This window comes from Lutra lutra, chromosome 15, assembly GCF_902655055.1.
Source record: "Lutra lutra chromosome 15, mLutLut1.2, whole genome shotgun sequence".
In the NCBI taxonomy this organism is placed as follows: Eukaryota; Metazoa; Chordata; class Mammalia; order Carnivora; family Mustelidae; genus Lutra; species Lutra lutra.
The window spans coordinates 31,242,893-31,531,250 of NC_062292.1; the positions used below are offsets into that span (position 1 = coordinate 31,242,893).

Genomic DNA, 288,358 nt, shown 5'->3' on the forward strand with positions numbered 1-288,358 from the left:
GGGAAGAAAACACGCTGACCTATTTTTATACCCGTGCAGCTCACCATCAGCAGAGCCATAAACCCCAAACTTGGTAAGGCTGGGCTGACATCTTTGAAGAGGCAAACCCCGCTGGCTCAAAGGGACACGGCTGTAGATATCACAAAAGTTTAAAACCCTGCATCCGAGCCTGGGGAGGAAACATTTCTTACCCAGAGTTTAAGCAAACCTCATTATAGGATCCCCACTAAAAAGCTTCAGGGATGTTGCCAGCTGCCATTTCTTTCATTAAAAACAGCCTCAAAGAGGAAGAAAAAGCAGAAAGAAGGCTCCCGAGCTCCTGCACACCTTAGCTGATGCCCGAGACAATCGTGAGAGTTTTTCTGGACGGATGTGGGGATTTTAAACCTGCATTTGAAGCAGGAACAGTAAAGCCCCAGGCACTGGGAGGCTGGATCTCAGGACACCCGCAGATCTGATTCCTGGAACTTGAGACACTGCATCTCCCATGAAACAACAGCGGCACTGTGTCCCTGGATGGACTGGCCTGGTTTAGGGTGTGGGGTCTGGAGTGGACCACCCCCGGAGGGAAGGGTCCAGAGGTACTGGGCACCTGGGGTTTGGAAGCAAAATCCCTGTTCAGAGTTAGCTCTGGGAATTCCTGGACGCTCCTGCGGGGCTGGTGAGAGGCCGGGCAGAGAGTGGCGTCTGGCCAGCGGGGGCCACACGGAGTGGTGTTGGGAGTGGGCCCCCGAGCCACATACCTGCCTTTGCTGTTCACTGATCGCTCCTTGGCTGCGTCCCAGAGCCTCAGCCTCCCCATCTGTAGGGTGGCCGTGGCTACGATGGTGAGATTGGCCGGGTCTGAAACCCACACATTGCCCTCCACGTGTTAGGGGTCAGCTGACAGAACATATGGCGTGTGGGATACGCTGGACTAGAGGGCAGCTTATTTTAGGAGTGTTGTGTGCACACAGGATCACACAAGAGCAGGTGTGCATTGCCAACGGCATCACCAGGCTGAAAGGAGAGCCTGCTCTCCCTCCTGTCAGACCCACATCAGGGCTCCACCTCTGGGTCCCCACAGTGAGGCACAGGGCCTCAGAGGCCAGACCCCTCAGCAACACCAGCTCCCCACATGGTGAGGCCACACTCATTGTCATGGTGCCCTGGCATCCAAGAGCCCCCAACTTGATTTCCTGGAACAGCCTCAGAGAACGTCCTCACCTCCTCCCCACCTCTGCTATGTCCCTGGGCTGCAGCCCCCTTTGTGTGTCCCTCAGCCCATGGAGTGGGGACCCAGCTCCAGCCACAGACCCTCCCTGCCGAGTCTACAGGGCCCTCATCCTCACAACAGGGCCTGGCTCGCAGCCAGAGGCAGCAGGTCTGGGAAATGTGAGCCCATTATCCTTTGACCGCTAAGATCCATTGCCAACATGCTGTCCCCGAAACCATTAGCATCCCTTTCAAAGAGAATTTATTAAGTGGGAAGAGATTCTCAGACACTGTCAGGCAAATTCCACTTTTTGGTGCCTGAGGAAAACAGCCGCCTGGTTTAGATCAGCCTCTGGTGCCAAATGCCTCGGCCAGAATTCTCATTTCCTGAATGTGAGAGCCAAGGGAGCAGTGGCCACAACCTTGTGGACATGGGGCTCTTTTTAGTGATTTCCAAACCCTCCAGTTTGGAGAGGGGAATCTGCTAGGGACTGCAGGCGGCCCGGTCTCCAGAAGCAGGCTTTGAGCACCTGCTGTGTACCATGCCAGGTGCTGGGTTGCAGGAGAAAGGAACAGGCCCTGGCCGTCAGGAGAGGCCGCTGACAGCTGGAGGGGATGGAGAGGCATGGACCGGGTGCTCACACAGCACGACAGAGCCTGCTGGAAGGATGCACACTCAGGTGTGTGGTCAGGTGTGCAGAATGAGGCCTGGAGCTGGTCCCAGAGAGGCAAGTAGGATCTGGGTTTGCTGGAGCCTCTGGGGACCCCCCAGCAGCTCTTGGTCTTGCCCTTGAGCCAAACTGGGAATCCTCATGTTGCTTCCCCAGCATAAATCTAACTCCACTGGGGAGACAGACCAGGGAATTCTTGCTGAAGGGCTCCCAAGGAGATGGGGGAGAAGTGTCCACACTCCCCAGAAAGCAGAACTTTCCTGAGCCCCAGGTCCGGGTCTCTGTTCCCTCAGCAGTGGCTCACCCTGCCCCCACAGCCCCCAGACCCACATGCTGTCCCCCAAACTTCCAATCCTTGGGCTCTCGGACTCCGGATCACAGAAGGAAAGACGCAGGGACCGCCAGAGCAGAACTCTGCATTGTGGGGGCTGAATCATATCCTGCAAAATCCACATGTTCCTCGGAGTGTGACCTCGACAGGTGTCCTTAGAAAAGGGGATGTGTGCAGACAGGCCCACGTATAGGTATGCCATGGGAAGGGATGCAGGCCGCACAGGAGATAGGCCCAGAGTGCCGTGTTTCTCTGAGCCTCAGAAGGGGCTACTGTGTGACACCAGCAGGCATGGGACCCCAGCCCTTCCTGACACCGTGCAGAGGGGCACACGAGCTCGGGAAGGGGAAGATGCCAAACCAAGTGGCTGGAGACATGCAAGGTGGCAGGAGGCCTGGCTGTGAGGAGCACCAGACACCACAGAGGGCGAGTGGTGGATGGCAGGGTGGGGTGGCTGGGCCCGGGAAAGTCGGTGTGAATCCCACCGCGAAATTGCACCCTCTGCCCTCCCCTGGGGCGGCAGGTGGGCAGCCTCTCTCCTGGAGTAGGAGCAGGTGTGCCTCCAGCCCTGGCGTCCACCTCCCTCTGCAGTCCCTGTCCCCACACCTGTGCCGGACTCACTGCCTGGCTCCCCGGGGCCTTGTGGGTGCCCAGCCTTGCTCTGCAGATGGGCGGGGTCCCCACACGCTGGAGGGTGACCAAGCTGGCTGGGAAGCCAGACTGTCTGAGCCACAGGCTCCTCACCTATGAGGCAGGGCAGCCGAAGCCAGGGTCTCCCCCGTTCCAACACTCTGGGGATCTTCTAGTCGTTGTCACCTCCTAACAGCAGGGCTGTTCTGACAAAAACAGGGGATGGGGTGGGAATGGTGTTTTCTGGACACTCCGGGGCCCTGGACAGGCCCACACTCCAGGCCAGCACATCCCCAGCACCTCCCAAGGAGCTGGGGGGTCTCCTCTGGGGTCATGGGCGGCAGACCCCCACGGACCCCACAGACCCCATAGCAGCCTCTGGTGGCCACTCCCCTCATCGCCCCCAGGTGGCGCTGCAGGACCTCCACCCAGGAAGCCAGGACCGGGGACTTTCAGTTCAAGACCCAGCCTTCCAGAGCTTTCCAGAGGAGCTGGGTGAGGGCCTCTCACGGGTCCCTGCCATCATCTGACGTCAGATGACACAGTGCCCAGAGCCTGGAATTCCCACCTGGCGCCACTGAGTCTTGTCTGTTCCTGGACGCCCCCTCTCCTGCCTTCAGAAACCAAATGAATGCACACGCCTTCCTCGCCACACATGCGTGCGTGCACGCGCGCACACACACAAACACACAAACACCCCATGGGTACATACACACACACACCATGGGTGTGCAGACACACACATGCTGCAGGTGCACACACACACACCCCTTGGGTGCACAGACGGCAGACACACGCGCACACACATGCAGAACATTGTTGACCTGTGGTCCCAGACTGGACTGGTGGGAAATCCATGCTGACTGGGGCTGAGCTGGGCGATAATCTGTGCAAGGGGAGACCCTGGGCCCCAGGGGGAGCTGGCCAGCCCCACTGTAGCCCCAGCTGCTGCTGTGGGCAGCAAGGCTGCAGGCGGACAAAGACTGTGGAATATTCTAGTAACCTTGACAGATCCCATTTTCTCAGACTTCTGCCATTTTTGTCAGGAGTTCCAGGCTCCGGAGAGTAAAGCACCGCTTACAAGGGAATGGAAGGGGAAGGTCGGAGCTGAGTGACCCTGAATCACATCTCTGACATGTGAGGAGGGAGCCTCCCTTGTCCTTACTCTGGGGTCAGAGGGAAGGTGGCTTTTCTTGCAGAAGGGCCTGTGGGACCCTGTTCCTTACCCCCCCTCCCCATCCTGGAGCTCAAGGCCAGAGACCCCAGACCCTGGCCTGCTGCTGTCTTGTGCTCCGTGGAGCCAGGCTGCCCCGGGCGCCGCCTCCTTGCAGGACGGCGAGGCCTGAGCTCAGTCCCTATGGCTGGGATGAGGGTAAATGCCAGCGTGAGAGGCAGTGGGTGCAGGACCCCGAGCTGTGTGCCCCTTCCACACTGTCTCAGTGTGATGGCCAAGCCAACAGAGGGGTCGGTGCCCCTGGCCAAGTCTGTTCCACGATGTGAATCCCAGCCAGTTGCACTCAACTAACCAGTTGGCCGTTAACTTGGTTAACTTGGTGCTGGGCAGGTAGGGTTCACTCTGCCAGCCTGTTTCTCAACAGTGACCAGCAACCATCTGGCCAAACGAGGACGGCCAGAAGGTGCAGAATGCTAAGTGTCACTGCATAAGGCCTGGACAGTGGGAAGGACCTCCAGGAAAGGCCTTGGGGTGCCCGTCTCTGCTCTGTGGGGCTGCGTGGGTTCTGGCACCTGCCACCCCAGGCTCCATGGACTGCTGCGGAGCAGCAGCCTCACACAGAAGGACAGACGGGTCAAGTCACAGAAGGACAGACGGGTCATGTCCCCCTCCCCTGGCCCCCCTGAGGTTACCCTTCCCTGTGGCCCCGACGGAGAAGTCCGGCCTGATGCTGGCACAGGAAGGCGTCTGAGCGAGGGCACAGACTGGCCTGGGTGGACAGAGCCCAGGCTTCCTGAAGGCCTAGTAAATACCCATCCTGCTCCCAGTCTGCTCCAGAAAGGTCTGCGGCACTTCAAGAGCCTTCCAGGGACAGAGCGGCGTGCAGGGGTGGCGGGATAGCCTGCTGGGCCCATGGCTGTGTGTGCCGCGTCTCCACCGGAGAGCAGCTGCAGACATTACCTCATCTCCCAGACACTAGCCTCCAGATCTCCAGTTTGGGGGGAATGGGACTCCCTCCCTCTCTCCTCCCTGCTCCCCATACCCTACTCATGTGTGGACCAGGGAGGCCCCCAATACCCGGAAGGGCAGGGGGGCGTCCAGAAACTCATGAGGGAAAGTGAATCTCCCTAGACCCCTTCCCTGCAGCGCCACAGAGGGTCCGCTTGAGCCAGAGCCAGATCTTGCTGTTAGGGGTGTGGAGTGTGGAGTGGCGCCCAGTGCTGTCCAGTGCCACCTCCGGCCTAGAGATTGGTAGGTCCTGCTCTTCTTCCTCCCTGTGCCCTGGCCTTTGTATCTAGCTTAGCTCTGTATCAATATCCTCCCTGCCCCATGTCCGTCCACCCTCCCTACCCCCGGGCCCAACCGTTGTCCCCACCCCTGTGTCTGTGGTCCTCCCTGCCCCCTGTGCCTGCTGCCCTCCCCACCCCCATCATCCTCCTTGCCCCAGGACTGCTGTCCACCACCCCGCCCCCGCACTGGCCTCGTGTCCTTTGTTTTCCTCAGGACAAGGACTTACATTCACTTTAGTCTCAGAGACCCTTCTGTGGGGAATGGCTTTTACATAATAGTTGCTCAGTAAGTGAGAAGTTAAATAAAATGAATTAGTTTCATGATGTGCAGATAATGGGGAAGGACCTCGGCCTCCGCTTGAACCCAGAAGGTGGATGCCAGGTGGGAGGACTTGTCCGCACCAGCCCCTCGTCTGTCACTATGGTCGGCAGCCCCTGTGGAAGGCCCACATGCTGATAAGACCCTCATGCTCCACTGCCCGCCCCGCCCCCGGCTGGGCTGTGTACTTGGGGTGAGGCCATGCCCTTGCACCTTGTGGGACCTGAGTGACCCATGCAGCAGGATGGAAGGGAGGACTTTCTGGGACGGAGTCTGTCATGGGTTTACTTGCTCTGGATTTCCTTCCTTTCTTGGGGGCTGTTATGGGAATTTCCCACTCGTCTTCAAGACTATAAAGCAATCTCGGTCAACCAAAGGCAGGAGAAGGGATGGGGAGGAGCTCAGCCAACCAGGTGCTTCTGATGGCCCCACAGCTCCAAACAGGAAGGCTGCACTTTCCCGTGTGGACGTGGTCTCTGTTAAGAGGAAATCAGGACTCAATAACAATAAGAGTCCCCTGCATCCAGGAGCGTCCCCTGATAGCAGCCCCTGACACCGGTGTGCACCAGCTCCCTGGGGTCCATGGCTGCGTGTGCAGGGCAGAACTTGGCATGGGAAGGCTTGGCGTGGGAAGGCCTTGGCGTGTGCAGGGCAGTAGCTGTGGTGTGGAAGGCCTGGCCAGGGAAGGGATCACTCAGGGATGCCCGAGGGCCTGAGGGATGCCACAGGCCTGGGGTGAGGAGAGCAGCAAGGGGAGCTCTCGGGCACGGTTCAGCGTCCTTAACGCTAAGAGGGAGAGCATACCCCACGCATGCGTGTACACTGTACACTTCGCCCGCCCCTGAACGTTTGTGTCCCCTTGAAGAAACAGGTGGACTGGAGGTGCAAGCTTGACTTAATCCTGGGAAGATGTGGTCACATCTCCAAGGGACGAAGAAATGGAGAGGCTCTCACACCTTGCTCTGGGGTAGCCTGCTGCAGGGCTGGTCCTCAAACAGCTCTGGGGCCTCACGCCAGGCAGCCAGCTGGGCTGTGTCTGCACCTGCTGGGGGAGCCAGGAGAAGAGAATGTGTGTGGTTCTGGAGTCTAGCACACTCGGAGAACATCCTCTTGGCTCTCGTGTGGAACAGGGGCCTGTTGCTGAGGCGTCGGCGTCCAGACTACGGGAGGGCATTCTCGTGGTCAGAGCCTGAGAGTCCACACGTAGATTTTGTGGGTTGCCTGCTTTGTTTCAATCCTTGAGGATATTTCCACTCCAACCGGTGTCTGGGTTGGGCTAACAAGGAGGGAAATGGAGGCACCGTGGCAAGAAGAGTGGGGCCTAAGCCCATACGGTGATTTTCAAAATCCCAGAGCAAATCTGGGAGCTGACCAATGCCCAGCGGGTTCGAGTCGGTGTTTCCCATCCGCTCTTGGTGAGCAAATGGGTTCTGCAGGCCTGTCTTGTTTTTTAATCTAATGCCTGTTTTTCTTTAGTGGTGCCTGATACAAGGGACGATGAGCCCAGCAACACAAAGAGCCTTCACTCAACCGGACAAATTGTGAGCAGAGAATATATCCACGTAAAGGCTCGTCGTTGAGCCGTACATTTTCAGCACACTGCTGATGAACCAAGAGCCTCTTGCTGAGGATGGTGCGTGAATGAGCTGTTGTGCTCAGGATAGAGACTCCTACCCAGGCACACACCTCTCGTGGCCCACTGCTGCGGACATGCAGCTCCCACGCCCTGGCCTGCAGGACTGACGTGTCACTGGCTCACAGTGGCACAGCCCACGGTCACATTGTCGCTCGCTCCTGCCCAAGACCACAGAGAGCAAACTGTCTCCTGCTAAAGAAAGAAGGGACCGCCTACAAGGGTGTGGGGCCCTTGCTGCTCCTGGGCCCCGGGCCCGGGGCCCGTGGTCACCTGCGGTCACCACCCGCCCACCCTCACGCCCCCCCCCCCCGCACCCAGCAGTCCATTCAGCAGCCCAGGGGCCCCTCTGAAGCCAGGAAGTTTGCTCTCCGTCCGTTCTATTTCGAGAGCTTGGACTTGGCCCTGGAATTTTACAAGCCTGGGAGGAACTGGAGTCTTGGCGCTTTCCTCTGCTCCCACAAGGCCCCTGTCTTCTTCTGTCTGTGGAGGGGGGGACTTTGTGGGGCCGGGTCCCCAGCCTGGCAGCAGGGGAGGCTGCGGGAGTCTTTCCAGAGGGCTCCCAATGCAGGGAAGTGAAAATCTGTGACTTCTGTAGCAAAAGTGATCCCTCGGCTAGAGTACATGAGAGGATTCTCTTAGCTGACATTGGGGCAAAATAAACCGACTTCCATTGAGAGGGCTCCTGACCATGAAGATAAACAGCCCGTGACAATGTGTTTATGTTCTCAGGACGTCGGGATGCTTGTCTGAGTCCCCGCCCCACAGCCAGTGCTCGGGAGAGAGCCTGGCCCACAGCAGGTGCTTGGTAACAGTGAAGGGATGGAGGGAGGGAGGCGTCCATGTCACAGCTGTGTGTCCTCAGACCCAGGGCACCCAGGGAGGAACATGGGGGGTCCTCCTAGCAACATTTGGGGACAAAAGTCGAAATTCCACGCCTGAAAACCAGCACACCATCTTCATGTTTCTGCTTCAGTCCCCTCAGTCCCGTCGAGGGAAGGATGCAGTGGGGACCTCAGCCTCACTCCCGAAACAGAGACGCTGTGGTGACACGCTGGCGTTGGTCCCAGGAGTTACTTCAGGGACGGCCAATGGCAGAAATCTTGCATGCGCCACATGTACAGAAATCACGCGTTAGGAGCAACCCTGGGTTGGTGTGGCCCCAATTCTGTGTGGCAGAAACCGAGGGTTTTCCACTCAGCACCAGCGGCCACAGGCTGGACCCCCCGTGTGGGGCTGTCCCATGCACGCAGGACGCCAGTGGCCAGTGGGACAACCAAAACTGTCTCCAGACCTCACAGTGTCCCCTCGGGGGAAGAGAGTATCCAAGGTCAACCAGTTGAGCTGCAGGGACTTTAAGGAAGAATGTGTATTTTCCTGCTGGGAAGGCTGGGGCTGGTGGAGGCTCAGTGAGCTGCCTCTTTCCTTGAGGTGATGGGGCCTGGGGACCCAGAGAGGCTCACGGATGCCCCAGTGGACTCAGTGCAGCTCCTCAGGGCTGTGCAGGAGGACGCCTGTCATCCTGGCGTGGAAGCCGCAGCAGTCCCCCCCAACCCCACCACCCCTGCCCAGGGCTCCAGCCGCTCTGGGTCCATGTGCCCTCCTTCTCGGGTTCCAAGGCCTCCCTTCAGCCAGGCCATGCCAGGCAGCCCCAGCCCAGAAGTGGGACTCTTTGAAGGGACTTTCCTTGGTGTCCCTCCTGGGCGCCCCCCTCCCCTGTTTCTCTGCCCTGTGTGGGTGTTTCCTTGGGGTTCCCTGGCACCTTGGTGGGGCTGCATGCGTGTTCTCAGCATGGCAGTAACAGGTGGGGGAGCGGCAGGTGCCTTCTCTGCCTGTCTCCACCTCCGGGCCGAATGCAGAGCACACTAGGGACTTACAGAATGGAGGCCTAGGTCCCTGCATGTTCTCAGGGAGGGCACTTCTGGACCAGGAACGTCCTCACTGGACCGCCGAATGAATGAGAAATAACCACTGTTAAAGACCGGTTAAAGACGGTGTCTGTCCTGCAAACAGCATCCTAGGAAAGCACATGTCACGGGGGACGGAGGTCTCAGGGGTTCTTGATGGGGGTGGAAGCCATCGTGGCACCTAATGAGATAACCATGGGCCTTGTACAGAGCTTCAGGAGCTCCTTTGGCCTGCGGAGTTCCCGCGGTGGTGCTGGGTCCCTTCCTGAGTGTGTGGTGCTGAGCCAGGAGGCTCGCAGGTAAGACTGTTGTCAGAAAATAAAGCCTCAGCCTTGAGAAGCTTACCTCCAGGACACACCCTCCGATTTTTTTCACCCAAAATCTTCCCATGGAGACATATATTCTTGAGTCATGAAACAGAAAGGACAACCCAAGCCTTGGGCTTATCCTCTTCATTTCACTGTGTTTGTCCCCAGAACAAAGAACAAAGACTTGTCCCCAAGTCACTCGCTCCCAGAGCAAGGAATGGACCAGCCCTGAGGTGCAGCCTCAGAGCCATATAAAGAACATTTTAACTACTTTAAGAATAACCCTTTGCCTCTGCTTACAAGGGCTCAGAAATAGTGAGGCTCAATCTTAAAGCACCCAGCTGCTGGATAAAGAACATATTCTAATGATCAGCAAAGAGACATCTGTCTCTGGAACTGTCATTTGCAGGAAGATAGGAACCTCTGGTTTCAGCTGGGATAACGGGTCCAGACCCCTGATGAATGGGGCCCAGGAAGTCCAAGGGCCTCCCAGCCTGGAGACATCGCCTTGGTGCAGACAGGCCAACAGCCCATGGGGACATGGGGACCCCACACAGAGACTGTGCGCCGTGAGCCTGTGGGTCCATCATTTGTCACTCGGTGAGAGCCCACCGCAGCCGCCCTGCCTTCTTTCAAGCCAGTGACCACTGGCATTATCTGGGTTTGGGGCCAGGTCTGTACCTTAGCCCCCACTTCCTCCTAAGTTTAGAAGGGCCTTTTTTGGGGGCCACACACATGGCCACTCAACAGCCCAGCTGGCCCACACATCTGGTTCTGAACCGTCTGTTCAGGACTAATTCTTCATGACCTCTCGAGACCTCTCTCACCAGCCATCTTATGAGTTCCCGTGTAAAGGGTGCCAGCCTGCACAGCCTTCCCCTGCTGTGCCCACTTTCTCAACACAGCCCTCCCTAAGCATGCTCAGACCACAGGACCGTTTCCTCAGCTCTTGGGACCTGGGTCAGCCTTTTGGGACATATTCACTGATTCAACAAAAGTTTATTGAGCACCCACTATGTGCTAAGTGCTAGAGATGGAGAATAAATACATCAAATGGCCCTACCTTCTTGGGGACCTGCCAATCATCATTCACGAGCCAAGCTTTTCCCCTCTTTCAGACCCAGCCTGATGCTGGTAACTCTGCTTTCAAGCTCAAAGACCACCTTGTAATTCTCACTCAGCTCCCCAAGCAGCCCAGCCCCAGGGAAAGAACTCAGCAGACCCCTCCATGGTTAAGGGCCTAATCCTGGTCTATACATCAACCCCTATGAGTTTGGTGAATGGGAGTCTGTCCCAAGAAACAGAGCCACTCTTGCTGGACTGACAGCACATTTCTGGGCTTGTTAGACTGGGAGCCAGATGGTGGAGCCATCCCCTTCACTGAGGGGAGACCTCTGTGGGCGTTTCCTAATCTTGTCTTTCCTCGTCACTGTATATGTCCACAAAGAGGTCACAGTGGTGTCATGACTGTGAGGAATATGGAGCGTGCCTGGGTCACTGTGGGTGATACTCACTGATGTGCACAGACAGACCCCAGCAGGGGCCCCGGACGGACTGGGCCTGCTCACATACCATTGGCCTCTGCCCTGCAGGGACTCAGGAGGTATCTGCTCATGAGCAGAGCTCTGATAAATCCTGATAAATCCCAGCTCACAGCTTTGACAAAACCAAAAGGCAGTTAATTAGAAGGAGAATATGCTTTCAATGACTTGAAAACAGTGAGTACAAGACAACCAAGTTAATCAGTCTCACTGCTTGTGTCTCAGCAGAAGTGTTTTAATTCAATTACTTCCAATTCTATTAATTCACTACAAAGGAGATCCTACAATAATTCACTACTTCTAAGAAATACTTTTCAGCCGAAAGCCTGGGCTGGAAACAGGTAACTCTGGGGAGCTGTCCACAGAGTCTCTGTGTTGGCTTGGCACTAGCTCCCGCGGGCGTCCCTTAGTTCCCACAAGTCTGCTCACTTACTTGTGAATTTGTCCCTAGCTAGATGCTAGGGATAAGTGACCTAAAAAACCATCATTATGGAGATTCCACTACTTACTCAAAGTCCTCAGTGCTCCTCTGGACACTGGGTCCTCAGAGCCCCATCTCTAGGCTCCGCCTAGAGCCCCATCTCTGCCTAGACCCCTGTCTCCCGCTCGAGCCCCATCTCCCGCCCCTCCGAGCCCTGTCTCCCCACCGGAGCCCCATCTCCCACCCGAGCCCCACCTCCTCCCTCCCCCAGCCCCGTCTCCCGCCCAGAGTCTGTCTCCCCCGACCCCGGAGCCCCATCTCCCACTCAAGCCCCATCTCCCCCTGAGCCCTGTCTTCCACCCAAGCCCCATCTCCCCCTCTGAGCCCCATTTCCCCCACCACAGCCCTGTCTCTTGCCCAAGACCTGTCTCCTCCCTGAGCTCTGTCTCCCCCAGAGCCCTGTCTTCCCCCGAGCCCCATCTCCTGCCTCAGCTCCATCTCCTACCCGAGCACCATCTCCCCCAGAGCCCACTCCTCTGGGGTGGGTCTCGAGCCTTCAGATTGTCCCCTAGCGGGAGGTGAATAATGCAGAAGAGGGAGAAGGACTGTGTTCTATGGCGTCTGCAGGACGAGGGTGGGGCTGATGGTCTCCTCCAGCCCAGCCTGTCCCCATCTCAGAACCTCCAAGAAGGTGACATGGAAACCCAGAAGGGACATCCAGCCCCACAGCAGGGCCACACTGTGACCCAGGACTGAGTCGTTCCCACCTGGGCAGCGGGTGCTGCTGTGCCCACCAGAACTGAGCCTCAGATGGGGTGGAGGTGACCTTTGGTGGTGATTCAGTGATGGGGGTGAGGGGTGCAGGACTAGAGAGCTGACTCCTGCTCAAGTTCCAGTGTTGAGAGTCGTAGCCTCAGAGTGAAGGCCAGAGTTGGGGTGAAGGTCTACACCGTGCAAGCCAACTGTGTGGACGTGTTGCACTCAGTGTTGGGAGTGGGGGCTGGAGTCAGAGCCACAAGTGCTTATGGGGCCCTTGGTGGGTGACACTCAGCGTAGGCTTCAGCCGCGTCCCACTGCCTCACCGTCCAGGGCACAGGCAGTGGGCCCTTGGTCCCCACGTTCGGCCACACAACCACCTGCTTCAGGGAAGGCCAGAGCGCCTGCCTCCCTTCTCTCATTCAGACGATCGGCACGTGTACCTTTCTCTGATAGACGTGAGCCTCTGGGGACTGGTCGGTTCAAACGGCAAATGCTGGCTGGGCAGTAATAATTCCGTCAGTTGTGAGAGATGAACGACTCCCCAGACGCTTGGCCAGGTGCCACACTGCTGCTCACACAGACTTCTCAGAACGTTTGAACCAGGAATCCACGCCCCCACTTCGAAGGTGAGAAAACTGAGGGTCAAGGAGTTTGAGGCAAGTTGCCTGAGTCCTCCAGACATATGTGGGGACGCTGGCTCCCAACCAAACACCTTTGGCACTGAAAACACCACAACAGAAGCTGGTGTACACTCAGGGCCGAAGAGTGAGAGTGGGCTGTCTGCGGGTGGAGTGGCAGGTACGGGGGCTGTGGCATCCCAGGAGACAGACGCCCCCGAGAGGACAGCTGCTGGGCCCTTCCGGGACTCCCACAGTCCGTGCCCGAAGCAGTTCCAGGAACCACCGGGGCATCATCCCAAATACTCTCCTGTTCATTCAGCACTTACCACCAGTGCACCTGCCACGTGCCTTGATCCGGACACCGTGTTGCAGGTCCCTGACCTGAGCAGCTTTACAGCGATCAACACAACAGACGAACACACTTCTGTGATGAGCAGACTTGAGCAAGGGGGCACACAGGGTGGTTTGAGGGGCCCACTCCAAAAGGTGGTGGCCTGTCCATGTGGTGGTGGCTCCAGAGCCAGAGTGAGAGGACCTGGGGTCATCCTGCTGCAGGCCCTGTCACCTTCCAGTGCTGGACACAGAGAAGCAGGCGCTCCAGGTGGGGTGTGGGTGGGGCAGCTGTGGGCGACGGAGGCCGGGGTGGCATTGTTGTGAGGGGACAGGTGGTCTGGTGACAGACGGCTCTGGGAAGGGTTCTCATGCTGCCCTCTGTGCACCAAAGGAAACCATCACAGGATCTCGAGTATGATCCTCAAGTCAGCTGATGGGGGGAGGGACAGCATGCATTGGGGGGCACAGGCAGCTCGGTGGGGAGGAGAGGAGGCTGGCACACAGTCCTGGCAGGCTCATGACCAGTGAGATGATCAGAGGCTCAGAAGGCAGAGCTGACCGCTGACAAGCTCCAACCCGATCTTCATTTAGTCCAGGAAGGGAAAGAGACGTGCAAACAGGGCAGTGTCTCTCAGGTCAGTCCCCACCATCATCGCGATTGGGGCCAATGGCGATGCTCTGGAATGACACCAATGATGTGAGGTTTGATTTTCACTGACTGTTGTACTCCAACTGTGTAAGCCCCGCAGAGCCTAAGGGGTACACACTGCTTCAGCGTGAATGCAGTGACTCTGTGTTCAGCCCTCCTGCGGGCCCACAGACGAGGTTACCGCACAGACCCTGGCCATGGACTGAGGTCTCTGTCCTATAGATGAAGTCAGAGTGGCAGAGTGGTATCTGCATTCTTCCCAGTCCTACTGGGAGAAACACGCCCATTTCAGCACCAAAGTTCAGGCCATAAGACCACGCACAAGCCCAGGCCTGTCCACGCGGGGTCCTGGGACAACCTAGCCTGGGGGGCTGGACCGTAGGCAGACATGCCCCCTCTGGTCCTAGTTCTGCTTCGCTCTAGTGCTGAGCCCAGTTCCCCTATTTCCAAGGTAGCGACACTGTCTTCTCTTCCTTCCCTGCAGGAGATGAAGGCCTGCTCTCGGAAGACACCACTGCGGTGTCTGCGGGACCTGCGAGGCTCAGAATAGGAGACTGGCAGTGAGCGGCCGTTACCTCGCACCTGAGACACACCCTCGTGGGCAAAGCCCAGCTCGCCATTGTTGACAAAGACAAGGACGTGCTGTCACCATGTCTTTGTAACATTGTTCTCGAAGGCAAAGAGAGCACAGAGACTGGACGGAGCAGGGAAATTGTCCCTGTGAGCAGATGACAGGAGTGCAGGTGCAGTAAGGCCAAGAGAATCCAGAAGGGATCAGGATCAATATGGTCACTGGACAGAAGGCCAATGAACACAACTGAAGTGTAGTTCTATATATGAGCAGAAAATGAAAACTGGGAAACTTCTCAGTGTCACTTACAAAAACATCAGAAAGAATCAGATATCTGGGAACAAGCCCAGCAAGAGCGTTCGAGACTCTACAGGATTGCAGAAAGGGACTGTAGATGTCCAAGTAAGTGGAGACACACCATGGTCATGAACTGGAAGGCTCGAGATTTTTTTTTTAAATATTTTATTTACTTATTTGACAGACAGAGATCACAACTAGGCAGAGAGGCAGGCAGAGAGAGAGAAAGGGAAGCAGGCTCTCCGCCGAGCAGAGAGCCTGATGCGGGGCTCGATCCCCAGACCCTGGGATCATGACCTGAGCCGAAGGCAGAGGCTTTAACCCACTGAGCCACCCAGGCACCCCAGGCTCGGGATTTTTAAGATGTCAACCCTCCCTAAATAGATCTTTCATAACCATTGGAATCCCAGAAGTGTGTTTTGTGTGTTTTTGAGAACACTGAGAAGCCGGTAGGTGCTCTGGTGGATGGGCCCTTGGTAGGGTCCTGAGTGGGACAGAAGGAGCAGCCCCAGGGAGCTGACTGCCGCTGGGTGGGGTGCTCCCTAGCACCTCATGGCCAATGGGTGTGTCTTTCCTAGGAGGTGCCAATGTCATCCTTGCATGGCAGCCACAGGATGTCTGCATGTGTCATAGGAAGGACAAGGTGGCCCATGTCTACACGGTAGGAAGTTGGGGTCAGGCAGAACTGCAGCAGGTGCAGGTCTAGTTAGAAGGTGCCGGGAGAGGGTGGTCTGGAGCACCCCTGTGGTGGGGCTGCCTGTGGGACGCCAGCTCCTGGAGCTTGCGCTGGAAAAGCCCATTGAGACTCTTCCATGATTTTCCAGTTCCCACTGTATTTGGGCAAAAAGTGTGGACTGTGTTGTGAAAAGGTGACCCACGAAACCAGTCCTGCTTCCAGAAGGCCTCCTCCTCCATTGTCCTCTGTTTTGGCCACATTTCCCCGGTGGATGGGTAGAAACGTCTGTGGAGACCCAGCTGTTTGCTTCCCCAGAGCATATTCACACCTGCAGAAGCTTCCGGAACACGGAATTTACTGTGCTCTATAGAAGCACGTGGCTCAGCCATACAACCAGACCATAAAAGAAGGAATTTTGCCAAAGTCAAGGAAAGACCCATCTGCCATCAAAAGGGCCTGGAAAGTGCTAGTGGGAATGGACAAGACTCAGCGCACGAGGACACAGATGGATGCAGTTCCTGGATTTCACAGGTAGGCGGCATCCCCACAGGCATCCAGGAGGAGACCCAACAATGATGAGACGTTCTCCACAGAAACCACATGTGGGGAGCACCTGAGTGGCTCAGTCGTTAAGTGTCTGCCTTTAGCTCAGGTCATGATTTCAGGGTCCTGGGATCGAGCCCCACATCGGGCTCCCTGCTCACTGGGAAGCCTGCTTCTCCCTCTGCCTGCTGCTCCCCTTGCTTGTGCTCTCTTTCTCTCTCTCTGTCAAATAAATAAATAAAATCTTAAAAATAGAAAGAAGCCACACATGTTTGCAGCAGACTCCCCGCCCGACTAGACTCAGTGTCCTCACGTTTTCTTAGGGAAATGATTTCACCTCCAAAACTGAATACCTGCCAGCAGACCACTCTTGTGCAAAATGAAAACATCATTAGGCCAAGACTCGGAATGTTTTTCAGTGGGAAGGTAATGTTTCTGGAAGATACTATGAGAGAATGTCCTTCAAGGTACAGAAGAGTGGACTTGAAGCAGAGCAATGAGATCTAGGAGCAGCGTGCGGTGAAGACACGGTGGCTCGGGCAGAGTCACGGGGACATGGGACTGGGACATGTAATGTGACCAGTACAAGGAGAAGCCTAAAGTAAAAACCAAGTGATGAAAACACAGAGAGAAACGTGTAAATAACTGACACAGGAGAAGAGCGTCTGGATCGGCGACTCGGCCGCTGAGCAGAACACTCCTGATGACAGGGAGGCGTGCGAAAGTCTCGGAGGAACCTGCTCCATCGAGTGTGGAACTGGCAGACCAAGAATCTAAGAACATGTGGTTTTCAGTGCAGCACCGAATTTCCTGATACAGACCCAAACAGTATGGTTTGCTTTCTAGATTTCAAGGATTAATCCAAGCGAGGCCCCCTACTGCACATTGAAACACTGAATGTTAAGGAAAACCCAATAAACTGTGTTCTTGCAGGGGTGGCAGGGAGACAGACCCACCTGAGTGGGGCCCAGAGACAGAGTGCCTGCCAGACACTCTCACCGCTGTCCTCCTCCCGGGGTATCTTCAGTTCACACAGGCACACAGCGCACACACTGGCAGCCTCACCACGATGCCACAGGTGCCTCCTCCTCTCTGAAAATGTTCAGCTGCGGGTAAGGGTCGCCTTCCACAAAGACAGCCACTGACCGTTCGCTGCTGCCCCTGCCCCTGGAGGGTCAGCCAGAGCCCCGAGGTGCGTTCTCCTCTGTGGCGGAGTGGACATGGCGGGCGGGGTAGCAATGCTGGCTGCTTCCTCGGGGGTGACATCTCAACACGTCATGGAGCTCTACCCTCAAGACTCATGCACTTGACATGCGTGAATCTCTCCAAGGAGAAGTCAGAAAATGAAAAAGAAAGGGACAGGGAGAGTCTGTCACAGGAAGCAAAGAAATGGGTTCTGGGCTGGAGGCAGATGTGGGGTGAAGGGCCAGGTGTTTACAGCGTGTTTCCTGCACTAAGGAGGCCTTAGTAGGGAGGGGGTATTGATGATGACGAGCAGGGTAGCCTCAGCTGTTGAGCGGGGGACCCACATAGGGTCCGACCTGAGGCAGCAGGACATTCCAGGCCCTCGGGGGGTCCAACACTGGGGCATCACTCTGACCCTACCCTCCATGCCCCTGCTCTGTCCCTGCAGCTCTGGGGCTCAGAGCCAGCAGGCACCCCCTGCCCCCGCTCCTGGGCCCTTGGAGGAGGCCAGCAGTGATGATGAGCCCCGTGAGCTGGAGTCTGCTGGAGAAGCAGACGCCATTACCCACCCCCTCAGATGTTTGGCATCAAGATATCAGATCACTGGCATTAGAACCTTGCTTGAAGTCAGGCCCAGGGCACCCACAGCCCTCCCTGTGGCCACTCAGTATGGTGAGGGGCGTGGCCCCAGCAATGCCCAGTTCCCCAGTTCCATGTCGGCGAGTGGAGTGCATAGATGCTAGGAATCGGCCAGACTCCCAGCCAGGGTGTCTCTGTGGATGTGCTGCTCAGGTCAGGCCACCAACGCCCCTCAGAGCCCTCCCGGGCCTCTGGCTGTTGGATCACAGCCCACACTCACCATGCATAATAACTAGTTGGTCAATTAAGTGCAGGGAGCAAAAACAAACTCTGGACAGAGCGAGATGCTGGCTAATGGGTCGGCTGACAGGTTGGGGCCTGGGCTGCGGGAGCGGGAGGCCAGTTGTGCTTGGGAACATGGGAGCCAATGTGCCTGGGCCGCCAAGGTGGGAGGAAGGGTGGGGAGAAACTACTTGGGGCTTTGTTGGGCATTGGGCTGTTTTTGTTTGGGATATCGTCATAAATTGACCCCACATGTAGGTGGTCTTAAAGACAGAACTGAGGAAGAAATACTTCAATTTTCAGGGATGGAATCAATGTCTCGAGGTTCCCAGGCCCTATGAGCTCACCTCCGCAGGGCTGCCCAGACCTTCAGACCAGGAGCTGCCAGGCCCTGGATGGGACAGGATGGGACAGGTTGGGCGGCGGGCATGCCTGTAAGCAGATCACAGAGGAGACCTTACCCAGCGGGCCAGGACAAGCTCCCGGGCCTGCAGCCCCTCCCAGCCCAACAGCCCACAACCAGGCTTGCTCAGGGTTAGTGACAGGGTCCCCAGCCAGTGGCTGCCTCTGCCTCCCTGGAAATGCCTGTAGGGACGTCAGCCACTGCTCATGTGACAGCCACGTTGTCCCTGTGCCTGATGAGGCCCAGAGATCCCACAGCCCTGACACCCACTTCAGGGGGCCCCTCGGATGCAGACCTTCCCAGGGGGCAGGGTCCATAGGTTCAGCCCATGCCCTGCCTCACAGAATCTGGAGTGTGCTTGGTGGACCCCAGATCCCAGACTCCCTCTGTGATGGCCCTGAGCTACTTACAGGACTCGCATGGGACTCCTCCTCCAGGACAGTCTGTCCTAGCTACGGCCACCAGGCAGCTCTCTGTAGGAAAGGGACCAGAGCAAAGGCCCATGCAGGTCCACAGGGCACATGCGAGGCCCGGGCAATGCAGGGCAGGACCCTGCTGGCAGGGAAGGGGACCGCAGCCAGCTCTCCCCTCACTTCCACCTTCTGCAGCATAGAATTCAAAATTCTAAATTGAACCTGGTCTGGATTCCAGTTGCCAAGAGGGTACATTTGTCAAGGCTAGAGAGTAGAACATGTCATGTTATGGCTTCTTGCAACAAATGCTTAGATGTGGGCTCTTGCTCCGGGTCCTGTGCATGTCAGGGCAAGTGTGCCCAGAACTGGGGAAGGAGCTGCTCCCAGAGCCCACCCCTCAGTGATGGAGGCTGCTTGAGCTCAGTCAAGGTGTTGGATTTGAGGAAGTACATCCTTCCTGGGTTGGTCTGTGCTGGCTGCATGTGCTCTGGTGCCCTTAGCTCGCCAGTGCCCTCGTGCCCTCCGTGGGCCCCCCAGTATCCTCCTCCCTCTTCCTTCCACACCCACCTGTGCTGTGGGTCTTCTCTTCCTGATTTGCAGCTGGACCACTTTCCTTCCTGACCCTGCTGAAGTGCAATCTCCTTCAGTAAGGATGTCTCCCTGGGTGACCTGCTGGGGCTCCTTCCATACCTCTCACCCAGCTCCTGCGGGTTCTTGGTGTCTCTTTCACCCCAGACAGTGGCACCTCTGGTGGCCCCGTGGCTGGTTCTGCGTGGAGCAGGCATGGACAGATGAGCGCATGTGGACACTAGTGTTTGGGGCATCGGCCGGTGTCTGGGAGTCGGGGGCTCTGTTCTAGACCTGAGTTAGTGGAGAGTTCCTCTGTCCCGGGGGCAGTGTCCACACCTTCACAGTGGCCACAATGACGTGGAAGCGGCTGCCACTACCCATGCCCCACCCCCGGCGACAAGCCCACGGTCCCTTCCTCACCCCAGAAGGCAGCACAAGGGCCAGTGTGGGGACAACACCAGCAAAAACCAGACATCAGACCAACTGGCCCGAATGCCCCATAGGATGGTCCCAATGGATTGTGTGCTTTTTCCCGCAGCATCTGACTGCAAGGGCTTTCCAGGGAACAAATGCACAGAAAGGGGCTGAACTGAGAGGTGAGGGTTCTGGAATGCTCCCTTGGAGGGAACTTACAATCGTAAGTGCCCAAATGCTCTGCACTGGTTGGTGTCAGCATCTATGCCAGGAGGCTCCATCTGTGCTGCCAGTCAGGGCCCAGCTGAGGTGTCCGTCCCACCTGCACCTCACCAGACCCCACACGACTCCATCTTGACCTAATGGCCTCAGCATCGGCTGTCCCCAAATGGGGCTGGGTTCAGAGGGACTGGTGGTAGGACTTCAACACTGTTACCCCTGCCACCAAGACTCCCCTGAACCCCTGTCACCACGCCCCATCCCGACACACAAGGAAGCTCACACCTTCCTTTATGTTTCTGAGAAGCGTTACGGCATCCGAGTGCCAACCCCAGAGCACGTCTGATGTGTCCAAGGTCGGCTCTTGGCTCAGAACAAACTCTCAACTCAGGACAAGCCAGACAGGAGCGGGGAACCGGCCTGACCCAAGGCTTCTGAGGGTTGACCTTGGCCTCCCCGGCAGCCTGCAGCAGGACCGCGGTGACATGGACGCCTCTACAGGCTGAAGGCTGGATGTACGGAGCTGCCTGGTGGACTGAATGGCTACGGGCATTCGGGATGTTTGGGTTGCTAAAAGGAGAATCCATATTTTCAAGCTGGGGGTTTTGTTCCTGTTATGATTTTGCCTAAAGATGGCAGGCTGGGATGTGATGTCGGAGCCAGCACATAAGCTGGACAAGTCCTTCTTTCAGGCCCATGTTCGGGGTGGGAACCATGACCAGAGTCATGCTCCCAGCCTGCCCGCTGTGCCCCTGACACCCTTGGGGTGCTGCTCCTGCTATCGTCACCCCGTGATGCTGGGAGCACGAGGAGGAGCAGACACTGTCCTGCAATCTGTGTGCTGGGGCCTCCAGGAGAGTCCTTCCTGTGAGGACGTGGATGCCCTACAGAGCCACACGGAGAGCTCCTCCCATGGCGTCAGATGCCGGCAGCAGAAAGGCCCCTGGGCCAGCCAGTCCTCTTCCCAGCAGAAGCCAGGAGCATGAGGAGGACTAACCCTCAGGCCTCCATGCTACCTGCCCCCCACCCCACCCTTCATCAGTAAAGGCCTCTCGGGAAAAGAGCTAAGGAAATAAAAAATCTCTGGTTTTCCTGTCTGCTGTGGACCCTCTGGGTGCTCCCCCAGACCCCCTGCACCAAACCCAATTTGGCTCGCACCCTGCAATCCACCCTAGCTGCCTCCCCACCCCCAGGGCGCTGCCTGGTCTGGTCTTTCCCTGGCACTTGGCGCATCTGTAACTAGCACTTGGGGTGTTCACTGTGTCCGTGTGCCCAGACGGCAAGTCTCCTACAGTGGACACCTGCCCTCACCCACAGTCCACCGTGTGCCCTCAACAGTGGTGGGACCTCCAGTGAACGAACTCTTTCCAGAAGGAGGATGGCACGGGGGAGCCTCTGTGGCCTCTGGACACTGGGGAGGGACTGGCGTCTGCACTGGACCTGCGCAGCCTCTGAGCGGAGTTGACTGGCCAAGGCCAAGGCTGATCAGGGCAAGCGGCTTCATCACCTGCCATCCAGGCTGGTTTACCGCCAAGCGGCCACTCAGAGAGTAGTAAGTCATGCACTGGTTCTGGAAGCTTCAGAACCTGGAAGTAAGTCATGCACTGGTTCTGGAAGCTTCTGCCTGAGGCAAACTTGTCACACACATTGATTAGCTCAAGTAAGTCACACGGCCGTGTCTGAGCTTCATGGGGCCAAAACGAGTGGTCCTCCTCCTGTCGTTATCCTGTACTTTCCCGTATTGGGGAATTGGGCCTCAGGGAGAGCCTCCGGGGTGTGGGCTTGGCTTCCTGCTGTCACTGTGGCAGATGCCTGCCCTGCACACATTCAAGCAGGGGTGAAAGGAAGATAGGGCCTTGAGCCCCATTTCCCCTGACACCCATGCGTTGGTCAGCACCAGGCCTGGAGCCCCAGCCGGAGCCTGTGGGCCAGCCAACGTTTCCTTCTCCCAGCCCGGAGGCCTCAGGGAAGCAATTCCACAGACCCTGAGGCAAACCCTCTCTGCGGGCGTCCTTGCAGGGTCCTGACCCCAGTCTGCTGCAGGTCAGGCTGGCCAGCTGTGCGAGAAGTCCACACTCCCTAGTGGTGAGGGGGTGAGGCTCCAGGTGCTGGGTCTGTTCGCTCCAGGAAGGCACGTGGGCTTTGTGGTGGTGCCAGGAGAGGCTGCTTGCCTCCCTTTTGACCTGGCGAGCCTCTCTCCCTGACGTCCTGCCAGCTGGTTCTTGTTGGCCGCAGCTGCAATGATTTCCTCATATAGTATCTGATATGAACTTATACAAGCTCCCTTCAAAATGCTTAGTTACCGTGTTCTTCTGAAACATGGAAGTGTGTCTTCCCAGCCACCCAAGCCCCCCGGGGAACTATGAACCTGGGTCCCGGAAAGGCTACCTGGGCTGGGGGAGCTGGCTGCCCCGCTCGGAAGCTGCAGGCAGGCTCGGTCCCAGGGACACAGCTTCCCTTCCCTTCTCCTGGCTCCTGCTCTTTGGCGGGGAGGGCTCAGGAAGCTCTTTGTCCTGTCATCTTTCACGATGGGCTAACTCATGCCCTGGAGCTCCTGGTGGGTTTGCGGGGCTCCGAGCATGTGCACCTGTGCCTCCGACCCTGCACGAGTGAAGGGCAGAGAGACGTGCTCAGAGTCGCTGTCCAGGAGCTCGAGGCATGCACACCCTGCGCAGACTTGGGGACTGCGGTCCCTTCACCACCACTCCTGCCAACCAGAGTATGCTGGGTGTGGGGCTTGGCCCAGAGAATCGAGCCCATGGCTGCCAGCCGGGGTTCTCCCAGGCAGTGTTACCCTGATCCGCACACGCACACGATGCTTGCTTCTAGACACCGGCCCACCCTGACCTTCCTCCAGACCCTCAGCCCACAGAGCCTGCACTGCACTGGGAGCTCTAACATTTCTGTGAATTGTGCCACAAAGTCCATGCAGAATTCAGTTGTCCAGTGGCCGCTGGTGTGCCTGAGTCGTAAAGGGCGAGCATCGCTGTCTGCCCTCTGACCCACTGGAGGCTCCATCCTGCGTGTGGTTTGAATGGAGGGCAGAGAGCGTGGGGAGTCAGTGAGCATCACGTCCAGACCTGTGGCCCTCTGCTCCGTGGCACATTAGAATTGCCCACTGATGCTTGAAGACGCGGGTGCCCAGACCACATCCTGACCAGCAAAATCAGAATCTGTGCAAGAGGGACTCGGGTGTGAGTGCGTTTTCACCCGGGCACATGGAGAAGCTGAGCTGCACACCAGGTGCACACACTTCACGTGGGGTCTTGCCCATGGGTGGGGTCTCCTCCTGTGGGGATTCTGGATTTCCAATAGGCTCGAAGTCACGCTGCTGTCCATCCACACACCTCACCTCGAATTACAAGGCTCAATGACATTCCGAACTTTCTGGAACTGCCCTGAGCACATTTCATGACAGCTGCTCACGACAGCCAAGTCCCCTGTGATTCACAAAGCTGAGTTCAAGTGTGTGCGTCAATGATTGCAGAGAACAGAGTGCATTTCAAAGCGCCCAAGTGCTTGGTCTTTCAAATGCCCCACACGGCTCAGACCCCAGGGCCTGCCACCTGCTGACAACACTCAGTGTCTCCGCCAGGACAGCCCAGAGCCACGTCCAAGGGCTCCTGCTGGGGCCATGCAAGCTCCGAGCTTGTCCTGCACCAGAGTTTGTGTGTGGCTGGGGCAGCCTGGGTCTGGGAGCAGGGAAGGCCAGGGCTGGGGCTGCCGGGGACGGGAAGGGAGAAAAGCCTCTGTGGCGGCGAGTTCTGACGGCTCCCTTCCTGATAATCCGAAATCCTAACAGTGAAACCAGAGAAGTATGTCCAGCTGTTTTTCACATCAAGTCCCTGTTGCAGCCCCCACTCCGTCCTTGCAGGACTGGGGGAGGGTCAACCCAGGTTCCCACCACCGCCCCTGCCCCCTCCCTGGCTTCCTCCTGCCCTTGAGACTCCCTGTTCACTAAGCCTCCCTGCACTTGAGAGTCTTGTGGGGCCTCTGGATGGATGGACGGGAGCAGCTGCCTCCCTGGGAGACGGGGGCCAGGCTGCTCTGCAGGGACCATGTGACAGAGGCACAGGGAGTGCAGCCACCTTGGTTCCCTGCCAGCCCCGCGTGGGGCCTGCCCTGGGGTTCCATGGGGCATCCCACTTCCTGTCATGCTTGTGTTGTGCGGGCCAGGCTGCAGGAGAAGCCAGGGATGCCTCTTTTCTCTCCATAGGGTCCTAGGGCTGGGGACACAACTTTGGTTCTGACCCGAGGTGCGTCCCGTGGGGTCTGCAGGCTGCCCTCTCCTTCAGGAGCCTGCCGCCCGCGGCCCGATGACAGACAATTGCACTTGGCCCTGGAACGTCTATGTCCAGGTCCCAGGAAAGGCGGCTGCATCACCTGAACCCAAACAGTGGTAAGACCCCTGCCTGAGAATGTGGGGAAGGCTGCACATTATTGGAGTGAGCATGGCCCCGGGCAGGGGTTGTGCTGGGACTTGGGTGGCTCTCTCTCAGGAGAGAGCACCTGGCTCAGGGACCCAGTGCTGCCATCCCCTATATCCTGTCCAGGAGCTAATTCTGGGGTGCAGGGGTTCAGGGGACCCTACACTCCTGGCTTCACCTGCACACCCTTGGCAAATGCACAAGCTGACTGGGCCTCCCCAGATCCCTCCATCCACCTATGATCCCTGTCCCCAATTCCCCAAGAACCCTGGTCCCCAACCTCAGTTTACCTGCTAAGCACTTTCTCATGAAAACCCCAAAGGTTCAGATTTCAAAGCTGCTGAGAGCAAGGGGAGGTGGTGTTTACAGCTAGCAAAGCAGGTGCTGGGCGGCAGGTCTGAGATCCCAACGGGATGCAGGGGGAAGCAGAGGCACATGGGGAGGAACCCACCACACCTGGACTCCACCTCCCAGGCTTCTTGACCACGAGTGTTCCCGCCGTCCTCCTCTGATGGAGACACCGAGGATCATGGAGGCTCATGGAGCGAACGACACTCCGCCATCAGGCTCAACACGGCCCTGAGCACACATCCCCTCCAGCCCCCCATTCCATGAGTTCTGATGTTGAAAAGAAAGCTCAGCAGTGGGTGGGAGGGAGGCAGGGCCGGCAGCCCCCAGATCAGTGTGGCCACTGGGACTCCTGTCTCACCTGCTGTGAGCAGATCCTGAGAGTCCCCTCACCTCCTGTCCCCAGGCTTTCTACGGGAGCCCATGTTTGTGGAAACTCAAGAGCCATGGAAGCCGTGAGGGACCGTTTCAGTGGAAACAAATTAATGTGAAAAGTCAGTTCCTTGGTCATGCAAGGCACTCGGGGGACTCCTTCTGGTGGGGGGTCCTCAGGCCTTCCTGTCCAGTTCTTCTTGTGCCTGGTTGTGGGGAAGGCCAGTGCTCTCGTGGGTCTGTGTCATGTGGTCCCCTGCTTCCCTGCTGGTCCTGCTGGCCCCCTCGGCCCAGGCTGCCACCCAGACCCATGGGTCCTGGTCACCCCCAGGGGGCACATGTTCTTGTGGCCATGGGGTCCCCATGGGCCTGTCCCCCAGGGTCTCTGCAGAAGAGGGGCCAGTGTGGGAAGACCGTGCATCCTGGGACACACAGACCCCATTCACGGCCCGTGTGCAGACAGGGTCACAGATGCCTGAGGCAGCAAGCGGGACTCCTCCCTCCTGCAGCCCAGACCAGACAGGCAAAGGGACCACCCCAGGTCTTACTGGTGTAGGCTGAGGCTGGAGTAGAAGCCCCTTGGCCCCCAGGACCCTGGCTTCCCTCTGTGCTCCCCCTGCAGGCCGGGCCTGGAGGGTATTGGGGAACACTCCCAGCCTTCTGCTGGGAGAAGTCCTGGAGAAGATGCAGAGCAGGGACCATCCCGTCACCAGTCAGGATGTCCTTTTCTTCCAGCTGGAAAGAAACAGCGCTTTCAAGAACCTTCCGTGCCTGGGTGGCTTCCTGTTTACTCCTCCCAACCTGCTCCAGCCACAGAGAAGGAAGAGCGGTCCATTCTCTCTGCTTCCTGCTCGACCCCAAACAACTGTTTCCTAGGGTGGGGCAGATGCCACCAGGCCAGTGCCTGGGAGAAAGTGGGCAGGGGGTCCTTGATGGCAGTGGGCAGCTCAGTGGCGAGAAGGGGCCCAGGCCTGCCTGAGGCAGGTGGCCCCCCTGCCTAAGCACCTCCAAAAATGCAGAGAGCACCTCACTGTCAGCAGAAGACAGGCCTCTCTGCACACCTCGCCCCTGAATCTGATGGGAATCCCGACAGGAAACTGACCAAGAGCACTGGCCACCCAGTCAGTGGACAGTGAGCAGTCCTCGCCAGAGGGAGGAGATAGCAGGGGACCACCAAGAACCCAGTGGGCACAGCGTCCCCAACAAATGGTCAGCCTATGTTGGCAGACAGTCACCACTCCCAGTCCTTGTTTCCAGGTGAGGCAGGGACCTACCCTATTTCTCCTCTTCTGACCTTGACCTCCAGAGTCCAGACCAATGGGTCGTTCCCCCCTTGGACAGTGAGACTTCCCACTCAACATTCAATTGCTGCTCTGTCTTTATCTTTGCTTTAACAAAACAAAATGTCACTCATCACAGGAGGAAAATAATTCTGCCTCTAATGTCAATGAGGGCACATACCTAGAGCACTGCTGGCCCTCACCATGCCCTTGGTTCCTCGGGGCCCAGCCCTGACCTCCCAGCAGGCCGGTCAGGTGCTCCCAGCTCATCCTGGGGGGATGGGAGCCTGTCTCTCCTCGTGCACAGCAACCACGACACCCGGAATGTTCTCCCTACATCAGACCTCTGGATCTGCCCCATTATCCATGTGGACAAAGAGCCAGTGAGGCCCTGCTGATGCTATTCCCAGTCCTTGCACTAATGGATCATCTTCCCTTAGGGAAACAAAGGACTCTAAACATGTCTTCTTGTCCGCGTGCTCCCCCCTTTGTCCGCGGCCCTCTTCTTGGTCGGGTGGGCCAGCCTCATGGGGAAACTGCTGGGGGGGGTCAGGCAGAGTCCCTACCTCCACCCCAGGAGGGGTGCCCTTTGGTGGAGCTGTCTACGCCATTGGCATTTGCTGGGGAAGTGGAAGTTTCAGGGACTATGAGGTCCTGACATTGCTGCTAGGAAATTTAGGACAGTAGTTAACTTAAGGATTCTGGGTAGAACTTCAAACCCTAAGTGAAATCCTAAACCTGGCAGAAGTCAGTGTCTTGTGGAAGTGAAGACAAGGTGTTAGCAGGGATGTCTAATGCACCTGCCTGCATTTCGCTCCTTTCTCCATCCCCTCTATGGGGCCGAGACTGAGCCCACCAGGAAGCCCCCTCCCTGTGTCCCCCACATTGTGTTGAGTAGGGCCCTGAGCTGCACCAGACAGAACCTATCCTGGCTGGTTTTCAAAGCACCGCATTTCTTAAGGGACATCAGGAAACTCACTGAAATCTTGCAAGGGCTGGAGTCGAGGGCACCAACCTTCCAGAAACAAGGTGGGTGCCTCCCTGAAGAACGCCCGTGGTCCGGGAGCTACCAACCACCATCCGCAAAAACCCAGGATCACCTGCATTTGTGGAGGCACCTGTCCCTGCTGGTGTGATTCTGACGGGACTGGCCAAGCCCATGGCTGCAGCCCTGGGGCAGGAGGGCTGGGCATATCTTCTGGACAGAAAGCAGGTTCCCAGCAGTGGCGAAGCTTTCCAAGTAGGCACAGGCTGTTAAACTTTGGGGGTGCCCATGAGTGGACAAAGCCTGACACACACGCAGGATTCCCCTTTCTGCGAATCCTTGGGTGAGGTGAGTCTAGGCTCGAGCCCCCACAGCAGAAGACCCTGTTCAGTGTTTACATTTAGAGCATCCAAGGAAGTCTACTGAGAAAAGGATTTGGATCACAGCCTTCCGAGATCATGTGTGAGCCACTGTCACAATGGTCCTCGGCTGTTAGCAATGGCCACGTAACCTTCCAAGTGTGTGCACCGCCACCCCCAGTGCTGGCAGCAGCCAGGTGGGCTGCGTCTGGGAGCCCAAGGACACCCCTTGCTGAAAGCCCAGCTCTGCAGCTGCATTTCCTGATCTCTTGCCCTCAGTTTGCACATCCATAAAGTAGGACTGTGTGCTGACTTCAACAGGTCATTAAAGGTTGGACGGATGGTGGGTGAAAAGGGACCACAAGGGCAGACAGCCAACGCTCAGGATTCCCCGCCCCTTCCCCTTCCTTTCTTCCACCTCAAGTCAGCATTTCTGCCCCTCAGGCATCAATGATTTCCTTATTTAAAAAATACCTACAACAAATTAAGTAAAAACGACCTATATTCCAGGCACATTGAGAAAATATATACAATAAATATATGTGTAACATGAAATTACTCCTTTGTTAGTAATTAGTCCCTCACTGGACTCCATGCGCCAAAGGGAGGCTCTGCTATATGTTTTCTGTGTATCAGTGTAAACATTTTATTTGAAACTCTGTTTTTTCCACTAAATAAACCTTGGGTATCTTTCCAGGTCAGCTTATAAACACCCGTGTCATATTTTTTTTTCCCCATTTTTAAAAATTTTTTTATTTTATAAACATATATTTTTATCCCCAGGGGTACAGGTCTGCGAATCGCCAGGTTTACACACTTCACAGCACTCACCATAGCACATACCCTTCCCAATATCCATAACCCCACCCCCTCGTGTCATATTTTTTAAAGGCAACACAAAGAATTCCATAGTTATATTGAATTGGGTTCATTGGTGAACATCAAGTTGGTTTCACCAACATCCTCGTACATGTCTGACCCCCTCTCACTGGCATTTCCAGAGGAAATGGTCCTAGAAATGGGATTCTTGTATTGCAGACTATAAACATTCACAATTGTTGTTAGAAACAGCCCTTTTGAAATACTGCGTTGGTTTTCACTCATCCAAAACAGAGTCTCTCTCCCCTCATTGTCTCCGATCTTAAGTTCTGGCCCATCTGTTAGGTGAAGATGGAAGTCACCTGGGGGTAGACCACCCTGTACTTCTCCTTCTGCAAAGTGCCTGTTCATGCCATTTGCCCATTTTTCAACTGGGTGTCCTTTTCTTTTAGCTATGTCTGATAGAAGTAGTAATCCTTTTTCTGTTGTAGACATTGTAAAATTGGTTTTCTTGCAGGTGTCATTTGTCCTTGGTGATGGTTTGCTTATTACTCTGGGCATTTGGGAGTCCAAGGCTCATCTCTGTTGGACTCCTCCCCCTGTAGCTGGCTGGGACCACACTCAGCAGTGTCTGTAGCATAAATGAGTGAATCAACATGTGGGTGGCAGTCTAATGAAGGGAAAGTAAGTTTACATTAGGGAAAACTCTATATTAGGAGATTGTAAAATGAAATACCTATTCCTCGAAATATCACTACTGTCTGTCCATTTTCTGAAAGATTTGTCTTCAGATCATTGCAGAAAAAGCACTGTGGGTCTTGGGTATTGTTTTTCAATTCCTAAGCATTAAGAAGCCCTCAGAATGAATATGAACACACATGTGGCTGTATTCATATATGTAAATAGCAAATACAGAACTAGAAAAACGTGTATCTACTTTGAATAAGAACTAAACAAAGATTGACAAGCTAGTAAGTAATTGTGTCATGAGAGGTCATAGAGACTGCTAAAATCAACACAATATCAAGGAATCATTAACCGCTTTTTAAAAAATGACTTTGTCATAATGGCTTTATGTTATGGAAAAATCCTGGACTACTAGCTTGGCACTTTGTCAATTCAATGACCATGTTTTGTCCCTCAACCTTGGTTTCATCATCTGTGACTAGGGGAAATTATCTGCCTAAGTTATGTCAACCATTCATTGTCCTCTCATCTACTTACTCACTCACTCAACACGTAGCAGACAGACATCTTCCAGTGCAGGTTGATTTAATTTAAATGAGGAGTGGTGACTCCAAGAACAGCCCAAGAATATAATGGGTGAAAACGGTGATGTGACTTCTAGAACATAAGTAAATGCCACTTATTTAAAACACAGTGATGTCCCAGGGAGACGGACTAGAGCAGGATGAAGCCTTTATTATCTTGTGGCATCTGCACAAACACCCATACGGGAGACCCCACATGTGCACATCCACATTCTCTACACTACACACACCAGCTGCTGCAGTGGCAGATGCGCAGACAGTGTCAGTGTGATGTAGTGCTGGCGAACAACCCTCTGGGGTTGTGCTCTGCGTAAGAGCATCTCATGCATCTTGTCCACTGAGTCTTTGCTGCTCTGTGAGGACAGCATCACTAACTTTGGTTTATGGATGTAGAAGCTGAGGTCCTGCTCTTCAACCTGGGTCTTCCAAATCCCTCCATCTTTTGTTCAGACCAGGAGACTCTAGAATGCTCAAGACACTGAACCGTTGTCCCAATACCTTCATATCTCCCATTTGAACAGAAGTCTTCTTATGCAGTTACCTGTTTTGCAAATCCCTTTTTCTTGGAGGGTGTAAGCTCTGCTTAAGGGCAAAAGCTTCCAGAAGGCAGAGGCTGTATATTGTCAGAGGTGTTCTCCCATGCCCTGCATGCCACAGCACTCAGTGAGTCTCCGTGGCTTTGGCACGACAGGGTGCCCTGCTAGAGCACCGCAGGAGTTCTGTCTCTCAAGGAGTTTTGTGGTGTAATGAGGGAGACAGGTAATCAGGTGATTGCAATACCGGGCAGAGGATGCTGACTGTAAGCCAGTTGCTGGAGGGACCCCGGGTGGTTCTGTGTGACCCCCAGGACCCCACACTGCATAAAGGACCCACCCGCCTGATTTTCCAAAGACCCAAGAATGACTCCAAAACACAAAGAACAGAAAAATCTCCCTCCTGCCCTTGAATGGGCTCAAGAATCCAGAAGAGTTCTCCCACCCAGAGTGGTTTGCAATAATCAATCCACAGATGAGAAAAAAATCAGTTTTTGTTTCCAGGGCAGGATCTGCCCCTAAATTGTTTTCTGAGTCACAGTTATTTAGAGGAGGGACTGAATTTTGTCCCAAAGTTTGCTTTTCTAACTTCTGCTCTCTCTTGGATGGTCAAATGCCGTGTGATTTGTCATGATTGGCGGGGAATCATCCACAAAAAGGAAGACTCCCTGTCTGGCATTCGAAGCCTGGGCTCTGTGATAGAAATATCCAACCGCTGAAGATCATCCAGTCCATCTCTCTCCCCATCTGGCATGCACAGTTCCAGTTGGGTCAAGGCCCAACTACAGGAAGGAACAGGCACCTGCGCATCAGCCTGAGTGAGGGCGTCCCAGAGATTTCATGCTTCCAAAGCCTTCTCCAGATCTCTGCACGAGCAGCTTTGCTGAAAGGAAGAGGAGCTGTGGCTTTGCATCCCCCCACCCTTGAAGGCACTGCTGTGTGCAGCTCATGATTGCTGCTGGGATGCAGGGAACCACAGGTCACCAGTGGATCCCAGAGCCGCCCAAGGAGGGTCATGGCTTTGGGTAGGAAGCAGCCCACAAAGTTCACACTTAGGACCCTTTAAAAATAGATCCTGTTTCACTCTTCTCAACCAGTGTTTAAACATCGGGTAAGGTTTTGCCTTGAGATACTCCACCTGGACCGCTCTGCATCAGTGAGGTGGGAGCACAGCGGGGTCTCAAACTCGAGCTTGGCTTCCTCACACAGGCTAAACAGGTCTTATAACCTCTCTCAGATGGACTTACTTAGCAAATCCTTTCCCCTTTAAATGCAGAAAGCTAAAATTAAGTTCACGGATCAAAAATGTCCAACTAGTGGGTAAAGGCTTAGTTGTGACTTGGCCACAGATTAAAACCAGATCTTGTAGGAATCTTGCTGGGCTCCAAAGAAAAACATCTCTTGCTGAAAACAGTCAGCCCCTTCATGTTTTAGATGATGTAGATCACATTATACAAAGTTACGTGGAAAAAATGTGAATAGAAGGGCAGACATCAAAGTTTAGCTATTCCGGTTGATTTGAGCACAGGAAGTGTACTCCCCGAGTCACGGACAGTTCCAGGCAGGGCTCCCACCCTCACCCAAAACAGGCACCAAATTCAGGATGCATGTCCCATTTCTGACGTCTGGTGGGAACAGTGGGGGCATTGACTGGTAAGCCAACATTGGCTTAAATCCCCAAATACAGCTCCTCATAACCGCCTGGGCCACTGACTGACCTTCTTACTCAAATTAAAAGTACATGGTTCTCAAGGTTACTGAATGTCCTGGCCAGGAAGAGCACTCCTGAGTGTAGAACATCGCTGCTTTGTGCCCTGCTGTCCCTAAATCTGTGAGCCGCCCCAGATCTCAGGGGGGCCTTGCTGACATGCCGCGGACACCTGTCAGTCCCCAACAGCAAGCCGCCCTTGCTGTGCTCATGCGTACTGAGTGCTCAGGGGAGCGGAGGGCATGGCACAGACCCTTGTGACACACTGTGCTTTCTAAAGCTTATGAGAGCAGTAGTTATACTCTTTTTTTTTCCCCCATGAAAAATCCTAAATTTGGGCAGTTAAAGCATTAAGAACAAAAGATACAAGATTCTACTGACCAACCATAGATAGTCATTACTGATCTCTTCCCTGTATATTTATAGGAAATGTGACATATATTTATAGGAAATGAAACATGGAGGAAAGTGGCTATTTTACAAAAAACACTGCAGATTAATATGATAATTGGACATAACAAACTGAATGTCGGCAAACATTCTGGAAAGATGCGTAATGGTATAATGGGTATTTGAACACGATAGTTTCTTCTGCATTAAAAAAAAAAAAATCCCCTCCCGATTTCAACAAATTTCTAAGTTCACAGCTGTGTCTGAATTTTATGAAAAAAATCTAGTTAAGTCTTTTGGATTTTTTTACATGGATGTAATCTTTTCCTTCTAAAATGACTCTGCTCATTAAAGAGAAAAGACACAGCTATTTTCAGTCATGGTTTCCTCGTATTTCATTCAGAACTGTCCTAACCACCGGAGGAAAGATGGTTTCCATGGGAGACCAGGTGAATCAGGACTATCACCCGATCTTCTGTAAGAACCCATCTTCAAACCACCAGCTGCAATAGTTTTAAACCCAGAACGATGAAGGCTGCAGCAGAGGGTGATAAAGAAACTGCACAGAACAAGAGCGGAGCGCCGCCTCAGACAACAGCGGTTCAAAGCGGGGAATGAATGCGTGCGGATACAGCCTGCGACTCTTCACTGATGCGCTTTGTGCTCGTGGCCTGTCCCGCTTTTCCATCGACTAGAGATGGAAGAGGTGACTCTGTAGGGAAGAAGTAACGGATGAATCTGGGAACGTGGGCTCGAACCTGAAAGTACGTTTGGTCACAAATACTGCCAAGCAACAAGTACTTCACAGGGAAAGCGTTCTTTCCTCATGTGTAACTCAACCGCTTACCTGCCTTACAATTATCCACAAGGGGACTGTGGATGGAATTTCTCTGTGAGACAAAACGAAAATAGGGGCCCTTTGCTGTCCAGTAATGAGAAATTAAAAAAAAAAAAAAGATTTCTAGTTCCAGCTACCAAACTCTTTAAGAAATTCCTGCATGAAAAATATAGGCAGTTCAAAGCCCCAAATTGGCAGATGTAACCCACGTGGGTTTACAGCCACACTCAAGTTTCAGGGTAATGAGGCAGAGCGGAGGAAAGACGGGCCCATGGCTCCTGGAGCCAGAGCAGGTGCGGCAGGCTGACTGTGGGGCTGGCCAAGGGATTGGGGGACAGAGGACCCCTCCCTCCTTGGCTTCCCTGACAGTCTTTCAGGGAGACTGTTCAGAAGTGTGTCTCAGATCATCCTTAAACTCAGTCTGTGTCCGTGCTACCATAAGGCTGCTTTGGGTCACCACACTTCATAGTTACAGGTTTTCACAGGAAAAATAAGGAGTCCTATTTTCAAACATTCTCTCACCTGCCCTCTTCCTCTAACAGAGCCGAGTGCACTGAGGATGGACACAGAGTCCTTCGCTCAGGGTGGGAGGGCTAAGCCACTCCCACAAGGTGCTCAGCGTCCACACCAGGCCTAACAGGTGGGTCCCCTCCACACTGCGTGAGGCTCGGCAGTGACGTCTGAGCCACGCGTTACTTTTGTCCCCAAGAGAACAGACAGGCGCACCGCTCGGTTCTCCCCTCAGGGCCTTCAGACAGGCAGGGGTTGTCCGGAGGCTCTTAGTCAGTGTCTGAACAGCTTAAAACCCTGCGGGGGAAGAGCAGTGGAAGGAGCAGGGATGTCGTGGGAGGACATCTCCAGGGATACCGCATGGCAAGAGTGGAGGTGTGTGTTTTTGCTGCAGACAGTGGAAGGACCAATGGGTAGAAAAGCCACAGGACAATAGACTGCAGTCAGCAAGCGAGTCAGGTAGTGAGTCCCTTGTCACCGAATAATGGAGAAGACAGAAAGCTACTTAATAGAAATGTGGGTTGGAGTTAGGGAACCATAAGGTCTTTTCCAACTCCTGACAGCTTTCTTTAGGCCCTAGAATAATCGGATCCAATTTGGAAAACAATTTTCAGAAAATAAGCAATATGGCTTTTGGAAAGAATGTTGTTATTAAAAACATTTCCAGGGGCGCCTGGGTGGTTCAATCGGTAAAGCATCTGCTTTCGGCTCAGGTCATGATCTCAGGGTCCTGGGATCAAGTCCTGTGTCTGGCTCCCTGAGGAAGCCAGCTTCTCCCCTGCCTGACATTCCCCTGCTTGTGCTCTTTCTCTCTCTCTCTGTCAAATAAATAAATAAAAATCTTAAAACATTTCCACCCACTCTCTTGGGAGGACCAAAATAGAGGCAGGAACATGGGTGCAGTGGCACAAGGAGGCCACCTGCCCTGTATCTCGGGCCACAGACGATGGGATGGCAGAGGGGGTGGAGCTTCATGGGGCACCCTCACCCTGGAAGCTTCCAGGGCCCATGGGCTGTCTCCTCTGTGCCTGTCCACGTGTGCCCGACCCCACTAAGTTCGGCGCTGCTCCTCTCTGGGCATAACATACGTGAGGCAAGGACGGCGCACTCACCTTCTGAGTGACCAGACATAACACCTGAATACTGTGCTTTTGGGTCAAAGTGAGTCACTGGCTTCATGAAAGTTCTACTCATGCAAACAGGCAGAAAGCACCATTAATATGCATGGCAATTAATATAAATTTTAGTGTGTAGTTCCTGGATCTCACCAAAGTATCTCTATCACAATCAGTGTTTATCTTGGGCCATCGGAAGTCGGAATGACTGCACCCCAGTCAGGGTATCAGGTGAGCAGGGTGGCCAGAGAGAACCCATGCTTCTGGAAGCTTCTGACTCTGCACCTGGGGCTCACTGCTACTGCACAGCAAAGACGCCGGCCAGCACTCAGCAAGCTGGGTATCAAGGTAAAAAAAACAAACAAACACCTGTTCGAACGTTGTACTTTTTGAAAATATAAAATCCAATCATCAGCCAACACTCATGGGATATGTTTGTTGACTGTTCATACAGGATATGAAAATACCTCATGATTTTTAATGAAGTGAAGCCCATTCCCTTTCCAAACTTCTGGATTTCATTTCCATTTCAAAGGAACAATTGAGAGGCACCGATTTAGAATTTAACACTGTATTTATTAGAGTGTTTTTATTAACAAACTTTCACTAGAAAGTTCTGAGTTTGTCAGTGCAGGGGGCATGCTGGCTTCACACTCCAGCATCTGATGGCCTGCACACCCGCACGTCACCCGGACCCCTCGGCCACAGCTCTGGGGGTCGTTAGGGCAGCACCGGGCGTCCCCTGTGCAGTGGTTAAACACGAGTTTTGGTTCATTCTGATTTAAATATTCGGAGTCCTGTGACAGGCATGGCTCAGCTTTCCTTTCTGCCTCATCTGCCAGACCCCCCCGACCCAAGCCCTTGTTCCTGGCCCCTCTGCTGCCCTCCACGTTCCTGAGGTCTCTGTCTCTGGAGAGTCCCCTTTGGCTGTTCTTGGGATCACAGCTGGGTTTTTGTAAAGACCCGGGGCTTCTGTGGACAAAGGATGGAGGCTCTGGGGTCTGTGGACCAGGCTCCTCTGTACCCTGGACACCATGGACACTGGCCTTGCCGACTTTCTCCTGGACCTGCACGTGCTGCACCGGGTGGATAAAGAGGCCTGTGGGCAGGGGGGTCTGCACTCCCAGCTGTCGGGCTCTGCCCTGCAGGCAGGGGCCGTGGCGGATGTGTGGGACAGCGCATACAAAGCCTTCGGGGGCTTTCTGCACATGCACGAAGCTGCTGGCGGCAGCGCATCGGGGGCACAGGCCATCGCCTGCCTGTGCACAAGCATGCGGGCTGGGGCTCAAGTGTCTGTAGGTGTTTGGGCAACGACACCGCTGATTCAGAGAGAAGAAGTGACACAGGGTGTGCTGCTCGAGAGCGGGCGGGAAGGAGACGGGGCTGGTTTCCTGTTTGGAGCTCGGACTGTAAGCGGCTTGCACAGGCAGCCCCAGACTCTTGGCCTGGCTGCTGAAAAACTCGGAGCAGATGTGGGTCTCCTCATAAGCTGCCTTATCAGATGTGGAGCAGCTGTGGGACGCCAGGGGCTCTAACTCGTAAAACTCCTGTTCCATGTCGGATTTCTGGGCCCTGGGGTCAAAGTGATAATCACTCACGGCACGTGCTTTGCTCTGTCCCTTGTCAGCAGGGGTTGTGGACAGGGCGTGAGAGAACGCACTGCACTGCAGCTTCCTGGGCAGTGGAATCTGCCCACAGGTGCCCTGCGGCCCGAGGCAGCGGCACATGCACTGGAAAAAGAAGGTGGCAAAGGCCCAGCTGATGCACATGATGAGCATCATGAAGGTGCCCAGCTGGGTGTATGCCAGAACTGTGGATGGCATCATCATGGCCCCCGCCACAAAGGTGGTCAGCGCAGCCATAGCAATGGCAGAGCCCATGCGGCTCAGGGAGAAGATCACCTTCCCCTCCCGGTCAGCGTCTGGAGCCAGGCGGTAAGCGACCCCGTAGTGGACAGCAAAATCCACGGATAGGCCGACAGCCACCGAGATGATGACAGACTCCAGGACGTTCAGCTCCCAGCCCAGCAGGACAAGAGAGCCGACAGTGACGAATATGGTCCCAGCAATGGAGATGATGGCATACAGGCTAATGATGACATTCCAGGTGGTGAGCAGCATGACGCTGAAGGCCACAGCGACAGACAGCCCCATGGCAATGAGCGTGCCGTCAGAGAGGCTGTCCTGGAGGTCATAGAACTCCAGGTTGCTGACGAACCAGCCATTGCTGAGGCCCTCAGGGGCCGAGCTGAGCTCCCGGGAGATCCACGCGTCCACCTCCTTGTAGAACTGGTGCATCTTCTCATAGGCCAGTGTGAAGAGGTAGGTGCTCTGGAACTCCAGCACGACCGCCCGGATGGTATCGTTGACATCGAACCGCGGCCCCGGGGTCTTGCTGTCCAGATGGTAGCCGGTACTTCTCTCCAGCTCCATTATGGCCCTCTTGATGCACAGCTCGAAGATCTCCTGCTTGTAGGGGAAGCTCCAGCGCCGGCAGCACAGGTACAGGGCAGGCTCGTCGCAGTCCTGGTTCTCCATCCACTGCTTGAATGTCTCGATGAAGCAGCTGGTGAAGTCCTGCTCCTCCGTCTGGTAGAAGAAAGTCTGGTTTCTCAGCTTCTGACAGAAGTGCAGGATCCAGACCTGGGAAGCCGGGCTTGCGATGTTAAAGCTGCCATCCAGCACCAGCTTCCCCTTACTCTTGGGGTTCAGGGGGTCTCCATTGTCTTCTGGGGACACGCCCCAGACCACGGTGATGGGCATGTGCAGCTCCTCCCCACGGTGGACACGCTCAAACATGAAGAGCTTCTTGTACTCAGCATCGTAGCGCTCAAAGGGATGGGAGGGCCTGAAGAGCTGAAACTCAGACAGCTCCAGGGATGGCAGCTTCATCCTGGGGTTCACACACACAACATAGGCCCCGCCCACGGTCAGGGCCAGGAACCACAGCAGCCAAAGGTAGCGGAACTTAATGACGATACATGGCAACACCTTCTCAAAAAAAATGCGCGAGGCTTCTGAAATAGCTAACAGCGCCCTGTGGCATGTCCGGTGGGCCACCGTCCAGCAGCTCTTGCCCTCGAAGACCTGCTGCGGTGGTTTCTTGAAGCAGCTGAACATGTTGAGGAGGTAGCGCTCGTGCAGGACGACGACGGCTGGGAGCCATGTGACCATCAGCACATAGTTCACCAGGATGGCAGTCCCGGCGTACACGCCGAAGCAGCGGATGGCAGTGATATTGCTTACATAGTTGGCATAGAAGGCGGCGGCTGTGGTGAAGCTGGTGACAAACATGGACAGTGCCGCGTGCTGCAGAGTGATGCCCACCGTTTCTGCAGTCGCTGCGTGCGGCCGGTCGAACTTGGTGTAGCTCCACACGTCACATAGGACAAACGCATCGTCTGCACCAATTCCAACCAGGATAACAAGCGCGGTGAGGTTCATGAAAGGGAAGAACTCGAAGTTGAACACCACACGGTAGAGGAAATAGGAGACGATGAGGGAGCTGATGACGGCGAACATGGTCATCAGTGTGATGAACAGGGACCTGGTGTAGGCGCACATGACCAGGAGGACCAGCAGGACCGCGATGGCCGGGTAGGTGGTGTCCGTCAGAAGGTAGTCCTGGAACAGGCTGTGTTTGATGCCGAACTCAATGCCCGCCACAGTGGTAACACCGTCCGAGCCGTTCCAGTGCTCGAAGTTGTCCAGGTAGATGTCCATCATGCTCTCCCCCTTCTCTGTGGGAGAAAAGAGCATGCTGTACTTGAGAGCCGGCATGGCGGGGCTGGCCGCCTGCGCGGTCAGGAAGTCCTTGTCCACCAGGTAGTGCAGGATCTGGTAGACTGCGTTGTACTTGGTGCATTTGCGAGGCACACCCGTGCACTTGAGCTGCCCCTTTCTCCTGGCGCCTGCGTCCCAGCAGTCAGGCTCCAGGGTGCCGTTGTGGTAGTGCTTGGCACATGCGCGCACCAGCTTTAGGGTGTGAGACACGTCTCGCTCCACGATCTTCTGGCAGGACGACCTGTTGTTGAGAATGGCGATGTAGTTCCCCAGTGTCCAGCTGGGGCAGCAGGACGCTGCCGTGGTCCTCTGGCACAGGTCGCCGAACTGCGGGTGGGATCTAATCTACAGAGGGAGACACGCGGAGACCGGAATTTACAAAGGCTTCACCCAGAGGCCTGAATTAAAGCGGCCTTGAGGGGCAGGTTAAATAGCTATCCTCCTAGTTAGGTGTCAGCTGGAAACAGGTGGCCGTCCCCCAGACCCGCCGGGCGCTTCCCTCCAGACAGCAAACTGCTCAGCGTGCAGGGGACCCAGAGCTGGCTTGGTTTTAAGGAGAACACAGAAGTAGCAGCTCTTTAGGAAACAGGCCTTTTCCAAGTTACTTTAAAAGGCAATGAAAAGGACAGGCTGTGGGCTCATGTATGGAAACTACAGGATTAATTTAAGAGAACAGTTGTCCAACTAATGGAGGAAACAAATTGGTGGCTTTGCCTAAAACTTCTGGTTATCGGCATGAAATTTTTGGTGACAAAGGTAATATATCTCAAGCAACTTAGCTGGAAGCAAAGATGATATTCCCCCAGAAAGCAATCAGTGAGCCCCCAGGTGACATGGTGAGAACTGATGTCAGGGGTGCATGAGAGACCAGGGGTGAAACGGTTTCCTGAGAAATGAGCAGAACAGGGCAAGGTTCCTAAATTACAACGGTCTGCATATCTGATTATCAAAATACTTAGGTAGGAGTTGATTTCTTCCACTTCCTTCAAAACTTATTGGAGCTGGCTGAAACTCTCTGGGTTTTGGTGACGTGGGATCTGCTGCGTGGTCGCCGTAGGATGGCTCTGGGTCTGGTGTGGATGGTGCCCTGCTTACAGGTGTTCCTGGAGGCCTTTCTTCTCTGGCTGCTCTTGTTACAGCGAACTGAAAAACAACTCCAATGCCAAGGGTGGGGTTGCTGGAATATGGCGAAGCCTTCACAATTCCGTACAAATCTGTAGCTGTGAGAGCAGCCCCTCTTTCCTGAGGCTGAGTTTAGGAACTACATCCAGAGTTTTTCTGTAGAAGGCAATCACTCATTTCTGTTTACCAAAGGCTGCTCCAGGGAGGAGACTCCAAAGTTCAGAAAGGGCGTGAGTGTGTTTCCGCTGCCGTGATTAAACTACTCTCTACCTTTATTAAAGCTGACTCTATCAATCATAGGGATCATTGGCACAAATAGTCTTTGGAACTTAGAATGATCCCAGAACCCTGTTCCCAGTACCCCTCGAAGGCCAGGCCGTCAAGCCGCTTTGGTGGGACCAGTCCTGGGGGTGGGTACAGAGGACAAAACACTGTGTACCTCAAGTGTTGGAATTAGGTGACCAGCACGGGGGAGTCATTATATTAGTCTACCTCTGCATACATTTAAAAATTTCCATAATAAAGCATTTTAAAAGGGCACGCTTTAAGGTAAAGACAAATGAGCCAAAAGGGTTATTATTCAAGTATACTAAAATATTTACTTTAACAAAGGCTTAATTTTCAGCTCATTTCTAAAGAGCAATAATTATTCGACATTCTATAACACAGGATGATTAATATTTAATTAAATTTAAAATAAATGTATTATATATTATTTAAAATAATTTATTTAAAATAAAATTAATAAAAATATTCACACATGCTAAGTCGGGGGAAACGGAACCACCTAATAATAAGTAACAGAAAACCCTGGGATAGCACCGTTCTGGGTTTTGTGGCAGATAACCAGTTCCCATCCCACAAAGAAGTATCACACAAGTCCCTGGAGTCAGCCTGGTGAGTGAGAAGAAAGGGGATACAGCCTCAGCACTGGACAGTCTCAGAAGGAGGAAAATGATCACGTCCATTACAAAGCCCGCCACCAGCTTCACACCTGTAGTTGCTTGAAGAACCAAATGTTAATGGAAAGGGAACAGGGTTGCTAGCCAAAGCCTGGAAAGAAATGACTTCAAATAACCTCTTCAAATAGTAGCAGGGTTTGCATATGAGCATGACCAAAGATTAAAAAGTTAGACAAGATAAATACAGACCAAAGGCATATCAAAACTAGAATCTAGTAAGCCATTGAGCGCCAGTCCTCCAGGTCACAGGTATAGTTGGTTGATGTACAACCTTCCACACAGTCCTCGAGGACTCTGACAGAGTTAGAAACAAGGACAGAGAAAAGATGCTGTGACTGATACTTTTTACCCTGAGCTGGGTGTCAACACCTGAATCTAATGGAAGGGAGCCCCAGAGACTGTCTAGGCTCTCATGGAGGAAAGCCCTGTATTCTCATCCATCCATCCACCCACCCATCATCCATCCATCCATCCACCCATCCACCATCCATCCAATCACCTATCCACCCATCCATCTACCATCCACTTATCCATCCATCCACCATCCATCCATCCACCAATCCATCCATCCATCCACCCACCAACCAACCATCCACCTATCCATCCATCCATCCATCCACCCACCAACCATCCATCCACCTATCCATCCATCTACCCATCCACCATCCATCTACCCATCCATCCATCCACCTATTCATCCACCATCCATCCATCCATTTCTCCATCTAACCATCTCCCCATCCATCTATGCACCATCCATCCAACCACCCATCCACCCACCAACCATCCATCCACCTATCCATCCATCTACCCATCCACCATCCATCCATCCATTTCTCCATCTATCCATCTCCCCATCCATCTATGCACCATCCATCCAACTACCCATCCACCCATTCATTCACTCACATATCCACCCAGCCATCCATCCATCTACCCATCCACCATCCAACCATCCATCCACCTATCCATCCATCCAGCATTCATCCCTCCATCTTTCCATCCTCACATCCATTCATCCATTCATCTATCCTAAAGAGAAAACAGAATTTACTGGGCACCTACACACAAAGAAGGGTAGGGGGGTACAGAGGTTCTTGCCCTGAGCTGCTCACAGTGACAGAGAGAAATCAGGGTTCAGTGTGGAAAGGAGCTTACTGTGTGTTGGGGTCTGTGCGAACCTGCAGGGGGGTGCCCAAGTCTTTGGGTGATGGGATGGCGACACCAGCCTTGGGTACGTGACCGGGGTGGTGAGACACTCCGGCATTTGTTATATCATGGGGCTGGAAGAGACTGCGAGCAGGCACATCCTCACACAAAAGGTGTACTTTCTGCCACGTTGTTGCAAAAGAGATTTCACTGGAGTGATTTCATCATCTTTTAAGTTATCAAACTAAGTACAGCTAGTGGAAGTAATTTCTTGCAGCTCATGAGAAAGTAGCCATTGCCATTCTAGTCAGTCATAGATTGGATGTTTTTGGGAACTGTCTTGTTGCTGTGGCTATAACATGTCTGTGTACACACCTGTTGCCTGACCGCAGCAGGGGTGAGGTTGATTTAGAAGCAGGGGGAAGCGGGGCGCCTGGGTGGCTCAGTGGGTTAAGCCACTGCCTTCGGCTCAGGTCATGATCTCGGAGTCCTGGGATCGAGTCCCGCGTCAGGCTCTCTGATCAGCGGGAAGCCTGCTTCCCTCTCTCTCTCTCTGCCTGCCTCTCTGCCTACTTGTGATCTCTCTCTGTCAAATAAATAATAAATAAAATCTTTTTTAAAAAAAAAAAGCAGGGGGAAGCAAGAAAAGAGAGAAAAAGAAGAAACCAGCAGAGTTTTAAATGACACCTTAACTTTTAAAACTACTGGCAAAGTTGGCAAAAGTTGTAAAAGGCCGAGAACAGAGTGAGAATAAAGAATGTGCCCTACCATGGGATCCCATCCACTCTCCTCTCATGTGGCAAACCCCTCTTGTACTAAAGTTCAAGGGACCCAGGGGCCCCCCAGCCCTCTTTATAAGACTGATGTGCTACCTACTGCACTAACGAGGCACCTTCCCCAGCCCTCTTTAAAACAAGCATCAGGAGGCCCATTTTCTGGGATCCACTAAGCTTCAGGGGGTCTCATGTGTCCATAGAGCCTATGCAGTGAACAGGGTGGCAGACACTAACTTTCAAATCTCCTCTTCAAAGCCGCTCCTTGAGTTCTAACTTCTATGAATAGGAATAGGGAGGAGGAATAGGAATAGGAATATGGAATAGGAATAGGAATAGGAATAGGGAGAAGGGTTTCCAGCAGAGTCGAGATCTGAGAAACACACTCTGGCTACTGATGGAGGTCTGCCAGCACATCCCTGGGGAGGGAGATCTGGGGAGTCGGCTGAGCCTCCCGAGGACATAAGCATTCTCTGAGGAGGCACTCTGGAAACCAAAGCCCATTGGAACCATGAACTGAAATGGACTCAGGTTGGAGTTCCACGTGCTGTAAACACAAGCAGGTGACAATGACCACATCCGGCCCGAGATGCCGTGCTGATCACCAGCTGCAAGGTAAGCTCCTCTGCCTGGTATCACTTGCTGTGTATCCCATCCGCTGATGGTGGCTGACAGCCATGAGATCAGGGGAGGGAAGGGATGGGACAGGCTGACCAGCAGCCCGGGGACCCGGCTTGCCTGTGTCCCCACCAGGCTAGACAGCACTCTGTAAAGGCTCTCGAGCTGGGAGACCCGGAATGGGTACAGTAATAATCTGTAGGCTGAACTGCTATGCATCAGTTGTCGCTTAGGGTGTCAAGGGACACATTAACTCCTTTGTCAGAAGGTTATCGCTGGGCACTCGCTGCAGAGGCCAAGACTGGAATAGAAAGGTGTGTGCAACTGGTACAACAATATTGAACAAGTAAAATGATAACCTGCTCTGTGAGGCAGAATTCTGGGGCCCTGACCCTCTGTTTATTCATTTGTTGTTGTGGGTCTGTAATTGGCTTGACCATTCGGGCAGACACGTTTTGTGACTGTTTCTCGACTTTTCAGAAGAGGACTGGGTGCCTGTCGTGTTCCCGCTGGGAATCACACACTCAATCAAACTCAGGGCCTTCACTGCTGACTCTGAGTCCACAGAGGGAAATACTCAGACAAGGGGGCACACTGCTCCCTCCACAGTCCATACATTTTGCAAATGCGATCAAGTCAGACCACACACTTAGACTTCATTGTTTCAGTTTCTTACAGAAATACCTTTGCCATAGTTCTCTTGTGATCAGCCTGAGACGTGGCTTAGCAATCAGCTCAGATTCATGACTGCACGTCTCTTGAACATGCTGTTAACTAAGAACTTTGTGCATGACATCCCATTTCTTCTGCGGGGGCCATGGAGATGGCGCTCCCCCTCGTTAGGACCGGGAAGACCAGTCTTCTTCTAAAAGTGAAGCTTGTTGCCCTCTTTGTGACTTTTGTCACCGACTGTGAATTCCACTTTGCTCCGGTGGCCAGGGAGGGAGGGGACAGGTGAGCAGCCACCACCAGTGAGTGTGGGGGACTGTGGGCACGTATTGCTGCATAGAAGTCACATGTGTGGCTTTACCTTTTCCTCCCATGGTTTTCCCTTCAATTTAGCCATTTTGCCTTCTCTGTTGTCCTTCCTATGAGCCACCTCCTCATGCTGATTTTTATCATCTGATAGCATCTGATACATATTCACATGTGTACGAAATAATGCCCTGCTTCCATTCATGAAAGTGTCTACAAAGTGTCCACAGTACTCATGGGCTTGAGAGTCTCTGGGTCCATGCAGAGCCCAGGGGCACTCATAATCAGGCTGTTGCTCATTCCAGGCCACGAAGACTCTTTAAATCCTTTTATTTGCTTGTGTTCTGAATGGAGAAGTCCATGCCGAGGTTAAGAGGTGGATGGGGATTTGAACCCAGCCTTCCTTGAGTCTTTTTCCTGCCATGCATCACGTGCAGAAGACAACCACCCCTTTTCCCTTGTCTTGTTGTATCCTATATGCTATTTTCCACTCAGAGGATCCTCAATTCACAGCAACGTCACGAGGATTAAATGAAATAACCCCGTCAAGTGTTTGAGACACACCCTGACAAATTCAAATTCAACAATACCCAACACCCAACAGCTACTAATCAGCTGTGTGGATCCGGTGGCCCGAGAGCCTTTGCGGGAGGGAAGGTCTAAAGGTCAACAGCAAAGGTAGGGAATCAAGGCCTAGAAGGTATGGAATTCCTGAATCGTTCTGCTGAGTGTGGTCAGCATGTCACCGTCTGTGAAGAAGCATCATAAGTGCCAAGGTCAGAGGCTGACTACGGGGAGGGGTGAGAATGCCGAGCGGGAAATCCTGCAGATAAAAACTGACCAGTGGTTAAGAACCTCTATTTGTGTGGGGAGATTGGTGACTTTGGCCTGTTTGAACTGGGCAGAGAAAAGACGGTGCTCACAGAAAATCCTAATAGCTGGGCCGGCAGACAACACAGAGTCTTTCAGAATGAGGAATAAAGTCAGGAGGCCTGGGACGCAAGGGGGAAGCCCAGCCTGCTTCCCCAAGAAGCCCTGTGGCCAGCCCAGGGCCCTGCACCAGGGGTCAGTCTAGCTCTCAGGTGGGCATATGATGACACTTCCTGCTATTAGTGAGTTTCCACGTTAGAGTCACACTAGGCATACAACCAGCTCCTCTTCTGCCTGGTTCCTGAGCTTGGGTAGGTGCAGCAGTGACAGCAGACAGCAAGCTCTCCTGGGAGAATCCACCTCTGAGCACACGGAACTGACACGTCATCCAGGCCTGGAGGCCGATGTCACAGTTTCTGGGGCTGACGTCTTCTGGCTCCAGAGACTGAGGATGGACGGCTTTTTGTTTTGAATCCTCTGTCTTCAAGATATTCAGAGTTCAGGACAATCTGGGCTGGATTCCTCATCATTTACAGAGACACCTATACCCTTAGATGTCCCCTTTCCCAGCCTGGGCCCTAAATCTGCCCCAGATACCCACTGTTGCCACTGGTTGTTCACTGTGGAGTGGAGATGCTGACAGTGGCCTCAGGAGGAGACACGGCAACTAGCTTTGGAGAGACAGCACCCAAGAGAAGAAAAGACCAAGTCTGAGCTGTGAGATGGGGCAGTGGCAAGGAAAGTGCTCTTTGCTGAAGAAGACAGCAGGCGTCAAAGATGGGGCCAGGTGGAGGTGCTCAGATCCTGGGGTCTATAAGTATGCAAGCCGGCCTCGGGGTGTGGTCCCCAGGAGTGAGGCCTAAGTAAGTACTGTCATTCCACAAGTCACTAGGGTCAGCAGGGAACAGACTGGCAAAAATATAACCTTATTTTTTCTCAACACATTTCAGTTTTTCTTTACATACCCTTGAATTATCTACATTGCACATTGATTTAATGGCAGGTAAATTCCATAGTGTCTCCCCTCCAGCTGAAGTAAATACTACTCTGGAATATCGGTCACCTGGTGACATGAAAAAGAAAAGAAAAAGGTTTATAATTGTCCATTTTTTTCATCAGATTCAGCATTCAGGAGCAACTCAGAGTGGGGAAGCAGTGGGACAAGTCATTAACAGCAGGGAGTCTTTCCTTGATAAATTCCAGGAGGAAAAAAATAAAGCAATGCTATAATATTGTTTCTACTCACAGCCTTTGTCTACTCACAATATCTGAAAACTCGTAGGCATTATATAACATCCATTTCTGATCAGACTGTGATTAGGAACAGTAATCTGTAAGAACGCTCGGCACAAAATTAACTGAATGCCTCCCTCTTAATTTTGAAACATGTCACCAGAATGGGGTGTAAAACCCAAGAAGGATCCATTAGGAGATATCAAGAGTGGGTGTTCTCTTGGGCAGCTAACCAGGGAGGAAAGAGAGCAGGTAATCATTTTAAAAGCACTAAAAACAGTCAACCGGATATCAAACGAGGGCCAGGGTTGCAGACATATTCCACGTTCTGGCTGGGTCCATGGTCTCTCTGGGCCACCAGAGTCTAGAATAAATACTATTATAATCACACTAACACAGGCCGGCTGTGGGACAGGCAAACCCAGCCCTGGGGTCAGAAGGGTGGAACCAGGTCCTGCCTCGCCCCAGCTCTGGCGATGAGGAGCTCCTCTGAACCCTCGTCTCTTGTTGGAAAGCACATCTCTCTCAAACAGGTGTGAGAACTAAAGGAAAAACAGCGGGTCAGTTAGTGCTGTTTCTGCTCCTTCTGCCATTAGAAGAACTTCATATGATAAAACAGTGAACTCACTTTCTGTTATCTAAAATGTCTAATAGTGATGACAAAGAAAACCAATCTGCAAATTTATGAATAAAGCTTTATTATGTGAGCTTTTATTCATGATTATGAAGTTTTCTTTTATAAACCCTTTTCCTCATTAAATGGCCATTATCTATGTTGACTGATTTCGAAGAGTGAAACAAACCCATGCAAACAAAGGACAGAATTCTCCCTAATTTCCTACTTTCATCTGAAAGTGAAACAGACCCTCGGCTAGCTCTAGAAACATCAGGAGGTCCAGTGAGGTCCTCTAACGAGACAGGAAAATACACATTTTAGGGGGATTTTCAACAACAATTTTAAAAAGCTGCATTAAAGAAAGCACTGGTATGAAGATTCACTGACGGAGAGGCTGCAGGTCCTCACGCCTGCTTTCCATGACTAAGCAGCCAGCTCCCCATGCACCGGTGTCCCCGAGGCTGTGATCTATGCCACAGCAGATGCTGGTATTTCAATCTGCTGCCAGTGTCTGGAGACCTAGCGATGCTACATTAAAATCTGGATTCCTGACCTCAGGGAAGTTCTTATACATCCAGGCCCTCATCCCTGCAAGGCCACATTCTGTGGAGCTAGGTAGCGGCAATTTGTGCTCCATAACATGATGTCATATCTCACTGTCATATCTCACTGTCATTCACGTGACAGGCTGGCCCCTGAGGCACTCCAGCTGTGAGCCTCTGGACCATAATCTGTTCATCTTTCTATCTCTAATGCCTAAGCCACAGAGAAGGTTATTATATATGCTTTCTGAATGAAAACAAAACTTAAGTATATTTCTGATAATATAGTAGATTATTTTAGAGTTTAATCCAAAAATATGTACTTGTTATCTCACAGAATATATTTAAAAAATAATTTAATAAATTTAAATGATAAGAAATTTGGTGCCAGGTCAAGTTTTTTTTTGATATTTTTTATCTTCCTTAGAACTGAATCTAACTCAATACTCTAATTAATTTTTATTATAGGTAAATAAATTCAGATTAGTGGTTGACTGACCTTGAGAAGAAAAACTAACAGCTAATATCTGTGTCAGTGCCCAGCATCTCCACCCACTAGTCTTGATTTACTCATGCTCTATCTCGAGTATAAGGAGCCCCAAGGGGCTGTTCACCTAGGATGCCACTCACTCGGAACGTCGCAGAAAAAGCTGTCTTTGTGGAAGTTCCAGTCAACTTCTCTTTTCTCTCTTTCATAGTGATCATCTGACCATCTATCATCCCGATGGCTGAAATGGAACAACAATGTGATCTTCAATAAAGCACTTGTGATAGCACAGGGAATGTAGTCAACAATGTAATAGCATTGCACGGTGGCAGAGGAGGCGAGCACGGTGTAGGGTGCAGACTTGTTGAATTGCTCTTATATATCCGAAGCTAAACTATGTGTGTCCACCACAATGCAATCATAAAAACGTAAAAATAAATAAAGTACTAGTTTTTCAAGGCCAATAAGGATACCAGTGATGGTGTACCACAGCCGTGACCTAATTGAAATTAAAAGGATTGGGATGCCTGGGTGGCTCAGTCATTAGGTGTCTGCCTTTGGCTCAGGTTGTTATACCAGGGTCCTGCGATAGAGTCTCGCATCGGGCTCCCCACTCAGCGGGAAGCCTGCTTCTCCCTCTCCCACTCCCCCTTCTTGTAATCCCTCTCTTACTGTCTCTCTCTCTGTGTGTCAAATAAATTAAAAAATAAATAAATAAATAAATAAATAAAATCTAAAAAAAAAGGAAATTAAAAAGGATTAATATAAGCAAACAACATTAATTTTCTCACTTCTGTAAAAGAAAAAAAAACCCAAACCCTCCCTCTTTTTTTTTTTTAACCTTAATACAACAAAATCTTAAAAGACAACAAAAATGTAAACCAATTCAGTTGCAAAGGATTTTGAGCCACACACTGGCATTTAATCATCTTGCTTAGGCAATCCTTAACAGCGGAATTTATCAAGTAATGTTTTGGTTAAAAATAATAAACAATTACCTTTTGGCTTGTTCATCTGCATATTTAAAAGGATAATTTGCTAATGTTGCTTTGTATCCTGTATTTTTCACCATGTTATTCCACGTGACCAGTCTCTGGCCTATCGCAGTCCCTCTTGGCTCAAAACCCTAAGACAAATTATTACAAATACCCATTAGTGCATTTCTCTTCAGGCTATGAATGGTTACAGCAGTTTGGGAAAGCAATGCTGGGGCAACACGTGCTTTTCAACAGAAACACAGACGCTCCTCGCATTGCCCCGGGAATAGACAGTATTGAGCAAGACGGCAGCTGCTGTTCACCATGACCAGGCAGTTTGGTTCTCTGGTGTGTGACCCGTCTCAGCAAAGAGGAATAACCATATCTGGAGCTTTTCTTCCAAAATCATACCTAAGCAATTAGCAAATACTCACTTTGATGTTATAAAAAATTATGGTGTAATCGAATTATGACATGCACATTACAGTGTTTTATGGAAACACTTACTTAAAAACAGACCCTGCTATCTCTTAGTAAAATTGAAATTCCTTTCACTTCTCGGGGGGGGGGGGGGGGGGGAGGGAATAAAAAGAGACATTCAGTCTTAAAGACTTTATGAAAATACTTTTATGGAATGCAGATTCTCCATTTTATTGCTTTTTAGCTTAAACGTGGGAGCCAAGAAGCAAAATTTCCAGGTCTGTAATGGCGAGCAAGTTCCTTGACTTTTTAAGAACCTGAAAATAGGATGACAAGGGTTTACGTTTCAGAAAGAGAGCTGCATACTCCTCCTGATGGCTTGAGAAGGTTTTAAAAGAAACGGGATACTAAATTACGTAATGTTACACGTTTTAAAATACTGAATTTCTTGAGATAACTATGGGCTACAGCAATTTGATGGGCTGAATTGTCCTTACCAGCAGTGGATCAGAGAAGTCAGGAAGCTCGGGCACTAACACCCCAACCAAGGCGCAGACGACGATGAACACAGTGCACATACCCAGCACCACCACGGGCCAGTCAGCTATCAGGGACGCGTAGCTGCAGAGCAGAGAGGAGCACACAGGAGGCCACTTAGAAGCAATAGAGGCTTTGCTGCCTGAGAGAGCAATGCGTTAAATCCTCCTTGTTCAGACCTAGTCCTGGAGTTTATCAATCAAAGATGCAGTGAGATGATAAGACAGACAGCATTTCACATCTACGTCTGTTCCTGGAGAGATCTCCAATCTACACCCTCACGTGGGGAGAGAACATACTGGAACCCAGGACCCATCCTCCCGCAGCCTCTTCTGGAACTTGTTTCACCATCCGTGTACGCTGGCAGTTCTCGGAGAACTCAGCCCACAAAGAGGCTCATGTATCCATCTTCAGAACAACCAAACCAAACCCAAAACTTCCCACAAACCTGCCACTTTCCTTCCAGCTGGAACTATAACGAACATGTCAGCCTCAGTTCCAGGAGAGAGAGATACCTGTTTTCTGAATTCATTTAGTGTCATATCGGCACCTGGACCAGCACCTTTTGGAAGGCGCCCCGTGAGTACCTGCCCCTCTCTTCACTCTCCAACCAACCTTAGCAGCTGCGTGTCGGTTTCCCCTCCCTGTCACCAAGCCTGCCCCAGGTCGGAGTCATTTCTTCCAGGCGTCCCTCCCTTCTGTAAGATCCTGGGTCTTACTGTAGTGACACATGCAGATCTTGATATGAGCTCTGTGCTGAATAGAAGTTGATGGAACAGAATTCTTCAAAAAATTAAAAAATGTATCTTGTCAACTTCAGGTTTCTTGAATTTTTATTAGAGAAAAAAGAAGCATTTCACTTGTGGACAATTACTTTCAAATCCTTGACAATATTAGCTCACTTGACTGCTATGATGGCTGTTTCTGGCTCCTTACTCCTATGTGTCTGGATTATTTCTTTAAAATCAGACCAGGGGTTTAATGAAGCTGGAGGCTCTAAACGTCACTCAGAAAAGCTGCTGTTTGTCTCCAAGACAGGGTTGCTTGTGTTTCCATTCTGATCACGCAACACCACGGATCTGGCTTTCTGTGGGTATTGACTTCAAATGAAATTTTAACACGGAAATTAAAATACAGCATAATTCTGCTTTAAGGGAACACTTGCATAGGGATTTTTCAGTGTTGTTCTTCTCAAGGTCGTCTCAGGAGCAGGAATAATGATCGGTTGCACTTACCAGTGGCTCCTATGTGTCACACATGTCACCTCACTTAATTCTCACAGCTTTTTGAGATGTGCAGCACATAGCTGGGATCTGTGTTCTGAGCTGGGCCAGCATGCTGACCACCGTTGGCAACACTGGACTGCACATGTGAAAGGGCCTGAGAGAGAAGATCGTAACAGGCCTCATCCCAAGAAAACAAAATTCTCTACCTCTGTGTGATGGCAGATACAATGCAGACTTGCTGTGGTGAACGTTTCATAATACACACAAATACTGAGTTGCCATGTGGGACGCCCGAAGCTAACATAATGCTCTATATCAGTTGTAGCTCAATAACAAAGTCACAAATAGGAAGCCCAGCCATCTGGCTCTAGAGAGGGGCCTCCTAACCACCATGATATTGTCTCTTGCTCCAAACACGAGAGAAACAAAACACATCAGGACTAAGTCCACTTGCCACAAGAGTGTGCACCCAAATTCACATTTTACACTGAATATCTAAGCCACACTAACAGTTCATTTCATGATGCAAAACCACTGAGATCCATAGGCCCCCAAGTCTGAGCATTACTCATAAGCCTGCAAATTCTGAATTTAACAACTCACTCTGGAAAAATTATGCCAGATAAGATGGACGATCCTTGGAACATAATTCTGAATGTAATGAAAACATATAAATCATGGAGGCTGATTTGGCTTGTTCAAAGGTACACACTGTTTCCAGAACACGCCCAGTGCTGATAGTCTCCCCGGACTCTGTTTCCTCCTCCGCCAAATGCAAACTCATAATGAAAGCAACGAGTGTGGAAGCAATCTAGTCCTTTGTCAACAGCACACTTGAGACTTTCTGTTCTTGGCTTCAGCCTTAACAAGAGTCCTTTACATTTTAGATCTTTAAAATATCAGCTCTGTGAAATGAAAATGGCCCCAGGTTTAGATAATTACTCCCTATACTTTGGACCAATCTCCCTGCAAATGGACCATAAATTCTGCGTTCTTACCTACAAACGCATTAACAGCAGAGGGCACTGGGCCCGGAAGTGCTTCGTTTTTTTCTCTCCGTGGGTCAATTTCCCCAGATGACTTCTTGTTTTGTGTTCTTGAAAAGTCTGCACACACACGCAACCTGAACACCCCTTTCAATCATTGCTTTTCTTCCCTTGAGCACACTGGGGTTTGATTTTCCTGTCCTAGGCCATGTGTGTGCATGGACTGCACATGGAAACTTCATGGTGTTAGTGATGGCCGTACGCTTCTTCCAAACCTGCTCCAACTCCAAAGGGCACTCCAACTCCCTCCTCCTGCCGCACGTGTCTCACAAGCGAAGCTCTCCTGAGATACCGTTCACGCTTCTTGGAGTCACCCCATTGAGCACTGTGGGGGGGACATCCACAAGGGTCTCTCCTTGACACCTCGTGACGGCTGCCTGCACTGGATATTGCTTAGCCATGGGAACCACGTGAGAAACACAAGTCACATGTACAATATGAAACCCAGACAATGTTGTAATACTAAGATAAAAATCTAATAAAGCAGGAAAACCGGAGAAGCAAAGGAAATTAAATATGGCCTATAAATGTCACCGTTACATTTTTCACTAATCCCACTCTTGATGAGCCTGGGTTCAAGGCCTGTAGGGTACCTAAGTAAAAAGAATAAAGTATTTGTGCATTATGTTTCTGAGAAATGAACCACATGTGTGGGAAAGATGTGTCAAAAGGCCCACTGCTTTGACTGTGATACCTCCTCCTGCTGTCACGTAGTTCTGTCCTGCTTGTGCCCACTCTCGTTCTGGAAACTTCCAGGTGCTACCACAGCGTAACTGCAGATGCCATCGGCCTCTGTACCTCAGCGTTTCCCAGCTGGTGACCGGGAGGAGTTCTCTGGGAGGCCCTGCAGGATGCTAAGTCCCAGAGAAGACACAGATCTGAGGCACTTGTCCCTTCTACAGGACAGGGACACGTGTTGCGGCTGAGCTGGGGATCCGTGCAGGCAGGCATGCAGCTGGCTTCCTGGCTCAGGCTGTCACCCACATGGCAGTTTGCACAAGTATCCTGCCGCATGCTCAGAGATCCTGAAGTAACTGTCCCAACAAATTCATGAAGTGTCTTTCAGGGTTAACCTTTGCTTGGGGCCATGGTGTAGGGGCTGGTTCTAAATGGGCCATTTGTACCACAATGGGCCTCCACAGGGTATTTTCCTCTCTTAGCTCACAAAGCTGTTTTCCTCTGCCCTTCCTGGCCTCTCTAGAAACAGGCTCTCCTTTCTCCCTTCCCTCTGAGCAGAAATCAGGGCTTCACACAGTCTGAGTGTCCTGGACCTAGGCCCCCCTTCCCGACTGAATACCCAACCCATAACCCCTTGCAGCCCGGCTGCGCTCTCTTGAACCTGCCAAAGCCAACAGACTAGTCCTCTTTTTGGTCTTCATTTGCCCTCAACTGAGCGGTATTTGACACGTCAGTTATTTAACACTTTCGCGGTATTTAACACTTTCTTCCTGAAAATCTCTTTTTCCTTGTTTTTCTTTTCCCTATTTCTCTTAACCATTCCTTATTTCTCTTGTCCCTTAAGGGCAAGCATTTCAAAATGTTATTAATCATAGTTTTCCTAGTGACATCAGCTATCAATTTAGTGGGAGGACTGACTGAAACTTGTGGAATTTCCCAGAAGAACACAGGATACAGAATTCTCTCTTTGTTTGGAAGTAACAAAGTCAGTGCTGTTAGCGTCACAGAATAAGGGCGCAGGTGTCGAGTAAAAACATGGCAGATACAAACCTCACCCTTAAGGGACGTAGAACCTGATACAGAAAATCAGACAACTTTACAAATACTTAAAAAACCAAGTAAAGAAGTATGTGTTTTTAGAGGGATACAGATAAATATTTTGTGAATTCAACAGAGATTACTTTCAGCTAGTGGAAGGGAATCAGAAAAGGCTTTTTTGAAGAAGTTGTATTTGTATGTGCAGGTACTGAAAAGAAGACATAAGGACTTGTAAAAATACCAATCTAATAAAAGAAAAAACACGAATGAATGTCCTCAAAATGCAAAACTCATAGTCACTACAGAAGGCTCTATTTTTTGTAGAAAAATGGAAATTCATTTCCTAACATGCCATATTTAGTTCTATAATCTCTTCCTTGGATAAACAGTCTATCCAGACAATGGACGGTCATTCAGCCTTTGGAAGGAAGGACATTCTGCCACAGCACAGATGAGCACGGAGGGCATCCTGCTGAGTGACATGGGCCAGTCCCAACAGGATAGAAACCATGGGGCTGCACTCACTGGAGGTGTCAGCGGGGTCCCTTTCATAGGGGTGGAAAGTAGACAGTGGCACCGGCGGCTGGGGGAGGGAGGAATGGGCAGCGCTATTTAATGGGGGCAGAGTCTCTGCTCTGCAGGGCAAAGGCAGTTCTGGAGTTGACCATGGCCATGGCCCACAGTGACTTGAACTTGGAGCCACAGAGCTGTGAACTTGCACATTGTTAAAATGGCAGATTTTATACTCTATTTTAGCACAATTTTTAAAAATAAATAATTTTTAAATGCAAAGAGTATTTACAAATGAAAATTTATGTAGTAATTCTACTCAAAAGAGAGGATAAGGCTTTGGTCATCAGTGCTTCCCTAGCAGGTGAGTTTCAAAGATTGCATAGTCACCTACATCTGGAACCACCACCTACAAGCACATCACCAGGCTTTTTAAAAGAAACATTTACCCATTTAACATTCTGCTTTTTGACTGAAAAGATAAAGCTTCAAAATTTCCACATGAAAGAATACCTCCATTTTAATATGGTAACCACATTTTGGGGAAGAAACACAGACAACCCATCTGGAACAAAGGGCTACAAACTCAACTCCTGGCAGATGGAAGAACAGTGATTCTGTCCTTGGCAAGTAAGAAAAGAAGGAAGGGACCTATGGAAGGAGCCAATGTAGATGGTTAAACACAAACAGAATCTAAAGACTAAACTTCTACCTTCAGGTCAAACTTCCTTTGGGAGTGAGGATTACTCAATCAGCCAAGTCAGGGGAAATGTACTTTTCCTTCATAAAAATATGAATGAGGAAGGCAGAAACAGCAGCAAAATGTGAACAAAGGATTGAAGAGGAAAGTATGCAAGTAACTTCATCATTTAAGGAGATGATACAGCTTACTTTACCTTCTTGGTAATTTGAAAGGTCTGCACGGTCTGAAAAAAAAGCAGAGGAAAAGCAATCAGAAACAAGACATCATAACATGAAGGCTTTTTATGTGCACTTGGCATTGTGTGAAGGCACAAGGTGGAGATGAAGGTGGAGATGCAGGTGGAGTCCCCACGTACTGGGCGGGGAGAGGGGGCGGGCAGGGAAAGGGGAGGGTGTCAGAGCAGCTGCCCAGGACGTGGACATATAAATGGATGACTTGACAACTGAATTAAATGACACAATTACAAGAAAAGGCACAGCCGGCATGCACGGGCTGGATAAGCACACTCGTCAGATGCTAAGGACAGAGGCATGCAGATGCCACAGACCCGAGGGCACAGTGAGAAGGAGCGACACCATGGAGTCAATGAAGAGCTCAAAAGGAGCTTTCATTCAAAACAGCTACTACTCAAGAAGTTATGAAGAATATTTAATCTGGAGGGTAAATCTACCCAAAAAGCAAAACACCATATTTTCATTATAATTACATATTCATTTTTTAACCTTTATTGAGATATAATTCATAAACCATTCAATTAGTCCATTGAAAGTGTACTGGTGGCTGGTGACTTTTAGTGCCTCCACACACTGGTTTTTAAAGAACATGCCACCTGAATACCAGTGATGAAGCTTCTCTTGAGCCTGAAGAGAAAACCACTTTTACAGAGCGGGAGAGTAAGGCACTGAACAAAGAAGCAAATAACTTGTACCCGAACCCTTAGTATTTTACTCACAGTGTTCAAATCATACATCCTCAAAACGACGTCCTGAACCCAACAGACTTTGTTGTCTCTAGGTCTAGAGTGACCCTAAGAGCCACGACTCTGGGACAGATAGTACTCAGCAGTTGCAAAGAAATGATAGTTCATTCTATAGATTTTGGGTCGTAACAAATGCAAATTTTTTCTCTCCTCCTACTCACCCCCACTAACTTCTTTTTTTAACAGATAAATTCATGGATCTATGACTAGTTTACTTCCTAGAGGCAGAAACACCCAGAGACTCCTCATATTCTTTCTGCTTGAATAAAGACTTCATTCTGTGTGATATTTAGGGAAGTAGAGATGGTCAGATCCGTTGTATAAGGAAAACGGGTTACCACCAAGATACCTCGTGGGAACACATGAAATCCCTTTGACATAACAAATGGATGTGTGAAATGATATGACAACAGGCAGACATGAGACCCATCTGATTTCGCCATCGGTGATGGTTCCTTGGCCACCTCTCACTACAGGGCACCTGCAGAGGAGGCCAGCAAGGCATTCCCTGCACTTCCATCCACTAGAAGTTGTCTTCCTCCATCTGTAAAACCCTTCCAATTTGCTTTTAATTTCTACATAATACAACCTGCAGGATGAGTTTCATCTAACCTCAGTCTTGTGTTGTTAAATAACAATTCTAAAAACAAGCAAATCTAACCTCCAGAATTCATTCACCTTTAATACCATGTAAACTCACAGCCAAAACCAAACAACAAGAAATAATCTCAGGTGGGAATACCTGCCTGTTCTTTGGTTAGGTTTTAGCCTCTTTCAATGGGATAAAAAAACCCAAAGCAGACGGCATTTGCTCGGTGACAGAGTCCCAGGGATGAGATTGGGTTGTGCGCCATTCCCAGAGGACCAGTTCCAGAATGCATTTTTGTACATGAGTGGGTGACAAAAACATCATTATAGGCAAAGCTCCAATCTGCATAAGAAAGCACTTTGTAACTTTGTCAGTCGGGTCCTGGCAATTAGGAGTAAGCTGCTGGGCACCTCACACCTGAGAACAAGAACAGTTGGGGACTGTGGCTCCAGGACCCTGATGGCAGTGAACTGTGCTGTGTGCACATCGCTCGGTCAAGGGCACAACTAAGGAGCCTGCAAAGTCCTCAGGAAGGGAGCACGGAGGTACGGGGTGGGGTTATCTCCATGATGGGGCTGAGGCAGATAGAGAGGCAAGGGAAGTCTTTAAAAAGGCAATAGAAAAAAAGAAGTATGAGAGGAAAGTTAACAAGAAAGAAAAAATGTGGAAAAGCTATAAATGGTGTTTGTTTCCCTTGTGTTTTCTCTCTTGTAACAATGTCTGGGGATAGAGTAGAGATTGCAGGGTGAGGGAAAGGAGATTAGGAAACCATAAACCTGCCACCCACCCATCTAGATTGCTCCTGTTGACAAAGTTCCAGAATTAATATCACAACTTACAAAGAGACAGTGTCGGGGCTTCACAAATTCTAAGTCATTCTTTTTAGCAGTTGGGAACATCAAAGCCATGGGGAAAACTGCATTATTTCTTTATACTTTTTCTTATTTATTTTTTAAGTTAAAGTGTAGCTGACACAGGCTGTGATGTTAGTGTCAGGCATGTGACATGGTGACGTGACAAGTGTGTGCGTTACGCCACAGTCACACGAGTGTGGCTACCATCTGTCACTACTCTTCACTATGACAACAGCACTGACTGTGTTCCTGTGCTGTGCTGTCCCTCCTGGGACTTATTCATCCCATTCCTGGAAGCGGGACCTCCCTCTCCCCATCATCCATCCCTCTCCTTCCTTCCCTCTGCAACCAGCTCTGTTTCTGCTCTTGTTTGTTTTGTGTTTTAGACTCCACATATGCGTGAAATCATATGATAATTGCCTTTCTCTGTCTGACTTATGTCATTTAGTAAAATACCCTCTGGTCCATCCATGTTGTTACAAATGGAAAGATTTCACCCTTTTTTATAGCTAAGTAATATTCCAGTGTGTGTGTGTGCGTGCACGCGTGCATACCAACCGCATTTTCTTTTTTAAATTATTTTTTAAAACTGTAGTATTTATTTTTTTGAGTAATCTCTACACCCAATGTGGGGCTTGAACTGAGAACCCTGAGGTCAAGAGTCTTAAGAGTCATATGTCCTACTGACTGAGCCAGCCAGGAGCCCCACTACCACATCTTCTTTATCCATTCATCACGTGATGGACACTTGGGCTCTTCTGTATCCTGGCTGCTGTAGATAATGCTGTGATAAACATGGTATGCATGTTTCTTCCAAATCAGTGTTTTCATTTGCTTTGGATAAATACCCAGCAGTGCCATTACTGGATCATAGGGGAGCTCTATTTTGAACTTTCTGAGGAACCTCCATACTGTTTCCCACAGCGGCTGCACCAGTTTGCATTCCCACCAACAGTGCACGATGGCTCCCCTTTCTCTGCATCCTGGCCAGCAACTGGTGTTCCTTGTGTTGTTGATTTTAGCCAACCTGACAGGTGTGAGGTGATCACTCACTGTAGTTTTGATTGGTATTGCCTTGATGACCAGTGATGTTGAGCATCTTCTCATGTTGGCCATTTGGAAGTCTTCTTAGGAAAAAGGTCTATTCAGGTCCTCTGTCCCATTTTTTAACTGAATTATTTGGGATTTTCTTGGTATTGAGTTGTGTAAGTTCTTCATACATTTTGGATATTAAGCCCTTATTAAGCTTAATAGATATTAATGGGTATTAATATCCATTAATTATTAATAATTAAAATGGATATTAAGCCCTAATGGTATTAGATATACCATTTGTGAATATCTTCTCCTGTTTAGTAGATGGCCTTGTCATTTTGTTGATGGTTTCCTTTGCTGGCAAAACTAAAAGGCAAAGCTAAAAAGGCAAAAGCTTTTTACTTTGGTATAATGCTAATAGTTTACTTTTGCTTTTATTTCCCTTGCCTCGGGAGACATATCTAGAAAAATGTTGCTAATGCTGATGCCAAAGAGTTTCCTGCTAATGGTTTCTTTTAGGATTTTTATGGTTTCAGGTCTCACATTTAGGTCTGTAATCCATTTTGAGTTTATCTTTGCGTATGGTGTCAGAAAGTGGTCCAGTTTCATTCTTCCTCATGCAGCTGTCCAGTTTTTCCAACACCATTTGTTGAAGAGACTGTCTTTTCCCCATCAGATATTCTTGTTTCTGTTGTCAAAGGCTAATTAACCATTTAAGCCTGGGCTTACTTCTGGGTTCTCCATTCTGTTCCATTCCTTTTTTTTTGAAAAAAACTAATGTATAACTAACATATAATATTAGTTTCAGGAGTACAACCTAATGATTAATATTTGGATTCACTGCACAATGATCCTAAGTCTGGTTAACACTGACATAGCTTTGTATATTTCTGAAGAGTGAAAATGCTTTGAAGGAAATATACTTTCTGCTTCGTGGCTGTAGTCAAATTTAAGTAAGAAAGTGCCTAAAGTCTCAATTGTCCCACCGGACTGCACCATATTGCCTTTTTGTAAAAGAGGGCAGTTTGCAAATAGTAACTTTTCAGTTCAGCACTGGTATGTGAGGAAGAAAGTACCTTAAAGTAAAGAATCCACACCCTGATGAGTGTTCTTGAAAGATTTCCAACAAAAGCAAAAGCATTCTTTGTCCTCCAGTGTTTGCACAGATCATCTCAGGGACCCTCGGGTGCTTCAAGAAGATGAAACAAGCACCCTGGACATTCATGTACCAGAGCTGGGTGTGCTGGGGTGATGCACTTCCAGACTCCATGTGGGTCATTTTGCATCTGGAGTTGTTACTACCAAGGAGCTCCAGCTACCATACGAAGCACAAAATGAACCATGTGGGCAGACGAAAGGGCCGGCAGTGGAGGACTGCCGTTTAAAGAGCATCTCACAAACACCAAGCACTTTATAAATATTAACAAAGACATTCAGTACATATTAAATGCTTGAGTATGAGGAAATTGTCTTTTTTTAAAAAGATTTTCTTTCTTTCAGAGAGAGAGTGGGGAGGGGCAGAGGGAGGGAGAATCTCAAGCAGACTCTGTGCTGAGCGCAGAGCTTGACACAGGACTCGATCTCACAAGCCTGAGATCATGACCTCAGATCACAACCAAGAGTGTGATGCTCAACCAACTGAGCCACACAGGCTCGGTCCCCTAAATATGTAAATGTATTAAAAAAATTTGGAGGGGGGGGCACCTGGGTGGCTCAGCGGGTTAAAGCCTCTGCCTTCAGCTCAGGTCATGATCCCAGGGTCCTGGGATCGAGCCCCGCATCGGGCTCTCTGCTCCACAGGAGGCCTGCCTCTCTCTCTGGGGCGCCTGGGTGGCTCAGTGGGTTAAAGCCTCTGCCTTTGGCTCAGGTCATGATCCCAGGGTCCTGGGATCGAGCCCCACATCGGGCTCTCTGCTCTGTGGGGAGCCTGCTTCCTCCTCTCTCTCCCTCTGCCTGCCTCTCTGCCTACTTGTGATCTCTGTCAAATGAATAAATAAAATCTTAAAAAAAAAAAAAAATTTGGAGGGGAACTCGGCAAATCAATATCCCTCTTTACCCCGGAGGAAAGAATCAAGGATGAGTTCTACTTTGCATTTTTGAATTCATGAGAATATATTCGTGAATCGGTTGTATAATTAAACAGAAGTGAAAGAATTTTTATAAAGAGAAATTGGGAACCTGTTCATTTAGGTATGTGTGACTGAAATATTTTATTTGAAAATTTCTCTCACTGATACAGAATCCTGACTAACTACAAACTAGATGAAAAGAGGTAACACTACACACAGATCATAATTTTCAAAGAACTTAAAATCCATTTAATATGAAGTTGGTAGTTCTGCTCAGTTCAAACACTTACTGCATGGTTTAAGTGACAAGTAATCTGATCGTCACCGGAATGAATCCCTTGGAGGCTTAATGAGACCAGGGTCCCATGCTCCTCACCAGGGATGGGCTTCAGTAGCCTTGGGGCAGGACCTACACAGTCCCAGCCAGGGTGACTGCCTTGGAGATTTGCCAGGAAGATATGACATCCAGACAAAAATAGCTAGAGAATAATACAAGAAAAGAAGCAGAACTTAAAGGTATAGGGCAAACATGGAGTGGACAGGGAACAGGGAGATAAGGTGAGGACAGAGTAATCCAGAGAATAGCGCTGAACTGGACGCGAGAAGCAGAATGTGAGTGAGGTCTTGGGGGGCAGGCTGGGCTCAGAGAGGTGACAGGAGGCAGACGGAAAGCAAACTTCACACATCATGCAGGACCTTCCCAAGCAGAAGGAGCTGAGTCACAGTGACAGTTCGGGGGCAGCCTAATGAGGCAAGGGCTGCTGTGGGGCTGAAAACTCTATTTTAGGATGAATGATCTGGAGCCGGAGTACAGGGTGAACCCCAAGGAGAAGCACTGAAGACTCAGGGAGCCCCGGCTCGGAGCTAGTGTGTGGTCCAGGAGCACAGCAATGGGAGAAAGAAACAGAATAACTTCTAGCTTCCTTTAGTGAAGAATCTAATGAATATGGGAATAAAAATTCTTAGTATGGGGACACCTGGGTGGCTCCGTTGGTTGAGCAGCTGCCTTTGGCTCAGGTCATGATCCCAGCGTCCTGGGATCGAGTCCCACATCGGGCTCCTTGCTTGGCGGGGAGCCTGCTTCTCCCTCTGCCTCTGCCTGCCATTCTGTCTGCCTGTGCTTGCTCTCTCTCCCTCTCTCTCTGACAAAAAAAAAAAAAAAATTCTTAGTATGTATTTTCATAAATATATATGGTATGACCAGAAAACATTCTGGTGAAATGCTGAATAAAGCAGGTTGATTCATCCTAAGCACCTTAGAACACACTTCCATACTCGGTGGTGTTTAATACTCCTATATGATGACCTACAATCAGAAATGCCTAAAACGACATTGAACATCTTTATAGAATGAACTAAAAATAGCAATAGGGGGGCGCCTGGGTGGCTCAGTGGGTTAAGCCGCTGCCTTCGGCTCGGGTCATGATCTCAGGGTCCTGGGATCGAGCCCCGCATCAGGCTCTCTGCTCAGTGGGGAGCCTGCTTCCTCCTCTCTCTCTGCCTGCCTCTCTGCCTGCTTGTGATCTCTCTCTGTCAAATAAATAAATAAAATCTTAAAAAAAAAAAAAATAGCAATAGGGCCCATGGAAGAGAAGTTAGTGACGATTTGGATGGAGAAATTGTCCGAAAGTCTGGTCTGGAGGTTGAAGGCACAGTTTTGTAAGCACATGTTTGAGACTGACATTAAACCTGATTCAACAAATACAATGAATCGCTCTCATTAAGACACAGAAACACTTCTCACTTTCAAAATTCTATGGATCTTATCTATAAAAAAGTAAAACCATTTTTACATTTGCACCACAAACTATACAAATTATATTAAATAAGAGCATGTATGTTAATCACGACCTCAGTGAAGGGACATCTGAATTTAAGTCGAAGTCGCTGGTTTTCCATGAGGACAGGGCCCTCCTTGGTGAGACAGACCATAGCAGAAACACAAACATCCTTCACTAACCTGTTGGTCACCTTCTCCTCCAAGTTCTCCTGGTCCCCAGTTTTGGGTTTGACTTGTCCATATTTGGCTCATCGTGAAAACAATTATTTGAGCTCAAGATCACAAGACACATCATTCACCTTTCTTAAAATTCATTTCCCACATATTTGGGATTACATTGCCTCTACAAAATTACTCTTTATCATACAAGTTTGAGTATGGAAGGTTGAAAGTCACATTTGCTACTTAAAAAACAAAACAAAACAAAAAAACCTTTGAGGGGGAGTTACAAAAATAATAAAAATCTACTGTATCAAAATGAATTGCGACAGTGTAAGCAATATCTCGCAGCTGTTGTGACATCTTCATTGTGCAGGCCAGGAGGACAGGCCAGTGCTCACCATCCACAGAAATTCTTTCGTTCTGCTTTTAAGAACACCAGTATATAGAGAAACGAAATTTTCTTAACTACATTTGCTCACATTTATCCTGTAGCTTAGAAACTAAATTTACATAACTCCACTGCCAAAAGATCCAATAAAGACCAAAGCAAAACCCACACAAGGTCAGCTTTTGTAAAAATAATATGGATAGAGAAGAGATTCCTTCTCAGCCGGAAGCCCAAGGTTAAAAAAATCAACTAAGCTGAAAGGAATCTGACGAGAACAAATGGGAATTTTCTGAGGGAACATGAAGAAGAGCCCAGCGTGGCAGGGCCCACCTGTTCTCAGGCCACAGTGAGAAGCACAACGGCAGTGAGGCGGAAACTTATGGGCCGCTGTGTTCGGCTCAGCGTGGTGCAGACTCTATGCCAATGACACCCAAACACCACAGAACAGAGTCTGGACGTGTATCCTGAGGACAACGTAACAAGAAGATCATGATGACAGGTCAGGAAGCCTGTGACTAACAGGGGGCTAAGTGAGGGCCCCAAGCTCTCCGACTTCAGCCTCTTCTGTACAATAAACAGAGCTGGATTCTATCGTTTCTAAGGTCCTCTCCTGCTTTGAAATTCTGCTGTATTCTGTGGAGCTTTAGATCCTTCAGATCACTGTGTATCTGAACACCAAGCCATCCGACAAGAGCTGGAAAGCCAGGCGCCTCCAATCAGAGTTCTAGGCTGAAATCTTCATGTGAATAATCAATGGAAACGATCTTCCACAAGAGAGGGAAGAACTCGTGTCTTAAAATGTTTTGAAAAATAATGCTGACTCTTTATGTGAACAGCAAGTGAGAGAGATGTTTTGTAAACTGCTAAATAGATGGTTTAATGAAAAAGGTGCTAAAAAGGGCTTGGTAAGAGGGCTCCCCACGTTTTGGCTTCAGATGAGTATGCAGGTGCAAACCATGAGGTCAGCAGCACATGCCTGAATGGGCGAGTGTCACAGGGAGACTACAGGGACCCCAGACGCTTAAGGGCAGTGATGTCCCCAGCGCAGCTGACATGTAAGAGCACTCAGGCTTTCCATAAGTCCCTCACTTGAGTCTCCCACCTACTATTACAGAAAGGCAGCATAAAATATTCATTTTTAAAAATTTAAACAAATTAGCTTTGATGGGCTTTTTCACTTAGTAAGTTTTGTCCATTCTAAAATAGGAATTTTAACTATTTTTTTTAAAAGATTTTATTTATTTGAGAGAACGAGCAAGCACACACAAACAGGGGAGAGGTAGAGGCAGAGGGAGAAGCAGGCTCCCTGCTGAGCAGGGAGCCCAGTGTGGGACTCAATCCCTAGAAACCTGAGACCATGACCCGAGCCAAAGGCAGATGTTTAACTGACTGAGACACCCAGGCGCCCTAGAACTTCAACCTTCAATGGAAGGGCAAAGCTTTGAGGGGAGATATATTTTCTGTTTTAATGTTGGTTTTGTTTTCCAATTGTAAAATGAACATACTCATGTTTTTAAAGCCTGAAAATGCAGAAAATCATGCAGGAAAAGCAATCATCGACACTCTCACTACAAAGATCTAACCTCTATATTCTTTTCGATCTATTTCCTTTCAATATGTTCTCCTTTGTGCCTAAATCTACACGTTGAACATGCACAGTTAGGGCACAATTGGATATATAACATGTCATCACCTCAGATTATGAGCTTTTCCTAAGGAATTAAAACTTCCTGAAAACAAAACATTCTGTAGCCATATAGTGTACTATTGCAGTTATGATGATTTATTTAACATATACACACAGCGGTAATCACACACTCCTTTCTTTGGCATGTCCACGTGATTGTGTGTTCACATGTGCGCACACGCATCTCTCCTACTCATGTATGGGAACCTGGTAACAGCTGGGAAACATCACAGTTATGGCAACTATTTTTCCTACTTGCTGTCTGGTCTGTTTTTAACATGATCTTTGGACACACATCTTAAAATTTCCATAGTTGCAACTTTCCTTTGTAATTTTTGGAACTACTTTTACCACTGAAGAGTGACCTTTGACCCAGATGTCTGTGTTCTTCCCAATTTCCCCTCAGTAACTGAGGCCAGCCCTATTACTTCAGGATGCTTTGGCTGTCATCTTCTGCAAAGCTCTGCTTTCAGGGGAAACGAGGATCTAAATGTTCATTTTCATAAAACACGTGATGACAGCAAGCTGATCATGGAGCAGCTGCTGAGGCCCCGAGATCCACTAGGCACATCTGTGCACCTGCTCACATGGGTTCACCGTCAGTGGTAATAGCTGTGGCTCCTGACTGACGGCCTTCATAGCCTATGCTAGTGGTGAAGAATCTCTCGGTGAGTTGGCGCTCACCTTAGCAAGATCTGGGGACACTGGGACAGGAAATCACCTCCCACCTCCTCCAGGCTTTTGTCAGAAGCAGCAGCAAATGTTAGGTTCCATTTGAGACTGGGAGCTGGGTGGAAGTCAGAAGCCCACAGAGTCATCAAGAGGTTTTACTTTAGTGAGGTTTTATGTATACCGAGGTCTGTCTCATCTATCCTGGTGGGTCCACAGATTCCATGGTTTTCACAGAATCGCACTGTTTTTGTTATTTTGGCTTCAGGAAAGGCAAGAGCTGGGACAGAGTGAACTTAGGAAATCCTACTCCTTTTAGAGAACTAATGGGTTTACAGTGTTACTGCTGTATCCGTGACTTCACAGTGACTCTGGGGAGGGAGAGAACAGCAGGGGTAACGAGAGGACTGCAGTTCTCCAGTGATGTGTGCATCCTATGTTACAGCCTAGAACTAAGGTCCTGAAGGAGATTTCGGAAGCCCTCAGCTCACTCAGAACCACTTCCAAACAGGACAACGGCATGAGCCCCAGAGGGAGAATTATAGCAGACTCCCAGATGCTTTCCTAATATGAAGCAATTTCTCACAAAGTAAACGTACTTTCCGTTCTAAGTCAACTGAGAGCAGTACGTTTCCCCGAACCTGACTTCTGTCATAGAATGAGGTATTTTGGAAGAAAAGGCTTACACATGTAGACTCTCTCATGTCAGAAATGTTAGAAACACCCTCTCTGTTCCTTCCTCCTGGCCCTAAATCTGGCTCTTGCATATGGAAAATTGCAATCTTTTTATAACCTTGGCTTAGTTCTATCGTAAGGCCTTCGACAGATGGATGGAAAAGATGTGTTACTGTCTCCACATGGATGGCTCTTTATTGTCTCCTTATTACTGAATCATTCCTTTTGCCATCTCTTCTCCACCCTAGAAGCTCCAATTCACTAGGCACTTGTTGAGGAGGAAAAGGCAGAAAATAGTTTCTACTCTCAAGCACCACGACGGGAAGATGGGCAGCCGACAGAGATGCTAGTAGGAAAGCAAACTGGGGAAGAATGTGATCGTGTCACAAAAGGCTCTACCCTTCAGCTTCTGAATAAAAATGCAGCTGTGGAGCATGTGGTGTGCTCTCTTCAAATCCCGGAAAACATTTATCCACACAAACAGCAAGGGGATGAGTTGGGGCTGGGGCGGGCGGGGGGGGGGGGGGGGGGGGGGGGGGAGGGCGGAGCTGGGAGGATGACAAAGTCCTGGAGGAAAGCACCCCACACCTTCCTCCTGCCTCTTAACTCCTCCCGCTGCATAACCAGGAAGAGAAGAATGAATGGAATACCCTTCCTGTCTTCCAAAATGAGGAAAGGACATTTTAGTTCTTCAAAGGCCTTACATCATTCCTATTTCGCCTGGCTTGTCGGTAAGAGGCACAAAGTATAAGTAAGTGTTGGACCTGATGGATTTTCATGCATGTTCATGTCTGTGCGTCTCCCACTCAGGTTGGGATACAAGACCCCCCCAGCAGGCCAGAAAGCTCACCGGTGCTCCCGCCAACCAATCGCCATACTCTGCCCCCACAGGTAAGCAACGTTCAGGCTTCCCTCACCACACTCTGAGTTTTGCCTCAAGGACTGCCTTTTTTTAAGACAGCTGAAGAGAAAAGTTTCAGGTCAAACTTGGAATAAAATTCAGCTTCGCTCAAACGTAGGAAAATATGTAAAGGTGAAGCCCTAGTAACGTTTCAGTGGGTGGCTCACAGATGAGCGTCCACTGGCCCTTTGCCTCTGACGAGCAACACAACCTCATTCATCAAGGCTACTCTTGGTTCAGTTTTCTGCCATTTATGCTACTTCTGAGTAGGTTATTTTAAAAAATCCATATTGTTCTGTTTCCTCACATTTTAGTTTCTTCCAAAATTCACGATCTTGCCCAAGTCAATGGTATCTAGTTACAATAAGCTATGCTTACTTGTGTCTAATTAACAAAGGTACCCAGGCTTCCATTTAAGGGTTTCAAAGCGCTCTCCTCTGATACTTTGGCAGAATATTTGAAGGAAGATGTCCTACATGTGACTGTGAATACAGAGACATCAATCATATGATAGATATGGGCAGGAAATGGGGATTTGAAAATTTTTTTTTAAAGATTTTATCTATTTATTTGTCAGACAGAAACAGAGAGTACAAGCTGTCGGGGGTGGGGGCACAGAGGCAGAAGAAGCAGAGTCCCCACTGAGCAGGGAGACTGATGCAGGACTTGATCCTGGGACCCTGGGTCATGACCTAAGCTGAGGACAGACACTTCATCAATTGAACCACTCCAGCACTCCGGGGATCTGAAATCTTTAACAGACAAGAGGGGGTAGGAAAACCACAATGAAAAGGTATGGGTAGAGGAAAAAGCGGCTCGGTGAGCAGCACACGGGCAGGACAGTCACAGCACTCAGGAAGAGCAGAAGCACTCTGGGGCTACTGAGAGAAAACTGTGTACGGACGGGTCATCAGTGGGGGCTGTGAACCACAGAACTCAGGAGAAGAAAGGAGATGGGTGTCACCAGTCTGGGTATCACCAGGAAAGGGGGAGGGGGACAGTCAGCCCGCAGGTCATACAGAGGATAGGCATGAAGTCTAATTACATATTAGAGACAGCAACAGTCAACATGTCCAAAACTTCACTACATGTCAAACACGATGTCCTAAGCACTTGACATAGGAAAACACTTAATTCTGAAAACAATTCTGGAAAGTAGGTGGAGATTTTATAGATGAGGAACCGGGACACAGGAAGGATAAATAACTACCCAGATTTGCACAGTCGGCACGTGGGAGGGTAGGATTCAGACCCAGGACTCCGTGCGGCTGGCGGCAAATACTTTGGCCGTTCTCCTAAGCAGCTGGTGAGCCGTCCGCATCCAGTGGCTGAGGCTAAGCCCTGCTGGTGTAAACTGGAGAGGGAGGTGCACCAGGAAGTGTGCTCAGGGCTTGCAATGGTGAGGACACAGTTCCCCCAAACCCTCAGGGGCGTTAGGGCAAGCCAACATCTGAAGCAGCCGGTCTTGTCCGGACAGCTCCTCCATAAAGGGCATGTTACCCTTAAAAGCTGCAAGATAGACTCATTACCACTGGCATTTCCACCACCACTGTGTTTGAGTGCAGCATGGATAGGACACAGACAGCGGGGAAATGAGGTGGACTCTCCCTCCGGTCTGTGTGAGAGGAATGTGAGGAGTTGCCACTGTGTCCCAGCCTGGAACTCCTCCTGCAGCCAGAGCCCATCATCTGGATGTGATCAGTGACCTTGGAGGTGAGTCCATGCGGTGCTTATGTCATGGCAGTCCTGACTTGTGAGCTTCTGCGGACACGAAGACACCTCGCAGTCAGAGACTCATCCCGAGTCCCACACTCTCTCTGAAATGGCACTTCATGGTCTCATTTAGCACTGGACAGAAGCAACAGCTCTGAACTCCTTGGGCTGTTTCCAGGATTAAATCAGAGAGCATGTGTAGAACATAGTACAAGATCTGGTATATGGGAAGGGTTCGATGAAACCATTAATATTGTTAAAAATTTGAGACTATCTGCCACCGAAATCTATTTTCTTTGCCAAAGACACAGGTACAATGCACAATCAAGTCCCATCTCATAATTTTGAAAGAATTTTACTCATTCATGTGTTTACTTAAGACTGCTATTCATTATATCAGAATACTTTGGAATATTTTTAGTAGTGATAAGCCTTACTATTAAAATTCTTAGAAAGGTAATTTTGTGATGACATTATGGAAAGGACATAGTCATGGGATTGCAGAATAAAAATAATTCAAATGTTATATAATCTTAAATGCAATGTTGATGGAAAACTAGTCTTAATCATGCACATGACCAGACATATTCAGGGAGGTGATGAACACAGACCCCATTAGTAGTTAATTGTATTTCCACACAAAGCCTATATCTGCAGGTGAGAGAAGGGGAGACACGACTCTTGACGATAGCCTTCATCCCTTCCCATCTTCAATCCTTGGTGGCACACCTAAAATCCATGTGAGTATGCTCTGTGTTTCACAGACTTGATTCACACTGATAAAGAACTGCTTTTCTTTAAATCATGATTTTTAGGCAGAATGTCTTAGGTTGGTTATTTTAACCAATGAAAAATAAAATAACTTCTAAACTATGTGACACTAAAATCCTATTTCAAACCATGTTGAATTTATACCTAAGATACATTTAGACTCCTGATTATGACCATTTCTACCTTCAGTAATGAATGTCTACACTTATAACACACAAGTTTTATATTTTCTTTATGACTGATGGGAAATGCCAGTCTATGGGAGAAAATAAGGCATGTTTTTCAAAATGACCAAACTGCTACAATGTCTGGTTATGGGCAATCCTTCTGCTGAGTCCCCTTTGCTGTCTTTCACTTCTATGCACTTGAAAGCCCAGGTAAACATTTAGTGGCTACTGTTCAGCTGAGAAAATCCTACCTCCAACTGTGCTATTAAATAATTTGCAGTTTTCCTCCTGGAGACAATAAAAATTTTGCAGAGATGTAATAAAGATTCAGCAGACACAATGATAGAAACGTGCATTTTGAACATATTTAAAAATCCCTATAGCAACTTAATCAAAACTGGCAGAAGAGGAATGACTGACACTTAAAGACGTCTCTCCAGTGGGGATGTGGAGGGAAGAGCAAGAACAGTGGCCTCCATTAGTAACTGGGCCTGGTGACCTGTGGAGGCATTTCTATGCGACGTTCCAAAAGTATGTTTGTGCATACTATACGTGATTCTCTGTCTGTTCCGCTCAGACTCAAAGCCCCTCAGCTGGGACAAATCCTACTTGCATGAAACAGCTTGAGCACTAATTTAAGTTAAAAAGAAAGTTCTTATTAGTAGAGTCTGGTCCTAAGAAGCAAGCAAGAAATGATGCTATTTTGTCCCCAGCGATTTCAATAAACAAAAAAGGAATTGTGTTATCCAAAACTGGGGGAAGATGGGTAAGGATGTCCCTTCCTCCACTATTATTAGTTAACTATCTCCTCTTTAGAGAGCGCTAGTTAAAAGGCAGCTCTTCAGCTGGCTGCTCCCTGAAAGGTGAAGGAAGCGGGGCGTGGGAAATTCATTTTCAAACACATTTTGTCTCTGCCACTTAGATGGATGAAAGAGGAGAGGCAGTAATCAAAGGTTGAAATACCACATGACTCTGGTCCCATGCAATGCACACCCTAAAAGAGGAATCCAAGAATGCCTTATGTTTTCACAAGGAAACTGTTTAAAGACATTAGAATAGTGAAAAAAAGGCACAATCAGTTCATTAAGAATAGTTTTAAATGGCTGAAAAGTGGCTTTGGTTAAGAGAAAGCATTCTTCCTCAGCCCATGAAGTTACATCTACTTGGTTTAGTTGGAGCCCATAAAGCAAACAGCCTCATGCGTTACAGTTAACGTTACACTAAATTATAAAGCACTTGCCCTTAAATGTGAGCCTTTGCACGCCAGACGATTGCTGTGAGCCCTACACCAAACATACTAAATAAGAGGACAGCATATACTTTTCTTTAGTATGATGTGAATAATAATCACTAACAAGAGATCCAAGAAAAGCTCAAAGAAAGCCAGCAAAATCTTATTAAACTTAACTGACTTAAGAACAAGGAATGCTGGAACGAAATCTAAAATCCTCAAGCCAAAATACTCACCAGACACAAACGCTGCTCGAGTAGAATGTGCTTTGGGAGAAGAAGGTGAGGTAAGAAAGTAATGTCAGAAAAAAAATCAGTACAATGTAGTGCTCAATGTTGGGTTTAATTCTGTGTGTGGGGGGGGCATTTTAATAATCGGATAATACACTTAAATGCATGTCTCCTAGGAATTGCTTTACAATGAAATAATTTTATTTTCTGGTGGTCAATAAGGTGGTCAAAGGCTGACAACTAAAAACTCCTAGGCTAATCCCTAAAAAATAAAGACCCAGAATATTTAGTGTTGGCTGGGGCCCCCAAAGTTACCTTAGTCTTAATTATGTGTAAATGGAAACAAAGACCCAGTCTACAGTTAATCAGAATTCCATTTAAACTGATGAATGGCAGGAAGAAAATCTGTTACAGTCATCTCACTCACTGAGATCTGTTACTCTGTTCCTGTTCAGGGTTACGGACTTTTCCCTGAACTACCGCCCTTCCTTCCTCCAGCCAACACACTCCCTCCCTGACTCCAATGCCAGGTCAAGGAGTTGGAGGAAACCGTGCAGGATCCCTGAGCCAGGGCCGAGAGGCATAATGAAAGCAGTGTCTCAGGAAGGGGAGGTGGGCAGGCCCAGGTGACCACAGACACAGAAATAGGGTCTGAAGGAATGAATGTGCTTCTTACTAGATACCCAGAGCAGTGCTTAGAAGCAGTAAACTGCTCACATTCCAGTAGAAAGCATCATGCTTGAATCTCAAACTACTCGGTAACGATTCAAACCACTTAATTCACAAATCCATGTAGAACATGGTATCACATCTCGTCCTACAACTTCTCCTTTGAGTCTGCTTTCTAAATTCATAAAATACATATGAACAAAGAATTCGGGAATTTATGGTTCATCCACCACTTTTATAAAATCACTCCTGCGGGACCTGCAAATATCCTGGAGGGGGCTGGGGCCGAGCAAACAGAAAGTTTATTCCTGGCCAACTCTTGGAGTAAAGATTCCAGGCCCCACCTGACTTTCTCAAAGGGGCTCCAGAGCCAGGTAAGATGGCAGCTTAGGAGATGTGTGAGGGCCTCGTCTCCACATGTCTTCCTTTTTCTCCTTATGAACGAGTCTGTGACTTTGTTTTTTTAAGATTTTATTTATTCATTTGAGAGAGAGAGAGAAAGGGAGAGAGAGCAGAGGGTGGGGTAGAGGGAGAGAGAGGATCTCAATCCAGCTCCACATTGAGCATGGAGACCAGTGCAGGGCTGGATCTCGGGACCCTGAGATCATGACCTGAGCTGAAACTAAGAGCTGGACACTCAACCAACTGAGCCACCCAGGCATCCTCAATTTTTTTTTTTTTTTAAAGTCAGAAGTCAGTGCATTTGCAGGGAGATTTAAAGAACAGAAGGAGATATATCCCCCAAATAGACTCAAACAACAGTAATAAAAGAGTGTTTTTAGGGAAACAGAACCTGTGGAGTCTTCCCCCACATCTGGACAAATATCCTACCTCATTAGACCACTGGTTCCTGATTTTCATTATCAAATTATCACATCATCAAAATAAGCTCTGCACAAGAAGGACTTGATGGATGCTCGATTATTTATTAGCCTGTTGAACAATTAATTTGAGTGTTTACTAAATGCCAGGCCCCACGCTGGGCCCTGGAGACACACAGTAGTACCAAAACCTGTTTCTGAAGGCCCAGGGAAAGGTCAGTGAATCAAAGGTATAGCTACAGCTACAGCTGCTGTGTGAGAGTCCTTACTAAGTTCTTCATGATGCTTACATAACACTGGGCAAGTGCAGCTTGGGGAGCTGGCTCCTTGGACCATCTTAGCACACTGTGCTTCAAGGATCCCATGTTACATACCAAGCACAACATGCTGTCACCCCTCCTCTGGGTCCTTTTCCAGAATGAGGCCACATGCCACTGCTCTCCATGCCCCCACTCCACACTCCCACTCCCATCCCCTTTAGGCCTCCTGCTCCTGCCACCTACCCCCACGCCCTCACTCTCACCCCCTGCAGACCTCCTGCTCCTGCTGCCCCCAGGTCCCCACTCTCATCCCCTCCAGACCTCCTGCTCCTGCTGTCTCCCCATGCCCATCCCCTCTAGGCCTCCTGCTCCTGTGGGCCAGGTTTAGGAAAGGCCCTGAATCCCTATCTGGGACTCACATGACTCTCTAGATTGTGTCTGCGCTCAGACAGCAGCTGCGTTTGCTCCATGTCTACCCTCTGAGACCATTATGGTCCCTGATGCCAGTGACCAGTCTAACTTTATGAGCTTTCCTTAAAAAGTTTAAACTCTGTGAATTTTTCATTACATAAGATCTTCCAAGAATTACTGTTTTGTGATCATTCACTCAACAAATATTCACTGAGGGACGCCTGGGTGGCTCAGTTGGTTGGACAGCTGCCTTGGGCTCAGGTCATGATCCCGGAGTCCCGGGATCAAGTCCCACATTGGGTTCCCAGCTCCATGGGGAGTCTGCTTCTCCCTGTGACCTTTTCCTTGCTCATGCTCTCTCTCACTGTCTCTCTCTCAAATAAATAAATAAAATCTTTAAAAACAAACAAACAAACAAACAAACAAAAATAATCACTGAGTTCCAGCTATGCTGCAGGCACAGTTTATACCCAAAATACCAACCAACTGGCTAGATACCTTGTTTGTGCTTTAAAAAAAAAAAAAAGATGTATTTTTATGGAGTTAATTTGTTGAAAAGAATATAAAATAGCATAGCAATCAAAATTCTCCTAATAAACATTAAGGTATATAAATTCTTTTAAGTGACAGCTAGCCATCCACTTCAGTTTGGAAATAGGGTGCTCTCTTTGGAAATAGGGTGCAAACGATTGGGTCTTCCTGAAGAGATGTACCTGATCCTTTCACTTGGGTTTACTGTTGGTTGAATTTCTTAAGTTTCTTTAAACTACTTTTTTAGCCAAAAGAAAAAGAGAAAATTTAAACCATTTCTTTTTTTTTTCCTCTTCAGTCTCTAGTATCTACTAAAACAACCCTCACTGACACGGAAAGGAGGTGAAGAAAGAACATGTTTGCCTCATTCCAAAAAATTAATTAGTTTTATGAAAGAAAGAGGGTATTGTTTGCTGACATGTACTATGAAAGCAGAAGATGACCAAGGTCCAAATTCTGAAATGAGCATTTCACAGCCCCCTCTGAAATCTGTTCCTTTATCCACATTAGTCTCTAAGAGAAGTCTTTCCATAAAACAGGCCTTCACCCCATCTGCCTGCCAGACAGACTGACTTTGGCAAGCAAGCTTGGAACATTTTAGATTTTACAAATATTATCCTGTTTTAAAAGTTAATTTTGACTACTTTAAGGAATTTAAAAATAAACCTCAGTTTCAATGAACTCAAGAGTCAATCTTACCAGACTTCTAAAATTAACCCCATAATCAGATGACATATTAACATTAGCACAGCGGCTCTGGGTCCCCTGCACAGGGAGTCCCACTTATTCTCCACAATCCTCTCCTCATCCAGATGGTGAGTCAGGGACCGTCTGCTACAGTTGTTCTTCTGGGGGCTAGGGTCGGCGGGGACAAGAGTGAAAAGCAATACATCATGTGTTTATTTCAGCCAGGAGTCAGCCATAGCTTGATTTCTGAAACAAGACTAATGGAGTGAAGAGCAGCAGCTAGGAGAAAGAGAAGAAACAGAAAGGAACACACCAGAAGAGAATGGTCACTCCCACCTTTGCAGAGACAGAAGGGAAGGCCAGGGGAAACGAATGCCTGCCCGAGACATGAAGACAGCAAGTGGCCTGGCCAGGACTCAGGCGGGCGTGTGTGTGCGAAACTGCGTGCGCACCCCTCACCTGGCACAGGGAGCAGGGGAGAAAGAGCGGGAAGAGTGAAAGGCGAGTTGTAAAGTAGTGGCCATGGTGCCTCCCAGGATGGCTGTGTCTCCCAGAAAAGCTCTGTCTGACACTGTATTGTAGACCTGCCATCGACAAATGAAATATGCAGAGAGCTTTGCCTTCAGGTTCATCTAAGTAACATGGCAACAGCTTTTGTGGGTGTAACTGGGGCCGCTAGAGAGTACCAATCCACTACAATGTTTTATAGTTGGGAGGCTTTAGTCCTTTAGATTTTTGAAGAAAAGGGATTTTATCTTTGGACATTTCCCTATGATACAGCAAGCAAAACATAAGCAGTCAAGCCCCAATTAACCAGAATCATGTTGATCAAAAAAAAAAAAGATATCATTCCCTGTCAAATACGGCTGTCACTCTACCTCGCCGGAGCTCCATTTGCTGCCGCAGAGGTCAGAAGGAACCTCAGTTGCTCCAAGAGAAAAGAGAGCCTTGCCCAGGGAAACACCCTAGCAGAACGCACATGTCCAGTATGGAAACCCCTGGCACAGGAGAACGACACCCAGGAGACTTAGAACTGAATTCTGAAGTTTACTGGACCCGGTGAGCAGCGAGCACCTAAAGCACGCAGTGGGACCACCACATCCTCCAACACGCCTGCCCAGCAGTCCCACCATCTGTAAGTAAAGGCTCATGATTATGTTGCTCTTAGTAAGAGAGGAAAACAGGAGGGAAGAATTTATGCAACTATGATCTGGTTCTCCTTCTGAATTAATATATGGATGAAGAGCGCCGCTGTTTCACTTCTGGACCTCGGGAACCACTGTGGGCACCTACCTAGAGTCCATCCAGGCCCAGACCCAGCTCTCACTCCAACCACACCACCCCCGCACCTCTGAAGGTGAGGACTACGCGGTCTGTACCTCTGCTTTCAGCACCTGACACCAGGTACGTAAGTACTCATTGACTACTTGCTGAGCAAGTGAAGCACTAACCTGCAATTTGTCCACTCATCGCACCAGCATCTTAGAAAAGCCATTTGGTTTGAGTCTAGTGATTAGGGCAAATCACAGACACTGGGATCAGCATCAGTGCCAGGTTTATGCCACAATGCTAGTGAAGTGTTCACTGTGATTTCTGTTTCAAATGTCCCAGCTAAAGAGAAATAACTCAATCGCCAGGGCTCGGGAAAGGGGAAAAGGGTGGATCATTGCAGAGCACGAGCATCACAGGAAGGCAGTTTGAGAAACAATGCTCAGAGCTGTCATCTGGCCCGGGGTGTTATGATATACTGTACATCAAGAAACCAGATTTCAGGAAGTAGATTCTCAAGAATTATCACTTCCTACCTTTTTTAAGAAGAGCTGAAAGCAAGTAGTCTTCTAGGGGAGAGCAAACAGAACACCTCTGAGCAAGTGAGCCAGACGCTGGAAGAATCCAGAAGGACAACAGGAGAAGGTGACACACGCTACAAATGGCACAGGGCACAATGTTTGGGGCGGGGACAAGGTTGTGCCCCGCTGTCAGCCCCTTTCATGGGCTCCTCCATGCCAAGCCTGCTCAGCAGCACAGCTCTTGAGCCTCTGGCAGTGGGGCACACTCGGAGTGACCATCTGCCTGCGAGACTGCCTTCAGGGAAGTAGAAATGCGCTTGCTGGGCACCCAGAACTCACATCATCCCTGCCATGATCACGAGTTTGGGCCTTGCCAAGCATCATTCATGGCATCCTCTGCCTCAATTGAAAACAGCTCAGAGCTTGCACTGGGAATCTGCTATTTCTGGATGCAGAATTCCTTGCTAATCCTGTTGTATAATACTATTACCCTTTCATCTTCAAATGGCAGTAAGAGGACCCCAAAACTCCAGAGGGCACTTTCCAGATCTCCAGAGGACCAAACTGGGCTCAGAATACTCTAGCAGGGCCCACTCTCATGCTGCCACATGCGTGTGCACGCACACACACACATACACACACACACACACACATATTCTGGCACGCACAACCCTCCACTCCCGCCATCCTGCTCACTCTACTCACCCTTACACAATCAGTCTGCATGCGCTCCCCTCCTCCCCAGGATGTCCATGCTCCGCCCCTATCCCCTCCCATGCTCTGCCCCTCTTCTCTCCCATGCTCCATCCCCACTCTCCTCCCCTCTCCCTCTTCCATGCTATGTCCCCTCCCTCCCCCTCCTTCCATGCTCCTCCCCTGCTCCCCAAACCACCCCAACCTCCAAACCCTCTCCTGTCAGTCAGAAGGCCTCTCACCTCATCAACCCACAGAGCTCCTTCCCTCCTCTGATTGCCTAGAGTTATTTTTTTCTACTGCAAAGGAAACATCATTATTATGGCACTTATTTAATGTTTAACTCCCCAGATGATTCAGAAGGCCAGAGGAGTGTGTGCCTTGTCTCTTGGTAGGGAGACATTACTTTATGCCTTTTGGATTCCTCAGTGTTCTCAGTTAGACCTGGTAATTAATGGCCAGACTGTGGGTATGAAGATGGGAATCTAGAAACGAAAAATTGGAAGCTTTAAAATGATACCTAGGTAAACTGCTTCATTTTTGGTGATAAATGGAATTAAAATAGGGTATTACCATGATTCTCACACTGACCTCCATTTTATCCATCAACAGATTGACAGATAAGGTTACAAAGCAAAAAAAGCACACACAGGTGATTGATGTAATGGATCTTTTAGAGCAATATGCTGGAACATAAAGAGCCAAGAAGGGATGAGACAGAACCTATGACTTTATGGATGGTAAGGAAAGAGAGCAGCACACATGGACCAGGATAAAATTACAGTTCCAACTTGACTGACCCTTTAAAACATTCTCTATGGCTTAGGTGTTTTATAAAATAAAACTAAAAACCCCCAAACAAACCCAAACACCAGTCAGGTAGGCCTATCTGTGGTGCAGGCACAGAGACACGTCATTGCACAAACTGTTCCTGTCCCCATGGGTGACTAGCATTGGCCTGCAGCCTGCGAGCCCCTTCTCTGCACCACGCCTCATGATTTCGTACCTGTGGCTGGCTTTTCTCTCTCCCTTCCCGCCACCTCACAGTCTCATCCTGTTCACAATTACATTTGCGATGCCCGGCATGCACTCAGAAAATACTGTTGATTGTATAAATAAGTAAATGTTGAAACTAATATAATCCTGTATGTCAATTACAGCTTATAAGGACACGTCCTAAGTGAAGTATGTGATGGACACAACTGCGAAGAGACACTCCTGTACAGATAATCTGTAGAAGATTCCATCTGTTACATGGAGTTGATCAAAGGCTCAAATTCTTGAGAAACATTCTGGATAGGAATAATTTCTCAAGGAATATTCCACTTTTTCCTCCAACTTTTCTTGATAGACAAATATGACATTTTTATCTGTTTTTTAATGCTATTCTATTTATTTATTTTATTTTTTATTAAAGATTTGATTAATCTATTATTTGAGAGAGGGAGAACAGGCGAGCAGAGGGAGAGAGAGAAAGAGCATCTTAAACACTCCATACCCAGCATGGAGCCTGATGTGGGGCTCGATCTCATGACCTCTCACGAGATCATGACCTGAGCTGAAACCAGGAGTCACCCACTGAACTGACGGAGCCATCCCCAAGCCGTATGAACACAGGACTCTCATCCCTTTAAGAATACGTGCAGAAATGCTGTGGTAAAGTTCTGCCTGTGTATTAAAAGAATGGGTTACCTGCCCATAGGTTTAATATTTTCTGAAGTTTTTTAAAGGTGGGATCAGCCTCAAAATATAGAGGTATCTGTCTCCGCTCACATCCTGCAACCATATAACTGATGATTCTAAAGTGTCAATATCAGTGACCATATAATTTCAAAGTCAAACACTTCCACAGTTTAATCCAAGGTAAAAGGAGCCTAGAGCTGGTCACGTAGCATAACGCTATCAGGACAAGCCTTTGGAGAAATAGCTTTGGCCCATCCTTCCCGTAGTTCTGTGACTAAAAGACTCTCGCCCCTGACTTGGAAAATGTATTTAGAAACTGCAAGAACACACTGCAGAGGACGGTCCCCCGAGACCCATTGTCATTCCCCATCTCCCTCTGTGTTCTTTTTAAAACGGTGAAACTAGATAATGTCAACAGCAACCCAAACCTGATAAAGGTGAAAAGGATCTATTCCTCAACCCCTTTCTGGATCTGATCCTTTTTTTATGGAGCTATAATTGACATACAGGATTATATTAGTTTCAACATAATTTGATGTTTGTATACGTTGTGAAATTAGCACCACAATAAATCTGTCACCAATCATAGTTACAAAAGCTTTTTCTTGCCATGAGAGCTTTTAAGATCTCCTTTATCAGCCACTTCCAAGCACACAGCCCTGTGTTCTTTGCTACAGTCAGCACACCATATGTACGTGACTTCCCCAGGACATACTTCCCAACTGGAGGTCTGACTGACTCTGTAGGTGACAGCGAGCCTGTCCCAGGTACACAGTGCATTGTGACTCAGCAACCGAAAGGCAAACTATGTGGCAGTGAGTTGTGTTTCCAACACTATGCTCAGTGGAAACCGTGGGACGCTGACGTGTACACACTATATGACCGCATTTGCACGAGCTTTCCAGGCAAAACCAGCACGCGGTAGCAGAGCTCAAAGTGGTGACCGTGTGGGGTGAAGACAGCAGGAATGAGGAGGAGGCGGCCGGAGGAGACGTTCTCTGTCACCCCAGAAAGAAATGCTCCAAGTGGGCTGAGGTGTGGACCACAAGGGTCAATGCCGATAGAGTTGTGCATGTCAGACTGGCGCATCTCCCTGGGTGTGAACTCTTCCCTCACTGGCAAAGGAGAGTGCTTTCCCAGCTCACTGAAAGCTCATTACCAACAAACATGAACTAATACTTGGTCTTACAAAGCACTCAGTGTTTCAGAAAATACCAGCATCGCTCACCTGCAGTTCGTGTGGAAGAGACACAGAGCAGAAAGCATACATTGGGCTAGGGCGGGTGCCAGACACGACACAGGTGTGCCCAGCACTTTTCCGTCTACCAGACCCAAAAATACTTCATAAAATGTAGTTTTCAGAGCCCTATGTTGCAGATCGACAGGGTCCCCCCTTGAGAGATGGTCTGATCTCAACATGGTCAACCAAAGCACACGAACAGAGGTGGTGGATGTGCCGCTCGGAAGCATGCGGAAGCACCTGCTTCATTGTCATAAAGGTTGCTGACCACCAAGACTCCTGTTCAGGCAGCCTTGTCACAGATGTGTCCCCCACGAGTAGTAACAACAGCTGCTGACAGTAAAAGCTTCATGGAACGTTGTAAGTCAAGGCCACCAGGACAACGAACTGACAGGCAGGCAGGCAGGCAGCACACAAGGGTCTATCAATGGATGAGACAGGGACATATTATTTCACATGCATTCTGGTTTCCTCTCACTGACACCTGCAGGCTCCTCCTTTTGGGGAAACTGACGCAAGCAGGAGCATTTGTGCAGACTTGGTGGGGCACAAAGGTGAGCAGAACCTGTGCACACTCACCTGAAGCTGGCCACGTGCGGCTGCCCGGGCTGGTGTGGAAAACGGCCAGGCCATGCGTGGTGCAGGCAGAAGGACGGAGAGGGCTGCAGGCAGCACGCAGCCTGGTAGACGGGCGTATGGCCGGGGCACAGAGGTGCAGAATACTCGGAGTGTGGCTGCAAGCAGCATGAGGCCAGAGCAGAAGGCGTGGCTGGGCCAGCCTCGGGCTGGCCCTCTGGGTGACTGCTCTGGCCGGCCAGGGGCCGATGGAATGGGCACGGGTGGCAGCATGGGGACAGCATGGCGGGCACTCTTTGGTGGCTGTCCATGGGCAGAAAGGAGGACTTCATGGTGCCATTGACCTGCAGGCATCCGTTCAGACTCACTTTAGTTCTCAGGGCCTCTCTGGCTGCAAGCTGCTGGGTGGCGAGGTCCCCGTCACAGGGTGGGACGGCACCGAGGGTGGGAGCACTGGTTGTCACGCTACCATTGCCCAGACACACAAAATCACTGTTTCCATCGTTCACCGCCATGTTCTGACTTCTTGGCCCTAAGAGAGAAAATGATGTAAAATCAGCCAGTGACAGGCAGACAGGCAAAGATGCAGACAAGACAGGAAAGATACTGGAAAGAGTCGAGAGCGCAGGGAAAGCAGCAGCCTCTGCAAGGGGCTCAGTGGCCCCGTGCACCTGAAGAGCCACCGTCCTGCCCACGCCTCCCCACCTCTGCTTTTGGCTCTTCTCTCCCTGTCCTTGTCCTCAGTGTGAAGTACGGAGTAAGTCTTAGTGCATTTTAGGGGAGGACAGGGAAAGAGAGAGCACCAACATCACCCTTCGACTCTTCACCCAGGTGTGGGGCGTTAGGACACAGGAGTAATGGACAAAATGTAGGGCCACCATGAGGGCAGTGAGTTGTGTAGTTTAAAATAATCTGGATATTTTTTTTCCCCTAAAGATCTTTATTTATTTATTTGACAGAGAGAGACACAGCGAGAGAGGGAACACAAGCAGGGGGAGTTTGGAGAGGGAGAAGCACGGCTCCATCCTAGGACCTGAGCTGAAGGCAGATGCTTAACCAATTGAGCCACCCAGGCACCCCTATTTTGAATAATCTTTTTTTTAAAGATTTTATTTATTTATTTGACAGGCAGAGATCACAAGCAGGCAGAGAGGCAGGCAGAGAGAGGTGGGAAGCAGGCTCCCTGCTGAGCAGAGAGCCCCATGCGGTGCTCAATCCCAGGACTCTGAGATCATGACCTGAGCCAAAGGCAGAGGCTTTAACCCACTGAGCCACCCAGGTGCCCTTAATTTGAATAATCTTAAGAATATCTTGTGTCTCGGCAGGGATGTCCATTATCACCACTGCTATTCAACATAGTACTAGAAGTCCTAGCCTCAGCAATCAGACAACAAAAGGAAATTAAAGGCATCCAAATCGGCAAAGAAGAAGTCAAACTATCACTCTTCGCAGATGATATGATACTATATGTGGAAAACCCAAAAGACTCCACTCCAAAACTGCTAGAACTTGTACAGGAATTCAGTAAAGTGTCAGGATATAAAATCAATGCACAGAAATCAGTTGCATTTCTCTACACCAGCAACAAGACAGAAGAAAGAGAAATTAAGGAGTCAATCCCATTTACAATTGCACCCAAAACTATAAGATACCTAGGAATAAACCTAACCAAAGAGGCTAAGAATCTATACCCAGAAAACTATAAAGTACTCATGAAAGAAATTGAGGAAGACACAAAGAAATGGAAAAATGTTCCATGCTCCTGGATTGGAAGAATAAATACTGTGAAAATGTCTATGCTACCTAAAGCTGTCTACACATTTAATGCAATTCCTATCAAAGTACCATCCATTTTTTTCAAAGAAATGGAACAAATAATCCTAAAATTTATATGGAACCAGAAAAGACCTCGAATAGCCAAAGGAATATTGAAAAAGAAAGCCAAAGTTGGTGGCATCACAATTCCGTACTTCAAGCTCTATTACAAAGCTGTCATCATCAAGACAGCATGGTACTGGCACAAAAACAGACACATAGATCAGTGGAACAGAATAGAGAGCCCAGAAATAGACCCTCAACTCTATGGTCAACTAATCTTCGACAAAGCAGGAAAGAATGTCCAATGGAAAAAAGACAGCCTCTTCAATAAATGGTGTTGGGAAGATTGGACAGCCACGTGCAGAAAAATGAAATTGGATCATTTTCTTACACCACACACGAAAATAGACTCAAAATGGATGAAGGACCTCAATGTGAGAAAGGAATCCATCAAAATCCTCGAGGAGAACACAGGCAGCAACCTCTTCGACCTCAGCTGCAGCAACATCTTCCTAGGAACATCGCCAAAGGCAAGGGAAGCAAGGGCAAAACTGAACTATTGGGATTTTATCAAGATCAAAAGCTTTTGCACAGCAAAGGAAACAGTTAACAAAACCAAAAGACAACGGACAGAATGGGAGAAGATATTTGCAAACGACATATCAGATAAAGGGCTAGTGTCCAAAATCTATAAAGAACTTAGCAAACTCAACACCCAAAGAGCAAATAATCCAATCAAGAAATGGGCAGAGGACATGAACAGACATTTCTGCAAAGAAGACATCCAGATGGCCAACAGACACATGAAAAAGTGCTCCACATCACTCGGCATCAGGGAAATACAAATCAAAACCACAATGAGATATCACCTCACACCAGTCAGAATGGCTAAAATTAACAAGTCAGGAAACGACAGATGCTGGCGAGGATGTGGAGAAAGGGGAACCCTCCTACACTGTTGGTGGGAATGCAAGCTGGTGCAACCACTCTGGAAAACAGCATGGAGGTTCCTCAAAATGTTGAAAATAGAACTACCCTATGACCCAGCAATTGCACTACTGGGTATTTACCCTAAGGATACAAACGTAGTGATCCGAAGGGGCACGTGCACCTGAATGTTTATAGCAGCAATGTCTACAATAGCCAAACTATGGAAAGAACCTAGATGTCCATCAACAGATGAATGGATAAGGAAGACGTGGTATATATACACAATGGAATACTATGCAGCCATCAAAAGAAATGAAATCTTGCCATTTGCGACAACGTGGATGGAACTAGAGGGTATCATGCTTAGCGAAATAAGTCAATCGGAGAAAGACTACTATCATATGATCTCCCTGATATGAGGGAGAGGAGATGCAACATGGGGGTGTTAAGGGGGTAGGAGAAGAGTAAATGAAACAAGATGGGATTGGGAGGGAGACAAACCATAAGTGACTCTTTTTTTTTTTTTTTTAAAGATTTTATTTATTTATTTGACAGACAGAGATCACAAGTAGGCAGAGAGAGAGAGGAGGAGGAGGCAGGCTTCCCGCGGAGCAGAGAGCCCGATGCGGGGCTCGATCCCAGGACCCTGGGATCATGACCTGAGCCGAAGGCAGAGGCTTTATTCCACTGAGCCACCCAGGCGCCCCCATAAGTGACTCTTAATCTCACAAAACAAACTGAGGGTTGATGGGGGGAAGGGGGTTGGGGGGGGGTGGGGTTATGGACATTGGGGAGGGTATGTGCTATGGTGAGTGCTGTGAAGTGTGTAAACCCGGCGATTCACAGACCTGTACCCCTGGGGATAAAAATATATGTTTATAAAAAATAAAATTAAAAAAAAAAAAGAATATCTTGTGTCTTAGAAAAATCTCAAGAAAATATGATCTTTCCCCTAAATCTCTCAGGTCCTAGAATAAGAAGAAACAAAAGAAAATAAAAAGCAATCAGCTAAGCCAAGATATCAGACACCAGAGTTTTCTCTCAACTGATGACTAGAATGCGTAAAAAATGAACAAGCAGGCCCTGTAAGCTGCCAAGAACTTATTACGTTGTCCTCTATGTTATGTAGCATTGTTTGCACATGAGAAAAAGAATAGTACGAGTGGGATTTGCTTGAAATGAGGTTTTTGTTCTTAACTTTTTTTTCCTTTTACTAGAAGGTCCAGGGCTTCAATGTAAAGGAAAATTAACAGTCAAATTACCAGTAGCATGTTTCTGTCCGTCAACAAACAAAAGCAAAAACACACAACCTCCTCCCTCCCCTCTCACCTACCTCACCTCTGACCATGTGCACAAAATGGAATCTGCAGTAAGAGCAACGGGTCCCCCCACCGCCTGCGGTCTATTTATCCCACACGTGAATTTAAGCCAACAAGAGAAATGCGGTGTAGCCCTCTAAACCTTTGGGCAGGGCACTCCTTGAAGCAGGTAGAACAGCCTGCAGAATAGTCCCTCCCTGATCTCTCCCCACCTCCTGCGGACACGTAGGCACCAGAGGAAATCACCAGGGCTCAGTCTGAGCATGTGGCCATTGGACCTGGCAAACCTGCCTACCCCCTGCCCCAGGAAGGTCCCAGTGTGCACTGTCACCCACTCCATGCCCCCACAGCAGGGGACTTCCTGAGCAGAGCACGCCACAGCGATGCATGTCCAATCTGATACTGGTGCCCAGAAGATGTTGGCCACAACTCCAGCATCATTACCGTATTTCCCTTCTGGACAGAAAAAGACTCCTCAAACACACGCACAAATTCAGCATCATAAGAAATGGAAGAATTATATGGATGTCAAAAAATTTCTTTGTAAATTATTTTAGTGGAAAAACAAAGACTCTATAAACCTCAGAATATATGTAAAACTGTGGATGCTGACTTCCCTCCTCCCTTGTTAACACTTCTGAAAGTGGTCACAGGTCCTACCGTCCTTTGCAGGGACCATGGGGAGGGGTTGTAGTAAAGGCAGTTTCCCTCTCTGGGCTAAGCACCTGGCATAGGGCTCTGGTAGGTCTGCGTGTCACCAGACCAAGGAGGGGGTGCAGGCGGGCCTCCCCTCACCTTTTCAGTGTGCTGGCAAGGCAAGAACTCACCCTGAGGCCGCTCAGGAGGGATCTGTCACTCAGCTTCCTCTCCCCAAAGAATGTATCCTCCCTTTTGCTAACAACAGAAAAAAGCTGCATACAAATGTCTGAGAACAATAAGACAGGAATCATGGGTCGTCTAAAGAGGCACTAGACTTTTTCCAAAGCTAAGTGAAATACAAGATGCTTTGTACTCTGAAGTGCAAGGCAGCCCAGAACATGTAAACACAGGACATAAATGTGATCACATCCCAGAACCACTTGACACACAGGCATCATGGGCTCCTCTTCCAGCACCAGGGACCCACATCTTCTCTCCAGAACTCAGCCCAGCTTGTGGGGTCTGTGGGCCAATGGGGAACCAACTCCGCTGACCTCACCACACGGAGGACTGAAGGGGGAACGTTTTCTCTGATTTGCTGGTCTGTCTTTACCATCAGGATCATTAATATCCCCTCAGATAAATGATTTTGTCCATCAGTCCTATCAATGCTAAGCACAGCTGTTGCGGAAGTTATGCTAGCGCCAAGCGTCACCCAACCACCCAAATCCTCAAAGTTTTAACAAGAAAGTGGGCATTAGACAGTGTCCCAGACTCTAGCAGCCTTCCCAGTGCCCCTGATGTCTCTGCAGACTCTCTAGTTCCCTCTGCATCCCCATCTTCCAACTGGACGCTTCTCCCAGGAAACAGAGTTTTTGGTAATCAGAATCCCACGATCATTCTTAGTTTTATTGCAAACGCATCATTAAGTGGTTATATAAGAGCTACACAGACTTGTGCAGGCTGGCCAAGGGGCCTAATCACCAGTTCTAACATTTCCCCCACTACTGGTAAAATTCACTCCAAGTGCCAAATCATGACTTACACATGGATTTTTGGAACATAACCTGCTTCTTAAATTGGAGACTTCTTTTGATGGAGTAGGCACTAGTAGAGAGTAAACAACCACTTGAACTCTGACTGGCTTGTATTTGAAATAAGTCACACAAGCTTCCTATGATTCAGGTTCTTCAATCTTAAAATAGGAACAATCAAACTGACTTTATAAATAAGTTGTGAATTAGAAGCAAAAAATAATTAAAAGCGAAAACAGAAAAAAAAATTATTCTAAGAAATGTCTATGGATTAAGTTCAGTGGGTGTATTTGGCCTGGAAAATAGCAAAGTTTTGATCCAAAGTCAAGAAGGGATCCTATGGCCTTACAGACAAAGATCTTATTTCTTTAGAAAAAGATCTGGTCTGAGCCTAAGACAGAGAGAGCTGAGAGGAAAGCAGATGAGACAGAGGAAGAGTCCACTTAATAAAAAGGAACTATCCTGACAGATGTAATGCCACATGATTATGTCTGCAGTGAGGTTTAAAGAAAGTTCTGGATCAAATGCCCTCAACTGCAAATCACCCATTTTCCCTGGGGCCATCACACATGGAGGAGGCCAAAAGAAAGCTGTTCTGAGTTGCTACTGGCTTGAGGTGTGACAGGGCCCCATGGCTAGAAATATCAGTGTATTTCCCTGTTGTTAGTGAACACAATGGGCCAGTATCAATACACTCAAAGCCACTAATCCCACACCCCTTATCTCACCTCTTCTACCAGCATTCTTGTAACGAGTGCTTTGGCAGTTCGGGGGCCATAAGGCCTTTGGTCAAGTACCATCTGCTGATTACATTTTAAAATTTAATTCCTTTTTTCTTTGATCCTCAGTTCTTCCCATGTATTAATCAGAATAATAATCAACATCCGTCTCATAGGACCACCATTAAGTGCTTAGAAGAGGAAGGAAAGCTTCCAGGCTCATTTACAAGGCCAGCCTTACCCTGATAGTAAAACCACACAAGAACACTGCAAGGAAGAAAATTACAGGCCAATATCCCTGATGAACAGAGAGGCAAAACCCCCCAAGGAAATATTAGCAAACTGCGTTCAAGAATACATTAAAAGGATTATACATCGTGATCAAATAGGATTCATTCCAGGGATACAAAGATGGTTCCACATTCATACATCATTCAATGTGACACATCACATTAACAGAATGACAGAGAAGAATCATACAGTCATCTCAATAGTTGTAGAAAAGCTTCTGACAAAATTCAACAAACATTTGTGATAAGTCTCAACAAAGTGGGTACAGATGAACAGACCTCAATGTAGTGAAGAGCACATATGACAAACCCTCAGCTAACATCATCTGTAATGGTGAAAATCTGAAAGCTTCTCCTTTACCATCAGGAACAAAAGAAGGATGTCTACTCTTGACACCTTTATTTAACACAGTATTGGAAGTCCTAGCCAGAGCAATTAGGCAAGAAAAAAAAATAAAAAGTCAGAAGAGAAGATGTAAAACTGTCACTCCTTGTAGATGGTATGGTATTATGCATAGAATCCCCTGAAGACTCCACCACAAAACTGTGAGACTAAGTGAATTCAGTGAAATTGCAGGATATGAAATCAATATACAAAATCATAAAGGCTGTGCATTGATGATGGAAGAATTATCATAATTGCCTGATTGAGTGTTAAGAATATAAAGAGATAAAGAATAATGCCTCCTAGCTTTAAAGCCAAAATTATGCTTAAAACAGCAGCTGAGGGGGGCCGGGGTGCTGCAGTTAATGAAGCATCGGACTTCGGCTCAGATCTTGATCCCAGGGTCCTGGAATCAAGCCCCAGTCTGGCTCCCTGTTCCACGGGAAGCCTGCTTCTCCCTCTCCCTCTGCCTGCTGCTCTGCCTACGTGTGCTCTGTCAAATAAATAAATAAAATCTTTAAAAAAAAATACGGGGCACCTGGGTGGCTCAGTCAGTTAGGTGTCTACCTTCAGCTTAGGTCATCATCCCAGAGTCCCAGGGTCAAGCCCCACATTAAGCTCCCTACATAGCAGTAAGCCTGCTTCTCCTCTGCCTACCCCTCTCCCTGCTTTGTGTTCTCTCTTTCTAATAAATAAATAAAATCTTTAAAAAAAAAAACCCAAAACCCAGCAGCTGAGACATCTGTTGCTTAGAAGAAATAGTGTGGGTGGATCTGAGTCCAAAAGCTGACTCTACTACTTTCCACCTTTGAGAACATGGGTCAAATGATTTACACTCTTACAGTCTCTACTCTTGGCTCTTCTGAGAGTTAAATTTCAAATGCAAATTAGCATAACCATCTAAGAGAGCAACATGGCACTCCAAAATAGGAATTTTAAATATTCCCCTCTTTTGACCACAGTACTACTAGTAATTTAGATTTTGGATATACTTGAATAATGTGTAAAGATAAATGTACAGATAAGGATGTTACAGACTGCACCACTGTCTGTACCAGTGAAAACTGGAAACGATCTAAAATATCAGCAATGGCAGACTTAAATTCTGTCATATCTGTACACTGGGTACTCTGCACCAAAAAAAAAAAAAAAAAAAAAAAAGAATGCATTAGATCAGGCTATATTACTATGGAAAGAAGTCCAAAGTACATCTTTATGTGTAAATAAAACCTAGCTACAGAACAGCCTACAGGGTATGAATCCAGTCCACTCAAAAAGGAGAGAGATACTTATATATGGTAGGATACACAGATAGTTTCCAGAAGGACATACAAAATGCTAGCACTGTTTCCTGCTGCAGAGCTGGACTGGGAATTTCTGGAAGGGTAGAGAAGACCTTCACATTTCATTTTCTGTAGTACCTATAACTTTGGCTATAACTGTATCTTCTTTATAGTAATAAAATATTAATAAAACAACATAGAAAGTCTCTAGCACTGAGACTAGCATTTCACAAAAGGTAATTATCATTAAAATGGAAAAACAGAAACAATTTGTCTTTTACCTTACAGGATGACTAAACATCTATTCAGTGGGCGCCTTTTACATTGTTTATCAGTGGGCATTTTACATTGTTTATCTTCCAAAATGTATCTGCTGTGTTACAGTAACACCCATACAATATACTGAGTAACTGGATGAAGCAGGAAATGAACAGGAAGTTGACAGGCAAGAATGGATGATACAACGTATTCAGGACAGGTTCCCATGTCAGGTTTCTGGAAAGACACATGATGATCCACTGGACCAAAGGTATCTATGAACCAAGAAAGAGAACCATGACCAGTGCCACAGGTGGCTGGCAGATACCGCAGACCCTGCAGAGATCCCTTCGCCATGTTTCAACGTAGAGAGAAACGTCATCAGAGTTCTCGTGATTACAGGGATCACATGATCACCTCCTACTCTGGTTTGGGACCCAGAAAACTTACAATTTAGCTGTAGAATATACAATTACATGTAATATACATAATTAGTATAATTAAATATAATAATATAGTAATATATACTTTTATAATATAAGGAAATTACATTTAAAAGACAGAAAGTAGGGACGCCTGAGTGGCTCAGTTGGTTAAGCAACTGCCTTCAGCTCAGGTCATGATCCCAGGGTCCTAGGATCGAGTCCCACGTTGGGCTCCCTGCTGAGCAGGGAGTCTGCTTCTCCTTCTGCCCCTTCCTCCCCTGCTCCTGCTTTCTCTCTGTCTCTGACAAGTAAATAAATAAAATCTTTGTAGTATATATATATGTATATATATGTCTTTTAAATGAATAAAAATAAAAAAATGTCTCATTGAATATATTATTGTATAACCACAGTAGGACCTGTTTATGAAAATTTTATCCATCAAAATATTCATCAACATATTCTCTAAAAAATAAGTTACAGGACACAGGGTCACAAAGGCCATCAAGCTATTTCGGTGGCTGGCAGAGCAGAGACCTCTAATGCATTGTGATGAAAACCTCATCATAGCTACCTGAAATTGGAAGTCAGGACTACGAGCACGGTCAGAAGACTACCAAGTTGAAATCTAAATGCCATGATGAAAAGAATACACAGACCTGCTCCAATCACCATGGTGACCTCCAGCACAGCCAGCATGACTTTTAACAAGGAGGGGCTCACCAGCTGGAGGAGCGCCCTCCCCACTCCCATCGATGGCTCCAGCATTCCACTAGCAGGACCCCACTTGACTCGACCCCCAGACAAGCAGGCGAGGCAGCCATCACCAGTCCATTTTGCTGAAGAGAACTGGAGAAGTGGAGTCTCTAGTGGTTGACCAGGAAGCCTGAGGTCCAGGATTTCAGGGCCTTCTGCTAAAGGACTCTCTGTAAGTTCGGTCACACATTCTAGTACAACCCTCACCTTTGGCAGATCCGTATCACCAAACCTAACAGCTGGCAGCAAGACGGGTTCCCTAGCATGGTTCCAAGCTCTAGCCAGTTACCTTTCCCAGAAGCATGATGCTCGCCACAGCACAGCTCCACGGAGTAAAACACAGAACACTATCCCACCGTTTCTCAAACTCAAGGATCACCTGGGGCTGTTGCTACAATGCACATCTGGCTCCAATCTGCCTGAGCGGGTCAGCAGGGCTCCAGCAAGATGGCCCACACTGCGAGTCCTTGGAACACACCTTGAGCAGCAAGGCAAACCACAGACCTGCAGCAGGCCTCAGTTATGGCAAAAGATGCACAATTCCAGCAGCACGGGTCAGGCAGGGAAAGGACAGGAGTGCCAGAAACAAAGGCCTGCTGTTCCGATGAAGTAACACATTTTAAGAGGTTCTAGCTGGTAACTAAGTTTAAGGACAGTTTACTCAAGTGCTACAGGCACAGATTTCAATCATTCCGGTGCAACTCACAAATAGGGATCAAAGCACCGCACCCAGTTCACGGGTGAGACAATCTTCTTCCCTCAGGTGGTACCAGATATCAGGGTATGGATGTATAAAGACACACAAGGTATAAAGGCATTTGGCCACCTGTATCCATTATTTATCAAATATATTTGAACATGAAATCGTTCCTCTAAAATGGCTGGACGCTCGTCCTGAATGATGGCCTCATTTCTGATCACTGCCAGCAGGTTGGCCTGTTAATACTGGTGCTGTGGCCAGAAGGTTAAGTAGCTTCTCCAGGTGCAGCGAGGACATCCTGTGGGCTCTTCTGCAGTGGGGCCGCTAAACTGGTCTATAGAAGGCCGTGTCTCCAAGGACTTTTTTACCCTTAAAGGGCTACTAAAACTGTTGTTTTTTTTTTTTTAAATCATCTCAGTGAGTCAAGTGCTTTCCTTATAATACCTCTTTGTAGATAATACTAAACCCACTACAGAGAACCTGAAGGTTCAAAGTATTGAAGTGGAACTAATCTAAATGACACCATCGGGATTCCCTCTCAGACCAGCCCATCAAGACTCTCCTGCCACCTCAAGATGCCCCCAGGAAAGGGCCCGGCTCCTGGAGCTTTAATGGGACCCCTGGAGGCAACAGATAAAAAACTCAGTCTGAAGCCCCCACATGAAAAACAGCCTCTGAATTCAGTATTTCCTAAGACAGTTTCAGAAGGTACAATTCAGCATCCAAGAGCATCAGAGACAGATTTCACTGAATTATGAATCATGTTACGCAAACCTGAAAGGCAAGGCAGGGGGCTAAACTTTGTTGTCATGCACAATTTCAAAACATAACTGTGACCTGAGAACCAAATCTGTATCTTTACTCAGACACTCAGGCTTGTGAAGGAACAGACAAGACAGGTCATACATGAGGAAACAGAATCTTCTTCCCTTCTGAGACAAGTTGCATTTTCTTATTTTTGTTTGAGTTCAGGAACTTCCTACCACAAAGCTCTCCTTCCACAAGAACACTTATTAGTTGTCTTCACCGATGAGAATTTCATATGTTACAAAGAACTATGCAGAAATGTTGTTATTATCTGAGTGGTAGTGAGAGTTAATGAGTGCTGCTGTCGTTCCCCTTCCTCAGAAATGGCACTAAAGCAGAAGTTGTCTTCCCTGAGAGACAGGGGTATACATTGGAGCACCTATCCTCTTGAGCACATGCTCCCTGAGAACCCCCTGCGTGCTCCAATGCTCTCTCCCCACACCACGAAGAAGCAAACTGACTGATCCCGGAAATCTGAGTCACAGATCACTCTTAGAATGAAAACTTAACTATGTTCTATTCAATGTACATTATCAAGAAGGTAGTTTCCATTTACGATAATAAACACCACCTTTGAAAATGAAATCTATTATTTTTATATAACCTCTTTTAATATAATAGTTGATACTGATAAAGACATCATAAACCGTAAAAAATGTTTCATCATTACAACAACTGTTCAGGGTATTTACAAACAGCTTCATGATATGGGAAAAAAATGGTCTGATAAATTTTCCCTCCCAGATTTACAACTAAAAAATATAAAAGTTAAATAACCTTAGGCAGATCTTACAGTGTCACTGCAAGTCTGAAAACCCGGAGTCTGGGAAGCAGTCCTATGACCAGTTGAGAATCCAGTCGTCTGAGCAGAGACCCACGCGGGGAAGTGCCAGGTCTTTCTCGGCTGCAGAAATGCCAATCTCCGTTTTCTTCTGTGTTTTATGATCAATGTGCCTTTAAGACAACAGGTCTTTCTGGGAAGAGAAATGTAAAACAAAGCTTATCTTTTACATGGGATAATGACAGTGAAGAATATCTTCTTGATGAACACTTGTCTCCTGAAATTCCTATTTCAGGAGGACCATCGCTGCACTGCAGTGATGAGGACAGTTTTCAGAGTTCCCTTTTCCAAGTTCATCCACAGAAATTATCAGTCTACACAGCAGGCACAACGTCTCCATACATCTATGGCCTTCAAAAAGAAAGGCTTCTTGTGTCTCTGAGTTTCAATTTCACATGAGCTCATGGGTAAAACTAAGACTATATAAAATAAAACCAGAGGTGTTTTCTCTCGTTATTAGTATCAATCAAAGGTCTTTCACAGAAGTTCTGGAAAGCCTTCCTAGAGCCAGCCACGACCAGCGTCTAGACTCAGCCACAAGTCTTGAAGGGAACGTAACACATACAACAAATGTTTACAAAGGTACGAGTCTCTTACAATACTCTCAACCCTTTCTGCACTTTAAAATCACTTTAGTAATATTTAAAAAAAAAAATTGCAGACCCAGGGCCTTGACCCCAGAGGTTCCAACTGAATTCATACTGGAATGGACTGTGGTCATTAGTATTTTATAAAAGCTCCTCAGATGATTCCCATGTGTGGCTAGGGTTGAGAATCACTGATTTATGCTTCTTATTAATTAATGCTGACCAAGTCATAAGAGCAAGCAACAGACACTCAAAATATTCAACATGCAAAAAATATTGCTTCAAATGCAGAATGCTGCTCTCTACTCAAACAAATTTGGAACCGGTACTCCATGTCAGACATGCTTTGGAGCATTTAGATGAGCTTAACTTCTCTTCTGTAACAGTAAAGAGTCCTTCTGAAGTTCTGAAAGTGGGGACGAGGGCACAGTAAGGAGAAAGCCTTCGTCACACAGTCTGAGAGACAACAGTGAGGAATTCACATGCATCAATGTTGTGAAAAGGTGAAACATGGCGTCACGAGGCCTCAGACCCACAGATTATTTGAGATTGAAGTTTAGGAACAGCCAATTTGACTAACGAGTTTATTTAACCCTCAAGAAAAATTATGTCCCCAACCCCTTGTCAGTCTTCAAAATGAAGTCCTAAGCCCTTGTATTTTTTTTTTTTTTTAATATTTTATTTATTTATTTGACAGAGAGAGACACTGGGAGAGAGAGAACACAGGCAGGGGGAGTGGGAGAGGGAGAAGCAGGCTTCCCAGTGAGCCGGGAGCCCGATGCAGGACTCCATCCCAGGATCCTGGGACCATGATCTGAGCCGAAGGCAGATGCTTAACGACTGAGCCCCCCAGGTGCCCCCCCAAACTCTCGTATTAAAAGACCATGTTCTCTGAAGTTTTGTGCCAAAAAAAAAAAAAAAAAAAAAGAAAGAAAGCAAGAAAAGAAAAAGACTGATTGTATTTTAAGCATCTTAAATTTTCCAATGCTTAGACCAGAGAGCCTCAGACACCAGGCCTGCATCTCACCTCACATCCTGACAAGTAAGAATTAAAAGACACTCTGTCCATAAGCAGCAACCCCCCTCTGTGATAGGTCAGGCCAATGTGTAGGCCATAAGATTGCATCTGAAAATACTGCCTCAAGTGAAAACACACAACAGGCAACCTTGCAATCTGGCGAGCTCTCTGGGAAACTGCAGCTCTTCCCCAGCAGAAACAGGATCCTATTACGGAGCTTAACTGACATGGTGAACAGACCACAAGTAAGCCCGAAGACACCAGGAATGTTAATACTTCACACATCTCAGAAACTCAAAACTGAGCAGCAAGCTCAAAGGAAAAACACATCACTGAGATAAATCAAATCAAGACATTCTACTCCTACATATTGTGAGGCAAAAGAATGTGAGAGAATTTTTCAGATGTCTTCCCCAACACAGAAACTGAGATCAATCACCATGAAGGACTCCGGGCTGTTTGGTTTAGATGGTAACTGTTGTTTTTTAACACCGCTATTGGAATCATCTAAGCTTTCCCCACAAACGCTAACGGGTCTGATGGCAGGCTCCCACGCCCTGCTGTTCTGTGAAGTCTGAGCAGTAGCAAATCCGATTTCCTAGAGCAGCGCCCCAAAGGGGCTCTTTCTCCAGAGTCCAGCAAACAGCGTCACAAGGACCTCCTTCATTCCACCGAGCAATTGAGCAGTCCCTCCAGGTACTAGTATGAGACACTGTTAAACATGCCTTTTTACTTAAAGAACTCTGAAATTTACCTGCAGCTTAGGGAAACATCAAATTCATAAAGACTTTTATTCTTCCTTGCATTGGATCAGTAACTTCCCTGTGTGTGAGAACCTGGGTGTGACGTTCATAAAGCTGTTTGTCTTTATTGACATTATCACCATGAACGGTTGTGAGCTTGACCTGTTCTCCTGGAGGCAGCAGATGGACTGAAATCACAGTGACTGGCCATGCGGGATCCTCATTTGCCTACAATGGGAACCAACTCACATTTTCCAGTGAAATAGGTGAAGGTCCTTCTTTAGCAAGCAGTTACTGAGCAGCTACTGTGTTCACTGCGAATGATTCTCTTGGAATCTGTGATGTGCACCTGCAGTGTATGAACCTGCTTCCTGGGGACTGAATCCATAAAGCACCGAAATCCAGATGGAGCCAACACAGTCCACCCTCTTCCCAGTCCTGCTTTCTCTAAGTTTTACTCAATTTACTTTGTTTTGTATTTTTCCCAAGAAGGACAGGCTAGGCACCTTGCCCGTCTTGTCCTAAACACCCAAGTGTACTTCCTGTGTTAGGGTGTGATCAGAACTCGCCATTTTAAAGACCAGGTGTTTTCACAGAGCCAGTGTGGCAAGGCTGCTGGCTGCGCTCTTGGTTATGGGCGAGGTATGCACCCTGCTCCCACCAGGCCTGCAAAAGGCACAGGACCAGCGTGTGCGACCCCCTGGCAAGTGGCTCCCCCACAGATGCCAACAAGGGCTGACTGGTTCAGTATAAACTACAGACAATGGGCTCAAGTTAAAAAGGTGGGATGAATCGGTCCGAGGATACACAGTATTTTCTAGATGAGGCAAGGCTTACATGTGTTTTCTAAGCTGCTTCATAGGTCAACCATTTCGGACACTTCCACATTTTTCATAATCAGTGCAAGCAGGTCCTGCTCACAATCCTCCAGCTCACATCTAAGATGGAAACTAGATGAAGTATGGAAGATACATGAAAATACTCTGTCTTACTTGTGCGCACTGACACAAGCAGTTACAAATGAGACGTAATCTAATAGAGTATTCCAATGTTCAAGTTTGGCAATGAAAGCAGGTAGATTAATTAGACACATAAAGTGTAAAATGAATGACATAATGCAAAAAGATTATTTATTTTAGCATTTTAAGAGTAGAAATGTGTCAGCAGACATTAAAACCGCATGGGGCAGTAAATCCACTGTCCACAAGTAAAACACGTATTAGTTTGGCATTTATTTACATAGCTTAGTGACTCCTGAGGCTTCAAAGGGAACTAGAGTTTTCTTAATTATAAATACTATGATTGAAAACAACCTTCATGCGGGTAAAAAGGATATATTCGTTCTTTTTCTTTCAACAGGAATACCTGTTAGACAAAATTTTACCAAATTGTTAACTGTGCCCTCAATTTCTTGCATTATCACCAAAGAAACTCATTTACGGTCAATGATTGGCATGAAATACCTCAGTTTTGACAACGTTTTTAATCTGCTTAATTTCTTTAAAATTCACATTTGACTCTCGGACAAATATTATACAAGTTATACTAGTCTGAATTTTCCTGCCAGTGGCATAGAAATTGTCCATTCTATTTTAAGCAGAAGTGAACACGGCAGGGATAAGAAGGATGTCCTTTAAGGTACAGATTTGCAACGGGCAGTAAACCAGTCAGAAAACTCATGCAGGGTAAAGAATCCACACAGCAACACTGAACTACCACCATCAAACCTGCTAAGACACTAAAACTTCACTACCCCCAACACTGGACAGAAAAGGTAACCATGTAACAGGAGAGCGGTGCTAAATATCACTACTACAGGGTTCATTGGTATAATACATAAATGTACCAAATCAATACACCCACGCCTACAATTTACACAATGGTAAATGCCAAATGTATTCAATAAGAAAGAAAACATGTAAACTTGGCCCACATATTCCGACTTCCACTTTGAGTGGTAAATCCAATTACAATGCATGAAACATGTCATCAACTCAAACACAGCCTGAGGTTGCACACAGCCTGTGTATTTAAGACAAGCGTCGCCACGACTTACACTTGCTGTGGACGCTTAGCTCTGAGATAGAAATCTGTGCCAGATTTCTATCCATATAGCTTGGAAGAGTCTAATATTTCACCATCTTTTTACCATATTTAATTCACACGAGTGAGTAAAGTAATTCCTAGGGTTCTAAACCCAATTTTCTACCAGCTAGCAACAAGAGAAGAGCATATTTTCAAGATCCTCTCATTTAGAAGAGGCTAAAGACGACTCTCAAAGCATGAAAGAACATAAACTACTTTAAATCGGCACACTTTAATAAACCCCAAAAATGGCTGACCTTACCTTACTGTGGCAGATCAAAATTCAAATAACCTTCATAAGATTTTTAGCGCGTTATTAAGATGCCATTCAAAGTTCATACCAAGAAAAAAACCTATGAGTTGAAATTAAAATTTGATCCTTGAAGAAGAGGACAAAGTTCCATTTTTAAATAGATTCTCAAAACAACAAATGCACACATACGGAAGCATGAGTAAATGTATTACCTTCGCGTGTAAAGAACAGAGCCTGGCTGGCGCTACTCTTCGAGGGACCAAGGGACCCCGACAGCAAGAGCTACAGGAGAGGCCAGCGGACTGAGGGTGAGCAAAGGCAGAGGGCTTTGAATTCTGAGTGTGAGGGGCTGGGACTCTCAGTGTCTGCGCTCCTATAGGACAGGAGTGCCTTCTCTCACCCCGCCCCCTGCCCCCCCCCCCCGCCCCCCGCCCCAGGGGCAGGGTCTGGGCAACAGGGAACAGCTGGCACACAGAGGCTGGATCTGAGCACAAGGTCAGCCAGCCAGGATATGAAGGTGACATGTAATTTCTAGCCTTTTCCTGCTTGGACCAGGGAAATAGCAACAAGGACTGTTTTTACTTATAACTTCCTTTGATCTTTTGGATTTAAAGTTACTTAGTAGATTAAAGCCATGTTAGCTGATATTATTTGCTTGCTTAGGCTAACTTAAGTGTTACAGATTCAGTTTTCTGACACATAGGGCTACTACATTTAAACTAACACAAATAAACACCAACTGTGTTTATTTCCAAGTTCCGGGATTCTTATGTTTTTTTCATGAATGGCTCTTGACACTCTACTTTAAGGGCAGAAAGTTCAGAGTTTTTAAGAGGCAGAGTCTTCTTTATTAAAGAGGAAAGTATTATTTAAAGCAGTGATAAGTGTTTCCTTTCAATTTTCCTAAGCAAAACAGCAGTTTGTTAAATGACTTTGACACTACTTTTTATAGAAGTGTGACCCTGATGATGTCATTATTTTAAATTCACAACGTAAAAATCTTGTAAATATCTGATATCAGCAAACAAATACTTTCCATTTACAGCCACTGGCAAATAAGTAATCATTTACTGAAACCATGAAATCTAACTCTTCATGATCTCTCTAAAAAAAAAAAATGTAACAGGCTATATTGATTAATTATATAAAGACAGTACTTTCAAAATTAAAGAAATTAACACCAAAAGCACATGTAATCAAAGAAAAAATACATAACACTGGACTTTGTTAAAATAAAGAAATTTTATACATCAAACAACATTGTCAAGAAAGTGAAGACAACTCACAGAAGAGGAGATATCTGCAAATCATGTATCTTAGAGGCTAGTATCCACATTATAGAAAATACAACAATAAAAAGACAAGTAATACAATCTAATAGTCAAAGTTTTAGAATGGACATTTTTTCAAAAAAAGTATGAATGGCTAATATGCACATGAAAAATTGTTCAACATCACTAATAATTAAGGAAATGCAAAATAAAAGCATACCTATACCACCGGACAACCACTAAGATGGCTATAACAGGAAAGAATGGAGGTAGGAGGGAGGGAGGAAGGAGGGAAGAAAAGGAGGAGGGGAGAAGGAAGGAGGGGGTAAGGAGAGAGGGAGGAAGGAAGGAGATAGGGAGAGAGAAAGGAGGGGGAAAGGAGGGAGGAAGAAAGGAGGGAAGGAGGGAGGAAGGGAGGGAAGGAAACGGGTCTGGAGTTCCCTAAACAAATGAAACAGTTACTGTCAGGGTAGGACAAAAGTACCATGCCTAGCACAGTGTTTGTGGATTCCATACTTGCAAATTTGCATACTAGCTCCAGTTTGCTCCTAACCCCAAATCATCCTGGCAGGGGTTTCACATTACTTCTGAACATGCGCACACACATAGTGAAAAATTCGAGTCCTCCAACACACATGCTCCCATGTGACACTGAACACAGTGACACCCTGTCTTGTTTTAGCTCACAGGCAATAAACAACCGTTCTTTAGTGCCATGTTTTTTTCACATTTCTGTGCTTTTCATTGGCAATTTCACTGTTTAAACTGGCCTCAAAGAGCAGCAAGCAGCCTGCCTGTTGTTCGTAAGCTCATGAAGGTGTGATGTGTATGTTAGGTACGATTCCTTCAAGCACGAGTTATAGCACTGCTGGCCGTGAACCTGATGTCCCCAAACCAACAATATATGTTAGATAATGTGTCTCACCACAGAAACACACACAAAACAAGGTCATGTACTGACTGATCATCCAAAATGGAAGCAAGGCTCAAAGGCACCTAATTGTGCATTTCCCTGATTTGGTGTCAGCGGCGACCATAAGGAATAGAAACACCGCAAGCAACAAGAGGAGTGAAAACACTGGTTCATATGAACACTTGCACCTGGGTGTTCACAACAGCACTGTAACCATAACAGCAAGAAAGCAACTCAAATGTGCGTCAATGACACACGCACAAACAAAATGCTACACACACACACACACACACACACACACACGATGGGATGTTGTTCAGCCATAAGGATGAAGGGCACACGTGACAACATGGACAAGCCTGGGAAACAGGACACTAAGTGAAAGCCCAGTAATGAAAGGTCACACACTGCATGGTTGTATTTATAGGAAACGTCTAGAAAACTCAAATCCATAGAGAAAAGAAAGCAGGTGAGTGGTTGCCAGGGGCTGGGGTGGGGGTGGGTTTGGACTCAGGGAGTAACTGGTATGGGGGAGGCAAGTTCTTTTTGGGTGATAAAAATGTTCTGGAATTCAACAGAGGTGATGGTGCATGACCTTGTGAATTTCTGGAATACGGATTTTATCTCAACAACAAAAAATAAGTATAAAGTTCCAGCCTTTAGCCCAGAGGCCCTCCAACTTGAGCGTGTGTCAGAACGTCCAGGAAGGCTGGGAGAAGGTAGACTGCTGAATCCCAACCCCCCAGGGCTCTGATCAGGTAATGTAGACCCTGCTGATCTGAGTCCACAATCTGAGAACCAGCATATGAAAGTCCCTGTTTTACGCCCCAAAGTAATACAATACTGCATGTCAATTACACTTCAACTAAAAATAACATAATTGAAAACATTGAAAAAATAAAGACATTGTATGAGCTCCTCCAGGGTAGGAAGGTAACCTTTCCCCTGTATCCTCTGAATTTATATATAGAAGAAACAATCCTGGGGAAAAAGACAAAGATGGAAGAAGAGAAGCATTTACTCAAGTAAATACATTAAAACATTCAGTCTCTGAAACCACAGGGTGTTTGAATTCCATGTCATATGGATGCCAAATGTTGTTTAAGACCAAAAAAAAAATCTCCCAAAAAAGGGGAAGAACTACAATGAATGTGAAGGTATTTTAGCATTCTTTGATGGTCTGAAGAGGACTTTGGTTCAGTTTATTAAAGCAGCTAATCCCATAACATCGTGCTTGTTGTTGCAAGAGATGCAAACAAAGGTTCTAGAGTTGTTGATCCATACGTTACCTCAAGAAACCCCTTAAATTAGTTACAGTGCTACAGAAACCAAAGACCCAAACTCTTCAACTCATAAACCTGCAAAGTCTTATTTATATTTTTAACCAAGTCACTGATTGGTGTATTTTAATTACTTTACTTAAAAATGCTGAGTCTAGGGACGCCTGGGTGGCTCAGTTGGTTAAGCAGCTGCCTTCGGCTCAGGTCATGATCCCAGCGTCCTGGGATCGAGTCCCACATCGGGCTCCTTGCTCGGCGGGGAGCCTGCTTCTCCCTCTGCCTCTGCCTGCCATTCTGTCTGCCCGTGCTCGCTCTCTCTCCCTCTCTGACAAAAAAAAAAAAAAAAAATCTTTAAAAATGCTGAGTCCATGTTGAAGCAGACCATTTAAAGTATCCCTCTGGCATGGTCACATGCACTACATTACTATTTCACAAATAACCATCAGGATTACTTCCAAGGGCTTCTGTATGTTTTTCAATATACTACTTAGAGTAAAAAATGAAGTGCTAGTAAATTTAAAAAGTTCTTATGTTCTCTGAAAAACAATATTGTTTTCTCTGAGGTCCCATTATCAAGGGATCTTTCTCCCTCCAGGACTAGACAGATGTTGGGTGGGAGATAGGACAGAGACAGGAGCTGGAAGGGGGACACAGCATGGAGCCCTCGGAGAAGGGAAGACGGGTCTGCTGACTGACAAACTTTTTCACACTGGAATACAGTCCAAAACGTCGCTCCAGGTTTTGCTGTATTTACTAACACTCCCATCCGATAATGTCTTGTATGCCACACAGCAGGTACGATGCAGTGAAGCACTGGGTCAGCACGGTCCTCCTAAAGGACACGTCCAGAGAAGGGGATCATAGGAACGCTCTGAAGGTAATACTCCACATCATACTTTAATGTCTCTGCACATTGTTGGGAACACTGAGGACTAGAGTCCAGAGCACGCAGCTGCCCTGTCCTGGCCACTACTGGGGGTCAGTGCCCCCACCCAGCCCAGTGACCTTCAAATATCACACCCCCCAGTCTACAGAATCCACACATTGCACAAGATGGCCTCCAGATCCCTCCCAGCTCTGAGTTCAGTTTTTATGATTCTGGGCATTACTGCAGATGGATAAAAGGAGTCCCAAGTTTACTCTTCAAATCTACACATTCGATGCTGAGGTAGTGAGTTTGGAGTAAAACCAAGACATCCGCCTCGTAGATTCCTCTCACTGGACACTTGGATTCCTTCATGTTAACATCTTCCTTTAAAATCCCATTTCTTGTTGAACAGCCTGCAACCGAAATCAACAACTCTTACAGACGCACGCTTTATGACCATGCACCTTCCAGTCTGACAACCCAAGATCTGCTCCTCACCCTGGCCACGTGCTCCAGCCCCTGGCCCTCACCGCTCCTCCCTGCAGTCTGTGGTTGGCACCCACTCACTTCACTACCCACCTCACACAGGCCTTTTGGTGGCATCCCCTCCACTGCATCTCCTGCTCCTCTGGTTTTCTCCCAGGTTTGTCAACACTACTGAAAAGCCACCAGACAGGGAAGCAGAGACCTTCCCTGATGCAGGCTCTCACCTCTCAGCAGGCTGTCTATACTGCTGAGACTCACCACACACCCATCTTCTCTGAAATCCCACAGGGCCAGCTAAAAATCTTTCCCATGCTCCCTCCCTTCTCCCTCTCCACAAACAGTGCTACCTCTTTCATGGAAAAGAATGAGACTATTTGGCCATGGGTTCCTTCAAATGTTATCATCTCTCCCTTAAACTTTTTCAGGCAGTCCTTCTCATTTCTCACAATGTCTGGTCCACTTTCCGAAATTAACTACTTACCCACTGTATCTCTGCCATCCAGTAAGGGAGCCACAAGCCACATGTGACAATATACATTTAAATTAAAATGCCATGAAACTGGAATTTTAGCAGGTCCAGCGTTCTCTTCTTGTCAGACAGTCCCTCTCACCCCTTCTTAGTCCTACCCACCGTCTGACCAAACCCTTCCTTCAGAAATGAAAAGCGACAGTCCTTTCTCAATACTCACTTTCTTTATTAAATTTCTTCATCTCGTAATGCCCCTGGCAAGACTCTCTTCTCCTTGCTCAGTCTCTGCCGCTCTCATGTCCTCTGCATACAGGACCTCAATTCCCTTTTCCTGGAGGATGCTTGTAATTCTCTTATTCTAAATCTTAGTGACACCCCAGACTCTTGTTAGCTGTCTCCTGCCTGTGTTGTCACATTCAACTTCTTCCCCCGCTTTTTTTTTTAAAATAAAGACTTTATTTATTTGAAGGAGAGAGCACGTGCAGGGGCAGAGCTGCAAGGCAGAGGGAGAAGGAGGCTCCCTGCTGAGCAGGAAGCCTGATGCGGGGACTTGATCCTTGGACCCTAAGAGCGGAAGGCAGACAGATGCTTACCCAACTGAGCCTCCCAGGAGTCCCTGAACTTCTTTTCTAAGTTCCATTTCTGCAGCTCTTGCTATCTCAGGACATTTCAAGATATGTGTCCTGGCAGCAGCTCAAACTCAGTAATCGAAAAATACAGTCATCCCCCCCAATCCATGGGGACGTGTGCAAGACTCTCATGGGCACGTGAAATGGCAGACAGGCTGGGCCCCTGCGTGACCGTTCCCACACAGACATGCTCAGGATGGAGCTTCCTGTATAAACGAGGTGCAGGTGGGATGAACAACAGTAACTCAGGATAAAACAGAGCCGTCACAACACAACATGGTAATAACAGCGCGTGAAAGTGGCTTCTCCCTCTGAACACCTTCTTCCTGTGATGGAGATGACATATGGGGTGAAGGGCGCAGGCATGCAACACGGCACTGGGCTGCCCCTGAGCCTCACATCACACATCAGCAGAAGGGTCATCTGCCTCCAGACTGTGGCTGACCGCAGGGAACTGAACCCATGGAAAGCCAAACCCAGAAAAGCTGAGGCGGGGGGCGGGGATAGGGTATGGACAGATGGACTACTGTATAATTATCACGTCATCCTCAGACAGCTTCTTGATTTTCCTGTGTTTATTTATCCTCTCACTCACTGAAGCCCGAACTCTAACTAAAATACATATTTACTGAACGCCTGCCTGTGTGGCGTCCTGACCCCCTCCCAGCTGCCTGCCGGCGCTGCGCTCTACTGTCCTCCCAGCTGGAGCCACTGGTGGGCACGCCCCTCCTCGGCCTCCCAGGCTGCCCAGTTTGCCCTCAAACCGCGGCTGCAGCGCAGCCGTACTCTCCCTCATTCAGGCAACCAAGAGGTTCCAGAGTCTCCATCGGAACAGGCAGATTTGGGTACACTATGCCCAGTCCAGGAAACACAAGCAGCTGCTCCAGGAGCACAAGGTCAAGTTTAAAGTCCCTGGCCGGCACCTGAGACCCTTTGGTTACAGCCCTTCTCATGCAGTGCTCTTGCCAAACAGAACGGGCTGCACACACTCATACACACGGCATTTTGGTGCTATCACTCTCCCTCACCACCAGTGGTCTCTGCTCACCCTTCCTGTGGCCACATCTTATCCATTCTTCACAACACAGGACGGGTAATGTCCTGCTACAAAGCCTTCCTAGGCCACCCAGCCAGGAGCCCTCCAGTCCTTCTCCCTGAATCTCTTTTATGGCATGTACACCTTAGTTCTTTATCATGGTCATTTTAAAAAGGGATTATATTTATTACATAGAGAAAGAGAGGAGGAGCAGAGGGAGAGGGACAAGCAGACCCCACACCAAGTGCAAAGCCCCACGTGGGGCTCGATCCCACACTGACATCCTGACCTGAGCTGAAACCAGGAGTTGGACACTTAACCAACTGAACCACCCAGGAGCCTGTATCTTGCTCATTTTTATACCTCTTTCACCCCCTTCATCTACACTTAACCCCACAAACTCTATCACCATCATTTTTATACCCCTCAGGAAGATCTATCATGTGACAAGTACCTGACAATTATTTATTGGATAGAAGGATGTTTTACAATTTGCTACCATTGTACTCTTAACTTCGGTATGTTATTACTACTTTGTTAAACAGAATAAACGTGGTTTTGAAATGCAAAATAAAACTCAGTATACAAAATCTTTTTTTCCAGCTGATTTCTATGAGCCCCAAGGACCACCTCCACTGTGATTATGGGAAAGAAACAGCCAAGATTCAATATATTTTAAGTACGACTACAATATGTTGCACTATTGTTGGCTTATGAATTTGGAGTAAATTGCTGTTGAATCATAAGAAATATCATGGTTGGCTTTTCATGCTTTTATCCAAACCAGCGGAGGTCACTCCAGCAGCTAATATGCAAGCTTATTCTTGGGAAGTTTTAAAGCTTATTTTAATTTTGTTTCTAAGGTAGGGTTTTCATTGGCACTGGCATAAATATTCTTTTCTTTCTTTCTTTTTTTTTTTTTTTTTGGGTATTCATCCTTTCTTTTTTCTTTCTTTTTTTTTTTTTTTTTTACAGCTTTATAAACATATATTTTTATCCCCAGGGGTACAGGTCTGCGAATCGCCAGGTTTACACACTTCACAGCACTCAGGCATAAATATTCTTAAACAATGAACACAAATAAAAGCTTTCTCTCACAGTGAGCCATAATTTAACTTTCTTTCTAACTGCCAGTTGGTCTTATGCTGGCATGAATGATAAGTGTCCTGGAAACAAGGAGATCTGGGAAGTCTCAGTTTTTATTCATTACATCCTTTGCTTGATTTGATTCAACATCAGGAAACTCTGCACATTTTATCAATAATCCAGAAAGCATGTTAGTCATCACAAATTAAATTTACTCATTAATCTATAAACTTCTAGAAATTTTCCTGAAGATCAGAAGTGGGCACACATATTTTTAAGCACAACGCAATAAAGTTCTTAGTGACTTTTCAGAGAAAAGGTAGTTTTCTATTTTCCTATGAAGAAAAAAATCTGAACACGCAATACTAAAATAGACAAAAATTTGAGCCCTCCTTAACCTAATCAAGAGTAAAGAAACCTTTTTAAATGTGAAAACCAACTCAGTCAGTTAGTTTGCTTTGGGTTTCAAGAATTCTGGTAAACATTCTGACTTTGCGTGAGCAGCGGATTTAGCAGCAGGAACACCTCATCTCACTGAAGGCATACGGAATGTGTTATGTTTTAGAAGAGGGGAGGAAGCCCAGAGTTGATAGTTTCACATCAAAAACAAGCTGGAACATATCAGTCATAACAAAATAACTAGACTGTAGATCAGCTAAGAATATAATCTTGTCATGCATGATGATTTAAAGGCAAAGCATAATGCACCCATGGGCTCTGGAGAGCTTCCAAAATATTTTTGGTTTGCGATATAAGATTTCAAAGGAAGATACTTTATTTTCACAGTTGATGCTCCTGGTATGACATATACTCTTCAAATGAAGACCACTGTCTTAACTCTGAATCTAACTGGAATATATTTTAAGGATTTCAGCTGCACTGCTACCAAATAAATCTAAATAAATCTAAATGAATGTGGTATGTGTAGATTAAGAGCAGGATTATGACCAATAAATTGGAATTTTTGATTAGAAGCCAGACTTCTAATATTTATGGAGAAAGTTACACTTACTTTTCGTATGTCATGAAATAAAAATACAGGGAAGTTCATTTTCCAAAAGTCAGACTTGGTAGGAAAACAGCTGTGTCACTCACATACAGACACCTGTCGCCGCTGCCCAGGGCTCCCGTTAAGTGACACCATGACACGCTGCATTCTTGGACATAAGAGGAAATCATACAGGAGAAAGTAAATGAGATTCCTGGTCCCATTTATTTATCCTTTCTGTAATGTGTGGTAATATTATTTTTGGCAGGCAAAGAACCTTAAACTACTCAAACTCTGGGGCAGAAAACAGCATTTAGGAGTCTATTTCACAAATGCAGTGGGAGTCATTTCCTATGTGGAAAACACACTCATAAGTGATTCAGAAGTTCAAATAGTCCAAAATTATGAAACTGGTGCCACGTCTGGCTGATTCAGAGAAAGTTTATATGGAAGAAAGCTCTGTGAGATGCCCCTAACGAGATAAGAAAGGAGGTAATAACAAAGAAAGGAGAAGGGTATGTATTCGTATCAGAACCCAAGACAGTGAGATATACTCTATACTACTTTGGCTTTCTTGAAATCTTTTTATGTATCAGAGCATGGCAGTGTTGCTAGACTGAAATCAGAGGCCTGGCTGGAAGGACATGTTTAGAAACAGGGCACATCAGAAACTAAGATTAGGTCATGGAAGGTACAAGGGCTTCTTGACATGTTAAATGCAGCGTGTCACTGAGCTCAGCAAACACCACCTCAAAGCCTGGGGACAGAACCCATCATAGCTGGCATGCTCCACAATGAGTCCACAATAAGGCTCATGGAGAACAAAACATCTTTGGCACATTCGCTACAATCCCCAAAGGTGAAGGCGCCTAAGCCTCTCTAGCTGCCTATGACTGTCCTTGGCAGGGGGACTTCCGGGTTGTTAGCCAGGATGGACCTCATGGGTACTGACCAGTAAGAGCTCCAGCTCGGCGGCTGGGACGTGTGGTCACAGCAAGCCAGGTGTCCTGATGCCCATCCCAGGCTACCACACACATGCCACATGACATGTGCTGTTACCTGCTGGCATCCACGGAAGACCCAGGATGCTATGTCTCGGGGAGGGGGAGGCTAAACTGACAGCAGCCACTGGCCACATCCTTAAGCCCAAGCATCTGCTCAGAGCCACCAGAGGAGCCAGGCAGCGGCTCATTTCATAAGGGACATACTTTACTTATAAAGCAGGTTTTGAGTTATGCTAACAATAGCTTACCACCACCATGACCTCTGCCTTCAACAGAAACAGACAAGAGGTAGTCATCTCAATATCATTAGTAATATCCAGTACTTAGATTTGCAAAGATCTGTCACAGGACAATGAAAGATGAAAAGAAAAACAAACAAACAAACAAAAAACAAAAACGGCGTGGGAGGGTAGAACCTGGAGAAATGGAACCAGTGAGTCATTTGCTTCATTCCTGAGGTAAGCATCTGCTGTGTCCTGTCACCAAACAGTCTTGGCCTCCCTGGATATCTCCAGGAAGGCCTAAGTATGACCCTTATTTAATAACCTCAACTTAATAACCTATTAATTCCCTCACACAGCAGTACAACATCACCCTGAGCCACAGAAAGGAAACACTGTACATTCCCCCGCGCCATCCCTATGGGATATTAGGCAACTTGGCACTCATTCCTTCTTCTGCCAGTGGAATGCCTTAGTAACAGGCATCCACACCCTGCTGGCTTTGCAAGGCATCAAATCCAGCGCCAAGGATCAAGCTTAGAACCCCTATATAGAAACAAGTGGGACTGTCACAAATCTCTAAAATGATCTCTAAAGCTAAAATGTATTTCTAACTTAGATCAAAGAAGCCTAACTCTTAGGAATGACTGCTTTTCCTAATCTCTGATTATATTTGGAACAATGGCTACGAAGACTGCCCAGGACAACTGCGGCTGAGCTCAGATTCTCTGAAGCCAGGAGGACATGAAAGATGCTCAGTCTTGGGGCATCTGGCTGACTCAGTCACTGGAGCGTGTGACCCTAGATCCAGGGGTCATAAGTTCGAGCCCAACATTGGATGTACAGATTACTTAAAAATAAAATTTAAAAAAATCAGATGCTCAGTCTTTGCTCCTGTGACCTTAAGTTCCTCACATTTTTGTCAGACTAAATTTTACAAGATCTCTCAGCATTGTCTCTTATGAAGGGGGTAGTATTTACAGAGCTTATTCTCACAGCGACAAGTAACTGTGTATCCTTCTCAAGAGAGCAAGGAAGAAGAAGGGGGTGAGAAAACTGAAGGAGAAAGTCCTGGTGCTCACGTCTCGGTTCTACAGCAAAGCCCCTCAAGCTGGTCCAAAGAAACCTGAATCTTAATTAATAAAAAAGCACAAAACACACGGGGTCACAAGAAAAAAAAATTTTCTGACCCCAACTTCAAAGCATAAAACTAATATTCCATTCGTTTAATACCTTTCAAAAGGCAACTAAGTTTGTGTATAGTAATACACTTTCACTTCTGGATTCTGTTGCTCTGTCTGAAAAGCTCAACGGTGCATTTGCACAGTCTCCCTAAAAGAGCTTTTATTTCTAAAAAGTTCCTTCTGAAAACCTAAATCCTGGTGTCTTTGATCAAGACTGACTTCAAATAGAGGGACAAGTGGTTTCACGACAGCCTGAAGATTTTCATTGGCTCTCGGGCATCAGAGTAAGTCTACACCCGCCTGGGTCGGAGGAACCAAGAGCATCACTTACACAGCAGACCTCACCCAGGCTCTGTGCAGAGCATTTCTTAAAAAATCAAGTACTCCTACTTTCAAGTACGAATATGGGAATAAAACAAGTTATCCCCACTTGGCTCTGGAGGAGACCAATTATACAGGAACAGGAGTGTATGAATCTCAAATTTTGTAAGTTATCCAAAAGACAGATGCTAATAACATCGTGATCTCATGTTTCATCTGCTCTTTCACTGAATGTTTAATGCTAATATCTTGACACTTCTTTAATATGAAAGGTTAAATAATAAAAGCAGAGGAAAAGTGGGGAAAAAAGCATTTCTGAGTAAATAAAAAAATATAGTTCAAGTTATTTTAATATTTTGTGAATCAACTTCCTTTTTAAATAAGCCCTTGAACTTGGAACTCAGACTGGATAATGTAGGTCTTAATGATTAACACCTGTACTCTAAATTGATACCTACAAGCTAATAGTTTGATAAATGAAAGCTAATTATTTTATTCATGAAAATAAATTTAAGCCATTCATTTCTTGGCTGAATTCTTTGATATTTTATTAAATGACTGCTTTAATTTTATATTTCATTTCTGACCATGTTTGAGGTAAGCCTTTAGGAGACGGTGGAGCAATACTTTACAACTTTGAAATAAATCTTTTTACCATGCTAAGTTCCAATCACCACTTTCTACTTTATTCTACCACTTTAAAGTAATGCTCAATTTTTTTTAAAGTATAGGTTTGTTTGTTGTTTTATTTTCAGCATTCCTGCTATAAACATACACTCCCACAGGTTGAGAGTCCTGCAAATGTCTTGCGGTCTGAGATCATGTGGCTGCCTCTGGCAGCTGGGCCTTCCTCTCTCCCCCATTCCCGCATATGCACCAATACTCAGACATGAAAGTGCTTCCCTATCACTTGGCCATTTTTCTAGTTCACATTCTTTAGTGAAACCTCAAATAACCAAACAAGTTCAACAAAAGTTTACCGGAGCTTATGAATATAGTGCTAATGGCTTTTCTTCTGCTGCTGTCTAATGAGCCCAGAGAAGAAATGTAGAAAGAACAGCTTGGTTAATATAGGGGTCAACCCCCCAACCCCAAAACAGTGCAGGTATATGGGAAGTGGACAATGACCACAGAGTTGAGGTGGTGAGTTTAAGACATACTCACCAAATAACAGGGAAGAAGGGCAGCAAGGCAGAACTCGGGCCATCTGAGGAGGACACAGGGAGCTGAAGGGAGAGGATGAAATATATCACTGAATCTAGGAAGGCAGAGGGAAATTTGGGGGTTTTATGCTGTAATCAAAGACAGAGATGGGGTGCCTGGGTGGCTCAGCGGGTTAAGCCGCTGCCTTCGGCTCAGGTCATGATCTCAGGGTCCTGGGATCGAGCCCCGCATCGGGCTCTCTGCTCAGTGGGGAGCCTGCTTCTTCCTCTCTCTCTGCCTACTTGTGATCTCTCTCTGTCAAATAAATAAATAAAATCTTAAAAAAAAAAAAAAAAGACAGAGAAGTCCTCTTGGTTCCTACACCAATTTACTGGCAGCAGGAACACAACTGGAACAGACCGTGTCCCTCGAGAGTCACCATAGGGGTGGGAATAAGAGTTCCCATGCACTGTGGTTCTCCCTGAGATTTCAGCTTCATTCTCTTCTTATGACCCCTAACAGCCATTATAACCTTGGATCCCAGGGCCGTGGTTAAGGCATGTGACTAAGAGCCTGTGAAACACAGGGAATTGCAGGGGTCCCGAGTGGAGGTCCTCAGAACACCACGGCACCCGCCCCTGATACTTCCTGCATCTGGAATGGCCACCTCAGTCCCTCAGGATCTGTCTCCTCCCCCTGCAAGAGACAGCCACCAGACGCTCTTCCCAGTGTTACCACAGAGCAAAGTAAATGTGAGCTATCAGTTCCTTTGTGGCAGATATGTTATCTTCTGGACAATTCAGGGAGAAATATCAACAGGTTTCCTTTGGGAGCAGATACTCGCTGCTGCTGGGACACCCTTAATAATTTATACCAATCCCTAAGCAGCCTTTATTCAGTCTGAGGATCACTGGAGGGACAAAGGAAAAATGGGTTTTAACCATAAGTTAAAGTAATACAAGGAGAACCCATTTCTCTTGATACAGAGACACTCCCATGCCCCTGAGAAGGGCTCCAAAAAATCCACTACTTTCTTACATAAATCCTCACGTTGGGACAAATTGCCCTCAGCGTTGAGTCCTGAACCTCATTACCTATGTGCACTGTGCTCACGATGCTGTCTCCTGTGAGAGCTGCAAAGCTGAATGCTGTTTCCTCAAGGTTACAGCTAAAACCTCCTTTTCTCCTTTTAGACTATGGACTCATAGAAATCCTTCTTTCCTTTGATTGCCTAACAGCTAGTTTCTGTGCCTGTACTGGACATTTGTGGGATCGTAAGGGCTTCTATTTTTGTAGTTGGAGTAAGTGAATTAAAGCTGTTTATTAGCACATCAGGTTCACACCTGACTCCCACTCCTCTGACATATTCACCCCCTCCCGTACTACTGTCCAATCTCACCCACATGCTCCCTCTCGGATAATTCTCTTCCTGTTGATTCTATTTTTTTGGTATTTCCTCTGGGAGGTTATGTGAATGGTAAACTCTTATTTTATATATTTTAAATTTTCTTAATTTTGTTCTCCTCCTGGAACAACAGTTTAGGAAGATACAAGATTCTACACACACTGTCCTTTTTTCTTAGCCCTGCTGGATTATTACTTCCCTGTCTTCTGGCATCTCAGCTGCCAAGGACAAGTCTATTAAGGGAAACTTTTCCCCTCTTCGTTGTACAATTCTCTCTATGTCTAAGATAGTTCATGTGAATTTGCCTTTACTTGCTGTTTGGTCCCTGGAATCCTTCTGATCTGCTGCCTCTTGACCTTCATCGATTCTGGAAGACTTGGGGTTGGGTGCCCAGCCCTTCTTCCTGAGCATCCCAGACACACTTATCTCTAATCTTTGTGAGAAAGTTCCAAGAGTGGATTCAATGTCCCAGGTTTTGCTCTGTCTTCCTTAACAGATGTATGTCACTGAGGTTTGCAGGATCATTTTTGAATGAGAGGTCGTTTTTGTTTTGTTTTGACCTTGTTCTCCTGACAACTATCTTCATAGCTGCTTGCACTTAGTTCTTCTCCCAGCCTGACTGTGTTCACATACATGCTCTAAGACAGTGTGGATATCAGCGTTTTAGAGCTTCAGTTCTATGGTGATATCAGGAATAGAACAGAACCAGCAGATAATCTGCCTTGGTTTCTGGTCAAACCATGTTTTTATCCCACTTTCTTCCCTTGCTTCACAACTTCTAACAACACTATGGCCCCAACACATGGCAGAGCTCGTGACTTTTTGCATCTGGTCACAATGGTGATGGAAATCAGATGGGGGAAGATGGGTTCTCACTTCCACTCCTTCCTACAAGCAAGGAGCCTGGCTCCATTGCCCCCATCCCAATAGCCAAGGAGCCCTCGTGCACCTTCCCACTCTGGCCGGGAGACTGGCTGGCTCACCATTCCAAGTTCCAGTCCAATCACAACTTCCTATCTCTGAGCGCCTTCTGGTCTTTGAGGTATTCATCTTGATCTTTGGGCTGGCTGTGTCACTTCAGTTTTCTCTCTTCTGTTCTGTCATGAGCATGTGGAGGACAGTGTGGAACATCAGGCCTACGGAGCGGGAGCCGCACTGACCAGGACTCTCCTGGCACCCAGCGTGGTGCCTCATCCACAACAGGTAAGTGCACACAACCCAATGTTGATGGAGTCTTGAATCAGCATAGCACAGCGTCAACAGTCATTGTGGCATATATGTTTTATTTGCTTTGTTAAAAATAGCCATGTCTGGGGAACCTGGGTGGCTCAGTTGGTTAAGCCACTGCCTTAGGCTCAGGTCATGATCCTAGAGTTCTGGGATCAAGTCCCCCATCGGGCTGCCTGCTCAGTGGGGAGTCTGCTTCTTCCTCTGACCCTCTCCCCTCCCATGCTCTCTCACTCACTCTCATTCTCTCTCAAATAATAAATAAATAAAATCTTAAAAAAAATAGCCATGTCCACGCCAGCCACACGAATGTGACAATTTCCTATATTACTCATAACAAGCTTGAAACAGTTCTAAGAACACCAGCGAGCTAATGGGTATTCTTTACATTTAATGTATTATTGATGACATGAGCCTAAGAAAAATGTTTTTCGGATCTGAAACTGAAATTTACATGAATCGGCTCAAACCCATTTAGCCAACATCATTCTCAGAAGAAAGGCATCCTGGAACACTTGGGTGGCAGAAGCGATTAAATGTCTGACTCTTGGTTTCAGCTGAGGTCTTGAAGTTGGTGTCCTGATCTCAGGGTTGTGATCTTGGGATTCTGGGATTGAGCCCTGCATTGGGCTCTGCACTCGGTGTGGAGTCTGCTTGGGATTCCCTCTCTTCCTCTGCCCCTCACCTCATGTGCACTCTCTCTTTCTCTAAAATAAATAAATAAATAAAAATCTTTAAAAAAAGAAAATAGTAAGCCATTCCAAGAAGCTTTTCTACCGGAAGTGTGTAATGTAAGGAAAAACAGTGTCTCCCAACCAATCCTGAAGCCATCAGGATAAAATACATTTGCAAAGCATAGCATATAAATACCACAGGAAGAAGAGTAATAATCCCCAGGAATTCTCAAAAAAAGAAAAAAAAAGGAAGAAAAAGAAAGAAAAGGTCAAAGAATAAAAATTTTTCAGATGGCTTCAGCACTGACCAGGAGAAAATGGTCTTTGATTTTTTGAAAAGGCTTCCATTTATTTAACATGGAAATATTTTTGGTATAGAGAAATTAAATTTATTAGGTTGTTGATTTCAAAATAAATAATGCTTAAGAATATCCAGCTGCCACTGACTTAATTCTCTGGGCATCACGCAGCTGCTCTGACTGATAGTTTTACCTTCCAGGAGAAAAAACACACTGCGTGCAAGTGTGTCATTCTGGTTCGAGCTAGTTTCATTCCCGCTATCACATAATATATTGACCATGTATTTTACAAAGAAGTCTTTGGTTACTTTTGGGTAAATTGATAACCTGCAAAGCTGAAAGCCTGTGGTCACTCCATCGAAGTACAAACATTGCTTTCTTTTAAAACTCTGTACATTCCAGGACTAATAATCTCTTGACAGCTGTGCTAAATCATCAAATCTTTAAACCACGCTGTCGTCTGTTGGAAATGACCCTAGTGGTCGTCTTTCCTATAGAATTTCTGATCCCCGGCTGTTCCCTGATGAGCCTGCTGATACCAGCGTCCCTGGAAGGCTCATTTAAAACTCACCAGCAGATTCCAATTTAGGGATGTGCATTTCTAACAAGCTCCCAGAGGATGTGGAAGCTGCTGGTTGGAGAACCTCACTTTGAGAACCATGGCTCTAGCTTCTTTCTTTCCCCTTTCACAACATCCAATAGAGTTAAACCAATCCTCCTCAGGCCAGACATCAATGTAACAAGCAGAGCTGTCACATGAAAGCTAAAACAACTCCCTTTCCTCCCTTAGCCCCTCTGTTAATCAGATCCCTCATCCACCCCCACAGCATCTCTTGTCTAACCAACCATACCCTTTCACAGCTCTACCTGTGATTTCACTTGGCTAGAATGCTCTCCTTATCTGCCAATAAATGGTCACTCTTTTATCATTTCTTATTCATTCACTCAGTAATTCAATAACTATTTATGAGTCACCATACTTAGTGCTATGAAAAATACCGAGGTCAAAACCAGCCATAATTAGCCTCAAATCAACAAATACCCCATGACTCCATATCTGTCTTAGAAATTAAATTGTTTAAACAAGCAAAAAATAAGTTCCCCCAAAGCGTTCTGAACTGTTTTTTCCAGGAGTGGAAATGGATATGTGGTATATCTAGTGTAGTCTCTTTCCTGGCCCTCTTGTAACTTAGTATCTATTTTATTTTATTTTTTAAAGATTTTATTTATTTATTTGACAGAGAGAGAGATCACAAGTAGGCAGAGAGGCAGGCAGAGAGAGAAGAGGAAGCAGGCTCCCTGCTGAGCAGAGAGCCCGATGTGAGGCTCAATCCCAGGACCCTGAGATCATGACCTGAGCGGAAGGCAGAGGCTTAACCCACTGAACCACCTAGGTGCCCCTTAGTATCCAATTTAAAGAGTTCTAAAATGAGTTAAAAGTGTAACAAAGATTCCACTATGTATATGTTAAATTGATTTGCAAACCTCATGCTGTAGGCTTAAGAAAACTAATTGCTGGTAATTACAATCTCATGCTGGGTATTCTCTCTACAAAGAAGGAAACTGACGTATTTGAGGGCCGGAAATAAGCCTGCCATCTTTGTGTTCCTGGAGCTTAATGGCACAGGACAGCTCAAGATCTAGACAAAAGGATGAAACCACTCCCTGCCTATTATATTTTTCAGATGAAATCTTTTTACAGACAACACCACGGCAATATATATTCAGTGTTCATATTTTACTCAGTCTTTTGTACCAAACAGACATTTTCCTAATCCTCAAAGTCCTATGAGTACATTTTTACTCTTCTTACTCGTGCTTAATTTTTAAATAATATTCATTTTCCAGTGCAAATCTTAATGAAGTCATTCAAGTTATCCAAAACTAATAAGCCCATGGAATAAATGGAATTAGTAATGATAAAGGAAGCTTTCACATAGACCCAATTAAGTCAATTTTATAATTTTATTAAAGCATGACAGAAGAGCCCATGTAAGTGCAATAAAGTTTAATGGAAACTCAGTCTGGTACTAAGAGTGGGCATCGTATGCAATGAAAGCGTAAGTTATAAATAAGAAACAGTCTTACAAAAAGTCTCTATTTCCTCAGAAATTAGGCAAAATCTACCCATGATCAAATTTATGCACTCAGAGCTGTGGATAGCTAAACTGATGCTATATACTGCTTGTACAGTTTGCATTTGAAAAATGAAGTTATTCTTTAATTAGCATTTCTAAGCCAAAGTTAACGGCTGTTTGAAAATGAGGCTCATTACATGATTCTGTAAATGTACTCGTAATAACTGACATTACCACACAGCTGTGTAAACATATTTACCATGACATTTTTCTTCTACCACAGGTGTATATTTTCCATTCTGAGCATTAGTAATATGTATCTCAGACTAGCCTGGCTTAGTAATAACATTGAAGGGAAAAAATATTTCTAAAATTATTTAACTATTTGTAAAATAAAATGTTAATCCCACAGAACATATGTCATAAATACATCTTATTTTTGTATTTTTCTGCTCCAACTTATCCCTGAAAGTGTTTATGGTAGCCATGTAATTCCTTTTTTCTTTTAGATATATTAACAATAAAATCTTCATCTAAAAGTTCAATGAAATCAGCCTCAAAAGAAATAATCTGATTTGCATGACCAGCAGCCATTACTTACAACCTGAGTATATTTTGTGTTTTTCTAGTAACACAATAAAATATTTTAAAAAGGTAAAATATTCCATAATATAATCAAATAACTAGGAATCATTCAGCAAGTCCCTGAAAAAGTTAAATTACTCTTTCCAAATTTAATATAAAGTATCACATTAAGAGGAAAGGTTTCAGGAATGAACTTTTAGCCTTTATGAATATCAAGAATGGTAATGTGTTAGGTGATAAAGGTCTACAAATATTTTAGCACACAAATAGCATATTTGATACCGTTCTGAACCAATGGCTTAGTAACAACTTACAATGATCACTTACAAGCAGAGGTTTAGGAAACTCCCACAAAATTATATTATCTATCTAACAATTCCGAAACTTCGCTCTTGGAGACTACTTTTTAGTTTTGGAAAAATAAGACTGATTAAAAACCTCACACCGGCAAGTAATCAAACACCTTCCATGTCTCAAGTGATTTCTTTTTTTTTTTTCTTCTTTTTTTAAAGATTTACTTATTTATTTTAGAGAGAGATGCAAAGAGAGTGTGAGCAGGAGGGGCAGAGGGAGGGGGGAGAAAATCTCAAGCAGACTCTGCACAGAGCACAGGGCTGATGCAGGGCTTGATCTCAGGAGCCTGAGATCAGAACTTGAGCCAAAACCAAGAGTTAGACGCTCAAAACAGCCCCCCAGATGCCTACAGTGATTTCTAAAGATGTTGCACCCTTTACATAAAGGACATAAGACTATTTTTCAGCTGGTGCCCAGTGCCTATTAGCTTCACCCTTCCTGAAGGAAGGAATACACAAACTTTTATTTTCCATAAAAGGGATCTGAATTGTGGGGAGCCCAGCACACACGCTGAGTTCTATTAGATCTGAACACGAACAATGGAGAAGACGAGGATAATACAAGATGTATTTAAGCACAAACTTGATGCTGATTTGTGCTGCTGTCTCGTGCTGAGCAAGCGCCCAAACACACAGTTTCCAATACATAGGAGCAGCGCTCTTCCCCAGTCTCTGTGCAAACACCCCTGGAGACTGGGAAGGTCTCTGGCATCTGATAAATCCAGGATTTAGACTATTAATGTTTAGCTTACCTTGAAGGTGATGTCAAGTATCTCTGGCACCTTACACAGTGCATTTCAGGTCCCACTCCACCCACCATCTCTGCACAGTGATCACAAGGCAGACCAAGGGACAGGAGCTTGCAGGGCTTTTCTGTGTCCTCACTCATCCCAGAACAGAAGCATAGTAATTTTTGTAACAAAGCAATCTGCTATAGTCAAGCATGTGTTCCAAATTCTTCCCACTATAATATCAGAAGATACATTTAAATATATATATATATATAATGCTACAATTTAATATTTACTGTTACAATTAATGCTTCTTTAGATCTATCAAAATACTGACCCACTTCTATGATCATAGTGATTTTTGCCTCTCACGCTTGCATCTGGGTTCAATTTCCTTCTAGTTGAAGGATATAATTCTGCAGCTCTTTTGACAAAAATCTATTGATAGGACACATCCTCAGTCTCAGCAGATCCCGAAACGTCTTCTCTTCACTGTTACTCTTAAATTATTGCCCCTAGCACTTTGAAGGTGTTAGCCCACAGCCTTCTGACACCTGCTAGGAAGTCGGCTGTCAGTCTTAGGAAGGAAACCTACCTTTGTCTGCAGTCATTGCTAGCATTTTCTTTTCGATGACTATTTCACACCTGGTCCTGGCTCTTCCAGCCTCTGACAAATCTGCCTCCATCCTCGTGCTGGGCTAATGACCTGGGTTTCTAGTTTCCCGGGGACACATGAACAATCAGTGTCCACACTCACTGCCAGGGGCCCAGCAGCAACTGCACGCAGGCCAGCTCTCTGACAGCTGCCTTCTCCTACAGATAAAGGACTCTCACGCATGAGGCTAACCCTACACTTGTGCCCTAAATGCATTCTCTCATACGCTACAGAACTCTGCTCAACACTTCTCACAAAATCTTCCCTCTCTACTGGCTCACCCTATCAGTTCATAAATAAGCTCTTCGTTTTTTTGTTTTAAAAATAACAAGACAAATATAAAACCTCCCCTTAGCTCACACCCAGATTTCCAGACAGAGCCCCTACCTTCAGCAATCATGCATCACTCTATTCTTATAATACTGGCTTTGATCGCAAGTGAGATCATAGTCAAGTTTGTTGGGATCACACTGGGATCACTTGAGATCACGGTTCACTACTGCCATATTGATCTATCTTTAATTTTTCAGATGAGTTACTATCCTGCCTTAAAAGTATGTTCTGGGAGGAACCATGATATCTTTTAGTAGATGAATGGATAAATGAACACATGCACACAATGGAACATTACTCAGAGCTAAAAAGAAATGACATTTCAAGCCATGAACAGACATGGAGGAATCTTAAATGCTTATTATTACATGAAAGAAGCTGATCTGAAAAGGCTACATGTTGTACGAGTCCAACTACAGCACATTTTGGAAAAGGAAAAACTATGGAGACAATATAAAAATCCGTGATTGCCAGGGGTCAAGGGGGAAGGGCAGGATGAAGAGGTTTATGAGGGCAGTGAAAACAATACAATAACATACAATAACAATACAATAACAATAGACACACATCATTACACATCTGTCCAAATCCACAGAACGCACACCACCAAGAATGAGCTCTAATGGATACAACTATGGCCTCTGGATGATTACGATGCGTCCATGTAGGTCCATCTACCCTAACAAGTGTCCTGTCTGGTGAGGATATTGACAGTGGGGGAGATTATGCATGCATGGGATTGGGGAACACAGAGGAGCTCTCTCTACCTCCTTCTCCATCTTGCTATGAAACTAAAACTGCTCTAGAACAAATACTACTTCTTTTTAAAAGTAAGTTCTGGGTTATTTTGGTTATTGCTGTTTTCACTGAAAGTCTAACTAAAGTCAAGTTTCAGTCTTCCAGACTGATATACCATCTAGTTTGCAAATTTGTTGAAGGATGGGACTTTTCCATATTTCAATTAATTCCTTGTTTGGTAGGATCCCCAACAGAAAAAAAGAAAACAGAAGCCAAGAACAACAACAAATGAAGGGTATGATGAACTGAAAAGCCATTCACCAACTAAATTTTCTGTTTCCTGTCTCATCTATTGAGATAGATAATCCAAATTCCCTACATTGTGTGACCATATATGGATGACCTGTTATTCACCTTTTTAATTCTCATTCTTCCCAGGAGAATCAAGTACCATGATTATTCCCATTTCATCAGTGAGAAAATGAAGGTTTAACAACATTGCTGAACTGACAATAAAGCCTGGCATCTGAGACCAGAGCCTAGACTCTTACTCACTGCACAGGTCAGTCCTAAGGACTCAGGCTTGTAAGGTAATGTGTGCTCTCCAACACTTAAGCCCCATCAGGGTTTTAGGAACTAAACTACCAGAATTTTACTTGTTTTAATTAATCTTACTAATTTACCTAATGACAGAGCATATACTGTACTTTTTATTAAACTTTATTGTAAAATTAATTGAACTCTTGAAGTCAGAAAACTTTTGGGTGTGTAAAAGCCATTACTTTTGGAAAAATTGGATTAAGGCAACAGACAGCTCTACATAGAAATTGACATTAAATCTCTTCTTGCTCCAGTTAAACAATTTCATTCCTTTAAGCCAAACAATATAAAATAAGGCCCTCACCCTTTGCAATGAGGAGAACATTAAAATGGAGATTTTATTATTGAAAACTTGGTTAACATAAAAATTGTGTTTGAATGCCCACAACTTAGAAATCGTAGATGACAATTCATCAACTAAGACGACATCTTAGTCTTCATCTGACATCTGCCTGAGAAAATTAGATATGGAAGGCAGAGACTGAAGGAAAGCAAGTTACTTTTAAAACTGTTGTAGATATCCTCTTACTGTTAGAACCTAAGACTCTATTTTCTTGATTTTCTCCCTATGATCAACAGGTTGAAAATTTCAGGAGACAGCACAAGGCAGTGGAAAGACTGTATGAAACATAATTTTTGTGTACTTCAGTTTTCTTGTGGCCTTATTGTACGAATCAACTGAAAAGTAAAGGTCTGTATTCACACCAAGCGTTATTTCAAAAAGAAGCTGCTCAAAAATGTATTTGCAAAATGAACTTTTGGGATTTTATCAAGATCAAAAGCTTTTGCACAGCAAAGGAAACAGTTAAAAAAACCAAAAGACAACTGACAGAATGGGAGAAGATATTTGCAAATGACATATCAGATAAAGGGCTAGTGTCCAAAATCTATAAAGAACTTAGCAAACTCAACACCCAAAGAACAAATAATCCAATCAAGAAATGGGCAGAGGACATGAACAGACATTTCTGCAAAGAAGACATCCAGATGGCCAACAGACACATGAAAAAGTGCTCCATATCACTCGGCATCAGGGAAATACAAATCAAAACCACCATGAGATATCACCTCACACCAGTCAGAATGGCTAAAATTAACAAGTCAGGAAATGACAGATGCTGGCGAGGATGCGGAGAAAGGGGAACCCTCCTACACTGTTGGTGGGAATGCAAGCTGGTGCAACCACTCTGGAAAACAGCATGGAGGTTCCTCAAAATGTTGAAAATAGAACTACCCTATGACCCTGCAATTGCACTGCTGGGTATTTACCCTAAAGATACAAACATAGTGATCCGAAGGGGCACATGCACCCGAATGTTTATAGCAGCAATGTCTACAATAGCCAAACTATGGAAAGAACCTAGATGTCCATCTACAGACGAATGGATAAAGAAGATGTGGTATATATACACAATGGAATACTATGCAGCCATCAAAAGAAATGAAATCTTGCCATTTGCGACGACGTGGATGGAACTCGAGGGTATCATGCTTAGCGAAATAAGTCAATCGGAGAAAGACAACTATCATATGATCTCCCTGATATGAGGGAGAGGAGATGCAACATGGGGGGTCGAGGGGGTAGGAGAAGAGTAAATGAAACAAGATGGGATTGGGAGGGAGACAAACCATAAGTGACTCTTAATCTCACAAAACAAACTGAGGGTTGATGGGGGGAGGGGGTTGGGAGAGGGGGTGGGGTTATGGATATCGGGGAGGGTATGTGCTATGGTGAGTGTCGTGAAGTGTGTAAACCTGGCGATTCGCAGACCTGTACCCCTGGGGATAAAAATATATGTTTATAAAGCTGTAAAAAAAAAAAAAAAAAAAAGAAAGAAAGGATGAATCCCCAAGTTTTGTAGCAACATGGACGGGACTGGAAGAGATTATGCTGAGTGAAATAAGTCAAGCAGAGAGAGTCAATTATCATATGGTTTCACTTATTTGTGGAGCATAACAAATAGCATGGAGGACAAGGGGAGATGGAGAGGAGAAGGGAGTTGAGGGAAATTGGAAGGGGAGGTGAACCATGAGAGACTATGGACTCTGAAAAACGATCTGAGAATTTTGAAGGGGTGGAGGGTGGGAGGTTGGGGGCACCAGGTGGTGGGTATTGTAGAGGGCACGGATTGCATGGAGCACTGGGTGTGGTGCAAAAATAATGAATACTGTTATGCTGAAAAAAATAAAAAAATTTTAAAAAAATGTATTTGCAACTTATTTTCTAAAAAGATATATAAATCTTTTCTCAGAAGCATCAAAGATTAAATGTCACAAAATATTAAAGTAGCTCAGTGTTAGTTAATTAAAGTAGCTCAGTGTTACTTACTAGTATTAGTTAGTTACTTTGATAAACCAGATCAGGGCCCAAGTACACCAACTAGCTTGTTTAATTTAAACTAGTCTGAAAATCAAGCTCAGATATCAGGAGATGTAAGGGAATGAAAGTAATGTAATATGTATTATATAAGCTAACCCTGGAGGCAACTTCACATAGCGTCTATTAAAAATGGAAACTGTGCCTTCCCTGCCAACCCCAGGGGGCTGTTGGGGAGATCACGAGAGATACCACATTTGAAAAAGACTGGCGGCGGGGTTGGGGGGTGATGCCTGGGTGGCTCAGTCTTTGAGTGTCTGACTCTTGATTTCAGCTCAGGTCATGATCTCATGTGCCCAGAGATGGAGCCCAGCATCCCCCACTCTGTGCTCAGTGGGGAGTCTGTCTGCTGGAGATTCTCTTTCCCTCTGCTCCTCCCACTCACACTCTCTCTCACCCTTTCTCTCTTAAGTCAATAAATAAATCTTAAAAAACAACAACAACATGGTTTTAAGTGTTAGGCACTTTTTTAATTGAAAAAAAATTTTTCTTGTTATTATTAAACCAAAAATTCAACAGGAAGGGTTTCAAGACCTATAAATGACCTAAAAATTTTCATTTGTTTTTCAAGAGAAGCACTTTTCTTTCTCAAAGAACATTCTATGCCACATAAAAATCAAGCTGATACTTCAGTCATTGTGTCCCTCCCCCAACCGCTGTATGAACTCAGGTCTTTTAAAAAATAATTCCCCTTCCCACCTCTGAAAAAGACATTCTGATCTGGCTTAAACTTTTATAATACATCAACTGGCACAGATTTTCTCCACTCAAAAAGATGTTTATATCCCTGCAGCTAAATTTCTTCCATGTGCTATAAGCTATAACCAACCCTGGAGAAAGCGACCAGAACTCTACAAATAAGACCATTTCATAAGCAGCTTATGTTTTTGCTCCAAGAACTCAGCTAATGAAAATCAGATGCCAAAAAACCATCTGTAAAACACGCAGACACAAGGCAGGAAAGCAGGACAGTGCGTGCAGGTGCTGCTTACCAGCAGCAGCTGGAGACGGAGATGGGGGAACGCGTGCTCTCAGTACTCAGGTGACACAGGGAAAATTTTCTCCAAAGGAAATCCAAAAGGAATACAATCGTGTTTTTAAGGCATGTGTAGTTTAACCAAGACACCAAGTATTGAGCCTCTGAAGGTACAGTCAAATATATATATAATAATAGTGGTACACACATTAAGTATATAAGCCATTCAGCTGAAAGTGAGAGCTGTAGATGTTCAGAAGCTTTTCCCGGAGACATCAGGGCAGACCTCATTATTTCTCGATCACACCACATCTGTTAAGTGCAACATTAAACCATTCATGACCGGCTAATGGAACGGCCTCCTCGAAGGGTTAATACAACCCCCTGGAAAGACAGAACGGCTCCTTGCAAACTTAAGTGATCATACACTTTCTCACAAATACACAAAACTAGATGCTAACAGTATTTTAATCATTGAATATGTAATTTCACTTTCTTATTTTTAAACAGCTTTGTTGATGTATCATTTCCACACAACGACATGTACAGATTTCAGTGAGTTTTGACAAGCGGGTGGGCTCATCCACGTGACCACTACCAGATTCGAGCTACAGAGTATGTCACTTCTTGCCCGCTTCCCAGCCAGCCTCCCGACTCCATGCCGCTCCAGCCAGCACCAATTAACTCCTGTGTTCACAGATGCCTCTCCCCCACTAGAGCACTGACTCAAAGACTGCACCACAATGCATTTACACGTTCTGCTGTGGATACACGCCAAGGTTATTTCCAGCTTTTGTTGATTATAGATAGAGCTGATGTGAACACTCATGCACAAGTCTTTGTTTTCACTAACTACGCAGCTATGGAATTGCACGTGTGTTTACTCAAAGACTGGTTGCTGGGCATGTGATAATGCCACGTTTCCTGCCCACTGAAAATGTTCCACTCGTTCTGCTTTCTGTCCAACACTTGTTCTTCTCAGTCTTTCTTATTTTAGCCATTCTGGTGGCTGTAAGAGGTATCTTGCTGTGAACTGTATTTTATCTCTTAGATCTTATTTTTAAGCAATCTCTACACCCAATATGGGACTCAAAACTACAGCCCTGAGATCAAGAATCACGAGCCCCCTTGCTGTGAATTTTAAAGAACTGAAGTGTCTTTTCAGGTCTGCCCATTTTTAAAAAATCGTCTTATTACTGTATTATAAAAGTTCACTAATGGTGAGTGCTGTGAAGTGTGTAAACCTGGCGATTCACAGACCTGTACTCCTGGGGATAAAAATATATTATATGTTTATGAAAAATAAAATAAAATTTAAAAAAAAAGTTCACTAGATCTTCCAGATACAAGCTCTTTGTCACACATTGTTTCACAAATATTTTGTCCGACTTTATGTCTTGCTTTTTCATTTTTTAAATAGTAACTTTTGAAGGCAAGAAACATGTACAGTCTTGAAGTCCAATTTATCAAAACATTTTTTTAATCGTATGAATAGTGATTTTCTCCTAAGAAGTTGTTATGGTCTAAATATTTATGTCCAACCCTCCCCCCCCCCCCAATTCATAGTCATATCCTAATGTGATGGATTAGGAAGTGGGCCTGTAGGAGGTGATCAGGCCATGTGGACGAGGCCCTCATGAATGAGATTAGTACCCTTAGAGAAGAGAGCCCAGAGAGAATCTCAAGGAGAATTTCACCTTCAGGAGGATGGCCCTCACCTGACCACGTTAGCACCCCGATCTTGGACTTCCAGCCTTCAGACCTCTGAGAAATAAAGTCTGTTTTCTGTAAGCCACCCCTGCCTGTGCTACTTTGTTACAGGGGCTTGAGTGGACCAAGAAATCTCTGCCTAACCTAAGTATACAAAGGCTTTCCATGCTTTGTTCTATAAGATTCAGGTTTAAGTTTTACAACATTTAGGTCTATGATAGATTTTTTACAGACCTTGGTATTTGCTATGAGACAGAGATCAAGGTTATCTCACCTGACCCCCAGGAGATCCAGTTAACCCAGCATCACATGTTGAAAGGCTAATGGTTGGCACCTCTGCCAAAAAGCCAATTGGCTATACACGTGTGGGTCTATTTCTGGACTCTTCATTCTGTTGTATTTATCTGTTTGTCTATCAATCATGCTCTCTTAACAAGGAGAACTGGACTTTATTTCTTCTGTCTTGGTATCAGGAGTCAGAAGCAGAGCAGCTGCTGATGCTGACGCATCCCTTCAACAAGGAGTAGTAACAGATTGAGAAAAATGGCTAAAGTTTTTATTTTGGTATTCTTTAAAAAGGATCACTTCTAGGGGTGCCTTGGTGGTTCAGTTGACTAGTTGAGGGTCTGACTCCTGATTTCAGTTCAGGTCATGATCTCAGGGTCATGGGATTGAGCCCCCATGCTCAGTGGGGAGCCTGCTTGAGATTCTCTCTCCCTCTGCCCCTCCCCTACATGCACACACCTGTGAAAACATATGCACACACACGCTCTCCCTCTCTCTCTCAAATAAATAATAAATTTTGTTTAAAAATGGTCACTTATTTTTAAAACAATAAATATAAGCCAAGGTAATGCTAAAATGTGTTAAACTAGTTTTCTAAGTTGACTGTTATTCAGTTAACTACTTGGAATGAATATAGAGGCAAAAAAGCACCAAGGGGGCTAGCTCCATAAAGGGTTGTCACTAAGCCTTGCAGAATTTCCCCCAAATGCTTTCCCTGGTCTTCAGCTGGACAGTGCTCCCTCAGACTCATCCCTGGTCAGCTTTCCCCAACTATACCCTGCTCTGGCCAGCCAGGACAGCCTGCTTGGCCATGATAACCAAGAGGTATGAATTCACGCCTTCCTTAGAGAGAAAACAGAAACCATCTTTTAGATTTTGAAATTCATCCATATTTCCATGCATCGTTAGTTCCTTCCCAGGAAGGAAAAAAGGAAAGAAGTGTCCCTCCTTCTTTGCTGTATTCTCTACCCATGTCCTTCATCTTAGCCTCAGTGTCTCACGTGGTGAATCTGCGACATTTCTGAAACCAGAAACTGGAATCCCCGAGAATTCTCAGTACCATACTTTAGTCTGTATTTTTCATACATTTATGTTTTAAATAACAAGCGACAGAAATTATACACAGTGGATAATTTTTCCAAGACAGAATTATATTAAAAGCTTCAGAGATTCCCTTAACACAAGATATTTAGTAACAAAGGCATGGATTATTATTATTATTATTATTATTATTAACCACCAACATATTGTAATAAGATTACATATTCCAATAACATGTAAAAACGATCTATACTTCACAGACATCTAATAACAGGAAATAGTAAATGAAATGAACATAATGTAAATGTCCAACAAAAGTCATTTAAAAATTAAAAGATATATAAAAGTCATCATATTTTATTTTATTTTTTAGTTTTTTTAAGTAGGCTCCACACCCAGGGTGGAGCCCAACATGGGGCCTGAACTCATGACCTGAGACTGAGACCTGAGCTGAGACTAAGAGCTGGACGCTTAACTGACTGAGCCATCTAAGTGCCCCAAAGTCATCATTTTTTTTTTTTTTTTTTTAGAGAGAGCACGAGTGCAGCAGAGGGAGAGGGAAAGAAACTCCCAAGGGACTCTATGCCCACCTTAGAGCCTGACTGGGGCTCGATCTCACAACCCTGAGATTATGACCTGAGCTGAAACAAGACTCAGATGCTTAACTGACTGAGCCACCCAGCACCCCAAAAGTCATCATTTTTTTAACAAAAATTTTAAAACACACAAAACAGTGACAGTCTTAATCTCTGTTTCATGACAAATGATCCAGACACAGAAAAATTTCTTTCATTTTGCACGGATGCAAAAAGTACCAAGGGGGTTGTCAGTTGTGACAAATGGGTGGGCTGGGCATTTGGGTATATTTTGCTTCATTTAAACTCATTTCTGTTTTTTGTTTTTTAAAATCCAATATAGTTGACATACAGTATAATACTAGTTTCAGGTGTACAATATAGTGATTTCACAGTTCCATACGTCACCTGGTTCTCATCACGACAGGTAAACTCCCCATCACCTGTTCCTTCCATTCCCCCCCCCACCTCCTCTCTGGTGACCATCAGCATGTTCTCTAGAGTTAAGAGTCTGTTTCTTGGTTTGTCTTTTTTTTTTCTTTGTTCACTTGTTCTGTTTCTTAAATTCCATACCCATTTCCTCCCCCCACCATTTCCTCTCTTTTAATGGTGAGATCATTTTGCCTGCTTGCCCTGATTTTGGTTTTGCCAACGAGGTCAGTATTAGGTCATGAATTCAGATTACAAATCAGTTTCAATCCCACAGCCATGCTCACAGCTTTGTTCTACTCAAGTACTAACAATAATTGCAGCCTGTAGAAGTATCAAGCCCTGGAAACTGTCAGCAAACATAATGAGGCAGCATTCCAATAATGTCATTTGAATCTTCTAGAGAGGGAAATGGCGTGACATAGACCCACAGGTCCAGACCGCCAGTTTGCATGAGTACCGGCTAGTTCTTGGAACACCACTCCCTGGAATCATACAAAGTGATGAAATATATAATGGACTCATTAATACTTATTTTGTGGGGTTTTGGGGGGGCTCAGTCAGTTAACTGTCTGCTTTGGGTTAGGTAATTATCCTAAGGTCCTGGGATTGAGCCCTGTGTCAGGCCCCCTGCTCAGCAGGGAGTCTGCTTCTCTCTCTCCCCCTGCTGTTCCCCCTGCTTGTGTGCTCTCTCTCTCAGATAAATAAAATCTTTAAAATAAATACTTTGTTTGCAAGAACAACTCACTGTTAGCAGCAGACATGACTAAGAATACACATGAATACATGTAACAGCCAAATGTAACAGGAGAGTGTGAATCTTTTCTTCCTGCATGCTCCCGTCCAGGTTCCCAGGAATGTGTGCCCTGGCCCCTGACACCTGCACCCAGGTTTCCTGCTCTCGCTAAAGATTTGATGTCAGCAGGACCCTTTGAATCAATCTATGCCTTGATTGCTGATCCTTAATTTTTACAGGAGAGTTACAATATTTTCCCTATTTTCCTGATTTCCCCACCATTTAGGGGTCTGGGGAAAAGGACATAAATTGTGCAAGGTATTTTCATCACCTGCCCTTCCCATTCCCACTGATTTCCTGCTCTTGGCTTCCAATCAAACCATTCTGAGCACCGCCTTCCTTTCCCTCTCCCCTGCCACTGCTCAGTACATTTACTATGTATTCTTATGTTGTAGTATAAATGTATACTATGTAAAGATCCTTACTAAAGATTTACTCCTGTTCCTCCTCAACACACAACAGTCAGGTTTCCACTCTCACCTCCTACAGAGCCTGGTTTTTGACTTCTGCTCTCTTCTCAGCTCTCCTCCTCCTCCACCTCCATGTAGCACCTGCTGCCACTAATCAGTCCTCTAAATTGGTTTTCTGAGCAGGGCTCCATCCAGGTACCTCCTACTGCCTTTCTGTGGGCTGCCTGGTCTGACCTCTTCCTCCAATGAAGGTTTTCCCCAGGTTCTAAGGAGCCCAGGACTTCCATCTGAGACACTGTTCCTGAGTGATTTCAGCACACTCTGACCCAGGACGCCCTGACCCCCAGGTCCTTCCCTGCAGCTGCAGCCTCGCTCCTGACCAACAAATACAAACTTCTGTCTGCTGGATTTCAGCACCTGGAGATGGCAATCCTGCTTTCTTTTAGGCCATGCTCAGGGCACACGTGGCCTCTGCACCTGTCCTATCTTTAGCATGTCCTAGGGCCACCTCACTGCACTGGCTCCCAACTCTGTCCTTCAGTGAGCCAGGCTTCCTTCCAACACGAGACCTTCACATGCTGTCCTCACTTCCTAAGAAAAAAGTCTTCCCCTCCCCTCTGCTTCACTTGGCCAACAGGTGTTGTGAGTTGCCATGTCCTCCCAGATTCACACACTGAAGTCCTAACCCCAATACCGCAGAATGACCTCATTAGGAAGTAGGGTCAAAACCGAGGAATTTCTTCAGATGAGCTCCTATGCCTAGTGTCCTGATATAAAGGGGAAGCTTGGACACACACACAGGGAGAATGCCTGTGTGAGCATGAAGGCAAAGATGGGGGTGATGTGTCTAAAACCCAGAAATGCCAAAGACTGCCCACAATCACTAGAAGCTAGGAGAGAGGATGGAAGAGATTCTCCTCGAAAGCCTCAGAAGAAACACCTTGATCTCAGACTTCTAGTTTCCAGACTATGAGAAAATAAATTTCTGCCGTTTAAGCCACCAGTCTGTGGCACTTCATATGGCAGACCCTTGGAAACCGACATACCTAGTCGTCGTTCAATCTTAGCTCAAATGTCCCCTACTCAAGGAAGGCCTCCCCGTCTCTCTCAAAATGAACTAGTCCCCACCTCCCTCACTTACATGGTCTCACTCTACTCTTCCTTTGTGGCATTTATCTTATTTATCTGTGTGATTAATTATACTGGCACTGATCTCCTCTAGTCTATAAAACAGACTATGTCCAGTCTGTTTCTCTCTGGCCTTGAGGTCCTGGCCCCAATCTGAAGTTAGCTCAATTATCTATGTATGTACTTATTTACTGTTTGCTTCTTCCTCCAATGAGCATGACCCTGGCCTGTAGGATGGCGCCAGGTGTGTGGCCGGTGTGCAGTAAGCTTGCCCTTCCATAGACAACTAACCCCAGAACCCAGGCCTGCTCTGCCCACTGCTGACTGTGTCCCCAGCGTACAGTCACACAGAAGGCAACCGGGAGTTCTCCAGGCTGAATAAATGACTGAAGGAGCCTATTTAATATGGCGGGCAGTTCATTATAAGGATGCTGTAATCACTTAAAAACAATGAAAGTTTGAGGACTCTTTATTAAAGGAAATCTCATTAAGCACTAATACATTCTTCATCAACTCATTTCTGCTTTCTAGCTGATATTTAATATTTAAGAATGTTTGCCAACAAAAGAACTCAAAAGGCACAGCTCTTAGCTATGACTGATCTCAAATGATTTAAATTCATGGACTGAAGATAAAACTTTTCAAAACTTTCAACAAAACCAAAAGACAACTGACAGAATGGGAGAAGATATTCTAAAATGACATATCAGATAAAGGGCTAGTATCCAAAGTCTATTAAGAAATTATCAAACTCAACACCCAAAGAACAAATAATCTAATCAAGAAATGGGCAGAAGACATAAACTGACATTTCTGCAAAGAAGACATCCAAATGGCAAAGAGACACATGAAAAAGTGCTCAACATCACTCAGCATCGGGGAAATACAAATCAAAACCATAATGAGATACCACCTCACGCCAGTCAGAATAGCTAAAATTAACAAGTCAGGAAACGACAGATGTTGGCGAGAACATGGAAAGAGGGGAACCCTCCTACACTGTTGGTGGGAATGCAAACTGGTGCAGCCACTCTGGAAAACAGTATGGGGTTTCCTCAAAAAGTTGAAAATAGAGCTACCCTACAACCCAGCAATCGCACTACCGGGTATTTACCCTAAAGATACAAATGTAGTGATCCAAAGGGGCACATGCACCTGAATGTTTATAGCAGCAATGTCCACAATAGCCAAACTATGGAAAGAACCTAGATGTCCGTCAACAGATGAATGGATAAAGAAGATGTCATGTATATATACAATGGAATTCTATGCAGCCATCAAAAGAAATGAAATCTTGGCATTTGCAACGACATGGATAGAACTAGAAGGTATTATGCTGAGTGAAATAAGTCAATCAGAGAAAGACAATTATCATATGATCTCTCTGATATGAGGAATTTGAGAGGCATGGTGGGGAGTTGTGGGGGGTAGGGAAGGAAAAAATGAAACAAGATGGGATCGGGAGGAAGACAAACCATAAGAGACTCTTAATCTCACAAAATAAACTGAGTGTTGCTGGGGGGTAAGGGGGTAGGGCTAGGGTGGTTGGGTTATGGACATTGGGGAGGGTATGTGCTATGGTAAGTGCTGTGAAATGTGTAAGACTGATAATTCACAGACCTGTACCCCTGGGGCAAATAATACATTATATGTTAATTAAAAAAAAAAACACAAGAAACTTTTCAAAACTTTCTTCATTAAGTTTTCTGAAATGCTACTTCTGAAATTGCTATTTCTGAAATAGCAAAATGGAGAAGGGCTAAATGTTTTTTTCTAGATATTGCCGATGTAATGCTAGCAACATTAAGAAAAATTTTTAAAGATTTATTTATTTATTTATTTTGAGAGCAAACAGGCAGAGGGACAGAGGGACAGAGACGCGTGGAGCCTGACATGGGGCTCAATATGAGATCATGACCTGAGCTGAAATCAAGAATTGGATGCTTAACCGACTGAGCCAACCAAGTACCCCGCAACACTGAGAAATTTTTTAAAAATTATTTTTACCGGGGCACCTGAGTGGTTCAGGGGTTTAAGCCTCTGCCTTCGGCTCAGGTCATGATCTCAGGGTCCTGGGATCGAGCCCTGCATCGGGCTCTCTGCTCAGCGGGGAGCCTGCTTCCCCCTCTCTCTGCCTGCCTCTCTGCCTACTTGTGATCTCGCTCTCTGTCAAATAAATCAATAAAATCTTTAAAAAATATTATTTTTACCCATTATCCTAAGTTTCTAACAGAATAGGGACTTTGCTTTTATATGTGTTTCTTATGGTCTTTGCCCAAAGCACATACATTTCATGTAGTTGTAATAATATATGGCCATGACTATGAGAAAAATGATAAGCCAATTCAAAATTATATTTGGAAGAAAAACAGTATCACACAAACCAAGAGATATTGTCCCAAGTGCTATTGTTTGCATGTCATCTTCAATCAGAAAATCTCTCAAAAGAGTTCCTTTTACACAGGAATCTTTAGGAATTGCAGAAAAGCACTTATTGGGGGAAAAAGATACCCTATCATTAATTATCTGAGCAGACAAGGTAACTGGACACCAAACAGAACCCTGGCTTTCAAGGGATTAGATGTCAATTTATTTAATACTCGCTTACTTGGATTTTGACATTGCTTCTTCCCTCATTCTTAAAGTAAAAATTCTTGACCTCAGAAAGGGTCCTGACACTGTTTTCCAAAATACACTATAACCAGAAAAACATGACTTGAAGTATAAAATGTATTTTTAACAAGAGTTAGAATCTCAGGAAAATAAACATACTACTTATCTAAAAGGTTTCAAGGCTAAAAACAAGTAAACAGCTAAATAAGAAATCTCTTAGAAGTCTTTCCAGCAACAACAAAAACCCACCAAAACACAGAACACAAGCAGTGACTCAGGATAAGGCTGTCACTAAAGTAACATAAAAAGAAACTCTAAAATGTTTGTAGTTCTCATAAGAGATAGCACTGGGGATGTTGTGGAAGTTTGTGGGAGAAAATAAGGATCGTTGGAACACCTTCTGTTACCTTCAGTGGACAGCAACGATAAAAACACTGTACACTGAACGTTTCAGAGATCTTTCCACTCTTGTGGACGTGCTAATAGCACCCCACTGGGCATGCCCTTGCTTCAGAAAAAAAACTTAACAAAAGTAGAAGTTTTATCTCTTTTCATTCAATATGGTACCATGAAAAATTTTACTTAAACTCTTAAGATTGGCTTATCCAACACATGTTAATAGCTTGAAATTCTACTGTTTAGAAGATGGTTTGTTCCATCTGGGTGTGTAAACACCCCACATGTGTGTAGGGACCTGCTCTGTGCCATTCATGCCTGTGCTGTGGCCAGCCTGTATCACCCAGGCTGGGGGTGGGGGTCACTGGGATTTCCTCTCCAGCTGAGATCAAACTGTACCACAGGCCCTTCTCTGTGCTGCACATATATCACTCAGCGGCGAGGGGGGATGCTCAAAGAAAGAATGCTGTGGGGCGCCTGGGTGGCTCAGTGGGTTAAGCCGCTGCCTTCGGCTCAGGTCATGATCTCAGGGTCCTGGGATCGAGTCCCACATCAGGCTCTCTGCTCAGCAGGAAGCCTGCTTCCCTCTCTCTCTCTCTGCCTGCCTCTCCGTCTACTTGTGATCTCTCTCTGTCAAATAAATAAATAAAATCTTAAAAAAAAAAAAAAAAAAAGAAAGAATGCTGTGACTGTTTGGGGTAAGTCTACAAAGCTAAACCACAAAGTAGGAATGGTCTTCAATGAAACAACTGGTAGGAAATGCCAACTTGATCCTCACATTCAGGGAGACCAACTTTGCAAATCCACCCAAACCATGAACTCCTTAAAGTTCCTTAATCAATATTCAAAGTCCAAGCAGCCAAGGCCCCAGGAGAGTCCCTATTGGAACCCAGGATCATTGACTGGAACAATCAGATGATAAAGGGTCCGCAGCGCCACTTCTCTGCTATTGTGACCTCTGAACCCCACTCCCACCTAATACATTAGGACAAAAGCTGTTTCCATTCTTTTTTTTTTTTTTTAAGATTTTATTTATTTGGGGTGCCTGGGTGGCTCAGTAGGTTAAAGCCTCTCCCTTCAGCTCAGGTCATGATCTCAGGGTCCTGGGATCGAGCCCCACATCGGGCTCTCTGCTCAGCAGGGAGCCTGCTTCCTCCTCTCTCTCTGCCTGCCTCTCTGCCTACTTGTGATCTCTGTCTCTGTCAAATAAATACATAAAATCTTAAAAAAAAGATTTTATGTATTTATTTGAGAAAGAGAGAGAGACAGCAAGAGAGGGAACACAAGCAGGGGAAATGGGGGAGGGGGAAACAGGCTCCCCACTGAGCAGGGAGCCCAATGCAGGGCTCGATCTCAGAACCCTGGCATCATGACCTGAGCCGAAGGCAGAAATTTAATGACAGAGCCACCCAGGCGCCCCAGCTCTTTCCATTCTCAAGGACATCATTATTTTGAACAGAAAGATGTTCAAAATAAAAGCAACATGATATTTATAAATAATAAAGCAAATCAGGCCATCAACAAACTGAGAAGGCAGCTGCTAAATGGGAGAAGATATTTGCAAATCATACATCTGATTAGGGGCTAATATTCAAAATATATAAAGAACTCACATAACTCAATCGAAAAAAAATCTGATTTTTAAAATGGGCAGACAACCTGAAGAGCCATTTTTCCGAAGGAGACATACAGACGGCCAACATACACATGAAAAGAGGCTCAACATCATTGATCATCAGGGAAATGCAAATCAAAACCGCAGTGAGATCTCACCTCATGACTGTCAGAATGGCTAAAATCAGCAACATAAAAAACAATAGGTGTTGGTGAGGATGTGGAGAAAGGGTAACCCTCCGGCACTGTTGCTGGGAATGCAGACTGGTACAACCGGTGTGGACAATGGGGTGGAGGGTCCCCAACAAATGAAAAGGAGAGTTACCCTATGATCCAGCAATGCTACTTCTGGATATTTATTGGAAGAAAAGGAAAACACTAACTTGAAAAGATATCTCCAGCCCCATGGTTACTGCAGCATTACTGACAACAGTCAGGATGTGGAAGTAGCCCAGGTGTCTGCTGATGGCTGAATGAATGAAGATGTGAGTGTGTGTGTGTATTTTGTGAGTGTGCATGTACCATATCCCTATTCAACCATAAAAAAGGATGAAGCCTTGCCATTTGCAACAACACAGATGGACCCTGAGGGTGTTAGGATAACTGAAGTAAGTCAGACAGCGAGGAGAGAAACATGAGTGCCATAGGATCACCCTTATTTGTGGAATCGAAAACAAAAAAAAAACAACCCAAACTCACAGGTACAGAGAACAGACAGGTAGTTGCCAGAGGTGGGGGAGGTAGAGAGTAGAAGAAATGTAGTTGTTGTTTTTAGTTTAAAGGAATTGAATTTTTAAAAAACAAGATTGAACTTTTTTTTTTTTTAACAAGATTGAACTTTTTAAAAAAGACCAATGTAGTATTTATAAGTAATTACTTAGTTCAGGAAACTCTTATGCCTGACACTATTCAGTATTTTGACCTAGGAGTGTCAGAATAACGGGAGAAAAAAATACTCTGATGGGTTACTTTACTCTCAACTGGTAGAGAAATGTCCAGATGCTCTGGCTACGATTAAGACAGCCACTCAGAAGGATGACAAACCACACGAAAATAAGGTTTGTAATTCAGGTATTCAAACAAGTATTTTAAAAATGTGCCTGTCTCAACAAGCAAGGTTTTAAGGTGTGAGAGGGTAACACAAACCAGCTTTTGGTTTTCGATTTCTGATTAACCTGACCTCAGGGAAGAGAAACTCGATAACTCCACATCTCTGAACTGAATCGTGAGCATCTGTGGTGATTTTTCCCCACTTGAAACCCTTCACTGAAAACATCTCAACTGCACACTTGGTGTGTGTGCAGAGTTGTGCACTCATTCATCACCTGGCCCTTCCCAGAAATGTCTGCAAGGACATAGGCCACCGGCCAGAGGACTTGAAGGGCCTTCACACCCCGCCCAACTTCCCATGGAGGAATCCTCTTCAACAACTAATCCTCTACCTATAGGGAAGCTAGATTAACTCCAAATAATCTCTCTCAAAACTCTTTAAGTAAACATGGTGTTTCAAATAACCCGCAGCTATTTTCAACTCCCTTCTGGCAGAGGAATTTTCTTTCTAGGCTTTTCTAGGTCACCTGACTGGCCCTGGGTATGCCAAGATTGCCTTGAGTCACTCTGCTTCAAAGGAAGCGTAACCTAAGACGGTCTCAAACAGTTCCAACATCAAAGTCCAATGCAGCTTCCTCTACCGCTGGGATCCACAGGCCGAGTCTACACAAGCTCAGGGAACTTCAAAGAGCTGGCCCCCAGCCAGCCACATTTGTGCTCAGCTGCCTCCTATCCTAGTCAATCCTCCTCGAGGAAGAAATGCAGGCATTCTTTACAGGAGAGATCCACACTCGGCCTTCCTATCACCTGTGTGGGTAAGTCTTAGTGTTTTCAGACCTTTTCAGTGTAGTTCTAAAGGAAATAGTAGGTGCTCAGCAAACATTTCCTTACTGCAAGAATACCTGAATCAGCAGCTGCTCCATGGGCACGCTGTTCCCCTTCTGCCTCTGATGTTCTCCCAGCACTCACACTAGAGGACCCAGCCCCTCCCTCTGTGCCATCAGCATCAGGAAAACGTGGAGAAGAAACACTAAAGGAATATGAGCATCAGCTCCAGTGTTGGAGCTGGAGAGGTCTCCCTACAGCTGAGAGGCGGGGACTCCACGGGTGACAGCACACACAGCAGATGAAGCCTAAACATGGCCTACCGAGCTGCCCTCTGCAGGGTTTTCACATTTTCTCATGGGGCAGAACACACTAGAACATCATGGTGCTCTTTTTGAAGTATCACACTGAGTTTGCATGACATGGCATAAAACAGGATCTATTCAATTCTATAATACAAATTAGGAATCACTTCACTGCAGAAAGTATTACTATATATATATATATATATATATATATATATATATTCCCCCCGCCAAGAAATTTATTTCTTCGGGGCACCTGGGTGGCTCAGTCAGTGAAGTGTCTGCCTTTGGCTCAGGACATGATCTCGGAGTCCTGGGATCAAGCCCAGCATCAGGCTCCCTGCTCAGCGGGGAGTCTGTTTCTCCCTCTCCCTCCTTGTGCTCTGTCTCTCTCTCAAATAAAAAAATAAAAAACCTTTTTTTAAAAAAAGAACAAAAATAAAAGCAATTATTGAAACACTTCCCTTTAAAAACTCAACCAAGGGCCTATATCACACACAACAAACAAGTTTATGAATTTTATATGATCATTTAAAAGTCTGGCATTAACAATAACATAATTTAACTGTTCATTTGTCTTTCCACGTAATGTTTACTAACAAAAGGTAAGAAAAGATATGAATAATTTGGGGCACCTGGGTAGCTCAGTGGGTTAAAGCCTCTGCCTTCAGCTCAGGGTCCTGGGATCGAGCCCCACATCGGGCTCTCTGCTCAGCAGGGAGCCTGCTTCCTCCTCTCTCTGCCTACCTCTCTGCCTACTTGTGATCTCTGTCTGTCAAATAAATAAAATCTTAAAAAAATATATATGAATAATTTATAAAAGAAAAACTCAAAACTGGGCAAATCCTATCCAATTAATCTATTTTTCAGGAAACTTGGAAGAGACCACGTTTACTGGACACAGCAGAGACACACCCAGGCAGCATGTGGGACATCAGAGCACCACAGAAGCTGATTTAAGAATGAAACCATGACACAGTCGGGGAGGCTGAAACAGGGAAGACGGCTCCACACGCAGCCCCTAACTCTGCCCCTACCAATCCTCTCCCAAGAAGCAGATCCAGCCCCACACAGGCCTTGGAGAGCCATGGCAACCCCCCTTAACTCAGGAAGAAGGGAGACCCCAGGTCCCACATCCCCTTCCAGGACACTGCTAGGTCAGTCCCCTTTTCACTCTTACTCCCTCATAAGTGTCCAGTGCAGTTTTCTGGAGGCTACATGATAAGCAACATTGTAGCAGACTAAGCAAACAGAAAAATCCAGCTCTTTCTAGTGAGCCAGACAATAAAGAAATCTGTAAATAGTGTAAAACCGTGCCACTGTTCTCTTCTTTTTATTTGGAAAAATAGTTATTTTTTTCACAAAATATGGTATTTATCTTAACATATAATAGGTTTATTTTTTTAATGAATTAATGACTATTTTAAATTTTTTTATTTTTTTATTTTTTTTAAATATTTTATTTATTCGACAGACAGAGATTACAAGTAGGCAGAGAGGCAGGCAGAGAGAGTGGGGGGAAGCAGGCTCCCTGCTGAGCAGAGAGCCAGATGCGGGGCTTGATCCCAGGACCCTGGGATCATGACCTGAGCTGAAGACAGAGGCTTAAGCCACTGAGCTACCCAGGCGCCCCTAAAATTATTTTTTTTAAAGGTTTTTAAATTTATTCATTTGAGACAGACAGACAGACAGACACAGACAGAACACAAGCAGTGGGGAGCTGGAGAGGGAGAAGCAGACTCTCCGATGAGCAGGGAGCCTGACGTGGGGCTCAATCCCAGGACCCCAAGATCATGACCTGAGCTGAGGGTATATGCCTAACCAACCCCCTAAAATTCTGTTTTAATTCCTACCATGGTAAAGATTGATAGCTGTAACTCATATAAACAAAAGCTCCTTGAGGTCCTCAACCAATGTAAAGAGTGTAAAAGGTTCTACAGATCAAAGAGTCTGGGCACTGCAGCTCAGCTGGCCGGAAATGTCTAGGCAAAGACCAACAACAAGGGAGACCCCAAGCAGCTCACCTCGCTACAATGCCAGGGTGGGCTAATCCATTTATACTTACTGCCTTATGCTCTAATAATCATTTTGTTTTGAAGATCCTGGAACTCTCATTAATCGGGACTAGGTCAATCCCATTTAATCAATTTAACACACCAACTGGTCACTTAAATTCTGGGATCCTTTACCCTCTGTTTTGGGGAAGGGAGGAATATTGTGTTGCCAGACATTTAGTCCTGAGTGAAGCGTCCCCAATTCCAGCTAAACTACCTGGAGTGGTCATAGAGAGTTTCTCAGTGTCAGATATCCTGAAAACACCCTGAAGGGATCTTTAGTTTGTCCATGTGGCAAACCATTCACATCTGCCCTCAATATTGTTTTTAAAAGAAAGTCATTTTTTTCTTTGTTACAAAGCAATAAAATGAAAACTTTTTTCTTCCACCCCTTGCGCTCCTGAGCACATACCCCCAATTTAGAATATAAATTACAGAAATGTACTTTTGTACCAAAAAATTCATTAAATTCAAAAACACACAAATTGGGGCACCTGGGTGGCTCAGTGGGTTAAAGCCTCTGCCTTCGGCTCAGGTCATGATCCCAGGGTCCTGGGATCGAGCCCCACACATCGGGCTCTCTGCTCCTCGGGGAGCCTGCTTCCTCCTCTCTCTCTCTCTCTCTGTCTGCCTCTCTGCCTACTTGTGATCTGTCTGTCAAATAAATAAATTAAAAAAAAAAATCTTTAAAAAAAAAACAAAACAAAAAAAAACACAAATTAGAAATTTGTTAACAGGACAATGTAAATAATAAAGTATTGTTTTAGTTATTTATTTAGTTATTTAGTTATTATTTCAAAAACTGCTTCACTATAACATTTTTATTTATTATTTATATATTGACATAGTAAGGACAGTGTTATATATATGTATGTGTGTGTATATATATGCATTTTTAAATTTTTTTTATTTATTTTTTTTTAAAGATTTTATTTATTTATTTGACAGAGAGAAATCACAAGTAGGCAGAGAGGCAGGCAGAGAGAGAGAGGAGGAAGCAGGCTTCCTGCTGAGCAGAAAGCCCGATGTGGGGCTCGAACCCAGGACCTGGGATCATGACCTGAGCCGAAGGCAGCGGCTTAACCCACTGAGCCACCCAGGCGCCCCTATATATGCATTTTTTTAAAACCCTCTGGTACTGGGGCACCTCCTGGCTGGCTCAGTCAGTACAGCATCCAGCCCTTGCTGTCAGGTCATGAGTTCAAGGCCCACATTGGGTGTAGAGCTTACTTAAAAAAACAAACCAACAAACAAAAAACCAGGGGTGTCTGGGGAGCTCAGTCAGTTAAGTGTCCACCCACTGATCTCAGCTCAGGTCTTAATCTCGGGGTTGTGAGTTTGAGCCCCAAGTTGGCCACATAGAGCCTACTTAAAAAACAAAACAAAACAAAACACAACCCTGGTCCTAATTTCAGTTTATTTAGGTACCAGTGGTTGTCGCCATGGGGAAGAAAAATCTCAAAGATAATATGTGGATCCAAACAGAAGAAGTACATCTTTAGCTGCAATACCAAATCACAACACTTGCTTTCTGATCTACCAATGAGTTGTTAGAGGTCTGTCCTCATGTACTGCGAATTTAAATGTCAATGAGCTCCAAGTGCTGACTTTAATAGCTAATAATCTCAAGGTACGATATGCTCAGTGTGAGATCAATCACTAATAAGAGGCACACATCTAATAAGCTGAAGAACTAGGGTTCAAAGCCAAAAAATATGATTCAAAGTCAGGCCATAACCCTTGTTGCTCAAAGTGTGACACACAACCAGCTACATCTGCTAGGAGCTTATTACAAATGCAGAGTCCCAGGCCCCAGGCCAGACGTACTGACTCCGATTCTGCTTTTGAACTAAATCCTCGGATGATCTGTGTACCTACTAAAATTGAGAAGCACTGCTCTAGAACACATACATATTTTTAAAAATTGCCTGAATGCTTAGTATCCAAGAACATCTGACTACAGATGCTCCCTAGAGAGTTCAACTTCATATAGTCCGATATCTAGACATTCTTACAAGCCTGAAATGACTTCTATTTGAAAGAGTCAGAGACCTAAAATGATCTGTTTCTCTAGATGGCTGTTTTTTTTTTTTACCACAATAGCTGACCAGAGAGGTACAGATAGTCTGCATTTGTTGGGCCTTCTAGGGAAAAGCTTCCACAAAATCATGATTTACTTTCACTGTAGTCTCTTATATTGCACATCGACGTAAGAAATAGCTATTCTAAAACCACCAAGAGCCTCAAAGACACGAGCCAGATCTCAGTTATTCTGTCTCACTGGGGAACAAGTATAGCACCCCAGCACATAGTAGTGATGCAATATATTTGTTACATGGATACATGAAAGAATGAACACAGCTCTCATCTCAACTCCCTTTTTTGTGTGGATATTTTGATAAACACCACGTGTACACTTTCACACCCTCATGACAACCCTTTAAAGTACAGACTCAGGGAGGAAAAGTAACTTACCCAACATTACATACCTGATTAGAGATGGATGTAAATTCAGGTCTGACTTCACAGCCCATGGGCTACACCACTGGTTCTGAAAAAAGGTGAAAATCAGAATCATCTGAGGAACTTGTAAAAACTGCTCCGTACTTTCGGAGCACATCTTTCTGTCCTGTTCTGACTTTTAGAACCTACGTTCAATCGATCACACCCCACACTGAGTACAGACACTAACAAAGGACCCTAACTGGGTTACAAGTGAGTCACAACCATACTGAAGGAGGAAGAGGAAGGAAATGGTCCTAATAAACTCAATTACACTGTTTTGACTGAATACTGTAAGACTAAAGAAAAAGGAACTACATAAAGATTATGTGTTTTTCATAGGGGTATAGGCTGGTCATTCTGAAACTGCTCGATGCCCCAGGTTTCTCAGTGTGGGCACTACTGGCATTTTGGACCATTTAATTCTAGTGTGGGGGCCGTCCTGGGCACATCTCTGGTCTGTCCTCACTAGATGCCATTAGCACTCCCCCACCTGAGTTGTGACAATGGACTATGTCTCTAGACAATGCCAAATGGCCTTTGGGGACAAACCGACCTCCAGTTAGAGTCATTGCTTTTTGTGTCTACAAGATTTGAACAAACAAGTAAATGTATTATAGATAAGAGGAGACAAGTCTCTCACTGCTGGAGAAACAAATGACCAGTAAGATGGGCGATTTTAGAAAGAACCCTGTCCTATGGAATTTGAGTCAGAGGTATGTAGATACTAAAACGAATGTGTGCAGCTGAGTCTGCACGCGTGTGTGCGTTAACTAGCTCCGTCCAGCCAGACAGACCTACGAGCAAAGACACCCAAACAGCAGGGGGCACATCCAGCATCCTGATCTTGGTTTCTACATGCCACTCTCCAGTACAGGAAACCCTTGGAGTTCTAGAGCCATTGCAGAAAAAAAACAGAAGATGAGCTTGGAATATTTTGTGATGCGTCAAAGTATAAATGTGCTAAAAAAAAAAAAATGTGGAAAGAAGTCAAAAGCTAATTCAAAGGAGTTCACCATGGCCACGGTTGCAACCATCTGAACAGGAAAAAAAATTAATGATGGTACTGGATGAAAGCCCACAGGGTCCAGTAAACACTCCTGAGGCCACACTGACATAAATAAGTAAATGAGGGGAAAGAAACAGTTCTTCCTTACAGTCGCTTTCCAATTATTAATGTGGAGGGTAAAAATAAACAATCAAGCAAGTACCATAGTGATACTTGTTGCAGGCAAGAGTCACAGCGTTTTGATGAGAATCAGGATATTTACAAAGTCATCAAGCTACAGATGCTGTTGACTATAAGAATCACTACTATGCTATCCTGGTATCTGCCTAATGGTAAGGTTTGTTGAGAAATAGGATAGTTGCAAAGTACCTCCTCACAAGATACTTAATTACAAAGGAACAAATAGTAACTTTACAGAGGGAAACAAATCTGGGTGGACACCATAAGAAATCAAAGTTACCATCACCAGTAATAAGACTTGACATCATCTACCCCTTATAGGATCTACTAACAGGTATACAACTCCTGTGGTATTTCTGCCCCAATGCATAACCTCAGTCTAATACGAGAAAACATCAGATATACCCAAATTGAGAGACATTTACCAAAAAAAAAAAAGGCTCTTCAAAATTGCCAACATCATGGGAGATAAAGACTGAGGAGCTACATCACACACTGAAAAAGACTGGGCAAACAAGACTACTGAGCGCAATGTGGGTTCCTAGATCAGATTCTGGGCCACAAAAATGATATAAATGGGAAAACTGGCAGAATTCAAATAAGGCTTATAGATCAGTTAATAGTATTATGACAATGTTCATTTCCTTGTTTTAATAATTGTGCTATCGTTACATAGGGTAACATGAAGAGAAGCTAAGTGAAGGGTCAAGGGGACCTCTCTAAGTTCGTTTTTTAAGATTCTATTTATTTATTTTATGGGGGGGGGGGTGAATGGGGACAGGGTAGGGGGCAGAGGGAAAAGGGAGAATCTCAGGCAGACTCCCCACAGAGCGAGCGCACAGCCTGACCCCAGGCTCCATCCCTGGACCCTGAGATCGCGACCTGAGCTAAAATCAAAAGTCAGGCACTCGATGGACTGAGCCACCCAGGCGTCCCTGTTTTTTGAAGGTTTAAAATTATTTCAAAATAAACACTTGGGAACAGAGACCAGGGCATTTATGTTTTTAAACATCTCAAGTGGGGCACCTGGGGGATCAGTCATTAAGCATTTGCCTTCGGCTCAAATCATGATCCCGGGGTCCTGGGATCGAGTCCCACATCAGGCTACCTGCTCAAAGGGAAGCCTGCTTCTCCCTCTCCAGCTGCCCCAACCTTGTGTTCCCTCTCTATCTCTCTCTGTCATAAATAAATAAAATCTTTAAAAATAAACAAACAAACAGACATCTCAAGTGATTCTGGTGAAGTCACCCGGCAGGAGTTTGGAAGCCTGCACCAGCAATCAGAGTCTAGAGAAAAGAGTGATGGACGAAATATGAACCCCTGACTGACAGCCAGCTACAGGACAGGTCCTCTACTGGGGAGCCAGGGTGAGAAAGACAAGACGGGTCCTTGTCTTTCGAGTTGTTACTCTGCCGGCTCTCCTCATCATCAGAGTCCCTTCCCCTCGTGGTGTGTCACGGGCCCCCACCACGGTGCGGGTGCAGCTGGCATGTGTCTACCCAGAAGCACAGCTAGCACACCGTCCAGGTTCGCCATATTCTGGCACCGTGATCCTCCACACTGCCCACTTCCAGAGCCATGGCTGTACTTCCACTGAGCCTTGTGCAAGCACATGTACGAGTCAATCTGCAGAATTAACAGCTCTGTGCGTGCTTGTGGCTGAGCCACTGTGTCTTGTAACTCCTGCACAGTCTATCTCTCAACAATCAATCTGCAAAGTGGAAAAAATAAGGTTTCTATACAACACTTGGTCCGTGTGCATACCCTTGGTCTCTGTTGCAGCTGTGTTTAAGTCTTTTCAATTATTTTCTTAAGATAAATGTTTATGCTTGGAATTCCTGGGTCAGAGGCTATGAACATATTTACGGTGCTTAAGCTGTCCTCTGCATCCTTCAACCTGACAAGGAATGGGCCTCCTCTTCTTTAAAAAAAAAAAAAGAAACAAAGAAAATGTCTGTTTAAAAGACATGAAATTATTCTCCTGCCATATTTTAACTGGCATTTCTTTAGTTAACAGTATCTTTCCACTAATCTAATTGCTGTACGGACACACATCTTTCCCAAAGGCTGGTCCAGGCATAATCTTACCTATTTCAGTAAAGCCTTTACATGGGACAGACTTTGACATTCTTTCTGAAAAAGTCCCTTGGAAAACTTTTATCTTCTCTGATAATATTTTTAATTTCTCCACTGGATATTAGTTTCTGCGAATCTGTACAGATCCTCTATGCTGATGTTTAACATACTTTCAATTGTTGCCATTATCATTTATGTCCAGTGAGTCTGGCCCATCAGAGAAATAAGGAATTTATGTAATTCCATATAAACCGTTTTCTTTGTTCTGTCAAATTCCATGGAAAACCAAGTCAGACAAATGGGAAATGCCCTAAGAGAGGAACACATAGGAAGTTGTAAAACTACAACAAAGGAAACATAGAATTTCTCCATTTACAAAGTTACAAAGAGAAAAATTCAGTTCCTTTGCATTAACCTGCAAATTTGCAGTATTTCTTCTTCCCTCACCGGACAAAGATGATTTCAAATGTAATGCAGACAAGACAATATCCCACCAGACATCAATCTCCTCCTTTTGCCACGCTATTGGAGTCCTCCAGATACCTGCCATTCCCAAATTACTACACTAGTTAGAGAAAATGTTCCTTTGTGGTGCAGATGATTGGAATGACCCTTGAGTAGTAAAGAAAAATTCACACACCTGCAAGGAGGAATTAAGTTTAGAAGCTAAATCTAAAGAGATGAGAAAAATCATTGCAAAATAACATTATACTTATTTGCAATGTGCATTTTATCTTAAATGATCTGCAATGTACAAGTATTTTATTCTTGATTATCTCATGATATGAACACATACGGTAACGAGACCATGATGGAAAAGATTAAGAAAAGCTAAAAATTCTCGATGTCAGGCTCAGAAGGAAATGAGACAATTCCTTGTCTGCTCATGTAGTACTTCCTTTCAAGATGGGGCAAGGTTCTAACTCAACAGAAAAGAAAGAAAAGCTGTTTTTCTAAATGTTAATTATTGAAGTCCCCACCTCAAAATTTCCTTTAATCAATGTTTTTACTTGATAAAATAGTCTTATTTCATGTGTACGTGTTGGATACATAAACCCACACAAATATATATAAAGGTACTCACTCAAAAATCTGTTCCTGTCTACTCTTTCCAAAATAGGAACATCTTTTGTGTCCCTTCCAAAATCTAGAATTAAAGAGTGTCAAAGTAGTATTCTTCCTTTGAACCAAAACCAAAGGTACAATGATCTGTAAAAATACTTGAGCACAACAACTGAAAATACGGTGTTGCTAATTTTACAAGCTTAAATTATACTCCAATGTCAGCTGCCTCTGCCAATAAATCCACAACGGAGCTGCAAATGCAGCTCCTCCCTCACCACTGTAAGGAGAACTTCAGAAAGAAAAGACAGAAGCTCTTGTCTGAACCTCCCGTTCCTTCCTTAAAATCCGTGGATGTGAACAATGGGAATGGTTCTGCATCAATGGTGCTAAAAGGTATGGAGCAGTTCCCTGTCATGGGACACAGCAGGCCTGTGAGTGTTCTCGAAGTAACGTGAGTTCAAACCAGCTTTCCTGTACAGCACACTCTCCTGCTGCTATTCTAGAAGGCCACACAGCCCCCTCTTCACACTCAGGAAAGCTGCACTTCCCCCAGAAGGGCTCAAGCATCCCTGAGTAGTTCGGACAGGAAAGTGTTGCCCTCTCTTTGGAAAACATAGGTGCTTTCTCTAGAACAAACAGCCTTCTTAGACTGCTAGGAAGGCCAAGGCAGTCTGCATTCCCTCGCATGGGAATATCGTCCCAGAAGTTATTTTAAGTAAATACTGTCTGCTCTCTTTCTGGTGACGGACACAGTGCATGCATACTGAAGAAAGACTGGATGGCACAGAAAAGTATGAACACAGATAAAATAATCACCCACAATCCCAAAGCCGGGATGCTCTCTCAACATCCCAGTGCCTGTATTTCCAGGCCCGTTTATGTGCCCATGTTCCTCTTTTTACAACAGAGGTGGGATTGTGCTCCTGTTTCCTCCCCCACTTAATAGGACAACCCAGTTCTCAGGTTAAGCTTCATAAATATAAATTGGAACGGCTGCATAATATTCCATCACGGTGATACCTCATAATTTATTCAAAAATTCTCCTGAAAACCATTTAGATTGCTTCTGATTTTTACAATTAAGAAACCTCAGTGAATTACCTTCATACATGACTTTTTCATGTGTACTGTCATTTCCTTAAGACTCCCAGCAGTGGAGTCTTGATGCATATGATAAAAGCCATTCTCTTGAAGTGTTCCGTACTCCACAAGCAAGGCATGAATGTTCATTCTGACAAACCGTCAACAGCATGAAGTTTTTGTCAACTGTTTATTTAAAAATGTTTATCTTTGTGCTTCTCCATTTTCTTAAACTTCACCTGAAGTCCTTGATCCTCTCCCATTACCTGCCAGCCTTCAAAATGAGTTGGTTCCTTAGCAACCTCTAAATGTGATCCATGAGGACTGAGATCTAGTTCTCTTGTTAACCAGTGTCTGGGGCCCAGCTCACACCTTCTCCCCACTTTCTGGCTGCCCTTTATTGCTGGCAGAGACATGGGGACCACCTCAGAAAGTATGGGAAGCAGCTCCACAGCCGGGGCTGGGTAGAGGGGAGCGATCTTGGGAGCGAGGAGGAGCACACCAATACACTCGTCCATCGATCACCCACTGTACATGGTGCTTTAGCCACAGTGAACTCTCAACAAGTGTTTGTTTAACTCATGAAAGTTGGAAAACACTGCAAACATGAACGTATTAATAGGCACTTCAGCTGAGGGTGGCAATGAGTAGGAATATCACGGTCATTCTGGTAACAGTGGTTAGACCCAAACCATTTATTTAGAACACTGTTAAGTTCCTTGATATTTGTTCACTATTTATTTTAGGCTTTAACTCTGTGTTTGTGTAACAGTGTAAACTTAGGAATGTGCACCACAAAGCACTCTATGATATTTAAAGATGGTGACCTTTAGGGTGAAAGCTACTGGCAAAAAGGACTAAGGGAGTGAGGATCAAGACTATTTTCCAATGGCACAGATGTTTCAAAAAACTACCCACGGACTTGTGGATGTAGCTTCCACCTCTCAATTCTCATCTTCTGAAAAGCCATGTGAACTCTGACTACCCTGGGCCCTCCAGCAGATCAATGTGTAAGACTTCCTAACAATGCCCCCATTGTTTACAGTTGTTCCCACGCCATCCTTCAAGAATGTTTTTGGTTCACCCTGATTTTCAGGGACTATAGTCCATCCAACTGTGTCTTTCCTTGATCTTCTCATTCCCCACATACCCAGCTGGGACTTCAGAGGGCCACACATCTGACTCGTACCTTCTAGCTTCATCTCCAGTCCCTCCCCCTGGAGCTCTGCAACCCGTTCCACTGGCCTCCTTTGGGTTCCTCTCTGGCTGTGCCCCTTTCAGCAGCACTTCTGGGCTGTGCCTTTGGGCTGGACCACACCACCCTCTCTTTTTCACTGAGCTCCTGCTCTTTTTCTTCAAAGCCTAGCCCTAAGACACTTGTCAGAGAAGACTTTTAGGACCTCCCCAACCAGCTTCCGGCCCCAGTCCTAGTCAGTTTGCACAACTGTAGCCAGAAACTCATAGACTAGGGGGCTCAAACAACAAAAACTTACTTCTCACATTCTGGAGTCTGGGCAGTCCCAGATCCAGGTACCAGCATGCCAGAAAGGGGTTGTGATGAGAGCCCCCTTCTTGGTTTCCTCAAAAGGACAGCTGATGAAACACGATCTCTCCCATCTCTTCTTACTAGAGCACTAATCCCACCATGAGGACGCCACCCTCAAGAACTACCTACCTCTTAAGGACCCCATCTTAAATGCCATCACACTGGGGATTAGAGTTTCAACAATGAATCTGAGGGGACACAAATTTGTGGTCCATAATATCCCCTATTAGAGGGAATCACACTTGCACATGTCTTTCAAGACACAGATTACAGGTGTCATTTATATTTGCGTGGGTGATTAACTGATGGTCTACCTCCCCTATGATGTAAGGGCAAGGATGATGTCTGTTGGGGCTCAGACCTTATTCCCAGTTCTTAGTATTTCTGCATCAACAACTATAAAAGGTTTAGGGATGCTATTAATTCCTAACAAACTGGGATTGAGACACTATTTTTTAAATTATTTTATTTTTTGACAGAGAAAGGGAGTGTGTGTGTGAGCCAAGGGAAGGGGGAAGGGCAGAAGGAGAGAGACAGAATCTTAAGCAGGCTCCATGCTCGATACAGAGCCCGACATGGGGCTCAATCTCATGACCCTGAGATCTGAGCTGAAATCAAGTGTTAGATGCTTAACTGACTAAGCCACCCAGGAGCCCCGCGGTATTATTATTCTTACTTTAGAGATGAGATCACAAGCTCAGAGAGGTAAAGCCATGAGCTGAGGGCCAGAGTCCAAAGAAGCAGAGAGGGCAGACCCATGCTTCTGACTCCAGGGGCCACACTCTCTCTCTCTCCTTGCTGCTTTTATGGTATCTCCAAGTACTTATTTTAATTTGTGTGCACGTAAAGTATTTCAAACATAAGAAAGAAAAGAGAAAGATATAATGAGTGACCATGCCCTCATATCCCAGCTTTATAAACATCTTTAAATTCTGTCTTATCTGCCCCCCCCCACCATATTAAGTAGATTCCCCTGCCGAACATTCTGCAATCCTCTTCCCTTTCTTCATGCCAAAGATGTGACTGCTATCCTGAATCCGGGGTTTTCACTTGCAAGTATTTCTTGGGCTGTTGCTCCATATGTATCCATACACAACGAGGTACCGTCATGCAAGTCCTCAACTTCCTGTAAATGCCATCACATCACATGCAGTGCTCCCAAGTGTTGGCTCACTGCTGCTTCTGCAATCCCTGCTCTCACACAGCTCTGCTTCCTCCTTCTAACTGCTAAGGCTTAATCCATAGTGTGGAGATGTTAAAGTTCACTCACATACTTGCTTTTGATGGACACTGAGGAGTTCTGGTATTTTACAACTGCTGACAGTGCTGCAATGAACCTCTTTCTGCCTCTGGTACATGTAGGCAATTCCCCAGGGCTCCGGTGACCTTGAACAATGCAGGTCTGAACTGCACATGTCTGCTCCTACACAGATGTTACAGGACATGACTGTGTATGTTCTCTTCCTTGTGATTTTCCTAATGCTTCCTGTATTGTACGAGTGCAGTACACAATACATACAACAGACAGGATATGTGCTCATTGACAAGGTATCAGTAAGGCTTCCCAGTCAACAGTAGGCTCTTCATAGTGAAGTTTGGAGTCAAAAGTTACATAGAAACTTTTGATTGCCTGGGAAGTCGGTGCTCCTAATCCTTGCAATACTCACTAAGAAGTGAAACTGTTCATGTACACAGAGGAATCCATGTACAGAAAGAGCCAATCTGCTCACCAACATGCGGGTACTCCTTTCATTTTAATTGATTAAAGATTAAAGATACAACAGATTATATACTCGGGAAGCTGAGTCTTTTCTGGTCCCACAAACACTGATCAACCAAACCTCTTCCCGTATACACAAAGCAAGTAAGGCTTATGAAATAAAATGAGTATCCAAACCAAGAAATTTATTAAACATTTGTTCTGTGTCAGACATGATCCCAAGAACTCCATTCATTCATTCCAGTAGGCTCTAAAGAACCCCAGTCCACAGGCACTGCTGGCTCAGGTCTTGGCTATACTCTCGTGGTCCTTTTTTTTTTTTTTTTCTTCTTAAGATTTTATTTATTTATTTGACAGAGAGAGAGAGATCACAAGTAGGCAGCGGCGGGGGGGCGGGGAAGCAGGCCTCCTGCTAAGCAGAGAGCCCGAGGTGGGGCTCGATCCCAGGACCCTGGGATCATGACCTGAGCAGAAGGCAAAGGCTTAACCCACTGAGCCACAAAGGCGCCCCACTCTCATGGTCTTTTAAAGACACTAATTTTGTGCTACTTCAATGAAAACACAAAAGCCTGACACAAGGGCAACTATTATACGCACCGATCTTGGCCAAGGAATGTGTTAGTATTTTGTTGTCTCCACCCCAAGTAAACTCAAATTGTGACTGGTATTTTTCTTCAAGTTTTAAAATTGACTAGTTTTTAAGTTCGATGTGAATAATGGCTTTCTTAGTGCTACGTGAGGCCTATGACGAACACACTTCCAGTAAATATTTACATTCAAAAATATTTCTCTTTTATTAGAACCTGTGATTTAAAACAAACAAATAGCATCTTAGGAGTGAGGCATCCCTTCTGTTGGAAAATTACAAGGGTATCTGTACTTATGTCGGTTACTAAAGGCTCAGAGCCTTAGAATTTAAGAAAATTTACAAAATGCAAAGAGTTCATGTTGTTCTCTTTTTAAATGAAAATTATAATTACACTAAGCAACTCATTTCTTGACAAAAGAAAGGTCTGAGTCTTCACTAAACCATGGCATGAGAATTTATTAGCCTTGGTTTCCCATGGAAACAACATTCATCTTTTATTGGTAAATATACTTAATCAGTTTGATGCTAAATACAAAAGCTTATGAATTATGCAAATGCTTAAAATTATGTGAATGAACAATGTAAGCATTTGAAAAATGTGATCTTAGGGAAAGCACATCTGAAAATTATCCTCAAGATGTTCTTTCAGTATATGTTACTAATGAAGAATTTCAGTGTATTAGAAACCATCCAAACAGAGCCAATCAGTAGCCAGGTAATAATCTGTGATTTTCTTCTATGGGCAATTCTACTTACTGATTTCACTGTTATAAGTTTATTAAAACACACACACATACACACACACACACACACACACACACACAACACTACTAAAAACATCACATGGCCCCTGTGCACAGATGACATAGAAACTTATGAAGCAGCCTGTATTTTTTATATTTTTTTAATTTTTTTTTGAGAGCGAGAAAGACAGAGCCCATGTGTGCATGAGCTGGGGCGGTGGGATGCACAGGGAGAGAGAGAGAATCTTAAGCAGGCTCTGCCCAGCATGACTCGGGGCTCAATCTCATGGTCCTGAAATCGTGACCTGAGCTGAAATCAGGAGTCGGATGGTCAACTGAGGCACCCATGTGCCCCTGGCATTCCATATTAAAAAAAAAAAATCACAAATACACAAAGCTATAAGTTGATTTTAATTTTTATTTATTAGGTCTTTTTCATAACAAAAATAATAGATGCTTCTTGAAACAAATTAAACAATCTAATGATAAACAAAAAAAGAAACAACAAGGTTTCCAGATCCCACTCCAGGAGACAACGCATACCCCATGCACATTCACAGACAGAGAAACCTCTCATATGTAACATATATGTATATATGTTGTATGTTGTATGTGTGTGTATATATCCCTACATTCCTCATATGGAGACATATGATATAAACACACATGCGGAGGGTTTTATTTTATTTTTGATCAGATAATACATACTACTTTGCAACTTGCCTTTTCCACTAATATCCTGCTACACCTTTTCTCACAACACAGAGAGTTCACAGTCTCTGTGATGCCCACACCTTTACTCCCTTCTCCTGACGGATGTTCAGATTCTTCCCGAATGAATGCTTACCACCCTAAACCCTTCCCTGTGGGTCTCCCTCTCATTAACCTACTCTGCATCCAACACTCCGGGAGCGCTAGGAAGGACAGAAGAGCTCCTTCTTAATCCCAATTTTACGGTTAAGGCTACACCTCACTGTCCCCCGTTTGAATATATTTAACATACTGCCTAGATAAATCTGCATGGAAAGACACTAATATGTTACATGGTATGAGAAGTCTATTAGTTACAAGAAAGATACACAAGACAGAGAACCATGAACCCCAGACTCTATTTCCAGTTTCAGGTGAGCCACCAATGTGACACTGAAAAGCTGCATAACTATTTGGAGGGCCATTTCCTCCCCTAAATAATGAGCTGCGTGAACTAGATAATTTCTAGTCCCTTCACACTAAAATCAATGATCCTATATTGTTCAATGAATGCAGGCTTTATGACAGTCCAAAGAGGGTATTTACTAAAAGAACCTTTGTGTAACTCCCACAAAGATTTACTATCAAATGAACAGTAGAAACAATATTAAAAGAACACATATCTTAACAACTCAAGAAAGCAAACTTTTTTAAGTATTTAAGTTTAAGTATTTCCATAAGAACATTATAATTACCTATTTATAACTTATATGCTAATCACAATTATAATGGTCATTTTATTGAAGCAGTAACTAAAAATCTCACATTATTATATATGTTTGGCTCAGTTCCAATTATTACAGATCTTGAAAATAAAAATTTTTTTAAAAATGTAGTTAGTGTTGAATGGCTACTGGGAACCTGCCTGTATTTCCACCTCAGCCATTCAGTTTCTAGATTAAGTTTTTCCACTTAAAAAAACTCAGAAGTACCCCCAAAGCTTTAGGATTCACTCACTCATTAAATGATCTTTATCAAACATGTCCAGGGTGCTGAGCAGACACTGTGCTGTTCCAGGGTGACAACTATGGGAAAGACCCATGCCCCCTTGGGGTGGCCCCCCACCACTGGGACGGCACACACCTACAGTTCTGCACCCCAGACTGTTTTCTAACTCAAACTGGTTCCTCCATCACTGGACTTGATTCAATTAAATTTCAACATACTTCTGTTAAAAGATTTGTGTGTCATTTTTTTTTTTTTTTTGGACAGAGAATAAGAGAGAGAATGTAAGCAGGGAAGTGGGAGAGGGAGAAGCAGGCTTCCCACTGAGCAGGGAGCCCGATGTGGGGCTCGAGCCCAGGACCTTGGGATCATGACCTGAGCCGAAGGCAGACGCCCAATGACTAAGCCACCCAGCAGCCCCTCATGTGTCATTTTTTACAAATATTCTGTTTTTTTTTTTTTTTTTTTCTTTTTTGAGAGAGAGAGAGTGTGAGCAAGCGAGAGCATAGAGAGAAGCAGGGAGAAAGATAATCCTAAGCAGCCTTCATGCCCAGTGTGGAGCCCATCCGGGGCTTGATCTCACAACTCTGGGATCATGACCCGAGCCACAGTCAGGAGTCCCACCCTCAACCGACTGAGCCAACCAGGCACCACTCTGCTGCATTCTTTTATTTATTTAAGATTTTATTTGACAGAGCGAAAGAAGGAACACAAGCTAAGGGAGTGGGACAGGGAGAAGCAGGCTTCCCACCCATCAGGGAGCCCGACACGGGGCTCAATCCCAGGACCCTGAGATCATGACCTGAGCCAAAGGCAAACGATTAACGACTGAGCCCCCCAGGGGCCTCTCTGCTGCATTCTCAAACACAGAAAGGAAAGTTAGTGTTTACTTCAACCAGCAAGAGAGGCTTGGCTCACTGTACATTTCTAGGAAAGGGTGACAAGAATTACTTCACACCTATGAGTACCTTTAGTTCATGAGTGAAATGAAAATGTACCTGCATCTTAATTTGCATGATGTTTGTCTCACTCAAAAACATATAAAACAGAATGAAATAAAAAACAAACCCCCAAACACTGCATGGATCCCATTTCTGAGGCCATGTTCTCCTGTGAGAGAAAGCAGTGAAGACAAAGCCAGCACTGACAAGAGATGAGGCTGCGCCTGGGGGGTATGGGTGTACAGAGGGAGGGGGAAAATGGCCAGCCTGGAAAAAGACCCCCACTGGCTCCTCTGCCCCACCCACATCCTCCTGCTTAAGGGTTGGAATAGGTGAGCTAGCAGACCACGGGTGAACTAGCAGACCACGGACCCACTGAGGTAAACATGAGTTTCCCTGGATAACTCCCACCAGTCCTCATGCTGGTCTGGTTCCTGGGGGACCCACTCCTTGAAGAAGGCACTGCATTATCATAAACCCAACAGGGGACCCTGAAGTGACAATTCAAAGAGAAAAAAAGTAACTTTGTGCTACAAGTGCAAAGATATTTCTGGAAATATGCCAACTACACCTGCCTCTAATAGTTACTACCATGAGCCCGTGTGTCAATTAGTAATATTAGGCTGACTCAAGAGCAGTCTCTGCAGCAGAGAAGCAAGATAAAACACTTTAAGCCCCACACCCCTCCACCCACACCATGAAGTAATAATCCAGGGGCACCTGGGTGGCTCAGTCCAGTAAGCAATCAACTCGTTTCAGCTCTGGTCATGACCTCAGGGTCTTAAGATGGAGCCCCATGTCAGGTTCCGTGCTGCGTAGGGAGTCAGCTATGGGATTCTATCTCCCTCTGCCCCTGGTTGCATGCATGCATTCTCTTTCTCTTCCTCTTTAATTAATAATAATAATGATGATGATGATGATGATAACAATGAATCTTGGAACACTGAAAAAATAAAATAAAATTTAACAAAAGAAAGAAATCCAAAAAAATTTACTTTCAAACATTTAATCTTAGAAAAGAGTATGTAAACTGTTATTTAGTTTTTCTTTAAATAGGAAGGGATTTCAAGACTGAGGTTGTTTAAATGTCTTGATTTTTCTTAGTTTTAAAAGATGCAGACTCCTGGCACTCCCCCCTTTTAAGCATGGGGACAAAAAAAGGTTTCTGTAAAAGTTTAAAGAAACCATATTGGAAGAAAATGTCCTTAAAACAGAAAATGGTCAATTCCCATCCAACTGTATGGAAAAGTCTACCTGAACATAAAACTTACCCTCTTGTTTCTTCCTAAGTATCTGGTAGCATGACTTGTTAGAAATTACATTGTGAATTCTATCTTAGAGGTTACAATGCATATGCTACACTTAATATCCTTCAGGTAAAGAGAAAAAGCAAATACAAAAAAGAATAAAGTAGTTTTTTAAACAAGTTTCTAGGAATAAAATAAGAGTTTATAGAGCAAGGAGTTACTTAGTTTTAATTATATCAAGACAAATATAGGCATTTCCTGAGGTTTAAGGAAAAAAATCCACTTCATGAAGGAACATCATTAATGGCTGTCCTAAATTGTAAATCTACAACCTTTGAGGGCATAAGTGAATGAAACTCCACTGCCCCACCCAGATTACTCATAGTAATATAGCTGGCAATGAGTCTGAAGGTTATCAGAGATTTCTGATCACTTATTCATACGTTTTCTTCAAGCATTCTTTCTTATATAATAACAAGCCCCAGTGACATGGAAATTCTTTTTGTCTGACAGCGGGGGTGTAGGAATAGAATTCAGATGAAAAACTTATTTCACGTTGCAGAGCTGACAAATGTGAAAAATATGCCAGACTCTGCAAGCTACAATTTCTGTAATTAGAAAAACAGGAACCTTTTCAATGGTGCTGCCCAAATCTGAGGTTATTCAAATAAAAGACTGTTTTTCTTACAGAGTAATTTTATTTTTATTTATGACTTTTTCTTACTGGAAAATGATTGTTCCTATTAATTGAATAATTTCTCTGCATCAAGCTTTAAATGGCAAAAAACAAGAGTACTTGGGGTGCTTAGATGGCTCAGTCGGTTATGCGTCCAATCTTGGTTTCGGCTCAGCTCATGATCTTGGGGTCATGGGACTGAGCCACATGTTGGGCTCCATGCTTAGCTCAGAGTCTACTTGGGATTCCAAGTCTTCCTCTCCCTCTGCCCCTCCCACTCATGCTCTCTAAATAAATAAATAAATATTAAAGAAACAAAAACAAATAAAACAAATCAAGAATACTTATATGGAGTCCTATCTCAGCTGGTTTAAAGTAAAATAGGAAGATATTGGAGAGGAAAGAACCACTTGTTCAACAAAATTTTATTTACCATCTACCTCATGCCAAATATTAGTCACAGCAGTGCGAATATATACAGAGATAACACTGTAATGACTGTATTTACTCATTCATTCATCCAAATCCTTAAGCCATAGATTTACCACTCAATGCCAAAGACTTGGGCAAGATACTAGCGACACAGAAAAGTATCACGGAGCCAGGTTTCCCCTATTGGAGTTACAAACATGCTATGACTAGAACAAATCATGGGCTGCTAGATTTGAAGTGCAATGATGTCAAGTGTTCACTCAGATACAGAGCTTTAATTCAGACACAGACAAAGGTGTGTTATACACACACAGGTACACATATTCCCTGGCTCAGTCCGAGAGATCTGAGACCTGACAGGATCTAACGTCAACAACAAATTAGTAGCAAAGTACATGCCAAGCACCCAGATCTTGCCTTTACAACACCATTCTTCACAAAAAGGAACCAAGACACCCTATAAAAAGGCGGAGTCCAGGGCTGGGGCAAAGAAAGTACATGAAGAACTTAAAACATCTTGTTATGCCAAGAGGTATGAAATTCTCAAAGAATGATGAAGACATTTCCAAAGGTCAGAGCAACAGTTAGTAGGTAGGGGCTCCCACAGACCAAAGCAGGAATAATTTCAAGCATCAAAATAATTAATGACTGGGGCGTCTGGGTGGCTCAGTGGTTGGGGCCTCTGCCTTTGGCTCAGGTCATGATCTCAGGGTCCTGGGATCGAGTCCCGCATCGGGCTCTCTGCTCAGCAGGGAGCCTGCCTCCTCCTCCTGTCTCTCTCTCTGCCTGCCTCTCTGCCTACTTGTGATCTGTCTGTCAAAAAAAAAAAAAAAAAAAAAAGAATATTGGCTCAATAACTGAGTCTATTTAAAAAAAATAATAATTAATGACTGTAAGGAATATAGCTCCTTGAATAAAGTAAGAATCTTATGAGTTTGAACGAATATAAATTTTAAAAAGGAAGAAAGGGAAACTCTTTCTTAGAGCATAATACCAAATGACAAATAGGGAAGGCTGGAAGGATGGACGCTGTGACTGTAGAGTGAAAGGTTGATGAGGAACCAGGTATTTACAGTTTCAAAGCGTCTTCCTACAAATTACATATTAATTACAAAGGGAGAACAATCATTTTACAGTGGGGAAAACTGGTGGATACAATCTAACGGACTGACAAATCAGTGTATTTGTACTTGATGTCATGTACCTGCCGATAGGAAATACGAAGAAGGCACAACATCCCTTCTCCGGCTTTGCTGCCCAAAGTAGCAAACTGCAATTGAATCATGAGGACACATTAGACAAACCCAAACTGAGGACTACTCTACAAAATAACTGACCTCTACTCTTCAAAGCATTAAGGTCAAGAAAGTAAAGAAAGATTAAAGAACTGCTCCAGATTGAATTAAAGGAGGACATGAGGCTTACGTGGACCATCTGACTCTGGACAGGAAAGAACTGGCTGTACCAGACAGCACGAGACCGTGGACTACAAGGGAGCACAGCAGTGTATCGAGGCTAAATACAGAGGATGGCACTTTAAAAGAGAATGGACTACTTGGGAATTACATAGTGAAGTATTTAGGGGTAAAGGGGCATGATGGTGGCAACTTACTCTCAAATGGTTCAGAAAAACACTATGCATATATAAAAAATTAAAAATGTGGGCGCCCGGGGGGCTCAGTTGGTTAAGGTTCTGCCTTTTGACTTCAGCTCAGGTCACAATCTCAGGATCCTGGAATCAAGGCCCACACTGAGTTTCCTGCTCACCAAGGAGTCCGCTTGGGGACTCTCTCTCTCCCCTTCTCCCTCTGCCCAGACCCCCACATGCGCACACACGCAATCTATCTCTCAAATAAATGAATATATCTTTTAAAAAAAATGAAAACTTAGTAAACAATTGGTAAATCTGGAAAAACAGTATATGAGATTTCCTTGTACTAATTTTGTTAACTCTTAAGTTCAAAATTATACCAGAATAAAAAGTTACAAACAAACGAAACACGATAGTTAATCCACTCAAGAAAGTAGTCCTTCGGCTGACAGTTAAGACTTTATAAAAGTCACACAGTGGACACAGATGAACAGAACATAGATTCCTACCCTTGAGGACAGCTTAGTCTTGAAAGGGTTGCTCAGCCTTTCAGAAAAACAAATGATTAAATTATCTTCATTTTTTTTAAGATTCTATTTTTTTAAGTAACCTTGACACCCAACGCGGGGCTCGAACTCACAACCCCAAGGTCAAGAGCCATACGCTCTATGGACGGAACCAGTCAGACACCCCTAAAATTATCTTATTACTATTCTCTTCTAATGCACCCAAAATACCTCATGAGGAAAGCATATTGTGAAGGACGTGAACATTTTCCCTGCTGTACTAGAAGTTTGATAATAAACATTCCTAAAAATAAATGTCTGTCTCCTGAGAAATAGAATTTTTGCTTTAAAAATATTTCTGTTGTTCATGATCTATATTACAACAACATTACTAGGGAATTCAGGGAGTGTGGCTTTACTAACAAATATTATTTTTAAACGCCAAATTAATCATTCACTATGGTGAATGAATTTTGGAAGAACAGTAGGATGATGATCAAGAACACCACATGGTGAGAAGGTGGAATGTTTGGGAAGGAGTGGGCTTGTCGGTGTCAACTGGAAGTCAAGGGAGAGCACTTTAGCAAGAGGTGGGTGCAGATATCCACACAAAGGACGGCTGAAAAGCTGTGCTGAGAGTCATGAACACGTGCTGAGCTGCTTTGACTTCATAACCAGACCAAGCCAAGGGCAGGGATGGCCGCACAGAAAGGCAGAAACAGCACCACGAGCAGTCTCTGGCCCATGCTGAGTGGGATCCCTGCCTCCCCGCACCCCCTCCCGACTCAGAGGAGGGGACCAGGCCAGGATGTGACAGAGATGGGATTCAAATCCAGGCTCATCTGACTCAGAGGCCAAGCTCTTAATCACTACATGATTACTTAATTGCTACATGAACCTGTGTTTCATGGTGTAAGAGAACTCTGGGCAAACGTCTGAAGATCTCCCATGTGCACGGAGTATGACAGACACTTAATGATAAACAACATAATCCCTGATTCCACAGAATTTCTGGTCTAGAATATGTAAATGGCTGGAATAACAAAGCACTAGCAGGCTTCTCTAGAGTGAAATGTGCTATCAGTAATTCAAGGTTACAATAAAATTACCACCAATGGCTCATAAGGCATGGCCTTGGTACATAAATGCAAAGTCACCACAAAAGAAACCAAAGAACTAGGGGCGGAATGCTCCCAGCCACTCACTGGCCTGTGATGGAACTGACAGTCCTAAGGTCTCTTAAGTACACAATAATTCAGAAGGCAGGACGGCAGCAATGGAAACTGAGAGAATAAGATATGGGGCTGTCCCAGAGGGAGGGCTTCTTGGCCTAGGGACAGCCACACTCTGGTGACAACTGTGGCCTTAGTGGAGGAATGGGTGGACCCTGGTTCCATCAAATATCTGAAATTTAATTTTTACTTTTACCAAAACAACCTATTCACATAGTTTTAAAAGTAGTTCTACAGGGCCCATATTGGGGGGAAAAGTGGTCCCCTGCCCCTCCTTGCTTCCCCTACACCTTCTCCTCATTCATTACCTGCAGTTCACATGTTCATAACTGCTTTGCAAATTTTTTCAAGTAGGCTCCACGCCCAACATGGGGCTCAAACCCACAACCCCAAGATCAAGAGTTGTACACTCCATCGATGGAGCCAGCCAGGCACCCCTGCTTTTTAAGTCTTTCAGGCATTATGTATGGACTTCACACAGGCGATAGGAATGTAGCTCTCCAGAGCATCCCTCCCCCTTCTCTGCAAATCATACCTGTTTGCTAAATCAGCACTTTTCACATTACAACTAAATAGTACCTCAATATTATTCCCAAAGGAATCACCTATAGAACAATGATCACAGTTCCTCTCTTGACAACATGTTTCCTTCTAATCTGCAGCCTCCTACTTTTCTGCTCATCTTCTTTTTTTTTTTAAGATTTTTTTTATTTATTCATTTGATAGAGAGAGATCAGTAGGCAGAGAGAGATGGAGAAGCAGGCTCCCTGCTTGAGGAGCAGAAAGCCCGATGTGGGGCTCGATCCCAGAATCCTGAGATCATGACCTGAGCCGAAGGCAGAGGTTTTAACCCACTGAGCCACCCAGGTGCCCCTCTGCTCATCTTCTTAATACAAAGATGATTCAGTGACAACACCTCCAGGCCTGTGACATATGTACACAGGAAAACAACTCCCAACTTCATGGGATCTAGACTCTAGAGTACACAAGCCTGGACAATAGCGGTCCCCCCAAACCTGTCCTGGAGCTCCTCCTGTCCTGTCCGTCCTGACAGCCCTGCCCATCATGACGCTGCTCTTGTCCTGTCTGTCCTGTCCATCCCATCTGTCCTGTACCTCCTCCTGTCCTGTCCGTACAGCACCTCCTCTTGTCCTGTCCATCCTGTCTATCTCAGAGCTCCTCCTGCTGGGGTCCTATACCTCCACCTGCCCAGCAAACACCAGGCCGGCTCCCTCTAGCTGCATCTTGTTACCTCCATTCCCACTTTATTGTCTGCCTCCCTGCCTGCTGAAATCTATTTTGGAGAAGATAGTCTCCATTTGATGTCCCAGACCTTCTACTGAATTAATTAATCTTCCAATATCCAAGAGCCCTATTTATTCTGTGAATGATCCTTTTTGGAGCCCTTTTTGTTCCAGACACAGCATCTTCTCTTATACTTGAGGATTTTAATTACAGTTTCCTTGAAATGTCTTTTGCTCCTTTATTGATTCTGCTCCTTTCACATTCTTTTTTTAATCTTCCTGTTTGTTTTAGTTTCTTTCATGTGAGAGACTTTCCTCCAGCACGTCTGTCCGAGTTAAGAGACAGCAGAGACATAAGCAGTAGCAGTATGTCAATGGCAGAACTGTTTCTTTTCCCTAGAGAGAGATCCTCCATTCTCCTGTGTGTATGTCTGTTGAGGGTGGAGAAAGGGGGGTGGGTATAAGCCTGGGAGCCTCTGTGTGTCGGCCAAAATTGGGCAGAGAGCATTGCAACTCAGTATGCAGACTCTGGTTTGATTCTGTTAAAATGTTAAGTGAGACTGTGTTACTCAAACTCATTCTAACAAAAAGCAAGGACTTACAATAGCCAGCCAGGCCCTACATGATCTCCACTGCCCACCCCATGGCCCTTCAGTACTCCTGACCTCATCTCTCACTCCCCTCCACCAGCTAACCTCCTTGTGGCTTCAGTCTTGCAACTACCTCGGGACCTTTGCACTGCCTGTTCCTCCACCCAGGACACTACCACCTCCAATCTGCAAAGCTCTTTCACTCTCCCAGTGCAATACTCAAATGGCTCCCACTTGGCCACCTCGTTTTAAACCACAGCCCTTCCCCCCAGAACTCACAACTTCCCTGATTCTAAGTTCTTCTTCTCAAAGTATTTATCACTTCTGACATCCTAGGCAAATCACTTTACTACATCTACTATTTACTGTTCATCTCCTCCCACAAGAACAAAGCTTTTTTGATCCATTGAGATCACTCATACAGACTCAATACCTATGACGGTATTCACCCCGTCCTTAGCTGTGCCCAACTTAAGGATTCTGAAAATACAGCACCAGTCTTCTGTTACAGTGGGGAGAGGCAGTCCCCTGGCCACATGCAGCAGAGACAGGAGCCCAGGAACACAGTTTTCAAACAATTCTCCTGTTCGCAGTTCCTGCAGCACGCTCGCCCTCAGAGATAGCCCATGCCCTCCAGGTGTGTGGCCTCCAGGGACACGATCTTCAATCACTCACTTCTTATCTGCTTCTACCCTGTTCTGTCCTCTCTGCTCTACAGTACTCATCTGCACAGCGCCGGACGATACACAGTCCAGCCTCCAAAATGCTGGTCAAGTTCATTCTATAGTTGTCACCCTCCATTCCATTACAGTCAGTTCAGTGAGAGTTCATAGGGGCCAGAAAATAGAGCACATGTTCAGTTTACCACATTTACCTGTGCTGCTAACTATCTGAATCCCAGAACTAGCTCCCCCTTTTCACACTCCCTTGCTCACCAAGAAACCTGATGCTGATTCCAGCTCCTCAGCTTTCTGCTCTGGTGCCGGCTAGAAGCCATAGTCTGTAGAGTCCTATTAGCAGGAAGTAAGTGCAGTTATCTTGCTCTGTGACCTTAATAATGTCTCCCCAGGAGAGAGAGCTGGAGGCTTAAGAAGCTGACATACCATCAGACTGAAAGTCACACGAAGATAACATAATCTTAGAAGCCTCTTGGGAGATAACCAGTGAAACTTTCATTCTTCATACATTTATCCTTTATGCTAAGTATTCTCATATTTTAAATTTCCGCAGAACACAATTAGATTTTTTAAAAAATATCTATTTTTGAGAGAGAGAGAGAGAGAGAGGGTGCAAGTAGGGGAAGGAGCAGAGGGAGAAAGAACCCTCAAGCAGACTCCCCACTGAGCATGCAGCCCCACATGGAGCTCGATCCCACAACACTGAGATCATGACCTAAGCCAAAACCAAGAGTTGGACACCTAACTGACTGAGTCGCCCAGGTGCCCCCAGAATACAGCTGGATTTAAAAAAGAAGAGGGAGGCAAAAAAAAAAAAAAAAAAAAAAAAAGATCTGTAAGATAAATATAAATATATAGGCAAGTAGGTAGGCAGGGGATGGGTGAGCAAGCAGACAGACTGGACAGAGACAGACAATTCACAATAAATATATAATGGATCATTTACTGAGTACCAAACATGCCACAGGCCTTACATAGGTACCCTACACCTACCATATCATTAACCCTCACACTAACTCTGTAATCTGTTACACTATTTTATTTAAAAACAAAAACGAAACAAAACAAAAAACCCTAAAACCAAGGATCTTAGGTCACTGGCCTGAGGTCACAGAGTCAGCTGAGATAAAGTCAAAACTGCCCAATTCCAAGTTCCATGATTCTTATTCCATACACACTGTTTTTAAGTGTCCATTAATACAGTTTAAAATGTGAAATGAGGGGGCGCCTGGGTGGCTCAGTGGGTTAAAGCCTCTGCCTTCAGCTCAGGTCGTGATCCCAGGGTCCTGGGATTGAGCCCGCATCGGGCTCTCTGCTCAGTGGGGTGCCTGCTTCCCTTCCTCTCTCTCTGCCTGCCTCTCTGCCTACATGTGATCTCTGTCAAATAAATAAATAAAAATCTTTAAAAATAAGTAAGTAAATAAATAAATAAATAAAATGTGAAATGGATACATTCTGATCTGATTTTAACAGAATGTTAAATGGTGACAACATTTTGTATGTTTCCCAAAGCACTATTATTTTTATAACTTGTAATAAACATTAAAACATACTGTCCACCCAGCTCAACATTCTGTCCCAAAATGGCCAGTGGCATCAGTCGATATCCTGTGGTAGGAAAGAGATGCTTTCCCTCACACCAGCTTCAACACCTTAGGGCCAACCCCCAACACAGTCTTGTTTTTCTAGAAGACTCTGCCCCACACTGGTCCTCCCCTGTGCTGTGTCTATGAGCAAGCCCACACCCACCAGGCCAACAACAAAGCCCAGTTATGTCAGGGTAGAGAAGGCCTCCACTTCCAGCCGCTGGAATCTCCAGCACATGATCACGCCTTCTCATGAGAAAAGGCATATACTGCCTTTGGGTTCAGAAAAGGAAAATTAAAAACAGTGAGCAGCCCTACCTGGATTAGTAATGAGTGACAGCAGCACAGCCGGGAATTATTAGTTTCATCTGGGCCGGAAGGAGCCTCAGTGCAGGAGGAATTTTTGGCTGTAGCTCTGCTCTTTGCTGAGAATTCTGAAAATTAAACACTGATCCCCTCGAAGTGGAATGTGCCTATGCAGATCACAGAAGTGCACTGGCCGTTGCAGCCAGAGGTTTATATGAGATCTAATAAAGGACTACACGTCGGAATACAGTTTTCAATTTTTCCATTTGAACTCAATAAAAAATAAATGACAGTCATGGCGCTCAAAATATTCACACCCTGGAGCTGCCAAGCTAAATAATTCAGTATCTTTTTGAACAGAAAAATCTTTTCCCCCAGGACATATTTTTCAAAGTATTAAATGTTCTGTTAGCTCAGCCCTCCTTCTGCAGCCAGCTGCATTCTGTTTTTGAAACTGGAGAATGATGGTCTGCCTCTCCCGTAATTGGAGAAAAATTCCAGTCCCATTACGTAGGAAGCATTCAAGTCACACACCCTTACAGCTTATAAGTTAAGGTATTCTTAATATTATGCAAACTCTGAATTAGTGAAAATATCTTCAAAAGGTGGGGAGAAAAATGTGCTTTGAAATAAAAAAAGGAAGCATTTTACACTGCATAATTAAGCTAGTTAACTCTTTAAATATTGTTCATTAAGCATGAAAAGCACTTAGTAACCTAGTAAGATTAATTACAAAAATCAGGGCAGCTTGATTTGATGAAGACATGGCCTGAGTGAGGCAGCCCGGGATGTGCATTTGTCCCCGGGCACCTAAGAACCATCTCCATGTGCTGATCCTGCCAAGGTTAAGACTCATTATGGCTACAATCTGCTGCTTTCTAAATAGTTTAGAGTGCTGGTTACTTCTGTACATATTCTTTTTTTTTTTTTTTTAAAGATTTTATTTATTTCTTTGACACAGAGAGAGACAGATCACAAGTAGGCAGAGAGAGAGGGAGAAGCAGGCTCCCCGCTGAGCAGAGAGCCTGATGTGGGGCTCGATCCCAGCACCCCGAGATCACGACCTGAGCTGAAGGCAGAGGCTTAAACCACTGAGCTACCCAGGCGCCCCTCTGTACATATTCTTAACGAAGATAAGGCAAGTTTTTCATTTAGTGAGAAAACGAAAGAGTATCTTTCAGGGCTTTCAAACGCTGATTAACATTTAAATCCATCATTTCTAATAGCTGTTACTTTCCTGGCTCTCACAGCGTGGAAGTCAACTGTTAAACAGTTCTCCTTCCCCTGCTCTCCTTGTGTGAGAAGGGCAGAGGAGGCCAGAACAAGGAAGGCCCAGTGAGAGGTTCCTGTGACGGTTCCTCATCACAGGCAGAGATGCTTTGGGGGCTGGCACACACGCTCTACCTCAGGCAGGCTCTGCGACAGAGTCAAGAACTTCCACTGCTTTCGAGTTCTTTGTTTGGCTTTGTAGCAGCTCCCTAGTTAAGAGGAGTAGGGTGGGCTGAGTCCCCACTCACGGCATCTCTGCAAACCTGCTCCCCCTGGCAGCCCTCAGGGTTGTCTGGGGGGCCCCTGTGCCCCGGAGACAAAGGTAAAAATGATTTACACTGAACTGCCCTGGCTTCCCCACAGACAGGGCTGTTGGTACTCTGGAGCACCCATTCTAGTCCCCCAATTTTGTTCATCGAAAGCAGCTTGACATCCCCACATATCTTTCAGCGCTCAGCTTTCAAAGCACAGTCTTCTGGATAAACAAAAAAAAAAAAAAAAAAAGGAAAGCAAACAAAGCGGTGAATTGGAAAATTTAGGCTGGCCAAGAGGATCTGTTCCGACGAACAGGAGGGAAAGCCCTGAAGCTGCCATTCCAGCAATAGTGAAGCGCCCAGACCGGACTGGTTGGCGGAGGGTGGGGCACACAGCCATCTCCAGGAGCAGCTTCTGGCACCGGCTTCTGTGCCTTGGTTCTGTGGTATCAGGGACTATCCCCTTCCCTCCTGCACAGGCGGCTGCCTACACCGCTTCCATATGTACCCACATGTCTGCATTTCCAGGGCAAAGTTTCTGTTTCCAGGCACAAATACTACTGGATGACTGCAGCTTCGTCTCTGAACTGCCACAAATCATGGCCTGACACCGACTTTATTATTAAAACACAGAATAAACATTAATTATCAAGACTAGGCAAAGGGCTCTACTTTTTCTGCCAAATAACTCATGGGAGGTAGCTTTTTAAAGCAAAGACTACACTCTCCTCAGCCCCTATTCATCTGTTTCCTGTACTTGAGGCTATTTGTATATGAACATATGTAGGACATACACTTACACACATACGTGTCTGTCTCCAAGGCAAGAACCGTCAGTGCCAAGTTCACTGGCACATGGCCCGCACAAGCACCTGCGAGGCACCATCACAGCAATGTTCACTAACATACTGCCCAAGTGAGTACCTGTGAGGCACAGTCACTGCCAAGTTCACTAGCACACTGCCGGAGTGAGTACCCACAAGGCACTGTCAGTGCCACATTCACCAGCACACTGCCCAAGTGAGCACCCGCAAGGCACAGTCACTGCAATGTTCATTAGCACACTGCCCGAGTCAGTACCCACAAGGTACAGTCACTGCCACGTTCACTAGCACACTGCCTGAGTAAGTACCCACGAGGCACTGCCAGTGCCACATTCACTAGCACATGGCCAGAGTGAGCACCAGTGAGGCACAGTCACTGCCATGTTCACTAGGACACTGCCTGAGCGAGCACCCTCAAGGCATAGTCACTGCCACATTCACCAGCACACAGCCCAAGTGTGTAGCTGCAAAGCACCATCACAACCACGTTCACCAGCAAACTGCCTGAGCAAGTACCCACGACGCACCATCACTGCCATGTTCACTAGCACATGACCCAAGCGAGTGCACTCAGTTACTTTCGTTAAACGTGTATGTGACACCCTGTTAGCTAAGTCCCACACACTAAACCAGGATTAATCACCAGTAGTTTTTTAAAAGAGGGGTAAGGTGCTTGTGTTTGTTAATTTGGTTTGATTACTCCCCAGTAGAATTAAGACTCTTGAAAAAGGACATTTTATTTTTGAGGTCAGAATTAGCAGTGCAGAAATAAAAGCAACATTGATTTCAAAGGAGTATTTTCCTTCTCTCAACTGTGATACATGGTAAGATGTGTGACTTGGGTATCTCATCCTCCTAGAGGAGGTCTGACTTTGTCAGGCTATCATGGTGAGTCACATGAATGATGATCTTAGTCAAGAAGACAACTTTGCACTTTGGCCGACTAGAAAAATATACACTAAAAGTCTACATTATTGTTTTGTTATAGTTGATCTGTCTGCCTTCAAATGCTTATGAGAAACCCCAAATGCTGTCAATCTGAACTTTTTTCCTAACGAGTTTGTAAATGATTCCAAATAAAGCGTTCCTCCACTGGACAATTAGCTTCAAAAATATAGGATGCTTTTGTTTCCAAGTTGGAAAAAATACAATTAAAATGAGAAACATCTATTTTGTTTTCAGTAGAGCTGGCCACTTGTTAGGAATATCTGAAATGGAAAATAACTACAGAATGCTTTTTATAACCCTAACACCATTAAAATATTTAAAAGCAGAGCTGTTACACTCAAATATTAAAGCACACCCAGGAATGTAACAGTTAATGAATTACTGGGGAATAATTAAGTCCCTTTATACTTGTCTGGTGCAGATCTCCTGTCCTCCCTGAATGCAGAGAATAAAGTGGGGAGCACTTTCCTGTGTACAGAGAGGTTCCCTGACACCCAAGAAGCAAATGGAAAGGGGCCCCACAAATCATCTGGGAAGGAGGACATCTTCAACTCAGAGAACTCATGAAATCCTCTAAAACTGGGAAAGACCTATGGGAATTTCCCTTAAATAATGCATCTTCATAGAATCTTGCATACAATTCCAGCGATTCAGCAGCCCTGCTGAAGGCATGCAAAGACAGGAGCACCACAAGGAAGAAGGAATCACGGCCACTGGGCTGTCAGGCAAAGGGACAGGAATCGGGAAATTTAAAAATATAATAACCCTTGGGGTAAAGTGGGAAAAACAGAGAGTGAGAAGAGAGGAAAAAAGGAAGGACAAGGGAGTTGGTGGAACTGAGAACACGTGGGAAGATGAGAACACTGAGGAGGAGGGGGAAAATGGGTAGGCGGGGAGCGAAGGAGGGAGGGAGGAGGTCTGCTGGCATCTCTCACGTCAGCGCCCATGTCAATCCTGCAAGCACTGCAGGAAATCCACCTTGCACATGTCCCAGCTCAGGATCTGGAGGCACAGAATGGGGAGGCAGCCTTGCAGCCAACCAGGAAGTGACTTCAACAGAGGCCTGCTGCCCCACCCTGCCCATGCCCTGTGCTTCTCTCCACATCCCTCTTTCAGAGGACGTTCTAATATGTCTGGGGCATCAGCATGCATTCTCTTTCTCAAGGGGCACCCTTTCAGAATCTCAGTGACATGCTTGTCAGGAGCCAAAATGGTCAGGGTGTTCTTTTCTCTTTTTCTGGCTGTGCTGTGATATAATCAATGTATCACACTGGGTCGTGATGTTTGTTCCAACTGAACTGGTACTTTTATTTTAAGGCTTTTGATTTTTATAAATTTCATAATTCCACTTGTCAAAATGCATCATATGCATTAAAATATTATAAAAAAATGTACTAGAAACAAAACCTGTCACAGTCACTCACGAAGGTACTTCAAGTTCCACAGTCGTTCCGAGGTACATGTTTGTCAGACCGGCCGCCAGCTACTTCCCTGACATTATTGTCAACAATACTATTTTATGAATGCTGCCTTCCCAAATCATGCAATTCTTTTTCTAGCTACACTGATCTGGAAAGGTTTATGTTATACAGATCTGGTCTATTGCATCTAGCATGGTTCTGATTTAGATGGCCATTTTTGCACACATACTCAGTTTACAAGTAACTTCATTCTTCCCAGAGTTTCAGTAATTGGTATTTTTCACACAGTTACCCCGCAAAAATAGAACATATGCCTCAAAGCTGGGATGCCCTGACAGTGTGTTTCTTTTCTACAAGTGAATGGCTAAAATCATCTTGTCATAGGTGTGGAACATACATAGAACAGACACTTGGGATTTTAAAATGCATTAATTTGATCTTTTCAATAAACCACACAAACTACTTACACGACTTTAGTCACAGAATTAGAAGCATTCAGAGAAAACATTAGAATAACGTACAGAAATTACCACCATTTTGTTAATATATGGTATATACACATTCACTATTCAGGATTAAACATGGACTATATAGAGTTAATGTATTTAATAGAAAATACACAAAGGAAGCATTCCCAAAATGTGGCTTTTTGCTTTCGAGATTGGCATTTTACAAGGATTTGGGGGTGAAGGAGGGGGCAGATATATACTACTCTGAGATGCAGTTCATGGGAAGCTAGCATTAAAACAGTATTTAAGGGACGCCTGGGTGGCTCAGTCATTTGAGCTTCTGACTCTTGGTTTCAGTTCAGGTCATAACCTCAGGGTCATTGGATCAAGCCCTGCGTCAGGCTCCGCACTCAGTACAGAGTCTGCTTGAGATTCTCTCTTTTCCTCTGCCCCTCCCCCAACCCCACACACATGTGTAGAGTACAAAAATGAGACATTCTGAGTTTTTACAGAAAAAAAAAAAGAGATGCCTGTACTTCTTGCTATGCTTTTTACGTTTCTTTTTCAATTTTCACTCTTACTGTTTCAATAGTGGATTCCTTCTCCACTGAGATGCTAATAACAATGGGTAGTATGTGTTGACTGTAGTAGACAGATAGCTCTAGTAATTTTCTTACTGAGGTATAACTGACGTACATTACATTAGTTTCAGGCACAGAATATATTTTGATATTTGTACTGATCGTTAAATGATCACCAAAGTAAGCAAGGTTCAACTATGCACTACAGTGTTATTTTTTATAAAGATTTTATTTTATTTATTTGACAGAGAGAGAGAGTACAAGCAGGGGGAGCAGCAGGCAGAGGAGAAGCAGGATCCTCACTGAGCAGGTGGCCCGATATGGGGCTCCATCTCAGTACCTTGGGGATCATAACCTGAGCCAAAGCAGCCACTTAACCAATGTAGCCACCCAGGCGCCCCTGCACTACAGTGTTATTAACCATACTGCACATCACAACCCTGTGACTAGTTTACTTTATAACTGGAGGTTTGTTCCCTTTATTGCCCTTCATCCATTTCCCCCATCCCACACCCCCTGCCTCTGGCAACCATGTCTGTTCTCTGTATTCAGGTGCTTGGTTTTTATTTTCTAGATTCCACAAATAAGTGAGATCACACAGTACTTGTCTTTCTGTGACTTATTTCACTTGGCATGATGCCCCCAAGATCCATCCTTGTTGTTGCAAATGGCAAGATCTCATTGTTTTTCATGGCTGAGTAATATTCCAATGTGTACATATCACACCTTCTCTACTCATTACTAATCACTGGACGTTCATTTCTCATGCGATGCTCACAATCACCCTGTGAGGTGTTATCCAACTATCGGGCAAACAGCAGAACAAACAGATAAAAGGGACATACATACGAACGCAGGAAAACAACAATGTAAAGCAGAATTGGGTAGAGATGGCATCTCAGCTCGGGCAGGGGAAGACAGACCAGTGAACATCAATGTTGGAATAACTGGACTCCATTTGGACAACTCCAAACTCCATTTGGACACATCAAATAGAATTAGATCCTAAAATACCCCCAAGTAAATTTTAGGTGGATTAAAGATTCAAATGTCAAAAATAAAACAAAAGGCATAAAGAGTACAAATACTACTACTACAAATACTTTTATGAACTCAGCTGGTGACATGAAAGTCAGAAACAAAAAGAGAGAAAGAGAAATTGATGAAATTGTCTATTGTCAGGTTTAAAATTCTAACTGGCCCCTTCCTTCCTTCAGTTCTTTCCACCTGATAGAGTAACTGGGACAAGATTCACTCTCTTCCCTTCCTCCCTCTCCCTTCCCTCACCTTTTCCTGTCCCCTAGGCCGGACATGGCTGCTGGGAAAGGGGAGCCAACAAGTCCTATAGCAAAAATCTAGCTAATTATAGCCAGAAGAGTTGTACATATAAGGGATTGAACAAGTAAGCAAAATCCTGAGGTTAGTGGGAGGCAGGCTGCATGAAAAGAAGAAAGCCCTAGGACACCAGACTACAACAGAGGGTATTTATACAGATGAACAAATGCAGAAACACATATAGATATGTATTCCCTGCGTAGACACCTGGGTGTGTACACACACACATGCACATTCATATATGACTTCCAAAGTCAGTCTACTGACAGGACCTAAAAGCAATGAGGGCTTGGCAGTAGTGAGCACACCGAGTGTCTAGATCTTTGTTTCAAACACTGTTCTCCACAAGGAAGAACTGGATCTCTTGGGAGAAATGACTGGGTACAGAGCTTGAGCAGGGAAAGAACAAGATGAGCCCAGAACACCTCTTTAGACAGGGCTGTAGAGATGTGCCAAACACCGAAAACCATATACTTAAAATGGGTACATTTTATTATATACAAATTATATCTCAATAAAGTTAATTTTTTTATTTTTTTAAAGATTTAATTTATTTATTTATTTGAGAGAGAGAGCATGATCTCAGAGAGAGGCAGAGGGAGAAAGAAAAGCAGGCTCCCCACCGAGCAGGGAGCCTCACCCAAGGCTCAGTCCCAGGACCCTGGGATCATGACCTGAGCTGAAGGCAGACACAGCTGAGCCATCCAGGTGCCCCAATAAAGTTAATTTTATTAAAAAACTAGACTGAGAGACTAAAAAAAAATGTTCGTTTAACACTGGTTACCAAGATTACACATGTTTCTGACTTCTCCCCAGCTGGCTCAAGCTATTCAGGGTAGAAGTATTTGGTCATCTGCAAAACATATTTTAGTAATACAAAGCTCAGGTATGTATCATTGGTTCTCCTTCATGAAAATCATTCTGTGTCCACATTTTTAAAAATACTTGTAAAATGTTTAAACAAGGGGCGCCTGGGTGACTCAGTCAGCTAAGCATCTGACTCTTGATTTTGACTCACGTTATGATCTCTCACATCATGAGATCAGGCCCCGAGTTGGGCTCTGCACTGGGCATGGAGCCTGTTTGAGGATTTTCTCTCTCCCTCTCCCTCTGCTCCCCCAACCTAAAAAAAAAAAAAAAAAAAAAGTTTAAATGAGATTTATCCATACATAGAGATAGTGCCATTACAGCATTGTTCACAAAATCCAAGAATGGAAACAGTGTAAAGGTCAGCCAAAGAGGACTAAGCACATGCCCCATCATTCCTCCAAGGGACTAGTAAGCAGCTCTGTATGCACAGATACCTACTGTCTACAGACTGGAGTCTCACAGGACCCAGCATTATCCATTCAAAAACCTAAAGCAGACATCATGCTTGACTAATCAGGCACATAAACAAGCCTTCTAAGGGCCTCTCATCACTCTTAAAATGAAACCCAAACCGTCTGCCTTGGCCCTACCTGGCCTAGCGCCTGCCTGCCTGACTCCTTTACCTTCCACGCCCCCATCGGTATTGATTTCTTTACCTTCCTGGAGCCTCCTTCTGCTCATCTTCCCTTGGCTAGGCACTTCTTGTCAGACAGGTCTCCATTGCTTCTAAGACCATCCCTAAGCACCATAAAATAACCCTATTTTAATACTCATCCTTTCTCTCCATGTGTGTGTTTATCTCCCCTACCTGAATGTGAGCTCCATGAGAATAGAGATCTTGCGTATTTTTTTTAAAGATTTTGTTTATTTATTTGACAGACAGAGACCACAAGTAGGCAGAGAGGCAGGCAGAGAGAGAGGAGGAAGCAGGCTCCTCGCCGAGCAGAGAGCCCGATGCAGGGCTCGATCCCAGGACACTGGGATCATGGCTGAGCCAAAGGCAGAGGCTTTAACCCACTGAGCACACAGGTGCCCCAGAGATCTTGCATATTTTGTTCACTGCTGTATTCCCAGGATGTATGCCAGCCAGGCACTTATTAATACACACATTGGCCGGATAAATGATCTCTAAGATGTGTTGTGAAATAGGGGAGAGGGCACAGATGCTGCTTGTGGTATAAATTAAAAATATGCACATATCACATACATGTTTGTATCTGCATACAATCTCAGGAAGGAGACTGAAGGAACTGGCGTCAGCTGTCACTTTCAAGGACAGGGGAAGGCTAGAGGGACTAATAACTTAACCCCCTTTGAATTTTTTACCACATGCATACACTATCTATCTTAAAAAGTAATCTGAGATAGAAGCTGTTACCTCTCAAATGCAGTAATATTCAATATTAGAAATATTAAGTAATATTAGAAAATGAACTTCAGAAAGCATGTCGTTTTACAGCTTTACAGAGCCCTCCCGCACTTCTGAATGGAAACAATATCCCCAACCCACACGATCCTTACACTCTCCTGTCACTGTATGTACTTGTTAACTGCGCTTACTCATCATCATAAAGATATTTTGATTCTGTTTGTTTACAACATTGAAAATGGATCCCAAACAAATCTTCTACTTTCCATCTTTCTTCCTCCTAATGAATACCCACGGCTGTTATTTTCCATGTAAATCATGCCATAGAACACAGGTTTAAAAAAAAAAAAGCAGAAGGTAATACTTGCCCAAAACAACAGGCTCAAGAAATAATTACAGAAATCTCACTAGGACAATTACAAAAATTACTCCAATCTGTTTGGAGTTAATGACATTTTATTCTATATGAGCAATATTCTACATTGTGGCTCTGGACCAAAATAATATAAACCAAAACAAATAAAAAACAAGTTATTAAACTAAACATTTAATTTCACTTTTAACAGAATTAAATTTTTTCAAAATTCAAAATTAAACTGGTAGGAAACCAACATTTAAAATATTAAGAAATTAAAAATAGAGCTTCCCTATGATCCTGCAATTGCACTACTGGGTATTTACCCCAAAGATACAGATGTAGTGAAAAGAAGGGCCATCTGTACCCCAATGTTCATAGCAGCAATGGCCACAGTCGCCAAACTATGGAAAGAAACAAGATGCCCTTCAACAGATGAATGGATAAAGAAAATGTGGTCCATATATACTGTGGAGTATTATGCCCCCACCAGAAAGGATGAATACGCAACTTTTATATCAACATGGACAGGACTGGAAGAGATTATGCTGAGTGAAATAAGTCAAGCAGAGAGAGTCAATTATCATATGGCTTCCCTTATTTGTGGAGCATAAGGAATAACATGGACGACAGGGGGAGATGGAGAGGAGAAGGGAGTCTGGGGAAATTGGAGGGGGAGACAAACCATGAGAGACTGTGGACTCTGAGGAACTGAGGGTTTTGGACGGGAGAGGGGTGGGAAGTTAGGTGAGCCTGGTGGTGGGTATTATGGATGGCACGTATTGCATGGAGCACTGGGTGTGGTGCATAAACAATGAATTCTGGAACACTGAAAAGAAATTTAAAAAATTAATAAAAATTTTTTAAAAAGAGAAAAAATAAAATAAAATATATTTTCGAAGTATCCTAGAAGTTAAACCTGATAAATTTACATTTTACTCAGGTAAAAATAGCAAATATTCAATAAAGGACATTGACTAGTTGCTAAGAATTCAGTTTCACTGTAAATCATTCTGAATATTAGAAGCATGTAAAGTGATTCATACATTTCTAAATACTATTTAAATAGAAATATAAATACTATAAATAAATACTATAAATACTATACTCATATAGTATCTAAATACTGTATCTCAAAACATACTTCCACCCCAAAATCTTGCATCTTACAGAGGGGGAAAAAGTAAAGACTAAGGCTTCAAAATTATCTCTCAATAGCATGATCATTAAACTATCTGGGTAAGGTCCAGATAAAGCCAAAATACACAAACATGCACACAAAAACAAATTAACTAACAGTCATAATAAAAATCATTCAAAACAACCTAAACATATTGTTCAAATAACAAGAAGCTCATCGAGAACCCTGTTAAGAAATGTTTCCCATGCTAATGTCACATTGCAGATCTACATAATGTTTCAAAAACACTAGTTGAAAACACATCTAATAGCTATGTAATTTTAAGTCTTTTATCTTACATTGAGAAATTACACAAATTCAAACAAATTTAAATAAAAAATACTCTGGGATTTTTTTTTTTTTTTAAAGAGCCCTTTAAAGAATAGTGTGCGTATTTAAAAGTCAAAACACACACATAAACCACTAGATGGTATTTACTATGAATCTAATCATTCTGTCTCCATTTCTGTTTTTGCTTTAGGATGACAAATGGAGTGCAGAATCAATCTTGAATGCACACAGAACATTAGTGACACTTCTGCCTTTCTTCGACAATTACTACAAGCCAAGTGAGTTAGGTTTGAGTATTCAAAGAAATATCCACTTTGCAAACTCTTTTGCTCAGCCAAAAACAAACAGTAAGGTATCTGAATTATGATTTTACCTTTTTTTTTTTTAAGATTTTATTTATTTATTTGACAGACAGAGATCACAAGTAGGCAGAGAGGCAAGCAGAGAGAGAGAGGAGGAAGCAGGCTCCCTGCTGAGCAGAGAGCCCGATGTGGGGCTCAATCCCAAGACCCTGGGATCATGACCTGAGCCAAAGGCAGAGGCTTAACCCACTGAGCCACCCAGGCACCCCGATTTTACCTTTTTAATCACTAGATTATAAAAAACTATTCTTTTAACCTTTATAGATAAATGATTGACAGTTTTCTTGAAATGTACAGTCAGAAAGCTTAAGTATCCCATTTTTAGTCAGGTCAACGAGCTATAAACCCTAAATGCAGAGTCTGAAGTTTTTACTGTTAATCAGCAATTCCCATCCTTTATATGCAAAACACCTCTTTCACAGTCTACAACTAAAATAAAGCAATTGTTGGACACCCTGGGAAGTTATTCCAAACTCCACTTCACAAAATCTTAAATTACTCACTTAGAAACACTATTATCAATACAAATCCTGCTGTAATTGTTCCATTCTGCTTCCTTGCCACATGGCACACAGCCATATAATGTCTTTTTTGCATTCTGAAAAACTCAACGTCTTACTTAAAAACAGCTTTGAAACTTGGCTCGTGGCCTGTTCGTAATTGATACTACAGCTTAAATACCTTTCCAGCAAAGTTACAATAACTTCAAAATACTCTGGGATCAACCATTAAAATGTTTTTGTTTCGGTTATAACACTAATGAGCACCAAATGTTAGAATTTGTTTTAACGACCTAATACATCAAGGATTTTCTTAAAAGGAAAAGCTAGATCAGCTATCCATTATATAACGAAAGACAGATTAGTCAGTGTTGATACAGATAATGCTTGAAGATTTAATACTTAGAGTGCAGAATCAAGGATCTAAAAGTTAAATTCGGAAAGCCTGCTCAGTCAGCCATCATAGTTTTTCCCTGTGAAGATACCAAATTTCTGCTCATGGAAGCCTCCATCCCTTCATGCTTTGCATTAGCCACTCAACCCTCACCGTGATGTCCCCATTCCTGTCAAAGGGGTGACACTACCATGCTTTACTATACTTTCTCATAGTACAAAGGAATTAAAGTACCAAAGAAGCAAAAAGCAATTAAAGGAAATCTCAACATATCAGGTTTATTAAAGCCTGGTAAGAAGCGCTGATATAACAAGATTTTACAAACAAATGTGTAAATGCTATTTTAAAAATACAACAAAAGGAAAGAATGGAGCATTTAGATATATACTGGAGATGAACACTTGGCATGCAAACAAGCAGGGTAAGGACTGCTGCCACTCCGTGGGTGTCTTCCTTGGACCCAAGTGCACTTGGCAGGGTGAAGCACACTGGCACCCAGAGCGGCCACCACGACAGCCACACAGGCATCTCTGGCTTTGCAGCTGCTCCTGCTCCTTCCGAGGTGGCTTGTCTGCAGACTGGCCTCTGCCTTTAGATCACCTCCACATCTAAGCATCATGACTGCTACAACCACCATAACTAATTTCATCTTTCTTTTCCAGCATCTTTTCACTTTCCTCAGCATCTTATCACGTTTTTCTTATTTTTTTCATTCTAGGTAACTTAATACTTCTTGATATTCAAGCTGGACTTTTACAGAACTCAACAAACAGACGCCTTTCCTTTTGGTTTAACAATTATTAATCCTTCCTTTTGGCTTTAATGGTCAAGCCTTGGGTTCTTGTCAATTTTTATCACTGCTCAAATTTTTTCCTTCTTCATCATTAGATAAGATCTCTCTTTTGCCTTATTTCCATGTTTCATTCTACTCTCAATGAGGATACAGCTCACTAAATAACTAAGGTTTCATGAGACACGCCATATTAAGAATCCGGAGCAGATTAATTTATAAGGAAATGACTTAGCAAGCAAATACTATAAACAAGATTCATGTCATAAAAGCTAAAGCCTTTGAAAGAAATGCTTTAAAATAATCTCAAGTATTTCAGAAGTACCTACATATTTGCACCTGAACTAACTGTAAGTAACTGATATTTATTCTTTAAAGAATTTCCACCCAGAATCTCCTGCTTGGGAATATTTTGTTAGTTTAATTGGTGATGAAATATTTACAGTAATAAAACTCATTTCTTTAAAAAACAGTCTGTATTTTTTATATTATCTTGGATTTGTATGACTTCCCCAAGAGTTGGAATTAATAAGGCTTATCATTGTGACCCTATATATCAAGTAGAGAATAATTAAGTCATTTGTAAATATTATGCCTACAAATATAAGGAACCATAGCATATAAATTCAAAGAAGATTCATTGTAACTTCAATTTCTAACAATTTCTAAGTGCTAGTTCCTAAAATCTATTTATTAACTAGAGTAGATTTTTGATGGATTGTTATTCTGAAACCTCAGCAAAACACTACATTGTTACACTGCTATCCTGCGCACCATTATTTCTCAGTCTGTGGATCATGGGGCCAACAGATATTATGGGGAAAAGGGTTCTAAGTTCCAACAAATGTGGGAAATGTGGAGCTAAGGAAGCGAAGCCAGTTTTTATCACTACACGATTTCTCCATATCATTAACATATTCATATATACTGTAGCTCCTCAAAGCACATGTGCTGACCCATCGATCTGTGTGTGTTGGGAGGAGTGGTATTGATGCAACTGTTCCTCAGCTTATGATTACAAAACCACACTGCAGCGGAGCATCCCCCAAAAGTAAAGTCTCACAGAATATATTCTGGCAAATACTAAGATTTACAGAGAATAGTCACTATTGGTTGTTGTTTTTAATCTTTAACATAAAGCAATTTCTGCAAGATGCTGTATTTGTAAAGGTACTGGTTGCTGGGGAAAGAGGAAAGGCATAAAGGTTAAAAAAAAGAGATAAAGTTAATATTCTTCTCCTAAGGACAGTGACACCTGAAAAGATAAACAACGCTCTGTTCACATTTAACCTTTCTGCTGTAGCTGTATACGAATTCAACAGATAATTCCTTTTTTTTTTTTTTTTTTAATGACCGGTTTTGCTTAAGAGATGGCACAATGAATTTAGACATTTCATTTTTTCAAAATTCAGGCTAATGGGGACTTTAAAACAACTAAAATACTAATATCCAAAGGCTTTTAAAGGGCTGCATATAGGCAAAAACAAAATGTAAATTGAGTGCCTTGATTTGTGTGATACCAAACTCAAACTAGAGTGGAGCGTGAACCTTCAGAGTGCTCTCCTAGATCACAGAATTAGGTAAGGAGAAAGACATTCCAATTCCTCAGGTCCCAGGGCTATTAGAGCAGACCAAGGGCAGTCCTAGGTTCAGATTTCACCAGGTGCCTAGCACAGGTGTCAAAAATAACAGCTAGATGTCTAAAAATCCAATCCTTCTGATCCAACAACTCTCATTTCTTCTGACACCTCAAAGATGCTTCAGACAGGAAGAGCACTTTACCAGCAGAAAGGTAAAGCAACCCAAGAGTCACACCCACCATTACATTGGAAACAATGCCCACTTGCCACTACCAATAGTTTATCAATGTAACTATTAAATGCACACTTAAAATATACTTAAAAAAAAGTAACTTTTTAAATAACCCAATATATTCATTATATAGCTTGATGATAAAAGTATAGTGAAAGTGACTTTCAGAAAATTTCTATTTTAGCAAAATTTTACTATAAACAATAAGATAAACCCCACTCGTATGGACAGTCTTCTGGAGAGATGGAAATAGATTCCAAGTTGGTATTTGTTAAAAACAGGAGTATACCTACTGGGTCTTGAAGCCCAGACTCTGGAACCCAGACACAGCTGCAAATCCCACTGAGACTCATACTAGCCAGTAACTCTGAGCAAGTTACCTAACTTGTCAGTGCCTCAGTTTCCCCATGTTTGTGGCATAATATCAACAGCCACCTCCTAAGGTTTTCATGAGAAGAGCATGACTTATGGAGAAGAGGACCAGACACATAAAAAGCACTACATCAATATTTGTTATATATGCCATTATTTATTTGTTACGGAATCCTAATTATAAGTGAAAATTACTTGAAGTTTGTTAAGCTTTGTTGTTGTTGTTGTTGTTGTTTTTAAAGATTTTACTTACTTATTGGAGAGAGAGAGAGCACAAGCTGGGGGAACAGCAGGTAGAGGGGGAGAGAGAAGCAGGCTCCCTGCTCAGAGGGACTTGATCCCAGGACCCTGTGCTGATGACCTGAGCTGAAGACAAGATGTTTAATGGACTGAGCCACCCAGGCATCCCAAAGTTTAGTAAGTTTTTAAAAGGAAGGACTCAAATACCCAAGGAAAGCAAATGAAACATATTCGTAACAGAAGGATTCATGGATGATAGTGATATGTGTACCAACTTAAAAATTGGTTCTTATTCCCTAATTCATGGACTCCTTCACGCAAAAACATGCTCATGGCTTTGTGCACACCCAGCACTGTGCTAGGTGCACAGTCACAAGGCTAAACAAGATAAAATCTTTGACCCAAGATTACAGGGGTACTCTGCTCACTTTAGCATTTATTAAAAATTTAAAGTTAATAAACTATATGTATATAGTACGTAATTAAATGGTGTAACTGCGCACAAATGTGGTTTTATTGTCACGGTTTTTAAGAACCCTCTAGACATACCGCCAGTGAAAGGTCAAGCTGGTGACTCAGGTGGACAAGCACATGTAATCACATCTTCCCTTCTCCTCCACACTCACTAGCTGATTAGAGCCTGCTGGAAAGGATAGCCGGGCTCTGGGAGCTGAACTTAAAAGAAACTAGTACTGTTTTCTTTACCAAATAATTTGATTGCTCTGAGAGAAATGAACAGCGACAATTTGAAGCTGCAATGTGCCTCTTTTGTCTCAGGCAGGTTTCCGGTTGCTCTTAGACCCTCATGTTTCTGCTGTGGGTTGTGATACATAGCCTGATCGTCCTTCTAACTTGGCCACTTGTATCAACCTTGCCTAGTAATATCCAGATTTTTCAAGTATACACCATGCACACAAAACTTCAATCAACACAAATAAATGGTCACAGTATTTAAAAGAAAACTTTTATATGGAAACTTTTGAAAGATTTAAGTCTATAATCCCTTTAAGAGCAGATAGCAATTATCTAAATACCTGTCTCCCTTCGTACTGTCTCAGCAGCTGAAATCAGCAGCATATTTCTAAATATTTAGGATATCAGATACTACATTCTTAGGAAAAGTCTAACTTCTAGACTTAGACTACTCCACTGGACAAAATTAGTTGCATGTGATTATCTTTAAATTGATCACAAAAAAAAGTTTGTTTTTTTTTTTTTTTACAGAGAGAGCACATAGGGGGTGTCCAGATATCTGGGATCATGACCTCAGCTGAAATACAGTTGGACGCTTAACTGACTTAGCGACCCAGGCACCTGCCCCAAATATTTGATATCTTTCAAAATTTCTCACTAAAATAAATGCCTCAACTATTGTAAATGATTTGTATCAACTCACCATTCTGTCAAAACTGAAAAGACTAGTGGCAAGATAGAGATCATACTAAGCAGAAACGATACCGATCCTATATGATCTAAGCAGAAACAGCACAAGAATGGAAGAGAAGACAAAGTTTACTGAGGAGGAGTAAATATCATCTTATAAACAAGACAGGCATGACCACCATGTGGCCACAGATGTGAACCCTTGGCTCTTCAGTCACATTACTGAGTAGGAATACCGCTGCTGAGTTGTAGGGCACGCAGCTATGGTTCCACTGGCCTTCAGGAAATGATCAGTGAAGAAGCTTTGTTCCCAATGTAGGGGTCAGCACAGAATGTAAAAGAATAATCAGGAAACAGCCATCTAGAGCTGCATGAATAGTGATTCCCCAGATGGGAATTTGAATACTACTCCGTAATCATAACATGTTACTCAACCTCTGTGTTCCATATATATTATAGTACAGCTTAAAGTCAGGCCATGTAATGCCCCCAGCTTTCTCTTTATCATCATTTCCGTGGCGATTCAGGGTCTTTTCTAGTTCCATACAAATTTTAGGATTGTTTGTTCTAGCACTTTGAAAAATGATGTTGGTATTTTGATTGGGATGGCATTGAAAGTAGAGATTGCTCTGGGCAGCATAGACATTTTAACAATGTTTATTCTTCCGACCCATGAGCATAGAATGTTTTTCCGTCTTTCTGTGTCTTCTTCAATTTCTTTCATGAGTGTTCTGTAATTCATATAGATCCTTTCCCTCTTTAGTTAGGTTTATTCTCAGGTACCTAATGGTTTTTGGTGCTATAGTAAATGGAATCGATTCTCTAATTTCCCTTTCTATATTTTCATTGTTAGTGTATAAGAAAGAAACTAATTTCTGTACAGTGATTTTGTATCCTGCCAGATTACTAAATTGCTGTGTGAGTTCTAGTACTTTGGGAGTGGAGTCCTTTGGGTTTTCCACACAAAGCATCTTGTCATCGGTGAAGAGAGAGAGTTAGACTTCTTTGCCATTTTGAACACCTTTTCTTTGTTTTTGGTGTCTGATTACTGTTGCTAGGACTTCTAGTACTACGTTGAACAACAGTGGCAAGAGTGGGCATCCTTGTCATGTTCCTGATCTTCAAAGAAAGGCTCTCAGCTTTTCCCCCATTAAGAATGATATTCGCTATGGGTTTTTCATAGATGGATTTTATGAAATTGAGAAATGTTCCCTCTATCCCTATAGCTGAAGAGTTTTAATCAGGAAAGGATGCTGTATCTTCTCAAATGCTTTTTTTGCATCAATTGAGAGGACCATGTGGTTCTTGTCTCTTCTCTTATTGATTTGTTCTATCACACTGATTGATTTGCAAATGTTGAACCACCCTTGCATCCCAGGGATAAATCCCATCTGGCCATGGTGGATAATCTTTTCAATGTACTGTTGGATCCCATTTGCTAGGATCTTCTTGAGAATTTTGGCATCCATATTCATCAGGGATATTGGTCTGAAATTCTCCTTTTTGATGGGGTCTTTGCCTGGTTTAGGGATCAAGGTAATGCTGGCCTCATGAAGAGTCTGGAAGTTTTCCTTCTGTTTCTATTTTTTAATTTTTTTTAAGATTTTATTTATTTATTTGCCAGAGAGAGAGCGAGCACACGCAGGCCAAGTGGCAGCAGAGGCAGAGGGAGAAGCAGGCTCCCTGCCGAGCAAGGAGCCTGATGCGGGACTTGATCCCAGGACGCCGGGATCATGACCTGAGCCAAAGGCAGCTGCTTAACCAACTGAGCCACCCAGGTGTCCCCCTTCTGTTTCTATTTTTTGAAACAGCTTCAGGAGTATAGGTATTATTTCTTTGAATTATTTGGTAGAATTCCAAAGGGAATCCATCAGGTCCTGGACTCTTGTTTCTTGGGAGGCTTTTGATCACTACTTCAATCTCAGTAATTACTGGTTATTGGTCTATTCAGGTTGTCAATTTCTTCCTGTTTCAGACTCGGTAGTTTATAGGTTTCCAGAAATGCATCCATTTTTTTCTAGGTTGCTTAACTTAGTGGCATATAGCAGTTGATAATTTCCGATGATTGTTTCTAGTTCCTTGGTGTTAGTTGTGATCTCTCTCCTTTCATTCACAATTCTATTAACTTGGGTCCTTCCTCTTTTCTTTTGCGTAAGTCTGGCCAGTGGTTTATTGATCTTATTAATTCTTTCAAAGAACCACCTTCTAGTTTTGTTGATGTTTCTACTGTATTTCTGGGTTCTAATTCATTGATCTCCGCTCTAATCTTAATTATTTTCCTTCTTGTGCATGGGTTAGGCTTAGTTTGTTATGGATTCTTCAGTTCTTTAAGGTGTAAAGACAGTTTGTGTATTTAGGTTTTTTCTATTTTTTTGAGTGAGGATTGGATAGCCATGTATTTCCCCCTTAGGTCCACCTTTGCTGTATCCCATAGGTTCTAGACTGATGTGTTTTCATTCTCATTGGTTTCCATGAATTGTTTAAGTTCTTCTTTGATTTCCCAGTTGACCCAAACATTCTTAAGCAGAATGGTCTTTAGCTTCCAAGTGTTTGAATTTCTTCCAAACATTTTTTTGTGGTTGAGTTCCAAAGCATTGTGAGAATATGCAGGGAATCATATCAATCTTTTGGTATCAGTGGAGACCTGATTTGGGACCCAGTATATGGTCTTTTCTGGAGAAAGTTTCATGTTACACTCGAGAAGAATGAGTATTCTGTTGTTTTAGGGTGGAATGTTCCGTATATATCTATGAGGTCCATCTGGCCCAGTGTGTCTTTCAAAGCTCTTGTTTCTTTGTTGATTTTCTGCTTAAATGATCTGTCTATTGCTGAGAGTGGAGTGTTGAGGTCTCCTACATTAATATATTATTATTAATATGTCTCTCTATTTTGGTTAACAGTTGGCTTATGCAGTTGGCAGCTCCCATGTTGGGGGCATACATATTTACAATTGTTAGATCTTCTTGTTGGATAGACTCTTCCAGAATGATATCGTGTCCTTCTGTACCTCTAACTACAGTCTTTAGCTTAAAATCTAATTTGTCTAATATGAGAATTGCTACCCCAGCTTTCTTCTGTGGTCTGTTGGCATGAAGAAATGCTTCTCCATCCCTTCACTTTCACTCTGTATGTATCTTTAGGTTCAAAATGAGTCTCTTGTAGACAGCATATGGATGGGTCCTATCTTTTTATCCAATCTGCAACCCTGTGCTGTTTTATGGGGGCATTTAGGCTGTTCACATTGAGAGCAATTACTGAAAGATATTATTTTACTGTTATCATGTTGCCTGAAAAGTCCTTGTTTCTACAGATTGTCTCTGTAAATTTCTATTCTATATCACTCTGGTGATCTTTCTCATTTTATAGAACCCCACTTAATATTTCTTGCAGGGCCAGCTTAGTGGTCACATGTTCTTTCAAGTTTTTGCTTTGTCTTGGAAGCTCCTTATCTCTTCATGCATTCTGAATGACAGCCTTGCTGGATGAAATATTCTAGGCTGCATGTTCCTCTCATGAATATGTCTTGCCAGCCCTTTCTGGCTTGCCAGGTCTCAATGGACAGGTCTTGTGTTATTCTGATGTTCCTCCCTCTATACATAAGGAATCTCTTGCCCCTAACTGCCTTTAAGATGGTTTCCTTGGTTCTAAGATTTGCGAATTTTACTATTACCTCCCAGAGCATTGGTCTATTCTCCTTGATCTTGGGAGGGGTCCTCTCTGCCTCTAGGACACAAATCCTTGTATCATTCCCCAGATTAGGGAAGTTCTCAGCTAGGATTTACTCATATATATCTTCTGTTCCCCCACCACCACACCGTCAGGGATCCCAGTAATTCTGACATTGGAACTTTCATGGCATCATTTATTTCTCTTATCCTGTTTTCATGTATTCTAAGCTGTTTGTTCCAGGCCTCCTCCTGATCCTTCTATCAGTTTGTCTTCTAGATCACTAATTCATTCTTCTGCCTCATTTACCATAGCTGTTGAGGGTATCTAGATTAGATGGGATCTCACTGATAACATTCTTAAGTTCTGCCAGATCAGCTCTCATTTCTGCCCTTAGAGTATCTATGTTTCCATTAATGGTTTTCTCCATCCTAGCTATTGTCTGCATAACTGTTACCCTGAAGTCTATTTCCAACATCTTGCTTATATCCATATCCATTAGTTCTGCGACAGAGGTCACAGTCTCTGAAATTTTTCTGTGTCGGGGTTCCTCCTCTTAGTCATTCTATTGAGGAATGGTTGAGGAAATGTACAGAGTCCAAAGGACTGACCACAACCCAAGCAAGATGCACCTGTTTTATAGGGATCTTAGGGTTGTTAGCCTCTTGTTCCTCCAGCCTGTCTTCCAGGGGAGGAGCCTGTTGCGCTATTTCTCAGGCAACCCTGGTTGAGCAGAGTTTCCCTGCCCCCTGTGGGGGTGGATGGGCTCAGTGAAAACCCGTTCTGGGGGCTTTTCCCAGGTGGCTTTCCCCCCCTCTTTCGAGATCAGAGCAAAAGTGACGTAACCAAACCTCTGTCTTAGAACAGAGAGATACAAGTCTGCTGTTTACTGAGTTCTCTAGGCTATACTGTCTCCATTTCTGTCTGTGCTGCTAAAAACCACAGCGTCCTGGGCTGTGCACCCCATAGCATCACTCCCAGCCCTCACTTCCAGGTCCAGGCAATCACTGTCCTTTGTGCTTCTAAAACTGCCAGACATCCCCAGTTCATACATGTGCCCCCTGCAACTCCAGGTTTCAGTCTGGGGGACTTCCCTAAAGTCCTTTCCCTGCCACTACCAGTCTGCAAGTCTCCGCCTGGTTCCCAGCATGGGAATGATTTTGGGCTCCAGCAGCACAGGATCCCAGAGGCTCCCTCCCCCTTCTGTTTTTCTTCTGATATCTCCCTGCAGAATCACAGTTCCCCACTTGTATTGTGAGACCAACCGCCGGAGATATTCTTTTTGTAGAGATCCAGATATATCTTCTTACATCTCAGGCTGATTTCGTGGGTGTTCAGAGTGGTCTGGTAGATATCCAGCTCAATTCAGGGGACTGGTTGAAATAGGGTCCCCTACTCCTCCACCATCTTTCCCTGCCTCTAATCAATGAATAAATTACACAACTAAATCACTGAAATGACCTCATCCATTACGACTTAATTCACTAACCTACTGAAACACAGCCACCTAATAGAGTTGCTACTGATAACCAGAAACTCCTCACCAAGCCAGCTGACAGGAGCCCTACTGGCATCAAGCGGAGATGGTTTTGGAAGTCTCAGGTTTGTTCTGCAAGATTCTGACTCTCCCTTATTATAGGAAAGAGAATTATTACTAATCTTGATGTAATTGGAATTAAAGTATATTAGCTTTGATTGAGGAACCAATCACAAAAGGTCTCATGTTGTATGATTCCCTTGGACATGTAAGATGTCCCTGGACATTCCCTGGACATGTAAGATGTCCAGAATAGGCAAATCCACAAGGAAAGTAGATTAGTGTTTGCCGGCTACTGAGGTGGGGAGGGAAGGGAGGAGCAGGGATTGCTCATGGACATGGGGTTTCTTGTGGTTTCTACTATTAGATGTGATGGTTTCACAACCATCTGTGGGTATACTAAAAACCACTGAACGGCACACTTACAATATGTTAACTGTTATGCTATGTGAAATATATCTCAATAAAACTTCAAAAATTACATATGTGTGTATGTGTATACACATACACACACACACACATATATGCAAGGTTTGAGCATGTGTTCTGACTTGTTTTTCATGACTATCAGTAGTTTAAGCTGCAGGACTTGGTTCTTTAAGTTTGTTTTTTTTTTTTTTTTTTAATGAGCTGGGAATTTGACACCCTATGATAAAACTTCCTAAAAATAGAAATTATATCACCATCACCAAAAAGTGTATCCACCCCTTAAAGGAATATATCAATCATGCCTAGGTTTATCTCAAAATCATCTTTCATTTCAGTGGAAAGATGAATGATTTACACAGTTCTTTGAAAATAAAATTTCTGGCTAAAATGAGGGTTGAATGACACCAAGAAATGATATCCAAACCTGTTACCTATTAGGAAAGAGTCCACAGAAGAATTTATGTCCAGGATGTAACCTGGACAAGGACCCTGGAAATGACATTACAACACTACGAAGACAGCTCTTGAAAGGTGGGAAAACTGAAGACCTCACAGTCACACAGGAGGAATGCCAGAACTGCTGTGGCAGATGGTGAGGTAACGGAAGGAAAGCCTCAGAGAAGTGGGCATGCTTGACAGTGTGTACCAGGATAGGCTGGAAAAGCCGCTGGCCACTCTGCTCCAGCAGGGCCCAAGGGCCACTGCATCTCCCAAATCAACGAGGATTGCCCCTGCAAGAAGGCTACCCATACTGCTGAGAAGTTCAGTGATGGCTATCCTCGCAAGGCCAGGCTGGCCACTAGAAACACTGCTAGAGAGCTGGGTTCCCTGAGGCACAAAGACCTGGTCCCAGTGCCTGGATGTGTGATAATCCCAAGGTTCAGAGCTGCCCAAGGGGCTGACTCCAGGAGCGGTGGAAACTGCACTGTGGTTAGCTCCTTCCTCTGCCCAATCTCACTTCACAAGCCCCACTTTCCTACAGGTGTTGCTGCCAAGAGAATTGTCTAAAAAACCTCCCACATGCAAATCTCTGCCTCAAATCTCTATTGCCTGGAGAACCAGACCTAAGACAAACTTAAACATTCCAAAATGCTGCATGAAATAAAACAAACATTCCTTAAACACACAGTAAGAAATTAAGTGCTGAGAGGCCAAAATCAGGCAGGAGCGGGAGACCAGAGCAGTCAGCATGAACTGACTGTAGTTGCTGGGGGGAGATTTACCGGTTTCAATAACCAAGGAGCTCGAATTTTAACACCTATCAAGTAGCTGGAAATGAGGACTTAACCCTGAGAGACAGGGAACTGGAATAAAACACCCTCATAAAACCAATCTCCCCATCAAGGAAGCTTAGCTATACCTTGGCCTGAGTTCTAAGTGGATAAAAAAAAAAGTCCCCAAAAGCTACACTGAGAATTTGAGTTATATGCCAGCCTTCACAAAGGCCTGAAGTTCAAATTTATACTACCTGCATGATCCAAGAAATCCAAGTCTCAGAAATTTATAAAAAGAGTGATTTCAGGCCAATACTAGCCATGGGATACCTAGCAGAAACAAATGTGTAACTACTCTGGGTCTGCAGAATTCCAACAATTAAAAGCCTCACTAGGGACGCCTGGGTGGCTCAGTGGGTTAAGCTGCTGCCTTCGGCTCAGGTCGTGATCCCAGGTCCTGGGTTCGAGCCCCACATCGGGCTTTCTGCTCAGCAGGGAGCCTGCTTCCTCCTCTCTCTCTGCCTGCCTCTCTGCCTACTTGTGATTTCTCTCTGTCAAATAAATAAATAAAATCTTAAAAAAAAAAAAGCCTCACTAAAGATGAGCTCACAGCCCAAAGCTGCAAAGCACAAGAAGAAATAATCTACCACGAGGGAAAGAACAGAAAGAAAAACAATTAGACAACAAAACACTTCAAATAACAGTACAGATAGAAACTATAAAATATGCTTAGAATTATTAAAAACAAAAGTCTTTATAAAACTTTGAGGAGGAAAAAGAAAGGACAGCACCTGAGAGGCCATGTGACTTTGGGGGAAAAAAAAAAGAACTTTATAAGCATTGAAATGAAAAAAAAATGCACAGTGGGTTCAAGAGCGGATTAGAAACACAAATTTTAAGGAAAGCTTCTAGGAAAAAGACAATAATAGTTTGTTAACGGGTAAAAACCAATAGAATTTGAAGAACTAGAGAAGAACAATTTATAAAAAGCATAATGATATAAAATATGATGATGATTATGGTACTTAGTGATCAAAGCAGAAATATTAAAAATAAGCACAGGTAATGGATACTGTGGTTGCCTTCCCAACATCCATGCCCCTTTCATTTTGTTTGTTTGTTTTTGAGTATTAGTCCTGCTTCACATAACCTATATGTTTTGGGGGTCTAGAACCACCCTCATTCTAGAAACAGGGCATGAAACTCAGAGGCAAGGTTAAACAGTATAATCCCTGCCCCCCAACTCTACCCTGAGGTTTGGAGAGGTTATCAGGTAACTTCTGGGAAAAAACAACTCTCAACCTGGAGCTGCTCAGCCATTTTGGAACCATGAGGGAAACCAGCCTAAACACACAGTCAACATGTAGATCAGAGCAGAGCTGAGAGAATTGCAGACAAAAAGAACAAGAGTTTTGATCAAATAGCATGTAAGACTGACCTATCTCTAAACTTTCCAGTTAGGTAAACAGAATAAATCTCTACTGTTTTATGTAGCTAGTTAGGTTTTCTGTTATTTGCAACTAGAAGCATTCTGTCTGATACCCATGGTAAAAGATTAAGTTCTAGCTGATCTACCACTAAAATTTCCACTCATTTTAGACTGAATACAAGTTTTGAACGAGAAATTATTAGGCTATCTTTCAGAATTGGCTTAGAAGCAAAACAAGGGTATGCCTGACATGGGAGATTTTCAGGAATGCCAAGACTGTAATTCCCCAGGAGCCAGGAAAACTGAGCATTCCCAAATCAAAAGCCTAGCATATGGTAACACAATTTCTATAGAAAAGGGTAAAGATGATGGAGCCAAAGGGAAAACAAGACATATGTAAATGAGGTTTGCCCCTGAAGCAGTCCACTGAGCATGAAACTACCTCATCTTAACAGTCTTTGTTTTCATGCTATTTGTTTAAACTTTACTATTTTATTTATTTTTTTTTAAGATTTTATTTATTTGACAGAGAGAAATCACAAATAGGCAGAGAGGCAGGCAGAGAGAGAGGAGGAAGCAGGCTCCCTGCTGAGCAGAAAGCCCGATGTGGGGCTTGAACCCAGGACCTGGGATCATGACCTGAGCCGAAGGCAGCGGCTTAACCCACTGAGCCACCCAGGCGCCCCCTATTTTATTTTTTTTTTAAGATTTTATTTATTTATTTGTCAGAAAGAGAGAGAGAGAAAGCACACAAGCAGGCAGAGAGGCAGGCAGAGGCAGAGAGAGAGGCAGGCTCCCTGCTGAGCAAGGAGCCCGATGTGGGACTCGATCCCAGGACCCTGGGATCATGACCTGAGCCGAAGGCAGTGGCTTAACCCACTGAGCCACCCAGGCATCCCTAAACTTTACTATTTTAAAACACTGAAAGCCTCCGGTTAAAAGAGATCTATTCCCACTTACTCCCAAAACTCCACTAAAATGCCAGTGAAGCCATTTTCTTTAAAGTATGAAACACTTAAGTATGAAGACTAGAAGTGATCATAGACGAAAGAAGTTAATCAAATTTTGGAAGCTGGAAAGCAGAGGTGTGAGTACTTTCTGGCATAGCAGAACAGAAAAAATTGAAACCTAACTTTGTGTAGTCAAAAGGATACCAACAAGAAGGTAAATGACAATGAAGAATCATAGATAAGGCTCAGGACAATGGGCAGAGTGGTGGGTGGGGCTAGAATCAGAAGGAGAGAAAGTTTCTTGAGACAGCTGGATGTATAAATGTTCTCTCTGATTCTCTGATTCTCTTTCCGGCAGGATGAAAGGAGTTACTCTCTGTGGTAGAAACAGACTCTGACGGACTCTAGACTGAGGGGCTGCAGGCGCTGCGTACGAGGCTGAGACACCGCAGGGAAGCAGAGAGGACAGAGGCCAAGTTTATATGCTAAGCAATGAGCTACCCACTGCCCCAGCTCTCTCCCCTACTCAACCGCCAGAATCTGGTGGCCAGTCTTACACCCCTTGATAGGAGACAGGATTCCTCTTTGGGAAGAAAATCAGAAAAGATTACAGGCATTAAGAGTCAGAGATGTGTAATAAAATAAATCTTGTCTTCATCTAACAGCCCTGGAATGAAAGCCATGCACACAACTTCCACTAAGACTTCTCAAATTAGCCAAGCACTTGAGAAACATGTGAGGAATTCCTCTGCATGAAAGAAACCAAACAACAGAAAAACAAATAGAAAAGAGATAATACAGTACACAAAGAAGTCTTGTTTTTTTTTTTCTAACTGAAACTAACATCTTCAGATGGATGAGATGAAAGTGTGTCCATAAAACACTAACGGGGCCTATCCAAAGAAATGTTTACACAACAAGAAAAAGCTTTTGGGATTTTAAAATGAGAGCAGAAATATAAATACATATATAATATGAAGACTGGAAGATAAAGCAGAGGAAAAGTCCCAGATACTAGAAAAAGAGAAAGAAGAAAAAAAGAAAATTAGAAGACCAAAATCCAGGAGATCCAATACTAGACTTTAGAAATTCTATAAAAGAGAAAAGGGAGCAGAAGAAATAATAAAAAAGATAATACAAGAAAAATTTCCCATAAACCCAAGACAAACAAGTTATGGGAAAAAGTGAATATAACTTGCAGTCACTGTAATTCCACTATAAATAATACTTAATTATGATAATGAAGTCATTGACCAATCAAAAATCATGTACCTGTTATGAAGAACCAATGCTGAAGGGGAGAGGGAGAGAACTGAAAAAGCGATGTATAAAAGAGGTCAATCCTCAGCTGCCTCATTAAAAAGTCAACAGATAAGTGACAAATGAAGAAACAGCATCATAAATAATATTTAAAAATACAGAAGTAAATACCAGAAGAAACTGCTAAAAGAATTCAAACCAGGTGCCTCTGGGGCTACTGACCCACATCTTTCTCTAGAGGCTTGACCTCATTGGTTGGCTTTTTAACAGTAATTAAACCCATAAACCTTTGTAAGAAACAACCATTTATAATATCAAGTAGCATGACATACCTCTCCATATATTTTTACATTCTTTTATGTCTAAATTAAATCATTTTTCCAAGAATTAAGTCCAGTTAATATCCAATACCATACAGTTACAAAATTCTTTTTCTTAGAAGTTTCAAGATCCACTCTTCTACTTTCAAATATGCAATATGGTATCATTAACTATAATCACCATGCTATACATTACATCCCCACAACTTATTTTATAACTGCAAATTTGTACCTTTTGCCCCCTTCACCCAATTTGCCCACCTGCACCCTAGGTCTTGGGCAACCGCCAATCTGTTCCTTATATACATGAGCTCAGTTTTTCATCCTTAGGTTCCACATGTGAGATCATATGGTATTTATTTTTTGTTATTTTTTTTTAAAGATTTTATTTATTTATTTGACAGAGAGAGATCACAAGTAGGCAGAGAGGCAGGCAGAGAGAGAGAAAGGGAAGCAGACTCCCTGCTGAGCAGAGAGCCCGATGCGGGGCTCGATCCCAGGACCCTGAGATCGTGACCCGAGCCGAAGGCAGCGGCTTAACCCACTGAGCCACCCAGGCGCCCTGGTATTTATTTTTTTTATGTCTAACTTATTTCACTTAGCATAATGCCCTTAATGTCTATCAGTGTTGTCATAAATGGGAAGATTTCATTTCTATGGCTGAGTATTATATTTAAATATAGATACACACACACACACACAGATACACACACATATTATGTTTTCTTTATCTATTCAGCCGTCGATGGACACTTAGGTTGCTTCCACATCTTGGCTACTGTAAATAATGCTGCAATGAACATGGGGGTACAGATATGCTTTGAATTAGTGCTTTCATCTTTTTCAGATACTCAGAAGTAGAATTGCTGGATTATACAGTAGCTGTATTTTCAATTTTCTTGAGGAACCTCTACATTGTTTTCCACAGTGGCTGTACAAATTTGTATTTCCCCACCCAAAAAAAATTTTTTTAAATAAATAAAAAAATAAAACATATGTGTATAAGCATGAAAAAAATTTACATTCTCACCAACAGTGCACAAGGGTTCCCTTTTCTCCGTATCTCTACCAACTTGCTATCTCTTGCCTTTTTGATAATGGCCATTCTAAGAGGTGTGAGGTGATATCTCACTGGGGTTTTGATTTGCACTTCCCTGACAACTGGTGATGCTGAGTAGCTTTTCATGCACCTGCTGGCCAGCTGTATGTCTTCTTTGGAAAAATGTTTGTTCAGATCCTCTGCCCATTTGTTAACTACAATGTCTTCTGCCGCTGAGTTGTATGGGTTCTTTATATATGTGAATCTTAGCCCCTTATATCAGATATATGATTCACAAATATTTTCTGACATTCAGGAGGCAACCCACAACTCTTTAAGGTAGTGTTTTATTTAGGCCACTAGGTAGAATGCAACAAACTGTAACAGCTGTAACAAAGAAATACAGAAATGCAATGGCTTAAGTAAGACAGAAGTTTATTTCTCTCTCACCTAACAGTTCAAAGTGAAGGAGTCGTCCTCATTTGGTGTCTACCTCTGGATCCACGGCTGCTGCTTCAATTCTTGTCATTTCCCAGCCAAAGAGAAACAGGAATTGAGGACATTCAGGGCAAATAACTGTCTTTAAGAAGAAGACCCAGAAGTTGCCCACAACTCTTCCTTCCAAATACCAGGGTCCCAAGCTTAGTCACAGAGCCAAATACAAGTGCATCTTGCTAGGGAATGCAGTTGGGGTGGGGTGTCATGGGTTAGCTGACATAGGGGTGGGACCAGAAAGCTCAAAAGAAGAAAAAAAAATGACTACTGGCGTATAGTTAGCAGTCTTTGTTACAGGTAAGTATTATCATCCCTCCTTCTTAAATGAGGAAATTGAGATTCAGAGCTATCTGCCAAAGGTCCCATAGCTAATAATAATTAAGCCAAGATTCAACTGCATATTCTGTCTCTAGATCCTATACTATTTCTACTAAATCATGCTAAGTGACAAAAGGAATACATATTATTTTTAAATTTTTTGCTAGGAGCACCTGGGTGGCTCAGTCGGTTAAGTGTCTGCCTTTGGCTCAGGTCATGATTTCAGGGTCCTAGGATTGAGCCCCACACTGGGTTCCCCACTCAGCAGGTAGTCTACTTCTCTCTTTCCCCCTGCCTCTCCCCCCCACCCCCACTCATGCTCTCTCTCTCAAATAAAATCTTATTTCCTGCTAAATACAGCACAACTGGATTGGTTCTAACCAAACACTCCTGGATATCCAAAAGTAGTTGCCTCCCCACCCACAGCAGAAATGACCTGTCCACTTCCATGTGAGGGGTTTAACCTGCCTATGGAAATAGTAATGATCTCCAAAGGCAGCAAAACATTGTCATGCAAGACAATGCTGACTGTCCTCAGGACTCACCTCTCCCACCCCTCTATGTTTCTAGACCTATAACCAGACTCAAGTCCCACCAGGTACCTAGAGGTGGGATACAAAGTGTGACTCATGAGGAAGTGCACTACATTTCAAAAGAACTACTTGGGTTTTCTAATTTATACAAGGAGAAATCTAAGGAACATGTATAGGAATGGATATTTAAGGCCATGGAATAACAGTGGAAGAAACATCAAGTTGGATCAAGCTGAATTGATTGGTACAAGCTCACAAAGAAGAAATTCTGCATTTAATGTTGCAGCTCAGGGAGTTAGCAAAGGCTCTAACGATTGGTCAGTTCATTGGTTGGTTGGCTGAAAGGCAGATCAAAATATGCTGTGCCTGTGAGCAGCCTGGAAATGCCCAAGCTTCCTTGATTTAATGCAGAGGAAGGGATTCAAAGGCTCAGGGAGACCAGACTATTAGAGTGGACTGTCATTTAAGATCAGCTCACTTGGTGGGGGAGGATCCAGAAGATGTAATTTTCACCCATACATTGAGAAATAGATTTGTGAGGAGAGGTCCCAGCCTTCTTGAAGAGCTCCATTAATTACTCTCCCCTATAAGCCAGACCTTACCCTGGGAACTGCAGCCAACTCAACTGGAAAACCTGAAAGCAATGGGAGTAATTAGATCCCAGAAGGGCAGCAGCCAAGTGACAGCACTCAACAGCCAAACGCAAGGCGAGTATAGTTACTGTAATGGACAGCAGCCAAAACCGCCATCAGAACACCAGGACTCTTCCAGGCCTATGGCACTGGCTGGTTATTCATGGTGCTGCCAGAAGTGATGTAGATACAAAGTCTACTAAATTCCCACCTGATCTGCAGAAGCAGAAAAAGATTTAAGTCAAGTGAACAAAAGTCTAACTCAAAACACAAATAGAGCCATGGTCCTCCAGTCAATTCCCAGACTTGAGTCAGTTTACAGATCTAGAGTCCCTCCCCCTCTTCTAAAGTAAGCTCCATGCCCACCATGGAACCCAACACAGGGCTTGAACTCACGACCCTGAGGTCAAGACCTGAGCTGAGATCAAGAATCAGATGCTGGGGCGCCTGGGTGGCTCAGTGGGTTAAGCCGCTGCCTTTGGCTCAGGTCATGATCTCAGGGTCCTGGGATCGAGTCCCACATTGGGCTCTCTGCTCAGTGGGGAGCCTGCTTCCCCCCTCTCTCTCTGCCTTCCTCTCTGCCTACGTGTGATCTGTCTCTGTCAAATAAGTAAATAAAATCTCTTTAAAAAAAAAAAGAATCAGATGCTGAACCGACCAAGCCTCCCAGCTGCCCCCAGATCCAGAAATGAAGGGGAGGCCAAGTCCCCTTGAAGAAGGACCCTGGCACACTACTGAAAATGAATACAGTTAATGGTTCTCCCAGCATCCCTCCAAAGACACCTACAGAGGCCTTTCATAAACTGTGCACTGGGGAAATGGAAATAATTACGCCTTTCAAGACTAATGGATACTGGGTCTGAAATGACACAGCCTCCAGAAAACCCAAAACATCATGTGGCCCTCCAGTCAGAGTATGGGCTTATACAGAGGTCAGGTGATCGATGGAGTTTTGGCTCAGACCTGTCTCACACAGGCCCAGGGGTCCCCAAATCTATCATGCAGTTATTTCCCCAGTGCCAGAATGCATAACTAGAATACGCATACTTAGCAGCTGGCAGAATCTGCACATGGGTTCCCTGAACTGTGCAATGAGGGGTTACATGGGAAAGGCCAAGTGGAAGCCGAGAGAACTAACCAAGGAAAATAGTAAATCAGAAGCAATACCACATACCTACAGGGATTGCCGAGTTTACTGCTACCATCAAGGAGCTGAGAGCTGTGGGGGGAGGGATGCCTACCACATCCCCGTGAAAATCCTACTGGAGAGAAGACAGACGGATCCTGAAGAACAATGGACCATTTGAAGTTAACCAAGTGAGAACTCCAATTATAGCTGCTGCGCTAGATGTTCTCCCACTGCATGAATGAATGCATCCCGCTGGGAGCTGGCAGGCAGCTACTGATCTAGCAAATACCCTTTTCCGAAGACCTGTCCAGAAGGCCCACCAGAAGCAGTTTGCTTTCAGCTGCCAAGGTCCGCGATACATCCTTACTGTCTTACCTCAGGAGCATATCAACTCTCCAGCTGTAAGGCATAACTCAGTTCCCAGAGACCTGGATCTCCTTTCCTTTGCACAAGATCTTCCACTGGTCCATTACATCGATGGCATTGTGGTGACCAGGCCCTACTGAAGGAAAAGTAGGAACTACTCTAGCCTGGCTGGTAAGACACATCGAAGCATGCTGACCACCCATCCTCTCCGAGATGAAGGGCAAATTGTATCTGGTCCCTCCTACAACCCAAGAAACATACTCCTCATTTGGGTGTATGACTCCAGCCCACTTACCCAGTGACTGGAAAAGCTGCTGGTTTGACTGGGGCTGTGCCCATTGGGTCACATGATGCAGCGGATCCCATGGCGTCTGAAGTGTCAGTGGCAGATGTGAATGTGTTTGGAGCATCTTGCAGTCCCCTGAAAGTGAGTCACCACAGGCCTTCAGGATTTTGGAGTAAGGCCTGGCCATCACCCTCAGACAATTACTCTCCTTTTAAGACATGTTCTTAAGACCTGAGCCGCCCATCCCGAACGGAGTGTAATGTGACCCACCAAACACACAGCTTGGCGTGCACAGCCACACTCCATCATCAAATGTACGTGGTGCATATATGGTCAGGCCCAAGCAGGCCCTGAAAGCATAAGACAGACACATGAAGTGGCCCAAACGCCTATGGCCCTCACTCCTGCTACTCTGCCTTTTCTCTCCCCGCCTGCACCTACAGCTTCATGGGGAGTTCCTTATGATTTGCTAATAGATGGAGACTCAAGCCTGTCTACAGACAGGTTGCCTGACAAGCAGGCACTGCCAGAAATGGCACTACCCCTCCTCCTCCGGGGCATGGCCTTGTTATTTTAAAGAGGGTCCCTGGAAAATCTCAAAGGATTTGTTTCTCACTTTGTGAGAAATGTTAAACTAATTAAGTTTATTCAAATAAACTCCATGGGAAGCGTTGTCAAATAAGTGATAACTTTCAGTTTTATTTGTATGGATACATGCTATTAATATAAGTATTTCAGAACTGTATGAAGTTCAGAGAAATTTGTCAGTACTCTTTATGTTCATGATGTTTTGAGCATCATGTTATCAGTCACAATTCTGGTTATCACATCAAAGTATCATATGTCACTGAAACAAAGTTCCTTGACAGTTACATTAGAATGACCTCTCATCAGGTTTTTATCCATGGCCATTTTGCAGTATTTTGTCATTCAGAGACAAAAGACTTGTTTTCTTACTCCTGATCCTTCTCTGAAAGTGTCTGCAATCAGCTACAGGTGAGAATGCCAATGATGCCATCACTCTGAGATCACACCAGTGGACTAATCTTCCAAGCAATGAAGTTGATGGGGTCATAAACTGCTAATCAAAGATTAACCAGAATGATAATTAATTACCTGAGACTGAATTAACTGATGAGGAGGAAAACTGATAATTTTCTAACAACTTTTTGAAACATTGCTCATTCTATAATTTTTGGGTTTCCTCTCAAACTATCTATAATTTACAGCAACTTGGTAAAGTATACTTCAGTGAAAAGAGATGAGACAATTAGTTTTTCTCCTCCCTGGTCCTTCCACAGCTCAGAACCTCTTACTATTTTTGTTTTCATGGCAATATAGTTATTTGCCTAAGTCCAATAAAAATCGGTTTTCCTTGTAACAGGAACCAACTGAAAACATTGATTATATTACTGAGGCTTTGACTCAACTGTCATACTTAGGAATATTGTATACAATTAGATATGACCAGATAGTTTTAAGGACAAAGATGGTCTTTATGCAGCCAGTGCTAATAAAAGTCTCTTGAGGAAAAAAGTGGTGGGTAATTGGCTTACAGTCTTCCCAGCCTTAAGGTGAGTAAGGAATGCCACTTCCTAGGAGACCCAGGAAACTTAAAATATTTTGAGACTCTCAGAAAGAGAGGAATACAGCCAAATCTATAGGTACTGAAGGCAAAATCTAGTAGCAAGTTCCTGGCTTCCTAGCCATGAGAAGCTTCTAAATCTAACATGAGAGTCCTCATTAAAAATTCTAGCAAGGCAGACTTAAAAATTTGAGTCTAGTGCTCAGGAGATTAAGAGGTACCACCCTCCAGTTAAAAAATAAGTGAGACAGGGCAGTGTAATGTACAGCATAGGGAATATATTCAATAATATTTTAACAACTTTGTATGGTGATACAACATAACTTACTGTGGTGACCATTTTGTAATGTATACAAATATCAAATCTCTGTTATACACCTGAAAAAAAAAATTTGAGTCTATATGGTCAATCCCCGTTCTTGCTGCACTTGTGTAAATAATCAGGCCAAAGTTAATGAGACTAGCCTTATTTTGCAAACGAAACACCTTATCTTTGACAGAAATGGGAGTGACTATAGAAAGAAAAATAATGTTTCAGCAGCTAAATGAATACACCTTGGGGGGGGTCTTAATTTCTACTCTTGTTCACTGAGTTTAAGGTTTTGTTATCTACCTATAAATTGGACTAGATCCTGAATTCTTCTGGCTTCCTCCAATATCTGGCTATAATTCCCCAAATTACATTTCCAATTTTTCTCCAACCCTCCTGCCTTGGAAGCAGTGAGAACTCAAACTGTCCTTTTCTTGAAGCCCTGCAAGCTGAGGATAGCTGATTTGATTTAAACATCTGAGAAATCGCCCCAACAGATCACATGTGAGCAACCTTCCTGCCTGCAGCCATGTGGGCCACTCGGAAAGTTCACTGAAACACGTGGTGACCCCAGAGACATTCAAATTGCAAACCAGAAAAATCTGTCAGATTGTCTCTGCCTGTCCTCACTCCACCATCTCCAAGATGCTTTGAACCCAACATCTAGAAATCTTAACTGCCTGCCTTCTGGACTCAAAAATGGAGTTTAGAGTTTGTTCTAAACATTAATCTTTGTTTTTCTTTTGTCTCTAGAAAAATGTCTTCTTCAATGCCTGACTGCTCATACCACAGAGAGGTCTACTGTAGGTGGGTATCTACTTCCACCTATATACTACCACCTCCTGAAATGAGACACAACTGTTTGACAGGACTGACCACTTCCCAGGACAGAAACTGGTTCCGTGGGTTGTGGGACAGTCTACCAACTCGGGGTTTGGACTATGAAATTTCTTGGGAAAGTTTCACATGGTGGAAAGACAGGGTTCAGGACGTGCTACCCTGGAATATGGCACCTTGGCATCTTGAATATTATATGACAGGGTTCAGGACGTGCTACCCCAGAATATAGAATATATTATAAACTGAAGGAATTTGAGAAATAGCACATGCAGGAAGGACTACCTGAACTTCCCCTGAAGTAGGTAATAAGGCCCTCAAATGAGAGGTGTCCTCCCTGTATCCAGAGGGAAGGAGCATACTTCTCTCTAAGGATGGACGAACACCAAAAAGATTCTTGTTTTCCTCTGTTTGCTACTCTTAGCTCATACACTTTTCCTATCGTATTTTTCATTTTCCCTCTACTTTTGATGAAACCTAGGATAAAAATTGGTTTTAACCATTTTTTTTGATCTTCATTTCCTTCTGATGCCTCCGCACATAAAATTTGTATTAAATAAATTTGAATGCTTTCTTTCAAAAGTCTTCTGTTATAGAGAACTTAGAAAGGAAATTGGTATTTTCTCCTCTACAATAAAGCACCAGATGACTTCCCAAAACAAACAAAACAAACAAAAAAACCAAACCAAAACAAAAAAAAAAACAACAAACAAAAAACTTCTGAATACTTCCCTTTCTGGAGGCTTATATTGACTGTCCTCTTGAGGAAGAAAGAGGAAAGTCTGAAAACAGATCTTTTAGTGGGGCATTAAGTATTGTTTTACCTTGAATCTTATTCTGAGATAAACAGGAGCCAAGAATTACTTAATCTGAGCATCGACTACCATGTGTAAGCTCAGGTAGGAGCAAATACTCTTTTTTTTTTTTTTTAAGATTTTATTTATTTATTTGACAGAGAGAAATCACAAGTAAGCAGAGAGGCAGGCAGAGAGAGAGGAGGAAGCAGGCTCCCTGCTGAGCAGAAAGCCCGATGTGGGGCTCGAACCCAGGACCTGGGATCATGACCTAAGCCGAAGGCAGCGGCTTAACCCACTGAGCCACCCAGGCGCCCCAGGAGCAAATACTCTTAAGAATATTTATAATATTGGGGCGCCTGGGTGACTCAGTGGGTTAAAGCCTTGGCCTTCCGCTGGGGTCATGATCCCAGGTCCTGGGATTGAGCCCCGCATTGGGCTCTCTGCTCAGCAGGGAGCCTGTTTCCCCCTCTCTCTCTGCCTGCCTCTCTCTGCCTACTTGTGATTTCTATCTGTCAAAAAAAAAAAAAAAAAATCTTAAAAAAAAAGAATATTTATAATATTAAGGCTGAAATTACCATGAACATGTCAAAACTTACTTGTATTGGAATTTTGCAAAGTTCTGAGGATTTACCTTCTTCAAGGGCCTCAGTAATCTTCAAAGAGGTGATAACTGTACCTCATCAGTTCTCTTCAGATTTTAGGCTCAAGAAAAGTTTTTTTAATTAAAATAAATTAGATAAGAGAAATTTTCCTTGTATCTGTTTTAACTCATGTTTTTAAGTGAAGAAATCATGCATTGTCAAAAATGGTGTCTGTTCTATTTTTCATCTAATCTCCTTATTTAGCAATAAATATTAGGAAGGCACGTAGAAGTAGAAAATAATTTTAGAGCAGTGTTTCCTAGATTCTTCTTTCCTTCATATAATCTTATAATGTGATTACCTACATAAGATATGTGTTTTCCTTTGTTCACTAAACATTGTTAAATACCATTTTAACAGGAAAGATGATTAATCCATATTTTTTACCTGGTTAAGGTTAACATTTTATCAAGTTATTATTTCTGTAGCAGGCGGTATTAATTCAATGATGCTGGCAGTGGCTTTCAGTTTGTGCTAAGAGAAAAGATGAGCATTTGAAGGGAAACAGTTGCTTGCTTTTAAGTGTGATGTTGAGTAATGACTAAGTACATTCATTTGCATAGTCAGTATAACCTCCAGAAAGATTTTTCCATGACTTTTCCTCAAGTGGATCATGTGATCTGGTGTTTATCATTGACTTGAATACCTTCAAGTCTTACAAACCATGTAACGTGACCATGAAATCAATCAGCTGTTTCAAAGGTCTCTTTGCAAGCAGATTTTATTTTTTTATTCTGGGAGGGGGTGGTATCAGGTTATTGCAATGAAGGCTGTACAGTCTGTGTGTGTATACTGGAAACTTTTCTCCCCTTGCCTTCACGTTCTTTCAGTGACTCTCAATGCACAGATTTCTACACTACTTTTCAGTTGTCTTCTCCAAACAGTCCCTGCCAGCAAAGAGTTAGCTTTGTGCTAAGGCGAACAGGCCATTATGTTTTTAAAAATCAAACAGTGTGTATGGCATTTTGTAGCTGTCTTTTATAGATGACAAAAAGTCAATGCCTGTGAGATTGTAACTTCTGCTCTTTCTTCTTTATTTTAGGGGTGATGGGGAAGGAGCTAATCTCTAAAGAATGGTGAAGTCTGTGAAGAACCTGCAGAGATTGTTATGGTAGCACATGGAACTGATGGATCTTCTGGATTTCTACACCTGCAATGTTCTCAACGTAGGTTTCCTCTAAAAACTGTCTGTGGGTCCTTTTTTCTTCTGCAGGACATGTGTACACAGTTGTTGTACAGGACCTTTAATATGCTGGCCTTAGACTATGCTAATGTGAAATGCTTCTCAGATGATTTTCTTAAAAACTGGGTTGTTTTAACACTGAATGTCAGCATTATTATCTGATGAGAGCTACCTCTCCATTATACATGCATACACATGTAAAATTACGAATGAGGCAGTGATGTGTGAAATACATGGCTAGTATTTTGGGGGCAGTGAGTTTATTTTTGGATAAAAAAGTTATTCTCAAATCTATTTAACAAATACATGCATGCCAAATGTCCATGACGTGTACAGATCAATGTCTGATGCTGGCTAGAATTTAGAAACAGCTCTACATTCTCATCCCTGTCGTCAATGACCCACATCCTGTACTTGTTAGGTATAAGTGCTGGAGTGATTCAGAAGAGATCATCACTGACAATGAGATTAGAGAAAACGTGGACATAATGAACTGGGTTTCAGGATTTGTTTTTAGGCTAAATTTGTATTACGCTTTTATAGATTTCAGAGAGTGCAGGACACCACGTTCTGTTAAATAGTAGGCAGTACCTCAAAAGACACATATCAATTGTCAGAGCAGCTTCACTGTCCAAAAGATAACTTCAGATTTTGAAAAGGTCATTATTCTTTCATTTTATTTGGGTTATATTTGTATCCTGGACATAGATAATAACCTTCTCAAACTAAATTGGAGTCATCTAGACTATAAGATACACCAATCATGTCATACTCTCTCTGTCCTGGACTTATCATCTCTAGTCCACCTTTGGTAATACTACTGATTTTAATTTTCCAATCCTGACAACCACTACTATGCTATATGAAGTGGACAATGGGGATAAGTTGTAGTCTTGCAAATATTTGAAAACTTTTCCCAAGAGCACAGTTAGTTAAGCAACTGACTCGATTTTGGCTCAGTTCATGATCTCAGGGTCATGAGATCAAGCTCTGCACTGACTATGGAGCCTGCCTACGATTCTCTCTCCCTCTCCTTGCCTGCGCTCTCTCTTTAAAAAAATAAAATAAAATAAAAAACAGAACTAACTCACCTCTAGATTTGTGCTTTCTTACCATTTCTGCCTTAGAACATTTCTCTGTCTTTATAGCTGGCTCTGCCATACATTTAAAAAATAGTTTAAAAATATATAATACAGCATTTTTAGGGAATCTCCAGCCATTGGGTTTGCACTGTCAAAGAAGTCCACGTTGTTGTGTGTTCTGAAACCAGCATGTCCTAGGCACATGTGCACAGTCCTGGTAGCTAGCACTTGAAGTGGGGAGAGGAGAAGCTATAGGAAACAGGATAACAGGAGGTGCAACTGGGGAGCCTAAGCAAAGCATAGAGTCAGAGCACAGCCCCTCCCACAGAAAGCCCTAAAGGGGGGATAAATTAAAAATAATTCATCTTCCTGTCAATAGTTACACAAAATTGATCAAAAGAAGAAAAAAAAAAGATAAATGCATACAGGTAAATCTAAATACTGTATTATTTCTGGGGTTAAAAGATCAAGTCCCGGGATGCCTGTGTGGCTCAGTCAGTTAAGCATCTGCCTTTGGCTTGGGTCATGAAACCAGGGTCCTGGGATCGAGTCCTGCACAAGTCCCACATCAGGCTCCTTGCTCAGCGGGGCATTTAGTGCTCCCTCGGCTGCTCCCTCTGCTTGTGACTTGCACGTGCTCTCTCTCTCTCTCTCACAAATAAATAAAATGTTAAAAAAAAAAAAATCAAGTCCCAGAACCCACAATACCAATAAAAATAGTTTGTATCAGAAAAAGACTGATCTTGGATGGCTCAGTCAGTTAAGTGTCTGCCTTCGGCTCAAGTCATGATCCCAGCCAGGTCCTGGGATTGAGTCCTGCACTGGGCTCCCTGCTCAGTGGGGAATCTGATTTTCTTTCTGCCCCCCGCCCCCAGCCCCAGCTCATGCTCTCTCTCAAATAAACAAAGTCTTTGAAAAAAATTATGTTATCTCATAGATGTGTAACTTATTTCAGTTAGTTAAAATTTGTCAAAATTCAGAATTGAGCATATAATCCCAAAATACAATGAAATAATATCTGTTGCATAAAGATTATTTTGTGAATTTAGAAACTGATCCAAAAATCAGAATGTTCAGTAAAGCTTAGTAAGTCAAGTGTTTCCCAATGATAGTGTTATAAAGGTTGACTCCAAGGACAAAGGAAAGTGAAAAACCCTTTGTTCGACAACCCACATATGGATTATCCGTGCCCTCGCCCCATCCCCACTTTAAAGTGTCCATGGCCAATTTTAAATTCTGAGTAGACCTTTTTCTCTTCTACACAGGACACTTCCAGAACTTCCCCATCTGTACATTTTAGAGAACAGAAATTTATTTCCATGCCTAAGATAAACTCTAATCACAGATCTGCCCCTAAACTCCAATATAACCCAAAATACAGTATGAATGCTTTAACTTTTTGTTTCTCCCAGTACAAAGGTTTGGCTACCAACTTTAAAGCAGTATGTCACATAGTCAACAAGGTGATATAGTCCTCTCACCTGGAATAAAAGCTGAACTGTTTTGCAAGACACCAACTGGCAATACTAAAACTAAAGAAGAAAGTTCTATTTGACTAGAAATGTAAAATCCCGCATGTACACACAGACTCTGATAGGGCACACGGACTTCCAGGAGTAGGAAGCTTCAATAGAACTGGACGATGTCTACACCTGAAGGTGTCAGAGCTTGCTGTCCGGCAGAGTAGTTAAGGGCTGTGGCCCTGAGGTTAGGATGCACGGATTTGGATCCCAGCCCTGATGACGGTTTAACACAGGTAAGCTATTTAGCGTCCATATAGTCCAGACTCCATCTGGGAGGCAGGCACAACAGCCCTTCACAGGACTGCAGTAAAGATTAAATTAGATATGATAGATGTAAAAGCCCTCAGCATAATAATCACACGGTAAATATTTCATAACTATGAGCTAGCCATGGAATTATTATCCTGTTTCCAATATTATTTTACAACGCCACACTACCAGAAGTGTCAAACAGCACCTCAAGCAGTGGCTAAATAAATTATATTTTTGTCACTCCCTGACAGGAAATAATGCAAATGCCCACCATATGGCATTCCGCAAACACAGTAACTTATCCAATGCCAAGCAGCCACATATTAAATCATTAAAAATTATTAAGGCATCACAGTGGAGACTAATCTGCTCACTCAAGCCCAAAGAACTGATCACTAATAATCAAGTCACAGTATTTGAGGGACTAATGAAAATTTTCTACAATACACTGCTGCAGTGACCTTGAGGGGGCAACCATAAAAAACCCCGATAAAGTCAAAAAGAATCAAGAACCATACAAAGTATGCTATGATCACAGCACTCCGATATGCCAGCCTCACAGCCTGGGCAGCTGGGGGCCAGCAGGAACTAAGGGAGGCTCTTCACAACAGCTGAGTTCTCTCGTGTTCCACAGGAACAAGTACCCATAGCAGATAATTCTAGAAGTCTGGTTTGTGTTTGACATTGACAGCCTAAGAAAACCTTAGCAGTCTCAGGGAAAGTAACACTTATGCCCAAAACCTACAACTCGGGGATGAAAAGAAAAGACTGAAGAAAAACTGAATTCTTACACCACCGCTGGGGCCAAAACTATTTGAGACCCAACTGTGAACTGGCAGCTACCACCATCAGTATCACCTGCACCAACTCCTAGAGCAGGAATCTAAGAACCACTTACCCGTAGCCCCTAATTCACTCTTCATTTCTAAGCAGCCTTTTTGTCTCAGTTTAAAAAGATCGAGAATGTCTAAAATTCTCTTTGCAGCAAATGGAAATGCATTCATCATTACGCCCCATTATCCTTTTCAGCTGGCGCTAACATGTGGTTGTAAAGCAGGAAAACGAGAGAGTCTGGGCAGTGTTGTCACAGCTCAAATTCCAGCCCTGCCCTGCAACGGGCTGTAATACGAGAAAGTTCCTGCTTCACATTCCAAAAGAAATTCATTCTTCTGTGATCAGCCCTCTACTTTAACTGCCACCTCTCTTTGTGTCATTGTTTTTATCCACGTGCACCAAATATTTTGTAAGCATTTACTGAACTACTTTAAGCTACATTTTGGTATCATCCTTGAAAGAAACATTTATCCATAATACCCTGATTGCATCTCATACAAGTTTACAGTGGAACACCACTGTGAGTGCGTGGATATTAAAAACAATTCTAGAAGCAACATGCTGCTTATACTCTCTAGGAAGTACCCGAGGGTAGACGCCAAATTTAAGGCTCTTTTGAAACACAGCGGAAAACGGTGTACAATCAAAAGCAGATGGGCTTTAAAATTTTAGTTCCACTGTCTGTGTTATAAATTTAGACATATTACTTGATCTCTCCAAACTTTGGTTTCCTCACCATAAAAGGGAAATATAAATATCTACCTTAAATAAGGTTATTGCGAGGGCTGAATACAATGTCTCGTAAATGCCCTGTGCAGTGCCCAGTATGTAGCATATGATCAATAAATAGAAGCCAGTGTTATTAGAGACATTTTCAAGAAGAGGAACACATGTAGTGGTGACTAACACTTTTGGGTGGAAAAAATTCATCATATTAACAGAACTTATTATTACTGTCCTAAAAAGAACAAGTGAATCATAAGCTTCACAGGAGAACCTGTAACTCAATACCATAAATTAGGAGCACTTAACTTATGGCAAGGTGGAAGACAGGAACCTACAATTAAGAAGTGAGTTATATTTCATAAGAAGAGTATTTAAACAACAACAACAAAAAAATGTAATGAGATTACGGAGGAAGGACCTGAAGAAGGAAGAAAGTCATGAAGCGGCTACACTGATATGTCAAGTTGAGAAAGGTCCTACCTCTCCCCATTATCATTTCTCCTCTTCTTAACTCCTCTAGGGAAGAAACATGTTCTTCAGAAAATGGGAGTCCAAAAAGTAAGTCTGAAGAGACCAGGTAAACAAGCAATCTCTATATATTAAACCATATACTAACACTCTAGACTGACAGGTTTTTGTTTGGTTCTACAAATTTCACTTTAAAATACATATACAATTTAAATAGTGTACCTTAGGAGCAGGTCTATTGGTCATCCACACCTTCCTCTGAATTAACATAATCAAATAATTAAGGAAAATTTCACTGGGAGGAGAGGTTAAGGTACTAGAGGGAGAGAGAAATGGGTGATACAGCAGAGCAGGGAACGAAAGAGCCTTAAGGGTTCCAGAGAGACCCATACTCGACAGATGTCCAAGTACCAGCAAGGCTCCTTAGAATGAAACTAAACACTCCAGGTTACTCTGTTCTGAACACGAGGGAAACGGCTCCAGGGTCTGGTTCAGAAATAATCACATTGTACAGTCGGAGCCTCATGTCTAGTCATCTCAAATTTGATCCCATACACTGAAAAAATCTGTTAGACTACTGCCGAGTCTACATCCATAAATGGTTTTATATCTTAAGATGCAATTATTGGAGAAAATGTCTTTTTAAGGCAGTCCTCTTTGGAGAAGGTATCCACTGAAATACTACATTTTGTTTTCTACTCAAAACCTGAAGGAAATAACCCTTTGAAGAGGAAAGGGAGAAGTTGCTTCAAAATCCTGCACCTTCACTCCCCTTTCCAACTGTATCTTCCTAGTTATAGTCCAAAAGGCAAAAAAAAAAAAAAAAAAAAAAAAAAAAAAACCCGTAATAAAATTGGAAATAATGCCATAGTTAAGTATACTGTTTCAATTTGAGGAGATGAAATCTGCAATTGAAATACAACCCCCCAAAAAAGGGCAGAGCTTATTCAGAAGGACCAGGCCTATTGACCACAGAGATGAAGTAGCACTGTCTATGGTCAGAGATGTGCCCCTGCCTGGAGATATTAAAGCTGAAGTAAGAAACCACATTGAACAGCTGTGGGCTGGCACGAAGTAGCTGGAGTGAGCATAAGCGAAGGGGAGAAAGAAAAAGGATCTCTAGTGACAGCTTCTGATCAAGACTCTCAGCCAGCAGCCAGGATACAGTATATAAACGCTATCATTTTTAGTACTACGAGCCAGGCATTATGCAAATGAGTGCATGGCGTATATCATCTCCTTTACTCCCTCTACTGGCTATGTGCAGTGGGTATTAATATGCTTATTTTGCAGGTAAGGAAGTAAACGTGGACGATGCCTAAACCCCCGCAACCTTCTAAAGGACCCATTTACTTCCTACAATGTTTTCACGATGCCCCACAGAACCCTTACAATTCCCTTTTGGAAGGATTTCCAAACTCCACCCTGTGCTTCTCAGACAACACTTGAGTTCCAACAGCTCCTATTTCTCTACTAACCTCCTCAGGAAAGAAAGCTCTCTCAAGCAACTTCTTCCGAACCACACATTCTCCCCGACTTGAGATCCTCTGGAATATCCCCCTGGGAATCATCTGATGGCTAGCTTGTACTTCGCTGTGAAATCTCTCCAGGTCCCAGGGGTAGCCCATGTTAATGTGGCCCTAAGCAGATATGCTGTCCACCTGTGCACACCATGGGTCACACCCACTTCTCTCTGCCCACCCTCCCCCCAGTGTCACTAAGTGGCCTGAATATCATTTCCATTCTCTGGACTATCAATTCATACTCAATCCCTTAAGTAAGGACTCAAAATCACCCTCTCTTCAGAAAAGCCCTTTACTTCTCTGTAATCACTCTCATAGCAGAACCATACTGGATTGGAAATCAGATCCGGCTTCTAATGATGGTTCTTTGATTCACTGTGTTACCTGAACAAAATCATCCACCTTCCTGGGACTGGTTTCTCAACCACAAATGAGGAGAATTTGACGAAATAAGCTCAAAACTAATTCCCACCGCTTAAGAATTTTTTATGCAAAAAGGCTAGTAACAACTTATAAAAAAAAAAAGGTTATAAAATTCTTAAATTATTCAAGGTACTCCAAATTTTAAAAATTAATACACAATATATAAAAACCATGAAAAACAGAACTTTTACATTTCAAAGGGTGACAAGGTTGATTTAATTGTCCATTTTCTATTCTTTATTTGACACATGAATGAAGACCCAGGTAATCCCTTGGAAGCTACTGATCTATGAATACAGACATTATCCTCATCAGTACTCACTACCCAGTATTTTTTTTAAATATTTTTTATTTATTTATTTGACAGACAGAGATCACAAGTAGGCAGAGAGACAGGCAGAGAGAGAGATGGGGAAGCAGGCTCCCTGACAAGCAGAGAGCCCGATGCGGGGCTCGATCCCGGGACCCCGAGATCATGACCTGAGCCGAAGGCAGAGGCTTAACCCACTGAGCCACCCAGGCGCCCCTACTACTCAGTATTTTAACATACCAAACATGTTTCAAGAACTGTGAAGGTTGGTCTTATGGTCAACCTGGTTGGAAGGTATTTTGTAGATGTGGTTAGTATTTCTTCAAGAAGCTGACTTTATATAAAGGAGATTACCCACAATTGTGTGGGTAGGACTCATCTACTTAGCTGTAGGCTTAAGAACAAAAACTGAGGTTTCCCAGAGAATGAATATCTGCCTCAAGCCTGACAGCATCAATGCTTGCCTGACGTTCCAGCCTGTCAGCCTGCCCTACAAATTCTGGACTTATTAATCCCTACAACTTCATGAGCCAATTCCTTTAAATAAATCTGTCTTTTTTTTTTTTTTAAGCATTTTACTTTTTTAAGATATTATTTTTTATTTGACAGACAGAGATCATAAGGAGGCAGAGAGGCAGGCAGAGAGAGGGAGAGGAGGAAGCAGGCTCCCCACTGAGCAGAGAGCCCGATGTGGGGCTCGATCCCAGAACCCCGAGATCATGACCGGAGCCGAAGGCAGAGGCCTAACCCACTGAGCCACCCAGGCGCCCCCAAATAAATCTCTTTTGAAACACACACACACACACGCACACACATATTACTGGCTCTGTTTCTCTGGGGAGCCCAAGACACCAACATACTCAGACGCAGACTGGTATTTTTTTTTCCTTTTTGTTTTTGTTATTGTTTGTTTGTTTTTTAAGGCTTTTATTTATTTAACAGAGAGAGACACAGGAAGAGAGGGAAAACAAGCAGGGGGAATAGAAAAGGGAGAAGCAGGCTCCCCGCTGAGCACAGAGCCCAATATGGAGCTCGATACCAGGACCCTGGGATCATGACCAAAGCAGAACGCAGACACTTAATGACTGAGCCATCCAGGTGCCCCCTCTTTTTTAAATAAGGGTTAACAGATGTCTGTTTCTTGTAACCTCTTCTTTAAAATATAAAAGCATTTTTTAAATGTTAAAGTATTTTAAATAAGTGCTCAGAAGGTTATTTTTAAGTTAGTACTTCCTCCACAACGCCAACAAACTAGCAATACCGCCATCACTGTGCTTTTCTTTACTAAAACACATAGGAGGGAAAAGAACAGTGATATTTCCTACATGGAATTTTTAAGCTCCAAAACTGATTTCCGAAGACTGTGAGAGTCTACTTTTTTTTCTCACTGTCAGGGCTTTGAAAGTATTTCCTCACTACCCGTTAGTGTAACATCACTGTGGGGAAAGTCAACCATCAGCCCAATCTCAAACACTGAGGAACCATACCATATAGATGTAGACCTTGCCCTACTTGGTGACTTTTGCAAAATCAAGCTGAGTATTATCCAGCTCTAATTTTTATTGTTGATCCATCAACTGGTGAATCTTCAACAGTGACACAGAAAAAGATTTCTGAATCACTACACACAAAACTACTAAGGATCTAAATCACACACTTAGTGACATCAGTTCACACACTGGTGCCATTCAAAAAACATTATGATACATGATAACTAGAAACTTGTTCTGTAAAGAGGCCAGTAGTGTTTAGGCCTTGCAGGCCATAAAGTCTCTATGGCCACCACTCATACCTCTGCTGGTGTCGCCCCAAAGCAGTCAAAGACAATCCATAAATGGATGAGCATAGCTGTGGTCCAACACAACTTTATCTACTAACACAGGCCATTGTTAGCGGAGTGCGGGGCGGGGTGGGGGGGTGGGAGGGTGTACTTTGCTGACCCCTGCCATATACTCAGGAAATCACCCAGCTGGAAAAGACCCTGGAGATCACATGGTACAATATCCCACTTGATGCCAAAATGCCTATAATTACATCCCTGACAAATAGGTATCTGGTCTCTGTTTAAGTCCCAGTGACAGGACAGTTCCCATAATCAGACTCTTCTCCAAGCTAGACAGTGTTTCTCCATGAGGGACACTGAGATTTTAGGATGGGATATTTTCTTGTTGGGTAGGACTGCCCAAAGCACTGTGGGTCATTTGGCACCCCTGATTCCCAAATACTAAATGCTAACTACACACACATACACCCCTCACTGTGATAAACAAATACTTTCCCACAGATTTCCAAATCCCCTGGGGTGGAGGTGTTGGCACCCAGTGGGTCAAGATGCACTGAACTGTATCAACAATGGGAGTACGTGGTAGGCGTCCTTTGCAGCCATTCCTCCTTCAACCTACAGCAGACAGAATAAATCACAGTATTCTTTAATACCGAGGGTGGACTCTGCCTCACATTTTTAACAGTGTTCAAGAATGAATCAGAATCATGATGTTAGCACATATTTGTTGTCCCTAATCTAAAAAAAGTTCTGCATACACACTCTGAAGAGAAACTGGCTTCCTCTGATTTTATAAGGCTGAAACATAATACGGTTTAATTTTAAAACCTATGGGGCTTTGTCAAAGTTTGGTTTTGAGAATGGCTGAGGGGCACTGAAGGCACCGAGGGCCACTGAAGGTGGACCGAGGTTAGGAGTGCAAGACACGCAGCAGCCCTGGGCACAGCTCACTTCTGCACCATTAAGTCATCCTGCGTCCTGTCTGAGTGGGGAGTATCCCACCAGAAACATATGTGGACAGAAAACCATGCTCCCGATGAGAAGCATGAGCTATGTAGCTATCATCAATCCAAAGCCAGCCCTGTCTCCACAAAAGTCTGAAGAGCTAAGTATTATAAATGTAAAAGACAAAGCTTAAAAGGATAAGCAAGTAAGAAAACTGAGACCAAAATAGATCACTACAGGCTCAAATGCTGAACCTCTGAGACCCAGGCAGGATCAAATTTAACAGGAATAAATGTAAAGTCCTGTGGTTCAGTTAAAAAAATAGTTGCACAGGTGCAGGGGCCAGACTAACAGATTTCCCATGAAAATTTGGGGGGCTTTGACTTACTAAATGCTTAATATAAGAGCAAGATGTGTCTTCTTAAATGTTAATGTAATTTTGGACTTCAATAATATTGAACATGCAGTAATAGAACCTTACAGTAAGTAATGGTCCCGCCATTTGCTGCCTTAATCTGATGTCTAAAATAGTGCAGACAATTATGGACGCCATATTTTTTTTTTTTAAAGATTTTATTTATTTGACAGAGAGAGATCACAAGCAGGCAGAGAGGCAGGCAGAGAGACAGGAGGAAGCAGGCTCCCTGCTGAGCAGAGAGCCCGATGCGGGACTCGATCCCAGGACTCCGAGATCATGACCTGAGCCGAAGGCAGCGGCTTAACCCACTGAGCCACCCAGGCGCCCATGGAAGCCATATTTTTAAGATACAGCCAACCTAGTGCAGCTAGAATAGTATGATCAGGATGGTAAGAGATCTAGGTAGTGGCATTATTTAACCTGAGAAGACACATTTATCCTTAAATACGTGACAAAATTTTACATTACAAAGAGAAAATAGACCTATGTTGCTCTGGATGATATAACTAAAACAAATAGATAAGAACCACAACAGGTAATTTGGATCTGTTATAAGTAAAAAAATAATCTTATAAGGGAGCCTCCCAACAATGAACCAAGGCTGATTAGGAAGAGGTGAACACCTTGTTACTCTAAGTTTTCCTGCAAGGGCCATAAAAAAAATCCCTTCCCATAAATCCCAGGAAGGGAAGGGTCATGAAAATATCCAAATTAGGTAGAAGACTGGATTTAATGACTACTACCATCTACTCTAATCCTGAAATGATATTAAGTGCAGAAGAAAAGATTAAGTAGAGTCAGTGCTTTCTTCCCTTAACACCAAGTTCAGTTGGTGAAAAGGGAGAATAAGAAAGCCAAAGGGATTTTAAAATACATCCAAGAATATGTGATACAGAAGGACCTAAAAGTGAGATGCAGTAGAACAGGTGACTCAGGATAAAGGATATATGGATTTGGGGTCAGAAGACCAGGAGTTGCATCCTACATCGAACACAGCCTCATTCCAGAGGATATCGGGTAAGTGACTGAATCTTTCTACAGCTCATGGTTTCCATCTCTGACATGGGATACTACCTGTCCTGCCCTAAGGACCAAATGACTAGATAAGAGAAGCACTCTATAAATAACTTATACATAAATGATCAGTGATTCATTATTTTACTTAGACTCTTCAAGCTCTGCTCATCGCACTTTAAAAAGGATATGAAAAACCTGGGATCTTGAAACCAACCAATATAAGGTCCTGTGAACAGACTAAAGACATAGAAAGAATATTTTTAGGTACAAATCCTAAAGGTATAAAAACAGTCTTACCTGAGGGATTAACAAGGTATTTATTACAAGATAGGCTAAATGTCCTTAAAAAGGATACTGTTCAGCTGTTTTCAATAACCAAGGACTAGAGATTAAGAGGAGGCAGTTTTGGGGCACCCAGGTGTCTCAGTCAGTTGAGTGTCTTGGTTTGATTGAGCCAAAATCCTCTTGGTTTTGCCTCAGGTCATGATCTCAGGGTCCTGAGATCAAGTAGGCAGCAGCTCCTTGCTCAGCAGGGAGTCTGGTTGAAGATTCTCTCCCTCTGCTCCTTCCCCCATGCATGCTCTCTCTCAATTAAATAAAATAAATCTTAAAAAAAAAAAAAAAGAGGCAGACTTGAATGAATATAAGCAAGAACAGGTATATCCAAGGTAGAACATTTACGTGCTTGTTTTGAGATCAAATGAAAATGTATAAGCCACAAAGCAACAGACATAGGAATTATAACCCCAGTTCAGGATGATAAGACCTTGGAAGAGGCTACAGAAGTCTAGAAATCAAAGCGTACTGGTCGTGGACTGGTCAACATTCACCACCCTTCAGTGAGGCACGTCAGATTGTCTACCAACATACTTTCTAGCACTAGCATTGGGTGAATTAGAGCCAATCAATTAACTATTTGTTAGGAAAGAAACATAAAGTTAGCAGTTCTATTCAGAAGTATATTTTACATGAGCCTTCTACTGGGGGGACCTGGTTGGTTTGGTCAGAAAAGCACGTGACTCCTGATTTCAGGGTCATGAGTTTAAGCTCATGTTGGGGGTAGAGTTTACTTAAAAAAAAAAAAAAGTGTTCTTGTTCTTAAGTGATAAAGCAAATGGGGTAAATGGGGTAAAACGTTAATAGATGAATCCAAATAAAAGGTATACAGGTGATTCCTTGTACTATTTTTATTTTTGCAACTCTATTCAATCACTGTGGAAGAGTCACCACTTAAGTTTAAAATATTAGGTCTTGACTCTGATAGTCCTTATCTGCATAGTAGTTAGCTCTTATGATAAAGTCTAGAACTTGATAATGCATCACTTCCTAGAATCTGCCCTACCTCCTCCACTTTAATTAAGACAAATCTGTTCAAATATACTGCCTGGCCTTCTCATCAATCTCCTCGCTTTCTTCTTCAAGATATTGAAAATAAACACCAAAGCTAAAATAAACCTCGATATTTATTTTTTTATTCACATTTCAACCCTTCCTTCAAGCCTTTCCATGATTCCTAATTACCACGTAAACTTGTGACTTCAAGAGCTTCTGCCAGGTCATTCTCATGGAGGTGAGAGAAGTAGGAGGGATCCCTCTTTCTGCCCCCTGCAGGCAATAAAGGACTCATTGTAGGGTACTTTAAAATGATGATAAAGCCACCTAAGTCTTTCTGCTCTTATTATCACCAAGCACCGGCAATTCTAAACAATGTCAGGGCTAAGATACTCCCAACCACCAGAGACCGCTCCCACCATCACCTAACACGTCAACAGTAATGGTTGCTTCCCCCACATCTTTTATTTGAGTTTTCTTTTCATTAGGATCTCAAATTAAAGCAAACCAACAAAGAAAAGTAGTAAAAGAGCAAAGACTAATGGCAATCAGTGTATGTTCTAGAATATCTCTAACTGTATCACTTTAATAGGAAAGTTCGTGTATAATTTAATGTGATGCCTCACTCTAAGCAAAACTGAGTCCATTTATATAACCCAACCTATTATGATTTAGCATTAAAACTATTTTTTAAACAATAATAAAGTAAACAAATGGCTCATAGACATAACTAAGTGTCTGGAGGGTTGAAAATTTGCCAAGATTTATGGGATCAGACTCGGGAGAATGAACAAGACTGTACCAACAGGACTGCAGCCCTTTTGGCCGCTCTGATCCCCCAAGTCACACTGGGGCCAGGTTACTAATACTCAATTAGTCACTGAGAGAAAAGGTCTAACTTTGCAGAAAAAAAAGACAGAAGTCCTTCTAAAAGAAGGGGTTGACTATGCTTTGGCCAACCTTGCTAAGGGCCATGGTTACATTACAGACAAGGCAGCTGGCTGGTAAGTTAGCAGAAAATCAACACTCTCCTTGGAATCTCCTTGTCCAAAAGCAGTATTCCTCAGCAGTAACAAATACTCCTGATTCCATCAAGTGGCAGAAAAGGCCTTTCTAACTAGGGGGTACAGATAACTGAGAATGGACTATATAATTTTAAAATTGACAATAAGAGAGCACAGAACCAAAAAACAACATAGCAAACTACTTCATATATTACAAACAGGTGATGATGGCAAACAACAGACTGTGTAAATAGATGTATACAAAAACAGACTTTGGGCTATCAGTGTTTTGGTAGTTCTCCCAAAGTACAGATATGTATTTTGCCATAGCAGAAACAAAAAGAAATAATAAATCCATAAGAATAACTAGTAATTTGCTGTACCCTCATAAAAAATTTCCACTATTGGTTAACTGTAAAGTGTATCTAAATCCTACAGAATAACACATAGATTTATCCATAAAAGCTTAATAATTTACTCAATTAGGAAAAGAACAAAAATTCCAAAGATTATCCAGAACATAGACCAATCAAATTTCAAATATATCATTCAGACATATAACTAGAAACTTGCCGTGCTCGCTTCGGCAGCACATATAGAAACTTGCCATGGAAGGCGAGCTCTTGTGTTTCAAAAACAAGCCTTTCCTCTACCCAAACTAAAGTCTTAAGATCTGCACACTTTCTCAAGTGCTTTACCTCCCAAAAGTCAAGGGAAAAGGGAAAGAACACATTTTTTAAACCAAGATTTTATGGAAAATTGAGGACAAGCCTTGTCAGAAAAAGATTATCTAATTTCAAGAAATGAGATTAAATTAATATATATGTATGTAAATGTACACAATGGTTAATTCAATAACTATAAAGACCAGTGTCTTTTCATTTTCTAATTTGAGAAATTATTCAATATGCTCAATTACATGTTAAAGCATTGTTTATTCCTAAGCATGGCTTTCCAATCATGTCCCTAAATATAAGGAAACCATAACTATGTCACTCAAGCACAGACTTTCAAGTCCATCAAGAGTTTATGCATGTTACTAATACTGTAATCTGAAATCTGGAACAGAGTAGATTTTAACTGTTTTCCCCCCACACACACACCCCCAAAAAAGATGATTAAGTATGTGTGGTGATGATCTGTCATCAGTTTGATTGTGGCAATCATTTCACAATGTATATGCATTATCATACTGTACACCTTAAATAGATAAAATTTTTATTTGTCAGTTATACCTCCATAAAACTGGGGTTGTGGGAGGAATTTATAAGCTAGCAAGACAGTAAGGCACCAATAAATATAAAATATTCTGGTTTATTTAATTAGTGCAAGTCAGACCACCAAATCAGATCCAAAAATTCCCTGTACCAATACAGTAATTTGCAAAATAAAAAAGTTTAATACTTGAAATAGCAAACACCTGCAACAGGCAAGGGCTCATCAAATCTCACCCTCCACCAACCACAGTGGGATGGCTGTCCCTTGCTACCCTGCCCAGTTTGTACCCCCGAGGCTCACAGCCAGCTGTCTCCATAATTACACTTACGGGAGACATTACATGATATAGATTGGGAAGCACAAATTCATTGCAGCCAATAAAGCTTATATATAACGCAGACAATAGCTGAAATTAATAATGATTACCTCCGGCAAGGTTACAACAAGCCCATACACTTCACTGGACACTAAGGAAAACTGAATGTGTTTAATGTGTACATGACGACAGATCTGGGGTCATTAGTATTTGTTAACACGCTGTCAACTGCAACGCAGTAGAAATGAAAGGTAAGTAAATTCTCAGGAACTAGTCGAAATCGGCTGCAGGGCTCTGTAAAGTTGCGCTTTCTGGTTAAACCGAGCAGGAAGCAATAGGTAACGGGGTGGAAGCGCGTCGGTGAAGCAGAAGCCGAGCGAGTCCCACTGCCGTTGTGAAGCACATTCAGAAGCTAACCCAGACCGCTGCCCACTCAGGGAAGACCGCCCAGCAGGACCACGGGTCTCGGGGGCGCCAAGCTGGCGCCGTCAGGGGATGGAGGTCCCAGCCCCACCGCGGGGCAGACGACTACAGGTAGTGCATGACCTGACGGCTCTGACAAAGCCAGCGGCACGAGCGACCGCAGCCAGTGGAGAAACCACGTTTCCCAGGGAATGCGAGCTCTCCTCCGGAGACCCGCACTGGGTGAGCACACACACGCCCCGGTAGCCGGCACCACCTGGCAAGCGGGTCCCACGAGCTCGGCGTCCAGCAGCGGGCGGCCGGCCACCTGCCCTACCCTCTGAGTCCGCACCTTCCCGCCTGCGACCCCCGGACGACGGCTGACCCTGGCCGCCACCTCCGTACGCCGCCCCGCGGTCCGCGTCCTCCCGGCTCCCGCCCTCCGGGACGCACCCCCTGCCCAGGGTCGCCCGCGGTCCCCGCCCCGGGCTCCCCCTCACGCCTGTCCTCGGGGTCACCCGCGCCCGCGGCCCCCGACCATGCTCGCCTCCCTCAAGCCCCGGGCCCCGGCGCGCCCTCCGGCCGGTGTCCAACCGCCGCGTCCCTACCCGGTCTCCCCGTCCCGCAGCGCGGGGTAGCAGCGGCGGCGACGGGGCCGAGACACCTCCACTGAGGAGACGAGAGCCGGGAACGCGCCAGCTCGGATGCCTACCCGGAGCCGGCTTCCGCCTCCCACCGGAAGGCGTCCGCGGGCGGGACCGGAAGTCCCGCCCCGGCCTGGAGGCGCCGGGTAGGAGAGACAGGGGATCTCTGGCGGCCGCCCATCCCCCGGCACTAGCTCGGTACGCCGCGGTCGAGTCAGAAGGCGTGCGTCCTGGCCCGCGGAGCACCTGAGCCTGGCGGGACGTCACCACACGTCCGCGGACTGGCCGGGAGCGGGCGCCGGGGCTGGGGGTGACGGGAGCCGGCTACGAGCTGAAGGCCGGCCGAGGCGGGAGTGCATGCCGGGGAGAGGGGCGCCGGACACAGCCCGGCCGCGTGGCGGAGCCGAGGGTGGGGTGCGGGAGACTGCGACGGGGAGCCCGGGGTCTGCAGGTGGGGGGCACGGGGCGCATTGGGGAAGGCGGTGGGCATGTCACCCCCACCGAGTGAGATGGCAGCTATAGCCGCAGGGAAGCACAGAATGGGCTGAGAAAGATGAAACTTAAGTACCCGCTACAGTAATGAGGATTGTTGGCTCCATGTAGTTATTTTCTTGCTTGCTACTAGTGTTTAATAAGTACCTTCTTGTACACCAGGCCCCGCTTTTCCGTTTTAGAAAGAAAAAGCATGACAAAAGTTTTTCTTTTCCTTTTGGTAGTAGCAAGGTATGTTGTGAAATAACAGATAGGATTGTTACAGAAGAACAGGAGAATGGAGGTCGTACAGAGTCTGTACCTCAAGGCCACAACATCTGCTCTGGATGGAGTAGAAGGGTACAGCTTGGGGTTTCCCCACCTTGGGGAGGCGAGCAGTCCATTTGTGGTGGCGTATGAAATAACCCAATCATGTGGTAGAGAGCCCTAACACACAGGGCAATCCCTTAAAGAGCCATATATGCATATACAGTTGACCCTCTTCTAGGGCAACCAAACGTCTTGGTTTACCCAGGATTGAGGGGGATCCCAGGACACTGGAATTGTGGTGCTTAAACTGGGATAGTGCTAGGAAAAGTGGGACAGTTTGTCCTACTGTCATCCCCTGTAAAACAGATTAATCCAGAGATGGACACATCTTAAATCAGGCCACTTAGACTCTTCCCCCACCCCCAGGAATTTAAAACATGGCATAGGAAAACACAGAAGATAGCCCTTAGAGCAGTCACATAAAGGGCAGTGCCGTAAAGAAAGATAACCCTTTGCAGAGGACCCAGGACCTGCCATGTCTCCTTTGATTGCAGGAGATACCCCTGTGTACTTCCAGACATTTTGTTGCTTGACTAGCCAGAGAAGGCTTCTGCTTGCAGGCACCCACAGCACACCCTTGTTGAAGACTATCCGCTCTCAGAGCCTCTGCTGAATGGGTCCATAGTCCTTGCCACAGCAAACTGCGGCAAATCCACCACAACACCAAATAGCTTGAGAGTTTCATCGCAGATCTGGGTCATAATTGGAGCTGTAGTTGGACTCTCTTGTTGAGCTTAAAAGGTCATGTGAACCTAGAATTGGCTTAGGCATGAGCAAGATGTCCGAGGCAGGTGGAGCGAAAGGGGGAAAACTGGAGGGAAGAGAGAAAACAGCATTACCTAAGAGGTGTTCATCTTAGTCCCCACCTGCCAGGTTTTGATTTCTAGTCCCTTGTGGTGTCCTGCTACACTTCCTGTCCTCAAATTGTATTAAAATTCTGTGTCCTTCTGGGATACCTGGGGGGCTCACTGTGATTTCGGCTCAGGTCATGATCTCAGGGTCCCAAGATGGAGCCCCTTGTCAGGCTTTGCACTTAGTGGGGAGTCTGCTAGAGATTCTCCCTCTGCTGCTTCCCCTCCAAAATAAATTTTAAAAAATCTTTTAAAAACTAAATAAAATTCTGTGTCTTTCCAATAAAGTCCCCATTTTTCTTGGGTTGGTTTTAGTAGATTTCTATTCCCAACACTGAAACAAGACAGCAATTCACAAGGCACAGATTGCCTGCTCACCCTACAGCAACCCACTCTTCTCACCAGAGCTCTGAAGCCAGCTTGTCCTCCTAGGCCAAAAACAGGAGGAAGATTTGCACACCTCCACTGCTGCCTGGTCGCTTCAGGAAAACTGCCTCAGTATCACAGGGTGCATGGGAGGGAGACAGGGAAACCACGTATTCCAAAGTCATTATGCAGAGGGGAGAAGGAAAGTCCACTCGGACGGAGCGGTTTTCCCAAGGTCAAATAGTTCAACCGTCCCAGAGACAGGACTGTTTCAAATCTCCTCCCTCCTAGTCTGTGACCTGATTTTCTGGTAGGGAGGGGGGAGTGCAATACCCGCCCCGGACCCTGCTGCAAAGTCCCCAAGTGTGCAGCTGAACATCCTGGCCTCGGGCATCAGCCAGACTGCAAAATCATGACTTCCATTTCATTGTCAGTGATGGTGGCAAACAGCTTACTCAGAACCTGGAGAGAATGTTTTTTTTTTTTTTTTTTTTTTTTTTTTTTAATTTTTTTATTTTTTTCAGCATAACAGTATTCATTATTTTTGCACCACACCCAGTGCTCCATGCCATCTGTGCCCTCCACAATACCCACCACCTGGTGCCCCAACCTCCCACCCCCCACCCCTTCAAAATTCCCAGATCGTTTTTCAGAGTCCATAGTCTCTCATGGTTCACCTCCCCTTCCAATTTCCCTCAACTCCCCTCTCCATCTCCCCTTGTCCTCCATGCTATTTGTTATGCTCCACAAATAAGTGAAACCATATGATAATTGACTCTCTCTGCTTGACTTATTTCACTTAGCATAATCTCTTCCAGTCCCGTCCATGTTGCTACAAAACTTGGGTATTCATCCTTTCTTTCTTTCTTTCTTTCTTTTTTTTTTTTTTTTTTACAGCTTTATAAACATATATTTTTATCCCCAGGGGTATAGGTATGCGAATCGCCAGGTTTACACACTTCACAACCATAGCACATACCCTCCCCAATATCCATAACCCCACGCCCTCTCCCAACCCCCTCCCCCCATCAACCCTCAGTTTGTTTTGTGAGATTAAGAGTCACTTATGGTTTGTCTCCCTCCCAATCCCATCTTGTTTCATTTACTCTTCTCCTACTGGAGAGAATGTTTTAAGAAAAAATCTCAGGACTCACCAACTGGCTCAGACAGATGAATGGGTTCATTAATAGAGCTAGTAAGGTTAGTTTAAAGAGTGTATTTACACTTTCTATATTCTGTCTCATGCACACATGGGTGTTTTTCTTATTTGTATTCATAAAGATCAACCAACATCACCATCCTCAGCAGCACTTCGGTCCACAGCTGAGCCTTCGTCCCTTTGCACACAGTTACTGGTAATTTGTTGCAAAATAAACTCCTCTGTAGTTAGAGGCAATCAGAACAGCATGTTCCTGGGAATACTGTAAAATCATATTAATTAAAATTATATATGGACTGATAAGGTCAGCCAATGTTCTCCAGTTGATAATTCCCAACTGGGCTGCAGGGTCCTAAAAGCAAGGTATTTTTTTATGAGGATCTCAATCTATTGTGATTCAATAATACCGCTTAAAGTGAAAGTTGACTCATGACATTTAAGGTGGCATTTTCTTCATAAAAGAGGAGCCTGGGGAACTGCCCCAGAAATGTCCCCAATTGATTGGCACATTTAAAAACACAACCTTCGATATTTTGGTCTAATTTGTTTTATTGTGGTGAAAGATATAAAACACAAAATTTACTATTTTGGCCACGCTCAAATGCATACACTAGACATTGTACATCATAATGTTGTGTGGCAGCTGTCCCCATCCATCTCTAGAACTTTCTCTTCTTCCCAAACTGAAACTTCAGACCCATGAAACAGTAACTCTCTATTTCCTAGCTCCCCTAAATCTGATTTTGGTTTAGGTTTATAGGTTTTATATCCCATAAAAATATGTTCAACACAGATCTATAGCCTCTGCGAGTAAACATTTATAAATAGAAATAAAATAGGGCCTTACTCACCTCTTGTCTCCTATGGAATTCAAATGAAACCTGTGATTTCCACAGGGACACCTTGTATAATAATCAGGTATTTCTACTTCAAACCTCTTTAAGACCTATACTCGTTGAAACACCGCCTGTAAAACACCATAGAGAAACTTGGCATGGTTCTCATTAACTGGAAAGTTAGGGTGGGTGTGTTCTGAAGGACTTTTATACGAGCTGATAACTGTAAAAGCCAATCCGTGCTTGTCTTTCTGCAAAAGCAACAAACATCCTACACATCTGATCAGAGCTCAAGCCTCATTATGTTTTCCTCCCAGCGGCTTCACAGCTAAGCAGCAATGCTCCTACCAGTCAAAGCTTCACCTGCTTCACCCCAGCGGGGCTGGTAGAGCAAGCCTTTCCTCATGAATAAAGGTTGCACTACACAGTTTGGTAACAAAAGTAGACACGCAGCTCTACTCCCGACTTGGAAATTTTACCACTAGCTAAATAATAGAATGATTTTTCAGCTCTGAGTCTCAATGATACAAACTTACTTCCAAACTTTCTAGACCGTGTAAAGCCAAGGACCCTCCTGGCTAATTCTGTGGAGCCCCTTCTGGGTCATCACACCTGGACTGCCTGCATATAAGTATGTCCCAAAGATTGCATGGGGCAAACTTATCATAAGAAAGTATTTACTTATTCTTTATGTGAATTTCGAATCTGAGCATCCTCTAATTTTATTTGTGAGCTCTGGCAACCCTGTTGTACATAAGCAAGATTCCTTAAGTATAACATTGGACTCTTTTCCTCTTGCAAAATATGCATAGGGCATTAGACGGTCTCACAACAATCCACCCTCGTACACTTCCCTTAACATTTCATAATAAAAAACAGAAGCAAGTCAACAGATCTGTGAAGGGTACTGTTGAGAACTCTGGAAAGTGTGGAAGCCTGAATCCAAGAGATCTGATTTCCACGTGGTTGTAAAGCAGTAACTTAAGGTGGAGGCAGAGTTCTAGAGTCTAGGATTTTACCCGAGAACTTGGTGGGCAAGTGCTTTTAAGCTGGACTGGTTGCTTCATGGTACTGACTTTTCTGTAGTGTTTTTTTTTTTTCCTTAAGTCATGTTCTGTATCTTTTATTCTTTTTTTTTGGGGGGGGGCTCATGGCAGTCAAGTAGAATTTTCATATTAGAGGAGTACAGCCTAGAAAATGTTGGAGAAATTTCTGGAAGAAGGAACATTGAGACATTTACAATGCCAACCTCGCTCTCTGCACCCTCTTTACTCTCTGCACTGTCTTTACTATTCACTCCAACAAAGACTGGGAGAGCAGGCACCCTTCCCGGGCCAGGAACCTGCGTGTGCCCACTCATGGCCTGGAGATCTGCCTGTGCCCTCCCTGGGCTGGGGACCTGTGTCAGTCGCCCAAGCCCCCAGCCCTTGGGCCTCCATGCGGAGGCCCCTGTCCTCTTCCTGGCCTTTGTCTCACTTTGTCACCTGAGACATCTTGCAAGCATTGTCTGTAAACACCTGCGGCTCCTCTCTATGTGGAGTATGACCAATAGTATCTAGACAGACACAGGGCTTTCCTATCCGTCCTTTTTAAATATTAGCCTTTTGCCAACAACCTTCTTATCAACTAAACATGCTCTCAGTCTTCTGTTCATTCAGCAGTTATCCAGACAGCATCAGCCCTGCTCAGCTCATCAGGAAACAAGACAAAACAATCCCTACCATGAGCAGTTTGCATTCTAAAGGCCTGTGGCTGGAGGGGGTGGGGCTCAAAAATAAACAGTGTAGCAATAAATATGTTAAATATGTTACAATTTAACATAGTTATTTATTTACATGATGATAAATGTTCATTTGTTATAACTTAACATGTTTATCTTACAACATGATAAATATTTTAGGAAAAAGTAGGGCACTTTGAAAGACAGGGGCAGTGGTGGGGAGGGAGTCAATTACAATCATCAAGAAGTGATACTGGAGCAGAGACTTGAAAAAAATGAATAGAGGGCACATTTGGGGAAAAGTTCCAAGCCAGAACAGCCTGGGCAAAGGCCCTGAGGCAGGAGTAGGAAAATTGAATTCTGATGTCCGGCTCTGAAGCTTTCAGTGTGCTCACACGTGTTTTGGTTCCAGCTCAGGCTCAGACTAGACACCCTTCCAGAATGACTGATTTGCCTGCATTTCTGTCTGCCCTTTCTCCCAACCCTGTGGACTCTTCCCTTTACCCACTGCCCCTGGGAGGTTACCATGGGGTCAGGAGTGGGACATTACTTCTGCTCTCTATTGGCATCAGCTGGGCTGATCCTTTGCCTTGGGAATGACTGTGGGGACCAGCCCCTAGCCTCATCAGGTCCCTGGAGGGTGGGAGTCTCCCAGCCCCGTAGACAGGATGCTCCCTGCCTCCCTCCCCAGGTGATGTCCATCACCCGGGTAAGCAATTCCCTACACAGATTGTCTTCTTTCGGGTGACTTATTCCTGCATGGAGCTTGACAGATGAGGAAGCTAGAATAGACATCCCTGAAGTCACAGGCTGTGTTTTATTGGGCTCTGATTCCAAGTACCCAGCACAGAACCCAGCCATTGACTGTTCTTGATCAAGGTTTGCTGAACAAATAAGGCACAAATATCCTCTCTACTCAGCAGCTAAGTAAATTGAGACCAGGGACTGGAGGCATGACATCCAGCCCCAACTTTGTCATTACAGATTCAGAAAACTGCCTTGGTTTGCCTTGTCAGAGTAGGGCAACCCGTGCCCAAGCCCCCACCTGCCTTGCAGAGGGAATTTGTGCAGAACGGGAGGACACACATGGCAAACACAGTCGGGAAGAGTCAGTCCTCATGCACACGGTCATTAGTCCATGGAGGCTCTGAAGCAAGGAGAGAGTGTTTAGGTTAAAATTATTTACTGAAATCATTAGCGTTTGGCCCAGTGCCCACCAAAAGTCTGCCAAAACATGGGCCACTTACCAACAGGGAGCCCCAGCCAGACGCTGACAGCTTAGTTTCATTTGCTCTGAAAATAGAAAAGAACATCCCTCTGGGAATACTCATGCACTAAGGAAAACACCCCTGTTTTAAATGCTGGACTGTATTCCCGAAAGGAAATTGGGTTGTAATAGAAATGAAGCCCATGGTACCCTGACCATGGAGCAGGGCTGCCTGGCCCCGCGTGCAGTGAGCATGGAACAGACATGATGCTCTCCCACCCACATTCTTTATTAGAGCTCCAGTCTATGACGAAATCATCCTGCAGAACTTAGACTGCTTTGGATCCTGTAACAAGCGGATGAGAGACTGTTTGACTCTGATGCACTTTTCCATCCCGACTACTGCCTCCACATAAATTCCTTTTTTTGGATTGCTGTCATGGCCTCTAGACTGGACTTCTGGCCACTTGCTCGGGCCATACTACAGGTTGTTGTCGGGTGTTTTTCCAAATCTCCCTTATTTAGTTGAAATACCAGCTTTATCCCTTACTGACTGTGTAGCCTTAGTTAACTTGGTCACCCTCTTTGTGCACTGGCTTTATCATCTAAAATGGGGACGATAACAGTACCCACCAGATAAAACTGGTACCAGGTTGAAGTAAGTTAAAGCGGGTGGAGTACTGAGGACTACGCCTGCACACTGACACCGAGATGTAAGTGGTGGTCATTCTTGTCACACAAGCAAACACTGGTTGGCTTCTTGCCGCTTTGGGGATAAAATGCACTCCTTTAGCAGGTACGGGTTTTCCTACTCAGAACCTCCAGCTGTCTTTCTAGACTCATCCTCCACCTTTTCCCTTTCCACTTCTCCCCATGATTATGCATCTCCTCACCTCTCTGACAAAACCTATGTTCTTTCAAGAAAGTTCTGTGAGTGGGACCTTGAACATTGCTGTCTCCCCTGTCTTTTTTTATTGAGTGTCTTTTCATGTGCTTTTCTCTATACATGGAACATTCTTCTGCCTCTTCTTCCATGACACATGCCATCCACCTTCCAGGCCCTCCCAGCTACGACTCTCTCTGTGCAATCCCCCAGCATCCTTCAACAGGGGAAGCAGCTCTGGTCCTCCAGGCCAACGGAAGCCTTCATGTCTCTGAAGGGCCAATAACCACCATGTATGCCTCCTCATGCCATTGTTTCTTGTCTCTCCTCATAGGAACTCATACATCCTGGAAGGCAGGAAATGTACCAAGACCGATGACTTCAGTGCCTGGCATGTGTTTGAGAAATGCGCAAGCAAATGAATTGATCACAGAAGAGCAATTTGGAAAAGGGCAAGGGGACCGGCCCATCACTCAAGGCCTCCTGCACCACCGTCGCTAGGTGAGAGGAGCTGAGACTTTGGGCTGGGGTGACTTCTGGCTCTATGACTCCAAGAGAAGCTAGGAAAGTTCCGTGCTGTGTGTTAACATAGTTGGTTGGATGCAAATGGCAAACCCGAACTGGACACCAGTGTTGTCATTTCATTGTACTACTTTTTTCAATTTTTATACTAAAAAGATGTGTAAATACGTAGGATGGACTGAATGCTGGTTCTCAAGGTAATGAGTTTCGTGAGAGTTCACAGACGGGAGAGCTCAGGTGCACTCATGTTTCATACAAGGGGTCGTCCTTCCATCTGGAAGATCTGAAAAATGCACATTGAATCTATGCCTCTTGCTAAGAAAAGTCAAATGCAGAGAATAGTGAAGTGGTAGATGAAGAAAGGCAGGTGCTGCAGGGGCAGAGCAAAGGAGCTGCTTACCAAGAGGACGGTCGACAGTGAGATGAGCAGGGAGCTAGCTGTCCAAGCTGCTCCAAATCCCCGGTCAGTGTGTTTATGTCACTAACATGCAAAATGAAAAAGGTCCAGCAGTGGAAACGCTAGCAGCTTTTCCTCGATGGACACACAGAGGACGCAGCCTGGAAGTACCTCTTGTCATCTGTGAAGTTTCTCCTTTTCAGACTTGACTATGTCACAGGGAAGTCTGACACAGATCATATTGGAAAGTAGAGGTGAAAGAATGAGCCTGCAAGGAAAATCAGTCCTACATATATTTTTTAAAGATTTTATTTATTTATTTGACACAGACAGAGAGAGAGAGAGAGAGAAAGAGTAGGAACAGGGGGAGCGGCAGGCAGAAGGAGAAGCAGGCTCCCCATTGAGCAGGGAGCCCAATGCGGGACTCAATCCCAGGACTCTCAGATGATGACCTGAGCTGCAGGCAGATGCTTCACCCAATGAGCCACCCAGGCGCCCCCCTTCCTACTTATTTTTAAAAAAACAAGCATATGTTTAAAATATTAAAATCATTAAGGCTGAAGAAATACCAAGGAAGATGTGGGGGTACAGGAACCCTCGTGTTTTTCTGGGAATGGGATCAGGACAGCGCTGTGGGAAATAATATGGAGGGTCCTCACAAAGGTAAAAACAGAAATACCATATAATCCAGTAATTCTACTACTGGGTATTTACCCAAAGAAAACAGAAACAATTCGGAAAGCTGTGTGCACCCTGTATTTATTGCAGCATTTTTTACAGTAGTAAGAGGAACAGATAGCGATGTGGTATAGACTGATAATGGAATATTGCATAGCCATTGAATTGGGAATGAGACCTTGCCATTTGTAATGATGTGGATGGAGCTAGAGGGTGCTATATTAAGTGACATAAGTCTATCAGAGAAGGACAAATACCATACGATTTCACTTGTATGTGGAATCTAAATCTCAAAACAAACAAGAGCAGGGCGCCTACTGCTCCCCCTGCTTGTGTGTGCTCTCTTTCTGTCAAATAAATAAAACCTTTAAAACAAACATAAAACCCTTAGTCATGATGTGAAATGTAGTTTTTTTTTTTTTTTTAATTAACAAAAATGAAGAAATGCTTTGGACCATTTTACCTTTATCTTCCTGTTTATTCACAGATGAAAGAGAAAGACAAACTTTCCTGCTTTTTCTTCTCAGGCTTCCAAGGAGATCTGTTTACAGAGGCAGAGAACATTCTTTCTGTGCAGAGAAAGCTCAGCTTCCGGAGGCGGGGTGCAGCTCTTACCTCCAGCGCCCAATGAGAGCGGCCAGACCTGGGTTCCTGTGAGTGTCCTTGGACCCACAACTGTTCCTCAAAAGTTAACATTTTTGGAAATAAATAAAATAGAAGTTTTTTGTGTGTTCTTTTAAATGGAAATCTTTAGGACACTTGGGTCCTGGGACTGAGTCCTGCATTGGGCTCCCTGCTCGGCGAGAAGCCCGCTTCCTCTCTCACTCCCCCTGCTTGTGTTCCCTCTCTCACTGTGTCTCTCTCTGTCAAATAAATTAATTAATTAATTTTAAAAAAGGAAATTTTTAAACGGAAGTGCCCAGATAAAAGTATAATATTACCCCAAGTTTGAAAGCAGTCATTTTGTACAGTTTTCAGGGCTGGGGTAAGAATCCTGTTTGACCGTGTGTGTGGCGTCCAGCCAGCAGATCCAAGTCTAGGTTGGGAAGAGCGTCACCCCACAGACGAAATGGGAGGCAGCGCCCTCGGCTGAAGTTCTCTAGGATCTCAGATATCCAATCCGATTACTTGTGTAAGAACGCAGACTTGTTGGATCCCTTCAGGAAACTTTTATTTAAAAACTATGGTCATTGTTCTACCTCATGGTCTCTGCTTGTGCCCCCTCTCCCTTCAACAAATGGGAAACACCTGAAATGGTCACTGGGAACAAGAGGAAAACCTTGGGCGCCTGGGTGGCTCAGTGGGTTAAGCCTCTGCATTTGGCTCAAGTCATGATCTCAGGGTCCTGGGATCAAGGCCTGCATCGGGCTCTCTGCTCAACAGGGAGCCTGCTTCCTCCTCTCTCTCTGCCTGCCTCTCTGCCTACTTGTGATCTCTGTCAAATAAATAAATAAAATCTTAAAAAAAAAAAAAAAAAGAGGAGAACCTTCTCCCATCCTTCGTGAAGTTCAAAGCTCAGAATTCAGCCAAACCACTCTGAGCATTTACAATATGCAAACCCTGCCTTGGGGGGGCCAACAGCTCCCTCCCCTCAGGGACACACCTTCAGGAATTTAGGGCTTCTGGACCTTCATTGTGCTATTCCCTCCACCCACCTTCAGCTGTCTTTGCTCTGAGGACCTTGGGGTTGGTTTTACTTTGTTTTGGTTTGGTTTTTTTTGGACATCACCCAGATGTCAGCGATTCTTTTTTTTTTTCCTATGTGCAAACTTTATTTATTTATTTATTTATTTATTTATTTATTCCCCAGTAGAGCCCTCCTAAGAGGCTCCTGTCTCCCATCCCCTATCAGGACTGGTGGCTCTCCAGGACTGCTACGTGTTCTTCTCACCATCACCCTGGAACTTTCCTCCACCTCTCTCCCAAGTTGGATCCCCTAATTCTTTTTTTTTTTAAATTTTATTTTTTATAAACATATATTTTTATCCCCAGGGGTACAGGTCTGTGAATCGCCAGGTTTACACACTTCACAGCACTCACCATAGCACATACCCTCCCCAATGTCCATAATCCCCCCCCCCAATCCCCCTCCCCCCATCAAACCTCAGTTTGTGAGATTGAGTCACTTATGGTTTGTCTCCCTCCCAATCCCATCTTGTTTCATTTACTCTTCTCCTACCCCCTTAACCCCCCATGTTGCATCTCCTCTCCCTCATATCAGGGAGATCATATGATAGTAGTCTTTCTCCGATTGACTTATTTCGCTAAGCATGATACCCTCTAGTTCCATCCACGTCGTCGCAAATGGCAAGATTTCATTTCTTTTGATGGCTGCATAGTATTCCATTGTGTATATATACCACATCTTCTTTATCCATTCGTCTGTTGATGGACATCTAGGTTCTTTCCATAGTTTGGCTATTGTAGACATTGCTGCTATAAACATTCAGGTGCACGTGCCCCTTCGGATCACTACGTTTGTATCTTTAGGGTAAATACCCAGCAGCGCAATTGCTGGGTCATAGGGTAGTTCTATTTTCAACATTTTGAGGAACCTCCATGCTGTTTTCCAGAGTGGTTGCACCAGCTTGCATTCCCACCAACAGTGTAGGAGGGTTCCCCTTTCTCCACATCCTCGCCAGCATCTGTCATTTCCTGACTTGTTAATTTTAGCCATTCTGACTGGTGTGAGGTGATATCTCATGGTGGTTTTGATTTGTATTTCCCTGATGCCGAGTGATATGGAGCACTTTTTCATGTGTCTGTTGGCCATCTGGATGTCTTCTTTGCAGAAATGTCTGTTCATGTCCTCTGCCCATTTCTTGATTGGATTATTTGTTCTTTGGGTGTTGAGTTTGCTAAGTTCTTTATAGATTTTGGACACTAGCCCTTTATCTGATGTGTCATTTGCAAATATCTTCTCCCATTCTGTCAGTTGTCTTTTGGTTTTGTTCACTGTTTCCTTTGCTGTGCAAAAGCTTTTGATCTTGATAAAATCCCAAAAGTTCATTTTTGCCCTTGCTTCCCTTGCCTTTGGCGATGTTCCTAGGAAGATGTTGCTGCGGCTGAGGTCGAAGAGGTTGCTGCCTGTGTTCTCCTCAAGGATTTTGATGGATTCCTTTCTCACATTGAGGTCCTTCATCCATTTTGAGTCTATTTTCGTGTGAGGTGTAAGGAAATGATCCAATTTCATTTTTCTGCATGTGGTTGTCCAATTTTCCCAACACCATTTATTGAAGAGGCTGTCTTTTTTCCATTGGACATTCTTTCCTGCTTTGTCGAAGATTAGTTGACCATAGAGTTGAGGGTCCATTTCTGGGCTCTCTATTCTGTTCCATTGATCTATGTGTCTGTTTTTGTGCCAGTACCATGCTGTCTTGATGATGACAGCTTTGTAATAGAGCTTGAAGTCCGGAATTGTGATGCCACCAACTTTGGCTTTCTTTTTCAATATTCCTTTGGCTATTCAAGGTCTTTTCTGGTTCCATATAAATTTGAGGATTATTTGTTCCATTTCTTTGAAAAAAATGGATGGTACTTTGATAGGAATCGCATTCAATGTGTAGACTGCTTTAGGTAGCATAGACATTTTCACAATATTTATTCTTCCAATCCAGGAGCATGGAACATTTTTCCATTTCTTTGTGTCTTCCTCAATTTCTTTCATGAGTACTTTATAGTTTTCTGTGTATAGATTCTTAGCCTCTTTGGTTAGGTTTATTCCTAGGTATCTTATAGTTTGGGTGCAATTGTAAATGGGATTGACTCCTTAATTTCTCTTTCTTCTGTCTTGTTGTTGGTGTAGAGAAATGCAACTGATTTCTGTGCATTGATTTTATATCCTGACACTTTACTGAATTCCTGTACAAGTTCTAGCAGTTTTGGAGTGGAGTCTTTTGGGTTTTCCACATATAGTATCATATCATCTGCGAAGAGTGATAGTTTGACTTCTTCTTTGCTGATTTGGATGCCTTTAATTTCCTTTTGTTGTCTGATTGCTGAGGCTAGGACTTCTAGTATTATGTTGAATAGCAGTGGTGATAACGGACATCCCTGCCGTGTTCCTGACCTTAGCGGAAAAGCTTTCAGTTTTTCTCCATTGAGAATGATATTTGCGGTGGGTTTTTCATAGATGGCTTTGATAATATTGAGGTATGTGCCGTCTATCCCTACACTTTGAAGAGTTTTGATCAGGAAGGGATGCTGTACTTTGTCAAATGCTTTTTCAGCATCTATGGAGAGTATCATATGGTTCTTGTTCTTTCTTTTATTAATGTGTTGTATCACATTGACTGATTTGCGGATGTTGAACCAACCTTGCAGCCCTGGAATAAATCCCACTTGGTCGTGGTGAATAATCCTTTTAATGTACTGTTGAATCCTATTGGCTAGTATTTTGGCGAGAATTTTTGCATCTGTGTTCATCAAGGATATTGGTCTGTAGTTCTCTTTTTTGTTGGGATCCTTGTCTGGTTTTGGGATCAAGGTGATGCTGGCCTCATAAAATGTTTCGTCTTATGGTGTCACTTATCTCTCGAATTCTCCCCTCTTTGTCCAGTAGCTGTTTGTCCCTCTTTTGCTCAGCTTCTTTATTCTCTGTCATTTGGTCTTCTATATCGCTAATTCTTTCTTCTGCCTCATTTATCCTAGCAGCGAGAGCCTCCATTTTTGATTGCACCTCATTAATAGCTTTTTTGATTTCAACTTGGTTCGATTTTAGTTCTTTTATTTCTCCAGAAAGGGCTTTTATATCTCCCAAGAGTGTTTCTCGAATATCTTCCATGCCTTTTTTGAGCCCGGCTAGAACCTTGAGAATCGTCATTCTGAATTCTAGATCTGACATATTACCAATGTCTGTATTGATTAGGTCCCTAGCCTTTGGTACTGCCTCTTGTTCTTTTTTTTGTGGTGAATTTTTCCGCCTTGTCATTTTGTCCAGATAAGAGTATATGAAGGAGCAAGTAAAATACTAAAAGGGTGGCAACAACCCCAGGAAAATATGCTTTAGCCAAATCAGAAGAGATCCCAAATCGTGAGGGGGGAGAAAGGGGATAAAAAGAGGTTCAGAAAGAAAAAAAAAAAGAAACAATTAAAAAAAGAAAACCAATAAAGAAAAAATATAAAAAGGAAATATATATATATATATATATATATATATATATATATTAGATAAACTAGTTAAAAAACGTTAAAAAAGAAAAGGGTAAATTTAAAAAAATTTAGCAGAAGAAGAAAAAAAATTGAAAAAGAAAAAAAAATTAAATTAACTGCAAGGCTAAAGAATCATGGGGAGAAAGCCATGAGTTCCGTGCTTTGCTTTCTCCTCCTCTGGAATTCTGATGCTCTCCTTGGTATTGAAACTGCACTCCTTGGTAGGTGAACTTGGTCCTGGCAGTGATCTGGTTGGAAGAGGATAGGGGAATTTCCCTGGAGCTGTTTCCAAAGCAAGCCTGCCTGAACTATGACAAGCGCTGGCTGTGGATTTTCCTGATTTGGGGTAGCCTGAAGAAGGCCAATGGACCTCTGGTGTAAGGTGTCCCCTAAATCCTCCTCTGGAGCTTCTGTTAACATGCTATCTTACTCCTTCTCTCCCCCTTTTTCTCTCAGAAATAACCTGCTAGCCACCCCCCTTCCCACTCCTCACCTGAGCCATCTCTGCCCCCAGCCCCTCTGTGTGCAAATCCCTGCACCCACTCCTCCAAGCAGAGTCACTTTAGTGGAAGCTCATGGGTCATTCTCTCATCTGGACACCCTTAAGGGTGTTCATTAAGACCATTTAATGAGTACAGTTTATAGCAGACAGGTTTTAGTGACTGTCTCTCATTATAACAAACATGGTTCACATTTATTCTTCTGCTTTTCCAAGGACTTTACATGAATCTATGCATCCAATCCTCACTATAACTAGAGATTCCCTTGGCCTATCCCTGAACTTCGTAATAATGAAATTGTGCAATAGGTACATTGTAGCTTCTTGCACTCCACATTTTGTCTGTGAGATTCCTCAACAGTGTTGGGAGTACAGTAGCTCCCTCATCTTCATTGTGGCTAGAATTCCAACGCTTTCACGAGAACAAGAGCTGCCCATGTCAGTTTACACAAGGACATCAGAGCAATATGCCTCCATTCCCATCTAATGCCAGATTACTCGTGCTTGAGTTCCCAAAGTTCTCTGCAGGTATTTTAATTACAGTTTTAAAATAAAGCTCTTGCCAAAAGGAAAGAAAAGGAGAAATTTTACCAGTGAAATTCCTTGCTTGTGATTGAAGAAAGCGGGAGAATTCTGAAGCTGGTCTCTGGGTTCTAGGCTTGAGTTTAAGAAAGTAGAGCCAGATCTTAGGAAAGTTCAGGAAAAGGAACAGAAATGTCACCTTTGGAAGCAGATGCCGTCCTTTAAGAAGGTGGAAAAGAGGAAAAATTAAACTTCCTAGATAATAGTTCTCATTGTCTGTAAGTTACACTTCCAAGTTCCAAGTACTGACCATTCCCGGATCCCAGGCATTCGCTTACTGAGCAGCCCACAGGCTCCAAATGTACCCAATCATCCAAACCCCAGCTATAGCCACATACATGGACATTTGAAGACTTAGGAAGTTGGACAGCTTCTCCAGATTATCCCCTTTAAATCAAGAGTCTTGTTGCTTTAAATTTAAAATCTCACGGCTTTGACAGCCAAGTTGTGGCGGTGAAGACCTTTACCAAATACTTTGCTCCCTGGTATCAGGAGAGAAGACTGGACTCCAATGAACCTATATAGACAATGTGGACCCAATATACTAGAAACAAATATAGCCTATGTTTGTAAAGTCTTTGCAATGAATGGTTCCACACAGCTCAGTCCCTTCAGAACCAACAAGGAACCAACAAGGTGGCTGGATCTTTCAGGATGCCAAGACAATAGAGAAGAACCCAGTTGTTTCTGTCTTTATTTTACAGAAAAGAACAATTATATTCTCATTAAAATTTCAGGCAAAAATGAACAGTTTCCTTCATCCTAGCAGAATTTCCCCCTTGTTTGAATTAAATAAATATTTATTAAGCATCGACCATGTGTAAGTCTCAGTAACAGATTCCATAAGGGATATAAAGATAAGTGAGAGACATTTCTTTATGTCAAAGCACTTGTAATTGGGAAGAATGGGGAGCCAAAATACAAAGATTCAAAAGTAAATCTGTGGAGGATGAGGACATAAGAAAGGTACCCCAAATTGGTACGGAGCAAAAAGGACAGATAGATGAAACCAAGTTCAGAACAGAGGAGAGACACTGGGAAAGTTGTCCTTGGCCTTGAAGGGTGGGTGAATTTCGGCCTCAGCAGGGGTGGGCAGGAAGGTGTACAAGCATAGGAAACAGGGCAAAGCCATGGACGCCGGGAGACAGTGGACGTCTTAGGAAAACAAGGGATCATGGACCACCGGGCTTATGAGACAGAGAGGAGTTAACGGCTCCCTTCATGGCCTGGTCCAGACAGTGCCCTTCCTCCAAAGATGTTTTGTATTTACTTATTAGTTTGCTAGATCAGGCATAAGCAAACTCTGGAAACTGGGTGGTTTACACAACAGACACTTCCTTCCTCACAGGTCTGGAAACCGGAGGTCCAAGCTCAAGGCGACCAGGTTGGTTCCTCCTGAGGGGCACCCTGGGCTAGTGATAGCCTCACGAGGCCTTTTCTCCGTGTGGGCCCCTCCCTGGTGGAGCTCCTTCTTCTAAGGACACCAGTCCTACTGGGCTAGGGCTCACCTGTAGGACCTCACATAACCTAATTACCTGTTTACAGGTAATGTCTAGATCCAAATCCCACCCCCTCCTCAGGTGCTACGGGCCAGGGCTTCAGCCTGTGAATTTGGGGTGTTGTCTATTACACCTGCTACTTCTGGGAGAAGGGGTCTGATTTTGCTCCTATCTCTTCCCCATGTGCCCCACCCACTTTTTGCCAATTTGAGGTTAGGATGTAGATTATGTTGGTTGGAGTCTGATGATAGAGAAGAGCTTTTGATGGGAATGGAGAGGCTTAAATATTATAGGATAAAGAATGGAGGTGTGGTCACATGAGGAGAAGCTCTCTTCAAGACAATCATTCTGTCATCAGTGTAGAGGATTTGTAGGAGGTAAGAGGACACAGAGGCAGGAGAGCCAGTCTGGGGTTACCCAAACTAGGGAGGAGGTGAATGGCAAGACCCTTCAAGGTGTGGATGTGGCACTGGATGGTAGGGGGCAGAAAGAAGGCAGAAGATGAGCTGTGTGTTTGATGACTTGAGAGAGCTGTATCTGTTAAGAGGTGAACAGCAAGTGTGTGATGCACGTGGGCTTCATGGTGTGTCCTCTGGGCACTCAGTGTTTTCTCAGTCCCTTCCCCAGCAGACAGCTGGACATGAGGGTCCATGGTCAGAGGACAAGCTGTCAGAGCAAATCGCGTGACGGATGCAGCTTTGTCTTATTCACTCTGGTATCTGCAGCCCGCAGGCCCAGCCCAGTCCTGGTGCATCTGTAACACCCAGAAAATAGTCGCTGGATGGATGGAACAGGGATGGGAATGAACAGATTGCAGCGAGGTAGGTGATGGTCAGAATCAAGGGAACGAAAGGAGGACCAACAGAAGTCTCCCTCTTTCTGTAAATTAGGGGAAACACAATAGGTAACTTTCCAAATTACACAGAGAAAAACAATCTCTATATCTACAGAAAAAGGGCATTCTGAGGACATGAGGAAAAGCTATGTTGACCCACAGCGACATCTCGTGACCAGTCTGCAAGCAGCATTCAGCCCTGTGAGAAAGGAGGGTGGAGAGCTGACAGGTGCAGCAGGTGAGAGACTGCTAAAGTTTGCCGGGGGCTTGGCACTTTACCAAGCCCTTGTCTCTGCCTTATTTCACCCAGTATCTTAGCCGGATGCCACAGAATGTAATCAAGTCCAATGAGGTCTGGGCTCCTGGTGAGCTGGGGTCCCTCTGCTCTCTGTCACAGATGGGAAGGGGTGGGCGGGAGGACGCAGCCCCTCAGCAGTGCCAGACAACAGAGATGCACAGAGGGCTGGGCAGCCACCTCAGGGCCTGCACAGTGTCCCCTCATGGGGAAATATGCCTCTGTCTGTCTGCACTGGGGGGCCCCTGAGTGACCTTTCCAACCCCTCTTCCCTGAGAGCCCCGGACCCCAGAGCCCGGCATCTGCCACATGACTGTGTCAGGATTTGTGGTCACAGGATGTTCCCAACACACTGGTCCCAATGGTCTCAAAGAGCTACCATGTCTCCAGCCTTTAAAATGCCCACATTGCAATGACTGATGGACAATTTCTGTCCCCTGTCTTGGACTCTGGCTTCCTCAAGTGAGGGTCTTCCTTGCCCCTGCAGCCCCAGCACTTGGGGAATGTACATAGGTAGATCTGGGTGTACAGTTAGCTTGGGTTCCAAATGAATAGCATAAGGTCTCAGCAGTTTTCTGGAGCATGAATACACAGAAGGAAACCAGAATATATCACCCCAAAATATGTCACATTGTCAGAAGGGTTAATTTGAGCTGAAGGCCATCAAGAAGAAGCAGAGACAGGGAAGTTCCCTGTTTTGTTTTTTTTTAACCCAAAACTCCAGGACACAAATATTCAAAGGTGTTCCCCCTCCCTCTCTATCAGGAAGGACAAAAGGAAATTGCCAGCAACTTTATTTTCTTATTATTTTTTTAAAGATTTATTTATTTATTTGACAGTTAAAATGAGCATAAGAGTGCATGCAGAGGGGCAGAGGGAAAGAAGGAATCTAAAGCCGACTCCATGCTGAGCATGGAGCCCGATGCAGAGCTCAATCCAATGACCCTGAGATCATGACCTGAGCCAAAACCAAGAGCTGGACACTGAACAGACTGAGATACCCAGGCACCCCCTAGAGGCAACTTTAGATCCTTATCAGTGATCCTGAGCCAGCATATCTCACCCTCAAAGCCACCCCATCCTGGACTCTGCAAACTGCTTCTCTGTTCACTAGGTGGCTTGGAGCTGAGCTCTGCTGAGAGGCCACACCAACAGGAGATCAGAGGTCCAGAAGGATGACGGGATCTCCCGCTCCCCTCTGCGTCTTGTCCACAATGCCTAATCTAGAAGCCTAGACTGGGTGCCTTCAGCCCCAGTTCCAGCCCTGGATTCCAGTCTGCAGTGTTCCCGGTGCATACAGACCCAGCCTTGTCCCTGCCCCTTCAGAGATGCCAGGTCCAGCGGGACTGGGAGCCCATCTCCTAGTCCCCAGGGCCACCCTGGGGCTCGGGATGCCATCACCCAGGCTCTGAGTTTCAACTCTGCAGGGTGCCTGGTCCAAACTTCAGGTTTTTTTTCATTAACAGTAAAATACACACCATATGGAATTTACCACTTTAAGCATACAGTTCGAAATTGTTAAGAGCATTCGCATGGTGGGTGCAACCAAATTCCAAAACTCTTCTCATCTTACAGAATGGAAGCTTTATTCCCGTTGAACAGCAACTCCCTATTTCTCCATCCTCCCAGGCCTGGGCTGTCACCATTTTACTGTGTATCCATTATTTTGACCACTGTAGGTATTTATGTAAGTGTTGTAGAGTAATTGTCCTTTTGTAACTAATTTATTTCTTTTAGCATGATATCCTGAAGATTCATGCATAATGAAACAGGTGTCGGAGTTCCCTTTCCTTTTAAGGCTGAAAATTATCCCATTGTGTGTATGGGCCACATTTTGTTTATCTGCTCACCATCCATGAATCCCTGGGGTGCTTCTGTCTTTCGGCTACTGTGTGTAGTGCTGTTGAGAACACGGATATACAAGTATCTTTGAGATGTCGCTTTCAATTCTTGGTGTGTACCCAGAAGTTGAATTGCTGTATCATATAGTTATTCTAGTGTTAATGTTCTGAGGAATTTCTAAGTGTGAATAACTCCAAACTTTCCCCTCTATCCTCCATGCCATAGGGGTGGTCGCTTGTTCCCCTTGTGTTGTTTTCATTATTTTTAGTTCCTCAATAATTCTTTCTATTCAGTTGTGGATAATTTTGTTGCATATTATTCCAAAAGGAAGATAAACTTTAGAACCTAATGTTTAGTTACAGGATATCCAGCTTGGGTTGGGATTCGACTTGAGTACTCCACAGCATCCTGACTAGGTTTGGACAGCAATGCCCATTCCACCTGCTGAGTGAAAGACACCAATACATGACATATGTGTGACAGATGAAGGACACTCAGCACATCATCCATAGGTTTCTCACACCCTGGGTTCCCCTTGCTTAGGTCTGGAACCACGTTCCAGCCTTGTCTCCAGTCTGGATTCCTTTCTTCCCGCTCCTTTTTTTTTTTTTTTAAGATTTTATTAATTTATTTGAGAGAGAGAGCAGGAGAGGTGCACAGAGAGAGAGGGAGAAGCAGATTGCCCACTGAACAGGAAGCCAGATGCGGGACTTGATCCCATGACCCTGAGATCATTACCTGAGCCCAAGGCAGATGCTTAACTGACTGAGCCACCCAAGAACCCCAAGTGTTTTTTTAAAATATATTTTTATTTATTTGTTTATTTTTATTTTCAGCATAGCAATATTCCTTGTTTTTGCACCACACCCAGTGCCCCATGCAATCCGTGCCCTCTCTAATACCCACCACCTGGTTCCCCCAACCTTCCACCCCCCACCACTTCAAACCCCTCAGATTGTTTTTCAGAGTCCATAGTCTCTCATGGTTCACCTCCCCTTCCAATTTCCCCCAACTCCCTTCTCCTCTCTAACTCCCCTTGTCCTCCATGCTATTTGTTATGCTCCACAAATAAGTGAAACCATATGATAATTGACTCTCTCTGCTTGACTTATTTCACTCAGCACAATCTCTTCCAGTCCCGTCCATGTTGTGACAAAAGTTGCGTATTCATCCTTTCTGATGGAGGCATAATACTCCATAGTGTATATGGACCACATCTTCCTTATCCATTCGTCCGTTGAAGAGCATCTTGGTTCTTTCCACAGTTTGGTGACCGTGGCCATTGCTGCTATAAACATTGGGGTACAGATGGCCCTTCTTTTCACTACATCTGTATCTTTGGGGTAAATACCCAGTAGTGCAATTGCAGGGTCATAGGGAAGCTCTATTTTTAATTTCTTGAGGAATCTCCACACTGTTCTCCAAAGTGGCTGCACCAACTTGCATTCCCACCAACAGTGTAAGAGGGTTCCCCTTTCTCCACATCCCCTCCAACACACGTTGTTTCCTGTCTTGCTAATTTTGGCCATTCTAAGTGGTGTAAGGTGATATCTCAGTGTGGTTTTAATTTGAATCTCCCTGATGGCTAGTGATGAACATTTTTTCATGTGTCTGATAGCCATTTGTATGTCTTCATTGGAGAAGTGTCTGTTCATATCTTCCACCCATTTTTTGATATGATTATCTGTTTTGTGTGTGTTGAGTTTCAGGAGTTCTTTATAGATCCTGGATATCAACTTTTTGTCTGTACTGTCATTTGCAAATATCTTCTCCCATTCCGTGGGTTGCCTCTTTGTTTTCTTGACTGTTTCCTTTGCTGTGCAGAAGCTTTTGATAGCAAGAGTAAAAAAGTGATTCTTGCCAAAACTTACCTCAAAACTCAGTTCTCTTCTCTCCCAGTCTAGCTCTGTTTCTGCTAGATTATTCACATTTTTAACATTACCAATGTTGCCAAAAATGCCATCTATTTTTCTGTTGCTGACAACCATTTAACTGTGAAAACAGTTGCCTGGAGTCCCTGCAGCTGTTGCCCCATGTACCTGAGATGACGGTACTCCAGCTGTCACCATCGAGAGCCCAGCATGCAGGAAAACAGGACAAGATACTCTGCTGCCTTAATTCTGGTGGAGATTTAATTTAATTAGCATCTGATTTACACAATGTGCTTCTGACAGCTGTGTTTGTGGAGTATCCGTGGAAACGAGAAATTACCCTCCACTCAAATCATCATCAAAGCTCATTTGTCTTCCTGCTGCACCTGCCAGCCTTCGGCTGTGGAGACTTCATGTAGTTTCCAGTAAGTGACACTCCAGGGAGTGTCCTGGGGTCTGCCAAGTGTTTCGTGCAGATCCTTCATAGGATAAATCTGGAAATGGGGCTTTGGAGGTTTGATCAAAGGATGGATATTTTTTAATAGTGGATTTTAAGACACATTAAGGATCTCAAATGAGAGAATCTCACCACTGGGCCAAAGGAGTGATCACAGCCAAGACACGCCACTCTTGCTGCTCAGAAAGGACATGGTGATCTGGGATGGGTGGCTCACAGGGGCCTCCCCTGAGCACCTGAGGCTGAGCAAGGGGGCCCAGGGGTTATTGGTGTTTATAAGAACTGGTTGTTCAACGAATGAACAAATGCATAGTATCAAGTGTGGTTGACTGCTGGCTCAGCTTTTCAGTCCTGGGTAGCCATTCACTGCTACCCCCATTCAATAAACCCATTACCTCTGAGTTTACAAGTCATTCAAACACCAGCAGGAGGCATACTAGATCAGGGATGTTCTAACCAAGTCCTGAGGAGGGAGGGTGACCATTGGAATACCAGCCAAAGGGAAGTGTCAAAGAACAGGTAGGTTTTGAATGACACAAATGCTTTGTTAGAGGTGAATGTTTTAATAACAAGAGATAGGAGGTGAGGATCCCAAAGAGAGAACACTATGTTAACAGATATGAAAATGCATGAATTAAGATTTTTTGAAAGATTTTATTTATTTGACAGAGCAGGAAAGAGAACGAGAGAGAGAGTGTGAGCAGGGGGAGCAGCAGAGAGAGAGGGAGAAGCAGACTCCCCGCTGAGCAAGGGACCCTTACCAGGGGACTCTGAGATCATGATCTGAGCCAAAGTCAGATGTTTAACTGACTGAGCCACCCAGGCACCTCAAAATAAGATTTTTTGAGGAGCCAGGAGCTTGGCTCACAGAGAAAGGAAAGGCAGGGTAAGTCAGGACAAGACCATGAACGATCTTGAAGAAACTCAGATTTTATTCAGTAACAATGTGGCACCTTTGAAGATTTTTGATAAGGGGGATGACCTGATGAGAGTCATGGTTTGAAAGAAAAGCCACTGGCATAAGGGAAAGAATATACAAGCTGAGAGATGCCCTCCCTAGTTTGAAAGACTTTCAGCGTTTCCACTTGCAAAGCAATAATCAAGAACCATGTCCACCAGCAAAGCCTGGAAGCAGGGTTACTGCCACAGAAATGAGTTTCAGAGATGACATGAAGTGTCAGATTCCGGTGATGGATGGACTCCCAGGTGAGAGTCAAGGGTGTCGCTGAAGTATGCTGCTTCTCTCTGGGCCAACAGCAAGAATGTGATGCCATGAAGAAGAGGGAAAAGTCTAAAGCAGATGCCGGTGAAAATAACAAATTCTTTCCCATTTAGCCTGTCATTTGTACACCTGACACATGCCCAATTTTCTTGGTCCCATTCTGGCATGATAGGATATGAAAATTAAAATTATCTGCTGTAGTGTTTTTCAATGTCAGGTCCTCAGACTGCTGTTTCTCAACATGCACAAGTGATTTGATGAGCAAAACAATACATGTGAGCATAGTAAATACTCTGCAAAGTCCTGCAGTGAAGAAACCTTCATTTTGTTTACAGTGAACTACTCCAAAAAATTAAGTTTTTCTAATCTTCTTAAAAACAAAACTTATGAATGAATGAATGAATGAATGAAGAACATATTTTGAGAAAAGCCAATTTAGTCCAAACTCCTCATTTTGTAGATTAGAAAACCAAGCCCAGGGATACCCAGTGGCTTTTCCAAAGTCAGACAACTTTTCAGAGTCAGGACTGGAATCTTCTTTCCAGAATTCTGTATGCAGTACTCTTCCTTCTGGGTTTCCAATTACTACAATGGTGATTTGTGCAGCCTCCCTGAACTGGAAACAGCTAGAGGGCAGAAGATGCGCCGGTCCTGTCCTGCCCCTTCTCTCAGATCCCCTCCCTCACAACCGTAGGTTTGGCTATTCTTTCTACCTTCCCTTCCAACCTTTCCAGGGCTGAACAATACACATTCAACTGAGTAAATGAAAAGATCACATTGGCTTTATTGAACAATTCATGAATTGGGCAGCATTCCATCCTCGAACTACAGAAGAATGTGTGTTTCTCCAGTTAGAATGGACAAAATTAATAAGACAGTAAACAACAAGTGTTGGTGAGTATGTGGAGAAAAAGGAACCCTCTTACACTGTTGGTGAGAATGCAAGTTGGTGCAGTCACTTTGGAAAACGGTGTGGAGATTCCTTAACAAATTAAAAATAGAGCTTCCCTATGACTCTGCAATTGCACTACTAGGTATTTATCCCAAAGATACAGATGTAGTGAAAAGAAGGGACATATGTACCCCAGTGTTCATAGCAGCAATGGCCACAATTGCCAAACTGTGGAAAGAGCCAAGATGCCCTTCAACAGATGCATGGATAAAGAAGATATGGTCCATATATATATATATATACTATGGAGTATTATGCCTCCATCAGAAAGAATGAATACCCGACTTTTGTATCAACATGGATGGGACTGGAGGAGATTATGCTGAATAAATTAGTCAAGCAGAGAGAGTCAGTTATCATGGGTTTCACTTACTTTGGAGCCTAAGGAATAACACAAAGTACATTGGGAGAAGGGGAGGAGAAGGGATTTGGGGGAAATTGGAGAGGGAGGCAAACCATGAGAGTCTGTGGACTCTGAGAAACAAACTAAAGGTTTTGGAGGGGAGGAGGTTGGGGGTTGAGAGAGCCTGGTGGTGGGTATTAAGGAGGGCATGTATTGCATGGAGCACTGGGTGTGGTGCATAAACAATGAATCTTGGAACACTGAAAGAATTAAAAAAAAAAAAAAGAATGCGTGTTTCTGTGTCAAGGTCATGCTGCCCTGATTACGATGGCTTTGCTATCTATCTTGAACTCTGGGACTGTGATGTCTTCAGCTTTGTTCTTCTTTGTCAAGATTGCTTTAGCCATTTGGGGTATTTTGTGGTTCCATACAAAGTTCAGGATTCTTCAATCTAGTTCTGTCAAAAGTACTATTGGTATTTTGATAGGGATTGCACTGAATCTCTAGATGGCTTTGGGTAGTATCCACATTTTAATATTAATTCTTCCAATCTGTGAGTATGGTTTATCTTTCCATTTATGTGTAAGTAGTGGTAACTTCTTAAAAAATATGCTGGATAGCAACTGTATCAGGATTCTCCAAATGAAAAGAGTCAAGGGATTGGTTTATGGGATGTGGGGTTGGCACATGAAAATCCATAGGGTAGGCCATCATTCTGGAGACTCAGGTGGGGTTTGATGCTGTGGTCATGACCCATAGAATTCTTTCCTCTTTGAGAAACCTCAGTTTTTGCTCTTAAGTCCTTTCCACTGGTTGGATGAAGCCCATCTCGATTATTGAGAACAATTTCTTTTACTTCAAGTCAACTTATTGTTGTTATTAACCACATCTACCAAACACCTTCACAGCACCACCTGGATTGTGCCTCAATAAATAGGTGGGTCCTAGACTCCAACTAAGGTGACCCATAAAACTAACCATCATATAGCCAGTGAGGAAAAATGATATTTCAAGTTATTTACTAAAATCAGCATTAATAAATTAGCATGAATAAAATCAATAAAGTTTCAAGAGCTACCTTTCTCACAATTTAAAGTTGAAGAAGCACTCCACCATCAACACATTCTTGGGCCCTGTCAGCGAAACTAAATTTTTCCCAAGACAACCAAAGACCATCATGAAATAGTTATCTTGGGACATGTTTTCTACCAAAATTCAGTCAATTCCAAATAAAATTTTTGTGTCAACCCCTTCTCCCTGGTTTTATGCAGCTGCTTGAACAGGTGAAGAGGACAGAGTGAATGTCTCAGGTAAGTAACATCCACCTCCTTTTGGGTGATTTGTTGCAGGGTCCTTCACATTCTTTTGCTCGGTATCAATATCACCCAATTAAACTTGTGTTGATAGAAGCATGTTTCTCTGTCCTTTACCTGGTGTCAATGAGACTATACAAGGAAGCGTTTTTCTCTGAAAGGCATTCACCTTTTCCCCCTCTTTTGCCTCAAAAGCTGACTACTGTGTTTGCCAGCACTTGGCATTGCTGTAAAAGTGCCCTGAGAATAAAATTGGTATGGTTGGTTTCATTTAGCTGTAGGGATAAGAAATAACTACATGGTGTGGTTGGAGGTGCTGAAGTTTGGCAGAGGTTAGAAACCTTCACAGGGATAATTGAAGGGAATCCTCATCAAGATCCCTATGAAGATGAAAAAGACCCAAACAACTCCTGGCTGGCTGCTCATCCAGGCAAAGATGGAAAGATGGGAGACTGTGGCTGCCAAAGACCTTCCCTGATCATGGCAGATTTCCTGAATTTTCACTCTATGTGTTAAAGGTTAGGTGACTCCATTATTAGACAGAAAAAATAGAAAAACTGACTTTAGCTTAACTGCTTTACACACCACAAAGTGTGGTGATATTGACCCAGAATGTCAAGAATCAGAAAACCATTTGAATTTACTTTATTGATTCAAAAGATGTTTTGTTATATAATTAATTTAATTAGGGACTTTGAGCTAAGTGAGAACCTAACACCTGCTGGATGTGGAAGTCAGTTAGATCCCAACATTGCATCTTGAAAGATCCAATGTTGAAAGATTTCAAGATCCCAAAATTGAATCTTGAAAGCTGACAGAGCTGGGAAATACTTTTCCTCCAGGTACTCTTCAGCACCCATACATTTGTAGAAGGCAGTGCCATCTCCCTGGAGGAGAATGCAGGTCCTTCTCCAAGGGGCAAAGAGGAGCTGGTGGGATGGACGGTAGCATTACTGAGCAGGGCCGGGTGGCACGAGCTTACAATATGGTCTCAAGAGGAGATTCGGGACCATTGACTCATTGAGATTGCTGGTGGGCAGTGTTGGTTCTGGCTGTGGACTCCCTTCTTGCTGAGTCCACTTGTTGTGGTCATCACACCACTGGGAACGTGGCTACATGTCTGCAAATCAAAGAAATTTTTCTCTAAAGTGTTGTACTCTGTGGGAGCCTCATTTTGGTTGGGGGGAATCCCATGACGAATATTACAGAGAAAGGTCTCCCTGGCACATTGAACACCCACCAGGTAAATCAGCAGGTAGGTGATATTGACAGGTGATTGACAGGGATTGACAGGTGGTAAATACAACAGCCAGATGAATCTGCTGGAGACGGCTGCCTGGTTCTGCCCCAGCACAACACAGTCAAGTAGGAGGATCACTGGAATAGCTGGGGAGTTCAGTTAGCCAAGAGGGAGTCTGGTGGGATTCACGCCCTCTGAGAGCATTACGATTCTTGAATGAGTACGTTAGGAGTACCTATGAAGATTAAGGGATAAGCAATGTGCCAGTTATCAACTGGCATGTAAAAATGACGCCTGGGCTCCCGGGTGGCTCAGTGGATAAGGCGTCTGCCTTCGGCTCAGGTCATGATCCCAGGGTCCTGGTGGGAAGCCTGCTTCTCTCTCTTCCATTCCTCCTGTTTGTGTTCCCTCTTTTGAGGTGTCTCTCTGTCAATTAGATAAATAAAATCTTAAAGAAATTATTTTTTTTAAAGATTTTATTTATTTATTTGACAGACAGAGATCACAAGCAGGCAGAGAGGCAGGCAGAGAGAGAGAGGAAGGGAAGCAGGCTCCCTGCTGAGCAGAGAGCCCGACGCGGGGCTCGATCCCAGAACCCTGGGATCATGACCTGAGCCGAAGGCAGCGGCTTTAACCCACTGAGCCACCCAGGCGCCCCAAAGAAATTATTTTTAAAGTAAAGCACAGTCTCAGAGCTGTAACTAGGTGCAGTGCCCTTTGTGAGGGGGAGAAATGAAAGATGAGTACAGGTTGTTTAGGAACCCAGGAAGTGGCTCATTATGCTCCCAATGGAATACAAGCCTCTGTTAGCCTTCCCTGGCAGCGGCAGTGTGTGTGTGTGTGTGTGTGTGTGTGTGTGTGTGTGTGTGGCTGCTCACCTGGTGGCCCATCTTGAGCTCTGAAACCTGACCAGGTGAATCACTTGTGACTTGAACTTGGGAATTTATGAAGAAAACAAAATGAACCCTGCAGGGTGCCTGTATTCTTTGCACTCAGACAACTCCATGGAGCAAAGGAACTTATCACCCGTCAGGTGTGTCAGGATCCTTGAGGTTGGGAAGAGGTTGTGTGTTCATCCTTGTCTGAACCAGAGCCATATTGTCTGGTTATAGAGACCCAAAACTTTATGTGCCCATGTCATTATTATACTTGTTATTTTAAGAAAGCAATCTAGATATTGACTTTGAGATACAAATATCAAAAGGAAAAACATAAGGTCAAATATATATATGAGGACTGAACTTGTGGCATCTCTCATTAGCATGTGTAATGTAGGGCTGCCCTTATGAGAAAGAACAAGGAATTCTATTTGGATCAAAGTGTGCTGTGCACATATGCTGTTTTATGCTATCGTTTTCCTTATTTCTCTGAAGGGAAAATAGAGTGGTGAGGAGCTTGGTTTATGATTTTAAGGAATGGGAGACAAGAGATATGAAAGGGCAGTGTTCATGCTGACGTAGTGCTCAGTGCCCAATGAGTGAAGGTTTGAAGCTTGGACCTGGAAGCTTTGGTGTTCAGGGAGGATGTTGTCTGAGTTTCCCACACACGGAGTCACTTGGCTGGTCTGCCTAAATGGGCCAGCTCCTGCCATTTTAAAGGCAGCTTGAACGTGGTTTGAAACCCTAGGGAACTTGAGGAATGATCTGCTTGTGACAACTGTTTGGGTCAGTGTAGACGCAACCCAGGAAATTTCAGAGCTAATGATGAGCACATTTCTGAGGCTGGAGTTTGCTTCTCTTTGAGAAGCCTTGAGCTGGAGTGGGAAGCAGTCTCTGGGTCTAATGAGTCATTGTGTGAACAAGTCTGAGCCTGGCAGGGTTGTCAGATCAGATAGCTGGGAGAGTGTGAGGCCATGGGGGTGGACCATCACTCTTGATGTGCAGGCCAGCTTGCTCCAGGGACAGGGCTTTGCTTCCTGGCCAGCCCTTCTGCTGCAGATGTGATTCAAAAGTTGCTTCCTGTTTGGTTCTCAAGCCCTCATCTCAGCAGGGGGCTTGGTGGGAAGCAGCTCAGAGGCAGCATTATTGATTCTTGCCCAGTGTGCCTCTTGCTTCCTCAGATGAGGTGCAGCAGGTGTCCTCTGCCTGGTGTCTGTGAATTAAGCCAACAGAACCACTTCTTCCAGAGCCACACCCCTGAGAAATCCTCTCTCCACATTCCTGTGCTGTGGGGAAGAGGCCAGTTTTCATTTGGAACTGAAATCTCAGCTCCGGTCATTAGGCTCTGAGGCCACCAGTCTCCATGAAGCTCCAGTTCCATGCGGGGCCTGATGTGCGAGACTGAGGCTGAGCCTGGGTGGCCTGCTGCTGTGGCTGGTGCAGGTTCCTTCCTGAAAACTGCTCAAAAGCCTAGTTTGTGATGATGTCCCAGGGAAGAGGGACTGGTGCACCATTCTGCCCCACCTTAGGAGGATGCTGGACTTCAATCACAGGTGGCTAGTGCAGGGAGGAGAGACTTCTGTTTCCCAGGACCTTGGCCAGAGGGAGATTTGGACCCTGGGATGCTTCTCTGCTCAGCTTCCTCGGATGAGCACCTGAGGCAAGGAGAGGAAGTGTATGTGCTCACCTGTAATCAAGGAAGGTGTCTGGTTTCAGTTTTCATGTACAAGTGGATTCTTCTTATGGCTCATTTTCCTGATGGTGTTCAGGATGCAGTAGGTGGACCTTTTTTGCAGGACATCCTGGCTGTGCAAGAGCTCTGGTCACCTTTTCCCCTAGAGCTCTGGACTAGGAAATCAGAAGGAGTCAGTGGTGAAATCATCCATGTAGGCCTCTATTTCTCCCTTGCCCAGATGGACTAGTGAGTGTGATAACTGCTCTGGAACTATAAACTATATAACTTCTCTGGAGACAGGGCTGGGGTGCTGACGGGAGAGTGGGGGTATTGCTTGCTACCCACATAGGGGCCAGGTGGGACTTCACCAGGAAGGTGATACTTGAGTCAAGATCTAAAGAAGGTGAGTGATATCACATCAAGAGCCTTCTAAATGGAAAGAAAAGCATATGTAAAGGCCTAGGGGCAGGAGCATATGAGGTATGTCCAGGAACAGCAAGAAGGCCCTGTGGCTACAGGAGACAGCTTAGGACATGACCTCAGGGAGGTGACAGTAAGGTGACAGCCATTGCAGGGCCATGACCACAGGGGACCCAGTTTCACTGGGCCATCCTGGATACAGCGCTGAGAGAAGTCCCAGGGTTGAGGATGGGCAAGGGAGGTCAACAATGAAGTTTTCCTGAAACTCAGGCAAGAGATGGGCTCCAGCGTGGACCAGACTGTTGGCCTTGGAAGGAGTGGTTAGCCCTGTTCTGGGAACCTGTTGAAGATGGAACTCACAGGATTTGCCAATGGGTTAGATGTTGGGAATGGAAGAAAGGAGAAATTGAAGTAACTCCTAGCTCCTGCTTATAGTCCTGAGCAAGGGGAAGGAGAGGGTAGGAGGTAGTCTTTGTTACTCCTGCTGAGGAAGGTGCCTTTCACAGTGGATCTGCTGATGTTTGTGCCCAGGAGAACTTATAACATCTATCCCCTTAGCAACTTTCAAGTACAAGTCTCCCCAACTTTTCTCAAAGTTCATGGTAAGACACTTGGCTTTTTGAAAAGATCTATGTTATTACTCAGCTTCAGTAATAGGAAGAAACCTGAAGAAGATTTCCCTCTTATGAAAAGAGTTGAAAAGTGAGCATCGCATTCAGTATCTGTTTTGTGGGGAACCACCACAGAGGTGGCATGCACCCCATTCAGCTCCTTTCTGGGCACTGCTCTCTGCATCCAGCTGCCACCACTTTGAATTGTGTCTGTGAGCATCTACTGTTTTATCTCCATTTTCTTTGGGTCCTGAGGCTTAAGAAAGGTCAAAGAGAAGGAATTTTTGGAGTCCAAGCATGCTCACTAGTTTTTCCTTTCTTTCCTTCTTCTTTTTTTTAAAAATATGTACTGTCAGTGTTTATTTTTTTAATTTTTAATTTTATTTTTTCAGTGTTGCAAGATTCATTGTTTATGCAGCCACTTTGGAAAACAGTGTGGAAATTCCTTTAGAAATTAAAAATAGAGCTTCCCTATGGCCCTGCAATTGCACTACTGGCTATTTACCCCAAAGATACAGATGTAGTGAAAAGAAGGGACATATGTACCCCAATGTTCATAGCAGCAATGGCCACAGTCACCGAACTGTGGAAAGAGCCAAGATGCCCTTCAACAGACAAATGGATAAAGAAGATATGGTCCATAAATACAATGGAATATTATGCCTCCATCAGAAAGGATGAATACCCAACTTTTGTATCAACTAGTTTTCTGTATAATTTAATGGTAACTCCTTCTTTACACCATTTCTGCTGTGAACGGTTTCTTAGGAAAAATTTACTTTCAAATAGCGGGGGAACATGTACCCCATCCTGCAGGGTTAGGTTTAGTCTCCATGCTGCACAGACCATTCCATGACTTAGGGATTTTTATCACTCAAACATGGCACCTTTGACCACGTTCACCTATTCCCCCCATCCTTGAATCTGGCAACCACCAATGTGTTCTCAGTATCTATGTGTTCAGTATTTTTTTGTTTCCATGTGGAATGTCCATGAGAGGATCTGGTATTTGTCTTTTTGTGTCTGAGTTACTTAGCATAATGATCCAAAGATCTATGTTTCCATGTCTGGCTATTGTGAAAAATACTGCAGTGAATATGGGAGTGCATTTCTCTTTTTGAGGTAGTGTTTTGTGTTCTCCAAATAAATACTCTGTAGAGCAATTAGTGAGTCATGTGGTAGTTGTGTTTATTTTTTTCATGAACCTCCATACTGTTTGTCACTGTGGCTAGACCAATTTACATTCTCACCAACAGTGCACAGGGTCCCCTTGACCACACCTGGTGTCTGTCTCTGGGACACTGGGTTCCAACAGTTGTGAAATGACAGCTGATTTTGTTTTTTTTATTTATGTTTCACTGATGAAGATTAGTGATGTTGAATAACTTTTTCTGTCTGTTGACCACCTGTGTGCCATCATTGGAAAGTATCTATTCACATATTCTCCCCATTTTTAAAATTTAAGCTCTATTTTATTTTTTCAGTGTTCCAATATTCATTGTTTATGCATCACACCCAATTCTCCATGCAATATGTGCCCTCCTTAATATGCACCACCAGGCTCTTCCAAGCCCCCAACCCCCTCCCCTCCAAAACCCTCAGTTTGTTTCTCAGAGGCCACAGTCTCTCATGGTTCATCTCCCCCTCAGTTTTCCCCCAACTCCCTCTCCTCTCCTTCTCCCAATGTACTCTGTGTTATTCCTTATGCTCCATAAGTAAGTGAAACCATATGCTAATTGACTTTCTCTGCTTGACATGTTTCACCCAGCATAATCTCCTCCACTTGGGACCATGTTGATACAAAATTTGGGTATTCATTCTTTCAAATGGAGGCATAATATTCCATTGTATATATGGACCATATCTTCTTTATCCATTTGTCTGTTGAAGGGCATCTTGGCTCTTGCACAGTTTGGCGACTGTGGCCATTGTTGCTATGAACATTGGGGTACAGGTGGCCCTTCTTTTCACTACATCTGTATCTTTGGGGTAAATAGCCAGTAGTGCAATTGCAGGGTCATAGGGAAGCTCTACTTTTAATTTCTAAAGGAATCTCCACACTGTTTTCTGAAGTGTCTGCACCAATTTGCATTCCCATCAACAGTGTAAGAGGGTTTCCCTTTCTCCACATCCTCTCCAACACTTGTTGTTTAGTATCTTGTTGATTTTGGCCTTTCTAACTGGTATAAGGTTATATCTCAATGTGGTTTTGATTTGAATCTCCCTAATGGCTAGTGATGATGAACATTTTTTTCTTGTGTTCGTTAGCCATTGTAGGTCTTGGAGAATTGTCTGTTTATGTCTTCTACCCATTTTTTTTTTTTTGACATGATTACATTTTCTATGTGTTGAGTTTGAGGAGTTCTTTATAGATCTTGGATATCAGCCCATTGTCTGTAATTTCATTTGCAAATATCTTCTCCCATTCTGTGGGTTGTCTCTTTGGCGCATTGACTGTTCCCTTTGCTGTGCAGAAGCTTTTGATCTTGATGAAGTCCCAAAAGTTCATTTTCACTTATGTTTCCTTTGTCTTTGGAGACATATCTTGAAAGAAGTTGCTGTAGCCAATGTTGAAGAGGTTACTACCTATGTTCTCCTCTAGGATTTTGATAGACTCCTGCCTCACATTGAGGTCTTTTATTCATTTTGAGTTTATCTTTGTATGTGGTGTAAGGGAATGGTCAAGCTTCATTCTTCTATACATAGCTGTCCAATTTTCCCAGCACCATTTATTGAAGAGACTGTCTTGTTTCCACTGGATATTTTTTCCTGCTTTGTCAAAGATTAGTTGACCTGGGGTGCCTGGGTGGCTCAGTGGGTTAAAGCCTCTGCCTTCGGCTCAGGTCATGGTCTCAGGTCACGGGATCAAGCCCTGTGTCAGGCTCTCTGCTCAGCATGGAGCCTGCTTCCCTTCCTCTCTCTCTCTGCCTGCCTCTCTTGCCTGCTAGTGATCTCTGTCTGTCAAATAAATAAATAAAACCTTAAAAAAAAAAAAGATTAGTTGACCATAGAGTTGCAGGTCCATATCTGGGCTCTCTACTCTGTTCCACTGGTCTATGTGTCTGTTTTTGGGCCAGTGTCATGCTGTCTTGCGATCACAGCTTTGTAGTAAAGCTTGAAATCAGGCAACACTATGCCCCCAGTTTTTTCTTTTTTAACATTTCCTTAGCAATTAGGGGTCTCTATTAGTTCCATAAAAATTTTAGGATAGTTTTTTCAAGCACCGTGAAAAGTGCTGGTGGAATTTTGATTGGGATGGCATTGAAAGTATAGATTGCTCTAGGGAGTGTAGATATTGTAAACAATGTTTATTCTTCCAATCCATGAGCATGGAATGGTATTCCATCTTTTGGCATCTTCTTCAATTTCTTTCATGAATGTTCTGTAGTTCCTCGAGTACAGAGCCTTTACCTCTGTGGTTAGGTTTATTTCCAGATATCTTACGGTTCTTGGTTCTATAGTAAATGGGATTCATTCTCTAATTTCCCTTTCTGTATTTTCATTGTTAGTGTATAAGAAAGCAACTGATTTTTGTACATTGATTTTTGTATCCTGCCACATTACTGAATTGCTGTATGAGTTCTAGTAGTTTGGGGATGGAATCTTTTGGGTTTTCCATATAAACTATTATGTCATCTGAGAAGAGAGAGAGCTTGACTTCTTCTTTGCTAATTTGAACACCTTTTATTTCTTTTTGTTGTCTGATCACTGTTGCTAGGACTTCTAGTTCTAACTTGAACAACAGTGGCAAGAGTGGGAATCCTTGTCATGTTCCTGATCTCAAAGGGAAGGCTGTCAGGTTTTTCCCATTGAGGATGATATTCGCCATGGGTTTTTCACAGATAGATTTTATGAAGTTGAGGAATGTTCCTTCTATCCATATACTTTGAAGCATTTTAACCAGGAACGGATGCTGTATCTTGTCAAATGCTTTTTTCTGCTTCAATTGAGAGGACCATGTGGTTCTTGTCTCTTCTCTTATTGATTTGTTCTATCACATTAATTGATTTGCAAATGTTGAACCAGCTGTGCAACCCAGGGATAAATCCCACCTGGTCATGGTGGATAACCTTTTTAATGTACTCTTGGGCCCTAGTAGCTAGGATCTTGTTGAGAGTCTTAACATCCATATTCATCAGGGATATTGGTCTGAAATTCTCCTTTGTGGTGGGGTGTTTGCCTGGTTTGGGGATCAGGGTAATGCTGGCTTCATAAAAAGAGTCTGGAAGTTTACCTTCTGCTTCAATTTTTTGAAACAACTTCAGGAGAATAGGTATTATTTCTTCTTGGATTGTTTGGTAGAATTCCCCAGGGAAAAGTCAGGTCCTGGGCTCTTGTTATTGGGAGGTTTTTAATCACTGCTTCAATCTCGTTACTAGATATTGGTCTATTCTGGTTGTCAATTTCTTGTTAGTTTATAGGTTTCCAGGTATGCATCCATTTCTTCTGGGTTGCTTAATTTATTTGCATATGAATGTTGATAATAATTTCTGATGATTGTTTCTATTTCCTTGGTGTTAGTTGTGATCTCTCCCCTTTCATTCATAATTCTATTAATTTGGCTCCTCTCCCTTTTCTTTTGGATTAGTTTGGCTGGTGGTTTATCAATCTTATTGGTTCTTTCAAAGAAACAGCTTCTAGTTTCGTTGATGTGTTCTACTGTATCTCTACTTTCTAACTCATTGATCTCTGCTCTAACCTTACTTATTTCCCTTCTTGTGCATGGGGTTGACTTAATTTAATGTTGATTTTCCAGTTCTTTAAGGTGTAAAGACAGCTATTGTATTCTGGATTTTTCAATTATTTTGAGGGGGGCTTGGATGGCTATGTATTTCCCCCCTAGGACCGCCTTTGCCATATCCCATAGGTTTTGACCAAAGTGTCTTCATTCTCATTGGTTTCCATGAATTGTTTAAGTTCTTCTTTGATTTCCTGGTTGATCCAAGCATTCTTAAGCAAGGTGGTCTTTAGCTTCTGAGTGTTTGAATTCCTTCCAAACTTTTTCTTGTGGTTGAGCTCCAGTTTCAATGGACTGTGGTCTGAGAATATGCAGGGGATAATCTCATTCTTTTGGTATCGGTTGAGCCCTGATTTGTGACCCAGTATGTGGTCTATTCTGGAGAAGGTTCCATGTGCACTCGAGAAGAATGAGTATTCTGTTGTTTTAGGGTGGAAGGTTCTGTATATATCTATGAGGTCCATCTGTTCCAGTGTGTCATTCAAAGCTCTTGTTTCTTCATTGATTTTCTGCTTGGATGATCTGTCTATTACTGAGAGTGGCATGGTAAGATCCCCTAGAATTAATGTATTCACTCAATATGACCCTTTATCTTGATTAATAGTTGGCCTATGTAGTTGGCTGCCCCCATATTGGGGGCATAAACATTTACAGTTGTTTGATCTTCTTGGTGGATAGACCCTTTAAGAATTATATGGTGTCCTTCCTTTATCTCTGACTACAGTCTTTAGTTTAAAATCTAATTTATCTGTTAAGAGAATTGCTACCGCAACCCTCTTTTGAGGTCTGTTGGCATGAAAGGTTCTTCTCCATCCCTTCACTTTCAGTCTGGATGCATCTTAAGGTTCCAAATATGTCTCTTGTAGACAGCATATGGAAGGTTACTGTTGTTTTATACAATCTGCAACTCTGTGCCATTTCTGGGAGCATTTAGGCTATCCACGTTGAGAGTGATTATTGAGAGATTTGTTTTTATTGACATCGTGTTACATGTGAAGTCCTTGTTTCTACAGGTTGTCTTCATAAATTTCTGTTCAATGACACTCTTGGAATCTTTCTTCTTTTAGAGAACCCCCCCCCCATAATATTTCTTATAGTGCCAGCTTGGTGGTCACATACTCTTTTAAACCTTGCCAGTCTCGGAAGCTCTTTCTGTTTGAATTTTAGCCTTGCTGGATGGAGTATTCTTGGCTGCATGTTCTTCTCATATAGTGCCCTGAATACATCTAGCCAGCCCTTTCTGGCTTGCCAGGTTTCTGTGGACAGGTTTGACATTATTCTGATGGGCTTTCCTCTGTATTTAAGGAATATCTTCTGCCTAGCTGCTTCCCAGAGTGCCTATCTAAAATTATGATTCATCATTCTCACAATCAGGTGTCCTGAGGTCTTTCTAGATTCTATGATCTTGGGGGGGAAACCTTTCTGACTCTAGGACATGAACTCTCGTTCCATTCACCAGATTGGGAAAACTTTCATGGAGAATTTGTTCAGCTATATCCTCTATTCTTCTTTCTTTCTCCTCTCCTTCAGGGATTCCAATAATTCTGACATTCAAATGTTTTATGGAGTCATTTATTTTCCTAATTCTGTTTAAATGGCTTCTAAGCTGTTTGTTCCAGGCTTCCTCCTTATCCTTTTTCTCTATCAGTTTGTCCTCTAGATCACTAATTCTATCTTTTGCCCCAGTTACCCTAACTGTTAGAGAATTTAGATTAGATCTGAACTCATTGATAGCATTGTTAACATCATCCCTGGTGGCTTTCACTTTTGCTCTAATAAATTCCATTTTGTCCTTAAAGGCTTTCTCCAACCTAGCCATTGCCTGGATAACTGTTAGCCTGATTTCCCTTTCTGACATACTGTTTATGTCCATACCCAATAGCTCTGATGGTGAGGGCACAGTCTCTGAATTTTTTCCTCTGTTGGGCATTCCTCCTCCTAGTCATATTGGTGAGAGATGGCTGAAGGGATATGTAGCTGAATGTATCAACCGTGGTGCAGGCAAGGTGCACTCTGGAATGCTTCTGAGCAATTGGGAGTCCCCACCAAAAAGAAAGAAAAAAGAGAGAGACAGGAAAAAAAAAAAAGAAAAAATAAAAGACCCAGCCAGAATGAGCCCCAAAGGTAAGATTTTTAAAGTATACAAACAAAAACTGACAAAAAGACCAACAAAGTAAATGACAAGAAAAAAGAACTCAGCTAAAATGAACCCCAAGTGTAAGATTTATATACTAGCAGAACAAAAGCAAGTACACAAAAACACTAACAGAAGAAAAAGATGGGAGGGTGGTTATAAATTCTCAGTGTGGGCGAGGAAGGTTATTTTGATTCTTCCTGGATGTATCTGATATTCTTTGTTAAAGGACTCAACTTTCCTGAAATAAAGGGGGATTAAAACTGGTTTATAGGGGTGCCTGGATGGCTCAGTGGGTTAAAGCCTCTGCCTTCAGCTCAGGTCATGATCTCAGGGTCCTGGGATCGAGCCCCACATTGGGCTCTCTGCTCAGCAGGGAGACTACTTCAACCTCTCTCTCTCTGCCTGCCTCTCTGCCTACTTGTGAACTCTGTCTGTCAAATAAATAAATAAAATATTTAAAAAAGTTTTATATATAGGGGTAGCATTGATTAGGGAAAGGGGATTACCTTGAAGCTTATCTCTACATGAATATTTTAAAAATAAAATAAATTAAATTAAAAAATAGAAAAAGCAAAAGAAAACACAGGTATATGTATCAAAAAAGTTTAAGTTAAAAGGTTATTATGAATTTGTTTGTACTGAACATCTCATTGTGATGGTAAATAGGTTAAAAATTATAAAAAAGAATTGAAAAGAATGAGAATAGTGGGAATGAATTAATAATAAAAGTTGTATCTATGAAGTAGTGGTGATTGTCCTTTTTTTTTTGTTCTTGGGTGTTTTTTTGGTTTTGTTTTTGTTTTTCATTTTTTGTTTTTTGTTTTGGCTGGTTTTCTGGAGGAGGGGCCTGCCACGTGGTTTTTCAGGCAGTCTTGCTAGAGTTGAGTCCTTCTGCTCCCTATCAAGGGACTGGGCTCTGAGGAAACCGGTTTTTAGGCTTTTGTTCTCTGGAGGATTTGTTTTTTTTTCCTCTTCTCTCCCCTTGGTGGCTTTTGGCCATTCTTTGAAGGTTTAGGGAAAACTGTACCCAGACCTCTGTCTCAGAGAGAAGCCTCAGTCTGTTCTCTTCTGGGTGCTCCAGAGCACAAAAATGCCCCCTCTGCCACTGGCAGAGCACGTCCCCAGTCACAGTCTCAGGGGTCACAGGAGCTCCCACTTGTACCCAAAACCGCGAGAAATACCAGTCCAGAGAGCTGGCCTCCAGTGGCTGCCAGCTGCTGCTGTCTGGGCAGGTCCAAACCACCAGAGAGGTCCCAACCAGAGATAGCACACTGAGATTTTCATGCTGGCTGGGGCTAGGAGCCCCAGCCTGGTCCTGGAGAGCACCAGCTAGTGCCTGCACAGACCTCTCTTAGGGGAGTATGTGGAGTGTGACTCAGACCCCAGTCGTGCAGTGCACGTGCAGAGTGCAAAAGGCTGTGGTTCTAGAGAGAGCCTGCTGGCATCTACACCAGACTTTCTCACATGCGCCACCACCCAGATGCTCTCACACGTGCCAGCGGCTCAGGGACCAAGGCCTGGCTTCTTAGCTGCACTCTCTCTGGCTCAGCATCCGTGGTGGCCGTCCTGGGTCCGTGGGCTTAAGTCCCTATCCCTAACCGCCCAATTCCACCAATTTCCCCTTAAGATCTTTTGCTTTTTTTGAGTGCTTTCAACCAGACTCCAAGTTAATGCTGGTCTCCAATCACAGGGCACTCTTGTATTGGGGTATTACTTTTCAATGGGTCACTTCTGGTGGCTCCCTTCCCCTTTTGTTTATCTTCCAATATCAGTCCGATGTTCCCACTCTGCTTTACCTGTCCGCTGACATCTTCTGCCCCCATAGAGATCAAGAAGTGTATAATTCTAATCTCAGCCTGATTTCCTGGGTGATCAGAGTTCTTTGGTAGATAATCAGCTCACTTTAGGGGCCAGTTGAAACAGCTCCTCCTACTTCTCCACCATTTTGTCTCCTCCCCTGTTGCTCCCTTTCTAAGGCCATGTCTTTCCTTTTATTTGTTCTCTGAGAAGGAATTCCAGGAGTCTTGGCTGCTTCCTGCCAGATCTCTCCCCTCACCCACAGTACTGTCCAAGCTGAAGCATCCCCCTTCAATTGCTCTTCTAACTCTGCATTCCTCTCTCTCCTGCTTCCCTTTCTGGTTCTGCAACCTCCCTTGTGGTGCCCTTTCTTGGTTCTTGACTTTGTTACTTGCCTATCCTTGGGTACCAGTTCAGAATAAATAAAGATAAATAAATAGAATACATACATAAAATACATATTAACTCTTTCCCAGCTGGGAGAACCAATGTCTACTGACCTGCTATAGATGCTGCAGATTGAACAGGAAGCAGAAGCCACTGAACTTTTGCCCTCATGGATCTCCCAGGCTTCCTGGTTCATGTCAGACTTTTGCAAAGCTTTATCCCTAGCTTGAAGACTCACTTATGAAGTCACTTAGTTTGGTTTACAAGTTAAAGTAGCTTGTTACTGAACACAGTATTTTGTGAATTTTCAATTGAATTGACTTCAAATGTGGTGTTTTATGTATAAACACAAGTCTGCAGATAATAACTGGGAGGTAAAAAAAAAAAAAATTAACTTGTTGCTTCCAGCAAGAAATTCAATATTTTAATATGATTAACAATACTAATTTCCAAAATGGCCTTTTTGGTTTGGTGTTGACTAACATAAACTAAAAAATGAATCGCTTTTACTTATCAGGTTAGACTGGTTCTTTGGTAGAAGCATAATTTGGTGTTGTTATCAGAGAGAAAAGTAGAAAGTATTTTGCTAAAGCAGTTTTTTTTTAATATTTTATTTATTTATTTGACAGAGATCACAAGTAGGCAGAGAGGCAGGCAGAGAGAGAGAGAGGAGGAAGCAGGCTCCCCGCTGAGCAGAGAGCCCAATGCGGGGCTCGATCCCAGGACCCTAGGATCATGACCTGAGCTGAAGGCAGAGGCTTTAACCCACTGAGCCACCCAGGTGCCCCTAAAGCAGTTTTAGATAGGAGCCATGATTATATAAAATCAACACACACAACCTGTGTCAAATGCTCTAAACGGTTAGAAGAGAGATAAGGGGCAAAGAGAAAAAGAAAGGGAAGCCGAGGCATCTGCACAGACAGAACATTGATACACAGCTAAGGAAGTGATACACTTAGTTTTATCCCATTTTCCCATGTCTGTGCTCAAGAATTACAGCCTTGAGGAGGAGGGACAAGATTGCAGAGATGTAGGAGACCCTGATTCGACCTGTCCCCTAAAGTGAGCTAAATATCTACCAGAACACCCTGAACACCCATGAAATCAGCCTGAGATATGATTATACACTTCTGGATCTCTACAGGGTCAGAAGACATCAGTGGAGAGGTAAAGTGGAGTGGGAATGCTCAAACTGATATCAGAGGATAAACAGAAGGGGGAAGGAGCTACCAGAAGTGACCCATTGGAAAGTAATAACCCAATACAAAAGTGTCTGTGACTGGGGACCGGTATTAACTTGGATTGTGGTTAAAAGCACTCAAAAAGTGCTTTTAAGATCAAAAGATCTTGGGGTGCCTGGGTGGCTCAGTGGGTTAAGCTGCTGCCTTCGGCTCAGGTCATGATCTCAGGGTCCTGGGATCGAGCCCCGCATCGGGCTCTCTGCTCAACAGGGAGCCTGCTTCCCTCTCTCTCTCTCTCTCTCTCTCTGCCTGCCTCTCTGTCTACTTGTGATCTCTCTCTGTCAAATAAATAAATAAAATCTTAAAAAAAAAAAAAAAGCCCATGTTTAAAAAAAAAAAAAGATCAAAAGATCTTAAGGGGTCCATGGTGGAAATGGGCAGTCACAGGCATGGGCAAAGCCCATGTTCCCAGGACTGTCACTACCAGTGACCACCTGTGCCAGAGAGAGTTTGGCAGGGTCTCCAGTCCATGGGCCCTGAGCCTGCAGCTTTCTACTGCTTGCACACTGCTAAGGCTTGGTGCACTCCCACTGGCACCTGAGAAGGCGAAGCAAACTCTGGTTGGGATCCGTTGGCCCCCAGCCATCCACAGCCTGACCCTCTGCCAGGTGTGAGCACACTCTCTGTGGGCGTGGACCCCAGAAAGCAGTTCCAGCGATGGCAGTCACCTGGGTTTGGGCTCACCTGGACCAATATCACTTGCCATTTTAGTAGTACAAGGGTGCAGAGACAAGCGGGGCCTTGGGCGTCCACTGAGACAGTGGCTGGGGGAGCACACCACCTTATGGAAGGATGCGGTGTTCACCAGAGTTTGCAGAGAGGGAGTGTGTGTTCTGGCACCAGAGGGGAACAGTTTGACACTTCTCTCTGAGGTGGAGGTCTGGGTATGGACAGTTTACTTTCCACTAAACTTCCAAAAAGCCCACCAAAAGCTGCCAAAGAACAAAAGCCTCTAGAGAACAAAAGCCTGAAAAACCAGTTTCCACGGAACCCTGCCCCTTGATAGGGGACAGGGCAACTCAGCCCAGGCAGGACTGACTGAAAAACAATGCTGCAGACCACTCCCCCAAAAGGCAAGCCAAAAGAACTAGAGGAAAACCACCACAGGGTCCCCATAAAACTGTAAAACCCCAACATTAGAGGAAAACAATATATTAAGTTCCCAGTATTTCCCCCAAAACTGTATATTTCACAGATACGACTTATCTTTCTTTTTTTAAATAATTCATTCTCACAATTCTTGTTCTTTTATTTTTTAACCTACTTATCATTACAATTAGAGGTTTAATACAACATATTCCATAACAATCTTTTAACTTGAACTTTTTAAAAATACATATACCTGTTTCTTTCTATTTTTCTTTTTTTTAAAAATATACATACAGATATAAGTGTCAAGGTAATCCTTTGCCCTATTCAATACTACCCCTATATATAAACCAGTTTTAATTTCCCTGTATCTCTGGAAAGTTGAGTCCTCTAACAAAGATATCAAGATACACCCAGGAAAAATGGAATAAACTTCTCGCCCACATCAAGGATTTATAACCACCCTCCCATCTTATTTTTCTGTTAGTGTTCCTGTGTATTCGTTTTTGTTCTATAAATCTTATTCTTGGGGCCATTTTGGCTGGGTTTTCTGTTTTTTCTTGGCTTTTACTTCTGTTGACCTGATCGTTTTTGTTTATGTACCTTATAAATCTTACTTTTGGGGCTCATTTTGACTGGGTTTTCTCTTTTTTTCCCCTCTCTCACTCTCTCTCTCCTTTTTTCTTTTTTCCTCCTTCTGGTGGTGACTACCAATTACTCTGAAACTTTCCAGGGTACACCTTGTCTGAATCATGGTTGTTACATTCACCTATACATCCCCTCAACCAACTCTCACCAAAATGACTAGGAGGAGGAACACCCAACAGAGGAAAAGTTCAGAGACTGTGCCCACTCCCACAGAACTATTAGATATGGGCAAAAACAGTATTTAGGAAAGGGAATTTTATCCAGGCAATGGATAGGTTGAAGAAAACCATTAGTGGCCACATAGAATCTCTAAGGGAAGAAGTGAGAGCTGATCTGGCACAAGTTAAAAATGCTATCAATGATTTCCAACCTAATCTAAATACTATAACAGCTAGGATAACTGAGGTAGAAGAACAAATTAGTGATCTAGAAGACAAACTGATAGAAAAGAAGGATAAGGAGGAGATCTGAAACAAAAGCTTAGAAGCCATAAAAACAGAATTAGGGAAATAAATGATGCCATGAAATGTTCCAACATCAGAATAATTGGGATCCCTGAGTGGGTGGAGAAAAAGAGAAGACTAAAGATATAGTTGAACAAATTCTGTATTAAAAGTTTCCCGGGCACTTGGGTGGCTCAGTGGTTAAAGCCTCGGCCTTTGGATCAGGTCATGATCTCAGGGTCCTGGGATCGAGTCCCGCATCGGGCTCTCTGCTCAGCAGGGAGCCTGCCTCCTCCTGTCTCTCTCTGCCTGCCTCTCTGCCTACTTGTGATCTGTCAAAAAAAAAAAAATTTCCCTAATCTGGGGAATGGAACAAGTCTTAGTGTCAGCGAGATACCGCCCAAGATCAATGAGTCTAGAAAGACATCCAGACACTTAATTGTGAAATTCACTAATCATAAATTCAGACAAAAGGTTTTAAGGAATTAGGGGGAAGAGATTTCTTATGTACAAATGAAGTGCTATCAGAATAACATCAGACCTGTCCACAGAAACCTGGCAAGCCAGAAAGGGCTAACAAGACATATTCAGGGCACTGAATGAGAAGAATATGCAGCCAAGAATGCTTTATCCAGCAAGGCTGACATTCAGACAGGATGGAGAGATAAAGAGCTTCCAAGACTGGCAAGGTTTAAGAGTATGTGACCACCAAGCTGACACTACAAGAAATATATTTTTTAAGATTTTTAGTTTATTTATTTGACAGACAGAGATCACAAGTAGGCAGAGAGGCAGGCAGAGAGAGAGGAAGGGAAGCAGGCTCCCCGCTGAGCAGAGAGCCTGATGCAGGGCTCGATCCCAGGGCCCTGGGATCCTGACCTGAGCCAAAAGCAGAGGCTTTAACCCACTGAGCCACCCAGGTGCCCCACTACAAGAAATCATAACAGGGGGTTCTATAAAAGAGGAAAGAACCCAAGTGTGACATAGAACAGACATTTACAAAGACAATCTATGAAAACAAGGACTTCACAGGCAACATATAAGTAGATATAATAGATATAACATATTATATATAATATAATATGTGAATATTATTATATTAATATTGACTAATATTAATATTATTATTAATATAATCAATAATATATTGTTAATACTATCTTAATTAATTATATTATAGGTAATAATCATATTAATTATAATAATATTATCAATTATGTTATTATATTATATCAATAAATATATTAATTATATAATATATTGTTATTATATATTAATATATTATATATTATTGGTTATTATAAATATTAATATTGTTATGAATTAATAATGTTATATCTAATATAATAAATATCATATATATTATATAATAAATATAATAAAGATAATAAAAACTTATCTTTTAATAATCACTCTCAACATGGATGGCCTAAATGCTCCCAGAAATGGCACAGAGTTGCAGATTGTATAAAACAACAGTAACCTTCCATATGCTGTCTACAAGAGACATATTTGGAACCTTAAGATGCATCCAGACTGAAAGTGAAGGGATGGAGAAGAACCTTTCATGCCAACAGACCTCAAAAGAGGGTTGCGGTAGCAATTCTCTTAACAGATAAATTAGATTTTAAACTAAAGACTGTAGTCAGAGATAAAGGAAGGACACCATATAATTCTTAAAGGGTCTATCCACCAAGAAGATCAAACAACTGTAAATGTTTATGCCCCCAATATGGGGGCAGCCAACTACATAGGCCAACTATTAATCAAGATAAAGGGTCATATTGAGTGAATACATTAATTCTAGGGGATCTTACCATGCCACTCTCAGTAATAGACAGATCATCCAAGCAGAAAATCAATGAAGAAACAAGAGCTTTGAATGACACACTGGAACAGATGGACCTCATAGATATATACAGAACCTTCCACCCTAAAACAACAGAATACTCATTCTTCTCGAGTGCACATGGAACCTTCTCCAGAATAGACCACATACTGGGTCACAAATCAGGGCTCAACCGATACCAAAAGAATGAGATTATCCCCTGCATATTCTCAGACCACAGTCCATTGAAACTGGAGCTCAACCACAAGAAAAAGTTTGGAAGGAATTCAAACACTCAGAAGCTAAAGACCACCTTGCTTAAGAATGCTTGGATCAACCAGGAAATCAAAGAAGAACTTAAACAATTCATGGAAACCAATGAGAATGAAGACACTTTGGTCAAAACCTATGGGATATGGCAAAGGCGGTCCTAGGGGGGAAATACATAGCCATCCAAGCCCCCCTCAAAATAATTGAAAAATCCAGAATACAATAGCTGTCTTTACACCTTAAAGAACTGGAAAATCAACATTAAATTAAGTCAACCCCATGCACAAGAAGGGAAATAAGTAAGGTTAGAGCAGAGATCAATGAGTTAGAAAGTAGAGATACAGTAGAACACATCAACGAAACTAGAAGCTGTTTCTTTGAAAGAACCAATAAGATTGATAAACCACCAGCCAAACTAATCCAAAAGAAAAGGGAGAGGAGCCAAATTAATAGAATTATGAATGAAAGGGGAGAGATCACAACTAACACCAAGGAAATAGAAACAATCATCAGAAATTATTATCAACATTCATATGCAAATAAATTAAGCAACCCAGAAGAAATGGATGCATACCTGGAAACCTATAAACTAACAAGAAATTGACAACCAGAATAGACCAATATCTAGTAACGAGATTGAAGCAGTGATTAAAAACCTCCCAATAACAAGAGCCCAGGACCTGACTTTTCCCTGGGGAATTCTACCAAACAATCCAAGAAGAAATAATACCTATTCTCCTGAAGTTGTTTCAAAAAATTGAAGCAGAAGGTAAACTTCCAGACTCTTTTTATGAAGCCAGCATTACCCTGATCCCCAAACCAGGCAAACACCCCACCACAAAGGAGAATTTCAGACCAATATCCCTGATGAATATGGATGTTAAGACTCTCAACAAGATCCTAGCTACTAGGGCCCAAGAGTACATTAAAAAGGTTATCCACCATGACCAGGTGGGATTTATCCCTGGGTTGCACAGCTGGTTCAACATTTGCAAATCAATTAATGTGATAGAACAAATCAATAAGAGAAGAGACAAGAACCACATGGTCCTCTCAATTGAAGCAGAAAAAAGCATTTGACAAGATACAGCATCCGTTCCTGGTTAAAATGCTTCAAAGTATATGGATAGAAGGAACATTCCTCAACTTCATAAAATCTATCTGTGAAAAACCCATGGCGAATATCATCCTCAATGGGAAAAACCTGACAGCCTTCCCTTTGAGATCAGGAACATGACAAGGATTCCCACTCTTGCCACTGTTGTTCAAGTTAGAACTAGAAGTCCTAGCAACAGTGATCAGACAACAAAAAGAAATAAAAGGTGTTCAAATTAGCAAAGAAGAAGTCAAGCTCTCTCTCTTCTCAGATGACATAATAGTTTATATGGAAAACCCAAAAGATTCCATCCCCAAACTACTAGAACTCATACAGCAATTCAGTAATGTGGCAGGATACAAAAATCAATGTACAAAAATCAGTTGCTTTCTTATACACTAACAATGAAAATACAGAAAGGGAAATTAGAGAATGAATCCCATTTACTATAGAACCAAGAACCGTAAGATATCTGGAAATAAACCTAACCACAGAGGTAAAGGATCTGTACTCGAGGAACTACAGAACATTCATGAAAGAAATTGAAGAAGATGCCAAAAGATGGAATACCATTCCATGCTCATGGATTGGAAGAATAAACATTGTTTACAATATCTACACTCCCTAGAGCAATGCCATTCCAATAAAAATTCCCCTGAGTTTTTCAAAGAACTGGAGCAAACAATCCTAAAATTTGTATGGAATCAGAAGAGACACTGAATTGTTAAGGAAATGTTGAAAAAGAAAAACAAAACTGGGGGCTTCACGTTGTCCAATTTCAAGCTTTACTACAAAGCTTTGATCATCAAGACAGCATGGTACTGGCATCAAAACAGACTCATAGGCCAGTGGAATGGAGTAGAAAGCCCAGATATGTACCATCAACTTTATGGTCAACTAATCTTTGAAAAAGCAGAAAAAAATATCCAGTGGAAAAAAGACAGTCTCTTCATTAAATGGTGCTGGGAAAATTGTACAGCTATGTGTAGAAGAATGAAACTTGCCCATTCTCTTACACCATACACAAAGATAAAATAGAAATGGATAAAAGACCTCAATGTAAAGCAGGAACCCATCAGAATCCTAGAGGAGAACATAGGCAGTAACGTCTTCAACATCGACCACAGCATCTTCTTTCAAGATATGTCTCCAAAGACAAAGGAAACAGAAGCAGAAATGAATTTTTGGAACTTCATCAAGATCAAAAGCTTCTGCACAGCAAAGGAAAGAGTCAGCAAATCAAAGAGGCAATCCCACAGAATGGGAGAAGATATTCGCAAATGACAGTACAAAGGGCTGATATCCAGGATCTATAGAGAACTACTCAAACTCAACACACAAAACAGATAATCATGTCAAAAAATGGGCAGAAGACATGAACAGACACTTCTCCAAAGAAGATATACAAATGGCTAACAGACACATGAAAAAATTTTCATCATCACTAGCCATCAAGGAGATTCAAATCAAAACCACGTTGAGATACCACCTTACACCAGTCAGAATGGCCCAAATTAACAAGACAGTAAACAACATGTGTTGGAGAGGATGTGGAGAAAGAGGAAACTCTCTTACACTGTTGGTGGGAATGCAAGTTGGTGCAGCCACTTTGGAAAACAGTGTGGAGATTCCCTAAGAAATTAAAAATAGATGGGCGCCTGGGTGGCTCAGTTGGTTAAGCGACTGCCTTCGGCTCAGGTCATGATCCTGGAGTCCCGGGATCGAGTCCCGCATCAGGCTCCCAGCTCCATGGGGAGTCTGCTTCTCCCTCTGACCTTCTCCTTGCTCATGCTCTCTCTCACTGTCTCTCTCTCAAATAAATAAATAAAATGTTTAAAAAAAAAGAAAAGAAATTAAAAATAGAGCTTCCCTATGACCCTGCAATTGCTCTATTGGGTATTTACCCCAAAGATACAGATGTAGTGAAAAGAAGGGCCATCTCTATCCCAATATTCATAGCAGCAATGGCCATGGTCACCAAACTGTGGAAAGAACCAGGATGTCCTTCAATGGATGAATGGATAAGGAAGATGTGGTCCATATATATACTATGGAGTATTATGCCTCCATCAGAAAGGATGAATACCCAACTTTTGTATTAACATGGACGGGACTGGAAGAGATTATGCTGAGTGAAATAAGTTAAGTAGAGAGAGTCAGTTATCATATGGTTTCGCTTATTTGTGGAGCATAAGAAATAACACAGAGGACATGGAGAGATGGAGAGGAGAAGGGATTTGGGGGAAATCAGAGGGGGAGATGAACCATGAGAGACTATGGACTCTGAAAAACAATCTGAGGGTTTTGGAGGGGCGGGGGGTGGCAGGTTGGGTGAGCCTGGTGGTGGATATTATGGAGAGCAAGTATTACATGGAGCACTGGGTGTGGTGCATAAACAATGAATTCTGGAACACTGAAATTTGAAAAATAAATAAAAATTAAAAAAAAAAAGAAAGAAAGGGAGCAACAGCCACCTCGCATCCACATGCAAGCCAACCAGCCCTGCTGGCAAGCAGCTGAGCAGGCCCCAGCTGAGCATGCACTCTGGGGTGGCGGGAGAGCAACAGCCATGGAAGGAGCTCCAAATCTGGGGTAAGGAGATCTTCGGAGCATCCAAACGGATTGGATTCTGCTATACTCAGGTGGAGTGTAACTGTTAAGTAAGAAAGAGGAGTAAAAGTGCTATCATATATATATATATAGATAGATAGATATATAGATATATCTATCTATCTATCTATATATATATATCTATATATATATCTCCACTCATTAATCTATGGACACCTGGACTATTTCCATACTTTGGCTATTATGGACACGGCTGCTATAAATATTGGGGCACATGTACCCCCCCTTCAAATCACTATGTATCCTTTGGACAAATACCTAATAGTTCAATTGCTGGGTCGTAGGGTAATTTTATTTTTAACTTTTTGAGGAACCTCAATACTGTTTCCCAGAATGGCTGTACCAGTCTGCATTGCAACCAACAGTGTAGGAGGGTTCCTCTTTATCCATATCCTAGCCAAAAGCTGTTATTTTCCTGGTTGTTAAGTTTAACCATTCTGACCAGTGTGAGATGTTATTTCATTGTGGTTTTGATTTCTATTTCCCTGACGCTGAGTGATGAAGAGTGTATTTTCATAAGTCTGCCAGCTATTTGTTTATACCTAATGGAATATTACTCAGCAATCAAAAATGACATTTTTGCATTTGCAACCATATGGATGCAACTAAAGTTTATTATGCTACAGGAAATTAGTCAGTCAGAGAAAGACAAATACCATATGATTTCATTCATATGTGAAATTTAAAAAACAAATCAGATGAACATGGGGAAGGGAGGGAAAGATAAAATAAAAGGAAACCAGAGAGGGAGGCAAAATATGAGAGACTCAACTGTAGGGAACACACTGAAGGTTGCTGGAGGGGAGATGGGTGGAGGGATAGCGTAACTGGGTGATGAGCATTAAGGAAGGCACTTGATGGAATGAGCACTGGGTATTATATGCAAAGGATGAATCACTGAATTATACCTATGAAGCTAATAATACAGTAAATGTCAATGAAATTGAATTTAAATAAAATTTAAAAACACACCTTGCTCTTGAGTTTTCCCTCAAATTTGAGGTTCATTGGTGAGAGTTTGATGCAGGTAACACTTCACAGTGGAGTATTAGCATGTTGTTGGACAATATTGTTCTGCCTTGACAATGAGCTCTCGATTTGTTTTCTAAGAAACTATATTGGTGGGAAGGTGGTCTGGTGAAGACACAATGAAGGAAATTTGAGGAACATCCTTAATTTTCAATTTAAGGAGAAATAAGTAGGGGTGCCTGGGTGGCTCGGTGGGTTAAAGCCTCTGCCTTCAGCTCAGGTCATGAGCCCAGGGTCCTGGGATCAAGCCCCGAATCAGGCTCTCTGCTCAGCAGGGAGCCTGCTTCCTCCTCTCTCTGCCTGCCTCTCTGCCTACTTGTGATCTCTGTCTGTGAAATAAATAAATAAATAAAATATTTTTAAAAAGAGGAGAAATAAGTATATTTTGATGTTCATGGGAAGGATCCAATGTGAGCCCTATCAACTATGTATTTCATTGCAATACTTGGGTAATTTGTAGTTTAAGTTACACTTTTCATTGATCTTCATTTTTTTTAGTTTATTTTTTCAGTGTTCCAAGATTCATTGTTTATGCACCACTCCCAGTGCTCCATGCAATACATGCCCTCCTTAATACAGACCACAAGGCATCTTTATTTTTGTTTAAAAAATGTGATTTGGATAAGTGATCTACTGTGTATGTTCATACTTTACTAGACAAACCACTAACAACTTGAGGTTTCAGTGCATTAGGGAGATTAAAGCACACAAAGCAAACTGAAATAAATGATATGACAAGGAACTAATAAATGGGATTAGAGACTACAACAACCTACTAAAATGCCAGCCATGGGAAGCAAAGAGTGGTTGAGGGGTGTGGAGTGACCAGAAAAGGTCACAGAGTTGGGTCTTGGGCTGTCTTGAGGAGTGGATATTGTAGAGACTGACTGGGATAAAGAAGAAGAGTCTGGGGATCCTAGGAGGGTGAAAGGGCTTTCATACCTCTAAAGCAATGATTATGATTCATTTAGAGAGAAGGAAGATTATTTGCAGTGTCCAGATTGAGACATGCAGTATACATGCCATCCCACCAGGCTCTACCCTCCCATACTGGAAAACCTCATAATTCAGTGTAATCCCTCCTCTGGGAAGTCTTCCCTGATTTTCAACTACCAATGTTCTTTCCCTTGACTTCCACTTTTCCTTCTTCACATTACAAGTGCATGTGTAAAAGCAACTATTTTTGGTGGTACCAACTTTACATTTTGCCAATTCTTATTATTCATTTATTTTTAAAAACTGAGGTATAATTGATAAGTCACATTCTATTATTTTCAGGTGTACAACCAGATGATCTATGTATATATTGTGATACATTCACCACTTAATTCTGGTTCACATCTCTCCCCACAATTACATATTACCTTGTGAAAAGAAGTTTGAAGATATTTTGTCACAGCAAAGTTCAAATATATAATATAATATATGATAAACTATGGTCACCATTAACTACAGTCCTCATAAAACCAGTTTTACCCATTTTTCACAACTTAGCTTCTGACCTTTGTTAAGGTCAAAAGAAGGTCCTTGATTCTCTTTTCATTCAGAACAGTTTTGCCCTGTGGTCATAGCTTCTACCTTCAATGACAATATCCTGCTGCTGCCTGGCATGGTTCTTGACAGTTGGTGAAGCGCATGCTTAGCAGGTGCTGACAAGACTGCATCCCTGTGGGAGCAGACAGCTGCTGAGCAGAGGCATGGGGTGATAGAAGCTCAGGCAGGAAGATCACTCTGATTGTGAAGGAGGTTTTGCTGCTGGAAAGCCCTGGAATTCTTATTGTGAAAAAGAGGGATACTTGAGAGCCAGTGCTGGAGAGGCTGTGAGTCTAAGCAAGGAAGCTGGAGCCTGGTTCTCTGGCAGAATATATTCTACACAGATAATTAATCCTTGATATGCTTTCACAGTGGGGTATTATGAAGCCAGTAAATTAAGGATAGGCTCATTCATTCCATACAAGTTTACTTATAATGTCTCATTTGGCTGAAGATGTACTAGGCTGTGGGATACAAGGGATAGGACAAGGATCCAGATGCTGACACGCTGGTTCTGCCCACAGGACAGCCTCACAACCAAGGACACAGATTCAAATTTGAGGCTATCTGTATTGCATTAGAGAAGATGCACTGGTTTACTCATGGATGTCTTCACATCACATCTTAGAGCACCTATGGCATGACAGGTGTTGGTCTGTCCTTTTAGCCTAGGAAAATGTCCAGAATGAGTCTGAGAGGTATGTGCTGTGGAGTGGGCCCTCAGATGCTGCAAGAAAAGCAGGATAATGTCAGAGCCTTTGCTGACAAGGGAGTGACTGTGCTTCTAAAGGTTAGAGGGAGTGAGAATATCTTAGTCAAGCCCATAATTTTGGAGTATTTTTGTTCTGCTCCACTGATGGTACCTGTGGAGGGCTACACATTTCAGGGCTGACTTACCGCTGACTTACACTCACACAGTTCTAGTCATTCTCAGGCTATATAGCACTCCTCCAAACACCTGGTTGTACATAGAGAAGAAATGCTAGGCTTCAATCAACACCTCGTAGACATGACTGATGTCTTTAGTGTTGTGTTATTTCCCCATTGTTTATGTGACAGCTGTTGGCTAATGACTCAAAAGAGGAAAGATAGAGTTCATTTGTTTGGAATTTGAAAAGAACCTCTGTCCTCATGGTGGAAGTTCTAAGTATTATATCATAAGTGATGGAACCAGTTCACCAATGTATACATCCATCTTCATGAGCATTAAAAACTTCTCCAAATATTCCCCAGACTAAGTTGCTGAAATGACGTTGACAACAAAAATTTTAAAATAGATTATAAATCATTTTGAGAATTTGATACAATTTCCATCTTTAAATTATTGTAAGGGTTATACCCCAGAATATATAAAGAACTTACACAACTCAACACCCCCAAGCCAAGTAATCAATCCCACCCAAAGTTGAGCTGAAGACATGAACATTTTCCATAGAAGACATCCAGATGGCCAACAGACACATGAAAAATTGCTCAACATCACTCATCATCAGGGAGATGCAAATCAAAAGCAAGAAATACTACCACACACTGGTCAGAAATACCTAAAATAAACAACACAGGAAAAAAAATTCGATGTTGGTGAAGATGAAGAGGATACACTTTTTGTGGAATTGCAAACTAGTGCAGCTACTTTGGAAAACAGTATGGAGATACCTCAAAAAGTTAATAATTGAACTACCATATAACTCAATAATCACACTATAGTGTATTTACACCCAAAATACAAAAACACCAAATCAAAGTGTTATAGGTACCCCTAAGTTTATACCAGCACTATCTGCTATTGCTAAATGATGGAAGCAGCTCACATGTCCATCAACAGATGAATGGATAAAGATACACTATACATACACATGAAATATTACTCAACCATCAAGAGGAATGAAATCTTGCCATTTGAAATGACATGGTTAGCATTAGTATAATGATAAGCCAAAGAAGTCAGTAAAAAACAAATATCCTATGATTTCATTTCATATGTGGAACATAAGATACAAAACAAACAAGCAAAGGAAAAGAGATAGAGAAACTAAGAAACAAAATGAATGAGAGAACAAAGAGATGGTTCTCAGAGGGCAGGTGTGTGGGGGATAGGAGAAAGAGACAAAAGGATGGAAAACACACTTATCTTGATGAACAAGTAACAAGGCACAGAGTTGTTGCATAACTGTACTGTCCCCCTGAAAGTAATGTAACATTGTATGTTAACCTTATTTCAACAAATAAACAGGAAATAAAGCATTATGGCTGACATTTCAATGCAGGGAAACACCTGTCATAATGGGAGCTCATTACACAGGATGGTACTGCTGCTTCCCTTTTGTTTTCAAAGGTCAGACTGAGTATAATGAAAGGATTCAGAGGCTTCAAGTGACTGTATTTATCTAGAAGTCATTTAGGTTAGAAACCAATAAGAAATGTGAGTTAGAAATCATTTTGAGCCCCAAATCCAGCCCCTGTCTGTTCCTAAAACCTGTACTCCAGCCCACAAGCAGAGAGTGCCTGTTTGTGTTAGGGATGCTGAGTAAACACTAGAATGTGATTGAGGCTTGCTCTTGCTAGTTTTCAAGGGTCAGTCATCTCAGTGTCTGTGGGGCCCAGCATGGTACTGCAGCAGGTTATGTGGCCCATGCTCAAGCTAGAAGAGCATCCTGGACTTGTGGGACACCTGTGCAAGTTTGGAGGGCCGGTGCAATGGATGGATACCTTGGGGACTTTGAGTTAGTTGTTTCCAGGCCTAACATCTTTCCCCCCCAAAGGAAATCAGAAATCCAGTGGTTAAAATGTATGTGTAGATTTAAGGTGTTGGAGAAGTAGGATGGCCCTAAGTTTGTCTTGTCCCTTGAATTCAACTAGAACGTTATCAAATCATTATATGTACAGTGGAAAAAAGACAGTCTCTTCAATAAATGGTGCTGGGTAAGTTGGACAGCTATGTGTAGAAGAATGAAACTCATCCATTCTTTTATACCATATACAAAGATAAAAATTGAAATTGATAAAAGACCTCAACGTGAGGCAGGAATCCATCAGAATCCTAGAGGAGAACATAGGCAGTAATCTCTTCAACATCGACAACAGCAACTTCTTTCAAGACATGTCTCCAAAGGCAACGAAAACAAAAGTGAAAATGAACTTTTGGAACTTCATCAAGATCAAAAGCTTCTGCACAGCAAAGGAAACAGCCAACAAAACAAAGAGGCAAGCCACAGAATGGGAGAAGACAAAAGTCTGATATCCAAGGTCTATAAAGAACTCCTCAAACTCAATACACACAAAACAGATAATCATGTCAAAAAATGGGCAGAAGACATGAACAGACACTTCTCCAAAGAAGATATACAAATGGCTAACAGACACATGAAAAAATTTTCATCATCACTAGCCATCAAGGAGATTCAAATCAAAACCACATTGAGATATCACCTTACACCAGTTAGAATGGCCAAAATTAACAAGACAGTAAACAACATGTGTTGGAGGGGATGTGGAGAAAGGGGAACCCTCTTACATTGTTGGTGGGAATGCAAGTTGGTGCAGCCACTTTGGAAAACAGTGTGGGGATTCCTTAAGAAATTAAAAATAGAGCTTCCCTATGACCCTGCAATTGCTCTATTGGGTATTTACCCCAAAGATATGGATGTAGGAAAAGAAGGGCCATCTCTATCCCAATATTCATAGCAGCAATGGCTTCAGTCACCAAACTGTGGAAAGAACCAGGATGACCTTCAATGGACAAATGGATAAGGAAGATGTGGCCCATATATACTATGGAGTATTATCCCTCCATCAGAAAGGATGAATACCCAACTTTTGTATCAACATGGACGGGACTGGAAGAGATTATGCTGAGTGAAATAAGTCAAGTAGAGAGAGTCAGTTATCATATGGTTTTGCTTATTTGTGGAGCATAAGAAATAACACAGAGGACATGGGGAGATGGAGAGGAGAAGGGATTTGGGGGAAATCAGAGGGGGAGATGAACCATGAGAGACTATGGACTCTGAAAAACAATCTGAGGGTTTTGGAGGGGCGGGGGGTGGCAGGTTGGGTGAGCCTGGTGGTGGGTATTATGGAGAGCACGTATTGCATGGAGCAGTGGGTGTGGTGCATAGAAAGTGAATTCTGGAACACTGAAAAGAAAAAAAATAAAAAATTTTAAAAATCATTATGAACACTAGAGAAATCAGTGATCTGAGAAAATAAAGACTACAAATCTGAATGTAGAAAGGCCACCACAGTTTGGAATGTAGGAAGTGGGGAGACTTGAATCCATTTTGCTATAGCTGAGGATATGTGGGCGGTGTGCTTGAGGAGGCAACTGCAAAGTATTATAAGTAGCAGAGCACAGTATCAGAACTTTTAGAAGTCTGATACATGGAGGATACTCCCAACTTAAAAATACTTAGGTGGTAAAGCAAGGCAGAATCCCGAATGTGACAGCATGGTCTGAGGATCCCTGGGGTCACAAGAAGAACAGTAGTGCTTTGGTGCATGAGAGTTCCCAGGCATAAGAGGGAGGAAGACAGCTGAACCAATGAGTTTAGATGTCTGTTTTCTGCTCTGTTCCATAAACTGTAAAACACTGCATTGTAGTCTGATCACTCTCCTGGGAGAAGCTTTTCAAAAGACAGAGGCATGAAGAGACCTCCCTCCTTCTCCTGGGAGGAACAGAGTGGGTCTTCACAGGAGTCTGTCAAATTTGGAGTTTTGAAACTCAGTTGTGTGCCTGAGGTATAAAAAAACAAACAAAAACAAAACAAAACAAAACAAAACAAAACAAAAAACAAAAAACGAAAAAACAAACAAAAATCCAAACTCGCACTAAGATAGAATTAAACACACTTCACAGGGATAAAAGAATGATTAATTTATTTTCTAAGAAGGCTCACTGAAAACGGGGGGGGGGGCATGAATTTTTAGCTCCTGGACTGGGGGAGGGTGGTACCTGCCATATTCATCCTCCCTAACAAGCCCAAAATCCTATTGGAAGCAAAACAGCGCCACCTCCTAGAGGCTGGAGCTGCTTATACCAAGGCCTGCCTTTCTGTGGCACTAAAAGAGCTGTTCCCCTAGGTAAGTCCACCTGAGAATGAGCTCAACAGAATAATTCAGGACAGAAAGTCAGCACAAACAGCTCACTCACAAGTTTACTGATCATACACGGCTGAAAGTTTCATCTCTTGAGAAACACATAATATAACATTCTTACCAATTTTATTATTTAGCTTTTTATTATTTTTTGAGTTATTTTCTTATTTTCCAATTAATTTTTTATTCTTTTGTAATGTTTATATATAATTTATGTTTATATATTTATTTCTTTATTTATTTCATTGAGTTGTGTTTTTTTAAAGATTTTATTTATTTATTTGACAGACAGAGATCACAAGCAGACAGCGAGGCAGGCAGAGAGGGGATGGGGAAGCAGGCTCCCTGCTGTGCAGAGAGCCCGACTCGGGGCTCTATCCCAGGACTCTGGGATCATGACCTGAGCTGAAGGCTGAGGTTTTAACCCACTGAGCGACCCAGGTGCCCCTCATTGAATTGTTCTATATTTATGTTTTTCTTTCTTATTTTGGAATACAGTTTATTTTAACTTACAATAAAAAACACAGCCAGTATCTAGGTTTTTTGTTTGTTTTGGTTTTCCTTTTTTTGCTGTTGTTTTTCCTTGCTATCATTGTTGTTATTGCTGTTTTCTTTCTTTCTTTTTTTTTATTTTTAATTTTTTTATTTTTTCAGCATAACAGTATTCATTATTTTTGCACCACACCCAGTGCTCCATGCAATCCGTGCCCTCTACAATACCCACCACCTGGTGCCCCCAACCTCCCACCCCCCACCCCTTCAAAATTCTCAGATCGTTTTTCAGAGTCCATAGTCTCTCATGGTTCACCTCCCCTTCCAATTTCCCTCAACTCCCTTCTCCTCTCCATCTCCCCTTGTCCTCCATGCTATTTGTTATGCTCCACAAATAAGTGAAACCATATGATAATTGACTCTCTCTGCTTGACTTATTTCACTCAGCATAATCTCTTCCAGTCCCGTCCATGTTGCTACAAAACTTGGGGATTCATCCTTTCTTTTTTTTTTTTTTTTTTTTTTTACAGCTTTATAAACATATATTTTTATCCCCAGGGGTACAGGTCTGCGAATCGCCAGGTTTACACACTTCACAACACTCACCATAGCACATACCCTCCCCGATATCCATAACCCCACCCCCTCTCCCAACCCCCTCCCCCCATCAACCCTCAGTTTGTTTTGTGAGATTAAGAGTCACTTATGGTTTGTCTCCCTCCCAATCCCATCTTGTTTCATTTACTCTTCTCCTACCCCCTCGACCCCCCATGTTGCATCTCCTCTCCCTCATATCAGGGAGATCATATGATAGTTGTCTTTCTCCGATTGACTGATTTCGCTAAGCATGATACCCTCTAGTTCCATCCACGTCGTCGCAAATGGCAAGATTTCATTTCTTTTGATGGCTGCATAGTATTCCATTGTGTATATATACCACATCTTCTTTATCCATTCGTCTGTAGATGGACATCTAGGTTCTTTCCATAGTTTGGCTATTGTAGACATTGCTGCTATAAACATTCGGGTGCATGTGCCCCTTTGGATCACTATGTTTGTATCTTTAGGGTAAATACCCAGCAGTGTTTTTTTTCTTTCTTATCCCAAAATGAGGAGTTGGAGAAATTTACCCCACAAGAAAGAACAGAAGATAATACTCACTGCTAGGGAGTTAGTCAATGTGGATATAAGTATGATGTCTGAACTAGAATTGAAAACAATGATTCTAAAGATACTAGCTAGGCTTAAAGCAAGCATAGAAGGCACTAGAGAGTCCCTTACTCTAGACATGAAAGAACTAAAATATACTCAGGCCAACATAAAAACACTTTTACTGAGATGCAGTCCAAGTGGAGGCTACACAAAGTGGGTGAATGAGGCAGAACAAATCAGTGATCTACAAGATAAAATGCTGGAAAATAAGAAAGCTGAAAAGAAGAAAGAGAACTACTAGATCATGAAGGGAGACTTCAAGAACTCTGTAATTCCATAAAGTGAAATGATATTCGTGTTAGAGGGGTCCCAGGAAATGAGGACCAGGAGAAAGGGGCAGAAGTTTTATGTGAACCAGTTATAGTGGAAAACTTCCCTAATCTGTGGAAGGAGGTGGGCCCTCAACTCCAGGAAGCACAGAGAACCCTCCCCCCAAATAAATGAAAATAGGTCAACATCGCAGCATATAATACTGATGGGACTGGAGGAGATTATGCTGAGTGAAACAAGTCAAGTAGAGAAAGTCAATTATCATATGGTTTCACTTACTTGTGGATCATAAGGAATAGCATGGAGGACATTAGGGGAAGGAAGTGAAAAATGAAGGGGGAGGGAAATCAGAGGGGAAGACGAACCATGAGAGACTATGGACTTTGAAAAACGAACTGAGGGTTTTAGAAGGAAGGGAGTATAGGGGGATGGGTTGGCCTAGTGATGGGTATTAAGGACACATATTGCATGGAATGCTGGGTGTTATATGTAAACATATAATCTTGAAATGCTACAGCAAAAATTAATGATTTACTGTATGGTGACTAACAAAAATTAAAAAATAAAACATACAATACTGAAGCTTTTAAGTATTAAAGATAAAGAGAAAATCTTGAAAGCAGCTTGGGACAATAGGTCTTTCACTTCCAAGGGAAGACACATAAGGCTGGCAGCAGACCTGTCCACAGAGACCTAGCAAACCAGAAAGGACTGGTATGATATATTCAGTGTCCTAAATGAGAAAAATATATAGCCAAGATTCATGTATCCAATAAGGGTGTCATTCAGAACAGAAAAAGATCTTCCAGGACAAACAAAAACAAAAAGAATTTGTGAACATTAAACCAGCTCTCCAAGAAATATTAAAGGGGATCCTTTGGTTGGAAAGAGAGGCCAAAACTCACAAACCAAAAAGGACCAGAGACAGTCTGTAGAAACTGTGACTTTACAGGTAATACAATAGCACTTACTTCCTATCTTTCAATAATTATTCTGAATGTAAGTGGATGAAATGCTCCATTCAAAAGACATAGGGTATCAGAATAAATAAAAGTAAGACCCTCAATATGCTGTCTATGAGAGACTCATTTTAGACCCAAAGGCTTCTTCACATTGAGCAGGAGGGGTGGAGAACCATTTATCATGGTAGTGGACATTCAGAGAAAGCTGGAGTAGCCATCCTTATATTACACATGCTTGGATTGTAAACTAAAGATGGTCATAAGAGATAAAGAAGGACACTATATCATAATAAAGGATTTAATGCAACAAGATCTAACAATTGTAAATGTTGATGCCCCTAATTTGGGAGCAGAAAAATATATAAGCCAATTAGTAATAAAATGAAAGAGTAACACTTTGATAATAATACAGTTATAGTAGGGTACTTTAACATCCCATTCATAGCAAGGAATACATTGTCTAAGCAAACCACCAAGGAAATAAGGACTTTGAATGACACACTGGACCAGATGGACTTAAGTATTTTCAGAACATTTCAGCCTGAAGAAAAAGGGTGCATATTTTTCTTGAGTGCACATGAAACATTCTCCAGAATATATAACATCTTGGTCACAAATCAGGTCTCAATCAGTACAAAGAGATTGAGATCATACCATACTTACTTTCAGACAACAATACTTAAGAACTTGAAGTAAACCACAATGGAACATTTAGAAGGACCATAAATACATGGTGATTAATAAACATCCTAATAAAGAATAAATGGGTTAATGAGGAAATTAAAGAATGATATTAAAAATACTTGGTAACAAATGAAAAGGCAAACATAACATTCCAAAAGCTTTGGGCCACAGCAAATGTGGTCCTAGGAGGAAAGTTTCTTAAGGTCTTCTTCAAGAAACAAGAAAAGGGGGGAGGAGTCAAGATGGCGGAGAAGTAGCAGGCTGAGACTACTTGGGGTAGCGGGAGATCAGCTAAATAGCTTATCTAAAGATTGCAAACACCTACAAATCCAACGGGAGACTGAAGAGAAGAAGAACAGCAATTCCAGAAACAGAAAATCAACCACTTTCTGCAAGGTAGGACTGGCGGAGAAGTGAATCCAAAGCGACGGGAAGATAGACCGCGGGGGGAGGGGCCGGCTCCCGGCGAGCGGCGGAGCAACGGAGCAAAATCAGGACTTTTAAAAGTCTGTTCTGCTGCAGGACATCGCTCCAGAGGCTTAACTGGGGTGAAGCCCAGGCGGGGTAAGCGCGGCCTCAGGTCCCGCAGGGTCGCAGAAGGATCGGGGGTGTCTCAGTGTCGCAGAGCTTACCGGTATTAGAACGGGGAAGCCGGCTGCAGAGACAGAGCCGAGGAGTGACTCTCAGCTCAGGGTTGCCTTGAACCGGTCGCAGGCTCGGTCAGCTCGGAGCGCGGCTGGAGGCCAGGGTGACGAGAGTCATTTGGCACTGTTCTCTGAGGGCGCACTGAGGAGTGGGGCCCCGGGCTCTCGGCTCCTCCGGGCCGGAGACCGGGAGGCCGCCATCTTTATTCCCGTCCTCCGGACTCTACGGAAAGCGCTCAGGGAACAAAAGCTCCCGAAAGCGAACCCGAGCGGATGACTCAGCGCGGCCCCGGGTAAGGGCGGTGCAACTCCGCCTGGGGCAAAGACGCTTGAGAATCACTACAACGGGCCCCTCCCTGAGAAGATCTACGGGAAACCCAGCCAGGACCAAGTTCACCTACCAAGGAGAACGGCGGAATTCCAGAGGAGAAGAAAGCAAAGCACGGAACTCATGGCTTTCTCCCCATGATTTTTTAGCCTTACAGTTAATTTAATTTTTTTTTTCTTTTTCAATTTTTTTTTCTTTTTCTCTTCTTCTGCTAAATTTTTTTTAACTTTTACCATTTTCTTTTTTTTAACGTTTTTTAAATAGTTTATCTAATATATATATATTTTTTCCTCTTTTTATATTTTTTTCTTTATCGGCTTTCTTTTTTTTAATAGTTTTTTTTCTTTCTTTCTTTCTGAACCCCTTTTTATCCCCTTTCTCCCCCCTCACAATTCAGGATCTCTTCTGATTTGGCTAAAGCATATTTTCCTGGGGTTGTTGCCACCCTTTTAGTATTTTACTTGCTCCTTCATAAACTCTTATCTGGACAAAATGACAAGGCGGAAAAATTCACAACAAAAAAAAGAACAAGAGGCAATACCAAAGGCTAGGGACCTAATCAATACAGACATTGGTAATATGTCAGATATAGAGTTCAGAATGATGATTCTCAAGGTTCTAGCCGGACTTGAAAAAGGCATGGAAGATATTAAAGCAACCCTCTCGGGAGATATAAAAGCCCTTTCTGGAGAAATAAAAGAACTAAAATCTAACCAAGTTGAAATCAAAAAAGCTATTAATGAGGTGCAATCAAAAATGGAGGCTCTCACTGCCAGGATAAATGAGGCAGAAGAAAGAATTAGCGATATAGAAGACCAAATGACAGAGAATAAAGAAGCTGAGCAAAAGAGGGACAAACAGCTATTGGACCACGAGGGGAGAATTCGAGAGATAAGTGACACCATAAGACAAAACAACATTAGAATAATTGGGATTCCAGAAGAAGAGGAAACAGAGAGGGGAGCAGAAGGTATATTGGAGAGAATTATTGGAGAGAATTTCCCCAATATGGCAAAGGGAACAAGCATCAAAATTCAGGAGGTTCAGAGAACCCCCCTCAAAATCAATAAGAATAGGTCTACACCCCGTCACCTAATAGTAAAATTGACAAGTCTTAGTGACAAAGAAAAGATCCTGAAAGCAGCCCGGGAAAAGAAGTCTGTAACGTACAATGGTAAAAATATTAGATTGGCAGCAGACTTATCCACAGAGACCTGGCAGGCCAGAAAGAGCTGGCATGATATATTCAGAGTACTAAATGAGAAAAACATGCAGCCAAGAATACTATATCCAGCTAGGCTATCATTGAAAATAGATGGAGAGATTAAAAGCTTCCAGGACAAACAAAAACTGAAAGAATTTGCAAATACCAAACCAGCTCTACAGGAAATATTGAAAGGGGTCCTCTAAGCAAAGAGAGACCCTCAAAGTAGTAGATCAGAAAGAAACAGAGACAATATACAATAACAGTCACCTTACAGGCAATACAATGGCACTAAATTCATATCTCTCAATACTTACCCTGAATGTTAATGGGCTAAATGCCCCAATCAAAAGACACAGGGTATCAGAATGGATAAAAAAACAAAAACCATCTATATGTTGCCTACAAGAAACTTATCTTACACCCGAAGACACCTCCAGGTTTAAAGTGAGGGGGTGGAAAAGAATTTACCATGCTAATGGACATCAGAAGAAAGCAGGAGTGGCAATCCTTATATCAGATCAATTAGATTTTAAGCCAAAGATTATAATAAGAGATGAGGAAGGACACTATATCATACTCAAAGGAACTGTCCAACAAGAAGATCTAACAATTTTAAATATCTATGCCCCTAACATGGGAGCAGCCAACTATATAAACCAATAAATAACAAAATCAAAGAAACACATCGACAAGAATACAATAATAGTAGGGGATTTTAACACTCCCCTCACTGAAATGGACAGATCATCCAAGCAAAAGATCAACAAGGAAATCAAGGCCTTAAATGACACACTGGACCAGATGGACATCACAGATATATTCAGAACATTTCATCCCAAAGCAACAGAATACACATTCTTCTCTAGTGCACATGGAACGTTCTCCAGAATAGATCACATTCTTGGTCCTAAATCAAGTCTCAACCGGTATCAAAAGATTGGGATCATTCCCTGCATATTTTCAGACCACAATGCTCTAAAGCTAGAACTCAGTCACAAGAGGAAATTTGGAAAGAACCCAAATACATGGAGACTAAACAGCATCCTTCTAAAGAATGAATGGGTCAACCAGGAAATCAAAGAAGAATTGAAAAAAATTATGGAAACAAATGATAATGAAAACACAACAGTTCAGAATCTGTGGGACACAACAAAGGCAGTCCTGAGAGGAAAATATATAGCGGTACAAGCCTTTCTCAAGAAACAAGAAAGGTCTCAGGTACACAACCTAACCCTACACCTAAAGGAGCTGGAGAAAGAACAAGAAAGAAACCCTAAACCCAGCAGGAGAAGAGAAATCATAAAGATCAGAGCAGAAACCAATGAAATAGAAACCAAAAAAACAATAGAACAAATCAACGAAACTAGGAGCTGGTTCTTTGAAAGAATTAATAAGATTGATAAACCCCTGGCCAGACTTATCAAAAAGAAAAGAGAGAGGACCCAAATAAATAAAATCATGAATGAAAGAGGAGAGATCACAACGAACACCAAAGAAATACAGACAATTATAAGAACATACTATGAGCAACTCTACGGCAACAAATTTGACAATCTGGAAGAAATGGATGCATTCCTAGAGACATATAAACTACCACAACTGAACCAGGAAGAAATAGAAAGCCTGAACAGACCCATAACCAGTAAGGAGATTGAAACAGTCATCAAAAATCTCCAAACAAACAAAAGCCCAGGGCCAGACGGCTTCCCGGGGGAATTCTACCAAACATTTAAAGAAGAACTAATTCCTATTCTCCTGAAACTGTTCCAAAAAATAGCAATAGAAGGAAAACTTCCAAACTCATTTTATGAGGCCAGCATCACCTTGATCCCAAAACCAGACAAGGATCCCAACAAAAAAGAGAACTACAGACCAATATCCTTGATGAACACAGATGCAAAAATTCTCGCCAAAATACTAGCCAATAGGATTCAACAGTACGTTAAAAGGATTATTCACCACGACCAAGTGGGATTTATTCCAGGGCTGCAAGGCTGGTTCAACATCCGCAAATCAATCAATGTGATACAACACATTAATAAAAGAAAGAACAAGAACCATATGATACTCTCCATAGATGCTGAAAAAGCATTTGACAAAGTACAGCATCCCTTCCTGATCAAAACTCTTCAAAGTGTAGGGATAGACGGCACATACCTCAATATTATCAAAGCCATCTATGAAAAACCCACCGCAAATATCATTCTCAATGGAGAAAAACTGAAAGCTTTTCCGCTAAGGTCAGGAACACGGCAGGGATGTCCGTTATCACCACTGCTATTCAACATAGTACTAGAAGTCCTAGCCTCAGCAATCAGACAACAAAAGGAAATTAAAGGCATCCAAATCGGCAAAGAAGAAGTCAAACTATCACTCTTCGCAGATGATATGATACTCTATGTGGAAAACCCAAAAGACTCCACTCCAAAACTGCTAGAACTTGTACAGGAATTCAGTAAAGTGTCAGGATATAAAATCAATGCACAGAAATCAGTTGCATTTCTCTACACCAACAACAAGACAGAAGAAAGAGAAATTAAGGAGTCCATCCCATTTACAATTGCACCCAAAACTATAAGATACCTAGGAATAAACCTAACCAAAGAGACTAAGAATCTATACTCAGAAAACTATAAAGTACTCATGAAAGAAATTGAGGAAGACACGAAGAAATAGAAAAATGTTCCATGCTCCTGGATTGGAAGAATAAATATTGTGAAAATGTCTATGCTACCTAAAGCAATCTACACATTTAATGCAATTCCTATCAAAGTACCATCCATTTTTTTCAAAGAAATGGAACAAATAATCCTCAAATTTATATGGAACCAGAAAAGACCTCGAATAGCCAAAGGAATATTGAAAAAGAAAGCCAAAGTTGGTGGCATCACAATTCCGGACTTCAAGCTCTATTACAAAGCTGTCATCATCAAGACTGCATGGTACTGGCACAAAAACAGACACATAGATCAATGGAACAGAATAGAGAGCCCAGAAATGGACCCTCAACTCTATGGTCAACTCATCTTCAACAAAGCAGGAAAGAATGTCCAATGGAACAAAGACAGCCTCTTCAATAAATGGTGTTGGGAAAATTGGACAGCCACATGCAGAAAAATGAAATTGGATCATTTCCTTACACCTCACACGAAAATAGACTCAAAATGGATGAAGGATCTCAATGTGAGAAAGGAATCCATCAAAATCCTCGAGGAAAACACAGGCAGCAACCTCTTCGACGTCAGCCGCAGCAACATCTTCCTAGGAACATCCCCAAAGGCAAGGGAAGCAAGGGCAAAAATGAACTATTGGGATTTTATCAAGATCAAAAGCTTTTGCACAGCAAAGGAAACAGTGAACAAAACCAAAAGACAACTGACAGAATGGGAGAAGATATTTGCAAATGACATATCAGATAAAGGGCTAGTGTCCAAAATCTATAAAGAACTTAGCAAACTCAACACCCAAAGAACAAATAATCCAATCAAGAAATGGGCAGAGGACATGAACAGACATTTCTGCAAAGAAGACATCCAGATGGCCAACAGACACATGAAAAAGTGCTCCATATCACTCGGCATCAGGGAAATACAAATCAAAACCACCATGAGATATCACCTCACACCAGACAGAATGGCTAAAATTAACAAGTCAGGAAATGACAGATGCTGGCGAGGATGTGGAGAAAGGGGAACCCTCCTACACTGTTGGTGGGAATGCAAGCTGGTGCAACCACTCTGGAAAACAGCATGGAGGTTCCTCAAAATGTTGAAAATAGAACTACCCTATGACCCTGCAATTGCACTGCTGGGTATTTACCCTAAAGATACAAACATAGTGATCCGAAGGGGCACATGCACCTGAATGTTTATAGCAGCAATGTCTACAATAGCCAAACTATGGAAAGAACCTAGATGTCCATCTACAGACGAATGGATAAAGAAGATGTGGTATATATACACAATGGAATACTATGCAGCCATCAAAAGAAATGAAATCTTGCCATTTGCGACGACGTGGATGGAACTAGAGGGTATCATGCTTAGCGAAATCAGTCAATCGGAGAAAGACAACTATCATATGATCTCCCTGATATGAGGGAGAGGAGATGCAACATGGGGGGTCGAGGGGGTAGGAGAAGAGTAAATGAAACAAGATGGGATTGGGAGGGAGACAAACCATAAGTGACTCTTAATCTCACAAAACAAACTGAGGGTTGATGGGGGGAGGGGGTTGGGAGAGGGGGTGGGGTTATGGATATCGGGGAGGGTATGTGCTATGGTGAGTGTTGTGAAGTGTGTAAACCTGGCGATTCGCAGACCTGTACCCCTGGGGATAAAAATATATGTTTATAAAGCTGTAAAAAAAAAAAAAAAGAAAGAAAGGATGAATCCCCAAGTTTTGTAGCAACATGGACGGGACTGGAAGAGATTATGCTGAGTGAAATAAGTCAAGCAGAGAGAGTCAATTATCATATGGTTTCACTTATTTGTGGAGCATAACAAATAGCATGGAGGACAAGGGGAGATGGAGAGGAGAAGGGAGTTGAGGGAAATTGGAAGGGGAGGTGAACCATGAGAGACTATGGACTCTGAAAAACGATCTGAGAATTTTGAAGGGGTGGGGGGTGGGAGGTTGGGGGCACCAGGTGGTGGGTATTGTAGAGGGCACGGATTGCATGGAGCACTGGGTGTGGTGCAAAAATAATGAATACTGTTATGCTGAAAAAAAATAAAAAAATTAAAAAAAAAAAAAAAAGAAACAAGAAAAGCCTGAAATATGCAATGTAACCTAAAGGAGCTACAAAAGGAACAGCAAAGAAAGCCAAAATCCAGGAGGGGAAGAAAAATAATTAAGATTAGTGCAGAAATTAGTGATAGAGAAATTAAAAAAAAAAAACGGTAGGATAGTCCAATGAAACCAAGAGCTGACACTTTGACAGAATTGATAAAGAAACCTTTAGTCAGACTCAGCATGAAGAAGAAGAAGAAGAAGAAGAAGAAGAAGAAGAAGAAGAAGAAGAAGAAGAAGAAGAAGAAGAAGAAGAGGAGGAGGAGGAGGAGGAGGAGGAAGAAGAAGAAGAAGGAGAAGGAAGAGGAGTAGGAGGAAGAATGAAAGAACTCAAAATCATAAATGAAACAGGAAATATCACAATGCACACCACAGAAATACAATCATAAGAGAACATTATATGTAATGAGATGCCAACAAACTGGGCCATCTAGAAGAAATGGACAAATTCCTAGAACCATAGAAACTACCAAAACTGAATCAGGAAGAAATAGAGAAGCTGAACAGATCCATAACCAGCAGAGAAATTGAAGCAGTCATCAAAAATCTCTCAACAAACAAGATATCAAGGCCAGATGGCTTCCAGAGGGAACTTCTACCAAATATTTAAAGAAAAATTAATGCTTATTCTTCCAAAAGTGTTCCAAAAAATAGAAATGAATGGAAAACTTCTGAACTCATTCTGAGGCCAGCATTACCTTGATCATCATACCAGACAAATACCCCACCAAAAGGAAGAATTATAGGCCAATATCTTGATGAATGTGGTTGCAAAAATTTTCTCAAAGATACTAGCCAATAGGATCCAAGAGTACATTAAGAGGATTATTCACCACGACCAAGCAGGATTAATTACTGTGCTTCAGGAATGGCTCAACATCTCCAAATCCATCAATGTAATACACCATATTAATATAGGAAAGGACAAGCACCATATAGCCCTCTCAATAGGTGCAGAAAATACATATGACAAAATACAGCATCTTTTTCTTGAAAAGATCCCTCCACCATGTAAGGATAGAACGAGCATACCTCAATAACCTAAAAGCCACATATGAAAGTCCAGGAATGAATATCATCCTCAAAGGGAAAAAAATTAAAGTTTGTCCCATAAGGTAAGGAACATGACAGGGATGTCAACTCTCACCACTGTTATTTGACATTGTACTGGAAGTCCTTGCCTCAGTAGACAACAAAAAGAAATAAAAGACATCCAAAATGCCAAAGGAGAAATTAAACTTTCCCTCTTCATAGATGACATGATACTGCATGTAGAAAACCCAAAAGACTCCACCAAAAATTGTTAGACCTGATACAGAAATCCAACAAAGTCACAGGATATAAAATCAATGTACAGAAGTCAGTTACAGTTCTATACACTAACAATGAAGCAGCAAGAGGAGATATCAAGTAATCGATCCCATCTACAATTATTCCAAAAAGCACAAGTTACTGAGGCATAAAGCTACCCAAGTAATTCAAGGGATGTACACTGAGAACCATAGAAGATTTATGAAAGATATTGAGGAAGACACAAAAAGATGGAAAACCATTCCATGCTCAAGGGTTGGAAGAACAAATATTATTAAAATGTCTAGGGTGCCTGGGTGGCTCAGTGGGTTAAGCCTCTGCCTTTGGTTCAGGTCAGGATCTTAGGGTCCTCGAGGCCTGCAGCAGGCTCTCTGCTCAGTGGGGAGCCTGCCCCCCCCCGCCCTTTGCCTGTCTCTATGCCTACTTGTGATCTCTCTCTGTCAAATAAATAAATAAAGTCTTTAAAAAAAATTTAATGCAATCCCTAACAAAATCGCATCAGCAGTTTTCACAGAGCTGGTAGAAACAATCCTAAAATTTCTATGGAACACAAAGACCCCAAATATGCAGGGGAAAGTTGGAAAAGAAAGCCAAACTAGAGCCATCACAATTCTGGACTTCAAGGTGTATTACAATGCGGTAAACATCAGGACAGTACAGTACTCACACAAAAACAAGACACATAGATCCATGTAAGAGACTAGAGAAGCTAACAATGGACCCTCAACTCTTATGGTTAACTAATGTTCAACAAAGCAGGAAAGAATGTCCAGTGGAAAAAAAGACAATCTCTTCAATAAATGGTGTTGAGAAAATTGGACAGCCACTTGTAGAAGAATTAAACTGGACTGTTCTAACACACCATACACAAACATAAACTCAAAATGGATGGAAGACCTCAATATAAGACAGGAGGCCATCAAAATCCTAGAAAACCTGGCGATTCGCAGACCTGTACCCCTGGGGATAAAAATATATGTTTATAAAGCTGTAAAAAAAAAAAAGAAAGAAAGGATGAATCCCCAAGTTTTGTAGCAACATGGACGGGACTGGAAGAGATTATGCTGAGTGAAATAAGTCAAGCAGAGAGAGTCAATTATCATATGGTTTCACTTATTTGTGGAGCATAACAAATAGCATGGAGGACAAGGGGAGATGGAGAGGAGAAGGGAGTTGAGGGAAATTGGAAGGGGAGGTGAACCATGAGAGACTATGGACTCTGAAAAACGATCTGAGAATTTTGAAAGGGGTGGGGGGTGGGAGGTTGGGGGCACCAGGTGGTGGGTATTGTAGAGGGCACGGATTGCATGGAGCACTGGGTGTGGTGCAAAAATAATGAATACTGTTATGCTGAAAAAAATAAAAAAATTAAAAAAAAATCCTAGAAAACACAGGCAACAATCCCTTTGGACTCACCCACAACAACTTCTTGCTAGACGTGTCTCCAAAGGCAAGAGAAACAAAAACAAAAACCAACTATTGGACTTTGTCAGGATTAAAAGCTTTTGCATAGCCCAGGAA

General features: G+C 44.1%; 1 protein-coding gene and 3 long non-coding RNA genes across 28 annotated transcripts; 2 read left to right on the top strand and 2 right to left on the bottom strand.

The window, feature by feature from the left end:
* Positions 1-35,441: 35,441 nt before the first annotated feature.
* DISP1 (dispatched RND transporter family member 1) lies at positions 35,442-217,960 on the bottom strand. 25 transcript variants are annotated; one of them, XM_047703704.1, is made up of 12 exons: positions 217,835-217,952; positions 140,952-141,013; positions 123,440-123,615; positions 110,222-110,283; positions 92,568-92,748; positions 80,415-80,943; positions 55,344-55,373; positions 49,910-50,033; positions 49,014-49,141; positions 48,159-48,256; positions 46,103-46,200; positions 35,442-39,013 (listed from the first exon to the last, which is right to left on the bottom strand). In XM_047703704.1, the coding sequence occupies exons 6-12, from the start codon at positions 80,924-80,926 to the stop codon at positions 35,465-35,467; spliced, it is 4,539 nt and encodes a 1,512-aa protein (XP_047559660.1). In that variant the 5' UTR covers positions 80,927-80,943; positions 92,568-92,748; positions 110,222-110,283; positions 123,440-123,615; positions 140,952-141,013; positions 217,835-217,952; the 3' UTR covers positions 35,442-35,464. The 25 variants fall into 25 exon arrangements, with proteins under 25 accessions (XP_047559660.1, XP_047559661.1, XP_047559649.1 ...); XM_047703705.1 differs by having other exon boundaries at positions 92,552-92,748; XM_047703693.1 differs by lacking the exon at positions 110,222-110,283 and having other exon boundaries at positions 80,415-80,945; positions 92,608-92,748.
* On the bottom strand, positions 62,748-72,174 carry LOC125085433 (uncharacterized). Its single transcript, XR_007122925.1, has 2 exons — positions 65,378-72,174; positions 62,748-62,857 (listed from the first exon to the last, which is right to left on the bottom strand). It is a non-coding gene; the product is annotated as an uncharacterized LOC125085433 (long non-coding RNA).
* On the top strand, positions 63,863-64,164 carry LOC125085434 (uncharacterized). Its single transcript, XR_007122926.1, has 2 exons — positions 63,863-63,953; positions 64,015-64,164. It is a non-coding gene; the product is annotated as an uncharacterized LOC125085434 (long non-coding RNA).
* An 8,072-nt stretch (positions 217,961-226,032) lies between the features above and the next one.
* LOC125085432 (uncharacterized) lies at positions 226,033-228,013 on the top strand. Its single transcript, XR_007122924.1, has 2 exons — positions 226,033-226,194; positions 227,818-228,013. It is a non-coding gene; the product is annotated as an uncharacterized LOC125085432 (long non-coding RNA).
* Positions 228,014-288,358: the final 60,345 nt, after the last annotated feature.

What these genes read in the sequence shown, in the direction of transcription:
- DISP1 (XM_047703693.1), bottom strand. Translation starts at nt 123,543, where the DNA reads ATGTGGTGTGATCGAGAAATAATGAGGTCTGCCCTGATGTCTCCGGGA. An exon ending in CCGCACGTGGCCAGCTTCAG is followed by an intron (nt 55,374 to 80,414) that starts GTGAGTGTGCAC and finishes CTTTTTTTTCAG; the next exon opens with ACCGTGCAGACCTTTCAAAT. An exon ending in ACTTCTCTGATCCACTGCTG is followed by an intron (nt 49,142 to 49,909) that starts GTAAGGACAATT and finishes AATTTGTCTTAG; the next exon opens with GGTTTTGAGCCAAGAGGGAC.